This window comes from Drosophila sulfurigaster, chromosome 2R (assembly GCF_023558435.1).
Source record: "Drosophila sulfurigaster albostrigata strain 15112-1811.04 chromosome 2R, ASM2355843v2, whole genome shotgun sequence".
Classification (NCBI taxonomy): domain Eukaryota; kingdom Metazoa; phylum Arthropoda; class Insecta; order Diptera; family Drosophilidae; genus Drosophila; species Drosophila sulfurigaster.
Window position 1 is genome coordinate 31,632,528 of NC_084882.1, and position 231,334 is coordinate 31,863,861.

General features: G+C 39.6%; 21 protein-coding genes and 2 long non-coding RNA genes across 31 annotated transcripts; 13 read left to right on the top strand and 10 right to left on the bottom strand.

Moving 5' to 3' along the window:
* Positions 1–22,243: 22,243 nt before the first annotated feature.
* LOC133836599 (octopamine receptor Oamb) lies at positions 22,244–49,166 on the top strand. Of its 2 annotated transcripts, none has more exons than XM_062267179.1 (6): positions 22,244–22,542; positions 29,970–30,560; positions 35,681–35,972; positions 36,032–36,268; positions 38,140–38,641; positions 47,737–49,166. In XM_062267179.1, exons 3-6 carry the CDS (start codon positions 35,721–35,723, stop codon positions 48,669–48,671), a joined length of 1,926 nt encoding a protein of 641 aa, XP_062123163.1. In that variant the 5' UTR covers positions 22,244–22,542; positions 29,970–30,560; positions 35,681–35,720; the 3' UTR covers positions 48,672–49,166. The 2 variants fall into 2 exon arrangements, with proteins under 2 accessions (XP_062123163.1, XP_062123164.1); XM_062267180.1 differs by lacking the exon at positions 47,737–49,166 and adding an exon at positions 44,912–46,510.
* On the bottom strand, positions 42,892–44,700 carry LOC133836600 (uncharacterized). The gene is made up of 3 exons (XR_009893749.1): positions 44,594–44,700; positions 43,420–43,717; positions 42,892–43,360 (listed from the first exon to the last, which is right to left on the bottom strand). It is a non-coding gene; the product is annotated as an uncharacterized LOC133836600 (long non-coding RNA).
* A 22,698-nt stretch (positions 49,167–71,864) lies between the features above and the next one.
* LOC133837877 (uncharacterized) lies at positions 71,865–73,756 on the bottom strand. The gene is made up of 6 exons (XM_062268784.1): positions 73,000–73,756; positions 72,781–72,944; positions 72,642–72,730; positions 72,273–72,587; positions 72,064–72,214; positions 71,865–72,011 (listed from the first exon to the last, which is right to left on the bottom strand). The coding sequence occupies exons 1-5, from the start codon at positions 73,674–73,676 to the stop codon at positions 72,071–72,073; spliced, it is 1,389 nt and encodes a 462-aa protein (XP_062124768.1). The 5' UTR covers positions 73,677–73,756; the 3' UTR covers positions 71,865–72,011; positions 72,064–72,070.
* A 3,903-nt stretch (positions 73,757–77,659) lies between these two features.
* LOC133837724 (PE-PGRS family protein PE_PGRS33) lies at positions 77,660–79,253 on the top strand. Its single transcript, XM_062268584.1, has 3 exons — positions 77,660–77,812; positions 77,891–78,702; positions 78,765–79,253. Exons 1-3 carry the CDS (start codon positions 77,798–77,800, stop codon positions 78,775–78,777), a joined length of 840 nt encoding a protein of 279 aa, XP_062124568.1. The 5' UTR covers positions 77,660–77,797; the 3' UTR covers positions 78,778–79,253.
* A 3,717-nt stretch (positions 79,254–82,970) lies between these two features.
* LOC133837675 (histidine-rich protein PFHRP-II) lies at positions 82,971–86,062 on the bottom strand. Its single transcript, XM_062268516.1, has 2 exons — positions 85,868–86,062; positions 82,971–84,680 (listed from the first exon to the last, which is right to left on the bottom strand). The coding sequence occupies exons 1-2, from the start codon at positions 85,877–85,879 to the stop codon at positions 83,529–83,531; spliced, it is 1,164 nt and encodes a 387-aa protein (XP_062124500.1). The 5' UTR covers positions 85,880–86,062; the 3' UTR covers positions 82,971–83,528.
* Positions 86,063–100,557: 14,495 nt separating this feature from the next.
* On the top strand, positions 100,558–109,529 carry LOC133839449 (neprilysin-4). Of its 2 annotated transcripts, XM_062271029.1 has the most exons (5): positions 100,558–101,069; positions 104,772–106,363; positions 107,049–108,057; positions 108,120–108,533; positions 109,240–109,528. In XM_062271029.1, exons 2-4 carry the CDS (start codon positions 104,777–104,779, stop codon positions 108,443–108,445), a joined length of 2,922 nt encoding a protein of 973 aa, XP_062127013.1. In that variant the 5' UTR covers positions 100,558–101,069; positions 104,772–104,776; the 3' UTR covers positions 108,446–108,533; positions 109,240–109,528. The 2 variants fall into 2 exon arrangements, with proteins under 2 accessions (XP_062127013.1, XP_062127012.1); XM_062271028.1 differs by lacking the exon at positions 100,558–101,069 and having other exon boundaries at positions 104,333–106,363; positions 109,240–109,529.
* A 555-nt stretch (positions 109,530–110,084) lies between these two features.
* On the top strand, positions 110,085–117,568 carry LOC133836806 (uncharacterized). Its single transcript, XM_062267391.1, has 26 exons — positions 110,085–110,227; positions 110,288–110,511; positions 110,573–110,965; positions 111,023–111,186; positions 111,332–111,562; positions 111,629–111,832; positions 111,896–111,980; positions 112,040–112,316; positions 112,380–112,581; positions 112,886–113,111; positions 113,182–113,294; positions 113,348–113,665; positions 113,912–114,065; positions 114,328–114,488; positions 114,541–114,757; positions 114,814–115,004; positions 115,068–115,266; positions 115,333–115,496; positions 115,553–115,783; positions 115,843–116,046; positions 116,110–116,194; positions 116,248–116,524; positions 116,579–116,780; positions 116,835–117,060; positions 117,117–117,379; positions 117,437–117,568. Exons 2-26 carry the CDS (start codon positions 110,289–110,291, stop codon positions 117,566–117,568), a joined length of 5,142 nt encoding a protein of 1,713 aa, XP_062123375.1. The 5' UTR covers positions 110,085–110,227; position 110,288.
* A 330-nt stretch (positions 117,569–117,898) lies between these two features.
* Positions 117,899–127,205, bottom strand: LOC133839445 (leucine-rich repeat serine/threonine-protein kinase 1). The gene is given in 17 exon segments (XM_062271020.1): positions 117,899–118,200; positions 118,266–118,698; positions 118,765–119,373; positions 119,650–119,873; positions 119,934–120,464; positions 120,523–121,176; positions 121,178–121,363; positions 121,366–121,605; positions 121,717–122,031; positions 122,033–122,099; positions 122,158–122,396; positions 122,399–122,645; positions 122,793–124,667; positions 124,773–126,059; positions 126,118–126,277; positions 126,344–126,903; positions 126,971–127,205. Coding segments are annotated over 16 exon segments (7,398 nt in total). The 5' UTR covers positions 126,447–126,903; positions 126,971–127,205; the 3' UTR covers positions 117,899–117,972.
* A 254-nt stretch (positions 127,206–127,459) lies between these two features.
* Positions 127,460–134,011, top strand: LOC133839448 (phosphatidylinositol 4,5-bisphosphate 3-kinase catalytic subunit delta isoform). Its single transcript, XM_062271027.1, has 8 exons — positions 127,460–127,619; positions 128,717–130,765; positions 130,828–131,034; positions 131,112–131,699; positions 131,762–132,068; positions 132,128–132,298; positions 132,365–132,484; positions 132,544–134,011. Exons 2-8 carry the CDS (start codon positions 129,057–129,059, stop codon positions 132,670–132,672), a joined length of 3,231 nt encoding a protein of 1,076 aa, XP_062127011.1. The 5' UTR covers positions 127,460–127,619; positions 128,717–129,056; the 3' UTR covers positions 132,673–134,011.
* Positions 134,012–135,692: 1,681 nt separating this feature from the next.
* On the bottom strand, positions 135,693–142,042 carry LOC133839446 (protein hairless). 4 transcript variants are annotated; one of them, XM_062271023.1, is made up of 6 exons: positions 141,848–142,042; positions 139,640–140,416; positions 139,407–139,580; positions 138,445–139,352; positions 136,508–138,377; positions 135,693–136,442 (listed from the first exon to the last, which is right to left on the bottom strand). In XM_062271023.1, exons 2-6 carry the CDS (start codon positions 140,391–140,393, stop codon positions 136,414–136,416), a joined length of 3,735 nt encoding a protein of 1,244 aa, XP_062127007.1. In that variant the 5' UTR covers positions 140,394–140,416; positions 141,848–142,042; the 3' UTR covers positions 135,693–136,413. The 4 variants fall into 4 exon arrangements, with proteins under 4 accessions (XP_062127007.1, XP_062127006.1, XP_062127008.1 ...); XM_062271022.1 differs by having other exon boundaries at positions 139,640–140,587; XM_062271024.1 differs by having other exon boundaries at positions 141,842–142,042.
* A 471-nt stretch (positions 142,043–142,513) lies between these two features.
* Positions 142,514–146,090, bottom strand: LOC133839452 (mastermind-like protein 2). The gene is made up of 5 exons (XM_062271032.1): positions 145,862–146,090; positions 145,338–145,702; positions 144,167–145,285; positions 143,890–144,110; positions 142,514–143,834 (listed from the first exon to the last, which is right to left on the bottom strand). Exons 1-5 carry the CDS (start codon positions 145,871–145,873, stop codon positions 143,635–143,637), a joined length of 1,917 nt encoding a protein of 638 aa, XP_062127016.1. The 5' UTR covers positions 145,874–146,090; the 3' UTR covers positions 142,514–143,634.
* A 929-nt stretch (positions 146,091–147,019) lies between these two features.
* Positions 147,020–152,078, top strand: LOC133839450 (meckelin). Its single transcript, XM_062271030.1, has 7 exons — positions 147,020–147,446; positions 147,861–148,804; positions 149,063–150,243; positions 150,300–150,471; positions 150,542–150,629; positions 150,688–150,851; positions 150,926–152,078. The coding sequence occupies exons 1-7, from the start codon at positions 147,206–147,208 to the stop codon at positions 151,004–151,006; spliced, it is 2,871 nt and encodes a 956-aa protein (XP_062127014.1). The 5' UTR covers positions 147,020–147,205; the 3' UTR covers positions 151,007–152,078.
* LOC133839447 (transcription intermediary factor 1-alpha) lies at positions 151,143–171,392 on the bottom strand. The gene is given in 12 exon segments (XM_062271026.1): positions 151,143–153,299; positions 153,301–153,420; positions 153,498–153,621; positions 153,681–154,033; positions 154,035–154,042; positions 154,650–154,824; positions 154,884–155,155; positions 155,220–155,334; positions 155,409–155,809; positions 155,876–155,959; positions 156,617–157,994; positions 170,382–171,392. Coding segments are annotated over 12 exon segments (3,699 nt in total). The 5' UTR covers positions 170,586–171,392; the 3' UTR covers positions 151,143–152,834.
* On the top strand, positions 169,656–170,539 carry LOC133839457 (uncharacterized). The gene is made up of 2 exons (XR_009894100.1): positions 169,656–170,104; positions 170,166–170,539. It is a non-coding gene; the product is annotated as an uncharacterized LOC133839457 (long non-coding RNA).
* A 246-nt stretch (positions 171,393–171,638) lies between the features above and the next one.
* On the top strand, positions 171,639–173,367 carry LOC133839456 (pseudouridylate synthase 1 homolog). The gene is made up of 4 exons (XM_062271040.1): positions 171,639–171,775; positions 171,840–172,326; positions 172,384–172,660; positions 172,736–173,367. The coding sequence occupies exons 2-4, from the start codon at positions 171,897–171,899 to the stop codon at positions 173,262–173,264; spliced, it is 1,236 nt and encodes a 411-aa protein (XP_062127024.1). The 5' UTR covers positions 171,639–171,775; positions 171,840–171,896; the 3' UTR covers positions 173,265–173,367.
* LOC133839451 (signal recognition particle subunit SRP72) lies at positions 173,281–175,669 on the bottom strand. Its single transcript, XM_062271031.1, is given in 5 exon segments — positions 173,281–173,490; positions 173,548–174,218; positions 174,220–174,231; positions 174,357–175,399; positions 175,470–175,669. Coding segments are annotated over 5 exon segments (1,968 nt in total). The 5' UTR covers positions 175,582–175,669; the 3' UTR covers positions 173,281–173,360.
* Positions 175,670–175,751: 82 nt separating this feature from the next.
* LOC133839455 (septin-2-like) lies at positions 175,752–177,730 on the top strand. Of its 3 annotated transcripts, none has more exons than XM_062271037.1 (3): positions 175,752–176,034; positions 176,115–176,427; positions 176,492–177,730. In XM_062271037.1, the coding sequence occupies exons 2-3, from the start codon at positions 176,283–176,285 to the stop codon at positions 177,601–177,603; spliced, it is 1,257 nt and encodes a 418-aa protein (XP_062127021.1). In that variant the 5' UTR covers positions 175,752–176,034; positions 176,115–176,282; the 3' UTR covers positions 177,604–177,730. The 3 variants fall into 3 exon arrangements, with proteins under 3 accessions (XP_062127021.1, XP_062127022.1, XP_062127023.1); XM_062271038.1 differs by having other exon boundaries at positions 176,240–176,427; XM_062271039.1 differs by having other exon boundaries at positions 176,313–176,427.
* Positions 177,731–177,900: 170 nt separating this feature from the next.
* On the top strand, positions 177,901–179,931 carry LOC133839454 (septin-2). The gene is made up of 2 exons (XM_062271036.1): positions 177,901–178,132; positions 178,599–179,931. The coding sequence occupies exons 1-2, from the start codon at positions 177,985–177,987 to the stop codon at positions 179,708–179,710; spliced, it is 1,260 nt and encodes a 419-aa protein (XP_062127020.1). The 5' UTR covers positions 177,901–177,984; the 3' UTR covers positions 179,711–179,931.
* Positions 179,932–180,280: 349 nt separating this feature from the next.
* LOC133839453 (uncharacterized) lies at positions 180,281–184,738 on the top strand. The gene is given in 9 exon segments (XM_062271035.1): positions 180,281–180,694; positions 180,770–180,918; positions 181,699–181,962; positions 181,964–182,612; positions 182,673–182,792; positions 183,308–183,411; positions 183,413–183,473; positions 183,537–183,645; positions 183,710–184,738. Coding segments are annotated over 9 exon segments (1,764 nt in total). The 5' UTR covers positions 180,281–180,630; the 3' UTR covers positions 183,954–184,738.
* A 30,636-nt stretch (positions 184,739–215,374) lies between these two features.
* LOC133836477 (uncharacterized) lies at positions 215,375–216,197 on the top strand. Of its 2 annotated transcripts, none has more exons than XM_062266985.1 (3): positions 215,375–215,501; positions 215,563–215,812; positions 215,869–216,197. In XM_062266985.1, the coding sequence occupies exons 1-3, from the start codon at positions 215,433–215,435 to the stop codon at positions 216,153–216,155; spliced, it is 606 nt and encodes a 201-aa protein (XP_062122969.1). In that variant the 5' UTR covers positions 215,375–215,432; the 3' UTR covers positions 216,156–216,197. The 2 variants fall into 2 exon arrangements, with proteins under 2 accessions (XP_062122969.1, XP_062122970.1); XM_062266986.1 differs by having other exon boundaries at positions 215,396–215,501; positions 215,568–215,812.
* Positions 216,169–216,899, bottom strand: LOC133836479 (signal recognition particle 14 kDa protein). The gene is made up of 4 exons (XM_062266988.1): positions 216,749–216,899; positions 216,622–216,694; positions 216,445–216,545; positions 216,169–216,387 (listed from the first exon to the last, which is right to left on the bottom strand). Exons 1-4 carry the CDS (start codon positions 216,770–216,772, stop codon positions 216,256–216,258), a joined length of 330 nt encoding a protein of 109 aa, XP_062122972.1. The 5' UTR covers positions 216,773–216,899; the 3' UTR covers positions 216,169–216,255.
* Positions 216,900–217,218: 319 nt separating this feature from the next.
* On the top strand, positions 217,219–219,267 carry LOC133836478 (elongin-B). Its single transcript, XM_062266987.1, has 4 exons — positions 217,219–217,663; positions 217,886–217,979; positions 218,125–218,269; positions 218,627–219,267. Exons 1-4 carry the CDS (start codon positions 217,661–217,663, stop codon positions 218,739–218,741), a joined length of 357 nt encoding a protein of 118 aa, XP_062122971.1. The 5' UTR covers positions 217,219–217,660; the 3' UTR covers positions 218,742–219,267.
* LOC133836476 (esterase GA18864) lies at positions 218,653–220,531 on the bottom strand. The gene is made up of 3 exons (XM_062266984.1): positions 220,294–220,531; positions 219,920–220,240; positions 218,653–219,860 (listed from the first exon to the last, which is right to left on the bottom strand). Exons 1-3 carry the CDS (start codon positions 220,436–220,438, stop codon positions 219,439–219,441), a joined length of 888 nt encoding a protein of 295 aa, XP_062122968.1. The 5' UTR covers positions 220,439–220,531; the 3' UTR covers positions 218,653–219,438.
* Between the last annotated feature and the right edge of the window lie 10,803 nt (positions 220,532–231,334).

The window sequence follows — 231,334 nt, forward strand, 5'->3', positions numbered from 1 at the left end:
GCTAGTTTTATTTATATTTAAACCATTTCTCAGGCAGGTTAACAATTGCCTCTGTTTAGCGTCATAATTTATCAGTAAAAATAAATATTATTCAATAATAATTGCTTATCAGCAAGTTAAATTGAAGCCGATTAGCTGATACTATCTCTCTATTGTTTATTGAATTTTAAGTTTATTTATACTTCAAGCATTTCTCCGCTCGCCTTTGATAAGCAACATGCATAATTTGTCAATGAAAATAAATATAAATTGATACAAATTGCTTATTATTGAGTTAAATTGAAGCTGATTAGCTGATAGTATATATTTAAAGTATTAATAAATTTAAGTTCATTATTTAACTTATTTATATATCAAGCTTTTTTCAACCATGTTTTCTTTTCGTGTGTTAAGCATGATGCATAATTTATCAGTGGAAGCAACAGTTGTATGTTGTGAGCTACATCGTTATTTTGCTAAAAGACTCTTGAGTAAATAGTCTAAAAACACTTTAAGCCCCTCTCAAATCGAAGTAATCGCAAATGGTTCGCTTTATCTATATAGTTGTTGTTATTTTTTCCTTTTGCCTTGCTATAAAAAAAAAACTAAAACATAATCTGTATGTGCTGTGCAAATATCAACATGATTGCTTTTGATTTTGCTCATTCCCCAACCCACTTGACGCAGCTCTGAGGGGCCGAGAGACAATTTATCTCTCTCTGAATTTAACATGCCACGCATCAATGTTTATAAGGCAAACCACACACACACACGCACGCACACACGCACACGCACTCTATTGCTATTGAAGCATATTATATGCGTGTGTATGGGAAAGTTTAAAAGTTGTTCATGCCTGGCATTTGGGATTTGTTGCAATATTCTAGAGCTGTGGCGTTGTCCTGTTTTGTGTTTCTTCTTCTACTACGCTGTTGGGTTGCGCGCCTCTCGTTTTGTATGCGCCACATTGCGTATACGCGCCGTGCGCCCCTCAAGGCTTACAGACAGCAGACAGAGAGCAACGGCAACAACTGCTAGACACACACACACATACACACACACACACACACACTGTGTATACTCATATATCTATTTGTATGGGGCATAATGGTGCTGAGCTGGGCCCTGTGCAAATCCGGCAGCATCTTCCGCACATTCTCGTAAATAAGTTTGAAAAAAAAAGAAAACTGAAAATAAAAACGAATGTGGAAGCAAACGATAGAATTGTAAAGGGAAGGGAAAAAGGGGGAAACGTGGACGCTGCTTACAAAAAGGATTGTTGTCGCTGTCGGGGATGCTACGATAAATGGCACAAGTTCACATTAAGTGTGAAAAATCTATAAAAAGTTATAAAAGTGTCATTAGCGCCAACAATGGCGAGATGCCATCACAGAGAAGACAGACTCAAATATTCTGTGTAGCGTATGTGAAATCTCAATGTGTACTCATTGCATTTAAGCCTTGTAATAACCGTTGTTGCATTGCCAACAACATTTTCTGCCTTTTTCCTTCCTCCTCTCTCCTCTCTCCGTTCTCAATTAAGCTCGCCTGACAGCAGTAATGCAGCTTTTTTCTTTTATCATTTAGTGTGTGTGTGCTGTTTTCAAATCTCCTTTTTGCAGTTGTCTTGCTAACTAGCTGCTCGCACTTACATATGCTTATAAAATGTGCTGAGTAAAAGGTTTCCCATGTAGAAAATTCATTTGAAATGCGAGTCTAGCTTTCATTTGAATTAATTTCAAGCGTACGTAATACAAAGCCTCTTCCAGCATCAGCATCAGCAGCTGCAGCAGAAAGTGAAAATTAATCAAAGGATTAGATTAGCTAAAGTAGTTGACTTCGAAATATTAAAGCTGTCTTTCCTATCGTATTTATTTAGTGCCAAAACAAATGTCGTATTGTATGCAGCTTTCGGTTTTGTCGGTTGTCCATCGCCTTTGACAAATGTCACTGAAGTGGATTATGTAATTTATTTTATTCCTACCTATAGCCTATAGCTGTCAGTTGGATACAAAATCAAAGTTTTTCCGACGACTGGCTTAGAGCCGCAGGCATCGCAAACTTTTCGCCAAAGAAACGCAAAAGTTCGCTACGGAAGGGAAAGCCTTAATTAAAGCCCTCGGCAATGGGCAGCGGCAACAGAAGCGGGAGCAACAACAGCAGCAGCAGCAGCAGCAGCAACAGGTGATTTGTGGCAAGTTGTGGCTACCATGGGGCATGTTGCTGACAGCCGCCAAGTCCTTGAGCATGACATTATATTTTATTTATATACACTTTTGTATTTTATTTTCTATGTTTCTCCAATTTTTCATAATTGTTCAAAAGTTAATTTCGAATTTGTGTCAGATAAAACAAGATTATTTTTGTATTATGCAAGTGGGAGTATTTTGCATTAGATTTGTTGTGTTCACATTCCAACGTTCCACAATTCAACACGTGCCTGGAAAAGTGCTTTCCATATTGCTTGATGTTGGCCAAAAGCCTTTTGGCTTTGGTAGTTGGCAAGTGGCAGCCAACGAATGAACAAACACAGCCACTGCGCATGAATTTTATCTTGGGTTGTAATATGCGTATACGTAATTTTTTTACACGCATTTCTCTGGCACTTGAAGTCAATGATTCGAGATGCAATGCCCGTTGAAATTCTTATGTTTCTAACAAGCAGAAAAGAAATTTGTTACTGGCAACAAAGTGTTGTGCCCCCGCTTCTTGCTTTGTGTGTGTGTGGCGCACACCATGTCGTATACGTATTTAACGAGAGCGTGTGTTTAGCAGTAGCAGCAACAAGAACAACAATTGAATCAGCCCAAGGACTTCACAGCTGTCTACTTGTATTCTTTTTTTTTTTTGTTGGGGTTCTGACTGTTTTATTTCACATTATATTCGATTTTAATTTATTGGCTTCGTTTTTCTTTTTTTTCTTTTATTTTTGTTGAGAGCACACCTGCACCTCATTTCCACGCTTTTTTCAGTTTGACATTTTACTGAATTTGTATTTTTCATTTTATTTAATGCGCTGTTGTGTATTATGTTTGGCTTTTTGGCAGTTCTTTGTGTTAGGCCAGCGGCTGTGTTTTTCTTTCCCCCTCACTTAAATCTCTTGGAACAACACAAATGGGCCAACGGATAAGCGAAAGAAAATACAAATTAAATGAAGAGATTTGCCTTCAAAATCACCATTCAAATGTCAAGTTGTAGGTCGAACTCAAGGCGTACTTTAATATGCCAGACTTGAGATATTGACTGACTGACTGATGGACAAGAAAATTAGCTTAATTTTGCCTGCTGACGAACGTACTTATCTCCTGCAGTTATTTTGCTTGCTCTTCATTAACTACTTTTATGCTACTTGATATGGGTTTTGTTATGCAAAATGGTTCTTAATGTGGTTAGCATTGAAATTGGATGTAGATATTTTGCAAATCAATTATTAATTAATTGTTCGATTTTGCACAAATACAAAATACAAAATCTAATGCGATTATTTAGGTATTTGGATTACAGGATGTGTGTGGATCAATTAGTGCAGAAGTAATTCACCGATAACTAATGCGAATTCAATTTGCACATTTTACCAAATGCTTCTCGCATTGAATTATTTATGTTATAAGCGAGTGTAACTCTATTTCCAAAAATGGATATTTATTATAACGAAAATACCACGAAATATTCACTGATTAATGGCGGTTTTGTCAGGTTTTTGCTTTTCTCCCTTTCTCTCCCCTTTGGGTTACACATTTCCGGGATGGTTTAAATTTCATTTCGAATTTGTTAGTTGGCCAACAGTTTACAGCTGCTGTTGCTGTCCGATGGAAGCCATTAATATTAAAATTGTATTTCAAGCTGGTGTCTGATTAAGTGCACTCTGGTTCCGCGACTGCACAACAACAATTGTTCTGTGCTCTTCTGTGCTGTTCTGTGCTGTTCTGTGCTCATCAGGCACATCGCTGGCCTAGCTTTTGTGTCATGGCAACTGTCCAGATTGTCTGCACTTGCTGTTCAAGACCAGACCCCAGAGAAGAAACTCATACCATGTAACATACATACAGCAAGTAGTTGTAACTGAAAACACACAGACGGAAATTGAAATTGAAACTGCGATGGCTGGACGCCAATGTGGTTGCCATAATGCGCGTAATTACTTTGTTAATGCTCCGCGTATTAAGTCAGCGAAATTAAATTATGTGCCAACAAATTTGACAAGCCAGGAAAGCTAAATGCAAAAGCATATTGAATGTTTAAAGCGTTCACTGAAAAACCAGTAGTCAAGAACATTAATCTTAAATATTGCCTTCTTAAAAAAAGGACGACTTTAAGATCATACAAGTAAAAAAGCTACAGTGGAGTGTGGTCAACTGTAAGATACCTGCTACCCATTTTTAATGAAAGCGGTATTAAAATATACCAAATTAATATACCACAAAAATACTACAAATATTCCAAAGACTATATTTGGTATATTGACATAGTACTACACGCAGTGCAGTATTAATTTAAAAATATACCAAAATAATATACCGCTAAATACTAAAATTCATACCAAAGCATATATTTGGTATATTGATGTATGCAACTACCTAAGATCCACAGTAAGTAGACGATTTTTTCTTATATAACTTCTACAATTTGTATCCGATAGCAAGAAAATATTCAGGAATCGAAAAATTCCGAAAGTACCAAAATTCACTATCTCTGTTCATATGGACAGACGCACATGTCAATATCATCTCGGCTGTTAACGCTGAAGAAGAATATGTATACTTTACAGGGTCAAAGATGCTTCCTTTTGCGTGTCACTTCATAGATACATAAAGTAATAATACCCTTCTACTCTATGGGTAGCTGGTATAAAAACATTAATCCCAAAAATGCAAAACTCTCAAATTGATTTTAGACAATTTAGTGTTCAGTGTTAAATGATATTTTAAATATTTAAATTTGCCATCAAATTGAAAGGTAACGAGCATAAAATTGTTGCTGATATAATAGTTGACTCTTGCTTTAATTAAGACATCAACTCACGCCTTGTTTATTGCGCCACCCTCAATCTGTCGCGTCTAAATCATATTTAACAAATTTGACAAGCGCTTTTAATTAACTTATTTTCTCAATTAGCTAGAAAAGCGTTCATTATGCTCTTTAAATAATTTCATTTTAAAGTTTGCATCAATTTTGTGCTGGGTCCATTCAAATGTTGTTTGCTAAATCGTGAAATTGAATTAGAGCTCAAAAAGTTTAAGAGCGTTTAACAGGTGTTGATTGTGTCGACCTTTTATCAACTGCTTTTATGGCATTTGCTTAAGTCTTTAATGTTTTAATGGCAGGCACTTGAAGAGCTTTTTCATATTTTGCATTCACTTGGCTTTTGGCTTTTAAGCATATTTAAGTTATGTTGTAATTGAGTCAGGCAGTCGCCTTTTTTTTTGCCTCTTTTGATTGCGGATGCTTTCTAATTTCTGTCATTCAGTGCAAGGCAAAAGTTGTGTTGAGAGTGAAAAATGCAAGTTGTGTTTATTTAGTTGCATGTAATTGCATTTAGTTTGCTGTAATTCAATTGAGCTTGGTTTGCCTTGTGCCTTGTGTGCCTTTGACTGTATTTCATTAGAAGCATATTCAGTTAAATGTTGCAACAAATTGACAGAAAAGACTCAACGCAGACCACACAGACTCGCAGAAAGAGAGAGAGAGAGAGGAAGAGAGAGAGATAGTCAAAGTCAAGTCAGTCGAAGTGAAAAGTCCCAGTTTGAGTCTTAGTTTTATCTCCCTGGCCACATGCAATTTGCAACCGAAACCAAACCAAACCAAAGCAGACAAAGTTTCATTTTCTATTTTGCCCGCACAAACAGCATGAACTCAAGTACAAGTACGGTGTATGTGTATGTGTGTGTGTATGTATGTGTGTGTGTCGTGTCTACACTTTGTCATGCAAGTCAAACAGTGGTAAATGTCAAGATGAGAAGCCCCTGCCAAGACACAGCTGCTGTCCATTCGTCCGCTTGACGTCAGTGGCGATTGATTTTTATTACACTCTGAGTTCCCGAACTCAAGAACTGAAGAGGAGCATCAAACAACTTTGACGCATGTCTCGTTATGGGCTGCGTGTGGCAATTTTTAATGGACATTTTCGTATGCCATCCCACGCCACTAATTCAATGGGATTTGTAAAGCAATTTTGTTGTTTGTTTACGCAACATTTCGCATTTCGAGGGGCACCTGAACTTAACTGGTCACAGTTCAAGTTAGTGTGCCTTTAAATGCTGTGCAAATGTTAAGCTACCACGGGAACAGCACTTGAAAGCCCAAAAGGCAAAACTCAAGAGCGTCGAGTCGTTGATAAGTGGAGCTAATGTTGTGACTGCTCCCAACTAATTTCGGGGAATTTCTCAAAGGATTTGCGCATCGCGAATTTTTGGGGGTGTTAACATGTTAAGAATTTTTTTTGGTCTCGGGTTTCGATTACAACCTCCTGATAGGGTCAAATTGTGTCTGAGCTCTGTCGTTTTTCGATTTCTCGTCTAGCACATTAACGGGGATTTGTTGGGCTGTCTCCTTGGCCATTGGCCACTGGTCCATGTGCTGCTTATTGTTGTAAGCCCTCAACTGATTGCCAAGTATTGATTTTATTTCTTCGCTCGCCTTTTCTCTCTCTCTCTATCTGTACACTACTGCGTATGAGTAATGTGATATCAGAGCAATGAGATTGCACAAATGCTTATGAATAAAACTGATAAATAACATAGTGTTCATTAATAAACATTTGTGGCTGACACTTGGCAGCTTCTGCTGCTGCTGCAGCTGCTGTCAAAGCCACTGACCACTTAAATATGCCAACAAACCCAACATTCAAAGTGTTGAATTTGTATCCTCTTAGACTGTTTAGGCTGCCCCCCGAAAGGAAGGAAAATGCCTGTTGGCTTTTTGGTTTCTGGTTTTTTTGGTTTTGCTCGGTCGTAAATCTGATTTGCGGCAACCGCATTGGCAAATTCAACTGAATTACAGATACGAAAAGGCAGTTTGCACTCAGTTGTGCTACCTGTTGCTAACTGGAAATGGTAAATGGGAAATGGAATTGAAGGTCGCATTAAGTGTAAACAAACAAAAGTGGGAGGTGGCATTGGCATTGGCATTTAGCATTCTATTCGCAGTTGCGAAGAGCAACACAATGTAATAATAATAAATATAATTGAATCTAAAGTACTTCATTTGGCGCATAAACACGTTCCAAGTTCCAATATTCGACTCTTATTTTTGTGCTATTATTAATAAACCACAAGAAAGTTATTCGAATGCTGTTGCTGCCTACATAAGGCACGTGTAAACAGCGGCAACCACAAATAACAATTCAATTTCTGTTTAATACAAACACACACACACCACCCACACACACCCGTTTACACCCATACACTTTTACACTCGCACACGGACATGAATAATACATTATTCTTGGCAAGTTGCAGGTATGAAATTATTGACAGACGTCAAATGACGAAACATGGAAGAGCAAAGTGAGTAAACTTCGAAGCGAGTGTGTGCGTGTGTGTGAAGGTGTGGGAGTGCCTGTAAGTATATGGGTGTATGTGTGTAAGTATGCAGCACAACAATCAAACAAAATGAAAAGGCATTTGACTTTTTGGTTAGGCTTATTTCGTTTTTATGGCATTTTTTGCTTATCGACTTTCGTGTGCTCAACATATAGTATATATATACATGTTTGATACTCCCAGCGAGTGCCAGAAAGAGAAAGAAGGGAGACGAGCGAATGTAACTGAGATTCTGTGTATTGTGTTTTGTTCATTCAGTTTACTTTTGCTATAAGACTTCCCACTTCTGCACTCTTACATATTCAATTTATTTAATAGAATTGCGTTATTTGTACGTGTGGCAAATGTGAAATAAATTATTGTCCATGTGAGCAGCTTTTGACTACACATAGTATATACTTGTAGTATTATTATCCCTCGGGAGTTGCGAATACTGCATTGTCAGCAGCGTTTTATCATACCTGCCGAATCGAGTGAGTAATCAAACGTGAAATCGCTCGAAGTAAGCATATTTTTATATCGATTTTCACGATTATTACACAACAAATATTTTTAAAAGATGTATTATTACAGCTGTCATTTAACTCCTCAAAAATACGCTCAAGTATTTTAAAGTTTCCAAAGGCAATTTGTTAAACTATCAAGGTTGTCCGGTTCACTGAAAAAGGTTGCTTTTTCCTTGAAATTGCGAGACAGCCACCAGGGAACTAAAGCTGCTTTCCACTCACTCTCTTTCTCTCTCTCTTTCTCTGTCTGTCTATCTCCACTTCAACTCAAGGACAGACATGCATCCTTTGATGCTCCCCTGTTGATGGCATCGTCATCCCATTAGTGTAAGCAGTTCTTAGGCGATTGAATGCTCGAGATTAATTTAATAATGAAGTGCAATTTTTGGCGCTAGTTACGTTAAAAACTTTATAGTTCTCGAGGCGCTTCTTATAAGATTTGTCGTAATTGTTGAAATTGCAAGATTTAACACTTAACTTTGGTGTTAGGCAGCAACAAGTTGTTCAACATATTCGTTCACATTCGATTAACATATTCGTAACGTGCTAATTAATAATGAGTTTGGCTTAGGTGTAGGTAAAGAACACGATTTTCCCATTAGATAGTGAGAGAAAAGGCGTGACAAGTGCCAAGCAAAAGTTTTCAGCTATTTTAAATGATTTGATTATTAGTTAAGAGGTTGGCAGACAACGGTGCGGATGTGTGATATTGCTTTACTGCGCATAAGTGTGCTGCTTCTGTGCTTCTCTGTTCTGCTGCTGCTTCTGCTGCTGCTTCTGCTTCTGCTTTCACTTTCATTTCAGTTGTCATTCCATCTTAACGCACAAAGTTCAAGTTGTGAAGGTTCTGAAGGGTTGTAAACCGAAAGCGAAACTTAATTTTGGATGCTGGATATTTGCATATTTTATTAACCCAAACAGCCGGCACACGCGGCCCTGAAAAACAGCATAACCCAATCAAAAAAGTTCGCCCCGTCCCGCTGAAGCTGCCTTAATTTAATGCATAAACACAATTCTTAACTCTAGACAAAGTTCTACGGCGAAACTCTCGCCCTCGCACTCGATTCTCATTCTTATTCTCATTCTCAGTGGTGGAAATTGTGCGTTTGAATTTTGGCTAGAAAAATATTTAAATTAAATCTTAAAACGCGTTTCGAGTGTGGGCGCCTTTGGCAACAACAATCTCGATGCCTCAACCTCAATTTGCAGTTTGCCTTGGCGCTCTCAATAAATCTGTCCAAATTGGCCAGTGTGAGTGAGGTATAAGGATTTTGTTTTGTTATTCTTCGAATTGAGAGCTAACTCGCTTATACTATATCGCGTGTGTTTATCGAGCCCATTTAAGCGCTTTACCAGAAATATGCTAAGTGCACACGCCTTTTGTGTAATGTGATACTCGAGGCAACAACACACACACACACACACAGTCTGTTTTTTTGGTGGAGAAAATAAGCTTAAATTGTGTATTTTGCACATCTGAACAATTACGTATACGCAACGTAACGAGAGCAAAATCGAAAGATGCACACAGAGACAACAAAAGCTGATAAGCTCGATACTCTGGCAGTCACGTATCAGTTACTCGAACATTTTCAGTTTCAGCTGCAGTTTCGCTTTCGCTTTCGCTTTCGTTTTTCGATTTTTTGTTGCCAAAAAATTTTATGCAGGAGCTGCAGTTTGAAATGGCAGCGGCGCCCACCGAGTTTGGCCTTTTGCGTAGCATGGCCTAAAGGTGCGGCCAAACAAACTTGGCCTTTATCTTAACGCTTGAGTGAAGCGAAGCAATGCCCTGCTGGCAATGCTAAACATTTTCCAGAATGCCAAAAGTCACCAGAAAAGTTCAATTTACACAGCCTTCAATCGTGCCTTTGAGTTGGTCGAAAACGTTAATTCTGAATGAATATTTAAGTCGCCAACCGCAACGCACACTCACATACTCACTCGGGTTTAATGAGTGTTCAACCATCAGCAACATCATCATCATCATCATCATCATCATCATCATCATCATCATCATGATAGAGATCTCGATCAAAGTATCGTTTCATGTTCTGCTGTGTGTGTGCTGTGGTCTCGTGACCCCTTCTGATGCAAAAGTTCAATATTCAGCAGCCAAATGAGACTAATTGAGACTTCATCACCGTGCTCCATGTCATTGGCATTGGCATTGCCATAAACGAGTTGCTTTCGTTTCGTTTCGTTTCTTTTTTTCATTTTGCCTTTCTCTATCTTGCTACATTCACTTTTTTTTTTTTGTTCTTGGTGTGGTTTTGATATTCTGCTTAGGTTTTCATGTTCAATGGCAGCACAAAATGGACACGCGTCATCAAGGATGGCGACTGACTGACATGGGGCAAACGGGAACGGGGCAAAAAGGAATTGGGGACAGAGGTTTTGGGCATCCCTTTTTGGATTTCACACGTTCGTCGGTTGTCAGTTGGCGCTCTCGACTTGTCGCTCAGTCAGTCAGAGATCCTTTCGCTTTGCCATTTCGCACTCGATGGCACTTTTTTCAATTTGCGCCCCCGTTCGGCGAGAAAAAACGTTTGCCACAATGGGTTATCAAATGACAACGTGCCACAAGGCGGACAACTAGTGCCACACACAAACATACACACACACACACACACACACGTATTGCTGCCTGCGCTATTCAATTTCAATTGGTGCCTGTTTTAAATCGATTTTTATTATTATTACTACTACTACTACTATTTTTTTTGTGTTCCCCATTTTTTGTTGTTGTTATTTGTATTGTTGTTAAACTTTTCTCTCTTTTTTTGCGCCCCCTTTTAACATTATCGTTGGTGCAGCATGTGGCTGGTTTTTGTGGCTCAATGTCGGTTAGTCGTTGTCCTTAAAGCCGCCATAAAAATGTATGCCATTTGGCTGTGTCGCAAAATGATGAATTCCATAATGTCTGCTGCACGGATTTAGCGTTCAACCAACAGCAGCAGTAGCAGCAGCAATTGTTCTATAAATTGCTAAAATTTATTATCGTGCAGTGGCCACAGAGGTCATTTATTTCAACACAAACACACACACACACACACATAAATTGTACAGAGTTCTAAGTTCTGGCAATTGGCCAGACCGCCTGCCGAGTTGATGTCAGCTAATGACCCGTCTGCGGCTTAGTTTTTAAAGAGTTCGCAAAACTTGACAAAGGCATTAAATTTCATCAAGTTGTCGCTGAATTTTTTTGGGTTAGCTGTCTACCCTCATTTGCCTAACTGACATGTCAACACGTCGTATGCTTACTATGTATATGTACTGCTCTATATACGTTGTGAGTGGTGACGTCGCGTATGTCATCAGTCTTCCTTTTCCCCCTCCCATACTTCATGCTTTTATGTGTCCTTGCACCCCTTTGTTACCAGCTCAATTTCGTTGGCTGATCTGTCAGCTAGCCTCGCGGACAGGTTGCCATGCTTTTTGACTTGGCTTTATTTATGGTTTGTCATTACACACAGTGCGTATTGTCAGTCTGCGCACGCTGTGCAGATTTTTCGGGCAAACGTTATGCACTTCATATACGTTGCCAGTTAAAAGAGTTGAGGGCGTAATGTATGCGTTGTGGGCGTGTGCAATTTGCTTGATAGATGCCTGGCCATTGTGACGCGATTCTTGATTACGTGCGTCGCCTCGTTAGATTGCCAAATTTATGCGACTCTATCGCACAAGTACTGGCAACTGTATAAATTCGCAAGTGGAAATAAGCTTGTAAGCGAGAGGCGAGAGTACTTGATAGTAAGATATTTGTCAACCATTTTAAAGAATAGGCAAAATTTGCTCGTATTATTCAAATTTGAACTGTAAAATCTTCTGAAAAAATGAAACTGTTTTTAACAGCAGTGAAATGCTGGCATTGCAGTTAAATGTTAACTAAACATAAGCGAAAATGTTAAAAGAGTGTTGAGAATATATATTGTTGAATTAAATATTTGTTATAAGAAAATTAGGTTCATTTTAAGAATAATTAATCCAGAATTATTCTAGAACTTAGATTAATGATTTAAGAATTTGTATTTTTCTTAATAATTCCTTCTTCTATTTGGCATAGTTTTGATTTAACTCACGATTTATTTTCCTTGATTTTAAAACTAATTTTCTGTGTGTATTAAATTTTACATTCAATATCAACATGATTTCGTCTCAATTCAAGAATTGTGTTTCTTGGTTATAGAACTTTTTTCACAGTGCAATAAATTTACATTGTAGTAATTAATGTGAATAACGCTAAATTGTGTTTTCCTTTATACTTTTTTACTCTTTAGGTAGTCGTTAAAATAGAATACTATAAACCACTGGAAAATTGTGTTCCTTCAGCTGAAAGTCAACTGGCTTTAAGATGTTTCGCAATGCTAACAAACTTTTGCTGCACAGTCATCTGGCTGGCAGAACTTCGCTTTTTTGCCCGTTGCCATCGAGTGTTAATCGAGTTAAGATTGATTTTTCATTGCTGAATTGAAAGCGTCGTCCAACGTTCCACGACGACGCTGGCAGGCTCTAGAAATTGATGTCAATTGCATTAAGTTATTAACGTAGTAATTACAAGAAATGAAAAAGAAAAAAAAATGGTAAATGGACAATTTTCTTATGCAGCAATTGAATTTGCCGTTGCCAATCGATTGGCGATGCGAAACGATGAATTTGAAAATTTCGTTAGATTTGCAATTTTTGTTGCATGAATATTAAAACAATTATTGTAGTTTAATTGTGTGCAAACAAACGTAAAAGTTGTCTGACGATCAGTTAAATAAATAGATTAAATAAATATGCAAAAAAACCAGGACAAGATGTTGCTCTTGTTGCTAAGCTGTTGCCTGAAACAAAGTGCAGGCAAATTTCTTGGAAAGGAATTTTTATTAGTCGTTTGTTTGCTTGCCAGCCTGCCAGTCTCACTGTCTCTCTGTCTGTCTGTCTGTCACGGAGTCTGACTGTCTGTCTGTCTGCTGAATACGTAATTTGATGAGCACACGATACACACAAAGTCACCAGCTTGACACACACAATGGGGCAAACAGCTGCCTCCTTCTCCTGCTCCTCCTCAACTCGAACAGCAGCCGAGGCGTGTAAATATGTATGAATGTTTTCACAGCTTCCGGCGTCGGCTCGTTGATAAGCTCAAGAATTTCAGATGCTGCCTTCACTGCTGGTGCCAGCCATTATTGTCTTCACTTTGCTCTTGCCGTTTACTTATTGTTGTTTAGCCAGAGTCAGCAGCATCGGGTTCGGCTTCAACCAACTTCAGCTTCGGTTGAGGTCGCTTTGGCTTCTGCTTGTTAGTTTACATTAAGTGTCCATGGGTTGCCTTGAGGCCTCCCTTTAGTTTTCTGCTGTGGCTGCTTGTCATGCGGTCGTGTGTTAAAACACTTACTCACACATACGACAGCATATACTCATATGGTATTTGATGAGTACTCAGTTTATTCATATCCTTTATGCGTGCGTCCCCTCAACTTCAAAACTCAATTGCCACACTGATGCTGACTTTAAAATTGCTTTGCACAAATTATTCATGAAGCCAAACAATTTTCCACTGGCAAATCTCTGACAGGCAAAACAACACTTTACATTGCTAAATCAATGACAAACTTAAAGCAAAGAACTCTTTAACATTAATCCTTAGCCTGTCTGCTTTAACATCGTGAATATATATATTCGTTTGTTGCTCCCCTTTGTGCGCTTTTAATAAATTAAATTTCTTGTCGGGGATTTGATTAAACACAAAATCCAACACAAGCATCCACTGGCGCCCCGCGGTCACAACGGAAGTGGCAACAGGTGCCCAGCCACAATGTAAAAATAAAAGGTTAATTCGCTGATCAAATCGCCAGCCTGATGATGACCACGCGCAGCGCACATTAAAGTTGGCATTTTTTATTATGCCAGATATTAAAGCGAAGAGAAAAAGCATCCATCCATCAGATGCAGCAACAGCAGCAGATACTCAGCCTCAATAAATCCGAACAGGTGAGCGCCTTTGGCAATGACAGTCAAGCTGATTGTCAGCCAGAATGTCGAGCTGACTGTCGAGTTGCGGCCTGCCATTGTGTTGCTGGCGTTGACAATCACAGTGCCACTCAAAAAAGTCCACAAAATGCTGTGCGAATTATATGAACCGCAATTTGCGCTATGCGACAAATTACGCAGCACAATTTTAAATCAAGAGACAGCGCGAGTTGGCTTTAGAGATGGGTTGAAGTACTTTAACAACAACATTCAACATTCAGTTTTTCGGCAAAGTGGCATTTGTGTTTGTATTGAATATTCAGGCAAAAAAGAGATGTGATTATATGCAAATTATTGTAATTTATTATGCGAGCGAGAAATGCTCTACTACTACCAAATGTCACGGGGTCGTCAACAATTTATGCAGCAGGAGAAAAAAGAAACCCAAGCTCAACTTTGCTTGAACGATTCATTGCACAATGCAAAATTATGAAACGCCACGATGACGACTGCAAAATCTGCGTCAGGCAAGGACTTACAACAAGCTGCCTGTCCAGCTGTCCAGCTGTCCTGTTGTCCTGTTGTCCGGACTGACTGAATGAGCGCATTTGAGTGCTTCTGTTCAAAATGCTTTTAATATTCATCTAATGCACTCGACGCCCCGGGCGTATGTTTTTGTATTGGCTTCATTTTTCTTTTGGTTGCGTGGTCGTTTCTGCAGTTGCAGCTCACCAGCTCGGCAGCTGCTGGCCAACTGCTGCACAGTCAACTGCAGATGCTCTTCAATTGCCAAGCACTGGGCACTGCAACTGATGTGCGGCAGAAAGAGTGAGAAAGAGAGAGAGAGAAGTGAATGTTAAGTGAGTGTTTGGCTACCTGCGTCGTGTGTTTAGTGCTGCTTTTGTTCGGTAATCATTGATATGCCAGTGGTAATGCCTCGTGGATGCTACATAGTTGGTGGTGGAGTATCAGCCAACTGGCTTCCTGTATGCAATTCAAATGCGCACGTGACGTATACGCCATATTGGCTTGCAAAAACTTATTGGCACTCTCGCTCTCGTTCTCGCTCTCGTTCTTGTTGTGCTTTGTCTTTGATTAATCAGTGCACACAATATGCAAATGCGCCCAACATACGTCAGCAAGGACTACGTGATCATGTTTAGTGTCTGGGCAGATATCTCAGTGCTCAGCGTAGTTTGGCCATAAACATAAACTTATTATGACTATAAGTTGGCATTGCTTCGCTGCTTACTTCGCTGCTTACTTTTATATGATGCTCTTATTGATTTCACTACTCTTTGACCTTTGGCGGCTTGACAGCTGCAACCAAGTTGCTATTTTTATTACTGCTACCAATAGGGTAGAAGTATTTTAAATGTAATAATATATCGATAGACAACATATAGCCTTGGGTATATTTTAGTATTTTACAGTATATTAATTAGGTATATTTTAAGAATAGTATTATTTTTCTACTCGCCACCCATTGAATAGAATAATTTTAAATGTAATAGTGTATTGATATACTAAATAAAGCCTTCGGTCTATTTTAGTATTTTCAGTATATTAATTTATATTAATTTGATAAATTTTAAGATTAATACTGACATATTGATATAAAAAATATATCCTTCGGTATATTTTTCGGTATATTAATTTGGTATATTTTAAGAATAATGCCTTTATTGAAGTATTTTTCGAACTTTATATGATAGACATTTTTGCTGCATTCTGTATTGATTTTTCTGTCTATTTTTAGTCTGTAGAATTTCTTTTAAATTTACTCTCAAAATGTATTTAATTAAAAAACAAACACAGACATTTAGAGTTTATAATTCTGTCAGCAAGTAACGAATTTAATATTCATGCTCAGAGTTTCTTAAATCTTTGTCACGACACAAACGACAAATTACTTGAGTTTGCCATTTGATTGGCATGACGATGGCAGCGGCTGCTAAGACAGAAAAGCAAATGAATTCGAGAGACAGAATTAAAGTCAATTTTGGGCAAAGGTCACTGACTGTTCGCCATGAGTTGTGGGCGTGTATGAGGGTTTGGGGCGTGGTTTCATGTTGACGTGTTGATATTTATTTGCCACTGGGAGACACGTGTCCTTTGCGTTGGTTACCACTGCCTGTGTGTCTGTAATTGTGCTAATAAGACGCTGGCAATTAATGTATAATTTAATTAAAGTGTTGCCAGCTTTTCGCATTTACTTCATTCTCAGCATAAAGGATGTGCGCTCGTGTTTGCCATTAGAATGTGTTCCGTGTGCAGCAATTAAAGCGAAGCAAAAGGAGCAGCAACAGCAACAGCAGCAGCAAAAACAGTTGATGCTGCCTCAAGTGATGGCAGCAACACACATACATCCGCACATATAGAGGAGTATAAAAATTGATTTATGCCCCACAAGTCAACTCCCTAGCTACCCCATGCATTTTTGCGCCAAACTCGTAAATGCCGTGTGCCAAGTGGGCAAATGTGTGTGTGTGTATGCGTGTGCGAAGTGTGTGTGTGTGCGTGTGTTTGGTGGGGAGCAATGCCGAAGCAAAACATTTCAATTGCAAGTCAAACACTTGGCGGCAAAGTGTGCGCACTACTTTTGAGTGTTGCACAGTTGAAATGTGATTAAATTTTGTGGCGTGGCAGCAGCAGCAGCAGGTGAGTTTCATAATTGCGTTGAATAAGCCACACAAGCTGTGCGGCTGCGAAATCGTTTTATGATGCGGTTGCAACAAGATGCAAGATGCGGTAGAGAGATTTCCACCACACAAGTGCTATCACTTGCTATCTCTCCCTCTCTCATGCTATATATAACTCTGTCTCTAGCTATCTCTGTTTCACTCTATAAAGCTGGCTTATTTGCCATCGCTGCATCGCTCGCTCTCTCGCTTTGTGCAGATCCTCTGTGGGCACTCAGCCTTGGCCCGCTTACAGGTTGCATTATGAAAGTGGCCGATGCAGGTGTGTGTGTGTGTGCTCACTTGTGTATTAATAAACAAATTACGCAATTAATAACACACACTGAGTGCTCAGATGTGCGCAAATTGTGACACGCTGCTGTGATAATGAAAGTGCGCCATCTATCGGTCGGCAGCTGTTACTGCCTTTGCTGCTGCCGTTGCTGCTGCAATTTCTAACAGGAAGGAAACAGCTCGAGTAGCAGTTGTAGCTCCATTGAGCTAAATTAAGCTAGGAGCAAAGCTGCCAGCCGCTTGTGTATAATTGTTCGTACCCTTGAGTGTGTGTGCAACATGTGCAACATCAAATTGGGCCATTGCCTTTTGCGACTTAAAAAAACAAAAATGGTGGCCACTGAACTCAGCGCTTAGCTCACTCTTTTGCTCAAGTGCGTAACTGCACTTCTTTCGAGCTGTTGGCCAAATGATGGATACTCCGCCGCCCCCTTTCCTGTTTTCCCCCTGGCTAGGTGAATTGAAATTGAGTTAAGTTTCCGTGCGATGCCATATGAAAATGTGCCAGCAAGGCACATTTCTTTTTGTTGCTGGCACTCTTCTGTTCTCTTCTCGCATCTTTTTCTCGTTTCTCTTGCTATTCTTGCTCGGCCTGCTGCTGGCTGTTGCCTGTTGGCTGTTGGCTGTGCGCTCAGATGGAAAATCAAGCAAAATGTATCTGGCAGGCAGCCAGAAAACCAGGATAACCGAGCGAAACGAAAGCGTAAACCAGAAACGACAAACGAATATTTATTACAGGTGTTTGCATTTGAGTGACAGACGCGCCAGCAAAACAGTCGCATTAAGGGCGGATTCAATGAAATTCCACAGTCAAAGAAAGAAAACCTTTTTCTCCAACAACTGTGTATACAACAAAATCCAATGGCAGTCCAAGATACGAAACGAAATCAACGAAATGAAATCATAGAAACAAACCGCCAAAAGTCAACGGCTTTGAATGCTAAGATAATGTATTTCTATTTCCAAAATTATATTCAGCAAGAAATTTCTTAAGCAGATGCAGCAGCAATAATAGATTTACTGATTTGATAGAAAAATCAACAAACTTAAACGAAAATTCAAGGGAAATCTTTTTCTTTAAAGGCCTTTTTCTTTTCAGAGTGGGCGGACGGACAGTCAACCAAAAATAGAAAGAGGGAAGCGAAACAAATTGTAGCCGAGATTAACCGAGTCTGAGTCGTAGTCCTAAGATGTTAAGTAGCAAATCGATTGGGAAGGGAAAGCGAAAGCGAAAGGAAAATATTCAAATACCTATCGTGTATCGTGTGCTATTTTTATGATTATGAATGCTGTCGAGCGCTGAGGGATATTGTGTAATCAGCTTTGAGTGAATTGAGCACCAGAAATCGCCAGATAAGTTGATTATAAGAAATTTTTTGGGTTATGAGCAAAAATGTAGTAGTCAAAATAATTCCAAGAACTTTCGGCAAAGCGTGCAGCTCAGAAAAGTTTTGTGCAAATATTTTTGCAGTAGCTTTAAGTTCCTTTGTCGAGCGTTGCACAAGTTATCAACAACAGGAAAAAATCAAAAAAAAGGCTGCCAAGCAGTTGACTCACAATATGCATTAAGATCAAGGCGTTGACTTCTCTCAGCCCAAGCGATTTCACGTCAAAAGCAGCATAAAATATACCAGCTTGCACCTGTGCACCACTTTGCCTCCTCTTCTCCACACTTACCTACTTTGAGAGCCAAAAAATTAAAAAAAAGATTGTAGTCAGCAGTTTTCTTTGGTGACTTACGGACTACCAAACTGCAGCGTTCGAGTGGATTTTCTCCGGCTGTTTATGCAAATTTACGTTTTGCAACAAAGCGGACCACGAACGAACTGCAGTCAGAGTTTCCATTTTGGGCTATTCTCGAGCTAAAGTATCTTTTAGCTCGACAGCTGATTGTGAGATTTATTGCTGGCTTGGGGATTGCCAACAACAGCAGCATTTCGTCTTTCATTTTGATTACAAAATTTCAGCAGAGTGGCGAGTAGCAGAAGGGGGAAGGGATTGAGGCAAGAACATGTTGAAGACAGGCAGGCTAAATAAAGGTTATATTTGTAACAGTGAGAGAGAAAGACCAGAGCGATGGGCGGCTGCTCGTGTTTATGTTCATGTGCCCATCATATGTAATTAATTTGGCAACAGCTGTTTATCCTAATTAGAGATGAATCCTTGCTCGGCCTGCCTGCGAATGTGCTTTCTGTGAGTGGGCGTGGATGAATGGCAAAGGGTGTAACTGGGCGGGACTCGGATGAGCTGTGCTTATTTATCGCTTCACAGGCTACCAGTTGGGCGCTCTAAACAAACAAATGTCAATGATTTGCTGTACTAATTGCAGGGTAGTATAGTTTAAATGTACCCAAGTCTCAACTAATGGAGCTTAATGGCTTCAGTTGTTGCCTTAGTAGGGGAATGAAAACTTAGAAGGCATATCAAAATATATATTTGTGTGCGAAATGTTGTGAGACCTAAAATTATTGTAAAGCAAAGTGCAACAAAAATTGGACTACAAAATGAGTTAAAGTATTTAAGAGTAAAAGTCTAGCATAAATAATTTTTAAGAAGAAATGTAAAATATATATTTATTTTTACAATTCTGAGAGAAAGAAAAACGTTCGTTTGAAATTTGACCAGAGAAAAGAACTTATTCAATGAAGAAAAACTATTTATTTATGTTATAATGCTATGCTGTGAGATTTCAATTTGATGTTATATAGTATAATTATACGATAAAATTTGTTTGATTTAAGAAAACTGTCTTGCTAATGCAAAAAATTGGGATGAAATGTGTAAAATGTATATATGTATATCTATAAATTTTATTTATACGACAAAAAAACATGTTAAAGCATTTAAAAAAATTTGTCTTCCCAATGAAAAATATTAAGCAGAAATATTAACAATTTATGTATTTATATATATGTTTATATACATACATATATATATTATTGCTTAAAATGCTTGGAGATATAAATGGTTGTTTAATTGAATGAACAAATCAAATTATATAAAAAGAAGCTGCCTTAGTAGATAAAAAGATTTTGAAAAATATCGAAAAATGATGTGAGTGCAATATTAATATAATACAAATAACCAATTCCATAGAAATTCCACATAAAAATACTTGAAAGAAATGTTAAAACCTAAAAATAAAATTGATTTGAATGTCTGCATGATTGAAAAATATCTTTGCAAGACATAACAAAACACTTTTCTTCTACTTTCAGCTGAACGAAGTAACACTTAAGGCCTATTAACCAAAATACTTCTAATGGCGGCCCAACTGGTTATAATCCTCCATTACATAATGCAATCAAATCAGCTGCTAAAATCGAAAGGGCAACAGACGCAATCAAAGCATTCACCACCTAATGGAAAACTGGTTAACAAAAGTAGTAGCAAATATACGAGGAAAAAAGAGAACAAAATGGAAATGAGCGAAAGGGGAAGAGAAAGAGGTAAGAGTAAAGAGAAGCCGAAAAGAAATTTGCTAAATTGACAATGTCAACTTTATCATCAAGTAAAATTGCAAATAAAGCAAAGGGAGCGTCAAAACGGAAAACCCAACACAATTTGCCACACAATTCGCACTTTTGTAAGCGGTGCGTGTCCTTTGCTCCCTTTTCCTTTGCCCATCCACACTTAGTGTGTGCCACGCCTTCGTCTTGCCTTGCCTTGCCTTGCCTTGCCTTGACGTTCTCGCTGTCTCATTGCATGGCCAAGAGCAAATTTTTTGATGCTCGCAATTTATTATGCGTCCTTTCGATGCCGATGTCCTTCAGTTGGTGAAAAAAAAGCGGCGTCAAATGGCTAACAAGTAGCCGCGTATCAAAGTAAAATTTCTGACTCGCAATTCCGCCTATATATCCGATCCAGAAAGAAAACTGCACAAAACAAGCGGCAACAAAAAAATTGTGCCTAATTAGTCTTGTTATTGATATACTTGGCAATACTTGGGTAAGTGTTTTTTCGTCTCTTGTCTTGCCATATGATTTCTCTCATGCGATATTTTTGTGTCGCACGCAACAAGCAAGTTGCTGTTGCCGGCAATGGTAGCAAAGCGAACGACTGTTGCTGCTGTTTGCTTGTTGTGTTGTGTTGGAAAACTCGCAGCTGTTCTATTCTCAGTGTTCCATTGCCAGAACGTTTCGCATGCGGTTGAAGCGACACACAGAATCGAATCGACAATCAGTTTGTGTTGAAAATGCCGCCGCGTTGGTTGTGCAACGCATCAAAACGTTAAGGTTTGGCCGCCATTTTTAAATAGTGCATAACGGTACAATTGAATACGTACGTGAGTGCGTGTGTGTTCGTCTGTGTTTCTTTTGTGCGTGGGTGTTTGACGTTGAGAGGCGAGGGAAGCCGAAGTGAATGAAGCGCTTCGTTAGTCGCTCAACGAAGTCGTGATCGCAGCCGTGTTTCCGTTTCATTCATTCAGTTGCCGTTGAGTCCTCGTGTTGAACAAAAGTGCTAAAGGATTTCGACACCGTGTTTCGAATCCGAGTGATATTCAAGTGTGAATTTGAATATGAATAAACAGCACAGCTGATATTCAATTTTTGTGACCACACACAATTCGGCCAATGACATTTGCAACAACAACAATAGCAGCTGTTGCTACGTGCTCCAGACTGTAAATATCTCGGCGAGCATTCAACAGCAAAAAATTGAAATAAAAGAAAATAGAAAGAAATATAAACAAATGCAAATAGTCGTAATTAAAATTATTTTGAGAGATTTGAGTAGTATGTGGAAGTGAGTGCACTCGGATTTACTTGTTATGCCATTCACTTATGTCGAGTGTAAAATGTCTTTTATGTGATTTTATTGTTTCTCGCGTGTTGTAATTTTTGTTAGCTTATTGACTGTGTGTGTGTGAGTGTTTGTGTGTTTGTTCATTTCTGCTACAATAATTTCTTTTGTTTTCAGCAATTAACATCGTTAGGAAATAATTTCATTGTTGTTTCAATGTATTATTGCATAATGTCTGATAAATATATGCATAAACAAAAGCAGGGACAAAAATTCAATTCTATCGCCGGAGGCAACAATTAAATGCATAAATTAATGTAAATTAGGCAATGTTTGTACTTTTTGTGCGTGCCCAATAAATCTTTAATGTTTGCTAATAATTTCGACAGTTAACAATTATTATGCTATCGCATATTTCAATGAATCGACAATGACAGCCTAATAATTTGTGTTGAGTTTTTTTTTTGTTGCTAGCAGACAAATTAAATATAGTAGCTTAGTTGAATTGTAGCATAAGAGTAAACAAATTTATTCTATTGAGCAGTTAACTATAAAATATGAACGTGCGTGACAACAAACAGAGCGAAAGAGACAGCAGCAGAAGTATAAAAAACAAACACAAAAATTGTTAAACAAAACTGTCAAGCCGGTTACCGCCAGTAAAGTGCATCAGCTTCGGCAACAGCAACAGCAGCCACAACAACAACAACTAGCAACAGCAAGTGCAACAACAACAACAACAACGGCTTGAAAACTTGACCGAATTTTCAATCAATTTGGCGTCTCTAATCTCGCCCAGAATCGCCTTCGACTTCACGATCGCGATCGCAATGATTTATTCAGGTGAGTCTCGATTTGAGAGCAGTTAAACGCACTTTTTTGTGCAGCTGCCAACGGCGTTTAGTTATGCAAATTGAAAAATATATATATTTGAAAATACTCTATAGATGACTCTTGTTTTGGGCTTGGGATCGTTTCAGGGCTGAACTCTCAAGTGCAACTATTTTGAATGATTTTTATTGCGCTTTGCACTCGGCCGTAAATCCGCAACTTCAACTAATTACACTTTGCTTTCGGTGTCGAAAGCAATGTTAATTTTTTTGTTCTCTACCCTGTTCTCAGCTCACAACCAAAAACAGGTAGAATACTCGTAATTGTGTTACAAACGTTTTGGAATTTTTAAATGATGTAAAGTACAAAAAATCTCATACAATAAACGCTGACAAAGTAGATTTGATACATTTTAGAGTGTATGATTTAATGAACTCATTGTAGGGCAACATTTAGTCGTTGCTTTTTTTGGCTTCTTCAATGCAACGTAATTAGCAATGAGGCGGAAGGGCAATATTACAAAATGTCATTAAAGAAAGACGCGTATTGTTGTATGTGCAATATTGTGGCTTTCAAATTGGCACGTGCTCGTTTAGTAACAGATTTTGTTACACTTTTTCCAGTAGTCTAATTAACTAAAGTGCCTTTGCATCATCGCCTAAACACCATATTGCCGGACATAGCTCATTTCTCCTCCCACCAACAACAAAACAAAAAAAAAAAAACAAGAAAATAAAAGTTTTTGTTTTCCTATCCCGCTCAATAAGCTGATATATCAGCTCTGACAGCCTCAACAACAAAGCGCGCTGACTAAGTGATAAAGTTTCAATAACATTAACTGAAAATGACACTTGAGCATTGTGCTTTGTGTTTGTCAGAGAAGTTAAGAGTTTCCAAAATGTATCAAGACTTAATAACAAGTTGAAAATCTCCAAGCCAAGCATATGTCGAACCGAAAAGTGGCGATTAAAAGCCATTACACAAAGTAGAGAGTAGAGAACTTGCAGTAATGTGTGTCCCTAGAATATGCAAACTGACATTTGATGTAGATAATTGTAATTGACTGTCGAAAAGGGCTGCTCTCGCACAATAGAGAATGCGAAATGTGAAAAAGGTCAGACTGTGAAATTGCAAATGTCATTGGTGAGCATTATTAATAATGAATAAATGCAGCTAATGAGCATAAAAGCTTTTTCTTGTGAATGTGTGAATAATACAATACAGTACAGTAAAAAAAAAAAATAATTAAATGTTTAAGAGCGTCGGCGAGGACTTGATGCGGTTGAAGTACTTGAGTTTGTCAAGTGCATGCAAATTTCGAAATAATTTCTTTGCAACAACAACAAGAACAAGAACAATAAAAAGCAACTTTGACGACAGCCACGGCCTACGTGCATAAGGTAATGAAACCTGAGATTCTTTAGTCCACTTGAACAGCAAACAACAAAAGCTAAAGCGAAAAACATTCAAATTCAAAAGTGAGAATAACCACGTGAGTGTGCGAGTGTGTGTGTGTGGGAATGGGAAATGGAAACTACCGACTGGGAACTTGGTAACCGGTAACTGCTGACTGGGTGGCTGCCCAAAGCTTGACAGAGTGAGAGAGATAGAGTGAGAGGTGCCCCAACACTTATAAGGAAAGCAGTTGAAATCTACTTATTTATGAGGTGGTTATAAAATTGTTTTAGGTGTCTGCAGTTTGTGTGCGCTGGCATTAAACTTGGCATTAAATAACAATAACATAACAATAAAACAGCTCGAGCACGAATATACAGCCGCCTTGTTTGCCTCAAGATGCTTCAAGCGAAAGGTGTCGCCCAGAAGAGAAGGAGCAATCGATGGGGCGAGCTGAGGGGAAGGGGAGGGGAAAGAAGACTGCCTGGCAGCAGTGTGAACCCTTTCACGAATTGTGTACGCTTGTTTCAAGCGATTCGCGTTTTTCGTGCCACTTTGCAACTTTATTGCAATGTTTTGTCACCTCACGGCTCGCATGGCACACGTGTCGTATGGGCAATGTAACAGCATTTTCAGTCTGACAGCGAATGCGAAAACAAACAGAAAACAAACAATGACAAAGGCTCACCAAACTTCATTGCGCATACGACGCGTGAGCCAGGTGCCTTCAACAACAACAGCAAAAAAAATTTACCCAGCGCCAACAAGAATTTCGGTGGCAACAAACGTAATATAAGGGCACACACACAACAATATATTCGAATATGCGGCTTGTATTTGTCTTTGTGGCTATCTGTAGAATATCTTTCACACGTTTTTTTATGATCTGCACACACACCTAATTTGTTAGTGGATTGATGCGTTTTAATGCCCAGCGGAGAATGCGTTGGGTATATACGCTAAGATTGGATATAAAACATGCGAACTATTATTTGAGCAAATCAGCATCAACTTTTATATCTTACTCTTACTCTTAAAATTAGTTATAAGGTATCTTTTTTGTGTGCTGCTAGCAAACGCATTTTTATTTATAGCTGGCAGTTTGTTAGAAACGTTTGCGTCTTGTTTAAATAGATAGACTGTCATAAAGAAGCGCGTCAGGCACAAAAAAAAAAAACGAAAATTGCGAGCGGCTGTTAAAGTTTTGATTGCCTGTAAATAAACAGCTCATTGCAGTGTTGCGCCATAAAAAATGGTTGCCAAATGAAGCTTAAAGAGCCAAGTTTTTGGGAAAGCATTTCCAAATAAAACGAACGACCGAGAGAGACTGAGACTGAGAGAATGGCAAAGTCGTAGAGGCGGAAATGAGTTTGCAGCTCGTGGCGAGCTTAGCACTTGAAAAATCACTTAATTCATTTAAATAAGCACCAAAATGTCACAGCCAATGATGTGGAAGTCCATTTGCCCAAAGGACAACGCCAAACAGTTCGTTCGTTCGTTCGTTCGCTTTCGTTCGAGCTGCATAAGTCTAAGAGTGTCTACAAACTAATTTAAAAATCCACTTGCTAAGCATTGCCAACACATTCACATCTCTATGGCCCACCTCCACTTACCAACCAACAACACCTATCCCATGGGCAACAACCTTGCGTTGTTGGTTTGCTTTGGCTATTTGCTTTTTCATTTCTTGCCTTTTTATGATGATTTTGCAGTGGCAAGCAACTCTCGGGGCATTGGGAACGCAAACATTTTAGCCTCAAGTGTTTAAATATAAAACGGAAATGAGCTTTCTTCCACCCAGACAGCGCAGTTGGTTGCTTGGACTGTCCTGGGACAGAGTCAGCGTCCTACTTCTTAACTTACTTCACTACTTCTACTTCGTCGTCTAACGAATGACACTCCGACTGGGATTATATGCCCGAAACGTGCCAAATGAACTGCACACACACACACACACAGCCTTTCTTTTTTAACTTTTTCCCCGACAAACGGGAGAAAAAAGAAAAGAAAAATGTTAATTAATGATGGCAACTTTTTCGTGTCATGCTCCAAATTAATTGCACACCAAGGAAGTCATTTTGCATGATTCTCTCTTCGTTCAGTTTAATAATTTGTCATTTAGTTTTGTCATTGCTTTGATTGTTGTCGTTACTCGCATTCGCAGTCGCAGTCGCATTCGCATTGTCAAAGTCATCTGCCATTAAATGAAATGTAAAAGCTGTCAAACGACACGATACGACACAAAAGACAGAGAGACGGAGCGACGAAGAACGACTGACAAATAAATCAAATTCCTTTTTGGGGGCTACCAACCACGCCTCAAGCGTTGCTCATATGTGCATTTGTTGGCTTTTAAATTGTTTTCTCGATACGATAACGAATTGCATTTGCATTTGCATTTCGCATTATTATGCAAAAAACTGAAAAAATCAAATGACATCAAAATCTCAAGTAGACGACTCCAGCATACTCTACTAACTGCAGACATTTTTCACCTGCAAATTATTTTCATTTTTTATTGTATTTTATATGATTTTATTCTCAGGGTATTTGAAATCAAGTACATAACAAATGGAATATGCATTTGCAGTTTATGGATTTGATTTCAGTTGTTTTGTCATGTTGATTGGCAGCTCGAATTGGCAACAACTCATCAATTTGGCAATTCTCTCTGCTGTGCTGTGCTGTGCAATGCTCAGTTCTGCTCTGTGAAATTCTCTGTTTTCTGTTCAATTTCAATTTCGATTCCCCCATTTCGCTTTCAATGTCAGCTTTCAAAAACTATTTGTTGTCGAAGCAGTTCGACTTTTCCGCTATATAGATTTATAGTTGAGTTAGCAATGACAATGACAAATCCACTTTGAATTTTGTGGGTTGTGGGTGTGTTTTTCAATATTCGAAATTAATCAATTTGCCAGCGCAATCTTTTGTCTAGTTATTGATCTGCTTTCGTTTTTCGCTCTCTTCTAATGCCATTTTCAATTAGGCTAATTGTGAGTACAATTTTCATTTATATTACCTGCTAACTGTTTGAGCATTATGACTGCTTGTTTTTTTGGCAGCTACTCATGCGTTTCTTATGACGCCCCAAGTTTGTGACACGCCCCATTAAGAGCCAGTGGAATGGCCAGATTTAAAACATTTCTATGGGAAATGAAATTTATAATTTAAAAATGCATTTTAGAAAATTTAAAACTGCAAAAGCTTTTTAACTATTTAGTTTGGGCCACAAAATATTTGCTTTGGCCACATGAAAATAAATGCGAAATAAGAGAAAACTAAAAGCGAGGAGCAATAAAACGGCAGTAACACACAACATGAAGCATCATGAAAGGAAAACTTGCTGAAATGCAAGAGGGAGAAAGGAATGTGCGCAAACTGAAAACAAATTTGCCCAAAGCGTTTTCACAGCCAATTTTTTTATGCAAAGCTAAAGACAACGCCCCACACATATACTCATACATACATAAAATACATATGCATATGTCTGGTGTACAATTTTTGTATATTTTTTTTTTAGTTGTTGTTTTGTTGTGCATGGTGCATAAATCCTTTTGTAGGTCTGAGGCGAAGTAGCCGCTCGTTTCGCGTCAGCGCTGCTTATATCAGCATCTCAATGTGTATTTGTGTGTGTGTGTGCTTTTGGAAAAGCAATAAGCATGAAAGCCATAAAACACTCAACCACACACACATACACATACATAGAAAGCATAGCACACACACAGCATGCGTTTGCCAGGAAAGCGCACAACACTCGAAAGGCAAAATGCAACTTGCTTGCTGTGAATTTTTTACACATACTTATTTACGCAGGCGAGAATACAATGAATAAAGCACAAAGCAACAACAAAAACAATGAGAACATCAACAACAACAACGACATCCGAGGGACAACAGCTGCTCTCGTAAGGTGTGTTAGGGAAATGGGAATTGTGTCGTGCGCCCAACACTTAAGACACATTCGAGTCTAAATCTCAATCTGTTTTGCAGCCGAGTGATTTTGCCTTGTTACCACCGAACAGCACACTTGACATTTTCGGCTCTTAAGCTGGACTTTGGGGCGCCATAATGGCAATATTTATGTCGTTTTATCTTATTAGAGCTTGCACATTTGAAAATTTCTTGTTTAACGGCAGCTAAAACACTTGTGAACGAGAGCATATATTATACATCATATTATGTTAAATATAAATCTCCATCAAATAATTCTTGTTTATCTATGCTTTAATTTGCGTTAATGTGCCCATAAATCTTGCTTTATTGTTGCTCACACAACATTTCGCTTAGCTTCATTTGCGCATTTTTCAAGCACCCTAAAAGTATGCAATGGAAAAATTCTGAAAACTACAATTGAAGTTTATTTGAAAATTTCTACCAAAAGTTGACTCATCAATAAGTAGTTGACTAGAATTTATTATTAAGCTGTATATAAATACATCATACTAAATTTGTACCTTTTATTCTATTCTCGTGCCGTGTATTTTCATGTTAAGCAGCCATAAGCCTTGAGCTGCTTTAATAAATTAGAAAATGTTTTCGGATATTCACTCTGTGTGTTGCGCTCCCTTTTACTTCTTCCTCGCTGTGGTCATTAGCTAAGCTGTCCAAAATGGAATTATTTGACGAGCCAAAGCTTCTATCTGTCGAATATTTTTGTATTATTAAAAAACAACAAACAAACAAACAAACGCAAATTGTGGGCGCGGCGCCCTTTGCGTACAGAAAAACCTTTTCAGATGCAGATTACTTTGGCTGACAGCGAAATAAGTTATTACACAAAGAATATTAGAATTTTTGTGATTTATTTGAGGAGGGCTTTGTGAGCCGGAGTAATGAGTTCATAGATTGCTATATTGCGTCACTTTTATCGGGAAAATATATGGACATAATTATTTTATATGGCAAAGTTCAGGCGAGTGTATTTAAATTGCGGTTATTAACACACTGAAGGAAAGGGTTTGACCTTTCTGATTGACTGAAATGAGTCGCATTCCAGATAAGCGATACAACTGTCGTTCACTTTATGGTACAAACAATAAAATACATTTTTCGTGTCGTTTTTACTATTTTTAAATATCATAAATTGTCGCACCGACACGCGGAACATATTTAAACATTGATTACGAACTCAACTATTGATTTTTTCCTTGTTGGTCAATATTCAATTGTGTGTAGGCTCAGGAAAGTTGAATTGAAAAAGTTTTTGGCCACAGTTTTGAGTGTATGCAGAGGGAAAATGAGAACGTTAAAAGTAATTTCCATTTTGCACAGGACAAGCTATGCATACAAATTAACAATGGAAATGTAATTTGTCATACTCGGCACTTTGACGTTTCATTTTCGTATCCTGAACACAGCTGAACACAGAAGGAAAAGGTTGCCTGACAACTTGGAAAAATTCTGCCATTTGGAAAATGACAGCGCATGAAATGAGAGAGAGAGAATGGAATGGAAACTGGATGAGTTGAAAATATTCATAAAATGGACGGATGAAAAAGTGCAACTGCATTGCGGTTGAAAAATCAAATTAATCAACATAAATAACATTGTGTTTCTCTTCGTTCGAGATTTTGAGTTATTTACGCATAAAAGCCGAAAAATTAATCGCTTTATTTGCTCAATCAACAAATGAAATGTGAAAGTTGAGAGTAGAGAAGCCAAAACTTTTCTCAAGAACTGCACAGTTGCAATCAAAAGTTTCGTAATGGCAATTTATAAATATTGATTGCTGCTGCAGCTGACAAATAACCAGGTGACTTGTTGCCAGAAAAGTTATTGCAAACTTACTCGGTGCCCGGCAATTACATTTTGGATTATTGTTGTTCTTTGCACTCGTTCGCCAAACAATTTGCAATCAACTTCAATTGCACTTTAGTTGCTAGTAAATTAATGCCATAAGGATATCCATCGAGATAACCCTACAAAATCCCCAAGTCACTTGTATTTGCATGTCTTGAATCTATAGCTTATATATATTACGTATACGACTCGTTCACAATATTTGCCAATAGCTCACAGCATTCGCTTTTCTTCTTTGTTTACAGTTTATTTGTGAAATACTAGAGCCAAGTTTATACTGACACGTTTTGCGTCGTGCCAAAAAAAAAAGCAAAAAGAAAATCAAAAATAAGAGAAAAGAAGAGATTTCCCCAGCTATCAGCTAGCTTGTCGTGTAAACAATCGTGTAAACATTTTGCCTGATGAGCAAGCTGCTGCTGTGAGTGCTAAGGATTTCCAGTGCAAGTGCAGTTCAAAGTGAATCGTGCCCCACATTGTTGCTGTTGTTGTTCTATATGCTTAAGCAAACAACTGAGGCAACAGCAGCAACAGCAACAAGCAGCAGCTCACTTGCATAGAAAGAGAGAGAGAGACACAAACACACACAGCAAAGTAGAGCGGCACACGGATCTCTGTGTTCTGAATGGAGACGACGTGCGGGCGCCGGGGGCCACGTGATGAAGACGGAGCTACAGCTATTGGGGCATTAAAATTGGCGAGTGTTTGCCAATATCAAGCACAAGAAGAAGAACAACAACACCAACAACAACAAGAACAACAACATGGCCATAGGGCAACAGCAACGAACTAAATGTAATTCATGGTTACAACAAACCAACAACAAACTGCTGCTACTGGTGAGTAAAAGCGAGCAACTGCTATATTTCGACAGAGAGAATCTCAAATAACATCATCACATATTAATGCCAGCAACTGCTGCAATTAACTCTAATTCAATTTAATTGCTAAATCAATATGCATACGTACGATGATTAAGCTGAGAAATCGTGCAACTTCTTAGCAGGATACTATATATTAAAAGTCCAACACTTCTTGCCACAAGTTGCCAACTAGTTCATCATAAGTCAGCTCTTTTTGCTCTAAACGTGTGTATAATTAGTCCGGCTTGACGTGTTGAAAATATTGTTGGCAACATTTCCTGTTAATATTTCCGTTGCCGTTTCCGCTGTTGATGAAGGCACGCACATCCTGCCCCGTTGCTGTTGTTGCTACAAATTCACATGCCTCCTCCTGTGGGACACATTCACACACACACACACACATGTCAACGGCAATTGAAATACAGTGCAGTGCAACATGTGTGGCAGCTGCTGTCGTTTTGTTGCTGGCAAAATTGTGAGTTGCACATTTCAGCAATGTATTCAGTCGCATGTTGCAATCAACTTTGACATGTTGATACGTGCCCAAGACATTGATTATATTGTAACTGTCAAGGTTACAAGTTGAGGAACAGACAGACAGGCAGGGAAGCAGGCACCAACACATTCGGCGACATGCCTATTGCATATGGCATGAATCTACATGCCACTTGTGACAAATGGCAACGAATGCACTCCACTTTTATGTGTGTGGCACGCGTGATGTGCTTGGTAAACATTACGTATACGCCACGGCATCGCGCCTCACGTCGCATGTCAGCTCGTAAAAAAAGCGCATTAAAGAAACGAGTCATGTCACAAAAAAGGATTCCAGAAGACTCGCTAATAGTTCAACTAAGTCTTAAAGCTCTGCTCACTTGTAATTAGTTAAAGTCTGCGACTGAATTTAACATTTGATGCTAGTTTGTATATCAGGAATTTGCTAGTAAAGAGAATATAATTAATTAATGAGATTCCTATAATAGCTAGACGATCCGCAACAAATCCATGGCTGAGGACGCTGAGTGATTAAGGGGCTTACATTTGCATTTCAGTTTAGAGAGTGGCACTCTCTGCCTTTCTCTCTTTCTCTCTCTCTCTCTCTCTCTCTCTCTCTGTCTGTCTGCGTTTGCCACAACCACAAAAGCAGCACTGTTCGTTGTGTGGCTCAACGGATTTTGGTAGGGAATCCTCTGCTAGCCAAAGTGCCAAAGTTCAACTTGAAGTCAACAAAATTTTGTATTTTACAAGTAGTTTGCTTTTTCATTTACCATTTACCATTTTCCCATCCGCATTTCGCATTTGCCATTTACCATTTTCACCATTTTATTTCATTTCGTTGCATTTTTGTTTTCTGCAATACGGTTATTTCTCGCGCAATTATCAACATTAAGTTAAAAGTTTCTGCGGGTTGCCAACAGCCAAATGCAGTTGCCACAAATTACCGAGCCAAAAAATTGTTCAGTCTCTGTCTGTGTGTGTGTGGGTGTCTGAATGTGTGTGTGTGTGTGGTTGTTGTGTAATGCTCAACTTCCGCTCAAAATTGTTGCAAATTTTGCACTTAATTCAGCTCATTTGTGGATGTGCGCTGCATGTGGTGCTAATTGGCGCTGAGCTCTGTTTTTCGGTGGTGAAAAGTTGTGGCTGAGTAAGACACTTTTGGCTAATATTAAATATAGAGCAAATAAGCTTTTAATTCGTTAAATTATACTGATTAGGTTAAGTTGATTTAACGATTGGAAATTCAAAGTTGCTTGTTTTAATTTCATTTCTATTAATGGCATTTTCTACTCCATTTAATTGCGTTGTGCGAATGCAATGAAAGTTCTCATACCTGCGGACTATAAGCGTTTGAATGGCAACCACAATCGCAGTGTCTAATGGGAAAGTGTTTAATCCGCTTTTGGCCTTTTGTTAAGTGGCATGTCCATTAGTAATGTCAATACGAATGGAAGAGAACTGAACTGAAAATACTTTAAGTACACACACATATCTGTAGCATTGTCTGCACTAGACTTTTGCTGAGTTGCTAAGCCAATTCTTGCCCACACACATGCTAATAATAATTTCATTGAATTGATAGATTGCAGTATTTTATAATACTATATACGTGAAATTGGAGTTTTGGCTAAAAGCTCAGTCTCAGCTCTAAGCACATAAATAAATGGCAAAATAAATTCAAAGTGCTTTGCTTTTATCTCGATTGAATTGAATATATGTTTATGCATATAGATTATTACACATATAAGTAAAATGAGCTGTAACATTCTGTTGAATATGAATGTACACATATTCGCATTCGCATTAACATTCACATTTTATTGAAATTTTATGCGGCTCTTCAGAAAATCTCTCAATTAAATAGCCGTTTCGAAATGCATGCCACTGTTTTTTTCTTGCTTCATTTAATTCTTTTTTTCATGGCATTGTAATTAAATTTAACGCATGCCTTGCCCTGCCTACGCGCTTAATGTCGCGGCTGTTAAGCCTTCGTCAACCCTGCGTATGCGTAACGCAGCCCAAAAGGGCGAAATTGCGTATTCGCTGCGAGTTGCGAGTGGCTGGTGAAAAAAAAAGCTTTTTGGGATTTACACACGCGTCTCCTTTTAAATGTCAATTATTTATTATATGCGCAACAATTTAATGTTAGCAAACTTTGAACTTGTAACTTAATTTTGCCATTTTTCATTATTAGCTGTCATAAAGTTCACTTTTACCACGCAATTTCAAATGTCAAATATCAACCAACTCTTATAGCATACTCACTTTTTGTGTTTTTAATTTTCAATGCTAGACAAAAATCTCTCCGTTTTTTTGCCTTGACTCACAGATAGCGTGTGCTCTATATATATCTCTCCCCTTGTCTTTTAAAATATTTGCATGCCCCGGTCACAAAGGCAGCTTCATATTTTTTGTCATGTGAGTAATTTATGTTGGCTTCCACACACAGAGACTGAGTGCGGCTGATTGCCTTTATTGTGAGACCGCGTCATATTCCCCCTCAACAACTCGCAACAATTTTTTCAGTCTTCGCAAGCAAAGTGATGAGCAAAGTATAGTAGAGTTCCTCTCGAAATATTTATACTTTAATATCTTCTTTGACACATTGCAGAGCAACTTCGTCTATATATAGTATAGTACTTGCTTTTTCTTCTCAGTTATAAATGCAATTTATTCTGTCAACTTCCATAGTTGCAAAGCACACACACACACCCGCATACACAAACCCAATTATCGGTATTAACCGAAAGCAGCTTGCTCAAAATACTTAAACAAAAGTTGCTATGCAGTGGAAAACAATGCACAAAGACTTCAAGACTTTGTATGTACGTAATACGTTTGGTGAAATTGTTGAGGTAGCCAACGTCACAATTCGCCTTGACAATGACTCGAAACACACAAATCGATTTCTGTGGGAAATGAATTTTTGACATTCAATATTGAACAGAAATAGCAGTTGGAATGTAATTACAGCAACAAGCGCATTACCCTCTCAGCAAATCACCAATCAGGCAGCCAGCAAGGTCCTCTTTCAGTTTGTTATGAATTTTTGTGCCATGTGAACAATGCAACAAAATACAAACTACAACAGCTGCATTCAATCACAAGAGACCAACCAACTCAACTCGTTCGGCATATGCATTTCTATACCTTATACTTACCTTCTGCTTCTCCTGTTGCCGATGATGATGAGAAACAAAAGCAGACGTGCCAAAGTTTCTAACTATACTCGCTTGTATATTGTTGTTGAGAGTCAAGAGTCATGGGTACTTAAACCAAATATATATTTTAATCGATTTATTGCGTGCCTTGAATATTCCATGCCCAGCAATTACCCAACCCAATAGAAGTCTCTGTTTCTTTTTGTTTTTGTTGTTGTTGGCTATATGCGTGCCTCGCCATTAAAGTCAAAAATAATTTTTAAATACTGTTCGCCACAAATATTGATTAGCGTCCAAATTGTGCGCAAAAATACTCGCTTTATGGACATTGATTGGCCGTTTTGCAATCGACCAGTGTTTATAGCTTGTTGTTTGATGGCAGTGAATAGCGCTCGCTATGGCAACGCATTGGAATTCATTCATAAAATGCCATTCATAAGTGCGCTGCTACTGTGTATGCTTAATAAATATGTTCACAATGACGACAATTAATTACCACAATTAAATTGCAATGTGAACGCCAACTGAATACCAAGTGGTAAATCCTCAACTCTTTGTGCTTTCGCTTTTCCCTCTTCCGCGCAGCCATGTTGCAATTGCTGAAATGTCATCGCTTCCGTTTCCGCAAGCGCTTAACTTGCAATAATTTTTCAAGCAGAATTAAACAGCATTTTTGCCCGGCTTACGTGTATTCTCTTTCACTTTTTGGCCTGCGGCCGTTGGCCATTCATTAAAGCTTTTTATACCCGCTACCCATAGAATAGAAGGGGATTATAACTTTGTGGGATGATATAAATATGTCCAACTGTCCGTCTGTCTGTATGAACACCTAGATCTCAGAAACTATAAAAGATAAAGATATCAGGTACGATCCATCAGATACAAATTGTAGAAGTCATTCAAGAAATATTTTAGTGTGGGAAAAACGCCTACTTAAACTAGTAAGTCTGAACATTTGTCTGAAAACTTGAACTCCTTGGTATATTTTGAATGTAGAACTATATAGATATACTAAATAAAGTCACTGGTATATTTTTATTATTTTTGTAGTAAAAATTAATTCCTTAATCATTTCTTTTCATTATAAATGACTTACGGGTACATCACAGTCGAGCACTTTCGATTGTAGCTTCCTTACTTGTTTTGATATTGTTCAGGAATCTTCGAAAAAGCAAAACAAGCAAAAGTTTTACTGGTTTTGGCTATTGTTTTGTGTGTTGCCCGATTGTTCACCTTTTTATATACACCGAGCACTTTTGCTTTTGGCCACTTTTATTTCTTGTTTTCATAAATTAATTAGGCATGCCGGCCACGCAATGTGCTCTGTGGTCTAGGCAACATGGGCTAATTATGCATTGAGCTGGCTTTGAGTAACGCAATTTATGTACGAGCGAGTATAATAAATTCTTGATTCTTTTTGACTTTTGACTGTTGCAGGTGGTGAACACAAAGATACACCCATCACAAAAGTACCGCCATGAATGAGACAGAGTGTGAGGATCTCATTAAATCTGTGAAATGGACGGAACCGGCGAATCTGATCTCTTTGGCCATACTCGAGTTTATCAACGTACTGGTCATTGGTGGCAATTGTCTTGTCATTGCCGCCGTCTTCTGTTCAAACAAATTACGTAGTGTTACCAATTTTTTCATCGTTAACTTAGCCGTAGCCGATTTACTCGTTGGCCTCGCGGTGCTACCATTCTCGGCCACCTGGGAGGTGTTCAAGGTACGATTAACTGAACAACAAATTCCCAAATGTTTTCTGATTTTCTATATTTTATTTAGGTTTGGATATTTGGCGATGTCTGGTGCCGCATTTGGTTGGCTGTGGATGTCTGGATGTGCACGGCTTCGATATTGAATCTATGTGCCATATCGTTGGATCGCTACGTTGCAGTCACGCGACCCGTCACCTATCCAAGCATTATGTCAACGAAGAAGGCCAAGTCTTTAATCGCCGGCATTTGGGTACTCTCATTTGTTATATGCTTTCCACCTTTGGTGGGCTGGAAGGATCAAAAGGTAAGTCCACGAAAAAACACCCACAAGCGGCGGTATTTACAATAAATTAAACTGCTTTAACAATTTTTCGCTGCTACCGGAGTTGAAATTGAAAATGCGAAAACTGTTTTTGGCATGCAACCTCAGGCGAAAAACGAAAACCTCAGGCCGACCTCAGTTTGGACAGCAGCAAAGTTCTCAATAAGACTGTCATTGACACCATTACACACAAGTTAAAGTTCTCTTCAAAAAAAGCAAAGCCACAATGTGAAAAGCCTGGCTGCAATTTGGCTTATTTGTGCCAACATGTTTCGCTTCTCCCCAAACCCCGAAACCTTTCTCACTTTGTGACTTTATGTCGGCAAGCTTGTCGTTTGTTTTTGCTGTGTTGTCTGACAGTCTGACTATTTGTTTTTTTTTTTGTTGTTGATGTTGTTGTTGTCATTTTTGGCGCACATGCATAAAAATACTTACGTAATGACAATGATAATAATGTGCTACACATGCGACGACATGACAACAAGACCCCAGACAGACAGACAGACAGACTGGCTGGCATCATTCATGTTTCGTTGGGTAATCAGATCAGCAACTGCTGATAGCGCAACTAACTGGGCCAACGAAATACGACTTCCTTCAACACTTTATGTGTCTTTTGTTTTTGTTGTGCCTTAAGGCCAAGCAATAACAAATTCACTGGCCATATTGTTTCAACTTTGTGGCTAATGGAGACATTCAGAGTTGGTCAGCACACAGACACACTCTCGTATCTTACACACACATAATTCTCTCATAGCTAGCGGGGCCATCACTGATTCAACTTCTGTCTCTGCCACACACACACATCTCGTTTGCCTTAATCTTAATGGCCTAGCCTGGCCATCGAAATCATTAACTGAGCTGGCAACTTTACTCAGCAACTTCACTGAAATGCTATTCATACTGCATCTGTTGAATGCATTCGGCTCTGCAATTGCTTCACATTTCAGTGCTGACTTTATGAGCTTCATTTCTCAACTGACTCAGAATTATATGTGTCCAATGCTGCTGGGTATCGATTATTAATATGATACGGCCGTGTGCCATTGTTGGCAGCTGCTCGGCCAATGTAACAGATCCCTTTCCCTTCTCCCTCTCCAACATCTTCGCTCATCTTTCACTCATTCAATTTCGAGTCAGGTGTATGTGCTTCTGGCTTGTCTGCATATGACAGAGCATCTTGTGTGTGTGCGTGTAATTTCACTCTCACTCTCAGATGTCCCCCCATGGCTTTAAACTGTTCAACTGCCACAAAGAGAGAGGGTGGCTTTTATTAATACGTTCTTCACTTTATTATGCTCGCATATCCATAAACCGTATGAAACGAGGGTATCAAAGAAAGGTGTGCTAATCTATGTCGCCAGCAGAACGAAGAAGCATTTATGCTGCGTCAGCTGTGTGAGTTCAAAAGTTATGCCAAATCAATAGAAAGAAATTGCCGCACATTCATATATTATGCGGCAACGTTTAAACTATTAGGTTAGGGTGTTTTTATAGTCGAGTTACGCGCATAAGCATCAAAAGCGTCTTCAGTTCGTGCTCCCAAAAAAGTATGCTACACCTTTTTTGGCATCATCATATTTATGCACAACACGTCGCCGAATATCTTGTGCAAAATAAACCGCTTTAAGTTGCATTTTTATTGGCTTATGGTGAGCAATGTGTGAGCTGGAAATTTCTACTTTTTTCTCATTTTTTTTTTGTGGTGTGTTCGCATCTAGAATTTCAATGTGGTTGCGATGACAAAGCTTTTAATATATAACCCCGTCAAGTGTCATATATACATTTTATTTTGTTATTTCATATTCCATTTCCCTAACTCAAATTTCGTTTTCTTCGTGCATCGTTCGCAGGCCATGGTACAACCGACCTACACACGGGGAAATTATACGCTTTACTATGCCACCACAATGTCAAGCACACAGGATGAGCAACTAGATATAGATAGCAATATTATTAAGCATAAAGAGGCCGCAGCCTCTTTGATAACTGCGAAGGGCAATGGCAATGCCTACGATCCATATGATCGCAACTTTGCGCCAATCGATGGCTCAGCTGAGATTCATATATCAACCATTACAACAACAACATCAACTACGAGTACAACAACAACTTCACCTGCTACTGAAATGGATTATGATCTTATAAATGCGCCACCAGTGCAGAATGTGCCACAACCGGCAACAAGTTGCCCCTGGAAATGTGAGCTAACCAATGATCGAGGCTACGTACTCTATTCGGCTCTCGGTTCCTTCTATATACCGATGTTTGTGATGCTCTTTTTCTACTGGCGCATCTATCGAGCCGCTGTGCGTACGACGAGAGCGATTAATCAAGGCTTCAAGACGACCAAGGGTGAGTACAGTGATGTTTGGCAGTTATTGAACACCATCTCCAATACACACACACATATTATTGGACACATATTTTTCTCATTCAGCAACTTGTGCGTAGCTAAAAGTTTTTGTCCCTTCAATATATATATTTTATACTAATTCTCATTCAATTCAATTCAATTTGATTCAAACTTTGATTCGATTTGATAATTTTTAGCGTAAGTTGTGTAATCCACGTAGCGTATGTAGTTCGTTTCAAGTACAATTTTATCCAAAATTTATATATAATATCGACTGCTCAAACAATTTTCAAACTCTAAACGTGTAGAATATATTTGTGTGGCGTCCTCTTGATCCTGTTTTTTTGGTTTAACACACACCACAAAATCAACGAACCAAAACGAAAGTGTAAACACAACAAAATAAAAATAATATTAAACATTATACATTATACATAACATAAACTCGTGTCATTGTCTCTTAACTCCTGGTTAAATACTTGTACAACGATATATCAAAATTGGCAGCTAAATAAATCATCTCGTTGTCCTTTGTGTGTAATTGTCCTGTGTCAGCAAAAATTGTGAAAATCGACTTAATACTCAATTGGTACGAAAAACATTTATAAATAACCATACACACTCATTATTTTGTCGGCTTATTGTTTTTGTGTTTTTTGCACTCGGTACATCATTAATAAAAATAAATAACAAAAATGAAAACAAATTATATAATTACTATATAAATAGTTGCCCCGAAATAATAGTCCCCTAAGTGAAATCAACTGTTAATACAAACAAATTATTCGTTAACTATTAAGAACAAAAGTAAATAACTTTAACAATTCTGATGTATGTTTAAATCAAAGAAAAAACACACACAAAATCCTTGTAACTAAATTCCAACCATAAAATTAAATTTAATACAAAATAAATGCATACTTGTAGCTTCTACCATAGTTTAATAGCCTAGTCTCTACCCATGTAAGTAAACATTATAAATATTCTGCATACACGTACGAAACTTTAAAATTACCTTTAATCGAAAATTGTCAATAATTTAAGTAAACTTTTTTCAACACACATTTTACACCTGCTCCACCTGAGTTTAAGCCAAATTGTATTTGGATTCAGTTAACACACAAATGACACACTTTGTATGCTTATAATTTGAAATTCCCTTTAAGCCTAGCCCCAAAACGTTTTAGTCAGCTCTTCTTTTCTTCTTCCTCCAATCCCACAAACAGAATTTCTTATATGTATATTTTCCTAATACCCTTACAGTATTAGGGGAAGTTTACTTTGTGTGTAGTCCAAACAAATAATAACTATGTACATATTTAATTTTGATTCTGCTTCTCTATTATCTATTCGACTATAGTTTGACTGAAAGTTCGGCGCTGAGTTGTGGAGAAATTAAGCACTGAATAAATAAAGTAGAACAAGTGTATTTCATATTCTGACAAGTCAGTAGGAAAGTATTACCATATGTAGATGTACAATCCATATAATGAGCATTGTTTTTCATGCAATGCTGAGTAAATTCCATGAGCACAACGGCGGAGGACATCAAACAAATCGGCTTAGGCAAAAAGGCAGCGTAAATGAAATGAACAAACTTCAGCCATTAGGGCAGAAAAATCTACTGAGAAGAGATGAGCGTGTGCGTTTGAATCTCTATTTAACTAGATTTTTTTTGTGCTTCGCCTTTGTTGGCCAAAGGAAATACATTTTATTTGAAGTCGTCTTTAAAAGGACAAATTAAATTGTTATTAAATGTATACGTATGTTAGAAACATGTCTCACATGTGTTTGGCTCATTAGTTGCGCAATATTTTGCCAATACTGCAGTGCGCACTTTGTTCCGGCTGATCAGCTCATTGAGCACAGTTCTAGTTGAGTTTTTAATCTCATCGACTTAGGGGTCTAGGTAGACCGTCCAAAGTGTTGCCAAGCCAAGCGCACGCATTGGCTTTAATCAAAACCAAAGCCAAAGCCATAACCAAAGCCAAAACCAAAACTGAAACCATAATCAAAAGCAACAACAAGGCCAACTCACTCACTCACTTCCCCAGTCGCCGACTGGCTAACTGACTAGCTGACTAAATGACGGGTTATATAATAAAAATCAATAGCCACGTTTCGTGCACACAACGCCAACGCTCCATTCGTAAGAGTCAATGCTCCTGCTAATTGCGTTGGCCCCGCCCACAAGTCACCACCACAGTCACATCAGCCAGTTCCCCAAAAATAAAACAGTCCAGTCAAAAGTGCCTACAATTTGCCACAAGCCTAATGACAGTTTAATAGACAACAACAAAAAAACATAACATATAATTTTCATTACCGCCCAACCAAATAGAAATTGCTGACTTCAGTTTAGCGAAAGGCGTTACTAATTTGGTTAGACTAAGGATTTATGTTTTTTTTTCAGAATGTATATTTTTCATGTTTATTGTTATTATGTTAAACTAAAAAATTTAATTAGTCGCACAGTTTTTCTATTTAAGAGAGGAAAAGATGTCTGATAAATTTCTATAAACTTAAAATAATATAGCTGCATGTTGTCATATCGTAAAAGTAAGAATGCTACAATCAAATTCGCTTGACTTTAAGATACCAGCTACCGATTTTTAATAAAATACTAAACTATGATTATATTTGGTATATTGATATACTTGTTTACTGTATACGTATTTGGTATATAACTTCTCCAGAAAGACCCGATAGCAGTTGTCGTTTTTCAAAATAAAACTAATTCTTGAATAACTTTCTGTCTTTTATCAAAATTATAATACCATTCTATCCTATGCATAGCAGGCACAAAATTATTATACCATAGGCTCCTATGCTCTGAATTCTTGATTCTTAAATAGATAGACAGCAGGACAGACGAATAGACCCATAGCTTCTTGACTGTTGTTGACTACTTTCTAAGTAGCGTGTATTATATTTGCTGATTTCACTCAGAAACTTTAATGCGTATTATGCAATTTAATGCCTTTTGTTTGAACTGAAACTTGTGCTAATTGTGCACGTCATAAATGTGAGCTTCTACGACGTTAGTGATGACGACAACACATATTGTTTTATTTGCGTTGTTTTAGAGGTGTTGTTGCTGTAGTTGTTGCTGCTGTTGATGTTATGTTGATTTGTTTTGCAGTTGGCGTGTCCTTAGTCGACGCTATTTTGTAGACAAAGCCCAGATTTTACGGAATAGTCGCCTCGCAGCACATCAGTAGCGACAGCCTTGAAGCTACAACTACAAATACAACTACATCACATACGCACGCTAAGGCACGCCCACGCACACACACACACACACACACAGGCGTCGCTGAGCTTGTTATAGTTTTTGTGTGCGGGCCACTTGCCGTGCGTGTCTTCTATTCTTTCGCTTGCCACGTTTCTCGCTAGTTTTTTATGCACAAATACAAACGCAAATGCTGAGAAAAAAAAGAAAACGAAAGTCTAAAAACATTTCGTGACACAATGCGGAGGCGTATGGCAGGTCGTTGTTGTTGTTGTTGTTTGCTGCTACTGTTCGGGTTGTTTTCCTATATGACCCACACGCTCCTTAGTGGCTTTTGAAGGTAATCAAGTTTCAAGTTCAAAAAACTAGCTGAGGTTCATGGCATAGTCGAGACTATTAAAATGTACGCAGAAGCGTCAAACCAAGCCAGAGACCCCCAAGCTTGAGCGTCGAGCGTCGAGCACTTGAGCCTGTTATTGTTGCGCCAGTTGCACATGAGCCGAGAGGGCTTTCAAAATTTCAATTTCAAAAGATATGACCCTGGCCCTGTGTCAACAACAACAACTAGAAGAACAAAACTGTTCTGGCAGCCGTGGCAACTTTCACGCCTGCTTGTCTCAGCTTTCGCCTTGACTTTCACTCCGACTCTTTCTCTCTTTCTCTATCTCTGTCTCTCTCTCACGCCCATTAACTAGAGCCGCTTCCAGGTCCCTTTAGCATCAAGTGCCATTCAAAGGTCAAATGCAGTCGGATGTCGGGTTACATAGGCTGCTTTATAATGTGTAGATTGTGTTGTTGATTCACACAACTGGAAAAAAACAACGACATTAAATTGACTAATTAAACATTTAATGAAGTGAATATAAACACACTAATTAAAAGGAAATACAATAGACAAACAATTGGCAATATAATTAAATATACAAATATAACGATGCAATATTCATTAAATATTGCCACAAAAGCGCACAGTTCTTGAAACAATTTGTGCACTGACATTATCAATGAAATCGTACATTATTTATTTTTTTTTATTGCCCGTGTTATTATTTACTTTCCCGTTATGGGTGGGTGTTTGATCATCAATTTGCATATGCGATTGCGATTTCGATTCCGACGACGACGGCGACTGCGAGTGGGAAAGCAAAAACATTTCAATTTGTCAACAGCTTAGATTGGAAAACAGTTTGCTTCGTTTGTTTGCCAGTTTGTTTGTTTTCACTGCGGAAACCCACGCGCATTTTTCTTACGTTTATTTAACTCGCTGGCGAAAGCGTTGCCCACATAATGCCCGAGGCCTTTTGAAAGAGAGAAAAAAGAGAGTTTTGTCCCGCCACACAAAGTAAAGCAAATATGTATAAAAATAGTTTTTATGCGCACATTAATAGGACAAAATTTGTTTTTGTTTGCCATTTTGAAAACTCTTTCAAATGGAATATTGCTGGCATTAACATGGATTTGTTTCCTTTTGCTCCTGATATGGCAACTATACCTTATACATAAATCAAAAGCATGTCTTTTGTATTTGCATTTTTTCATACATACTTTTATGGGTTCGTTTCCTGTGTGTTTTTATGCAAATGGACTTTTATCATATTTTTCTTCTTTTTGATATTTATGTAATTTGCTTTCTACCAATATTGTAGTACAAGGTGGTCACACAGCATATTTCCATATTGAACATTCGGGTTTTTGGCCCCTGAAAGCAAATCATATCTGATACGGGAAACTTTTGTCTGTAAATTTTATTCGTATGTGGATATTTCCGACATGCCAAATATGGTTCGTACCATCGTCTATCAGTTGAAATTAATTAAATTCCATTATGCAAATTGCGGTCTGGCTGTGTTGGACATTTCAATTATTTAATAGGAACACTGATTGATACACGACACCACAGGACGTTGATTAATAAATTTTACGTTTGCTTTTTTTTGGGTTGCAAATGTTTATAAAAATTCCACTCGAATTGTTATTTGTATCATTTGAAAATTAAGTAAACAACAGTTTTTTTTTATGTAATCCTCACATCAAATGCATGCCATCTCTCGAAACTTGTATAATTTTAAATCCGATTAAATGCAGAATAGTTACTGGCAACAGTAAAACAAAATCCAAATGCAAATAAAATCCTTGTTAAGTTTATCTATCACAAACACTTGTCATATAAACAAATTGTAAAAACAAATAAACTTGAATTATAACATAAATTGATGCTGCCAGAAATGAAAACTCCAACAATAAATATGTATAAGATAAAGTCCCGAAAAACTTGAAACAAAACTTTTTGACGACAATAAAGTTTTTAGATTTTGTAAATTCTAAAATTTATATATTATATATATTGTAATTGAAATATTATTTTAATACCTTAAATCTATTTAAGCATAATTGGAATGCAGATGCCTTGTCCTTCCCAAAATAATTTAATAAATTTCAAATTTTTACAGGAGCATGTTCTCTATTCAAATTTCTTAACAATTCCTCGCTCACATACACACTCTTTTTTAATAAATATCTCTTACAACGAGTTCAACGACTTTTTTAACGACTTTGTTGAGCATGCCCTAAAAAGTATGCTACATAAATTTGTATGGCATTGAATGAAGAATGAGAATTGAGAACATGACTTTTTTATTGTCCATTTCTTTATTATCATAACTATATTAAGTACTTACTCGTAGTGTGCAGATTTAATATAAATATATAACATACATACTTATAAATATGCAAATGTTTTTTCCAACAAATATCTCAATGTTAACGTAGTTAGATTCCTGCCTTATATATTAACGTGTTTCACCAAATCTTTTACAACTACAAGCTAAAATTACAATAATTCATTTGTCTCTAACCAAAACAAAAAAAAAGGAACAATCACAATCCACACCAAAGTTCATGTATAATACAACAACTGAATGTTAATCAATGTTCACAACCACCAACAATTACAAACAATTTTTGTACTGAGTTCCATTTCGACTTCCCGAACAAAACAAACAAAACAAAACAAAAAAAAACACTCGACTTATTGCAGGCAGTCCACGCGAGTCGGGGGGCAATAATCGTGACGAGGACTCGCAACTAATCCTGCGCATTCATCGCGGTCGTCCTTGCGGCACACCACAGCGCACTCCACTCTCAGCCCACTCCATGTCCTCGACTTTGAGCGTGAACAGCAACGGAGCAGCTGGCACCGCACTCAACAACGAGGATCAACAGACTGCCTCACAGCTGAGCACGCCGAAGCGTGCCACCTCGATGCGTGTGAATCGACAGCGTCACGAGAAGGTGGCCATCAAAGTGTCGTTTCCCTCCTCCGAGAATATGTTGGAATCGCCACGCCTAGGAGGATCTCAGGCTCCTCCACCTTCGCCTCATTATGCCGTAGTGAGCGCAAAAGGCGGCGCTAATGCGTTGTCGAATGGACGTCGCGCCTCCTTCAAGAGCAGCCTCTTCGACATAGGCGAAACCACTTTCAATCTGGATGCCGGCAATCGAGCCACGGATCTGGAGCGCGGCAACTCGGCCTCAACAGCAGCGGCCAAGAAACGTGCGGGGAAACGCAGCGCCAAAATCCAGGTGAAACGCTTTCGCATGGAAACGAAAGCAGCCAAGACATTGGCCATCATTGTGGGCGGTTTCATAGTGTGTTGGCTGCCATTTTTCACCATGTATTTGATACGCGCATTCTGCGACCATTGCATTCAACCGACGGTATTCTCAGTGCTCTTCTGGCTGGGATACTGCAACTCGGCTATCAATCCGATGATCTATGCGCTGTTCTCGCATGAGTTTCGCATTGCATTCAAGCGCATCGTGTGCCGTTGTGTTTGCACTCGCAGCGGTTTCCGGGCATCGGAGAATTTCCAGATGATTGCAGCGCGTGCATTGATGGCACCGGCAACATTCCATAAAACGATTTCGGGTTGTTCCGATGATGGCGATGGTGTTGATTTCAGCTGACTAATCGGCAGCTATGAGACGTCGAGTCCGTTGCAGCGTACCGCATCGTTGCCACAGGAAGCGACCACCATCGATATCGATTCCAGCGGCAGCACGAAACGTATACGACGTGGTGGCTTCTGCAAGGGCCGTGTGCTCTAAGAGAGACAGAGAATACAGAGCAGTAACAACTACATCTACTTACATCTGACATGAGCCAATTTATTTCGCTTTTGTACTTTTGTAACCGCCGCCAGCAGCCCATTGACATTGACATTGACAGTATTCGCATTCGAACGACATTGTAACTTAATGGCAATAATTTTCGTGTATTTACCTAGGCCTAAGGCATATTAAGTATAAGTTAAAATGGGGACTTACACTCACGTTGAACAAACACACTGTGAGATAAGTACATACTTACTTAGCATTAACTTAAATCTAACTTATATTATATGTATGTATGTATGTCTGTATACTAAGTACCTATTTTAAGCAGATCTATTGTTCCCTTTTGTTGTCAGCTAAATGTGTGCATCAGTTCAGTTATTACTATATACTATACGCGATATACTATATATATTTATGTATTATATACTTGTATTTAATGAATATATTTATGTGTAAATCAGCCGATAATATTGGTTAAGTCAAATAGCATTTTCAATAAAAATTAAATGCAGAAAACCAAACAACAAACAACACACACATGACAATGAAAACATACAAACAAAAAAAATATATTAAACGAACGCCAACAAAAGTAAAGGTAATTTGTAATACAAATTGATGAGCTCTGAAAGGTCAGTTAACAAAGTTTATTACAAGCATTTTAAAGAGTGTTTTATTAGAACCGAAAAAGCAATGAAGTTGAGGTTCAGCCAAGCATTTTAATTGAAATGAGTTCAATTTAAGCACTCTGCCATTGCCAAACTAATATTGATTCGTTTGTTCGACAACTTAATACTTAATTGCATTGCACTCGAAGACAGTAAACTGACTTTGGAAATGGCATGAAATGCTTTATTCTTTTACATTCTCAACCACTCGCTTGACGACTGGCAAATCAATTACTTTGATCGCATTTGGACAGTGAACAACTATTTCGTTTACATCAAAAAGTCAAAAGCAGACCGCATAGTTCGCATTTCACATTAAAGTGGCCGGCAGGTCAAATATATATTTTATTGTTGTAGGTTCAATACATAGGTCAGAGAACTTGCTTTGCTATGTTGCAGACAGAGGCCATTAATAATGGATACGACGACTGTGAGCGACAACAACAACAACAATCAGAATGACAAGGCATTATTGTGCTGATTATTCATTACATTCACGCGGCATGTAATGAAAATTTATACAGCTGTTAAACGTGCGTATGAGTAATAAATGCAAAACGGGCAGCAGCCAAGTCCGTCACGAGAGGCAGCAAGAAACAGAGTTCTATGTGTGTGTGTGTGCGAAATTATGCAAATGTATGTGTATTAATGAAATAAAGTTCGCTTTGAAGGCAGCTTAAACACGCCTAAGACGGGCAGCAACAGCAGGACGACATTGTTGCCGGCTCGAAGAAGAAACAGAAAGAGAGAGAGAGAGAGAGGCAGACAAAGGCAGACATTGAGTGCTTGTCGCGTTTATGCCAAAGACATTTGCATAATTACGCGTTTAATTTACTAAAGTGCAGCCCAGTTTGTTCTGGCCTGGCACGAACAACAGGCAGTCAGTTGTCGTAGTCAGTTAGTAGGCAACAAAATCGCGTGCGTGTTGCGCACCGTTGTGCACTAGGGCGTATGAGCGATATTCAATAAGAGAAAGAGAGAGAGAGAAAGAGAGCTACAGGAAACAGAATTGTAAATTTGTTTGCAATGCCAACTAATGCTGAATCCGATTTTCTTTCCTCCCCCTTCCCCCGCACAGGCTCCAAAGGCATTGGCTCACGCTTCGAGGAGCAACGCTTGACGCTGCGCATACATCGTGGACGTGGCTCCAATCAACAGGACTCGATGCACAGCAATGGCAGCACCCAAAGCACAACCACAACACTGGGCACACCATCGCCCGAGCGTCTGAGTAAATACGCAACACGGAGACTGCATCATCAGCACGACAAGATCAAGATCTCAGTCTCGTATCCATCCAGCGAGAACATCAATGAGCTGGCACAATCGGAGACATCCTCGCACGAACGTCGTCCCTCGAGCAATGCGCTCTTCTCGGTGCACTACAACGGTTCGCATGGCCGCGAATCAACTGAATCGCAGCTCTACAGGCAACAGCATCATGGAGGCAGCACCTGTTACTTGCAGGTGAGCAAAGCGCTGCCCGAGCTGGGACGACGTCAGAGCAACACAAGCGAAGCGGGCGGCGTTGGCGGACATCCGCGTTCGGCGAACAAAAAGATGGGCAGACGCAACATCAAGGCACAGGTGAAACGATTTCGCATGGAAACTAAAGCAGCCAAGACGTTGGCCATCATCGTGGGCATGTTCATCTTCTGCTGGTGTCCGTTCTTCACGATCTACATCATACGACCCTTTTGCCAGGATTGCGTGGATCCGCTGCTCTTCTCGGTGCTATTCTGGTTGGGCTACTGCAATTCGGCTGTGAATCCCATGATCTATGCGCTCTTCTCCAAAGACTTTCGGTTCGCCTTTAAGCGCATCATCTGCCGTTGCTTCTGCTCTCGTCAGAGTGTCTCCCTGAAGAGTTCGCGTCGTGGCTCGGATATGTCGGCCATTCGGATACAAGGACGTACGCCCAGTATTACGCCAAGTGCGGCGGCGCATAGTTTTGGCGATGAGAGCGAACTGCATCATTCGCAGCACTCGGAGCTGGGCAATGAGGCCAGATGACGTTCGTTTGGGCCCAGCTCGAGCTCGCACAGCAGCTTGGGTGGGTTACGCAAGACGAGTCTCAAGGTTCCCGTCTATGAGATCTGTCATCCGCTCGTCATGGAGACGCCCTCGTATTCGTATGTCGAGGCACCCGGTGATGCACAGCCACCACCATCAACAGTGAATGCAACCTCGGCCACTGGGAATGGGAATGCAAAGCGTACGCAATTGTAGCCACGGGAATTGTTGGCGCTGCGCAGCTTGGGAGCCTCTGAGGCACATTCGAATCTCATGCGGGGGCAGCGACCACGACGCACAGTGCGCATTGAGTACAGCGATGCGAGGGTCTAAAAAAAGACGAGGCACATTTCTAGTTGCACTACTTATAAGTAAAGTAAATAAACTAAATGTATAAATAGCCAAGTAAGTGGTTAAACCAGTTTACTCTTTGAGCTTTCCTTTGCGCTAAATAAGTAATTTAAACGATATGCAATAAGTACGTTTAGTTAGCTACAGAGGTCATCAAAGTCTATGTCTATTTGATACTCAATAAAACCAAAATTGATGTGAGCATTTGTAAAGGCCAAAATGCATTAGTTAACTGTAATGATTATTAACTAATTCTAATCGCTATACCAATTGAGAGTTGTACCTTTAAAAAATTCCAACAACAAAATATTCATATACTACTATATACAATATACAATATACGAATATGTTTGCGAATTCAAATACAAATACAAATACAAATACGATAAACAATGCGATTACAAAATTACCGAAACCGAAACCAAATTTGTTACATAAATGTTAATAAACTATAAACTATTGTTAATGTTGTCTGTATATGTGTGTATGCGTGCTATTCAGTCTTCAACATTCTTCTGAGATATTATTATGTGACATACTCAAAATACCTATTAATATATATTACTATATATAAATGTGTATATACAATAAGAAATAATTCTCACATACGATACGATATAAATATAATATGAAATAAGTACGATTCCAGTTAAAAACGTTCTGTGTGCTATAAATAAATTCCAATTTAATTTATTGAAATATAATTCTAAGCGGAATTTATGCTTCAAGCTGCTTTTGGCCTTCTTCGTCTCGACTGCCTTTTCTACTCTCTTCATTTCTTTCGGTTAAGAGGACACAGCGGGTTGGCTTTCAATTAGTCGGAATTCCTTTTGCGTCCGCAAGACGCAGACAAAGTGGGCGAAAGACGTCGACGACGACGAAGACGACGACATAAAAGAAATGCAGCTAGAAAAATGTCTAGGCTTGCGTATCAAAGGCCAAATTAAATGTTGCAGCTGCAACTCAATTAGAACATGGCTAAAAGCAAACACCGATTATGGCTTTAAGCAACGAAGAGAGAAAGGGCGAAGAAAACACGGCAAATAAATGCGCGCTGAATTGAAGTGAACAACTAATTTATGCGGCGGGGTAACTAACTAACTTTTATTTTGGTTGAGGAATCCAATTTATTTGGCTTTCGTTTTGGGTTTTGCGCTGCTTACGTACAAAGTGTTTCATTTGATGGAACTCAATTGATAAAACGCATTAACTTGGCGCTAAAGTTGCGCCGAGCCCCTCATTTAAGTACCTACCATAAAAACGTGTTCTTCGCTGCCCAAGTGCCCAAGTTGTTGTATATAGTATACAGTATATATAGTAAGTATATCTGTTTGTGCAGAAGCAGCAGCAACCCCACAACAACTCCAAGGCAGATAACATCGATTGTTCATTTAAGTAAGTTCGACTTACCCTCCTAATATTAACAACAAAGCAGACAGGCGAAAACGAATCCATTGTTTATCATCGACGCGGAACACCAACACCAAAAGCAACAGCAACACTTTGTCTTGAGGAAGCTATAGAGACGCCTCGATTTAATTCACAGCAATCAGACACTTATTTAGATTAAGTGCGCCAATTTAATTAATCAAATTGACTTCAATTTTTGATGAGAGTATTCGAGAACTACGTTGTAAACTTTAGACTTTTGCAAACAAAAGTTTTTTATTCGCTTAATTGCGAATATAAATGGATTTAATACCGCTTTAAGCCTCAACACGTGCACGAAGCTCAACTTTGCTCCACTCTTTTTTTAGGCTTTTAAGCAACAAACTCGCATGAGAAGAACACCAACAAAAAAAAGAAAATGAAATCTAAAAGCAAACAACCGCAAATACTTTGTACTCTGAATGCAAGTGATTCGATCGAACGACTCTGATACGGACTCTCACTCTTTCTCTGTCTCTTTTACTGTCTCTTTTTAGCGCTGAGTGCTTTTGGCTTTAGTCTAGTTCGGCTGTCACACGGAAGTTGTTTGCTTTTGCGAGGTGCCGAGAGGCGGACGGACAAACACACACACACGTACAGAATGGGGACGGACAAACTAACTAACGCTGCTCTGAGGGCAGGCAAATACTAGACACACAACACTCGCTGCTATCGCACAATCGATAAAGCAAACAAATCTGCAACGAGAGTAAGGGAAAGCAACAGCAAAATAGAGAAAGAGAACGAGTTGAAGAATAACAATGCAACCATTAATAGAGCCACAGTGCTCATATGAACTTACTACTACTTTTTTCTTCCCTCAGTTGTCTTTATCATGTAAATATTGTCGTTTTAGTCGAATGACCTACGTCTAATGCTACCCACAAGATACCATAAAGTGTTTCTGTCTCACTTTGTACACTTTGTTTATGCAAAAGAAACCACAACAGCAGCAGCAACAACAACAACTCTTTTCAGCCTCAGTTGTTGCAGGAAGTTAGCTCAACTATAAAGAATACAATGTGTGTAGTATTGAGCAATGGTGCGGAAATAAAAATATGAACATTTGCAACAGACGAAGAAGATGAAGAAACCTACGACGTCAACACAAAAAGTGCAGACAACACTTGCAAGACAACTGCAAAACTCAGCGAACTGTTCACATAAGTACTTCACAACTAAACGTGTGCCAAAGTTACAATGCATCGCACAGTGGTGCAAAAGCTATTTGCGGTTGCGTCAGCCCCCCAAAAAACTTTGCCAAATCATTGAGTGTTACATATGTTCAGTCAAAGTATCTTAGAATAAACATCGGTAGCAAAGTAAACTTAAACATTCCAATTGAGTTGAAGGAAGTTAATCTTCAGGTTTATTGATTGCAATTTGCTGTTGGCCCAATTTGTATTTATTAACCACATGGCAAAGCCAATCCCCTGCGGCCAAGTTTAACTTGCACTGCGGTATTTAACACACTGTTTAAACGAACCCTTGACATTTTGACACGCACACACACACAAAGTCACAGTTGTCGCTGCGGTTCACCGCATTGATAACCAGAAAAGGGGCAACACCCGTTGCCATGTGTAATATTGCAACTCGAACTCGAAGGGAAAGCTCTCCCTCTCTCTCAATTTGCAGCAGGCGTTAATTCCCTTAATTTAATTCTAATTGTTATGACCACCCATGGTGCAATCAACACAACAACACGACGACAGCAGGAACAGCAGCTTGATAAGCGGACCACTTAGCAATTGTTTTTCCGTTGACAATGCCCAAGGAAAACAAAAATAAGGAAACACAAATTCGAATACAAATACGCATACGCATACGCATATCGTTGCCAGAGGCCTCGAGGGAAATGTTGGGTCGTTGATGGCTGCTGAAATGATTTTTACACACTCATTTTAACTGCAAAAAGTTACACACTCGTTTTAGACCAAGTGCTCCGAACAAAAAATGCCATACTTTGTAGTTCAATATTCCGTTTTCAATTGGAGTCTCTTTAATTTTGTTTTTGTCGCGTGGCCAACGAAACGAGTTTGACACCGTTTCGCTTTTTGTATTCTTTTTTTCTGTTTTTGTTTTCTTTCTTTTTTTTGGTGGCAACCAATCCGCAAAAATGGCAAGCAATTGGCTTTTATGGCAAAGTGAAACACAGTCGAGTTAACCGGATATCCTTAAACCACTCTCACTCACTCCTCCACTTGCAGTTCGCACCACACTTCAGCACGGTCCACTTCAGCCCACTTTAGTCCCACTTTACTTTTGCAGTCGCAGTCCATTTACTGCCTTCTTTTTTTTCAAAATATTCAATTGTATTTGTGTGTGTGGTGGCAATACTTTTGGGCTTCACTGTGTTATTGTAATTCTTGCTGTGTGCGTGTGTATTGGTGACGACTGTCAGTTTGGATTATCATTTCTTGTAATTTGTTGACGATAGCAGACGTTCAACTCAATTGAATAACTGACTTGGGTTGAATTCAATTTTGGCCAGTCAACCGTATGCCAAATGCACTTAAAGCCTGCCCCAGACCTTATCCGCTATTGACACTCGATTTCACGCAGTTATAATTCCATTTATGGCAAACAAGCGTTAAATTTAACTCGCGTTGCAGTTCGAAAAGTTGCTTAAATTAGCTAAATTAGCTTAGCCTCAAAACTTTTGCTGGGCATTACACCCAAAGTAGAACAACAACAACAGCAGGATGGCCTGAGTCCTTTTTTACATAAACCTAAACGGTTTGAAATCTTATTTAAACAAACGCAAAAAGTTGGTTTTTCTTTATTAACTTTATGGCCCGAAGCGTTTTGTTAGAAGCGGAAGCGGAAGTCAAAGTCATTGCCATTGCCAGGCATTTGCCTGTTCTCTGTTGTCTCTTGTCTTTCAGCCACATAGATGAGTGTATTTGTGTGGGTAGGTGTAAGAGGGTGTGTATGAGTATGTAGGTGTGTATTTGTGGCCTCAAACTGAGTACCAAGGCAACTGCTACAGAAATGTCGACTGCTTATTATAAACATTTTTGAATACGACTGGAACACAAAGCCCCTGCAGCAAATACGAAATTGTTGCAACTTTACACACACCGACACACACAAGCACACACTCAGGTAGCAATCAATTTTTCCATCTCGAAATTCACTTGGCAACCAATTCAGCTAAACTAGAGTAGCAAATTCTTGTATTACAAAAGTGCAAAAATGGAGAATGGAAAATAGCAAAATGGCAAATACCAAAAGTGCTCAAATTGTAAGCAAGTGTTAGCTTGGAATTCAATAGAAATGTGTGTTGCGGTGTTGCATGTCACACTTGATAACTTCTTATTCGAAGAAAGCACATACAGCTTCGAAAATATGAAACATAAAGCAGCAAAAATAGAATTGCTTTTTGTTTTGCCAATGCCATCAGAGAGCATTCAAATTAAACACGATGCTCAACCTGTGTGGTCTGGCATCGAACAATCTAAACGTGGCGCGGTAAACGAGGCCCAAACAAAAGACGAAGCGACGACAAAAGGCAAACGCACAAAGCGGCCACAGACTTGGCCATTGAAACTCATTTGGCGTCCATTAATTGCAAGTTTATTGCCAGAAAATGGTTTCAAGTCCCGCCCGCTGTTGCCGTAGCCGATTCCGTAACGATTCTCTTGGGCTCGTCTGTCTGACCAAAACTCTTGCCGTCTGTTTGTTGTTGGCTTCGCCACGTGCAAATTTATTGCGCCTCCATTATGGCAATTCAGACTGAAAAGGGAGGGAGAGGGAGACAGGGAACAGCAGCTAAAGACAGGTGGTCGAAAGCGTCTTCTTGGCTTGGTCCAGCTTTGAGTAACTTTCATGTTATTATAATAGCATTTCCTGGTTTACATTCTTGCAGTGCACGCGCCCCCAAGCAGTGGTTATGACTTTGAAGGCCAATGTGAAGTAGAATTAATGGAAACTTCTCTTCAGATGTTTTAAGTAGGCGGTGATTTTCTATTAAGCAAGACGCGAACACAGCTTTCGAAACTTTCGGCTCCCAAATTATCCAACGGAAACCAAAGTCTAAGTAACCAAGAGCTAAACAGCTGTAACGAATCATAAGGAGGTATTCGTCTGGTGCTGGTGGAAGGTTTACTAGTGTGGCGTACGCGCTGGCTTCTCCGGGCTTTGCTCAGATAGCATGGGGTTTAAGGAAAGGGCCAACTAATAGGACGCATCACTTATAACAATAATACATTTAAAATTCGCGTACATAAGGGAAGACAGAGAAGAAGGAGTGTAATGGGAAGGTTACAATAAACAATAGTGAAAGAGACGAGAAAGGGAAGGAGAGGAAGGTAGGTTAACAAAGAGGACGGAGCCACTCTCTCATGCAACACAGCTGTTATTGTGTGCAGACGCCCACCTACCATGATCCTGCATTCATTGCCAAAAACTAATAGTTGGCAGGATCCCTAAAAGAAGTGGTTCGGCTAACCTACTCCTGCTTGGTTATGCATGGTTCCAAATAAAAGTAAACAATTAAGCGGACATACTTAATTTATTAACAGATAACAAAAATACTTTGAATGTTAACAACATTATGAATTGACAAGAAAAAAAATGACAAGAAAAATAAATAAATAAATAATTTAACGGACAAACATAGTAAGTGTGTATGAGGCAGAAATTGAAGAGATACGGCAAAAAGGAAAAAAATATAAATAAATAAAGACAAAAAAAATAATTAACCTATAAATATAAAATATGATCTAACATAAGTATAATATAAATAATTATTTTTGGTTTTTTTGAAATTTACTAATAATTCAAGAATTTTGCAAATAAACTGAATTCATTGAGAATGATGGAAAACACAATGCATATAGGCAAACATTATCTATCTTTTAAACAAAAAACTCTGCGCAAGCAATTGGATGAGGATCAGCTGATGGCTGTCACTCAATGCAGGCATATGTATATGGCCAGCCTTACAAGGTCATTGACCGCTGGGACTGTAGTAGCAGCTGTAGCAGCGCTATGGTGAGATGCACCAAAAGCTCTAACTCATATGTATCTAATCAATTAGTAAGAGTGAAACAGACTTACATACATTCGGCGACTCCACGCAGAAAGATCTTTCCTTGTGTTAGTGACTGTCTGTGGTGAAGCTGTGGATAAACAATAACAATAAAGCTTTTGCGCAAGCGTAAAAGCTGGCTGCTATGAGCTGCTAGTGCAATTCTTTGCAGGCAATACAGACACCAGAAATTTTACAACTAAATACAATGTTTAAAAGATATTTTGCCTATATATGGTGCCTTATATGCATTCTTAACTGATTGCAGTTGTTACTTTATACAGCAATACTTGCAGTACTTGCATTATGAGTGCCTAAGAAAAGTTGTTGTTTCAATTCTCTCGCCACATCATAATACACTTACAACAATTATAAACATTCACTTAAAAATGCACATTTTCACTAAACAATCTAATCTAACAATAATTCAACAAAAACAATCCAAAACATAGGCTGACAATCAGCCATTCGCCTTCGGCCGCGATGAGACAATAAGGAGCAGCAAGATCCGTAGCTAGCGATTGAGGCGAGGCTGCCAACGGTGAGTTGTTCCTCGACAACAGACGAAGCCAACCTGCTTGGAAGCAGTTCTCCGTTTAGCAGTGCGAGCCGCCAACTATCTCTGGCTAATGCCGTTTATGTAGACCATCTGTTTTTGGTGTACCGACAGCTGATGAGGCCAGCACAGCTGCGTCGAAGCTTTTGTTGTTGGCCGTTAATAACTCATTACAGTGTGGTGAAGTTCCAATTGAAATGGATTTAAAATTCAACCACTGGGTTATTATTAATTGTTACGGCGTTTTACTACTGGGTCATTAAATTAAGTTTAATACCGGGTGATTAGATTCAGTAAATACTTGGTTATTATAATTTATGGCATAATTATTATAATTTATGACGGAGTTATATAATTTAATACTGGGTGCCGAATCTAAAAATAAATAGACAAAACTAAACTTAGAACAACAAAAAAACTAAATACACGTATAACAAATATTTACCCTAATCTGGAAAACGGCACTTGGTTTATTTACGCCAGTTGGCAAATTCCTCTAGTGGACAAACAGCCAAAAGTGGACGGCAAGGTGCACTTTTGTAAAAAAAAAGAAGATGACCAGATCAACGACTCAGTATACCAATTATACAATGAAGTATCTTTGTATACTCACAAGTACGTTTTAAGCATCCTACTACACCAACCACTTCACTGATGTACTTTTTTTTCTTTAAAGCACATGCACTTTTCCACTATTTTTCTTTTTCTTTATCAGGTTCTGTACATAACCTGCTAACCATTTCTTCCAACCAAAACCAACAACAAAAACCTTTTTTTCGGAAATTTGACAATTAATCCTACTCAAAAAGGTAATCGCTTGTCTATTGTGGTCTGGACTTAACACGATCAGCTGATCTAGCAATTCATGCTTGCACGTATCGTGGTCCACCAATAGATGGCGCTATTATTGGAGCTTTCAGTCTCAATTGTAAATAAAGCTCCGCTTCTCCGTACAAAACATGACAAGACATTTAGTACCATTTTCTCAGACTACAAATAATTTTATACAACTAAACAAATTAAATAATAAAAATTAAATATGACAATACACATATAAATAAATAATATAATAACTAATAGATAGAAATATGTAGGTGTGCAGAAAAAGAAGAAAAAAAATGTTGCATACTTTTAGGCTTAGGGTATTTCAAATACGACAAGCGGCCTATTACACATCCCCCTGGCAAAATCACACTTAGTCGTTGTAACGACAAAGTGGGATACCCGCTTGGAGGTAGCTTAATAGCAATGATGTGAAGATACGCGATTATTGTTTAAGGTCCTTCGCATGAAATTTGCCAGTTCTGTTTGTTGCTCCGATGTCAACTCGACTTGCTGCGAATTATCAAAGGTAATTGAAGCAATGCTGTCAGTGTCAGCCGGGTGCAACAAACATATTGGCAATAGCTTGAAATCTCTCCAAAACTCAATACCCAAATATACGTCTTGTGACAAAGCCGGTACGATATAAAATCGTTGTGGGTGTATCTTGCCTTTAAATTGGACAGGAACACTCAACTTCCCACAAATTCGCTGCCTATTTCCATCAGCAGTTTTTACAGATGACGATAGTTGCGTATATTCGGTGTTGCCTGCTAGTATTTCCTCAGCTAACTTCCCACCAATGCAGTTAATACTAGCACCAGTGTCCATTAACCCAGTTATCGTTTTGCCCAGCATCTTGACTTGGGCATAAGGACGAGGATCACCAGTGATGTCTACTATTGACGCTAATACAGCTCGCTTTTCCTCCTTATTGCTTATTATGCAATTCCCTTCCGCTGTTTATTGCGAATACCTGAATTGCAAACATTCTCTACATTCGAACTAATAGATCTGGCCGGGTTTATTTGAATTTCAGAAACTATGTTGGATAAACTGTTATCTTCATTTACTCGGGGTTTGTACCCTTTCAGACTTGTTTGCGTGCACTTGTTAACGGTGCACGCACCTACAGGTTTGCTTGGAATTGCACACTTCGTGCAACTGGGTCGATAAGTGTCACGCTTACCACAACCGTATCAAAATACTTTACGTACGGCTACACAATCTTGGTATCTATGACCACTTTTCCCACAATTCCAACAAGAAAGTGTTAGAGCATCTACCTCCAGATTCTCTGATTCTTCAACATCATCCTCTTCGTCCATTGTGGCTTGAACCGTGACTTCACTTACATGCCGTCTCGGTAAACCTCTTGGAACGGCTGATGGCATTGAAATGGTTTTCAAAACCTCTCGCGTACGAACAGTGTGACGCAACTGCTCAACACTGAATATTGGCATATATAATAATTCGTGCTGAATATCAGGGAGCAAATTGGCTCGCAAGACCTCCAGTATGGACTGCTCACTCATTGGGCTATTCAAACGATTTACTAATGCCACAATGGCTTCGTAAAACTGATCGAACGATTCGTTGGCTTTCTGCTTTCGTTGCGAAATAGCTGCTCGAATCTCCAAATCGGTTCTACCATCCGTAAACTGATTTTTAATGCCTTGCATAAGTCTGCCTAACGAACTTCTGTCACACTTTTGTGGTACCTCCAGAAAAATTCACTTCCTCTACCCTCAAACAAGTTACTCGCATATTTGGCTAGCAACTCAAAGTCTCCGTCAAGGGTTTGCCGAGTCAATGCTTCTACGCGATAAAGAAAATCTTCTATCGACATAGACGAAGGACCAGAGTATCTCAGCTTCCAATTAGCAATAATCTGGCTAATTCTGTCGGGTCGCAAACTATTACTAAGTTGTGAACCCTGTGGCGAAGAGTTGACACCAACTTGCGGCGCTTTCTGATTTACCAACGGATTCGTTTCTAGCCGATTGGGTAATCCAAACAACTCTTCAAAACTTTGATGCTGTGGACTTGGTGGAGAAGGTCTAGGCATGGATTGAAATTGTTCATTATGTACAGCTAGTTGTTGCTGAGCTACTCTCTGAAACCCATTCTCCAGCACCTGCGATAGTATCTGCGTCTGCTGCACTAAGGCTGCTGATATCGCAGCCGCAATTGCCTGTTGTATTTCTTGGCCAACATCACTTGCCTCTGGCTGAGCTATTGGACTCTGAGCCACAACTGGTTGCGGAGCTTGTGGAATTGGAGTCGGCTGCCTTGGCTGCGAGCTGGATCTACTACCATTACCAGTAGAATTTCCTGCATTGGCATTTGCGGATGCGACCGTCGCCGCGGCTTTCGCTTGCCCTCTAGTTATCATAGTTGCACTTGAACTGGCCGCTTCCAATTCTTCAGCAAGATTCATGGAAGATCTTATTAACACAGTTCGGCACACTGGACATAAATTCCTATTGTCAGTGCGAGTCTCAAAGCAGGCGTGGTGAAAATAATGATTACACCTCGTAGCTAGTAACTGAGCTGGATATTCGACCTCCTGAGTACAAACACAACAAATGGTTTCCCCTGAATTATCTGACCTGGCATGATAATAAGACCTAAGCGTCAGAATTTACTGAGAAATTCTGCTACGCCAAATAAATGTATAAATAAATAAATAATAATAATGGGAAAATAAATAATATATAAATAAATAAAGATTTAAATAAATAAGAAAAAAAATGAAATAAATAAATAGATAAATACCAACAATAACACACAAAAATAACTGAACAAATAAATAGATAAATAAATAATAATACAAATGCAAATTCAACAAACACGATTCATAAGATATTTGGAAACCATGCAAAACTCCACAGAGTGTAAGTTAGACTCCAGATACTCTAATTAACCCACCTGAATGGATAGGACTAGCTGCTAGATAAGCATACCTTCAATTAGTATGACGAGAAAGCAGCTCTGAGCCACGATCCGTTTCAAACACTAATTGAAATGTGAATGCCTTAACAGCCACTAACGGGAAAGAAAAGAAATTGGGGAAAATATAAGCATTCATAAAGCTCCTTTATGTTAATAATACCGACTTTAAGAGCAATTATTTCAAAACTAAGTATAGCATAATAGCGCATGCAAACCATACTCAGTCGATAATATATCGCCTAATTAGTATTACTACACTTTAAACTTCTATGATTGCTAAAGACGGACAATGAACAATACTAAACACACTAAGCTGACTTGCGCCACCACGGGACTATGCAACCCCAGTCAATGAGTTTAGCTGTCAATTGCTGAATTAATTTTGTAGTACTACTTTATTTCCACCGTTTTCATTAGGTGTTTTGCTTACCGCAAAGAGGCAGATCTGGTCCACGAACTTTTTCAAAGTAAGCTCTACACCTTAAGAAATACGATAGCATATAAACGACAGTAGACAGTTTGACCGTTTGAGTATAAAGCCATTTTGAAGCTATTATTTTCGAAAACGTCAACCACTACCGTCTTGGTTAAGTTCTTTGGTCCTGAACTGATGAGGTATTACTTTCTCACTAATAACACAGACACAAAGAGACTAACCTAGTACACAAATATGATTAAAGACAAACAAAAAGGACTTGAATCACTAGATGGTATTGATTCTAGAGCATAATTTTTATATAGGCCATGTTTAGATTCTACATAAAACAGGCCACACGTTGGGCGCCAAAATATATTATTAAATTATAATTATATCTGTAACGAATCACTAAGGAGGTATTCGTCTGGTGCTGGTGGAAGGTTTACTAGTGTGGCGTACGCGCTGGCTTCTCCGGGCTTTGCTCAGATAGCATGGGGTTTAAGGAAAGGGCCAACTAATAGGACGCATCACTTATAACAATAATACATTTAAAATTCGCGTACATAAGGGAAGACAGAGAAGAAGGAGTGTAATGGGAAGGTTACAATAAACAATAGTGAAAGAGACGAGAAAGGGAAGGAGAGGAAGGTAGGTTAACAAAGAGGACGGAGCCACTCTCTCATGCAACACAGCTGTTATTGTGTGCAGACGCCCACCCTACCATGATCCTGCATTCATTGCCAAAAACTAATAGTTGGCAGGATCCCTAAAAGAAGTGGTTCGGCTAACCTACTCCTGCTTGGTTATGCATGGTTCCAAATAAAAGTAAACAATTAAGCGGACATACTTAATTTATTAACAGATAACAAAAATACTTTGAATGTTAACAACATTATGAATTGACAAGAAAAAAAAATGACAAGAAAAATAAATAAATAAATAATTTAACGGACAAACATAGTAAGTGTGTATGAGGCAGAAATTGAAGAGATACGGCAAAAAGGAAAAAAAATATAAATAAATAAAGACAAAAAATAATTAACCTATAAATATAAAATATGATCTAACATAAGTATAATATAAATAATTATTTTTGGTTTTTTTGAAATTTACTAATAATTCAAGAATTTTGCAAATAAACTGAATTCATTGAGAATGATGGAAAACACAATGCATATAGGCAAACATTATCTATCTTTTTAAACAAAAAAGCTCTGCGCAAGCAATTGGATGAGGATCAGCTGATGGCTGTCACTCAATGCAGGCATATGTATATGGCCAGCCTTACAAGGTCATTGACCGCTGGGACTGTAGTAGCAGCTGTAGCAGCGCTATGGTGAGATGCACCAAAAGCTCTAACTCATATGTATCTAATCAATTAGTAAGAGTGAAACAGACTTACATACATTCGGCGACTCCCACGCAGAAAGATCTTTCCTTGTGTTAGTGACTGTCTGTGGGGAAGCTGTGGATAAACAATAACAATAAAGCTTTTGCGCAAGCGTAAAAGCTGGCTGCTATGAGCTGCTAGTGCAATTCTTTGCAGGCAATACAGACACCAGAAATTTTACAACTAAATACAATTTTTAAAAGATATTTTGCCTATATATGGTGCCTTATATGCATTCTTAACTGATTGCAGTTGTTACTTTATACAGCAATACTTGCAGTACTTGCATTATGAGTGCCTAAGAAAAGTTGTTGTTTCAATTCTCTCGCCACATCATAATACACTTACAACAATTATAAACATTCACTTATAAATGCACATTTTCACTAAACAATCTAATCTAACAATAATTCAACAAAAACAATCCAAAACATAGGCTGACAATCAGCCATTCGCCTTCGGCCGCGATGAGACAATAAGGAGCAGCAAGATCCGTAGCTAGCGATTGAGGCGAGGCTGCCAACGGTGAGTTGTTCCTCGACAACAGACGAAGCCAACCTGCTTGGAAGCAGTTCTCCGTTTAGCAGTGCGAGCCGCCAACTATCTCTGGCTACCGCCGTTTATGTAGACCATCTGTTTTGGTGTACCGACAGCTGATGAGGCCAGCACAGCTGCGTCGAAGCTTTGTTGTTGGCCGTTAATAACTCATTACAGTGTGGTGAAGTTCCAATTGAAATGGATTTAAAATTCAACCACTGGGTTATTATTAATTGTTACGGCGTTTTACTACTGGGTCATTAAATTAAGTTTAATACCGGATGATTAGATTCAGTATAATACTTGGTTATTATAATTTATGGCATAATTATTATAATTTATGACGGAGTTATATAATTTAATACTGGGTGCCGAATCTAAAATAAATAGACAAAACTAAACTTAGAACAACAAAAAAACTAAATACACGTATAACAAATATTTACCCTATTCTGGAAAACGGCACTTGGTTTATTTACGCCAGTTGGCAAGTTCCTCTAGTGGACAAACAGCCAAAAGTGGACGGCAAGGTGCACTTTTGTAAAAACAAGATGACCAGATTAACGACTCAGTATAACAATTATACAATGAAGTATCTTTGTATACTCACAAGTACGTTTTAAGCATCTTACTACACCAACCACTTCACTGATGTACTTTTTTTTTTCTATTAAAGCACATGCACTTTTCCACTATTTTTCTTTTTCTTTATCAGGTTCTGTACATAACCTGCTAACCATTGTCTTCCAACCAAAACCAACAACAAAAACCTTTTTTCGGAAATTTGACAATTAATCCTACTCAAAAGGTTATCGCTTGTCTATTGTGGTCTGGACTTAACACGATCAGCTGATCTAGCAATTCATGCTTGCACGTATCGTGGTCCACCAATAGATGGCGCTATTATTGGAGCTTTCAGTCTCAATTGTAAATAAAGCTCCGCTTCTCCGTACAAAACATGACAAGACATTTAATACCATTTTCTCAGACTACAAATAATTTTATACAACTAAACAAATTAAATAATAAAAATTAAATATGACAATACACATATAAATAAATAATATAATAACTAATAGATAGAAATATGTAGGTGTGCAGAAAAAGAAGAAAAAAATGTTGCATACTTTTAGGCTTAGGGTATTTCAAATACGACAAGCGGCCTATTACACAGCTAAATACTTTTAACTTTAAAGTTGATATCAAGGATTCGCTATCTATGCAAAATAAACTTCAACATTTAATTCGCTTTTTAAAGCTATGTTAATGTTGTCCTTTAACAGCTTGCCAAAAGCGTAATCTATTCATATTTAAACGCACATATAAACAACGCATAGCAAAATTGCCTCAACCTCAGCCAATTTCACTGCCATTTCACAATAACAGCGAGCATAGTCAATGTCTTTGTGAAAATTAGCATTTTAATATCATTCCCAGTGGATGGCTTCCTTCCTCTCTTTCCCCCTCTCTCTCTCCCATACACACAGCCATTTATTTTCATTCAGTCTTAATCAAAATCACAATTTTGCGCATTAATTTGCTGTTTGGTGTTCTGAATTTAAATTCAAAACTTTTCACTTGACATCCTGATGATATCTGATTCATAAGATATTTGGAAACCATGCAAAACTCCACAGAGTGTAAGTTAGACTCAGATACTCTAATTAACCCACCTGAATGGATAGGACTAGCTGCTAGATAAGCATACCTTCAATTAGTATGACGAGAAAGCAGCTCTGAGCCACGATCCGTTTCAAACACTAATTGAAATGTGAATGCCTTAACAGCCACTAAAGGGAAAGAAAAGAAATTGGGGAAAATATAAGCATTCATAAAGCTCCTTTATGTTAATAATACCGACTTTAAGAGCAATTATTTCAAAACTAAGTATAGCATAATAGCGCATGCAAACCATACTCAGTCGATAATATATCGCCTAATTAGTATTACTACACTTTAAACTTCTATGATTGCTAAAGACGGACAATGAACAATACTAAACACACTAAGCTGACTTGCGCCACCACGGGACTATGCAACCCCAGTCAATGAGTTTAGCTGTCAATTGCTGAATTAATTTTGTAGTACTACTTTATTTCCACCGTTTTCATTAGGTGTTTTGCTTACCGCAAGAGGCAGATCTGGTCCACGAACTTTTTCAAAGTAAGCTCTACACCTTAAGAAATACGATAGCATATAAACGACAGTAGACAGTTTGACCGTTTGAGTATAAAGCCATTTTGAAGCTATTATTTTCGAAAACGTCAACCACTACCGTCTTGGTTAAGTTCTTTGGTCCTGAACTGATGAGGTATTACTTTCTCACTAATAACACAGACACAAAGAGACTAACCTAGTACACAAATATGATTAAAGACAACAAAAAGACTTGAATCACTAGATGGTATTGATTCTAGAGCATAATTTTTTTATATAGGCCATGTTTAGATTCTACATAAAACAGGCCACACGATTGGGCGCCAAAAATATTTTATTAAATTATAATTATATCTGTAACGAATCACTAAGGAGGTATTCGTCTGGTGCTGGTGGAAGGTTTACTAGTGTGGCGTACGCGCTGGCTTCTCCGGGCTTTGCTCAGATAGCATGGGGTTCAAGGAAAGGGCCAACTAATAGGACGCATCACTTATAACAATAATACATTTAAAATTCGCGTACATAAGGGAAGACAGAGAAGAAGGAGTGTAATGGGGAAGGTTACAATAAACAATAGTGAAAGAGACGAGAAAGGGAAGGAGAGGAAGGTAGGTTAACAAAGAGGACGGAGCCACTCTCTCATGCAACACAGCTGTTATTGTGTGCAGACGCCCACCCTACCATGATCCTGCATTCATTGCCAAAAACTAATAGTTGGCAGGATCCCTAAAAGAAGTGGTTCGGCTAACCTACTCCTGCTTGGTTATGCATGGTTCCAAATAAAAGTAAACAATTAAGCGGACATACTTAATTTATTAACAGATAACAAAAATACTTTGAATATTAACAACATTATGAATTGACAAGAAAAAAAATGACAAGAAAAATAAATAAATAAATAAATTAACGGACAAACATAGTAAGTGTGTATGAGGCAGAAATTGAAGAGATACGGCAAAAAGGAAAAAAATATAAATAAATAAAGACAAAAAATAATTAACCTATAAATATAAAATATGATCTAACATAAGTATAATATAAATAATTATTTTTGGTTTTTGAAATTTACTAATAATTCAAAAATTTTGCAAATAAACTGAATTCATTGAGAATGATGGAAAACACAATGCATATAGGCAAACATTATCTATCTTTTTAAACAAAAAAGCTCTGCGCAAGCCATTGGATGAGGATCAGCTGATGGCTGTCACTCAATGCAGGCATATGTATATGGCCAGCCTTACAAGGTCATTGACCGCTGGGACTGTAGTAGCAGCTGTAGCAGCGCTATGGTGAGATGCACCAAAAGCTCTAACTCATATGTATCTAATCAATTAGTAAGAGTGAAACAGACTTACATACATTCGGCGACTCCCACGCAGAAAGATCTTTCCTTGTGTTAGTGACTGTCTGTGGGGAAGCTGTGGATAAACAATAACAATAAAGCTTTTGCGCAAGCGTAAAAGCTGGCTGCTATGAGCTGCTAGTGCAATTCTTTGCAGGCAATACAGACACCAGAAATTTTACAACTAAATACAATTTTTAAAAGATATTTTGCCTATATATGGTGCCTTATATGCATTCTTAACTGATTGCAGTTGTTACTTTATACAGCAATACTTGCAGTACTTGCATTATGAGTGCCTAAGAAAAGTTGTTGTTTCAATTCTCTCGCCACATCATAATACACTTACAACAATTATAAACATTCACTTAAAATGCACATTTTCACTAAACAATCTAATCTAACAATAATTCAACAAAAACAATCCAAAAACATAGGCTGACAATCAGCCATTCGCCTTCGGCCGCGATGAGACAATAAGGAGCAGCAAGATCCGTAGCTAGCGATTGAGGCGAGGCTGCCAACGGTGAGTTGTTCCTCGACAACAGACGAAGCCAACCTGCTTGGAAGCAGTTCTCCGTTTAGCAGTGCGAGCCGCCAACTATCTCTGGCTACCGCCGTTTATGTAGACCATCTGTTTTTGGTGTACCGACAGCTGATGAGGCCAGCACAGCTGCGTCGAAGCTTTTGTTGTTGGCCGTTAATAACTCATTACAGTGTGGTGAAGTTCCAATTGAAATGGATTTAAAATTCAACCACTGGGTTATTATTAATTGTTACGGCGTTTTACTACTGGGTCATTAAATTAAGTTTAATACCGGGTGATTAGATTCAGTATAATACTTGGTTATTATAATTTATGGCATAATTATTATAATTTATGACGGAGTTATATAATTTAATACTGGGTGCCGAATCTAAAAATAAATAGACAAAACTAAACTTAGAACAACAAAAAACTAAATATACGTATAACAAATATTTACCTAATCTGGAAAACGGCACTTGGTTTATTTACGCCAGTTGGCAAATTCCTCTAGTGGACAAACAGCCAAAAGTGGACGGCAAGGTGCACTTTTGTAAAAAGAAGATGACCAGATTAACGACTCAGTATAACAATTATACAATGAAGTATCTTTGTATACTCACAAGTACGTTTTAAGCATCTTACTACACCAACCACTTCACTGATGTACTTTTTTTCTATTAAAGCACATGCACTTTTCCACTATTTTTCTTTTTTCTTTATCAGGTTCTGTACATAACCTGCTAACCATTTCTTCCAACCAAAACCAACAACAAAAACCTTTTTTCGGAAATTTGACAATTAATCCTACTCAAAAAGGTTATCGCTTGTCTATTGTGGTCTGGACTTAACACGATCAGCTGATCTAGCAATTCATGCTTGCACGTATCGTGGTCCACCAATAGATGGCGCTATTATTGGAGCTTTCAGTCTCAATTGTAAATAAAGCTCCGCTTCTCCGTACAAAACATGACAAGACATTTAATACCATTTTCTCAGACTACAAATAATTTTATACAACTAAACAAATTAAATAATAAAAATTAAATATGACAATACACATATAAATAAATAATATAATAACTAATAGATAGAAATATGTAGGTGTGCAGAAAAAGAAGAAAAAAAATGTTGCATACTTTTAGGCTTAGGGTATTTCAAATACGACAAGCGGCCTATTACACAGCTAAATACTTTTCACTTTAAAGTTGATATCAAGGATTCGCTATCTATGCAAAATAAACTTCAACATTTAATTCGCTTTTTAAAGCTATGTTAATGTTGTCCTTTAACAGCTTGCCAAAAGCGTAATCTATTCATATTTAAACGCACATATAAACAACGCATAGCAAAATTGCCTCAACCTCAGCCAATTTCACTGTCATTTCACAATAACAGCGAGCATAGTCAATGTCTTTGTGAAAATTAGCATTTTAATATCATTCCCAGTGGATGGCTTCCTTCCACTCTTTCCCCCTCTCTCTCTCCCATACACACAGCCATTTATTTTCATTCAGTCTTAATCAAAATCACAATTTTGCGCATTAATTTGCTGTTTGGTGTTCTGAATTTAAATTCAAAACTTTTCACTTGACATCCTGATGATATCTGATAGCTAACATTTATCGCAGTTCTTGTTGTTTTTGTTGTTGTTGTTTCATAGTAATATAAACAAATATTAAAGGCGGCGCCGCATTTAAACCTTTAGCCTTTAGCTTGGCTCTCGAGTTGTTTATAGAGCTCAGTCCAATTTTCCAGTTGGATATATATTACTTACTCAACGCCCACATGCTCACATTTGGCAATAGAGACGCCCACATGGCCTAGGAAACAGAAGTCAGCTGGTTTTTGAATATCAAATGTGTTCATTTTCGTTTTTTTGGTGCCATTTCGTGGGATTGCCTAAATGTCGAACTACGTTTTGTTGAAGACAGGGTAGGGAAAACCATCGTCGTTTTGCCGCTGACAGCGCCAAGATAAACAGACTCCCTGCCGCTTGGCTGACTGGCATTAAGCAGCTGCATGCCACTCAACGTGGTCGTATCGCAGTCGCGAGTTCAGTTTTTGCCGCAGCACTCCAAACATCCAGCAGCAATTGCAACTCAGCCACAACGACACCAAAAACGCCCCCAACCCTCGCCGCCGCAAAGAGAATGCCCACAGCGATTCTCACTGGTTTGGCACCCCAAAAAGTACGAGCAACAGAACTAGGAACTACAACGAACTACGAACTTTCAATACCCACATTGTCAACGTCGCGACGTTGCAGAGGCGGACAGACACACTGCGACAATGTGAATGCTGGATTTTGTGGTTTTGCCATGTTCAAATACAAACCGCCCGAAAGTATGCTACACTTTTTTTTTTGCTAAGCTGCAGTCAACGATGAGACGTGAATTTCAAGTAGCTAACTTTTTTTATAGTAGTACTTGTATTGCTACTGTTTTTTGTGTTTGCGCTGCTCAAATAAAAAAAAGGCGGCCAATTGAGTTGTTTGGCCCAAAGAAACAAGAAACGTGAAAGCGCTGTTCCGATTACCCAACACAAAATGCCTGTTAATAAGCGGTAGCCATTAATCAATTGCTTCTCGACCGGCTAAAGAAACTTCCCAACAGCCGCCACAAATTGAAGAGGACGACAACAAAAACAACAACAACAACAAAGACTGCGACGACGACATCGTTGGCGACGACACGAATTGACGTCAATCGAAACAAAACGGCCGATAGGGCATCAAGTCGAGCTGAATGAAATACAAACACTGTGAATGCTCATTGGTAAAACTTATCACGCAATTAGAGCTACCGCACACCTGGCCATAAATTATGCCCAAGCACAAAAGTAGGCAACACCAGAGCAAGCAACAACAAAAAAATGGAAGAAAAACCAAAAAATTAAAAGCCCAACTGAAAATCTAATGGGAGAAAAAAGGCAAAGTGAAAGCAGCTTGGTCCCTAGGTCGTTGAAAAATAATGTGTATACATTTTGTACCCTGTTTGGATTTCAGCTAGAACTTTGCACTTCCTTGTTCAAAGCGACGGCGGCGCACAGTGCGTATGATTAATGCGTTATAATAAAAGATGATTTGTTTTAAGAGTGAGTGAGAGCAAGCTGTGAGCAATGTGAAAAGTCAACAGCCGCTACACAAAAGTCAAACCTTCGAGACCCTCTCCGAACTGGCCTCAGGTGTAAGGCACACACACACAAGCACACACCCCACAATTACAGTGGTTGGACTGTGCCACATGTAAATTGGCTTCGAGCGCCTTTTTGGCTTGTGGGTGTTGGGTTCGGTTCGGCTCGACTCGGCTTGGCTTTGCATTTGCTTTTGCTTCGATTTTGGCAACATGTTTGTTGTGCTGGCTACCGCAGACATCAATATCAAAGAGAATGGAAGAGGGCAGCCATTCTGTTCTGCGTGGGAGTGAGAAAACAAATTGAGTAATCCCGTTGAAGCAAGAGCGCAATAAGGCTATAAATACACACGAAGTTAAGGACCCAATTTGAACACGCTGCGGTTGATTGATATCACTCCAAAGATGATGACTATGCGACTGATGTAATTGTGACCAATCGCGACTTATATTCAGGTACTAAAAATATCCTGTCGCATTGCATTGTCGCCAGTAATTAATATTGTTGAGTCTGCGCTGACTTTTTACTCGCAAGAAGTACAAGAAATGTTGAGTGTTACATAAGCCAAATCAAGTCCCATGCCAACAGGTTGTGATGACGAAAGCTGAGAGCAAGGACAAGTCCAGGGATTGTGCGTCATTCAGTCGCAAAAATATATGTGTGTATGTAGTACAACTTGAGACTTGTCTCATAAACAGAGTCATGAATTAAGCAGCCCGATAACAACACTTGAATGCTTGTGGTCTCAGACTGCTGTTATATAGTATATATAAAATGTAGCCCGAATCTTTGCTGGGTTGCTCGGCTGCTGCTCAGACAATATAAGAACAATACATTCAATTATCAAGGACTGCTCCAGTTGCCATTGCTTCAATTGCTGTCAACTGCCAGCAGCAGTTTGCATAAATGGACTTTTTTGTCCTGCTTAACAAGAACTACGTCGACTACGCCACGTAATGAAACTTGGTCTCTAACTGGATTTGTAAATGTGTCTCTGACTCTGACTGTGTCTGTGTCTGTGTCTGTGACTGCGACTGAAGTTGTCGCTGCTGCTGTTATTAACACCAATTACATAAGTCAAGATTTTAGAGCCATGCCATGACCAACTAAAGAGAGTGTGACTTTAAATAGTATGGTCCCTGATTTACATTTTCATTTACATTTAGCTTTGATTAAAAGTTAGTCCGTTTCAACACTCAATTTATGTAAAGTCCAGAACCCTAAAGATAGAGCCTTTGCCTTTTGCGTCAATGGTCTGTGCTGTGTAAATAGCACGCATTACCAGCAAACTATGGTCGAAATTTAACGCAAAACCCAAATGCTTTGCGAGCTCGATAAAGTATACGAAATTGATGAATGGATGATGGTTGGGGCGGTGGATGGTCTTGAGTATTTTGTGGTTTTACAAAGCAAGCGCCAGACAAGCTGGCGACAGCAAACTGATAAGCTCCTCGCCTCGCAAAAGCAGTACTATATCCTTGCTATTAATAGCAAATACTCGACGTACTATACTGCGTTGCAGGACATCGCCACACACTCACACTCACACACTCGCACACTCGCTAACACAAAGTCAAAGCATAAAGCTTGCTTAAATTACAGTACACAAATTTTAGCAAAGCCTTAAAGTTCTATGACTTGAACATTTTTTTGTTGTGCTTTTGTATTTATCGTAGCTATTGTTGTTGGTTTTTATTTTTATTCTTTTGCTCATTCTTGCGCCGCCTTGGGGTAATGGGGTGTTGTATGTTTTGGGGGTGTGAAGCGAGGGGTGTCAGCTGCGCTCGTAAATGTTTTACTCATTAGCCATTGCGTGAAAAAACCAATAAACGCCGCTCAGTCCATAACAATTCGTGAGGCGCCGGCAAACGAAATGCAATCAAACCAGAAACTACAATACAGCCAATAACAAAACAAAATATTATATATCATATATATATAAATGCTGTTATGATATGATCATAAAAGCAGAAACAACAGCGTCTAACTCAGCAAACCAATTTGTTGGCGCCCAATAAAAACAATAAAAAAACAATCAAAGTATTGCAAACACTTATTAAAGCCAACGAATTCTATACGGTTCGCTGAATTTTGAGCAATCGATTATGTAGCATTCTTTTTTTTTCGATATGGTTTCTTTCTTATAAGTTATAATTGTGCAAAACTTCTAACTCAACAACATATTAAATATCGATTAGTAGCGTTTTCCCTTACAAATAATACCAAAGTACTTAATACTCATTAAACAACGAAGGCAACATGGCTTTTTATTACTTAGAAACATTTCCAAAATGAAACGAATGTTGTTTTTAATAAAAGTATTTGTTACTTTCAAATTTAAAAGAGAAGAACTTTATTTGTATATCCCATATGAGTAGAAATTCTTTTATTTTCCAATCTGAATAGAATATGTTTAATTTATTAATAACAATAATTTCATAATTATAATTTGAACCAAATTCAAAATTTAAGCATATAAAAGTATCAAGAAGTAAGCATTGAATTATAAAGATTCTTTGTAAATCATTGGAAATTGGTAATTAAAATAAATCCATGCTCACTAACTTACAACTTTTTGACTCACACTTTTGACTTTTTGATCTTTGTTTTTTTGAGAGTCAGGGATTTCTTTTTGGAGCCATCCAAAGATTTTTTCTTTGATTTGCGAGGTACTTCTTCAGATGGCTATTAAAAAGTATATTAGAAGTTAAGAAACTCAACACAAATGAGGACTTACCAATTTTTTAATTTCTGCTTTTAATTCTGTTTGAACTGAGTTCTGATCCGCACTTTTTCTTTTCTTCGTTGTTTTTTTTGCCAGTAATAGATTTCTTTTTAGTGCCATTCACTGACTTTTTCTTTGATTTGCGATGGGTTTTTATAGTTTCCTATTTAAAAATTAATTCCAAATGAAGAAACTCCTAGAATGAAGTAATCAGTACTTACCAATTTTGTAATTTCTGCTTTGGATTCTGCTTTTTGTTGTGCAAAAAACTGAAGCATTTCCTCGATTCTAACATGAAACATTCCTACACGTGCTCTGTTATTCACAAGAGTTTGTTGGGCATCGACCAATTTATGTCGTAAAATGGTTTGCTCGTTTTCAAGGACATTCATTCGCTGCTCATAAGTTCTCTCCATTTCTTTTAGGCGATGTTTTAACTCACTAATCTGTGCATCGTAAGAGGCTTCACGGCATATCGATAAATATTCGCTTTCTTCGATGTGTTGTTTTACTTTATTGAGTTCTTTAGTAGTTTGCTTAAATGAGGAAAATAAATATATATTTTACTACATATAATAAAATAAAGCTACCTCTATGCATTTATTTGTATGAATAACAGCTTGATCCACCTGCGCTTGAGTCCAGTTAAGACGATAACGCGCCTCAATTGGAAACACGACTGTAAAACAATATAAATAATTGCTGCTGTATCTCAATTAAATAGCTTACAATCCTCGTGATTGATTTTTGAGTGCACTGCTAACTTCCTAAAGTTACCAGGATCTGCTGAACGTCCCGAAATGCCAATTGCAGTTAAAGCTACATTGAAATGTTCCTTTTCAGTTAGATCCAAAACAGTTGCCACCAGCTCTTCAATATCTATCTGAGCATCCCTATAAAGAAGTATTTTTTAATAACATTAAGTGAAATCCATAAAGTTCTCATTACTTAATCAACATCATGGAGTTCTCACAGATATCTCGCTTGTTTCTCACATCCTTTTGGACTGCAGTGAATAGACGCATAATTTCACAGATATCCACACGAAACTTGTAGCAATTCATATTCCGATTTAGTTCCCTATCGATGGCATCCAAATACGCCACATTCGGCAGATTGAAGCGAGTGAAATAGTGTTCCGTCGACCAACTGAATATGTTAAAAGATTTATCCATTGAGACATTAAGACGACACATGTCGTAAAATCGTTTCAAGCGATGCTGAATATTCGTCAGTTCCAAGAGCGTAGAAATGTGTCCCACAGCGCTGGTCACTCGGTTAAATCGTCCTTTCATCAGCTCAAATACATCTGGTGCAACGATATTAGAGATTCTCAGCTCTGTAGTTCTTTTCTCTGTTTTTCTAGGATAGGTTGTGTTTCGATATAGCAACGCATTCCAATTAGTTGGATCAGACAATTCACTCTCTTCAAGGCTCTCATCGGATTTCAAGCTGCCTGTTGCCTCTTCAGATGGTTGATAAGGTTCCAATAGCTCTTTAAGAAATGTATCGCGACACTGATCATCAGCTGCAGCTGGTAGAGGAAAAGAATTCAATAGATCTGTTTGCCATTTTTGTATTGCTTTTGGTAAGTTGAATTGAACAGAAGCTGAAATGTCAACCATTATTATTATATTTTGTGATATTTGTTTTTGGAAGATTATTGTGACATATTGTTGTTGACTGTTGACTGAAAATAATTCGAATTTTACACAACAAATTCAAGAGCTAAGAAAGAGTGCAAAAAAAACACACATTAACAACAAATATTTTTGTGTCAACAGTTTTCATTGTTTCGGCATGCACAGCAAATGGCTTGCAGCTAAATTGTGACACCATGTTCAATGATTTATTGTGAATTAAATGCGGTTTAACACTGTGGTCTCTATACTCTCTCGAATACATGCGAATGTAATAAGTTCACCCGCCAGAGTTATTGATGACTTTGTCGACACTACGCGGAGACAGAGAGGCAGAGAGTAGACTGCATATTGTGACAGCTGTAACGACACTTGCCCCCAGTCAAATGTGGTTCGGAGGGGGGAAAGGGCATTTGTAGCTTGTGTCGCACACACATGTGGCTGGCAGTCAAAGTTCAGCTCGGTTGTGGCTATTATTTGTGTGGTGTCAGCATCTCTCGTGTACATGTTGTACGAGTATTTTTATAAGCATCATAAATCATAGCACTTGGCTTATTTAAAAAGGTGAACAACAAATGCACTGCAAATGCGAAATGTCAACTTTTTGGAGCTGGATGGGAAGCTTATAGTAGTTTAATGGACTGTCCAAAAATAGATAGTGATAATCCCACACACTCTCGAGGCTTTCAAGCTGTGTGCGAAGTGCTCTTCAATGTATTCATTTAAGCTAGTAAATAATCTTTATTCATTTTGCGTTCAAGTGCTTGAATGTTTTAATTCAATAAAGTAAATATTTCTCATTCCTGAACTGTGCTCATTGAATGTTAATACTTTTCATTAGCACTATAAGTTCGCAGTTATTTTTCATTTGAAGCACTCTTCAGATTTATAATTATAAATGGCGCTCTTTAATTAGATATCACTCTCTCTCTCCGATTCAAGCGTTGTAATCAATGAATTGACAATTGAGGTCATGTGCTATACTCTAATTAAATATCCTAGTTACAGCAGCTGCACGAAGTGCTTGCTGTTCATTCGTGTATGTGTCTGTCTCTCTGTCTGTCTGCACATTGAACATTCAACATCACGCATACGCCACATTGCTCATTACGCATTCGCCCAGTTGTAATCATTTCTGTAAACTGTTTTCGATCTGTACATCCTGCGGTCGCACAACCTCCCTCTCAGCGAAGCATATGCGAGGCACGTATAAACCTTTTTCCTTTTTTTTGTTGCGTTGTGCTCTGTGTTGTAATTGTGGTTTGGTGGGCAGGGAGACACTTGGTGTTGAGGGGTGAGCACTGGCGTTCAGAATCGACAGCAACTGCGTCAAGTTGACTTGCCTGTCTGTCTGTGTGCTAACAAATGGAAGCGAATGGTGAAGCTCTAGCAAAACTATTTATATGCGGCTTCCACCGTTTCAACATTCAACATCCAACATCGAACGCCCATCCCCAGGGCGTGTCTAGGGGTGTGGCGCAGGGAACGGCCAGGATGTGTGTGTGTGTGTGAATGAATGAGCGAGGGCCTCAACAACAGCTATTTATGGGGGCAGCACTGCTTCGTTGTTGTTCTTTTTTGTTGTTGTCTGCGGCCCGTCGATTGCCGCCTCTGTTTTGATTAATAGCGTCGTCGTTCAGGCAGCTCCACCTTGGACATTGGTCACTCTCTCTTCTCTCGCTCTCTCTGGGGCGAGGAATATTTGCAATGCCAGCAGAAAATAACAAAAATGAGGAATCTCAGTTAACTTTGCTTTGCGGTAAAGCAAACAACGTTAGCATATTTTTACGTGCCAGTCGCGTTCCAAAAACTCGCTGTACTAATTGGCTGCAACTTTGTTTTGCCGACGTAACTAGCTAAATGGCTAACTAGCTTCGCTCCTCGCCAGCTTGGCTGCCATCCTTTGGGCACACACACGCTGCGTCTTTTTATCAGCTGTAGCCACACGCACAAACAATTTACTCACAGACTCCAGCTTCATTCCCACTCCTAGCGTCCCTTCCTCCCGTGCTTGGTGCTGTGAATAATGTGCGGGGTTTTGTAGCTAAATGTTAAGGACGATAACGAGGACGAGCATGATGATGGTAATGGCCTCGTTGCCTTGCCTTGTCTCCTTCTTTGTTATTGTTGTTGTTGTTGCTGTTGTTCTTTGCGCTTGTTGGCTTAATTGATTTAGTCGAAGCTGCACAGAGTTTAATAGTTGCTCATCATTTATGTGGAGCCGCACAGTGTAGAAGAGTCAACAAGACAACAGCAGCTTGCAGCTTACAGCTTACAGCGTACAGTGTTGGCCCCCAATGACGGGCACTTAATACACGCCACCACTGTGTTACACATTTGACACGCGACGTTGAGTATACACAAGTGTAAAAATAAAAATAAAACAGTAACTGAAACCGAAACCGGTTAGGTAGCTCCTCAAACGCCACTTTGCATCCAACACAAGCCGCAAGCAAGCTCTCAGCTCTCGCATGCAATCGACCCCGGCTATTGAGTCAACGACGCCAACACCATTATGACCATTATGCAGCCAACTAACAACTGCATGCTTGGCGGATGGTGGCTGCTGGGGGGATCGAGTCACCTCGCAGAGTTTGGATTCTTGACTGCGGGCGCATGGCCATGAATGGCATCTTATCTTGTTGGCTGCCATGGCTGACAGCTCGCTCGCTGCTGCTGCTGCTGCAGCAAAGTAGGAAGGCATTTTAATTATTTACTAGCTGATCAAGGCGAATATTTCAAGAATCTGCATTATATAATACCACAAACAGTGTTGCTAAACTGCACCTATGCGACAGCTGTGTACGCTATATATTATTTAAATTTTAAGTTGCCAAATCACTTTGAAAATATGATAAGCAAAAGCATCAATGAAAATTATTTATTAATTTTGATAAATCTATTTTCAATCTGCTTACATATTTTATAGAAAAGTAATCGAATTAAAAAATATTTAAAAAAAAGATAGATAGAAAACAAGATATCTTTAGATAATTCTCCACTGTCGAGAGTATATTAAGTATACGACTCATGCTCATATTAAGTATACGATTAAAATCCAAATAATTTAAAGCACCTGGAAATAAGTTATAATGTGCTTATCTGCCTCAACACATTACTTCTTTTTAAAAATAAGGCCCCATCACGACAAACCCTTAACAGCGAAATTCTTTTTTCTTTAATTAAGTTCAATCAAGTTAATTGCATTTTTAAGATAGCTGCCGAATTTTTTGCGTCAAAGAAGGTGGGGCAGTTGAGCACATTATTCCCAACAATAAATCAAAAAGTGTTGCACTTGGAGAAACCACTATACTCTTAAGGTTTTGGCATATATTTTAAGGAAATTTGTATTATATTTTTATATTATATTATATTATATTATATTATATTATATTATTACAAAATTATCACATATTTACATGTATAATTTTATTTTAAATAAAATATATTGTTCTCGAATTAACATTTTTAAAATTTTAATCAATTTTTTGCAAATGTATGATAAATAGAACTATCCAATAACAAAGAAAAAGTTTTACCAAAAAGCTATACTAACGAATTTAAGAAGATACAATTTTTGCATCCCTCATACATTGATAATATAAAGGTTTATTTACTGTACTTACTTCAATAAAATATAAATATTTGCAATACAATCACAATACATTTTGTATACCTGAAGTTAGAATTGTAGCGAACTCAGCAATCGATCAAGCGGATGAACTGCATCCCAGACTCAATGTGTCATGGCTTGATTTAACTGCGTATTTGATCGGACGAGTATCGATCTTATATTATTAATACTATAATAGTTTGTTGTATTGTAATTGTTGTACTCTAAGGTGCATTTTGCTCTAATTAACATCGGTGGCAATTGATTTATGCAGTTCGATGCTGCTGCCATTTATAGGCAACGCTGCTGCTCTGCTGCTTGAAGCTGAAGCTGAAGCTGCTTTTCAATTAATCATCAGCAAACTTATTGCGTATATAAACAACTCTAGGGCGTTGCCAATTCAGTCAGTTGGACAATACTCTCAGTCGAGCACGGACTCACCGAAACAAATACACACAAAAGACGGAAAAGGGATAAAGAAATTTCTGCAGAAATGCGAACCACAGCGGTAAATATGCAATGGACTGTGATATTTATGAATGCTGCTTGCAAGCGAATCAATTGACTGTATTTTGTATGCCTACAGTTGCTGAGCCTGCTGGGCCTGATGCTGTGCCACATCAGTGGCAGCGTGGGGCACGTGGTACCGTTGCCGGTGGCATTGCCAACGCCAGTGGCTGGCACATACCTGCTGCCACAACCGGGGCCTGTCCTGTTGCTAGTCCAACCACCACCGCCCGAGGATGATGGCAGCTACAAGCCACCGATTCCACCAGCTGATGGCAGCTGGTCACCCCAACCCGGCTTAGAAGGCGAATATGTCGAGGCCTCGACTGCAGATGCCAGCTTAACGGATGCTTCGCTGGTCGTGGACAGCTCCTCAGCCGCTGTCGCCGCTCTTGATGAGAAGTTGGTCATTGATGCCTCTGCATCAGCTGCAGCTGAGGCCGCGGCTGCTGCTGCTGCTGCGGCTGCCGCTGCTGGCGGTGCTGGAGGTGGTGGTGGCGGCGGTGCTGGACAGGCAGGACAACCCGGCGGCTTGTTGGGCGGTGCTGGCGGCGCAGGTGGAGCTGGTGGCGCTGGAGCTTCTGGTGGTGGTGGCGCTGGCGGCGGCGGTGGAGGCGGTGGAACTTTGACATCCGGCACGAGCGGACAAAATGGACAGCCAGGTGGCCAAAGTCCTGCGGGCACACAACCGGATGGTGAAGATGGCGCCGATGGCGCTGACGGACCCGATGGACCGGATGGCTCTAAGGGCGGCAAAGGAGGCAAGGGCGGTCAAGGTGCACGCAATGGCGCCGGCGGCGGTGGAGGAGCTGGTGGCGCTGCGCCACAAGCAGCGCCCGTAGCTGTGGTGCTTCCGGCACCTGTTTGGCCACTGCCGGAACATAATTTGATGTAAGTTGAAAGCGTGGATGAACAGTGATTGAATTATAAGACTAATTTCACTCACTTTGCAGCACCGATTTTTAAGATGCCTGCCAGATGTACCAGATGCCAATTGCCAGTTAGTGTTGTAAGCCAACGTTTAGCCTTAGGTCTAGTCAATGTGTCAGCTAACCAGCAAGCGAATATTAAAATTCGAAAACGCAAGTTTCGGTCTTGTATAGTACACTCTGGTAGTGCACGCAATTAAAGCACGTTACAGTGGCAGCCATAAATCTCTATCTCTGTGTGCACTATTCGCAAACTGGGCCAACCAACTGGCCAAAAACTTTTAGCCTAGTCGCAACAACAGCTGCTGCACACAGATTCCCATTTCCTTTCGCTCTGTCTCTGTCTCTGTCTCTCTTTCTCTTTGCACATTACTCTTTCGGTCTCTTGCACTCGCCTGGCGTTGACTTCACTCCCGGAAGGCGAGCGAACGCAACGTCGCTGGAGCAATTTAAACTTTTGTCAAATAACAATAAATAAGCTTGTCGTACATGTGTGACCACAACTGAGCAGAAGTCCGAGCATTTGTTATTATTACCCTTGTTATCGCTGTTGCTGCTGTTGTTGTTGTTGTCGTTGTTGCCTGTTTGTTATGCATAATTTTATGTCATATTAATGTGGCCAGAAAAGCTTTTGACAGCAGAGAGCTTGCCAATGCTCGAGTGCTCTGCAAATGAGCCGCATTTTATGCATATGCCTAAAAGTAGGCAACACAAATTGTCGATTCATTTACATGGCACTCAACCTAATTTGCCCAAAACTGAAAGAGAGTGGGAGAGCGATAGAGAACAAAAGAGGGAGAGAGGTGGGAAAACACACATTAAATTGACAGTTTTTGGTAATGTTATCATGGCTTTAACTTTATCGTTGACAGCCGGTTAGCAACACTCTATGCTGGAACGGAAACTCACGTTCTGCTAAAAGTGCAGAAAGAGCACAAGGCACACAAATCAATTTGACAGCTAAAGTTGCAACTTTTGTGAGCTCAACTCGTCGCAGCACCATTTGGGAAATAACAAAAAAAAATACAAAAAAGGAAAAGCGATGAGGAAAACTGTTGTGCCAGGGCAACAATCAGCATCTGCAATCGGGAAACGCATTTCACATTTCACATTTTCGCTGCTTACTTTTGGCGCTGTGCAAATGCGCGAAATGTTGAGCGCATTTTCTGCATCAACAGCATCAGCAACAACAGCAACAACAGCAGCAGCAGCAACAGCAAAATTTGTTGCATTATCTTTGCATGTTGTTTCAATTTTGTTGCTGAAATAGTAGTTCACAGTTTTGTTGTTATTATTCGATTTGCACTGCATTATATTGTGTGTGTGTGTGCTCTGTTGAGCTACGCATTGTGTTGCAGATAATTACATTAAAGTACTTTACTCATATTGCAAACAGCAGCCAGGTCAGTATAACACACAGTAAACACCAATGTGATTTAATTTATTGGCTTGCTAACACGCATTAGTAAGCCAATAAATGCGTTTAAATTTGACCTTAAAGTGAGGCAAATAAATTCTATGATAATAAAATTCTCAGAAATCATTGACTTCAAAGGAAACAGCTCAAAATAAAGCATTTATTCTGTGGAAGCACAATTGTTATGCAAAGGTAAATATATTCTTAAACAATGGTAATATTCCGTTTAAATTAAATAAATACCCACATGAGTTGTGTAAGGCACAACTTAATGCCAGCCAAGGTTTTGTGTCTGCAATTAGACAAATTGCAAAAGAATATATATAAGTATGCATATAACATAGATGCCTGTGATAATAGCAATTACAATGGGGATTTCAACACATGGATTTATTCAAATCGGATCAATTAGGCCATAAATTAACGCCTAAACCGTAAATTAAATTGAAGCAAGCAACATAAAAGCCACTTTAACCAAAAATATGCAAAATGCTTTGGCAAAATGTAAACGCCTACCAACGAAAAAGTGCCAAAGAGAACCTGGGCTTAAAAAAAAAATGGCTTAGTAATTGTGTTATTTTATACAAATTGTTGCCAGGCATTTTTTTGTTTTTTTTTTTTTTTTTTTTTTGGTGTTTACTTAACGGTTCTTTATTCGCAGTCGCAGTCGCAGTATTGAGCATTGGGCTGGAACTGGAACTGGCCCTCCAATTAAGAGTGGTTCTGGCCAACTTGAGGCAGAGCGGTGGAGCAGGCAACTGGTTGCCAAATTGTTGGCCATGCAAATGAGCCGCAAAGCGCAAATTCTTCGATTCGTATGAAAAATGAACTGGCAGAAATAATAATGCAACAACAAAAACAATCAAAACAAAACAAAGTCGTGGCAAGAAGCGAATTGCTCGCCACTCAACGCCAAGCACAGCACAACACACGAAAATTGCAATAATAAAGTTGGCAAAAATGATTTGAACCAAAAACAACAATGCTGCACATTCACTTTTGACGTGGGCTTCGTCGATGGCCACGCCCACATCGCGCTTGTGGCAACGCGAAACGTTTGATCATTTTGGTCAAGCTACCGTTGAGACTCATGCTGCTGCTGCCACACATTCTGGCCACACAGCAACACGGCAACTGACCATTTAAACGCTTGTTGGCAATTTAAATAATTTCAATTGCACCACAATTAGACGATTGGAGTCGAAAATCAAATGCTCAGAGATCACAAAGCAAATGATTCGATCCTTTTGCACCTGTTGACCTCAAGGTCAAATTTAGATTTCAAAAATTTATGCCATTAATTCAATTGGCAAATGCGACGTACATGTCTAATTAAGTGGCTAACTTGTCCTGGCCAAAACACTTAGCGAGCGAACATTTTCGGTAGGCGGCGCAGAAGGCTTTCCCCGAGAGGCTTTTCACCTTCTGTTACGGTTATTTATGTGTGCCGCAAATCGAACCAGGGCCAACCACTTGACGTTGTGATGTTGTATCGTGCCGTGACCTTTGCGTGTGCGCCAGAGATTGTTAATTTTTAATTAGTTGAGCCCGAAACAGCGGACGCGGAGGACAGCGTGCCCTGTAATTGACGGCGCGGTGAGCCAAGGTTATTGATTAGGTTGCAAAGGTTGCATTTCAATTTATGGCCTGCTGGCGTGAGGGCTACAAATTAATACTAACAACCCGCAGCCCGCAGCCATCTGAACAACCCGAGGCTAACACTAAATATTTTGCAAATTGGAATGCCCACCCAGCTTGCACTACACTACACTCTATATTTATTTTGGTGTTTTCACTTGACCGCAAATAGCTCAAAGCCAACACAATTCCAGCAGCAGCAACAAAATGTCGCTTTTCCGAAATTGATTGATTGTTTGCACTCGAATGTGTTTACAGATTCCTGGCTTACTCGCATTCCCCCATCTCTCCATCCGTCCCGTCCGTCATTCTGCATTCCTTCTCAATGGCAGCCAGGATATGCATATTTCAATCGCTACACTGCAAATATCCCATGTATTCAGCTCTCTTCCTCCTCCTCGCTCCTCGCTCCTCGCTCCTCCCTCTCATATGCATAGCAACCAAGCGTAGTTCGAGTATGTGACAAAAAAAGTAAAAGAAATAAAAGGAGCTCAGAGTGCTCAACATTCTGGATGGAAGTGCAAAAAGAGAATGTCGAACAATTTGAAATGCAATTCAAAAGATAATTCCACAAATTCTTAAAAAGTCAACAAATTGCAATTCATAAAAATAAACAAGTTTTCTGACTGACAGACTGTTGCTTGAAAAGAATTTTATATAGCCTGTATTAATTGCTATGAAGAGGGCAAGTGCCGAGCTTTAATAAATTTAAAGTCACATTTTATTTCGATTTATCTATTTCTTAAAAATTGTTATACATATATATTGAATAAGGATATTTAGAGGAAAATATTTCCACAAAATTTATTAGAATGCAACAAATTTCAATTCATAAATGGAAACAAGTTGTCTAACAAATTGTTGCCTGAAATTTATTTTATTTTTAATCACTATAAAGTGCCTGGCTTCACAATAATTAATTGACATTTTAATTCCCTATTTTATTTAGCAAAAATGAATTCATAAAATATACATATATTATTTTAAAATGTGAATTTGTATGACAATGAAATTTTAGTATATTTATTTAAATGTCAAATATTATATGTCATATAACATTTTACCAATAAATTTCTGTGAAATATTTGTGATAATAATTAGTCTTGAATGTTAAATGTTCCCTACAATTATTTTTTAACTCTATTTCTTTTTTTCCATCATGCAATTAAAAAACATTTTTGTTTGTGATCAAATACATTTTTGCAGTTTATTTGTCTGTTTGCAGTTTCATATAATATATGTGGATACATATCCAGTACATGATTCAAGGTATATAAAAAATTACAACAATTATTTACAACATACTCGTTCAGCATTGCTCAAGTCTAGAATAGATAGAAGAGGAAGTCATTGAAAGTATGTAAATTGAAGAGAGAGCAGAACTTAAGAGACTTGACAGTGGGATTGTAAAGTTGAAGTAAATAAAGTTCGAGTGAAAAGTTCGAGAATAGTTCGATAGAAGATATTGTAGGAAAAGCTTCAGCAGTGACGGGCAAGTGAGACGTCAGCTCAAATCTCCCGTGTGTAGTTCTTTCCATTGAAGTGTTGTTGCGTGTGTGTTTCAGAAGAGAGACAGAGACAGCGTTGAAGTTAAAGTTGTTGCTAATAAAAAGGTGTATAGAAGACAGAGTGAGACAGGAAGAGTGTGTGAGGAGGAGAGGCAAAGCAACATATACGCTAGCTTGCTTCCGTTGTCGTCATTATCGTATCAATCGTCATCTCGATGGCTGAACTTAATAGTGATTGTAGTGAGCATGATACTGGCCATCATCCTCATGCGCGGAGCCACCATAGTAACCACCATGGGCACCAGCACCGTGACTGGCAGCAGCCACAGCGTTCAGATGCGCGGCACGAGCGTGTTGCACCTCAGCGGGCTCAACGGGCACACCGTTGTGGATGACTGGAATGTGGATGGGACCCTTGTGCGCATAGCCGGTGGCATAGCTCTGGGCATGGCTGTCGTGGCTGGCCTCCCAGCGTCCATCGTAGTGGCCATCGTCCCAGGAGCTGTGTGAGCTGCTGCCATGCGCGGAAGCCTGCGACAAAGCGGCATAGTGAGCGGCCTTAGCGTGCTGCACTTCGGGAGTATCGACTGGCACACCATTGTGGATCACAGGCACATGGTAGCCACCGTGGGCAATGGGAGCGATGGCATGACCGGAGCGGGCAGCGGCATGAGCGGCAAAGTGAGCGGCCTTGGCGTGCTGCACTTCGGGAGTCTCGACTGGAGCACCATGAGCATGGGCCACATGTCCCAGAGCCTTGGCGTGGGCAGCATAATGTTCAGCCTTGGCGGCCTGCACATCGGGAGTATCAACGGGCACACCACCGTGAGTGAGGGGCACATGAGCAGCTGGAGCACCACCATAGGCCCAGGCACCGCCATAGATGGAACGCTTGTACAGATGATGAGCACCAGCATTGTGTGCGGCAGCAGCGTGAGCAGCAGCATGCGCAGCCTTGGCGTGTTGCACCTCGGGAGTGTCGACGGGAACGCCACCGTGGGTCAGCACCGGAATGTGGATGCCACCGTGATGATGCGCAGCATATGGCACATAGGCGGCATGGGCATGGGCAGCGGCATAGACGGGCGCCACATGGGGCACAGCGGGCGCCTGTGGCAGATTGGTGCCGACGGCATTGAAGCCATGATGAGGATCAGCGGTGTACGAGACGGACTGTGTGTGGCCATGTCCATCCACATAGGAGTAGGAGCCGTGGGTGGTGCCATCATGGGCACGCGTCTCGTGCTTCTGTGAGTTGGGATCGGCATAGCCATACGAATAGGTGTGGCTATGGGGATCCAGATGCTGATACTGTGTGGAAACGGCTCCGTGCCAAGAGGCGGACACCGTTGAGATGAGCAAAGCGGCGGCAATCAACTGCAATGGAAGAGAGAGTGTGTTGGAGATTAGGCTTATGCCATCGCTGATGCTGATACGTAACTGGGGCAATAATTGCGCATGTCTGTCAGTCAGTCAGTCAGTCAGTTGGTCACTCGGTTGTTTAAACTTTTCACCGCTTTTACTCGCTTTGCGCTTGCGCCAATGTTTCTCTTACTTTTCCTTTCGATTGCTGATTGTCTGACCATCCCCACATGTCTTCGCTTTTCCCCGCCTAACAAAACGCCGTCATGCGAAACATTTGATTTGATTTTCGATTCGAGATACTGTTGTTGTTGATGTATTACCGCATACGAGCACGAGGCCATTATTATACTGCTACTATATGTATTATGTGGAGCAGCGATTGAGCTGCCAAGCGGTGAGTAAACTATCCGACATGCAACATGTCAACGGCTTATCAACCGCATGTTACACCGACTGTCGGCAGCTGTAACTAATTTCTGGGTGGCAAAGAAACCTGATCTGCCCATTGATTGAAGGATACAGTTCAAGCTGAGCTTAAATTGTAATTAAATAATAACCTGATTGTTTTATTAATAGTGAACATTTGCATAAAAGGAAGTTGAGGGAAATATGGTATTTACTTGCGGAACATAACTAGGAATTAACTTAACTTGCATTATTATCAACACTTTGAAAATGGCAGAGTTTTGAAGAGAGCAGTAATCGGAAAACTTTATACGAAACTAAGGAATTATTTAAATGATTTTTAAAACTATGAATTTACTTTACTTTATCACAATTAGTACAAGATTTAAGGAAATATAAAAACTTCGTAGTCAAATTATAAATTGAATATGAATTACCGCAAGTCTCAAAAACTTTAACAAATCATTAAAATTTTGAGCTTAAATTAGGAACTGAATATGCATCATGGCAAATCTTAAAAGCTTGAATAAAAGAATATGTGGGAATAAAATTCGTTTCTATATTGTAATCAAAATGAAATATCTGATAAGTAAGTTAAGAACTAAATAAGAAAATTTTAAATCACGATTATGCAGCAAAGGAAGTTAAACTGAGCTGAACAAATTTAATGCCCAAACATTTGCTGGAATGAAACCGTTCACAATTTGTTGTATTTATGCATCGATTTATCCTTTTTCGCATGCTACATTTAAGTAATTTATTTTATGCACAATTTGTACGTTGCGTTTACTTACAAATGGCTTCATTTTTGTTCACAAAATGTTAATCACAAGTGTTGGAAAGAAACGGCAACGGACCGTTTGAAAGGAATTTGTTTGGGGATAATAGAAAAACACACACGACACAACACAAGACACTGCTGCTGGATCGCTGGACGCTGGTTGAACCTCCTAGAATCTCGACTAGGACTGTTAACGAACTGTGCTGACTGTCGGCGGACGGCTTAATATATACCGCCAGAGACAGGCGTCGTCGACGAAGTTGGCTGAGACGCCGGCGACTGCGCAAACACACCGAAAGCAAAAACAAAATGCAATAGCAATAGCAAAAGCAATAGCAATAGCAATAGCAACAGCAACAGCAACAACAATGGTAACAATATAACTACAATGAGAGCACAAGCAGAACAATGTGCCACAAGAGTAATCGAATTACAACGTTAATCGCGGCTTGAATCGGGTTTTAGCCAAAAGCCGAACTCAGCCGCAGCCGCAGCCGAAGACGAAGGCGAAGACGCGAAACGAGTAACGACGAATGTGTTGCCAAAGCGAATTGTTGCCAGACACATTTGGCTCGCTTTTAGCGGTTTTACAGCTAACGCTGGCACAACCGACAAGATTCGTTATAGCCATTGGTGCTGCATTTTGCGTTTGTCACTGCAAAATGCTGCTGCCATGACCTTGCTTTCGATGGACTCAACGTCGGAAAAGAATTTTAATTGCGAGCTGGCGGTATTTGGATTTGTTTTTTTTTTTTTATATATTTGATTTTTTATGGTAGCTGTAAACGCGTTTTTTTGATTGCCACGCCAAATGTGTGTGTGCTGTGTGTGCTGTGTGTGGGGGCAATTGAACTTCCGTGCATTGAACAATTAGCACTCATTATTTGGTATAGGAGGGATTTATGTTCGATCTTATCGCCGCGTGCCTTTCCAAAAATGTTTCTGGCCAGACCACGCCCAACAACAACAACAACAACAAAAATGTTGCTGCTCACTCTCTCAATAAACACAGCTAACAAGGGGCCTGGGCAGCAAATTAAAAAATTCTTATGAATTTACGGTTAGTGTTGTTGTTGTTGTTGTTGCTAACGCTTAGGGAGTCGCAAGTTGCTGCAACTTGCAACATGCCACGGGCCGCAGCCACAGCTCACAAAAGTGAGCAAAAACAAAAAATCAAGTAACAACAACAATAACAACAACAACAGCAAGAAAAATTGTAAACCAATTTCTGGGCGTTTTGCCTCTTTAATCATTGAACTGCATCGAAAAACGGCTGAAACGAAAAGTTTGCAAATTAAAAATAAAAGCGCAGCACACAAAACAAAAGACATAAAATGGTCTAGCTGCTGCTGCTGCAGCTAAAGTTGTTGTTGCCACATGTTGCAGCATTTCTTTAGAGTCCATTCGACTCAATCTTGATGTTGCATTTGCCACACTTTGCAATTGTTGTTGTTGCTGTTGTTGCTATTGCTATTGGTTTTTATTGTTTTACCTGCCGCAACACAAGAAACACATTTAATAACGAGTGCGCATAGAGTTCGATCATTTGCATTCGATAGGCGCCATCAGTGTGTCAGTGTGTGTGTGTGTTGCATGTGGCACATGGCATAGTGTGCCACATATCGGCAACTTAATTTGCTCAGCTCTTGACTGCCAGAGAACCAGCGCCAATTTAATTTAAATAAACTGCAAACTCAACTTGCGCTTTTGAACTCCCCCAACAAAAAGTATGTGAATGTATGGATATGAATGTTACAAGTGTGCGTGTGTGTGTGTTCGGGGGCGTGGCGGGTGTGTTTTGACATTTTTGCAATATGCGCAACATTATAAATTATATTCCCGTTGTCACCTTCGTTTTCGTTTTCATTTTATTATTATTATTTCTGTGTTTTTTTGCACCGATTGCCGACATGTGGGCCGGACTGCTCAAGTGCAATCTAAAGATTTGTGTACACTGCATTCATGCCCACCTATCCTGCACAATTTGTGCAGCTATAATTATCATTTCATATGGGTGCGCTACAACCAAAGCAATGCGGTACATGAATGCGCTTGGAAAAAGAACCGCAACAGCAGCGAAAAAAAAGTGCTAATTAAATAATCATATTTATTAAGTGATTTTCTCTATACTTAGGGAATGTTCTAAGCACTAGAATTAAGCAAGCTAATGACACGAGCTGCAAACTAAATAGTAGTTACTTTAAAAGTACTCATTTAACAGTTTAAATTCTACTTCAACAAGTGTCATTTGCAGTTTATGTGTTATATATTTAATTATCACTATTAAACGCTGCGCCATTTATCATAATAATATTACGAGCATATTAAGTATACGCGCCGTAAACCATTTAAGTGTCTGGCCAAGTTCGTGTCATTTACAATTCTACGCTAGACAAATAACAAATTTAAACTACTTATGCCATTAAAAAAAGTAAATATGACAAACGGAAATTCTTTTACAGTCGACAGCAGCTGCAAAAACTCAAAACCGCTGTCCAAAGTGCCACTTTAAGGGTCTCCAGTGACATATGAGCCAAATTCAAGCTGGAAACTAAAGATGGAAACATGAAGATTTGCTAAAATATAAACTTATATAAAATTAAAAGAAGCTGCGATTTGAAATATTCCAGACTTAAATCTAGCAAAGTAAATATTGTAAAATTCTATAATTTAAGAATTGTTGTCAAATCTTGTTGACTTGTGTCACGTTGCCATCTCTAGCAGGTATACCAAGTATGTAAATAAACTTAGGTGTAAAATTTTATAGTATTAAATCAAGCAAAGTAAATATATTACAATTTTAAAATTTAAGAATTGTTGTCAAATCTTTTTTACTCGTGTCACGCTGCCATATCTAGCAGGCATAATAATATGAAGTATAAATTATAAGTATAAATTAATATGAAACTAAAAGAACCTTAGACATAAAATAATAAAATAAAGTATTAAGGCGAAGTTAATATAGTAAAATATAGTAAAAACTCTAAAATTTAATAATTGTTTTCAAATATTTTAAACTCGTGTCACGCTGTCATCTCTAGCAGACATACCAATATGAATATAAATTAATATTAAACTAAAAGAAGCTTAATCATATAATATTAAGTATTAAATCAAGCGAAATAAATATAGTAAAATTCTAAAATGTAAGAATTGTTGTCAAATATTTTTAACTCGTGTCACGCTGTCATCTCTAGGCACACTATCATCCATCAAAACCGACTAAGAGTTGCATTCGTATTGCAATGCCACACAGGCGTGGGTGAGAGGTTTTTATCAGACTGTCTGCGGCTTTGCTGTATGCAAATTGATGCATTCAACAGAATGCAGAATACAAAACAAAATCTGGCCATAAATTGCATGCCAAATGCCAGCTCGATGCAACTATTTAATTATTCTTGTTCAGATTTGTACCGACTGCACTTATGACTGACTGACTGAGTGAGTGAGTGAATGGTTGAGTGAGTGAATGAGTGAATGTTTCTCACTCGACGAATATTTGTGTAAAGTAAGTATTCGGTTTAATGTGCAGCCATTTATCTTATTGCCCCGTCCACTCTATACATATTCATATAGGTAAATCATGTTTAATTAATTGCGCCAGCTGTAAAACAACATAATTATCAGCAAATTCTACCACAAAGTCGCCGCGGGTGTTGGCCACTTAACGAGTTGGCCCATACGGTCAGTTGACCAGATCAGCAGTTAACCAATTGTCGACCTGCTGGATCATTAGGCAAATGAGTGCGCCAACACTTTGCACTGTGCGCTGTGCGCTGCAATTAAACTCAATTAATATTTAAATTTGAGCCAGCCCAAAGACAATAAAAATGCAACAACACCGCAGCACCACAGCACCACAGCGACCACCACGTGGCAATCTCCATGCGCAATTTATAACTTTTTTTTTTGGTGCAGCCTGGGAAATCATAGCAAGCCAACGAAATCCCCTATAGACCTGGCACGCATCACTGAGCTGGCAGCTGGCATTGAAACTCTTGCAATCGCGTCGTCATATTGCCAACTCTGATTTTAGTCAGGTTTTTCTCTACATTGTGGTAGTCATTAAAGCAACAGCTTCAACACCAACTCACTGCACAGTGCAGTGAGCCGCATCCAAAAACAAACTCTGTGCATGACTTTTTGGCCAGGCGGATGCAGTTCAAGTCGAAGCGAAGTCATGCGCTGTCCATGGGTGTATCAATTATTTCATTGCTTACGTACATTGTCTGCTCCTATTTGTTCAAATATTTGTGGTTAATTATCTACGCTAATTGTTTAGCAATTTCTGTTGGATTGAATACAGGATGTTCTGTTCTAACATTGTTCTATAGATAAAGCATTTTTTATTGCTTTTCTTGGTAATCCAGTTTATGTAATTGCAGCTGGAATCAGTCTATTGGGAATGTTGCTTACATGACTGTGTCTTAGATACCCTGTATGCTGAGATCAAAGATAGAGATGTATATAATTAAATTCATCGCTTTGATTTTCCATGTTATTTATTTATACAAAGAACTTTTGTGCAGCTGCAATCGCAGTTTGACAATGCAAATTAAAATTTAGATACCCTGTATTCTGAGTTGACACTACAATTGAATTCAGCACACTCACAATTTTTGTTCTTTATTTTATAGACACGCTAAATATTACATTTATGCAGCTTGAACCCAGATTTAAATCAATGCATATGGTACTGATATAAATTACGTTATATAAATGTCTGTTTGACACCCTATATGCTGAGTTCAAGTATAAACTTGTTCCCAAATGTAACTGCAATTTAAACCATCACATTTATTTGCAAAGCTTTTTATTTTATATACCACCTAAACATTGATTCTTAAACAGCTGGAACAGCTCTGTAAATCATAGCATTTAATGGCAATTTAAATTACATTAATGTCATTTAACCACCCTGTATGTTGATATCATTAATAGACATTTCTATAGCTGGAACAACAACTTAAATCATCACATTTTTTATGAAACACACCCATGCAGATCAAGAATACACTTGTCTACAACCATTTAAATCATTACGGTTATTGCCAATATAAGTTATTTAATATCTGTTAGACACCCTGTAGACGCTGCAAGATCAAGAATTTATTCAATGTGCTGGCTAAGCGTGCAAAGCTAAAATAAATCATTAAAATTTATGAATTTAATTGCCTTCAATTATTGCCACAGATAAAAAGTGTTACAAACTGAGCCACTTGCCCAGAACAACGTTAACAACTCGCAGACTTGCCACCCGTAAGCGAGCAGTTACAGTTGCATTTACGAGTACAGAGATCTCAAGATCTTGTCTGAGTTTCTATTTGGATTATATTAGATTTGCGCATTGAGTGGCAGATAATTCAATTCAATCAACGGTGGCCACCCTAACATGAAATTACGAAAATTATGGCCAGGGAAAAAAAAAGATACTTGCTAACATGTCATTAGGGTGTTACCCGAGACGAGGGACGACGATGTTTGGTTATTGGATTGTTGGTTGTTGGCGTGGACTGCAAATTGTGATCCGCATCTGTCAGCAGGCGAGGCAGTGTTCGGCATGTAAGCCAAGTCGGGCCAAGTTAATTGACTGGGGCTAGGGCCAACTGCGACTTTAGTTTTGCATTCAATCAAATCATAAATTTTGTTTTGTATGATTGATTGTCGCATTAGTTGGCAATTTGTCTGCGATGCGATTTGGGTGCAGCTCCCGAAGATCGCGTGGGTAGAGAGATAGCAATTGCAATAACGATAGCGATATTGATATTGATATTAATATTGACTTTTGTGGCCCAGTTGCCAGTTGCCCAGTTGCCAGCTGACTGCCTGTTTGGTTGGTTTGCCAACAAACTGTATCAAACTTTTAAGCAATTTGACACGCTTCAAACCTGTATTTTCATGTTTCGTTTTTTGGCTGACTCTCTTGCAACACTCACTGAAGCCGGCAGCATTTTTGTGAAGCCAGTTGTCGCTCACACAGTATGGCGATTCGCCACAGGTGCCATATAGGCCAAACCCCAGTTCCTTTTGCCAAACTAAATCCCACGCTAACTGAATGAAATAGATTCTCAAAATTGTCAGCAAAAAAAATCGTATTAAGGACATGCACGTGCCAGGCAAAAGAATCACGAATGGCCGCGCGTCATTTAAACGCTTGACCTCCAACCAATTTGACATGGAAATTCTAAGCGACAATAAACGTAAAAGCCGAAACAAAATAGAGACACACACTGAAATAACGATACACTGGCCTGGGATTGTTTTGTCGCATGCGAAAAATGACACATAAACCCCAAACTGAGCCACACCAACCAACAAGCCAACAAACGTGGAATAGCTAGCTAGCCACATGCCCAAAAATTCATGCCCATAAAGTTCGCACAAGCGAATGAAATGACGGGCCAGCCAGGCAACGGCTCACAACCAAAAAACAACAAGAGACCAAACAAACTGGTTGAGGAACCATTTGCTGGCCTAGAGGCGCGGCCCCTGTTTTTGGCCTCTGATATTAAAATGGTCAAAAACGAGCAGGAAAAAAATTTATAGATGAAAAAGAAAAGAAGTCAACGTGCATTAAAAATACGCCAAAAAGCCAAGCGCAGCTTGACCACCCAAACAAACTTCCAACACATTGGGGCATGCCACGGCTACGTGCGACAGCAGCCGTTGCAAATAAAAGTTTGCAGGCTGGCTGGCAAACTAAGCAAACAACCGCAGTGGCCAAAGCCATCGCTGGGATTGATTCAGATACCAGGCTGGTCAGCCAAATATCCGAACACCCAAACGAACACACAAAAACGTAAAAGAACGCACACATAAAATGCGGAAAATAAAATCAGGTGAACGCTGTTTCAAATGCCGCTGATTTCAAGGATGTTCAACCGTAACCGTAACATGGCATAAAATTTAAACATCATAAAGTTGTACAAAATACCTGAGAGATTTCGCTACTTGACTATGAACGCGTGCTGCGGGGCTGAGTGTGAATCTTGAGTACTTATAAAATAGCTAGCTGGCTGGCAAATGCTCAGCGTGCTGCGTGCCACATAAAAAATTGTCAGATAATTGATCTAAGAGGACATACTTTACCGTACACTGACAGCAGCTTAAAGCCCATTAGGTGCTCTCTTCCGTGCAGTGCTTTGGGCTACGGTATCCAGCGTGATTAAAGCTTTAATATACTTTACAGAAAAGACAACATTATAGCAGCTTAGAGCTGCTGGAGATTGAAGCCATGCAAAACTATAGTTGAGCTTTTATGGACTTTAAAATCCACTATTGTTTATATGCCTTTCACCATAAACTTTTAGCTGCTTAAGTTTAAGCTGCAAGTTGCTAGTTCATATGTGAATTTACCAGCAACTTTTATTAGCTTATAAAAAAGAGCTTTCAAGTCAATAGCGCATCCAATACGTTATATAAAAGCGTCTTAAAACCTGCCTTTGTTTTCATATCCTAAGTCTATCATTTTATTTGTGTCTCTTAATTATCTTTAGCTTTTATGAAATTGCTTTCAATTTAATTTAGTAGCTTAGAAAGATGTGCAGCTAATGCTTACATATCTATAATTTATATATAAATAGATTAATTTATTAATCTAAGCTACTACTCTTACTTACAAAGTATAAACTTGCATCAACTTAGCGCTTAGCACATTCAAATCGCTCCGATTATGTCACGAGCTTTGCAAAGCTGTCTGCGATTGCGGCTAGCATTTAAATAATTGATGAGAGGCATTTGGAATTGTCAGCTTGCGACTTGCATTAATGTAGCTTTAACAGTAAAAATAACTTAATTGGTATTTTGATAGATGTCTAAAGCACGTGTTTGGTTTCCAATTTTTGCAATCCCCTTATCCCCATTATTTTTTTCTTTTTTCTTGTCGGATTTTCGCCTTTCCACATTTGGCATTTTCACGCATTCACATATATACAGAGCAGCAGTTGGTAGCCGAAAGTTGTTTTATCACCGTCACGCATATTTATGCTATGCTCATATTTCTGGCACTTCCATTATTCATGCTCCATTTGAAGGTCACGTCGCTGACACCTCTGCTTGCCCAGGTCCAATCACCATTAGCCAAATGCGAGTTAAAGGCCGTATCTCAATATCAATTCCTGAGAAGAGACAACAACGACAGCAGCAACAACAGCAACAATAACAAAAAAGCAAATGTCGCTCAAGTGTCGCACGTTCATGACGTTCCCTCCCTTCCCCTCCGCTCTTCCACTTTATCTCTCTCCCATTTGTTGTTATCCATCTCTAGCTCACGAGAGCTATGCATCTCTATCCAACGGGCTTGACAGTTTCAGTGTCACTTTCAAATTTACGCAATGACAGGAACGGAAAAATGTCCACAATGGCAAACTAAACGAGCCGAGCCGCCCACAAAGATAACAAAGGTCACATTTGTGTCAAAAAAGCGAAACTTTTCAATTGATTGATCGGACAGGTTACAGCAAGCCCGGGCAGCCAGTTGACAGCAGAAACGACTTTCAAGGTTAATTAGTCTCAGAAATTCTGATAGCTGAGCTGAGCTTGAATTCAACTTTCGTACATAATGGCCAAAAGATCTATCTATGTAATCGACTTTGTCTTTGATATTTGCCTGTTTCAGCAAATAAAAAAAATATAAGGAGATTGCTGTTTGCTGCACGTTGTCCTGCTGCCATGAAATGACCTGCTGCGAAAAGTTCAGGAAATTAAAAAAGATTAAAAACTAATTAAGCACTGCAATTGCAGCAACATGAAGCCAAAGCGCAGAGCGTAAAAGAGAGATGATAGCAACTAGACAAGTTAGAATAACGTTAACTGCCATTTTATCTGAGCATCACTGAGTGCAGCTAATTGCGCTAAAGTCAGCTAAAGTTTTACTTCCCCTCCATTCATTTCAGCTTGTCGCGTCCCTTTTTAATTGCATCGCATTTTGCTTTCGTATCATTTATGGCTTCATCTCCCAAGTTATTGCAAAATTAATCGATTTGCATAATCTGAGTGTGGCAATTGAATTGTTACTTGCAATCACAATATGCTCGAACATTTTAATTGTCATCGCAGTTGCAGTCGCAGAGTGTGAAAGTCTTTGCAAGACAATTCAAATGCATTCCCATTCATTGTAAGTCAAATTAAATTAAAGCAAATTGCATTGGAAAACTTGCAACGCAACTTGTTAACGCTATTAGCGACAACTGTGGCAAATAGACAGTAACAACAACAGCGCATTCATTCATATGTGTTACATTGTTGCTGTTGCCAGGTGCGCGAACGCATGCCACGGGCGCATGCTGCGTATACGCAATCTGCGAGTCGTTAGCCTTGGAAGTGCGACCAAAATGAAACCAGTTGCAACTGTGCAACGTGTCGATTAGCGGAAACTTGCGTGTGCCAGGCAATTGTAAGTCAATGTCATGACTGAAGTTCAACACGACTTCGCTCAATTCAACTCCGATTTGCGTAAGACCGTAAATGAATGGATTGACTAATCGATCTGTGCAATGTCGAGTTCAATGCTTTTTCTCCCAAAGAAACGGTGCAGTGTGAAGTGCCACTTGTTGTCTAAACTCAGGTGTGAACTCAATTGTTTAGCTACCAAAATACTTGACTCACAGTCAAGAACTTTTTATGCTAATTAACTGACTCAAATACAAAAATGTTCTATAGAAACAAAGTGATTGCTTTGACTTTTAATTACTTTAAATGGAATGCCTAAGAAAAAATATTTGTATATTTACAAATAAAATGATTATTTAACTACTAATTATGCAATTATAAATATCGCAATAATCTTATCATTTAAACACAAAACGCTTATTTAACTACTAATTACCTATATAATCAACAATTGAAATTTTTTAAGCTCATTTATTTAGCATATACTGAATTTCTATTCTTTATTGAACAGTCAGAAGTCAATAACCTTCCAAACAATATCAATCCAGATTGAGGTATTAGCTCAATTATTTTTTTATCTGATGAAATGTCTGAAATTATTCTACACGAAAAAGTTGCCTTCAGCAATTTATTTATTTAACAACAAAACGATTGCCTAATTTCTCAATTACGCTAAGCAATTATTAAGAGTTCTGCATTCTTATCATCTATTAACAAATGCAAGTCCATTTATAACTTTGATTAGTATCTGAGGATTAAGTACAGCCAAGTAATTGCTAAGCATGTCTTGCTGCAATCATCGTGTAGTTCATTTTTTCTTTGATTTCGGTTTCGGTTTTTGAGCAGTCAAGCGACAACAACCTACAAAATATTTGCAGTCAGTGTCGGCAGAATGCGAGTGGCGAGTACGAATACGAATACGAGTATTAGGCATATCAATTGCCCCAAACTGTAACACCTCGGCGCATGCGCAACAACCCAAAAGCTGGTCAACTGATGCGGGCGGGTGGTCAGTTCAATTCGAACTCGAACACTACACGAGTCCACTCCAAAAATTGCAGGCGCCGCAGCCGCAATTGCCGTTGGCGGCATCGTAAAAGTGCAAAGTCACGGATGAATGAGCCCACAGTTTTTGGCCGACAGTTGCAGTTGCAATTGCCGTCGTTGTTGTTGTTGATGTTGTTGCTGTTACTGTTGCTGGTCACCGATGCCTGGTGGAACTTTGCTTCAGCGACTCGTTTTAATTGATTTTGTTTTGGGCCTTGTGTCTGGTTGTGTTTGGTTGGTCAATTGCGGATGGCGGCTGTTGGCTGGCGGCCACACTGGATGAGTTGCTAAACAAAATCGCAGCTTGGGCAACTAATTTAGTTGAACATGCCGTCTGGAGTGACCACACGGAGACAGTGGAAGCTAATCCAATCCCAGGCTATGCAAAACAAACTATCGCATTGCCAAATATTTCGCGGCCAAATTTGGGTTGCTCCTAATTTTGGTTAAGCCGCAAAAAAACACTTGGCAGCAACAGCTCTCGCCGCATAGTTAATGTTGTTGTTGTTGTTGTTGTTGCTGGTGTTATTGTAATTGCCGTGGTGTATAGATTTTGTTTTTAGTAGCTAATTTTCGAATGTGGCGGCCCAATGGATTTCCATTTCCACTCGCTTTGCCATAAAGTTTTTCGCGGCAAATGTTATTGGGCCACGCCAAGTGGTTGTTGCCGTTACTGTTGTTGCCATTGCTGTTGCTGTCGCTGTCGCTGCTGCCGCTGCTGCTAGTGCTATTGCTGTTGATGGTGTTTATGCAATCAAAATTCTTGCTGGCCCCCCGGGCAAATAGCAACAAGCCACAACGACTCGAATGGCACTTGTGGGTGCAATTGTAATTATCCTAATTTATGTTTGTGTGTGCTCGCTTTACCGCTGCACTTTTTTCTTCGTTGCTGTTGTCGATATCGCATATTGCGCATACGCCCCATAGGCCCACCTACAACTGATTCTAATGCTGCACAGATTTATTGCAAATTATCTCGCCACTTGACAATGATCGATAGCAACAAAATTTATGGACACAAAATTTCGCGTTTCAAAAAGTAAGAGAGCATGCTCCAATTTAAGCGGTGGCAACGTTTGATTCCTCCAGCATCGGCAGCAGCAACCAACTCCACATTCGGGTACACAGTTTGTGACAGCACTCGAGTGCACTCGAATCGCGAGTCGACTATCGATTACACATTTTCTGCTCCAAACAATTCCAAATGTTTTCCACTGTCAGCTTTGTTGGCTTTTACAATAATTAGCACCGAAATAAACGAGGCGACAATTGTGAATGGAGTCGTCGTCGTCGGCGTGAGTGCATTAGTGAAACGCTAGCCAAAAATGGAATTTTCGCGCAACATAAAATGAATTGAATGGACGTAATTAAGTGTAGAGTGCCAGCAGCTTTTAATGCTTCAAATTTATTTACACTACTCCCATTTGAAACTGGCATTACGAATATTTTAGTATTTAATTACATTGCCTCCCATGAATATTCATGTCTAAAACGGAACTGTAGTTTAAATGCAGCTCCTCCTCTATGCCATTATTCACTTGTGGAATAAAACAAGTGTAAAAGAGATGGCAAGGTATGCTCGATCGTGAAATACCCGGTACTTAGTTGCGGTTTATCAAATATATATACTCTAAATATACTAAAATAGGCGAATATGTATACCTGAGATATCAGAGTATAAATATACATATAATATATACCATAATGTTCAAAATATACCAAACTTTGAATGACTTCTAAGAGTTGTAACCAACCTAATCTTCGATAATCGTAAAGACTTATCTGTTTATACTGATTAAGAGTATACATAAACTTTATACACTCGCTTCCTGTTAACACAGAGTTTTAATACCGTTCTAACCACTGGCTATTGAACATTTAAATGTGACAAATTTATGCTGCTTTCAATGTTTATTGCTTCAAATTTAGGAGAACAAGCAATTTTGTTAGAATCTGCGGCTCCTAAAGAATCTCCTCCTGGTGTTACCGCTTCTAGTAGACGTTCTGTCTGAAGTTCTGTCTGAAGATCTGTTGTCTCCTCTCCTTCTCCTGATAGTATACGTCCTCCTTCCACAACGCCTGCGACGTAAACGCCTAAGCTCACGCAACAACTTCTTATACTTTTTTCTTAGCTTCTTCAGTTTCTTTGCACAAGTGGTGGAGCTAGAGGTAGAGCTGGAGCTGGAGCTGGAACTGGAGGTCGTGCTGGTGGTGTCGCTAGAAGAGGCTGTTGTAGTGGTTGTCGTATCGGTGGCTGCAGTAGTTGTTGTCGTCGTCGTAGTTGTTGTCGAGGAGGCACCATCGGTGAGCTGCACGAAACAAATGGCCAGGATGGCACATCCCAGAAATAAAGTTAGGACTCTCATGATCAAGCTGAGTTGATTACTATGATTGGATGTAATTTGATCTGATCTTTTTATACTAGACGGCTCACATAGTAGATGGAAAGTTCTTGCACCTGTCCCAATAATATCTAAGTCTAGTGACTTTTGTTTACTTTCATTTGAGTCAATGCCCATCAATAGCGTCATTTAATATTTACTCAACTGCTGGTCGTTAAAGAACTTTTGGGCAATGCACAACGGCGTGCTGCTATTAATAAACAACATAGTTTGCATATTTTTGTCTGCACCTGGGCTTTCCAAAATCTGTCATATTCGAATCATAATCATTTGCCACAAAGCGCAAATGCAAACATTACTCTAAGCGTTAATTAAACGAACAAGATACAGTCGCAAAACTAAAAATAGCACCGATTTCTATTTATAACTTTTCTATTTGTTCATACTAAGAGTTCTTGTACTTACTAAATAATAAAAAATACTTACTATAACATTAAATTTTAATATTATGAAAGTGACAGTCGAATGTTATGATTAGCCGTAAGATGAAATTTTTAAAAGTGGTGCTATTTTTAATTTCGCCACTGTATGCACTCGGGATTGTCTCACACACATTATTCACGAAAGCAAAGAATGTCTGGAAAGCAACACAAATTTTGTAGTCCCAAAGATTTGGCGATAAAAAGTCTACAAATGGCTGAGAACAACTGCACCAATATTAATATCATGAGAGAATAAGTTAGCACATATTATTAATTTATATAAATTTGTTTATTTAATAATTATTCAATAACAGCTTTATTTGGTATAACAACAAACAACTACATTTATAATACACCATTGAATTAAAAATATACACAAAGAAATTAGCTCAGCAGTTGTTGCCATATATTGAAATAAAACAATTAATAAATTCTAAGTTATTTATGTGATTACACTCGAATTTTAAGAAATTATTGAAACTCTAGCTTTTAAATTACTATTGTCATATATACTGTATTAAATTTATGGAATCGCCTCCCTCTACATGTTATACTCATTTTCCTTTTCCATAAAATTAAAATACCCCTCTACGCTATAAGTAGCGTGTATAAAGACATTAAAAATCGTTTAACATGCAAATTCCAGTTGTATAATTTCTCATATCAATCAGGTATTAAATAATTAAATTAGCTAATAAAAACTACAACAATGGTAAGCACAAACAAACAAATGCTTGACATGGGGCCAGAGGCGGGGTCAAGACACAACAAATAGCTCGTAGGTGTAAAGAATAATGTATTGAATGAAAAGAAATCAGAAAACAAATTCAATATGAATGCAGATAATTGAAGTTGGAGTTGCGGTGGCGGTGGCGGTGGCGACTATTCAGGTGTGGTCCAGTCGATGTAGATTGAAATGTTCTTGTCAAGCTGTGACAACAATAAATGAGAACGAACAGAACATGTATGAGGTAAATCATTCAATAATCGCATAACATGAGCGTAGACAACGCCAATTCGATTGATTAATGAACACTTTATGCTATTTTGCGATAATTAATGCTACTCAACTGTCAATTCAATTTTATATGCACGCACATTGGAGTTGTCAACTCCGAGTACTCGTATGATTTATTTTTTGTCTCAGTGCCTGCATTTAATTAAATGCAAGAAAACAAAGACTTCTCGTAAAAACTCGAATGACAAACAGCTGCATAAATAAATAGAAAAAACATTTACTACAAAATATGAAAAGTATTTTATTAAATTGATAAAATAAACGAATAAATTAATTAACTTAAAAGTCGATTGTGGCTCTTGCTTTTACTTTTGTGTTTGCCTATTCACAAACGGAATGAAATGTGAATGTTTTCTCGCACTCAATTGAATTGCCAAAGCACTTTGAAGCTCTGAAGCTACACAGCTTTGCCTATTAAGTCAACTGATTACAGTTAAGCAACTCTGCTCTGATAATGCTCACAGCTGAGTCGGAGTTCCCATCAAAGCAGTTGCGACAAGCGACGAGTCGCTGCTTTGCCCATATCAATTAGCGGTTAACTTGCGCCAATTAAATTCTGTGCTGTGACGGCAAAGTGCTGCAGGCCATTAGCAGCACTGGCTTTGCCACCATTATCCAGTCTCCAATCATTTACCACCATCACCATCACCACCGCCATCGTCACCGTCACCAGATTTCGTCGTCATCCCTCTGCGCTGAGTTTGGCAAAACAATCACAGCGTCACTTGCCAAGGTGATAACAAGCAGATGCAGGCGGCAAGAACCCAACATCGATTTGGAAAGCTGCGATTCTTAAATCAGTCACAAAACATCAGCGACACTCGGAAGAAGGTGCTTCAAGTGCTGCCTTAAATCCAAATAAAAATACAAAATTCAATTGGAAAAACCTGCAAGTGGCGAAGTGAGTGGAACGTAAATTGCACAACGTGCTAGCATGTAAGTGTTGATAGAATTTTAATTAAAATTCAAATGGCTCGCGGAACAACTAGTCAAAACAAAAGCGCCAATGCATAACGAAAATATTTAATCAATTTTTGCGTTTTCAACTCTCTAAAAAAAGAGTACAATTCTTTGAAAGAGAATTTGACCCGGGCGATTCACGTTTCTTAATTACAAAAAGTATTATGAATACAGCAAATCAATTTCAAGTCTACTCGATTAGTCTGCCAAAAACAATCAGCAGGTCACTAATAATTAATGAACCTGTAAATAAATTAAGGGTTCATCTTCATGCTGTCATTCATTTATATTTTGTCGATTAACGCGGGGTTCGTTTACCTTTTGCACACCGACTGTGATGTCACACACTCTCACACACACACACACATTGTGAATATAAATAGTTGTTTAGTATATCGAGTGCATTCGATTACGGGACGCTCTTGAACTATGTAGAGATCAAGTGAATACTACAATGGGCATAACCATCCATGCTAGCAATTATATAACACGCCGGAGACTGCAATTGCGACTTGCGATTTACGACAGTAGGCAGCAACAACAATTTCCACCTATTTACACAAGCACACTAAATATATTATGTACATAGATGTACATATCTGCTGATAAATTGACATGTTCTCCAATCTCGGTCAGAGCCGCTAATTAAAAGGTTTAAGGCTAAAATTAGCATACCAGGCAATGGCAATTCAAAGTGAATACTACTACAGATGCAGCACACAACATCTCCCCCCACACACACACACACACACACACAATTGAGAGATTTGCGTGTTTACTGTTCATGAAACTGAAATTCATGCCGTTCGAGAGTACGAGAAGTGGACAAAAGCCGCGACCCCAACGAACGAGAGAAATGCCCCTAGGCCGCAGTTCCCTATATATATATTGTGTATATGCCTATGAGGAGTCAGCTCAAAAGGGGAATAGAAGGGAGGCAGCGATGTGAATGAGGTGCGTGGCGTCATATTACTAGATGGCATCGCATGCCAGCAATTATCCGCATAATCTTGTAATACAAACCCGAACCAAGCCAATTTACTTGAAAGTACCTTAAATTCACTTAACTAGTTGTGTGTGTGTTGTGCCTGTGATTATGCATATTCGCTTCGCTGTAAATATGTACATTTGACATTTTCATTATAGTGTCGAAAATTACGTATACGCACCATGTAACAGCGAATGCTTTGGCATTGCACCAAAAAATTATTATATTTAACGCGAATTTCATGTTTAAACTTCATATTAAGCTACAACACAAATAAAATATGCACATGTTATATATTTTGTACTGAAGTTGAGCACACACACAACATTTGACATTTTTACATTCGCTGAGCGCTAAAAATATGAACTTTCGCCTCTAATATGCATGACGAGTCTCAGCAACATTATAATGTGACAAAAAAACGAGCAGATGTATTTCCAGGAAAAGTGCATGCGAGACGCTATCATGCGTATGATAAATTTGCTTACAATTACATTATATTTGAATTATGAAAGGTTGATAAAAGTCGGAATCTAAAAAAAGTGGCAATCTAAATATGCAAGGGTAAAAAAGGAATAATTTTATGTAGGTTTTTTAGTGTAGGATGGAAAGAATAAAAACAAATTTAACGAAGGTTCGTTTATTACGAAAGTAAATGTCAAATATTTCAGAAAATTAGCTTTAAGCTTTAAACGATTTTGTACACATTTTAATTTTTAGATTTATGCTTCTATAGTCAGCTTTTATTATTAAGCCTTAAATTGTAGGGATAAATAAAGTTTAATTTTATGTCGATTTTTTATATATAAAATCACAAAAAAAATTGTTACCCTACCACAAAATACACGGTGCTTTTAAAGTATATTAATAGTCAATCATTGACAAAAAGTCGCAATCTATATGCAAATTTAAGCTTTTTGTGTTAGTCTTTTGTCTTCTCCTATTATTAAACCAAAAATTGCAAGCATAAATAAAGAATTTTACATAAATTTTCAAAAAACTAATGTTAATTTTTCACAAAATAAACGCTGCTTTTTAAGAGAATTTATAGTTAATAATGTTATTATAGTCGCCATCAATTTATGATGATTTTTATGTAAATTCTAGTTTGTCATAATGATAAGTACTAAGAAGAGTTGCATATGCATATTCGCACACTAAAGTTAAATCAACTTGTGTGATTTTTTCCACCAGCACAACAACAAGCTGCCACTTAGCATAAAATCTAAATGTTAACTTAACAGCGTGGCATTAGCAGCATGTGAAAAGCGCAATGCTTTCAAATTGCATTTGCATTGTTCGAATACCAAACCAAACTGACCAAAGGGGGTTCTGTTGTGTGTGTTGTTTTGATTTGTTTCGTTTGGAAACTAGTTGTGTGGCTTTGCACTGGGCAAATCAATGAATGTTGATATGCTCCAGTCAACTGAATGTAGCGCACAAAGCCATAGACATAAGCGTTGAATTTAACCTGCTTGGCAAAATGCTTGCCGGACTCTCTTGTGTGTGGCGATTCTGTGCAATTGTTTTGTGAAATTAAATTAAATTGATTGAATTTAGAGCGCAATTCGTAGCTGAACCCAAAAACAGTCGTGAGGAGGGAGGGGAACGGGGGCAGAGGTCGAAAAAGCGGAGGTGCCACCGTTGTTGTGCCAGTGATAATGACACTAATTTCACAACGATATACAATGTTTGTTTGTTGTTTGTGCATGGCATGGATACGCCTGCTCTTGATCTCTCCACATACTATTATTAACAGAAGCTATGCGAGTGTGTGTGTGTGTGTGTGTGTGTGTGTGTGCATTGTGCAAAAGTGGCTTGTTGATTAGGTCGCATTAATGCAAGCGGAAGTCGCTGCTTTGTGAGCAAACACAAATGAGGTTAAGAGGTCAACTGCAGGTAGCAGGAGAAAAGCAAGTTGTTGCTTGTTGGGTTCAAGTATCGTACTTACATAAGGTCAAATAGACATGTTGATTGTTTACTTGGGTTTACGCATAGCTTCGTTTGGTAAACAAAGATCACAATATATAGTGGAAATTCCCCCTCTCTCCGTCTCCCTCCCACAACTGTGTTCTATTTGCTACGTCTTTTTTTTTTATTGAAGCGCCGTCGTCGCCGTCGTCGTCTTCATTCAATTGTTTGTCGCGCGCCGTGATTGCGTCCAGTTCAGTTCAACTGAGGACGGGTGCAGAGTGCTTGGTCAGTAAGTCCGAAGCTGGCAACTTTTTTATACATTTTTTAGTAGGCTTCGCGAGCGCAACTGATGCGCCAGCACGATCTCTAGAGCTGGCTACTCAGCAGTCAGTCCGTAGTCAGTCAGTCATTGGCTCGTCGCTGTCGCTGTCGTTGTCGTTGTTGTCATCGTCGTCGGCTTTGGTTCTCTCATTGTTTCGCAATTGCGTCGCGCAAAAATTGCGTTTAATTAAAGTATAAAGGCCACAAAAACAGAACTAGTAGCATTCGGTAATCGGTGTTATCATATAGTATATTCACTTTAATATTCACATTCGCACTCGTTATGAGTAGACACAGCCCTTTGAAGCTGTCGCTGCCGCAGGTGCAACACAATGCTGCTGCTACTTCTGCCCCTTCGCGTCGCGTCGTTTTGGGTTTGGGGGTTAATCAACAGACGGGTCGAGTGCAATGGTGTCCGGGTCTAACGTGCTGTAAACTACTTTTGCTGCTTCCAGTGGTAATGCTGCCATTGACATTGGTGCTCTTGCTGCTGCTGCGACTCGATGGAATGTTGCAGGCACTGCAGCTCAGCGAAGAGCAACGGCAACAACAACACACCACAGCCAACGTCGAGTCCATGGCCGAGCTGATCAGCAGTGACTACGATTCACTGCTGCCGGATGGAGATGCCTACAATGCGTTGATCAATGAGGATTTTCTGCTGCCCACGCATAGCAAGCAAAGTCAGTTGGCCGCTTTGGCTGCTCAACGTGCGCGGCGTTGTCTGCCTTATCGCTATGGGAATGGAGAGTCGCTGGATCTGGAGGAGCGCAGCATATTGATGAAGGATGCACGCACCTCGTTTCTGCCGCACAGCAGCGGAGTTGTGGCCATGCCTAGGGAGTGTCTTGAAGATGAGGCAGCCACAGAACTGGATTACAATCCGAGGAAAACGTTGCCCAAACGCTTTCCGGACTCGCTGCAATTCTGGTCAGTGAGAGAACGTCGGGAGGCGGAGCAGCAGCGGGAAGAATTAGAGCAACCGGACTCCACGCTGGCAGAGCCAGCTTTACCTTCATTTTGGAATGAGCAAGGCACCAGGAATGACATACGTTTAGCTCAAGCGAAGACGATGCAACGCTATATGAATGCACAAATTGATCCGTGTGTGGACTTTTATAAATATGCCTGTGGCAATTGGGAGAAATTGCATCCCATACCCAAAGATAAGGCGGGCTTTGATACATTTGAAATGCTGCGCGAAAGTCTTGATTTGGTGCTGCGCAATCTGCTCGAGAAGAATATGCAGCTGCCTAGCGCTGAGACGCGTGTGCAGAACACGCTCTTCAAGCCGGAACCGGAAGCGGAGCAAGCAGCCGAACTAACAGCCGAGCGGCTGCGTCGCCATATTGTGCGTCGACGCCATCTGTTAAATCGTGTGTTGGTGCGCTACAAGCGCTTCAGCAACAATACGAAGCACAAGCGCTTAATCGAGCCGGCACGTGAAAAATCACAAGAAGAGCAAGCGGCAGCGGTGATTGCCACCAGCAACAAGGAGCAGGATAAGAATGATAAGACGCTTAAGGAGAAGGAACCGCTGCCGGTGGCCACCAGCGAGTTTCTGAAACCCAAACATGATGCACGACTCAAGGCCAAGAATCTCTACAAATCCTGTGTGAATAGCGAGTTACTTACGCGTCGTGGTCTCGAACCTCTGCAGACTCTCATTCGTCAGCTGGGCGGTTGGCCAGTTCTCGATCCGGAATGGCGCAGCACACACTTCAATTGGCAGCAGTTGGCGGCCACATTACGACGCTACAACAACGACATACTCATTGTGCAGTGGGTGGGAGCGGATATCAAGAACTCGGAGGAGAACATCATACAGTTTGATCAAACTGGATTGGGGTTGCCCACCCGAGAGTATTTCCTGCAGCAGAACAATGCCAAGTATCTGCATGCCTATCAGCGTTACATGTCGGAGGTGATGCAGAAACTTGGCGCCAGCAAACCGGATGCGATGCGCACCGCCACCGAGCTCATCGCCTTTGAGACGCGACTGGCGGCCATTACAGCGCCGGCGGAGCAGCGACTCAATGTAACCAAGGTGAGTTTATTGCCAAGGTCTTAACTTAAGAATAGTCAATTGTGTTTAGTAAGCTCGGAATAGAATTCTAGTTGATATTATAAATAAGAGAAATAAGAGAAGACATATTGATCTTTATAGTCTTGTGTAAGAATTACAGCCTCCTAGCGCTTGCCTTATAGGCTCCGCATTGATAGTTCACTTAATGAAAAAAACAATCAGAATGAAAGTCTCGAATATAATGAAAGCTAAAAGTGTACAATATGGGGACAATACTCCAAACAGTATTTTATAATTTAGTCACACCTTTTGAGCGTCATTTTGTAGCTAGCTATTAAAAGCTAGAAGCAGGAAATGCTGCCAGATTTACTTTTTATCTATTGACATATCTTTCTGTCTGTCCACCTATTTGATCATCTAGATGAGAGCTAGAGACTTCAAATTTGGGGACAGTACTACTATAAAACTTACATAACAAAATGTGGTTTTATGATTTAGACACGCTCACTTGGCGCCTTCTAGTCTCTACATTTAGGCTTACCACATAATAATAGCTACATTCTTAATGCTTACCTAGATTTTCAAAGTGATCGAAACTTTCCAGTGATCAAGCATACAAGGTTTTTTTATAAATAGATAGTGGGTATCTCATAGCATAACATACCCAGTTCCGACTTTCTAACTGTTTTTCCATTCCCTTTCCCAGCTCTACAAACGCATGACTCTGCAGCAACTTCGGGCAGCTGTACCGCAAATCGGTTGGACCGCTTACCTCAGCACATTGCAGGGACGCAATGTCAACGACACCGAGCAAGTGGTCATCTATGCGGTGGACTACATGAAGCAATTGGTGGCACTGCTGGCGGTGACCGAACCTCGCACCGTGGCCAACTATATGATGTGGCGTTTTGTGCGGCATCGCATCAACAACTTGGACGATCGCTTCGACGACATCAAGCAGAATTTCTATCATGCGTTGTTCGGACGCGAGGAGAGTCCACAACGCTGGAAGGTGTGCATCTCCCAGGTGAATACAAACATGGGCATGGCGGTGGGTTCCATGTTTGTGAGTCGCTATTTCGATGACAATAGCAAACGGGATACGTTGCGTATGACACACGAATTGCAGCAAGCTTTTCGTGATATACTCAAAACCACCGATTGGTTGGATCAGAGCACCAAGCAGTTGGCCGAGGAAAAGGTGAATGCCATGTCACTGAAAATTGGCTACCCCGACTTCATACTCAATGCTGAGGAGCTGAATGAGAAGTATGCGGGCATTGACATACACCCGGATAAGTATTTCGAGAACACACTCAATGTGCTGCTCCACACTGCGAAGCAGGAGCAATCGAAGCTGCATGAGCGTGTGAACAAGACCAACTGGCAGACGGCGCCGGCCATAGTGAATGCCTACTACAGTCGCAATAAGAATCAAATTATGTTCCCGGCTGGAATACTCCAGCCACCGTTCTATCACCGGCACTTTCCCAAGTCATTGAACTTTGGCGGCATCGGTGTGGTCATTGGCCATGAGCTAACCCACGGCTTTGACGACAAGGGGCGACTGTTCGACAGCAATGGCAACATACACAAGTGGTGGACAGATGCGTCTATTCATGGCTTCGATGAGCGTGCTCGCTGCATCATTTCACAGTACGGCAATTATACGGTCGATGAGGTGGGCATCTCCTTGAATGGCGAGAGCACGCAAGGTAAGGCTGAGTAATTGTTCAACCTCATTACTCCACTCACTTGTTATTATTGCTCTTTGCAGGCGAAAATATCGCAGACAATGGTGGACTCCGGCAGGCATTCCATGCCTACAAGCGTTGGGCGCACGACAATCCACAAGAGGCGCTGGAGGACACGCTACCCGGACTCAATATGACGGGCCCACAGTTGTTCTTTTTGAATTTCGGCCAGGTGTGGTGCGGTGCCATGCGACCGGAGGCGATACGCAACAAACTGAATACGGCCATCCATAGTCCGGGTCGCTATCGCGTGATTGGCACGCTCTCCAACTCCTTTGACTTTGCGCGGGAGTTTAAATGTGCGGCGGGCACACCGATGAATCCTCCAAAGAAATGCAGTGTATGGTAGAAAGTTTTGCGCTGCATTCGGCATTACCTAGAGTATTAGAAATGTATTCCTACGCAAACAAAATACCAGTTAAAGACTAACACTAACTGTGAGTATTCGTTGGAATTCAGAATTTTGTATTCACATTCACAATCATTGGTCTCAATTGGAGTTCTCAACAAGCTACATGGCTTGTTGGGCCAACAACAACGTCACACTTCACTTGCGACTCATTCGCATTCGCATTCACATTCACATTCGCATATTCATATTCGCTTAATTAATGGTGATTTATGCCCAACAACAACAATAACAGTTGGTTTGCCTTCCTCAAGCTGTTGCTGTTATTGCCGTTAAGTTCTTCAATTCTTTCCTCAATTGTCTCTCTTTTTTTGCAATTGGCACACAATTTGTTATGCGCCAGCACCAAAGGATATTTTCTCCAATTAATCATATTTAAATATTGCAGCATTAATGTGTCTAGCATTCATAGTTGATTTATAGGAAGTCAAAGTATAGTACTCATTAAAGTACAGTAGTTAATTCCGTTTAAGAGATATGCAACATAAATTGGTCATATCTTGAGAGTTTCTTATGTGATTATTATGAAATTTTTAGGAAACACTCAGAATAAATTAAGAATAATTCACATTTAAATTCATAGCCACATTTTTAAATTTACTTATAAATACATTTACTTATAAAATATAAATATAAATTCAATTAATTTAAAACACATTAACACGTGACATTTTAATGTGAAAACATTACATATATTTTTCAATATTTAAAACTATTTTCTTTTTTATTTACAGTTTCGGATTGTTAACGTTGGTCCTTTAAACAGCAGCCCATCAAAAGTAACTTGCCACTCAGCTAAACAGGACATACTCAAAGATATATCACACACAATATATAGAATTATATATATATATATATTGCGATGTGTCAAAACTGTGCCAAAAAATAATTTGTATGCTTTCTAATTTTATATATTTCCTAGTATAATTAACTTATATTTTTAAACTTGTATTAATTTAGTTGAAACTGTAAGTAATGTTTGTGATAATTTCAATTAAAGACAAGCAACAAAAACAAAAGTATTTCCAAATATTCACAAACGAAATCGTGTATCAACAATTATTTTTTGGGGTTTTCCAACACACTACCGGCATATTGAAAAGCTCAAAACAAAAACATTCAATATTTTGGAAAACTTTTTTGAGCATATTTTGAAAACCAAATGGTACTCAAGAGTCGTCAACCAGCAGTCGGAGCCGTGAGCTCAACGGGAACGGAACTGCGAACGGTTCACGTTTGTGTGGGAGCGTTCCAAAAATATATATATATACATAGACTAAAAAAAATATAACAAAAATAGCTACGCACGATACCAAAAGTGGCTAAATGGAACATAAAAAGTGTTTTAAAAATTTTTAAAAAAGATTATACTGTTAGAAATTAACCAGAAAAACTAAAAGAAAATGCATTTCTGGTTAATTTGCATCATCTTGCTGTGGCCCAATGAGGTGCGTGGCTATGGATCTATGAATTCTTATGGAGAGCAGTCCATTCGCATTGGTAAGATCACTCATTAGCTCGATCTCTTTCGTTCTCTCTTTTACTCAAGTCTTTGTAACAGGTCTTATCAGCGACGATCCCACGGGGCGCATTCAACAAACCTTTGAGCATGCCATCTCTGTGGTCAACAGCGATTTGAGTATTCCTCTCCAGGGCGATTCGGCCAATGTAGATTTTGGAAATTCAGTACACGCATTTGGGGAACTCTGCAGACTTATGCAGGTGGGAAGTTACACCTATTATAATCGAACACTTTCATATTAGAGAACTTTCCCTTTTTAGAATGGCGTCGGCGCCGTGTTTGGACCTTCGGCCAGGCACACAGCAGCGCATCTTTTCAGTGCCTGTGATGCTAAGGATTTACCATTTATCTATGCTCATCTCTCATCCAACCAGCAGACAGATGGCTTCAATCTGCATCCACATGCCGAGGATATTGCTCATGTGCTCTACGATATCATACAACAATTTGAATGGTCGCGTTTTATTTTTTTGCTATGAATCCTGTATGATATTTATTGATCTTGTATAGTTACAAACGTTTAATTAATCTCCCTCCACTTGCAGCTGAATATCTTACAATATTAGATCACCTAGTAGCACTTTATGGCATTAAAAGTCCTCTTATTAAGGTCATGCGGTACGATCTCAATCTCAATGGCAATTACAAAGCTGTACTCAGGCGCATTCGCAAATCGGAGGATAGTCGCATTGTCGTTGTTGGCTCCACCGAAGGCGTTGCTGAGCTGCTGCGTCAGGCTCAGCAGGTGGGCATCATGAATGAGGATTACACCTATCTGGTCGGCAACTTGGATCTGCACACTTTCCAGCTGGAGGAATACAAATACAGCGAGGCCAACATCACGGGCATTCGCATGTTTGATCCGGATAAGAAAGAAGTGCGTCAATTGATTGAGACACTGAATCGTGCCGTGGGCGAAAGTGAGCCACTTGATTTGGGTAAGCGTAGTCTACAAGATGATCCCCCAACTTAATTAAGCAAATATCTACTGGCAGGTTCCTCGCCCATTACTTTGGCCATGGCTCTTACCTATGACGCGGTGCGTGTGATTGCTGAGACCACCAACAATATGCCGTACCAACCACAGCAATTGAACTGCTCGGAGCGACATGATGTAGTGCAACAAGATGGATCCACTTTTCGCAACTATATGCGAACGGTAAGCAAACTATTGTTCAACTTAAGGAAGGAAAGAAAACGAATTTTATAAATAAATTTTAATATTAATAATTATATGTTCACATCATCGTTTCTACTTTTTATATTATCTCAATAATGTAATAATTTAATCAATTCTCTTTCAGTTGGAAATCTTGGACAAAACCATCACTGGACGCATCTTCTTCCAGGGCAATGTGCGCAAAGGTTTTACCTTCGATGTGATTGAGCTGCAACCCACGGGATTAATCAAAGTGGGCACGTGGGAAGAAGGCCAAGACTTTGAATTTAATCGTCCACCACAAGTACAGGAACTACTAGACAATGAAGAAAACTCGTTAGTTAACAAAACTTTCAAAGTGCTCATCTCAGTTCCAGTAAGCTTATTTATAGATCTGATTGAAATTAATATAGATCTTATACAAACTCTTCTTTAAACTCAGAACAAACCTTACGCTAGCTTGGTGGAAAGCATCAACAGTTTGGTTGGCAACAGTCAGTATGAGGGATATGGCATTGATCTGATCAAAGAACTAGCAGATAAACTGGGCTTTAACTTTACGTTTCACAATGGCGGCAACGATTACGGTTTCTTCAACAAGACCACGAATCAAACAACGGGCATGTTAAAGGAGATTGTCGAGGGTGTAAGCTGCAGCTTTATAAATACCTAACAAAATAATATATTTTATTTTTAATTTCCGTTATAGCGCGCCGACTTAGCAATAACAGACTTGACCATCACATCAGAGCGAGAAGAGGCCATTGACTTTTCCATACCCTTTATGAATTTAGGTAAATCCTTTATTAAACTTTTTTTATATTTTAGTAATAATTACTCTGTATATTCAAAGGTATTGCCATTTTGTATGTGAAGCCTCAGAAAGCGGAGCCAGCGCTCTTTTCCTTCATGGACCCCTTCTCAAAAGAAGTGTGGTTATATCTGGGCATTGCTTATCTGGGTGTTTCACTCTGTCTCTTTGTGCTGGGTCGTCTTTCGCCCTCTGAATGGGATAATCCCTATCCATGTATAGAGGAACCGGAAGAACTGGAGAATCAATTTACCATAAATAACTCAATGTGGTTTACCACAGGCGCCTTGCTGCAACAAGGCTCTGAAATTGCACCCAAGTAAGCAGAGTGGAGAAATTTAAAGAAAATAATATTTTGACTGAATACATTTGTCATTCGCAGAGCTTTAAGTACGCGCACTATATCATCTATCTGGTGGTTCTTCACGCTGATCATGGTCTCCTCATATACGGCTAACTTGGCTGCCTTCTTAACCATCGAGAATCCATCGAGTTCCATAGACAGCGTCGAAGATTTAGCCGAGAACAAAGATGACGTTCAATATGGAGCCAAGCGCACAGGGTCGACTAGGAATTTCTTCTTGGTAAGCGAGTTGAAAAAATATATTCGAATAATACAAACAAAATTGATAAAAACATAATACTACTGTGGGCAAAAAGTAGTAAGACTTTTTAATTTATATTTCGTGCGGAAATCCATTCGTCGAAATATTTTGTTTCTAGGTTGGCAAGACTGTCAGTAACTTCTATTATTAAAATAAATATAAACAAAATCTGGAATTAAAGAAATAAATTCATTAGGAAGATAATAAATATTAAGTATATAAGAAAAGTTTAATTGAAACATAATGAACAATGAGCAAGAACAATTTTAAATTTATTTCTTAGACATCTGAGGAACCCATTTACATGAAGATGAATGCGTACATGACGCAAAACAAAGATATGTTGACTGAAACGAATCTGGAAGGTGTCGATAAGGTAAAAGCTGGCACCAAATACGCCTTTCTCATGGAGTCCACATCCATTGAGTTTAATACGGTGAGAGAATGTAATCTCAAGAAAATTGGCGAACCTCTCGATGAGAAGGGTTACGGCATTGCCATGCCCAAAAGTGAGTTCATGACATCTGTAGTATAGATTCTATACATTAAAGCGATCACTTAATGATATATCCATTTTAGATTGGCCATATCGCGATAAGTTCAACAGAGCGTTGCTGGAGCTGCAAGAGCAAGGTGTCTTGGCTAGACTCAAGAACAAATGGTGGAATGAAATAGGAGCCGGAGTTTGTAACGTAAGTAAAAATACTTCTCTTAAATTCTTTATTAAATTCAATATTATCTACAGGCTAAAAGCGAAGATGACGGCCCTTCAGAACTGGAAATGCAGAACTTGAGTGGCATTTATTTGGTGCTGATCGTCGGCTCGATTTTATCATTTGTGCTTTCGTTTTTCTATTGGTGTTTGTTTGTCTTCAAAAGAGCCAAATTCTATGACGTGCCCTTCTGCGATGCCTTGGCCGAAGAATTTAAGATTGTCATCAGTTTTGCTGAAAATGAACGAGCCTTGAAGAGCGCTCAATCGGTTTATTCACGCAGTCGCAACTCTTCGCAATCCATCGAATCGCTCAAAACCGATTCTGACGATCAGGTGCCAGAGGAAGAGTAACTTCAAATATGTTCAACAAAAATAAATATATAATTTTTGCATTTTCTACTCATTGTAATCTCTCTTAAATTTTTTTTAATAAACTTTGACTCAAAAGCTTTTGTTATTTTCACTCAAAAACATTTTCCAACTGCTTATTTTGGAAATGTTCGCAGTTGTCGTTTTTCATTCAATGCGTAGAGAACAGAAATTCCGCACCGCATTCTGTAATAAATTATTATTTATATATATGCATAGCTAAAAATGATATTATTTTATGCAAAAATGCAGACAAGAAATATATTAATATGTTTCTTAATAGCATTGTTAACTAATTCGTTAATAAATGCCGAAGAAGCTGAGCCAGAAATGTTGCCAGTCTACGAAGATATCCAGAATATGGGCAGTGTAGCAATTGGTAAGTATTTTTTTTTTTTTTGTGTCGATCACGAACGATTTATTTTTAATGTCTCGTAAAGAGAACATGCTGTTCGTTCCATCATCGCCGAAAGCTCATAAAAATTGTTCTCAAGATTTGTTTGTTTGGGTTTTCAACTGAACGAGGCAGCTGTCTAGTCTTGAGAATAGACCGCAAATATGTTTGTACTATATATGCTATAAGTTCAAGTTTTTGTTGATAAACAAACCGGCGACACTACTTTTATTTATGTTCTTTTTAGGTCTGCTGACTGATCAGAATACAGAGCAAATGAATATAGTATTTGATCATGCTATAAGTGTAGCCAATGAGGAATTAGGTTTATCCCTAACATCGTTCAAAGAGGAAGTCAACTATGGCGATGGCTATCACAGCTACAACACCTTGTGTCGCATGCTTGAGGTAAGTAGAGTGAGCTATAGATAAAAAAAAGCTATAAATTTCTTCTCTATAGACTGGTATTGCTGGTGTCTTTGGTCCCTCATCGCGTCACACGGCTGTGCATTTAATGTCTATATGCGATGCGATGGATATTCCTCACATCTATTCCTATATGAGCGAATATAGCGAAGGTTTTAATCTGCATCCTCATCCGGCGGATCTGTCGAAAGCACTTTACAGCATCATCAAACAATTTGAGTGGTCGCGATTTACATTTCTCTACGAATCAGGTGCGTAGTGAATAGGTTTATATTTAGCTCAGTTTTATTAAAAGTTTTTCTCTTAGCGGAATACCTGACCATACTCAATGAACTTAACTTGATTTTCGGCATGAATGGGCCAATTGTGACCGTTCTACGCTATGATATGCAATTAAATGGAAATTATAAACCAATTCTGCGGCGAGTGCGAAAATCCTCGGACAATCGAATTGTGGTTGTTGGAAGCTCGGACACAATGCCAGAGTTCCTTAATCAGGTAAAGTAGCAAATATTAATTGGGGAAATAGATTATTTTAAAATGAAATTTTTTTCCCTTTAGGCTCAACAAGTGGGCATTATCAATGAAGACTACAGCTTTATTATTGGCAACTTGGACTTTCATTCGTTTGATCTCGAAGAATACAAATATAGCGAGGCCAACATCACAAGTCTACGTTTATTTTCCCCTGAAAAAATGGCTGTCAAGGAACTTATGCAAAAAATTGGCTACAACATTGAGCAAGACGAGTTTCGCAATGGTAAAAATTGCATTATTTATTTACATTAGTATTTATTTTTATATATATATATATACTATATATTAGGATCCTGTCCTCTAACTGTGGAAATGGCGTTGACCTACGACGCCGTGCAAGTATTTGCTGAAACTCTAAGAAATTTGCCCTTCCATCCAGTTTCGCAAAACTGCTCTCAGCGCACTGAAAGTGTGCGAGATGATGGCTCATCCTTTAAGAATTATATGAGAACGGTAAATTGGATTAAACTAGAAGTTACTTTAACTAATAAATTTGATCTTTCTTTTAGTTGCGTTTGAAGGATCGCCTGCTCACAGGACCCATCAATTTCGAGGGTAATGTGCGCAAAGGTTATAGCCTGGATGTCATCGAGCTGCAGCCTTCGGGCATTGTCAAAGTGGGAAATTGGAATGAGTATCGAGGTTATAGACCAGAGCGTATAGCACCTACCAATACTCAATTTGACAACATTGACAATTCGCTGGCCAACAAAACGTTCATAGTGTTGCTCTCAGTGCCGGTAAAGTTAACTTATTAAATTAAATTCCTTTTTAGTTCTAAATTGTGATTTATTTGTAGAACAAACCTTATGCCAGTTTAGTAGAGAGCTTCAAGAAATTAGAGGGCAACAGTCAGTATGAGGGTTATGGTGTGGATTTGATCAAGGAACTGGCCGATAAGTTGGGTTTTAACTTTACCTTTAAAAATGGTGGCAATGACTATGGCTCCTACAACAAGACCTCCAATGAATCCTCCGGCATGCTACGCGAAATCATGTATGGTGTAAGTACGAATTGCATATGTAATTATATAAACAGTTATAAAAATATATTCTTAATTTGATAGTTTGCCGACTTGGCCATCACGGATTTAACAATCACTTCAGAGCGCGAGGAAGCTATCGATTTCAGTATTCCATTTATGAATCTAGGTAAGCACAAACTGAACTAATTTGTTCACTGATTAACAGCAGTAATCTTCCAGGCATTGCGATACTCTACTTGAAACCACAGAAGGCAAAGCCAGAGCTTTTCACTTTCATGGATCCCTTTTCCGAGGATGTTTGGTGGTTTTTGGGACTCTCTTTTCTAGGAGTTTCGTTGAGTTTCTTTATACTTGGTCGTCTGTCGCCCAGTGAATGGGATAATCCATATCCTTGCATCGAAGAACCTGAAGAACTAGAGAATCAATTTACTATAGGCAACTCTGTTTGGTTTACCACTGGAGCCTTGCTACAGCAAGGCTCAGAAATTGGACCCAAGTGAGCATCTTTTATAATCATTTCAAACCAAATTTAATGAGTTTTCTCTTTAAGGGCTTTGTCAACAAGAACTGTTGCCAGTTTCTGGTGGTTCTTCACATTGATTGTCGTCTCGTCTTATACTGCCAATTTGGCTGCTTTTTTGACCATTGAGAAACCACAAAGTTTGATCAACAGCGTGGATGATTTGGCGGACAACGAAGTAGGCATTGTCTATGGCGCTAAGAGTAGTGGTTCCACAAGGAATTTTTTTCAGGTGTGAAACACTCAAAATTATTTAAATTCGTGTTATTCATTGTTTGTCTTGCAGTCGTCGGAGGATGTACGTTTTATAAAAATGAATAAATTTATGACCGAACATCCAGAGTATCTTACAGCCACTAATCAAGAAGGTGTCGATAGAGTAAAGACAAGCACAAACTATGCTTTTCTCATGGAGTCCACGTCCATTGAGTATAACACAAAGCGTGAATGTAATTTGAAAAAGATTGGTGATGCTCTCGATGAGAAAACCTACGGCATTGCCATGCGAAAAAGTAAGACAAATTCAAGATTAATTTGAAATGAATTAAGATTTTAAAATGCTTTGCAGATTGGCCATATCGCGATAAGTTCAACAATGCTTTACTGGAGCTGCAGGAGCAGGGTGTGCTCGAGAAGATGAAGAACAAATGGTGGAATGAGGTCGGTTCAGGCATTTGTGCTACCAAAGAGGAGACGCCCGATGCCACACCGCTGGCCATGGACAATTTGGCTGGTGTCTTCCTTGTGCTGCTCGTGGGCAGCTGTGCTGCCATGTTCTATGGTGCCATCAGCTGGGTGCTGTTCATCATCAAGAAGGCAAGACATCATAAGGTAAGATTCTCAACAACTTCAGTCGTTACGAGAAACTAATATCTTATTGTATTGCAGGTGTCACTGAAGGACGCCTTTAAGGAGGAGTTCGAGTTTCTCGTTGACTTCAACAACTACATTAGAGTGCTGAAGAGTTCAGCCTCCATTTATTCGCGCAGTCGTCAATCCTCGATATCAGCTGGTTCATAAAGGCATGAATTAAATTGAGAAAATTGTCATGTTTATTTAAAAGTTTCGTTATTCGAAATTGAATTTTTTGCCTCAAACGCACAGTTAAAAAAATGCATTAAAAATTAATTAGAATCGTTTCGGAAAATATTACAGCATAAATGTGCATAAATATGCTTAATCGTTAATAGTTTAGTATGTGTGTGCAAAATAGCTTAAACTGTAAACAGACACAAAATCGTGCTCGATTTCTAAAAGCACCACAAGAAATATTGAACTACTTCAGCAGAGGTAGAGCTACGATTAACAAATATAGTAATTCGTATCGCATTTAGAATATATCTGGGAGGATTAATAAATACTATTAGTTTGTTTAACAAATATTGCCAGAGTATTTCTTCTATACGATTGAATTGAGATCCTCTTTAGGTCCAATGCTTTGCACGCCACAGCAAACAATGAATGTGGTTGTCCACATCTGCTGGCGGCACCGATTTGGCAGCCCCATGCGTTGGTGTGCTCACCACAGAGCCAGCTGAACGTGATGTCGACTCAGCTGTGTCCACATAGCGTGAGATTAGAGAGCGATAGCGCCGACCAAGCGTGGCAATCAAGGGCACCCCCGCATTGCGCATGGTAATGATGGCCTTTATCTGCAAAAGAAAGCACAGTTGTCGTTAGTCGTGATTAAGGATTACATTGCACAAATTGTGCGTACCTCATTCTCGTAGGGTCGAAAGACGCTGATGGGACGCAACGTTTGCAACTCTGCCACAATGAGGCAACCCCAAGTGGTGCCAATGTAGAGCTCAGTGTTGTGTGCGGCCAATGCGGAGATTTGACATTTAATTAGATTCACATGCTCGTCAATTGCAATGCTCTGCAGTGACTCGGAGCAGGGCAGCAGCTTCGAGCAGTCCAATTTGTTCTCAATGCGCTTCGAAGCAGCTCCCCATTGATAGACCATGCAACCCGGATACAGACAGCTGAAGACATGACTGTCGTTGCTACACAAGCGTGACACTTTGACATCTTCGATGAGATTGGGCTCCTCGCTGTGGCACAATGCCTGATGGCCGCACACACCCGCCTCATTCACTGGAAATACGTTGATTTTGCCCGCAATCTCCCCGCACCAAAGCTCATAGACGCTGCCAAAGCAAGAGTGAAAAGTCAATTAGAGAGAGTTAAAGAAGCAATGCACATGCTAATCTCACCCATCAATGAGCACCGAGCAGGAGGCGTGCAGCACAAAGCCGGAACAAATCTCGGTGAGCACAAAAGAGCCTTCAGCAAAGGCGCAATTGCTGGGCATGCGACTGGCATCCACGAGAAACACTCGACCATTGTGCAATCCAACAGCAACGCGTGCAATTCCCTCCATATAAACGAGACTTATCACCGCCGACTTGATGGCCGGATCGAGCATATAGGAAAACAAATGGGCATAGCTTGTGGTGCTGTACGCATGCAGATTGCCGGACACATCACCCATCCAAATGGCCTCGCCCACCAGACAACAGCAAAGCATATTCACTTTGGGAATACGCTGAGCGGAGCGTGCACGCGACGTTGCCGAATTCTCTGGTGTTTTGGGCGCCGCCACTTGAGGCTGAGGTGCACAGCTAATGCTGCTGCACTGCAGCAAACTGCCTGTTGGCGACACATCAAGTATATCGATGCGAGAGCCGAACGCAGGCAACCACAACTCTAGGCCAGAGCGATCCTCCTCCAAGCCGGCGGTCAGCAGTTGAAAGGCGCCGCAAACAATCTTGTCGCTGTGTGGCAAGGCGACCACATCGAGCAGATGAATGCACTCAGGAGCACTGGGAATACATATAGAATGTTTATATAATAATAATAATATGATTTTTACTACACAAACTATATCGGTCGTATGGTTAAGGATATATGTAAAGTAATCACAATTATGATTAATATTATCGTATAATAATAAATGCGAGTAATAGTTATATTTTCAATGCAACAAAAGCGAATAACCAAATAGTGTATGAAAACTGGGTTTTAGTTTGAAAAATTAGTGAATCATTGAAGTTCATTTACATTGCAAATCAGCAATCGATATTCAAACATGCTCCTACCTGAGTATTGATACTATTTGACTAGCAGAGGGTCGCCGTCGTGGCTGCTCGTGCCAACAGAGCACCATGAGATCGAGACAACAGGTAGGAAACTGTGTCTCACGTTGTGTCAACGCTGGACGACTGCCCTCCAATATGCATTCCTTGATGGACTCGTGTCCCTCAAATGGTTGACGTAGACTAATATTTTCATAGATAAACATGCCAAACGAGAAGCAATCCACCTAAAGTTATACACACAAATTAGTAAAACTCTCTAGCTGCAATAACAATTGCTTAGCTACCTTTTCGGTGTATTCCTCCTCCCCATTAAAGCGTATAATTTCGGGCGCCATGAAGCCCTCGGTGCCACCAAAGCCCTTGGCACTGAGACCAGCCGCCGTCTGACGACTAATGCCATAGTCGGCGATCTTAATATGCACCTGATTCCTGGGACTATCCTCGCTGTGCGGTTGCGGCAGCTCCCACACAAGCACATTTTCCGACTTCAGATCGCGATAGATGATGCGACGACGATGCAGATACTCTATGGCGCGCGCTGCCTGCACCACAAGCATCTGGAACGTATGTGGACCCATATGAGCGCCGCTGCGTCTATACTGCCTTAGTAGAGCATCCAGACCGCCCAGCGGCGCCAATTCCAGCACCAAAGCAAGCGGTTTAATGCAAATACCCACGAGCGGCACAATATTGGGATGCTTGAGGGTCAACAGCACGGCTAGCTCCTGGCGAGCGGTGCAGTAAGCCTTGCAGGAGTGCTGCAAAGGATCTCGATCCCATTTACCCAGCGCCACCTTATAGGCCATCAAAGCGCTCTAAAAAGAAATTACAAATGAGTAACTATAAAGTGAATTATTTGAATTGTGAACTCACCTCCTTGGCACGCGCACCTGGCGGCACCGGTTGCAGCATCTTCATGGCCACCGATCGAAAGGCGCGGGCGCCACGCAACTTGCAACTAGCTTTGAACACAAAACCAAAGGCACCGCGTCCCAGCAGTGAACCTTTGATGATGCACTCAGTGGCAATTGTGTGCTTGTCGGGAATATCAGCAAAGATCACATCTGGCGCCAGCTGCGCCATCGATTGCTCCAGATGCACGGGACAACTGAGTTTGCTCTGATTGTATACCGATAAAATGCACTCTTCGACCATCCAAGCATAGCAGACATTCGAGTTGTCTGGCAGATGATGTGAGGCATAAGCCGGATGACCATCAATGGAAGTGTTGCGCGACGAAAACGCTGAATCGGGACCAACGCCTGAGTCAGCATCGGAGCCAGCGCCCAAGGAATCCGCAGAGTGTCGTTCTCTGCTCGCCGTGGCATTCAGATAAGCGGAGAAAACATTCAAAGCGCCATCGTCACCTGGATCGCCAACGCCATGCAGAAAGTATGGGCCACGTTTGCTGCTGCGACTGGGACGATTACCATTGAAGTTGGGCTCTCGATCGACAGGTTCTGCTCCATTCTGAAGTTGCAGCTTACGCAGACAACGCGGACACAACACCAGGCGTGTGATCAAAAAAACGACCCTCGGAAGTGTGCACAAATCGCGTGCCCAGCGCTGGATACCAATCCTCCAGCAAGAGATCAATGTGATCCACCACAAGAGCCAGCAATTTGGCCACCTGCGACATTTGTGGCTGCAGCTCAGCGAGAAGTTGTCGTTCCCCTGCATCCAACTCTTGATAAATGCTCACATTGAATAGGGGGGAAAGTAGACGTCCAAAATACTCGAAGAGCAAAGATTCACATCACTCCAAATGCCATCCAGCTTGAGCTTGAAGCGATTGCTGGCGGTGCGAAAAGGCTGCGTGCGCTCAGTACTTTGGAAAGGCACCTCCCAGATACGAAATATGAGGATGGGGCCATAGTAAAGCGCCACGCCCGTCTGCCAAAGATTCCACTGTGTATCCTGCTCCAGCGAGCCGCGCAAATCAAAGTCCAAATATTTCTGTAATAAGAAACAAAATTAGTTATAAAGTTTTGGGTAAGAGAAACTGTTTTAAATTTATATTCATCAAATAAGCATGTATTAAACTGAATATCATAGCCTTAGACTCACATCTTGTGCAGCAACGTAGACACCACGTATGGCCTCAATGATCTGCTCATCGGCAAGCACTCGCGTGATCAAACGCGACCAGAAGCCCGAGGGAAAGTAAGTCATCAAAAGCATGCGACGCAAGCCTTGGCTGGGCAAACCTCCCGCAGTTGATGGCGTGCGTGGCGAGTGCTGCTCATAGATCAGTTTATTCAGATTTAATTCCTGCGACACCGAGCAACCCAAATTGTGACTACGTCCACGCACGCGCTGTAGAAGTTTCACCGTAGTGCCATCATTATAGGTAGCCGCCTCCTGCAGCGGCAGCAATGAGGGGAATGAGCAAGGTACGCGAATCCCAAGTCAAGGCAACCTCAAACTTGTTGAGCAAGCTGACTATATAACTGCAAAAAAATAGTTTTTAATAAATGAGTCTTTCACATAATTTTAACTACCACTAACCTGCGATTGCCATTGCCCTGGGCATGCACACTGCGAAACAGCAGCTGCAGATCATCTAGCTTCATCACGCCCGTAGGTGCAAATGGATTAATCTCACGCACCGTCACAACATGCGCCAGCATATCGCACAGCCACTGGGGATCGAGGAAATAGTAATCCCTGAGTGTGGCATCATCATAGTGCAAGAGTATGCCGTTGTCATGACACCACGTCGTCGCCTGCTGCAACTCGGCAGCATCCCCCGGAAACTCTTATAATTATGCAGTCGCATTTGTTCGGTGACGATACTGCGATACTGCTCTGCATCGAGCACAGGATCACGTCCAGCCGCACGCAAATTGCAGGCAATCACATTCACAATATCCTCCAGAGCAATGTAACTGGCGGGAATCTTTTGCAGCAACATGGGCTCCTTGGAACCCGGCGAACGCAGTTGCATAGCCGTGTCGTAGATTATGTTGGCCAGCAAATGGATGTTGTGCATCGTGCTGGGAAAGAAAAGAGATGAGACATTACAACAAAATATCACTCAACTATCAACACTACTTAAAACTATATGCGATCACTCTTCGATAAGCTAAATTAATACGAAAAACTACTATTTCAAAATAAGCAACAAAGTTTGGCAGACTCACCGACAGCTGATCTCAATGGAATCAATGACGCGCGGTAATCCAATCTTCTCGGCATCCGGAATCGCTATGAACTTTTCACGTATCAACTGCTGCAGCTGCTCCGCTTGTTGCGCTGAGATGGACTCACCCACCGTATCGAAATGTGTGCCCACAATGAGCACTGGCGAATTAGGTGCTCTTGCTTGAATGTTGCCCAACCACTGCAGCAACTCCGCCAGGCCTTTGTGGCCATCACTAATGCGCCACAGCACTAGATACAAACTGCGTTTGGACAGAAAGTATTGATGCGTGGCATAATACTCTTTCTGGCCGCCAAAATCCCAGGTGCGAAACACAATCGCTTGACAGCCCGTCGCGCGTTTCCGTTTCTCACAGATCCAGGTGCCAATATCGACGCCCACCGTGGAGATATTTGCGCGTCGCTGTGAACGCGATGTGCTGCGCGAGTGTCCCATGCGTTTGGCCCAATGATTCTCATTGGCACGAGAACGATGTGCGCTGGCGCTACTCGAGCCGCTGCCCACGCCCTGACGCAGTAGATCCAACAGTGTCGTCTTGCCAATGCCGCAAGAACCCACAACCATGAGCTTCATCCGTGCATAGGGCTGCGCGTCCTCGTAGATGGACTTTAGATAGCCCACAATGTCCATGGTCTTATGCTTCTTGCTCTCGATCATCGAACGCAAGGGCTCCTGCAGCAGGCAACCACGTGTATTTAGGTTCCATAGCCTCGAGAGCAATCCAAGATGTGGTGGCAATTCGGTAATCTGCACATTGCCGCTTATATTCAACACTGACAAGCTGCTGAGCTCGTGCAATGAAGCAGGTATTTCCTTGAGACAATTGTTGGTCATATCCAGCATGGAAAGATTGGGAAATATCACCTTGGACTTGTTCACGCCCACCACACTCCAATCGGCATCTTCGCTCTCGTTGAACAACGTCGTTGCATCATCTGTGGACAATTGAATGCGTGTCAGCAAATTGTCGGCCAAGATTAAGGTGCGCAACGCCTCTAGTCTCAAGTGCCGTCGATGCCGGCAAACGCTCTTCAGCACCGAAGCGCGAAAGCTGCAACTGCTGCCCTTGGCCGGTGTCTTGTAGATGGGCTCATCGCTGCTGCCCTCCGGTAACTGCACATAACTGTAGCACAGCAGATTCGGATCGGAGTCGGTGATGCGTGGCAAACTGGGCCAACACGAGATCTCATTGTGACTCAAGTCGAGCTGCTTTAATGTGGCTGGATAACTGGTCACATGACCCATGGAACGCAGACTATTGTAGCTCATGTTTAGCCGCGTCAAGTTGACAGCGAGACAAGGCAACGCAGCTGGAATACTGGTGAACAAATTGTTGGCTATGTTGAGACTGCTCAACTGTGAAGCGCCATGTGGTGGCGCTTTGCCATCAATCGCTGCCTGTTCCTGCTCTTGCTCCTGCTCCTGTTGCCACTTCAAATCATTGTCCGTTATGTCCAGCGTTGTGGACCACAGATTGCGATGCGTTAGCGTCTGCTGGCAAAGTGTGTGCGGCTTATTGGACGAAGGCTCGTCAAAAGACTGCAGCAGCTGTAGCTTGTCCAGACTCAGCAGTGAACCACTTGTCTGCATGGGCGGAACAGGCAGCTCACGCAGCAGATTGAAGGCCACATTCAGTTCACGCAGCTTCGGTGCACGCCACATATCAAAGGGCAACTGTTGCAGCTTATTGTTGGAGATATCCAGTATAGTTAAAGCGGGCAGCTGGAAGATCGCTGCCGGCAAGGAAGTCAGCTGATTGTCCTGCAGAAAGAGCTCGTCCAGCACGGGGCAATTGTAGCTCTTGGCCAGCGGCGCAGGCAGCTCTGTGATTTTGTTTTGCGCCACATTCAAATACCTGCAAAGAAAAACAGAAAGTTTTAGACAATATTTCTTTGGAATAATGTCCTTCTACTATTCGTAGAAATCAATCCACTTGGGTATTCCAAATTACACTACTCACTTGAGGCTAACCAGATTGAATAGCTCTGGCGGAATGCTGGTGAGCACGTTGTGAGAAAAATCGATGCGCGTGATGGCCGTGAGCGCTACCTCGTTGAGCCTGGGATGCGAGGTGAGCTTGGGATTCAGCTGCAGCACACCGCTAACCAGCCACTCGCAGCGCACAAAGGGCAGCTGAACGTTCATGCTGAGACTGTGCCAATCAATGATGGTGGGCACATTTGGGAACATGGCGCTGTACGAAATATTGCTAGCCGAGGGCAGGAACACATTCACCTCCAGCGGCGTAGGCAAACCCTTCTTGTTGATCTTGTAGTCCGAATCGGGATGCACTCGACGCGCCAACAGACGACTGAGCAACGCCTCATCCTCACTAGCAATCGCCACACTAATCGCGGTGCCATTATCATCGCGTGCGCCAAACTTCAGCAGCAAATCCAGCATGGCCAACGAACGTTGTTTGCACGCCTCGGCAATGGGCACATTGCTTAAACCGTAGATCTCCTCGCTGCACTTGGGATCGTTGTGATCCTCCACGGGCTTGGCCACAATATTGGGATTAGCGCCATGCTGCAGCAACGCTTGTGCCACATCCAAGTGACCGCCACGTACCGCTGCCAACAGAGCTGTTTCTCGCGCTGCTCCACACAACAAATTGATGTGTATTGGGCAACGTTGAGACTCCTGCTCAGCGGGCAACGTTTGTGCCTCCAGTGTGTCGCCTTCGCCAGATATGTGCAGCTTGGACATAATTGCTTGAATACCAAAGGAAATGCGTTTGCGTGTAGGCGTTATGGGCGTGGATTGTCCCGCTGTGGCGCTAGTTGTAGAACTGCTTCCATCTTCAACGCTGATCGTGCGACGACAGCGCAGTTGCCACTTGAGCAGCACGCCCAGCAGCTGCTTGTTGCCCAGCAAACTGGCAATGTACAAACTGGTTTGGCCCGTCACATCCTGGGCATTGGCGTCAAAGGGCAGACGCCATTCCCATTGGCCCTCCTCATCGCGATATGTTTGATAGAGGTAGTCGGGATATGCGAAGCCAATAATCAGCTCCAATAGCTTGATATGCCCATTTATGCAAGCGGCATGCAACGGCAGCCAACGCTCCACAGTGGCCTGTTGTATGAGCTCCGGAAAGCGGTCCAGCATCAGCTTGGCAATGCCATAGTGACCATTGTGCACAGCAGCATAAAGAGGTGAGTATTTGGTCACCGCATGCGAGCGTCCATCGGCGCCTGCATCTAGTAAACGCTGTGTGATGCTCTCAAAGCCGGATTGACAGGCGCTGCATAGGAAATTGAAAGGATTAACATATGGTATAGTCTGTGGCAACTGATACTTACAGAAAAAGCAACGTATTGGCGCCCGCTGGTGCCATATTGACAATGATCTGTCGCTCTCTGCCCAGCGCCTCGAGCAGCACACGCACTGTGCGTTCATCTCCAGCACTGACCGCCGCCCGCAGTTCACCATGCTTGATCTGACGCACTTCTTCACGCGCATCTGAGTGTGGAAAATGTTAAAACATATGTTGTTAAATGTTGCGCAAAGCGGTTTCGGTTTTCGCACCCCGTCCGCCGGAGACCTCAATGACCTCATCGACAAAATAGTCGCAAGCCTCTAGAGCGGTCTCAGTGCCCGCCTTGGGCTGGCCCACAAACTTCCAAGACATGCTGCCTGCCTTATGTAAGTCTATGCAAATTTTTCTGAATGCCCCATCAAGCGTCAAGAACAAGAACTGCAACCGTGCGAGGCGCCGCTTCAAATGTAACTGAGAGCTTGTCGTTGCAAGTAGCCTTGGAAAATCGATTCAACTGTCGCCGTTGCGTCTGTTGTCCGGTTTCATTCATTGATGACACGCTGCCACTCACTGCGCAAGACACACAAATCGCACAAAAACACACAACTGTTGCACATGTTGAAAATGGGTCATGGTAAGGTGGGCCATGGCCAGGTGAGTCTCATTCCATTGTTTACATTGTAATTGGCAGTGGGCATTCACTTGGCTAATTGCCAGATGCACAGTGATTTAAGAAATAAGCCATTAAAGCTTTAATTGTGCAATAGCACCAATCCCAAAGTGCTAGTTTCAAATTCAAAACAAACTTATTTGGCGCGCCTTTTCTCTACTAAAGTTACAGCACCATTTAAGCAGAGTCACCCTGTGGTTCTGCCAGTTTATTGACTTTTACTTACCCTCATCTGAGTCGTCGTTTAAGTTCATTGCTTTATCGTAAACTCACACTTAGGGCTTTGCATTCACTAAAATTTCCTTACTCAGCACCTTACAAGTTTCTTAAGCAAATTCTGCACATTGTTTCACATTCTTAGCGCCACTATTTTGAAATATTCGCTGTTTTGCGAAATTTTGCTGTTTGTTTACTTTTGCACCATGAACAGTGTGACCGCAAGTTGAATTACAGAAAATACCATTTGATTATGGAAAATGCGTAGAAATATTTCACTGAAAACAATCGATGATCGTACCAATCTATTGGTATATACTAATCTCACATATTGTAAATTTTTTCCTTTTGTCTACACTATGTCACAGCCGTTAAATAAAACAAATAAATAACGAGAAATTTACATTCAACAAAATTTATATTACATGGACTACAAGAGACATCGATAACTTCTGAAAATAATCGATGTTTGCAACAAAGCAAAGACATCAATGCTGCATCGATAGTTCCATCGATGTTTCTTCGTCTCTACTGCTTCTTTCAACAAGTAAACAAGATAGAAATGTAACTACAAATAAAAATTAAAAAAATTGTACAAAAAAGTGAAAATTATTGATAATTGTGTTAATGACGTTATATGTGCAAAAGTGACACAGAAGGTTAGCGTTCGCATAGCAATTTGGTTAACGGGTAACATAAATCAAGCCTGCGCAGCTCACACCCAAAAAAAATATATACATATATGCATATGTATATGTATGGAGGGAGGACACAGACTCGGATATAAAAACAACAATAATAACAAATGCGAAATAACCCCAATTATAAGTTTTGTGTTAAAAGCTAAACTGACTCATTATTTAGTTGCAACAAACCTTTACCAAACAAACAACACTTTTGGTTTTTTCCTGTGTGCAATAGCAAATATCAATGCCTAGCGACTTAGAGATGAGACATCAGTGGCAAAGGCCGTGCCGCGTAATGTTTACCCTTTCTACGCGTGAGTCTCATTGCTGCGTGTTGTCATTTGGGTTCGACTATCCCAAAAGTGCGCAATTGTTACATATACTCCCAACACTTTAAGTGCGTATATTCTCCAATATACCTCACATTGCATTGTTATTGTATTACCACGAAATGCGCATCTAATTTATGCAATGCCCATAGGTAGCGCCACCAACGTAGAGTATGACAACTTCGCTATGTGTGTGGTATTCAGAGTATTCAGCTCATTCTTGTTTTAATTTTTTGACTTGTTCGCCATTGCCGCCGTCGCAGTCGCCGTCATCTCTTCGCTCTCCCCGCCTGCTCTCGTCCAGCGGCATAATGTGTGTGTGATTCATACTAAAAATATAAAGTCAATGTTTTTTTTTTGTATTTGGAGGTTTAATCCATACGGCAAGCTATAATTTCAAAATTTACGAGTTTTGTCAATGAAATCTTTTCATGTTTTCGGCGATTAACTGTAAATGATTACTTTCAGTTTATTAATCTTAACTTTTGTCTGGTGTGTGTTAATTTTAAATACCCCTAAATTCGGTTTAAACCGATTTAAACTGTTTGCAAACATTTGAAATGAATTCTTACGCATACAAATGCATATGCAGCGCACACACACATACACAACGAAAGTAATCTGAGAAACGTCGCCATCTTATGATGAAAGTGGGCGGTTAATTTCCATTCGAACGTCATTTGTTTGCTTTGTTGTTTTTCAAAAAATAACCCGGCGCCACCTTTTCGATTTATATTTCAGAGAGATGATCACCATGACTAACACTGCGTCGCTAATTTAAATGGATAACTGCAAAAGCAGCCACAATAACAACAATGCAGCTACAAAAACAACAACGACAACTAGAAAAAAATCTGCTGATAACGATGAAAAACTACTGCAATTGTATGCAACGATTAAAAGACAACAAATAAAAGTAAAACGGAAGATTGGGAAACGGGAGACAAAGAAGATCACTTCTACACACACAAACAAACACACACTCACTTGTATAGTGAACATTTTTTGTTAGTTTTATAAGCTAAACACACAACTCGGACGCATTCTTATCAATCAAACGATCAAACTGGCGTCCTGCACCATGCCTCCCCAACAGCAGCCAACACACATTGGCCAAACCATGTTCTCAATATATCTGTGGAAGAACGATCCTCCGGATATTGTGGTGCTCACCTGCCTCATACCCAATGGCCTGGTCATGCATTTGTCCGTCAATTCGACGGCCACCATACGCGAGGTCAAAGCAGAGATGGTGGCACAGGCGAAGACTCGCTCAATGGGTTATTTGATTAAGGAACCCTGCGATTATTTGCTCTATGGCATTGCACACTATAATATTGAACCTTATACGGATGAAACGAAACGATTGAACGAAGTCCAGCCCTATTTTGGTATCTTGAGCCTCGGTGAACGCACTGATACCACCAGCTTCTCTAGCGACTATGAGCTGACCAAAATGGTCAGCGATATCATTGGCAAGTCGTATGATCATCAGAGCACACAAGGCACCCCAGAAGTGGATCATTTTCGAAGCAAAATTACGGAAATCTGCGATGACATCAAGCTGGAACGTTCCAAGTACACGTGGCAACAGCGTTTGCTCTACGAGCATCCCTTGCGTTTGGCCAACTCCACAGCAATGCCGGAGTTGATCCGTCAACGACATCCTACGTCGGCATTTCTGATTGTAGTGAAGAATGAGAATGATCAGAGCACATTTACGCTGTCAGTGCTGGAGCATGATACTCCGCTTCAGCTGATTGAGAATACGCTGCAGAAGATGAATCGATCGCAAATGAAGATGAATGATCGCGCCACCGACTACATACTCAAGGTGAGCGGTCGTGATGAGTATCTGTTCGGAGATCATCCGCTGATACAGTTCCTCTACATCCAAGAGACGCTCTCGGATGCCGCCGTGCCCAACGCTGTGTTGCGTTCGGTTATGCGTCTCGAGTCCTACATCAATCATTACAACGATCAAAGTTTGGCGCTTAAACGACCCCCGAAACCGGAACGCCAACCAACGGTGGCTTTGACGAAAACGCCGACCACATTGTGGGATTTGGAGAAACGCAATTTCTCATTGACGCTGCACGGCATCACCAATGTGAATTTTGATCGGGTGCGCGCCTTTAAAGTTGGAGTTCGTGTTGGACTCTATCATGGCGAGCTGAAGTTGTGCAAACATTGCAGCATCGATGCACCCAGCTCGGGAAATTCACCTGATTTTCATTTTGAGCATGTGCTGGATTTTGATATGCAGATGAGCATGTTGCCGCGCATGACACGGCTGTGCATTGTCATCTACGAGGTGACGAAGATGTCGCGCTCGAAGAAATCATCGAATAACAGCAGCACCCTTAAGGACATCTCCTACAATAATAATCCCTTGGCATGGGTGAACACCACACTCTTTGATTTCAAGAATCAATTGCATCATGGTAGACATACGCTGTACACTTGGACTTATGCCGATGATATCCAATTGGATGAGGTACTGCATCCTCTGGGCACCGTTGAGTCCAATCCCCGCAAAGACGGTTGCGCTGTGGTGCATCTGACATTCCATCATGGTAGCGGCAGCGAACAAATCTGCTATCCCAGTGAGGATGAGGTGCTGCAATATGCCGCCGATCGTGCGCGTGCCCGACGCGATCGTCAACAACTCCAAATGCTGGAGCCGGAGCAGCCACATCAGAGTCTGCGTGAGCTGTTGGACAACTACAAGGGTAAGGATAAGATTGACGAGATGTTCGACCAGGATCGCAATGCCATGTGGGAGCGCAGGTAAGTTGTTCTCTGTCTCTTCAATACAATCAACAATAAAATAAAATACTTACGTTGGACAGAAACGACTTCTTGCGCGAATGTCCCGAGGAGCTGTCGGTGCTGCTACACTGCGTCTACTGGAAGGAGCGTGATAATGTGGCCGATATTTGGTATCTTCTCAAGCTGTGGCCCTTAATTTCCATCGAACGTTCACTCGAGCTCCTCGATTACGCTTATCCCGATCCAGCAGTGCGTCGATTCGCCATCAAATGTCTGAGTTTGCTAAAGTAAGTTGCTTACAAGACCTGAAGAGGTCAATGATTTAGTTGTCCAAATACTAATTATGCTTTTATCTGTGATTTAGGGACGAGGAGCTATTGCTGTATCTGTTACAGCTGGTGCAGGCCATTAAACACGAATCCTATCTAGAAAACGACCTGGTCATATTCCTATTGGAGCGAGCGCTGCGCAATCAGCGCATTGGCCATTATTTCTTTTGGCACTTGCGTTCCGAAATGCAAACACCTTGCATGCAAACGCGCTTCGGTTTGCTGTTGGAAGCTTATCTTAAGGGTTGCAAGCAACATGTGAAGCCGCTGCGCAAACAGCTCGAAGTGTTGGATAAACTGAAGATGGGCTCGGTGTTAGCCAAAAAGGGAAGCAAGGAGAAAGTGCGCACGCAATTGCAAAAGTTCTTGCATAATGAGCACAACAACGGTGTCTTCCAAAACATTAAAAACCCCTTGAATCCGAGCTTTAGATGCAGTCGTGTTACACCCGATAAGTGCAAGGTGATGGACAGCAAAATGAGACCACTGCTGGTCGTTTTTGAAAACGTGGATCAGACGGCAAGCGATGTGTATATTATCTTTAAAAATGGTGACGATCTTCGACAGGATATGTTGACTCTCCAAATGCTGCGCGTAATGGATCAGCTGTGGAAGCGCGAAGGGTAACGAAAAGACGAATTCTTAATTATTATTAGAAATTGAAATATATTTTTCGTGTTTGCAGCATGGACTTGCGCATGAGCATTTACAACTGCATTAGCATGGAGCAGAGATTGGGCATGATTGAGGTCGTTCGCTATGCGGAGACAATTGCCAATATACAAAAGGAGAAGGGCATGTTCTCGGCGACGTCGCCCTTCAAAAAGGGCTCGCTTTACAGCTGGCTGAAAGAGCACAACAAGGCGCCCGAGAAACTGAACAAGGCCATCAAGGAGTTTACGCTCAGCTGTGCTGGCTATTGTGTTGCCACCTACGTGCTGGGCGTGGCCGATCGACATTCAGACAATATAATGGTCAAACGCAATGGACAGGTGAGCAACGATTTTGATTACCGTTTAATGAACTCAATCAACTTTAAATCTTTTAATAGCTCTTCCATATCGATTTTGGCCACATTCTTGGACATTTTAAGGAGAAATTTGGTGTGCGCCGCGAGCGCGTTCCCTTTGTGCTAACCCACGATTTCGTCTATGTTATTAACAAAGGCTGCATCGATCGAGAAGCCAAAGAGTTTTGTTACTTTCAGAAATTGTGCGAGCGCGTAAGTTGGACTCATATTTTAATTTCAATCTATTAGAAAGTTTAATGACCTAAATATTTTCTGCAGGCATTTTTAACTTTACGCAAACACGGTTGCCTTATCTTATCGTTGTTCTCAATGATGATTTCAACGGGATTGCCGGAATTGTCCTCCAAAAAGGATCTAAACTATTTACGTGAGACTTTGGTATGTTAAAACATTGATGTGTTTGTATTATATTATTAATATACGGATCAATTCAACAGGTGCTGGACTACACGGAGGACGAGGCGCGCGAACATTTCCAGGCGAAATTCAGCGAAGCGTTGGCCAATTCATGGAAGACTTCACTAAATTGGGCGTCGCACAATTTCTCTAAGAACAACAAACAGTGAAAGACTACTAAATAAGCAGCAACAATATACAATTAAATGCGAGATAAATCCATACACACACACACATACACAGACTCCCACATATAATCCGCAGATACTGTTACCTTTCTGTCTACAATTTCTGTGTTTCCGTTTTTTCCGGACGAGGCGTAGTACAATTTTTTATATAATACATACAACCGAGTTCAAAACTATGTGTTCACTAAGTTAGGTCAAGATACTCACACAACCCCCCCCCCACACACACATGCAAGCACACCCACTTATACTATTACATATGCATAGATAAACCCAGCCTACAAGTCACAGTCGTCCCCTTCACAAAAAAGTGCTCCAATATTATTTTCCTCTTGTGTTCTTGTACATTTGTTTTTCGTAATGTTCATTTGCTAGAAAAGTTGTACAAATGTTTTTTCCTAATTTAGTTTGGTTCTTTTGTTGCTTACATTGAAAACAAACAAACAAAACACTTTCCCATTTTGATTTGTAATTTTGTTGCTTAGATTGAAGACAAACAAGCAAATCGTATCCCTATTTTGATTTGTTGCTTACTTTAAAAACAAACAAATCATCCCCCACTTGCACACACACTCACCTCTACAAATTGTAATTGAATGAATCCTATTATTATATATATTTAATTTAAGTAATTAATCTTTTACACATATTATAAGTTGAATTGCCTATTACACACTACGATACAACCAAATTACGGTTTTCATCTCCTCGTTCAGTTGATACTTGATTTCTTGTACAAAAAGTTTAATAAAAAAGGTGTAATATTATTATTTGGGAAATAACTATTTTTCCATTTTTGTTAGAGTCGCACAATTTTGTATATTCCTTTCATTATTGTGTAAATCCCACTGTCGAATTGGTGTCATTGATTTATTTAAGAGACAATTGTCAACTGATTGAGGCCACTTTATCTGTAGCAAAGTGATAATTATGCTGTTATTTTCGGTTCTCGGATTATGTAATTTTCTGGCAAAATCGCATGTAAGCAACTATGGAAAAATAAGCATCTTTTGTGTTTTATGGTTTTTGTAATATTATGTTTATCGTGTAGCATTGTATATCATCATACATGACTAGATGATATTAGCAATTAAATGGAACTACATACGACAAGCAGATATATCATGTAACGATATCTTCGTTAATAACTGGCTGATATATACATTATCTTATACCGTATTTCATTACACATGAGTGAATGATATAAGCAATTAAATGAAACAACATAACTACATACAAACAATGAAAATCGAGTAAAAAATAAATACAAAAATAAAAAAAAAAAACAATTCGCCGGGTAATTTATAAAGGTATGCATACCTTCGACATATATGACTGATGTATACTGTAATCGAAACATACAAATAGAAATAAACAAATTGTGCTTCTACGATAGACTCTCTTGTTTTTGGTATATCGGGATTGTTGGATGGGGTGGGATCTGTTGATATATTATAGTTAGCAAATATTACCTTAAAGGAGATTAAATGATCTTAAAAAAACAAAATGTTACAAGTTCATTTAGTATAAATTTTTATTTGACATCAATAATTCAGTTTCTGTTTATGTATATAAAATATATTATTTGTTTAAAACTAGTTTTGTTTTCAGTTTACTTTACACTCATCTCATCTACTGTCCATAGACGACGCTGTATTTAATATATATATATATATATATTTATTCATATATTTAAATACTATATAACCCTATCGCGAACTTTTCAATTAGATTCGCGCTTTTAGTGTTTGAAACCTTTCAGCAAAACAGCGTCATAAATGCACACAGTACACTTTTCGAAAAAAAAACATTGCCAGCGTTAAACATATAAACAAATGGATGTTGGAATAAAAAACACTACAATTTTATAAAACAAAAATGTTGTACACAGTACTGGTTTGTATTAATTGAATGGGTAATTGATTTAGTTTTGCAGTTCCCTTTAAAGTTTTTATTTTACAAATTGTAAAATTCGGTTATGGAATCGTTTTGATTTTATTATTGTATATAACTCAGTATTTCAAGTTAATATCCATTTAAAAAAATAGTTTATATTTAATATATATGGGTTATGTTTTCTCCACGTTTCTTTTTTACTCTTTTGTTGCTGATGTTGATACATTGTTGTCGGTGTAAAAATACTGTATTTACAAAAATTACAACTATTTTTACTTATAGCATAACATATAAATAGTCATTTGTATTATATAAATAATTTAGAAAATATGAGAAATATTTTGTCTTTTTTTACTTTTAGGAATATATATTTTTTTGTTTTATTTAATTTGTATTACTTAGTTTCAGTTGTACGAAATTTAGGTCTGTGTTTCTTGTAAATATTTCTTTTCTGTATATGTAGACGTAGCATTTTTGTACATTTTTGCAATTTTTTAGTTTAGTGTTGGCAAAATTGACAACTTTCGCATTATGCAAAGGCATACTGGAATCTTAATTTGTTTATAATTAATTGAAAAGTTTAAGATTGACTCAAAACTGTGTTTTTAATCAGTTCTGAGTTAAGCTTAAAAACTTCAATCACAGTTTTCGAATTTGAATAATTTACACAAAAATGTTGCACAATAATTATTAAATATTTTGCAACATTTTCAATAATTTTGTTAGCAATTATTATTTGTGAACTTTCTTATAGAAATTTCTATGAAAGTATTGCAATATTTGATGATTTTGCAATAAATTTAGAAATTACAATAAATTGAGATTATGAAAATAAAGTTTTTATTCTGTTCTTTATCGTTATCTAAATTGCACGTATGACTGTGACATAATACAAAATCTAGTGTCAATTTTATTGCAATTTGCAATCTGTAGTTTTGGACCTCTTCTTTAAAAGTATACTTTTATGTATGCATTTTAGAATAACAGTTCTATTTATAGTTAATTCTGAATTTTTGTAAGTAGTTCAAGTTTCGTAGTACATTTCTCTCCATCTTTAAATCCCTAGTTTTATTTTCATGTTCAAAGGCACACGCATTCTATAAAAATCTGATTTGTATTTTTTTGTATGTTTTTCCTTTCTTTTTGTATTTTATTTTTTGTTTGTTTTTTTTTTCGTTTTCCTTTGTCAAAATATTTTTTACATACACGCACATACATATAAAAAGTAAGATGCAGTGGTCTATGTTATATTTTTTTTTGTTTCAATTTTATTTTTGTCTAAAAAATTTAAGTTCAGTCTGTTTCAAGGAAATGTTTTTGATAAAAAAAATCTTAGTGGCGACTTTTCAATAAGCGGTTCAGAGTTCAAAGTATTATCTCAACCAAGTATTGAAAAACCGACTTTGAATATTTTTTGAGATTCTTTAAGACGTGCATCCTATGGGAATTAAAAAAATATATATATTAAAATTTTACTCGTAAGTTAGCCAAAAAACGGTTTTGTTGGTTATTTTTTATACGCTTAGCTGATTGCATAAATAGTTTTGGAACGGGTTTTTTAAAAAAACATTTTGAAGTTTTGTTATTATGTAATATATAGTGTCGTAGTCATCAGCTTGTATTGTCGGCCTTAAAATAAAAAAAAACCCTAGGTAGCTTAATGCAAAACAATTGAGTTACAAACTAAAAATAGCATCTAACTTATCCACTAATTATGTATGTAGTGTGGGGTTTTGAATGTCGTCTTAAGCGCTACTAGTGCGATAAATGTACTTAACTCGAGGGATGCCCAAACACTGAAGCAACATAGGTATAGAGCTGGGGATCTCAGTGTTTTGACAGATTCAGTGGTAAGTCTGCAAGAAAGTGAATGAATTAATCAATCAATCGCAAATTCGTTTGATATAAACATTTTACATACCTGAACTTAGTTCATTCCTTAGACTACTATTTTGAAACATTGCGGATTGTACTGAGGAGCCGCCGCTGCCGAGCGCTGCACCTGCAGACGTTACGGACGCACTGGAGCTGGCCGGTGAACTGGAGACGATTGTGGTGCGATGACTGGACGACGACGACGACGATGCTGCAGACGACATTTGGTCAGTACATGATGATGTATCAGTCAGTTTTGGCGTGTGCGTTCGATGCTCGGCCAAATGTGTAGGCGGCGTACTATGATGCGGATGTCCTAAATGTGGATTCGAAGACGACGGCGATGCCGATGCCGCCGCCTGACCATAAGCAGCCGCTGCCGCCACACTGGCCGGACTAACTACGCCATTGTAGCCACCAAATGGATGATGATACGGCGATTGTGGCGATAGTCGCGCTCCAGCCGCGCTACTCGGCTGCGCATGCGGATGTGGCGGCGGCGGCGGTGGCAACAATGCTCCACCCGCCTGATAATGATGCATCCACAGTGGATGCCGCATAGCGGCAAGCGTCGTTATATATGGATGGTAGAGCGATGGCGAGACTACCGATGGAATGTATGCGGCTGCCGCAGCCGCTGCAGCAGCAGCTGCCACAGCTACGCTGCTTGTTGTGGGTGTGGCATTTGGACTCGCTGCACCGCCGCTGCCATTCAGTTGCGGCGCTGGTGGATACATATAATAATGCAAAGGCGAACCAGCTGCAGCCGCGGCGGCAGCAGCAGCGGCAGCTGCGCTTGGCGAGCCACGCTGCAATTGAAGATGTTGTTGCTGCTGCTGCTGTTGCTGTCGTCTTTCCGGCGATGATGTGCTGCGCTCGCCTGGCGAAGGGCAGCTGTTGCTGGTTGCCGTGCTGCAATTGCTGGCCGTGGGTGAGGCAAACTCGCGCCGTATCGATGCAGTCTTTTTGGGCACGGTTCGGTGTGGTGTTGTCGTGTTGCCGACCGCTGGTTCCCGTGGCGAGGCGCTCGTGGAGCGTGGCGGCGACAACAGATCCGCACGCGTGCCGCTGGAGCTGCTGCTGCTGGTCTGTGGAATGTAGGGCGCATAGAAGGAATGATGCTGAAGCTGTTGCGCATGCGCCGCCTGTGCCTGAGCTAGCTTATAGCTGTCCGGTGGCGTACGTCGTCCATAATCGATGGGCAGTGATGGGGAACCAGCAGCAGCATATGGTGGTGATCTCTGCTTTTTGCTTGCCGCATGCGATGGCGATTTACCACCGTTGCTGCCGCTCATTTCCGGTGACTTGGGCGAGTTGAGCAGCGCAGCACGTGAATGTGGATGCGGATAGTTTGTTGGATTGGCATAGAGCGAATGATGTGGATGCGAAAGGGAATGCGGATGTTGAGAATGAGAATGTGGATGATGATGATGCACATTACTGATGATTGTTGCCGGCTGATCGTGCGACTTCTTATTGGAATTAGAGCTGCTGCTGCTGCTGCCCAGCAGCGAGTGTATGCTGTAGGAGCTATTCAGTCGGGTTGGTTGCGTTGGCGCCGTTGATGCCGCCGCTGCTGCAACTGCTGTCGTTACTGTGGGCGTGATGTTGGGTAGCGTTTTGGCCTGGGGTGGCGCTAGATTCATCGGCACTGTCGATTTGTTAGCAACAATGCCACTGCAGCTACTTGATGATGTATTGCTGCTGCCACCTTTGGCACGACTTCGTTTGCCACCAACGCCGCTTCCACTGCCTCCGCCGTTGCTGCCACCAACGCTGCCATTATTGATGCAGCCATTATTGTCCTCCAGCGAAACCTTTTCGAATTCACGCAGTATGCGTTTGCGCGGCGACACATGCTGTAAATGGTATTCAACCAAACGACTCGTGGCTGTTGCAGACGATGGTGGCGAGACCTTTACAATAGTATAAGAAGAAATTTTAGTTTAAATGCAAAGCAATTAAATGGGATAAATTGTCTACCTTATGCGCCAAAGAGTGACTTAGACTACCGATGGCTCCGCCACCGCTGCTACGTTCAGTTGTGGTTGATATTGATGATGCTGATGATGACGACCCTGCTGATGTCGTTGTCGCTGTTGTTGCTGCATTCGCCAGTGTTGCTGATGTCTTTGACAATTGTTCGAGGCGCGCAGGCACGCCATCAATTAGTTTCTGTATGATGCTATTGAGCTTGGCTCTGGGTTTATGCTTTTTAAGTCTTATGTCTGTAGTCGCCGTCGTCTTAACTTTTGTTGTTGTCCTTGCATCATCATCCGCTTCACACTTGGTGTGCAGCACCTTTGCATCGCCTCCGCCATTCAGTTCACTTGCTGCATTGCCGTTCGCTAAGCTAGATGTCGATGCTTCTGTGGCTTCAGGCGTCGCATCGTCCACACTGATGTGCATGCCGTCTTCATCCTCGCTTGTGTTCATTTTCTCGACCACAGCTTCAACTTTTACATCCACCACAACGTCAGCTTTGCAGTCATCGTGTTCCGTCTTCACCTCCATTGATTCCGACTCTGTTTTGATCTCGGTTAATTCCACTTCGCTCTTAACAGTAGGTTTAATCTCATCTGCTGACTGCTGTTCCGCTGTTGTTTTTGTGGCATCCACTTCTTCGATAGCCTTTAAGGTTTCATCGCCATTCTCTTGCAAGTGAATGCGTTCGAATATGCTCTGCGAATCCTCACTGCCAACGCTGACCTCGTAAGGACGACGTCGTTTGCGTAGAGCCGCCTGTCGTGCGCGTTGATTGAGCACATTGTGCCGGGGACGCTGATAGTATAGCGACAGTTCTTTGGAGATGCCACGACGTGGCCTTGTCTGCTTCCAGGGCTGATCCCGCTGCCAGGGCGATGACTGAATGGAGCTGTTGTCATCCGAAACTACAAAGGAAATGGTTAAAATATATTTATTTAAATGGGAAGCAGCTAACTTACAGCTTAGCGATGTGGAATTCTCGTTCTTTGGATACGTTGTTGTCACCGCAGACGTGGGCGTCACTGTGGCCGATGTGGCTGCCGAGGGCGTACGAAATGCCTTGCGTGGCACAGACACCCAACCGGCTTTGTCTCCTTCTTTAGCGCGTGCCAGTTCCAATATAAATTTGCCATCTATCAATCAAATAAGCATAAATTAATATAAAACTGCAATGTAAATTTATGTTGCTTACCTTTAAAAAACTGTAGTCGACCGCCACAGCCGCCAAGACTGCTGCCGCTGTTGTTGTTGTTGCTGTGATTGCTGTGGTTGTTGCTGTTATGCATTGATATCGGATGCCTGCCCATATCAAAGCTGCTGCCGTTGCCGCCAAATTTGTTGTGGCTCTTTACAGCGGCAGCAACATTTGGTCCATTTAATGCGCTATAATCCAAGACGCCTGCCATAACATCAATGTGCGGCTTTGGAGCTGCGCTTGTGGCAGCAGCAGCAGCGGCAGTGAGCAACGTAGCCGAGGCTGTTGCCATTGTGTGGTGACTGGAACTTTTTGTTGTTGATGTTTGTGATAATGTGGGCGTGGTGCCATTGGATGTTGCTGACGTTGAGGATGTTGATGAAGTTGGGGATATTGTTGATGGTGTTGCTGCTGTTGATGGTAGCGGTGGCTTCAGTTCTGCTGGTGCGGCAGGCAGTTGAAATGTGGCAGCAGCTGCTGCTGTTAACAATGTGGCGGCTGCTGCAGCAGCATTTGCGCCGTTTATGCCATTTTTAAGTAGAATCTTTGCAGCCGCCTCTGCAATTAGTCGCTCGTTGTTGTTGTTGTTGATGATAGTTGAACTGTTGGCAATGCTTGTCGAACTGTTGTGGTCAATGCCTGTTGAACTGCTATTGCTGGCGATGCTTGTTGAACTGTTGTTGTGACTGCTGCTACTGTTGTTGCTGTTGTTATTGCTCTTATTGCCGTTACCGTTGCGCTCATCGTTCATTTTTGCAGCCTTTCCAGCAGTAGCTGCAACATTTTTACGCCGTACATTAGTTATGCTGATTTTATTATGGGCGATTCACTTCAATTTTTTATTATTTCTATTACTCTTTGCTTTGCTATTTTATTTTATTCTTTTTTCTCCACACACACACACATTTGTCGCAGTTCAGTTTTTACTGCAATTGGGGGAAAACACTAAATTTAAATGGTGTGGGGGAAAAATTCAATTAAAATATTGAAACATTTGTTTTTGTGCCTTTTTCTTTGCTTCGTGTTTTTATACGCTTGCATTTTGTTTTTATATTTTGTGCTCCATCTTTCTTACTCCACACTCAGTTACACACACATACACACACACTCGCTGGCACTAGCACACCTACACAGACAAACACTTTCCACGTTAACTTAAGGCACGAGCAGCAACACTCGCTACTTCACTCGTTCACTCTGCTCTCTTTCTCTCTGTCTGTCTGTCTCTCTCATTGCCTTTGCGCTCGCTCTCAGAGCGAGTGTCCGGCGCTCACACCCAAAGAACGTTGCTTGCTGCTGCTGCGTGCTCCACCAACTGCCATTTTGTTTAATTTTTAATTTTAGCGTACGGTTTTGAATTTACATGCATGGTTGCTTTAAATGTGTGCTAAAACAATACAAAGCTATGCCACTTGCCAAAATGTGTCCTAGGTTATGGAAGAATCGACATAAAACACTTGCAAAATAAAACTGTTGCTTGCAACAGTTGTATTGATAAAGGGAAGCAGCCGGCAAAAACTTTGCAATTAAAAATAAAACGAAAATCTACGCATAATCACACAAATATGGTTATCAACACGTCCCATTGGACTTCGATCATATATACAACATACATACATACATTGAAGTACATATATATTGCCATATGTTTTGAGATGCTGCGAAACTCACAGCGAAATTTGTTGTTTTATTTATTGTTGTTGTTTTTATCACTAGGCAGACCTCACTAATTTCGAGTTGAACTTTGTTGGTATTTATTGCACATTTTTATTGTTGGTACGCGCTGTAAGCGCGGCGACAAAACAACATAGTATTGTTTTTGTTGTTGTAAAATTCCTTGCGCACACTGAGAGAGTACGCGGCCGCCGATTGCCGCACGATTTAACGGCGTCGCGTAACAAAATATGCCAGCTCGGCACCGTATATATTGGGGGGAGCGTCTGCTATCATTTTTTTATGTTGTTGAAAACTTCACGACTTTATATCTCTTTTTGTTTTTTAATGCCGTCGCATATAATTGCAGTAGATCATTTTTAATTTGGCACTTGTTTTATTCTTATTTTCACGCATACACAATACAATAAGCGAAGAGCATTTGAGTAGTCGAAGGGAGTAGGAGGGAGCACAAAGAGCGTAGCATCACACAAAACGAAGCGGAAGAGGAGAGATAAAATAATAGAAAAAACGTTCTCCAATTACCATTACCATCGGCAATGTTTTTCACATTTTCACACAAAACGAGCGCACGCAAATATGTAAAATTTAAAGCAAAACGTTGCAGAATTCTTGCTGGGCACTTTGCAACTATTTTAAACCAATAAATTACTAAATAAATACGTTGAAACTTAATTTAAAAAAAATTATCAACGAAAACGCAGTGCTTAACGTGACCGCAAGTTGAATTACAAAATATACCATTACACTTTGGTAAATATACCAAAATATACCACATCTACAATTACTATCACGGTTACACTTTATTTAGATATGCGTTTTCAGGAAATTTTGAAAATTTATTTTATGTAGCCAATTATTTAATAATCTAGTAATAGGTTTAAAATAAAGTTGATGTTAACAAATTTCGACTTAACTTATAATCGTTTTCAAACGAAATTTTCAAATATGCTAAAATTTGAGTTTTCGGTTCTACAATTTCAGTATGTAAGCTGGATTTCATAATAATATATCATTTATCATTTTACAGAAGATAATCTATTTGGTTTTATATTATTAAAAAAAAGTTAAATCAAAAACTATCGGTGTTTCAACAATATCAACAGTGCTTTGCATGACGTTGCCAACTTGCCTCCATATTTTAAAATGTCAGTAGCGTTGCCAACTTTTCAAAAAACCGCGTAATTTAAAAAGTGGTTTAAAGATAGAATAAAATTATTTATTTGACCGAATTGGAAAGGGGAACATTAAGCGATATTATGCAATATGATATTCTTTTTTTTAAATTATACATTGAGCTACAGAAATATTTATGGTTTGTAAGTGTCTTTATTTCTGATTAATACTGTATGCTTTCTAAGAATCGGTTATTTCAATGTATGAGCATGGAATAAAATATAATATAAGCTTATGCGTACGAAATGTGTTTTGTGTATTGTAAGTATGCATAGTCGAATTACAACCCATTTGCTGCTTATAAATTAGTACAACTCCACTCAGCATTGTTCGTCAAATTTAATTAAAATGACGATCTACGACAACCCATGACATAATAATGTAGCACAATATCTTAATTAAATTGTGTTGTATGTGAAATATGCTTAATATGTAATATAGTTTATAATCTATGCGGTTTGATATGAGTGAAAAGTTTTCGAATTGCACAAAAGTGGTTAAGAGTTAGTTAGACACTTTGTAATATTGCACAAAGTAAATTGCAGTTTACACAACAAAGGGCACACATAATGAGTATAAGTATAAATTAATTAAATTTCGATATTATTTAAACATAATTTAAATATCACAGACTTTTTGCCAATTGAATTAATATGCGTTTGGTTAATTTTGTATATGCCAAAATCAAAAATGAAATCACAATCACAAAAAAATCAAATAAAATAGAATAAGGAAATTGCTTATAACTGCGCTTCGATAGGATTGGAAGTTGGGGACTGTAGCTTAATCTTAGATTCTAGCCGGGTTTAAGCGAATAAATCTAATCGCTCAATGACACCAGCTGTAATAAGTGCTCAAAAACAAGGATATTCTTCAACTTTGCTTGATTCACTGAGGCACAACTTGCAGCTAATGTCATTGATTTGTAAAAATCAGTCAAATATTGAAATGAAATCAAGTCTTGTGTTGAACATGGCACATAATTAGTTAATGAAAAACCATGAGCCAAGCCTATGAAGATGATACACACTCTATTCTATGTTAAATACTGTATTGATGTTCCGGAATCGTAGGATATTGATTATGTTGTTCAAACATTACCCAATGCAACATCCATGTGATACAATTTGAGCTGCTCTTAATTAGTGCAAATTGTCCACGCGACCCGACTGCAAACCGAGCGCATTTAATGCCATGCCAGGTGGAACGCCAACGCCACCTACACCGACGACACCGACACCAACAGTTCCCTCGCTTTCACTCTTCCAGGACGACACAGGAATATGGGGTGCTGGCAAGCAATTACGCAGTGTCTGCACTATTTGTATGGTGTCCATGAGAGCTGTAAAAAAATGTCAGCTAAAATATACTTAAAAGGCAAAGACAGTCCAACTTACTCTTCTGCAGACTTTCACTCTGCTTGCCGTAGGGCTTGCACATCGATGGTCTTATGTAGGTCTTCATGCGCGACATGTTGCGCATTAGCTCCGAAAAGATACGCACAATCTTGTCCTGACCGACGCCCATATGATCCAAACGATTGGCATCGTGACTGGCCCAGGCGCCATTGTGCAACGCCAATAGATCCTTGTTCGATTCAATCGAATCCAGATTGGAGCTGTAGAAGAGAATGTTTTAACCAGTTATTTAAATAATTCTAAATCCAAAACTTACCGTAACGACTCTGTGATGTTTTTGTGCGTGAGTTGATCCATTGAGGAGTGCGAGGACGTTGATGATGAAGAGTGTGGCGACTGTGAGGGCGGCGGCAACGAGTGATGACCATGATGAACCTGTGCATTGGCACTAACCGCTGTCGAGGGCGCATTGGCAGCCAAAGGCGTTGGTTGCTGCTGTTGTTGTTGATTGGCGGCCACAGCTGCAGCCACCGCTTGTGACTGCATCATGCCTTGGATCTGCAAGTTGGCTGCTGCGGCCGCCACGGCCATGGGATCAAAATGCTTGGGATCCAGCTGAGCAAACACACGCTGCTTCTCCAGGGCGCTCAGATTATTGAGCTTTTCCAGACTCTGCTGGGCGAGTACCCGATTTTGTTGTTGTATCAATGCAGCCGTTAGTTGTTGTTGATGTTTGGCTTGAGCCTGAGCTTGCTGCTGCTGTTGTTGTTGCTGCTGTTGTTGTTGCTGCTGCTGCTGTTGTTGCTGCTGCTGTTGTTGCTGCTGCTGCTGTTGATGATGTGCTGCTGCTGCAGCTGCACTTATTTGCGATAGCTGCGATTGAATGCTGCTCTGTTGCTGCTTACTCAAGTGCTGCAATTGTGGCGGCACTTTGGAGCCACTCGATTTCGACAGATCAATTTCAACAGCGGCTGCGCTATTGCTCGAACTAGAGACTCCGCTGCCTCCCGCATTGCCACCGGCTGCAGCGCCCACAGCAGCAGCTGCAGCAGCACTTCCAGCTGCTGCACTGGGAGGCAAATGCGAGAGCCGTTGCAAGAAGTCGGGCGTATTGACGCCAGGATATTGCTGCTCCATAAAGGGCATGGGTGAGATGCCCATATGATTCTTGTAATAGCGACACGCTGGACTCGGACACGATTGCACAACCTCTATGATGAACTCCTTCTCCATGCCAAATTGATCGCGTCCAATGGTATAGGATTCGATCACTGCTCGCACTGTGGCATCCACGCTTAAGTGGAGTCCATGTGGGCCAGACATGTGCTTCAGCATGACGGCATTGGCAAAGTGCTCAAAGGGTAAAACAATCTTGCCATTGTCACGCAGAATTAATCTACCCTGTGAGTCCAAAGTCAAGCGATTGGCAAGCACCCTACAAAAAAGATGTCAATTGGGCATTTTTTAATTGGAAGCACTTTACTCACTGCAAATATGCTGCACTTGGCAACATTGCATTATCCTTAAGATCGCTGAAACATTGGAGCAGCTCAGCGCTGGGATTCCAGCCTTTGTTCTGTAAGTACAGCTGCAGCAGCATGTAGAGTTTCTCGGTCACATAGCCAACGCCAGCGTTGGATTGTTGTGGCTGCTGTTGTTGCAGCATATCACTGTGTTGCGGAGCTCCCATCGAATTGGACAGATTGCTGCTGCTGCTGTTGCCGCTGCCGACGACGGCATTGACCACGCCCACTCCAACGCCCCCGTTAACGGGTCCCTTTGACAGCGCCGCCTTCATTGTCTCGGACAGATCCAATTTGTAGTTGTCGGGATAGAAATGTTTAACGTGCTCCTGCAATCATATTAAAAAAAGTACGCACACATATATAAACATAGAGACAGTCTCACACAGCAACGGCGCGCGTTCACACATTCGTATACATGTATACAGGCAAGCACACCTATACACACCCAATCACCACCCACCCACCAATCGGAGCAGACGACTCACCAAATTGTTCATTTTTCGGCTATGGCAATTTGCTGTTGCAGCGGCATCTGCATCTATTTAATGTGGCGCCACCACAGCATCTTTAAAACAATAACGGTTCGCGCTGTGCACTCAATGTGGTGTTGCAAGTTTGGGAATAATGCAATATTAAACCGAAATTAAAATGCAAAAAAATTGTATGTGTCTGCCGACTATCTCTGTTGTCCTTCGGCAAGGAAGTGGGGATTGTTGATATGCATTGTATCGATTCATCGCAGTTTAGCGATGCTTTCGACATGCGATACATTTGAGTTGTTATCGATTTTGCATTGTTTCCTGAATGTAATTTTTTTCTCATAGATAAATGAAACAATTGATTAAACACATTTTATTACAAACTTTATGGAATATTGAATATTTAAATATATTTACCACACAAACCTGGAACAATTCATGTAGCGATAACCTTGCACAAATTATTTGAAAACAATTACTGTCTTAACTATTATAACTGTTATTATATGTTCAAACAGTGTTAATTAAATATATTGATTAAAAACCAGTTTATTTATAATTTCATAAATAAATAGATAACTAAATTCAAACGTCAAAAGTGAATGGCAAAACGGTCAAGCATATCGATTAATACAGCTTGCGAATTCGTTATTTTTCAAATTTGAATTTGAGCGCACGCGTTAATAAATATTTACGAAACGATTACTGATATGAGAAAAACTAGGCTAATAATTGAATATTGTTTTGAAATTAGCTAAAGGGCACAACAAATTTTCATAATGTAGGTCCACGACAATTTGATTTAATTTCCAGCTGGCTCTAAGCGAGCAAAAAGCCTTTTGCAAAATAATAATAACAATAAAATAAATGAGCTAATCATAATTTGCAACACGCAAATGGCAAGAAGAAAACTTTCTTGGCACGCGATAAATTCATATGTATGTACAATGCTCCAAGCGTAACAAGTAACGCCCCTCTATTAAACTATGGCTGACCACAACTTGAGCAATAGACTTGGCCAACAATGCCACCACTTGACCACCTTTTGAGTCCCACATTCAACCACAACAACGCATGTAATAAACATTTTGCATGCGTTACCAGACGTCGCCGGCAACCGGATACGCTATACCGGGGGTTGGGTAGCTATAGCAACTTTTGGCAAACAATAAGGGATAAATGCGCCTCCCACCAATGCCAGCAACTTGTTTACTTGCCTACCTGTACCTGCAATTGCAGCTAGCAACGCTCCTTTCTAGCCAGGACTCAGTTCTGATTCGAAATCCAATGGGTTAACATTGAAAAAAAGGACACTTTGAGCATACACTTGGAATATATTTTGGATTTATAATGTGCTTCCTAATAACAAATTGGCTACTGCCTTTGGTGTGGACAATAGTTTTTATTCAATTTGGAAATTGTAGTGTCCAGGACTCGAAACAATCGCCCACGCCTCATACATTTCGCTTTGTAAACCCTCAACAGTGCCTGAAAAACGAGTTCTACAACTTGAACTACTTTGATTGCGCATCATGCAACGAGGCTGGCAACGAGGCTGGTGGCATCAACGAATTGCAGCCCACGGCGGACAGTAAGTATGCCTATTGATTAAACAAATTTGTGAAATAAAGACGAAGGGGGCGGGATAGGAAACAACTTTTATGTGTTGCAATTTCCAGAGCTACTTAAATATGCATGTGTGTTGCTTAAGTAGGTTGATGACTGATATGGATTTGAGTATTCGAGCGAAGAAGGGACAAAATACTTAAGGATAAAATGAGGTCCTACGTTCAGCCTTATTGGTTTCTTAGAAATGACAATTTAAAATTCTTACTTGAGTTCATATTTTTACGACTCTGTGTGTGGTTTCACAGACTTGACGGACTGAGTTCATTTATCTAGATTTATTTATGACCCTTTACAGTGGACATCTTCAATTATCCTTGCTGCCTTTTCCGGGTTATAATTATATTGGACTACACTTACTAAGCTCTCCCTCTTCTAGGATTCTCCTGTCAGTGTCCCGTTGGACACGTATCGATTTTCGAGAAGACCAAACGTTGGCCCAACTGTGAAGAGATCTGCTCCAATGCCACACATCAAGCCGAGAACTGCACAACACCTTGGCCAGCTCAACTGCCCAGCTGGGAATGTCATTATCAATATCTGAATGCCACAACAGCTACGCAACAAGGCGTTGGAATTGTGTTGACCCGAACGAATCCTGGCAGCAACAGTAGCGATTGTCATGTTTGTGATGGAACCTACAACTTTCGTTATCAGGACTATTGCATAGCCAATACACTGATGCGTGCCTATTTGCATTACAATGCTTTCTGGCAAGCCACAAGCAGTCCCAAGCCCAACTCCAACTCAAGGCTACACTTTGGTGACCTTAAGTTTGTGGCATTCTTTTGTCTGGCAATGAGAAACGAGACTGCCTGCCAGCAGTTGGCCAATCTTTGCGTGCTCTCGCATTATTCCATGGACAAGCATTCGCCTTGTAGCGCTTTTCTGCTCACCCAGATGTCCGATGTGGTCATGAAGTATGCTCATCCTGGCGATCAATCGCGTTCGCTGGAACCTTTTCTGTTCTACAAGAAGGGCAGATCGACGCGTGAATTGCTGACCACAACTTTACAGCCATCGAGTCAAATGGAACTGCAAATCTTTAGTACAAATTATGATCTTAGTGGACGTCTAAAGCGCTGGGGAAGCTTTGACTTGCAACAGCTGAATTTGTGTCCTGGTCAAGTGGCGCATAAATTGCATTTGGCGCAGCGTCAGCAACAGATCAACTGTCAGTTGAGTCTGGAGCAACTCATCGATGCAGCCACCAAAGAGGCAAATGACAACTACTTGAGTCTCTATTTTAACTTTAGCAGCAACTGGCAACATCTGCTACATCAGCTGCCTGTGCTTATCGAGACGCTGACGCCGGAGAACAAGGTAAGCATGTCTGTCTTTCTGTCTGTCCGCTTATATAAACAACTGGGTCTCGAAGACTACAAAAGCTGGAGGGGAGAAATTTTAGGACAACTTTGCTAAAGTTCCTCCACGATTGAATTTACTTTTAGAAATTAGCAATTCCTTCAGTTGTTCACTAAACTCCAAAAATTACTAATTGGAAATCTTCTTAAAATTAAATTCACTGTGTAACCCAATCTTATTTTTCTCTTTCACTTATTACTTTACTTTTATCCACAGCGCCCACAATCAGAGGAATGGCAGCTGGTAAAACGCTTCCAGCTCATCTCTGCACATCCCAAAGACAATCGCCAGCATCAGACTCTGCCACGCTACGAGGATGCTCACAAGTTGCAGCTGTATCGCTCGTTGCGCTACGTGGAGCACGTGCAACTGGAGTACAGCATACAACCAGGTCATACCATTGGATTGCCGCTATTGCGTCTGCGCTATCGCCACATCGAGCTCACAGGGAATGCAACTCTCACTCAATTGTATCCTTTTCGATTGGTTGTCAAGTTCGAGCGACTGCATCCGGGTGTTGCAGCTCAATTGCTCCTTGAGCTCGCCTTGCCGCTTTTGCTCCTCTTGGCTTCGATTGCGGCGCTGCTGCGTCTGCAGAATCTACGACGACGCCGTGGTGCGGAACTTTGCCAGACCAGCAATCTGCTGGAGTTACTGCTGCAGCTATCCGCCAATGTGGCGTTGGCATTGCTGGTGACCGCTTTGTTGCTGCTGGCTCTGCAGGCTTTCAATCCCCGCCAGCTGGCGGCGCTTATCTATCCCGGCTGTCTGCTGCAGTTGTTGTACTTGGGTGTGCATCTGAGACGCGCCAGTCAATTGGATTTGTTTCTTATCGATTGGGAGCGACCGCGCAGCAGTTGTGAGGCACAGCGTCTCAATCTGGACAGCTCTTCGTTGTGCTCCAGCGTGCGCACCTATGTGGCCGAGAGCAGCGTCTCCGCTTGGCGTGTGCTCTTCACCGCCAATGCCTGGATACGTCTGAGTGCCGCACAACGTTACTCCAGCTTGCTGCAGGCTTTTGTTGTCTACGCTGCTCATCAGTTGCTTCAGCACTTTTCAAAGTCTACCTTGGATGCTGGTGTCAGTTGCTGTCTGATTGCCAGCATTTATGTGGCCACCTATTTGCTTCAGCTGCTGCTGGGTCGCATCTTCCAAGCGAATCTGCTGCAAAAGTTCATTGATCTTTGTAGCTTGGCCAACATTTCATTGTTCTCGCTGTTGGAGCCGGGTTATGGTTACTATATTCACGGACGTTCACCTCATGGCTTTGCGGACACAGACATGTCTTCGATGATACTCCAGCTGCAACGTGAGGCGCAAAATATGTGCGGTAGACGTGGATTGTTAATGGACTCCGATAAGCAGGCTTACATAATACTTCCTCCTAGGAATCTGCGGTGAGTTGACTATAAAAAATGCAATTAAATTCTCTTTAATAGTTGTGAATTTTTAGCAACTACCTGGAGCGTCTACTGTTGCCATTGCAACGCAGCAGAAATGGCAGCATGTCGCAAACTTTGCTCTACCAGAAGGAATTGCAGGTGCCCAGCATCGATGGTCAGGTGGAACGCACCTCCATTGCGTATGCCAGCGTAAATCGTTTCTTCTGCGCCTTCATTGATCATGTAAGCAAAAATTTAAATCAAGAGTGATAATTAGTAATTTATATAACTTAATATTAAATATACTTTGCAGGCCATCAAGGATATGGATTACATTATAAAAGAAAAAACTATAGTGGAGAAGCTCTTCAATTGTGAAATTGAAAACTATCTAACAGACAGTAAGTTGAGCTTTAAATAAATATTAAATATTTAAATATTAATTGATGATCTTGCCAGACAAGGGCACCTTCTACATCGATGACTCGCTGAGCTTTAGTCGTGTGCTGTTGCTGGGCAATCATTTGCACATCTTTGTGCTGGAAATTCTTGTGCTGCTTTCTGCTTATTTGCTGACTTCCAGTTTGCTCATTGCTGTTGCCTTGGCCTGCGGTTTGAATATGGTAAACTAATGATCTCTTCTTGGTTGGAATTGTCTTGTCATAGCTATCCATCTTCCATCTGTTTTATTGTGCAGTTATTACGCCACATCTTTAGGCTTTGGGTGCGTCGCAATGTGTCGCGCAAGACATTGATTGATGAGCGGTTTCTACTCTAGCCCCGCAGCCAGTCGGATGAACAATATATGCGAGAGGATGGGTTCTTTGACATCTGAATTATGCTGTATGCTGAACAATTCATTTAAATATAAAATATTACGTTTTTTCATTTTTCATTTAGAAAACAAAGTTCACTTGATAGTAAGTAGTACATTTATTAGTTATCTTTTAAGTGTTTATCATAAAACTTATGGCCTAAAAACAGATAAAATAATTTCTATGGTTTTTTTCATTTTGTTTTTGTTTCGCATTCAACATATAAACACACTTAGTTATAAGCATGGATTTGTATTTCATTATCATTTTCATTTGCTTTGCTGTTGTAATTTCGATAGGATAGCACACATTCATGTTCCTCTATTTAATATATTTATATATATATATATATAGTCGATAATACATCTATATAATTTCAAGTTTATATTTTCATTTGTTTTTATTGTTTTTTTTCCCAAAGTGTGACATGAGTAGGATAGAACAGCCTCCCTGCTCTACTAGTAGTATGCATAGATCGTTCAGTTTAGGATATATTGTATTGTATTGTGTTGTTTATAAGTTGTTAAAATATTTATAAAAATATTCGCATTCATTTGCGAACTTTTGTTTTATTTCTATTTAGTTTTCATTTCTTGCTTTTTTTTTGATTTGACATCGTATGAGATGAAAACAAGGTAATAATAAGCACAGCATTCAACTGGTTTTATGGATGTATTTGGAAATTATTATAATTACACTCATAATATACATATAGATAAGTATATGTATTTATATTATTATTATTATTATGTGTAGTAGTTTACGGTTATGGTTTTAATTTGAGGATGGTTCTCTAGTAGACTGATTGGCTGCTTGCCTGACCGGCTCTTTTTTTATACTAAAAACGACAAACGTACAACATTAAAGGATCTATTTGCTTATATAAATATGTATGTATGTATATTGTGTGTGTGTGCTTAATTCTTTCATTCCAAACTTATAACTCTAATTTGCAACTTATTACAAGTGTCTTCTTATATGGTATACGAATGTTTTGCTGTCTGATGCTGATGCATGAGCGTGTGTGAAGGAAAATAAAGTATAATCAAAAGAGAAATGCGCTCGAATATTATTATAATATATAGACAGGATTGATAGATACTTTATCCGTTCTGTATGGGCAATAAATATCGTACATAGCATTAGAGGGTAGAGAAGGGTGAAAATAATAAAACATAGTAATTGAAATGAGTTTTTGTATGCAATAATATAATATATAGTACATATTAGGATATAATTTGTTCATTATTTTTCGTTTTTGTTTTTATTGTTTATCGCTATCACAAAAGTAAATACAACTCTAACAGTTTGTTTTGGGGGGTTAGAGAAGAGTCGGGAATACTCTAGAATTTTACAGTGAAGTCATCATTATGAAACTCAGGATGGTTTCACACAAAACTTCAACTAAGATTTAATCTCTACTTGGTATATCTGTTTACATATGTATATTCAACACTTAAGTCTGTAGCTAAAACATAGTATCTCTCTTCGATCCGAGTTTATGCTTGCGTTGCATTCATATTTAATGAAATCATATCAAATGACTTTGCTTATTTACAGTTTTCGGGGGGAAATTAAAAACTAAATGTACACCAGCTACTTATTGTTGTTGTTGTTAAGTTTTTGTTCTAAATGCTTATTAGTTATTTCTGCATACAATTATGTAACCATGTATTTCGTATTTAGCGCCATTTACAACAAATGTGGTGTGTACATTATTAACGTGGTAACTGCGAGTGTGTACGGATATGTTCATTCGCGAGTGGTTTATTTTTAAGGGGGCTTAGAGGCTTATAGGCCAAAGGCGGCGGCATATGCATGCAGTAGCTGGAGCACATAGTCGGCGCTCTCTTGTATTGCATTGCTGCCCAGACTACGCGGTCGTTGCGGCAAATCCAGCTCAAAATCCGGAAAATTCAGATCATGCTTCTGCTCATCCTCTTTGCTTGTTGGCTTTGCCTCATCGTCGTTTGTCAGCGCATATTCTTGTTCTAGCTGCTCCTTCTTCTCCTGCTGTTCATCGTCCTCCTTTTGCGCTGGCTGCTCTGACTTCTCCTCATTTGACTGCGATTGCTGCTCCGTGCCCTTCTCGTCGGGCAAAAGCTCGTTCTATTCGTGCACCGTTCGACGCGGACGTTTCGCTGGCAAGCTTGCGCCATCCTCACTGTCCGCCAACGATGCCGAGCCACAACTCTTGCGACCATTCTCCATTGGCGCAGGTGAGCCAGCAGCTGCAGCCACTAAGTTCGGTGAATTGGGATGAGGTGGACGCTCCACTACCGCCGAGTTTGCCACCAAAGTTGGGCAACCATTTGGCCAGCTGCTCTTCGAAGAAGTTCTCCAAATACTTGGCATTGCTGTACGTTTTCGAGTCCTCCTGTGTGAAAGCAAACACAAGCAACACATATGTAAAAAAACTGAGTCACGTTAAACGAAATGCACGAATGCACTCACCTGATAGAAGAGATAGGTGTTCTTGAAGATCAGACGCACGTCGGCCACAAAGCCAGCAATGTCCTTGTAGTGATTGGGACTGGAAGGATCCAGTCGCGTGCGTATAACATCCAATGACATGGGGCTGCAATAATGAAAACATGATTAGCAAAGGAACTTTATTGAGCAGCAATTTTAACTTACTTGCAAATAATCTCATAGTATTGGGAGTTGGCTGGCGATTCCGGTTCGCGGAAATTAAGACTCTGCTCGTATTGACAATAGAGTTCGAGGCATATGCGCTGCAGTATCCTTAGCTCCACGCTGCTCAATTCGCCGGGCTGTGACTTTTCGTTGCCCTCGGTTTTGGTCAGCTCCTTGAGATTAACGCAGAGCAGACACTGCCAACTCTCGCTCTCGTCTGGCAAGGAGCTAATCGCGGGTATGTGACAATTCTGATGGAATACCTTTGGGCATTTGTCGCAGCACATCAATTCACCGCCATCCAGGCATACGGCACACCAATCCTCGTTGGGATCATCTTTTTGTTCGTTTTTTATTATTAACTGATATGATTAGTTTTCGGATATTGCATTTGTTTTTGTATTTTTATGTGTGTGTTTGATGTGTATGTGTATGGGAATGGTGTATGGGTGTGTATGTGTTTGGTTTTCATTTTATTGGTTTTTTTATTTCGATTTTTATTTGGATTTGGTTCGGTTTTGGTTTGTTCAATAGGTATTTTTGATTGGTTAGTAATTGATTCGTACGTTTTATATTGCGCGTTTAGATTGGTTTTTGTAGTTTATTATTTTTGTGTTTTTTTTTTTCGAAAACGAGTTTTGTAGTTTTGAAAATAGAAATAAACAAAGCAAAGTTATATGAGAATTGAATGTCGATACAAACCAGCAGCAAAACAGCAAAGTAAATGTTAAACATAAGCCTACGATACCACTTGGAATTTTACTCTCACACAATTATTCTTTAATAAAATATTTAAGTTTTACAGCAATGTTTTACATTAAGCTTTAACCATTTAATATTAAAAAGACTTAGTAGCATTTTGATAGCAATTTGGCAGAAAATAAAGATACACACTCAGACACCCGCACACCCTTTAAAATAGCCATGATCCAAATGAAGAAATTCGTTTATAATGAAGCTGTTACTCACCTTCCTGAGTGTTGGACAGATCTGTGGAGCTGTGCACCTGCGGCGAGGTGGTCTTAGTGCGTCCTTCGGGCAGCACTTGCACGCCATTCGAGTCCAACTTGGCAATTGTGGCAATCAGATCATTAATGGAGTCATCGCGCACCTTATCGATGGGCTCAGTAAAATCCTTGGTATTCTATTACAGAAATGTATATCTTAAGTAAACCGAGTAGTAAGTTATTAATATACGCTTACCTCATGTGTGCTGGGACTGGGTGTCTTTGGATTTGTCGATGTGACATTGGAGAGTATGGATACAGCTGGACCAAGTCCCAGTGCAGCGGCATTTAACTGAGCTATGCTATTCGCCGACGAGGAGCCATTGCCCGGAAGCGCAGCGCCGCCTATGCTGAGACTAGGCGGTGTGCTGTTCTTAAGAGTATTTGGAGATTTTAGTGAGATTTTAAAATTTTCTGATGTCTGTCGTCCGTTGGCAAAGGGCAAGAGGGGTCCCTGCTGTTGGCAAACTGTGAAATCAAATTAGAATTATGAATGCAAATTGTAGATGAGAAAACTATTTTTGCCACTCACTGTTGGATTGCTGCGCGGATTGTGGTATATGCCACTTGGCAAGACTGTGCATCGCGTTACTCGCTTGCGGCGGGCCAGAATTATAGCCAGCCTGGCTCCCATGAAACCCCAACGCCTGTGTAATTAGCAATTCATAACTCAAGTAAGTGAATTTATTGATTATTGATTTGCATCGAATGCGGCACTTACATTCTGCATGGGGTTGGGCATCATTGGTGGTCGCTGCAATGCACCTGGCGATGGTATCTGCCCACCACCTCCGCCTCCTCCTCCCGCTCCGGCCATGGCGGCAGCGGCTGCCTGCTGCTGTGCATGCTGGCTGGCCATGCGCTGATATTGCGACTGAAATCGCGCATTACTGTTCATGAAATTGCTGTTGTCTCTCGGCCCGCCGCCCGGTCCACCACCGCCCTGGCCAAAATTTTGCTGTCCTGCCATAAAATGTGGACGCATCTGTGGACCCAACTGCTGATGAGCGGGGGACGGTGCGCCTTGCGGTCCGCCCGGATAGCTGGGCGGGCCATTGAAGCCCAGATGCGCGGTGGGACTCTGTGCTGCCTGATTGTTCAGCAGGCCACGCAGACTGATGTCTGAAGAAACAGAAGATTCTATTAACAAATGTACTTTAAATTTAGTCAAATCAATCCTTCACTTACCCATATTCTGCGGATGCGTGGAGGAGCTAACATGGGGCTGACCCTGTCTCTGCATTCCTACAGGCGGCATGCCTCCAAATCGTACTGCAAGTACAAATTATTAGAGTTAGTGGAAAACAAGTTAAATAAAAACACGATAAGAGAGAGAGCGCTGCTTCTTACCGGAGAGGGACAAAGATAGTGTGACTATAGGACTTAAATTTATTAATATCTTAAATACTAAAACCTGTTTAATGTTATATTTGCCTGGGAATGGCGATAATTTAACAAGAGTTAACGAATCTGTTGCAAAACAAATTCCAATGAATACTAACAACGCAGTTACAGACGAACGTCGGATATCCGCTTCCCGTTTTTACTAAAATGCAAAGAGAGCTAAGGAACTGATAAAGTGAGGCTGGCAAATAAACTGTAAAACATTTTAACGTTTCGCAATAGAATTTCACAACATTCCTTTAGTGTGGAATGAGATTATTTATGTATATTGTATTACTAGTTTTAGTATTTAGCTTCACAACTAGGAGTTTATATTTTTTGTTTGGGGAAGAAGCCCGATATATAAAGCATTCTTTGTTATGCATATAAAAATACTTGCAAAATTTAAGGTCTCTAGCTGCTATCTTATTGGAAATTTCGACATTAATATAGACGGACGGACAGAAAGACGGATATGATAATTTTGAGAATATATTATCCCTCTTTGGGACTTAAAGTAAAATATAAAAATTTTGGTAGGCTTACCTGGTCCATCGCCAGGAAACGAACGACTCATGGATAGATTGTTGAACTGCTGAGCGGCGGCTGCATTGCTGTAGAGTGGCGGTCCATTCTGTGGACCAAAACCGCCTGGCGGTCCGTTGGGCGACAGACCCGCCGTCATGCCTGGCGGCAAGCCTGGACGCAATGGAGGCGCCATATTCGGGCTAGGTGGCTGTCGTGGAGGCGGTGGGGCCGGTCCGTTTTGTGTGGGCGATGGCGCCGGTGGATATGGCTTGCCATCGACAATAACAATGCCCAGCTGTGAGATGACTTTCTGCAGTTCGGCCACCTGATTCAGCTGCACCTGAATGCGCACAGGAATCTCGGGATTTGGGATGTCAGCGCGTTGGCATTTGAGTTTTTGCAGATGACGCACAAGGGACTTTTTGCTCGATAATATGGCAAAATCGCTGCCCTTCTCAAGGGCATTCTGCATAAATTCGATGCAATGATCTGTGTTATCCGACAGCAGCTGCAGCGTCTCCTTCTTCTCGACCAGCACTTTCAGTTTGCTGTCACAGACCTCATTCAGGCGCATCACAAGCTGCTTGCCACGCATATTCACCGTGTTGGTTATTTTGACCACCATGGCGGTGATCTCTTTGATTAGATCCTTCTTTTTGTCATGTATCAGCTGCTGGCGATCATCGATCACTTTGGTCGCCGATGACAGCAAGAAACGCTTATAGTTTATTTCGGAGACGAGCGTAGACAACGCTTGTCGCGACTCTGTGGCAATCTCGTGTGCAAACTTATACTTGTGATCCCGATGATCGCTCAGCTGGCAATCGCGACAAGTCAACTTGTCGCACGTCTCGCAAAACAACGACAGCTTCTCCTGTGTGTGCAGCTGGCACATGTGAAGCTTATCGATGCCACCGGTGCCCACCAGCTGCTCATTGTTGGCCTCATCCTTTGGCTTGATCGTGTGATCCTTGGTGATCTTGAGTCGCTGATGCGCCTGCACACAATTGTCGCAAATGTACTCCGAGCAGTCCACACACCACGATGTGGCCACCGCACCATCGGAGCAGCTGCTGCACTGTATGTTGGCTGTCAGCGAACTCTTGAGGCCATCGCTGGAGCCGTTGCCATCGCCATTGTCGCCGGCGGCGCATTGCTCGATGAGGAACTGATTCTCAATAATGTATTCGTTCTGTGAGGCATTGTCGCAGACCGGACAATGAATGAGCGGTGGCAGCGAGCGATCCAGCTCTGAGAACTTGGTGTTCACACACTGGCCACAGGCCACGTGGAGGCATTCGAGCAACTTGGGACGATCATTAATGCCCAGCACTTGGGCGCAGTAGACGCACTTGAAGAGCGTAAACTTGGCGGATGCTGATGAATTTGATTCCGACTGCAAGAAAGGAAAGAGAAAGAACGATTAAAACAAGTGCACTCGACTGCGAGATACTCGCTATACAAATAAAGTGTGACCAAAGCAATTGAAATGACTTTTAACTTTGCCAGCTAATTGAAATGAAATCAAGTTTGCTCGACTACAACATTTCAAGATTTGTGCTTTACTCACAATTTTCTTTAACATTTTAAGTTTTTATTAATTTGAGTACATTTGCATATATAATGTGTATATATTATCATATTTTCCCATCCCATAAGTAGCTTGCATAATGCTAAGAGATTATCCCATTGGCTTTAAGCAAAAAATTGAACATGCTTATCAGCAAATGAATTTCGAGTGTTTTGCCTTGAGTTATCGTCAAGTGTATTACCCCCTTGGGGAGCAATATGTTATGGTTTGTATAAGACAATCAGGATAATTTTGTATATGTATCTGACGAGTGGCACTTTCCATGCATTGCTTATTCAACTGACTTATTTCCCTGTTCAATTCAAATATGATTGATGCCTTATAAATTAAACAGTCGCTAATCTAATCTAATCTTATCTTATCTATGTATTAAATTGTTGCAGTCATAATAATGCGATAAAGTCACAGCCTGGTAAACTGTCGAATTTATAGAAATGACTCCAGGCGCTGTTGTCAATTGAGGGGGGAAAAGATTCATTAATTTAACTGACTCAACTTTCACGACTTTTCTTAAATAAACTTGCATTTGAAATACTATACATGAATTTTGTTTAAAGTTTGTGCTTTTGCAGTGTGTTTATCCTCAGCAGGATATTAATGAACTGCGGCTCAAGTTTGCATCGATCTCAGTGGCAGTTTCTCCTTTATAATTAATCGCAGCAAGTTTCGAACAAGACAAGAGAGCATAAATTCAATGCACACACAGAGAGATAAAAGCGAACAAATAGCGTACCATAATGGAATTGGGGATAGAATACTGCAAGACAACAAAAAGAGAGAGAGGGAAGGAGGGGCAAGTTCGATTGGGGGCGAGGGAGCTTCGTTGGTTGCTTAGCTGCTTGGTTGCTACGTCGTCTCTGACTGTCGCAGGGCAAGATTGATTAGTTTTATCTTGAGTTGGAGCACATAAATCCAATTGATTGATTATGCTTTTGCTCGATAAAGATTACTGCATTGGTATGCGAGCGTTTTACATGCAGTCTCTCTCTATATGTGTGTGTGTGTGTGTGTTTGTGCCAACGGAAGCGCCATGGACATTGATGAATGCCACAACACAACAGCAGCAATGCGAGTTGTGCAAAAATGTTCTGGCTCGGCATTGCAATACGCAATCCAGTGCCCAATGCTATGCAACGATCCGACGATCCATTTAAGGCCACCTGCTGACGTCAGCAAAAGAAAAAACAGAAAAGCAAGCGAAAGAGAGAGAGAGCGAGTGAGGAAGGGAGAAAGTGTGTCTCGATTTTCACCAAACGAATCTCTCTCGCTCTCAACTTTCAAAACGCCTCGGCAGTCATAAATCATCGCAGCCATTTTCTACAATATATATACATATATATATTATATATATATACATGTATGGGAAGCTTGCCACATACCCACGCGCCGCGAGCAGACAACAAATATACGTATACATAGTATAGATTCGGATTCGGAGTCAGGGCATTAGGGGGCGACGTTCCACTTGAAAGCCATTCATCATAATGTAGTATGTGTGCTTCCATGGCCATTGCTCACATTCTCCTCGCCTGCTCGCGGCACTAAAAAAACTGGTCGGCTCTCGGCTCGTGGCTTCGTGTTTCGCTTTGCTCGGTTCGGCTCGCTTTGCTCGGCTCGTCTCGACTCGGCTGGGCCGACGCAGCCCACTTAAAGTTGCTCAAGTCCGTCCGTCTGTCCGTCCGTCCATGGCGACTCTCTGACTTGGCATTAAAATTGTGTGTTGCGAAAAGCAACAGCAAAAAAAAGAAGAAAAAATACAAAAAAAAAAATAAAATAAAATAACCAGCTGCTACCCCCATGCTTTCAATCTTATTGAAATGACTTGCCATAAACTGGAAACGGGTAGTAAACTCGTTTTCGAACCCCGCATTCCTCCGCATCCCGCATTCCTGGTTCGCTCGGGCGCTAGGAGCTCAATTTGGCCAACGAAAATTTCCAAAAACGATTCTTTTATGCAAGTAATTCTAATTAATAGGGTTTTCAATCAGCTTTTATTTTTTAATTTTGGGGGTACCTGAAAGTTTAATCGATTTTTCAATCACTTCCGGGCACCGAAACTCACGTACACACAACGAGAAATGTGAGGAAGGGGCTGAATGTTGTGAAAACACAAAAAAGGGGTCAGAATTTTAAAAGTTTTTTTGTATAATTTATCTGCGACAGGTGGGCAAAAGTTCAGATTACTAATACGCATAGTTACACGACGCCGGAGAGCTTGGGATTTGATATGGAAATAATCGGAACAAGACAAAATAAATCAATCAAATGTTGGTTATGCAGGTCGATAAGAATAAAATAAAATATTGCTCCGAATTAAATTATACGGGATCACTGACCTGAATTTTTTTGCTACCCGCATCGTCAGCTTAAATCAACAAGATTGTAAACAATTTACTATAGAAGCAATACCGATAATCTATGCAGCATATCGAAAGTATGCTAAAGTATTAAATGCACATCTTCTAACAATGGAAAGAAGCTATAAAAACACCGAAACACACAAAGTATTGTAGGGAGAATTCAGCACTTTAACGCCCACACATAGGGGTAAAAAAGGCTTTCCAGTTGCCTTTGTGTTGGCCATTAAAAACTGTCTATGGCAGACAGGCAACGAATGTATAAATAATTCTAAATCAATTTCAATTAGAGAATGTTGAAAGGATGCCACAACAACAAGGAGAGCAAAACAAGCAAGATGAGCTTCGCATCGACAACAGCAACAACAACAACAACAACAACAAAAATGCCCCAAAAGGCACGAAGCACTAGAAATGTGCTGACATGATGGAATGGCTGCATGACGTCTGCTGGCATGGCGTCTGAATGAGTGCATTTATGATTGATGTAATTTTGATGAAAGTAATCACATTTCCATCCGGCATCCAGCACTGCTCTGAAGCCTTTTAAAGCCCCCGTTTCACATTTCATTGCGAATTTATTTGCAATAACTTTTTGCAGTTTTGCAAAAAAATAAAAAACTTTCTTTCTTGTTAGTCGCACACATAGCAAACTTTATTGTGGAAATGAAAGAAGTTCTACAACTATATTTCATTCCCCTCACCAGCATATTTCAATCCCTTTTGGATGACAGCAGACAGCCAGCGAGCCAGCCAAATCAGTGGAAAGTCCCATTGGCAACAACTTTCAGACGCATCTTTCACATGCCAAATCCAAATCCATTTACTTTTCCTTTTTTTTTTTTTGCTTTGCTTCGCTTTTAGCAGGCAGCCATAATTCCATTAATTTGCGTGCTCACATCAAATTGGATTTTCAGTTAAGCCATCACTTTTCCTGCTTCGAGTTTTCCAACATAAAAGAGATGACGAAGCAATAAAGTCCTGCATGACAACCCATCAAATGAAAAGCATTTTCTTATTGAATTTATTAGGCAATAAAAATCCTAATCTAACTTTGAAGTCGACCTCCGACTTATAAATTTTAATAACCCAACAATTATTTATTAGTCTCTCTATATTATTGAAAAAGTTCAATTGGGGTCAATATAATAATAATAAATTCATTTTTTTGAAGTTTTTACGCACTATCAATCTTATCAGCTAATTGTTCCGCTAGCTTTTTTAATTAGAAAATCACATATTTAGAGGCTTATGTTTATTAATAGCAAAGCATTGGAATGCTAATGATATTTTAATGTACTACAGCTTGCATGAGATTTCAGATTATATTGATTTTCAATGTCCCTTTTTACCATATTAATTGATTTCTAATGTCATAACACTTAATCATCTTGTTATAGGGTAGTGATTTTTTTTTTTTATTTTGTGCTGTCTTTAGTTTCCATGTTCGTTGCAATTTGTTGGGCTCTTTCAATAATTGGTCAATTAAATCGGACTACAAAGTTGTACGATCCAATTAGAGGCATGTGGACCAGACCTTTAATAATGATTATAGGATTAACATAGTTGTGACACAATTCCATGTAATTTTGTGCAATTTGAAAACTTTTCGAATGTGCCCCATTCATTGAGAGTAATTTGAATGACAGTTTGGTATCCTTCAATGGCAGTTCGTTTATCATTTATTGCACAATTGCTGAAAGTCTGTTGCAATCATAGATGGTTGAGTGAGTGAGTGGCCTTAAATTAAATATAAGCTATAATTACAAAGAAAATCGAACTGAAAGCGAACTCGAAACATTTTGTGTATTTCACAGCCAGTGCACCCACAACAACAACAAAATATCCAACAGCGTCGAGAGCATGATAAATGTCAGACAACATTGTTGTGTATAGCATTTGTATGGCTTTCGAAGGACAAGCGAGCTGGCTGAGGCATAAATCAGTGTGCAATATGAGCATGCATCATCTGCGTATGTGTGTGTGTGTGTTTGTGTATGCGTCATGAATCCTGATGGACAGCGGGTGGCATACAGCGGCCATTTTGTTAAAATTGCAAACGCTGCGTGTTCCTGCTGCGTCCTGTTGCTATCCTCTGCCTGCCTGCTGTTGGTCATCATCGGCTGTATTTGGGTTTCAGCGGCCATTTTGTGCAAAAATCCTTTTGCACTGCGGGCATCTATGACTCCAAATTGCTCTCGGCCATGACGGCTGTCTTTGGGTCTCAGATTGCACACGTTCGTCTCGTTTATGCAACACAATATGCGCAAATTGCATTGTTTTTACCCCAAAAATTAAAGCAAACTCCAAAGTGTCCAAAGTGCACACAAACAACATTGTCCTTTGAACTTTAGCCACACACTCATGCAGTAAATCAACAACAATAATCAAAAGAGAAGGGCAATTAATTGCATTTCAAGTTGCTTGTCTGCCTGAGACACATTCGAAACTTGAGGTTCACATATCGATTTCTTGGTCTGGCGCACAAAGTCAAGTCGCAATACATCCTTATTATGTGTGGAGGAGACATAAGCCAATTTATCGTTTGCTTTCGACTTTGTCAAAATAAATTAATTTAATTAGTTTTGTTATGCACATCAATGGAAATTCATTTGCTACAGTTTCCATGCGCAACTCGACTCAAATCCATTTGCAATTTGGCATGCAACGTTACGGCGCTTGGAAAGAATCAAATTACAGTCCAACCATATTTCAAACAGAAATTCAAATTTCATATAATAAACTGAGATAACGTTTGACCTTCTAACCAAATAGCAGAGAGTTCAAGAGTGCTACAAATGTGATTAGTAATAGTTATGACTAATTACTTAATCACTTAAGAGATAAAGTAATGGGAAATTTTCTTAGTCATCTTTTATACAGATAGTAATGACAGCAAAGCTTAGGCTTAGGCACATACCCATACACATTATATTTGTAATTCCATTTCGTATCATAATTTGAAATCTTATTCAAGTCCTTGTATCGCATGCTTACTAAAAGCCCGGTCTTTGGGCTCAGGTGTCAAATCGCTACAGCAACATCAAAGGCAGCAAATGCTTATAAAAATGTGCAACGAGGATAATGAATAAAAGAAAACTCGGCTCTTGAAATATTTATGAGGCGAGGCAATAAACTAAAATTGCAAAGATATAACGCTCGAAAAATGCCAGACATAAATTGCGCCAAGTGCGCGAGTGAGCAAGAGAGCAAAACAGAAAACAGAATCGAAAGTAGCGCGAGCGAAAGAGAAACAATTGCAAATAAAACAGAGAGACGAAGAGAGAGTGCAAGCGAATAAGAAATATAGCAGATGAAGCAGATGGCACAATAAAATATTTTATACTCCCCATAATAAAAGCGAAAAACTTGATTGTGACTGTGAAACTTTGGCGAATGAACTAAACACAAAAAAGGAGAGAAATAAAAACAAGAGAGAAATAAAATGTACACCCAGACTGTTAAAGGTGATGCGATTTATGAGATAGCGTTGACCAGGACCGCCGCAACTTGGCCGCCAACCATCGGTTCAACCAGCCAGGCAGCCAGCCAGCTGAAATTCTCAATTATTTAATGGCCTGTACAGTGGTCTTAAGGCTTTTAGAGGAAAATATAATAAAAGACCCTTTTTTTTGCATAATAATATATGTAAATAGAATATGTAAGTTAAGCTTATTTAGATCGATTGTTAAGGGTTGTAAGAATGTAGAAAGTTGTACTCCAATTCTATTACAAATCCGAAGACAACGTAAAAATTTCCTTTGTTTGCTTATTTGCAGCTGTTGCACTTGCACCTGCTCAAACAGCTTGCAACACGCGCTCGAGGGTTGCAAGTGATCTTAATGATCGACTAAAGTCTATTTCTATTGTAAGTCAAAGTAATTTATAGCCAGAGCGGTGAAGATAAAACAATTCGGTTAGCATTTCATTTTATAGGTAATTAGGAAATATGTTTGCAATTAGAAAATGTAATCATTTTCAAATTAAGATTATACATTAGGGTAATTCAGTAATAGAAAAATATAAAACTTTTTTATTATTTGTATTAAGTCATAAACTATTTTCGAACTTAAATTACAAAAGAAAGTGATAATCTTATTTTTATTTTTATACATTAAGTTTGAACTTGTCCTTCGCATCCACAATGACTTTTCAACAAACATAAATGAAAGGTCGAGCATAATCAGATACAGACAAAAACGCTTCAAAGAGTTAATAACTCTCGACGTTTTAAATAGGGACCAAACCACTTTTCCATCTATGATATGATATGGAATGTAGTGTGGCGTTTTCGGGCCATTTGCTTAAATCGCCGACATATCCGGCAGCGACGCTGCAATTTCCGCTGCGGTTCAGGAACACTCTCGGGGGCAAGCGAAGATGGGAGAGAGCAGAGCAGAGAGACAGGGTTGCCCTAATGGGCAAAACCCTAATGATCTGACATAACATTTCATAACGCAATTTAAGCTACCCATCGAGAGGAAAAAAAAAAAGCATGAATTGCTACAGAAATGATGCCATAAAAATGTACGAGAATGTATTTGATTGCGGATTAACATAGGAGGATTCTCCACATTCCGAAGTTCCGAGCAAACGGGGTAAAACTCAATTGGAATAATCTGCTCAAAGCCCAAACCCAACCCAACCCAACCCACAATGTATGAAAATGTATCTTTAGGTTCAGATTTTTTTTTTCGACAAATGCTGCTGCCTTCACATCATTTCCCATCGTCGCAGTCGTAAAGATTTAATTGTATGGAAATCGTAAATGGCACGCAAAAGAACCAAGAAAAAGTTTTTATGTGCTTTTTGGATGGGATACAGAAAATCGATTGGATACCATTAAGGTAACCAAAGAAACTCATTCTCGGAGTCTCTCTCTCTTTCTTCGTCTCTCTGTACAAAACGAAATAAATTTCTTTTGCATACCATACTTCACATTTTTCTACAATAAATACCTTCATTATGAAAGGCCCTTTTTACTTTTTGTTTAGCATTTGGCAATTTTTACGTACAAGGAACACGAGAAGTTTTAGCTGTCAGCAGCGATGACCTCAAAATGTGATTCATAACGACGACAATGACAACGAATCAAGCCGACAGTCAGTCAAGTAGTCAAGCCATCAGTTCAGACCATCATGCCAATCCATTGAAGTTGATTGCTTTGAGTGGTTTTGCTGCGGTTTATTAAGATACATACTTATCGACCAAATTGAACAATCACTACAACCCATTAAAGAAAATGGTCTCAATTTTTGCAATAACTTGGAATATATCATTCTTCATACTACGTCTAATTATTGCTCATAACAATCGACAATGCCAAACAAATACGATTGTATAGAATTAAGCAAACATGTGCAGCACAATATTTTCGAAGAAAAATCTATGAAATCCTTGATGTACCGTAAAAATATTATTAGAAGTTAAGAGCTTTTAAACTTTTTCGAGTCATATTTTCAAATTTGGAATATAATTGTCAAATTATTTTTTCAATTTTGTTTTTATGTTGAAGTAATCGTAATAACAGCGGAAGAAGTTTTTAAATTGAATAACAAAATTTCTTAATTGCCGCAATTACATTTCGAGCATTAACCGAAATACTCCAACGTGTTCCGCATTTCGTTTTCGCTCTAAATTTAAGTTTGGAACAGAAATATATTGAAAAAGTAAAGTAAAGTCGCCAGCTTGCACAAAATAAGCTGAAACCGCAAGCTAATGAAGCAGCCTGGTCGGGGTTCAGGGCCTATAACTGACTGGGGGATATATATCGTGTGGTGCCTGTTTCTGAGAGAAAATGACGACGACGACGTCGACGAATTGGACATTGTGGGTTTGATGGTTCAAAGAGCTGGTCGCTGGTCTCTCTGGAGCTTACCAAAAACCGCCGACGCTGCTGCTGCTGCTGTCGAGGCTGCCGCTGCTGCTGCTGCGGTTTGCGGTTCTTTCTGTGCCTGATGCAACCGTTCGTGCTCCCGGGGCCATGACGGCATAAACGGCAAATCTCCAACTCACACTCACACTCTCACACAAACACAGAGACTAACACACGCTTAAATACATATTCCAAAATGGCGCCATAGTTGCTCTGATGTAGATACAAAATAGTAAAGCCGCAGGGGGTCCAAAAACGTGATGCTGCAGTAGATGCAGCAAACATTTCCAACTCGGCTTATTGCGCCGTCCGTGTGGGAGTACATTAAGATTGGGGGCGTGGCACAGCTGACAGCTGTCGAATGCAACGACGTGTCGCATTCGCCTGACTATAAATCTGCTTATGTCTACAGTGACGACGACTCTTTTTGCCGGTCTCATTCAAGGATTTATGCGCAGCAGCTTATAAAAACTTTTTCAATTTTTTTGTTGTTTGCTTTTTTGGCCCGGCTACACAACTCAAATAATACTCTACTTTTATTTCCAGTTCAATTTTAAAGTTAACTCAGCTTGTGCCACCTTCTTTATTCGCCTCTTTTATGCACTGTGCATTATAAGCCGCTTTATGTGATCGGATTATGTCCTGTGTGCGGAGCCTAATCCTCACAACCAATATGTTGGTAGCCTATCATCCCTCTTTGGAGTTCAAATGATCCCCGGAGCCGTTCGCTCGTCTAGTCAACTTTAATTACGCACGCTCTGTGGTTGGATTAAGTCGACAGTCGGCGGTTGGCGGTCGACAGTTGCCACGCCCATTAAAAGCAATTAAAATGTGTATCTGTTGGATACATACAAAACGCTGACACAGGTACAGTAACAGTTGCTGAACAGGTGAAGTGACGGCCGAAAGAAGACAAGGACGGACAGGTGGCAGGTGAGAAGGGACACTCGATTATGGTGCCATGAAAAGTGAAAAGCATATTTTCCAAGATCTTTTCGTTAAGATTACACAGCAGTAAAGTTAATTAGAAACTTTTCGGTAGCGTTCGCTTCTCGTTTATTCACTTGTGCCCTTCCCTCCTGCCCTCCCTTTTCTACTATATATCCATTAGTATTGCGTCCCTCGGTTGGGTCATCGGCACTTTGCTTTGCTTGCATATTCTAGTGAAATTAGAGTTAATTGCACATCATTAAAAGCAAATTCTTGGAATTAATTTTATGTTTCGTCGAAAAAGCGAAAAACCAACAGCAACAAATACATCAACAACAACAACAACATCATCAGCGCAATAGCAATAAACAAAATGGCCGACAACCACCGTAATTCAGCGGCCCCATTCATTATGGTGTCAGATTCAATGAATAATTATAACCTGCACCAAACACACACACACACACATACAGAACGCAGGCATACGCACACACACACACAAATGCATTGCTTGTGACATTAATGATCCCAGCGTGCAGATAACGCAAGGGAAATGCATCCAGTTGTGCTATTAAAATTTACGCTTAGATAAGCATTTGATTCCTATTCAATCACATAGTCCAATGTCCATTATAACGTATTTATATGCACACACGCACACAAAAGGAATCGCTACATTCCCGCACTTCCGGTCTAGAAAATGAAAAACTTTTTTTCCATTTCCTTTTGCTTGTACAAGTTATTTTTACTTGTTTTCCTATAAGAATTCGATGTTTTATGGTTTCTAATCTAAACAAAAATCTAAAAATTCAATATATAACCATTAAATATAATTATACCCGCTACCCATAGGATAGAAGGGTATTATAACTTTGTCCCGACAGAATATGTATGTAACAGGTAGAAGGAGGCATCTCCGACCCTATAAAGTATATATATTCTTGATCAGCGTCAACAGCCGAGACGATATAGCCATGTCCGTCTGTCCGTATGAACACCTATATCTCAGAGACTATAAGAGATAGAGCTATAATTTTTTGACAGTATTTGTTATGTTTGCACGCAGATCAAGTTTGTTTCAAATTTTGCCACGCACAAATCCGCCCCCGGGAAATCAAAAAAAAAGATCGAATAACAAGCGTAAATTTAAAGCTAGAGTTGCGAATCTTTGGTATATACAATAATTACTGTAGTAGTTATGATTCCTACTTACTAGGGGTCTTAGTTGATTTAGCCGACAATCTGGCACATTGTGCCGTCTATGGTATATTTTGAATGGTGTACTATATCGATATACCAAACATACCATTTGGTATATTTTAATATTTTTAGTATTTTCGGTATATTTTGAAATTGATATCGCAATATTTTGCCTTTATTAAAAGCCGAGACGATATCTCACAGTCCGAGCACACTCGACTGTAACTCTCAGACTTGTATTCAAAATGAATTTAATTTTTTTTTCTGCTTTGTAATCACGTCCCAATAATAAATTTATATTTCAAATTTTTGCCACACTCATGGAACCATTAATTTTTCCTCTGTCCGCCATTTTGTCTGATGGTAGCCATTTTGTGTGCTTAAAATTGAGCTTCTGCACCTTCGGCATACATTTATTTGTCTTACTCTCATCCATCCATCATTCCTTTTTAAACGAACATGAATCGGCACAAAGCGAAGGTTAATAAATGCTGCCGGCGGTAAATACAGAATGGGAAAAGATCGAGAGCCAAACATACCATTCGTAGTATATTGTCTGGCAGCTGCGATATATTTTGAGGAACTAGAGCTGCCTCTTGGGTTATGTTTTGGCTAGATTTAGCCACACTTGCAGTTAGCCCATTTTTTAAATTTATTTTAGTAATCAGTATAGACATAAATTAAGATATTAGGTTATTTGTCGCTCTCAAAAACAAGTATTCGCGGAAAGTCTAAAGAGGATCCAAAAGAACATGAGGTAAATCCACAAAAACGGCTATTGACTACAAACAAAAGTCTTAATGATACATGTGTACATATTTCAAGATATTTTAAGCGTTCTTTAAGAATCCATTTTGTTTGTGCAACATAATTCTTAAAATCAAAAAATATTAATTAATATAATCTTTTAAGCAATTATCACCTATTTACTAATTTATTTTAGCCATTTCTTGGCAATTCTCGCCACTTTTGCTTACAGAATTCCGGCAGCACTGCTAGGAATACATGTCATTTACAGTCACACACTCCACTTCACTTCACTATGTGTGTGTGTAAGTGTATGTGTATGAGTTGAGTTGAGTTGTCTGCTACTCCATCGCCACTCAAAGGCAAACACTAGGAATCGCATTTTTTTTTGTTGAATCTGAATATTTTAGAAGAGCTCACGTTTGTGGCGCTCAAGCGGCGACAGCAGCAAATAATACACATACACTTACGCTATGTACACACACTCGCACTCACATCACACACATATGCTAAAGAGACGAGTCATTCGCGCTGCAGCTGATCTTGATGGAGAGCCCTCAGCGCCAAAAGAGCGAGAGAGTAAATGAGTGCGAACGCGCTGTTGTTGTTGTTTTCTCTGTTGCTCTTGTTGTTGCTGTAGTAGTTACATATTTGCTTTGCCTTTCACGCCAAACGGCAAAACCAGAAAACCGAATGAACAACAAACAGCACGAGACTTTAGCACACGAAAGTGAAACACAATTTAAGCAAACGTCTGCTGACTCTATATGTGTGTGTGTCAGTATTTTGCATGTGTAAGCGTATGTGTATGTGGGTGCTTTAGCATTTGTTTGTTATTGCTGCTGCTATTTGTTGTTTTTGTTATAGCATGGGAAAAGATAACACACAAAGTTGCACGAGACAATTGACGCTGCTGCTGCTTTCAAATGATAAGAGAATGCTTGCTGCATATGCAACTGATAACGCATAATGCTGTTTGTCTTATCAGAGACACGAAAGCACGTGTTGCCCCTGCCATGCAAGTTATTAACCTCAACCGCTGCACCGAATGAAAAACAATAAACTGAGATTAGATCAACTTACCCGCTTCTCAGCGCTGTCGCATGGATTGCCAACCGACGATGACGATGAGGAGGATGTGGATGTGGATGTAGTTGCCGCTGTGCTCGGTAAATGATTTTGTGGCAAGACGGACACATCCGATGCCACCGAATCCAATTGTTCCTGCTTAATGCCCGCGATTAGTGGCAAAAAGTCATTCTTAAGATTCTCCAATTCCATATCCATATTTTCGAGAGTGTTTGTCACAAATTGTTTGTGTGGGAAACTTTTTGAACGTTCAACGTGGGCGTTGCAAGCTAATTTTAGCGCGTGAATTTTAGCAGCAGCTGCTGCCCTTGATGAACATTATTATTGTGACGTCGATGATGATTTTGAATATATATTGCAGGATTTCGATACCATTGCATTATTTGCATTCATTCCCTAGTAGGGAAGAAGCAACATAAAAACAACGCCAAATTGGCTGCACACACACACACCTTTCCACTAACACTATTACGAACACTCACACAGACACGACGCTGGGCACACAGTCACACACACTGTTGCAAACACACAAGTTACTTTTTGTGCACAAAATAGTTTCGCTTTCGTATGGTGAAAATTATTGTTGGTCTTTGTTTTTTTTTTTGCTTTTTATCTTCTTATTCTGCACGGCGTTTCGTTTATATTTCGGCTAATATTGCATGTTTTTTGTGGTTTTCGTTTTTTATATTTTTGTTTTGTTGTATTGGCATTTTCATTTTCACCTTCAGCACACACAGCGAGCGCTTGCAAAATTTTTTTCTCTCTACTCTTTTAGAAGGCGAAAAACTTTCATTTTAAAATGTTTCACATTATGCTTAATTTTTTGTGTTGTTAATGGTAACTCAATTGCACGACACTGATTGCGATTTGATAACGTACGGCGCAATTGTTTATTTGTTATACAAATGCATAGATTTGTATTTTTATTGGCGATCAAATTTTTTTGGTAGGGAAAACACACACGGTCACGGCGTTTACTCTCCTTGGACGCTTCTCTTGTACAAAAATTTTCAACTCGCGTAGCCATTTTGGATTCAATGGTGCTGCCAGACATTTTGCAGTATGAGGTAGGCAAACACGTTCAGACCGCAAAATATTTGTAGTTTAATTAATTAACAAGCTGATATAAAGCAATGTTTAGTAATTGGCAAATTTTTTTAATAATCATATTTTTATTGAATATCTATTAACTTACTTAATTGTAAATCCATCTATTGTAGTGCACTATAGGGTTGTCAATGTTTCCATCATGCAACAGCTGTGTTGTATACAATAAGCGAGAGAGAAACGCACGTGTAATTTGGAATTCGTTAGGTTTAACATTTACTGAATTAAATTAAATAAATTAATGCTGTTAAACCACATGCTAAGCAGCTACCGAAAGGCAGGTGAATTCCAATGACCTAAAGCCGAGTAATTAACAAATTATAAACTAATTTATGAACTCTACAGTTTGCCTAAAAAACAAATTTTATTAGCCGGTCACGACACAAATCTTTTGCTGCTGCAATGAGCGAAGCCCTCGACAAATTGGAACAGGACGTATTGGCAAGAAAAGAGGCCAAGGAAGCTGAAAATAAAAATGTACAAGAAGCTAATCGTGTAAAGCGGACTTTAAAGCGTAAAAAGTGGGTGGACTGGAAGACACAAGATGACGAGGATGCGGCGAATGGCGTAAAACGTGCTCCTTTTGATCCTGCGGATCGCATCAAGCGCAAGAAGAGCGCCATACTGCTGAGCTATTGTGGAGCTAACTATTTTGGCATGCAACGCAATCCCGGAATGCAAACCATTGAGGAGGAACTGTTCAAGGTGATGCTTAAGCACAAATGGATCACCGAGGATTCCTTTGAGCAGGTGCAAATTGCGTGCTTTCAACGTGCTGCACGCACTGATAAAGGCGTCTCGGCGGCGCGTCAAGTGTGCTCTGTGAAGCTGCGTGAGTTTTAGATGCTTTTAATCTCAATTTGAGCTTATTGAATCTCCCAATTCGCAGCTGAGGAATTGAATTTAGAGGCATTCAATCAGGATTTGCCCGAGGAGATTCGTTTGTTCGGCGTGGAACGCGTTACCAAAGGCTTCAATGCCAAGGATCAGTGCAATGCACGCACTTACACTTACACATTGCCCACTGTGGCATTTGCTTCAAGTTCTGAGGAAACGCCGCCGGATCAGGAGACGTATCGCATTCCCCCGGAACTTACGGAAAAAGTCAGCGAGACACTCAAGCTTTTTGAGGGAACGAAAAATTTTCACAACTTTACGAGTAAAAAGTAAGTTGCACTGTTTAGACAAATTAATTTGTAGGCATTTGTAACAGATTTACTAAAGCTGCGCTTCGTGTACAGAAACTTTTTAGATCCCTCCGCCAAGCGCTTCATCATGTCCTTTACATGCAGTACGCCATTCCAGAGTCCACAAGGAGTGGAATTCGTAACACTGAAAGTGAAGGGTCAGAGCTTTATGCTGCATCAGATACGAAAAATGGTTGGCTTAACTATTGCCATCGTGCGAGGGAACACAACGACGGCGACGCTGGAACGTGCGTTGACGGAGGAGCGTCTTGATTTACCAATGGCGCCTGGTCTGGGCCTCGTCTTGGATACAGTGCACTATGAGCGCTACAATGACCGATATGGCAAGGATGGCATTCATTCGCCACTCACCTGGGAGGCGCAGGAGCAGCAAGTGCGTGAGTTCATAGAGAAGTACATCTATGCGAATATTTACAAAACGGAAGCGGAGCAAAATAATCTATTGGATTGGCTGAGTACTCTGCATTATCACTCGTACGACACGAGAAGGGAAGAGGCGACAACTGAAGCTGGCGGCGGTCAAAAGAAGAACAGTAACGAGGATGATGATGGCGAGGAATAGTTAAAAGTAAACATAGTTATAGTTTTGAATTCAAGACCCATATTGTAATTTTTTATAGCAATGCAACATATTGTATAAAATAAATGCGGCTAAAGTTTAGAAACGTCCACCCTTCTTCTTCTTGTGTCCACCCTTGCGATGTTGTTGCCTGGGACCAGGAGTTGGCTCCTGATAAACTGGCGTCGCAGGCGAGTTCTTGCTCAAATTAGCGCGATTCGACATGTCGCTGTAAAAACAGAAATAAGTTAGCAAAGTCGTTGGCATAATTGTAACTGTCACTTACTATTGGTCAGCTGCACCCGTGGCCATGCCCTGGGAGCCCTTGATGACATCCTTGCCACGTGCGCCACCACGCTTCTTACGGAATCCAGTGCGCTCATATTTGGGCAACCAGCGTTCGGGATCGGGTCCGACTTCAGCATTATAGTTCTTGGGGAGTTTGCCTTTGCGTTTGCGATTGGCGCTCTTCTTCTCAGCTGCCGGTGTGCTCGGTGAGGGTTCGATTTTGGCATTGGCCGACTTCTTGGCCGCCTTGGTGGACATTACCCAATTGGCCGCCTCGAGTGCATCAATTTCCGAGGCAGTGGTCAAAGTTTCTAGCTTGGGCAAACGACGACTTATTTCCAGCGCACGCTTGGGATTAAATTGCGCATAGGCAATAACAAGCTGAGCCAACACCTTCATGTCGTTGGGCTTTAGCTTGAGCAGCTCCTCCAACGAACTGGCCGCCGTCTCTGAAGCGCCACCACGCAAATGAAATTCGGCTGCTTGACGCCACATGTCCGACAAATCGCCGCTGCTGACATTGTTCTGCTTATACCATTCCACGGCCGACTTGAGCACGTCGGAAGCAGCGGGCTTGTTGTCAGTTCCTAGATAAAGCGAGACGAGTGCGGATACAACACCAGGCTTGTACTTGGCTTCGCCCAGCGACAGCAGCGTTTCAATAGCATCCCTTGCGATTACCCTGTAAACAAAAAATTTTAGTTCAAAAGTTGATCATCTAATAAATACAATTATTATAAGGAAGAAGCTTCGAATATTTCTTCGTTACGTTCAACCAATGATTAACGAAGGCACTAAGTTGCTTACCTGCAGCAACTGCAGCTGAATGATGGCGAATTTGCTAACAAATGCATGCGTCTTGTTCGCGACTGCAAATTTCTGCAACTGCTCAATGGCATCCTTATGCTTCTTGTCCTTGGCCAGTTGACTGCAGCGTATTAGGAGAGCCTCAAACTCGACTTGTGGATAGCTGGTGACCAGTTTTTGTGTCAGCTGCTGCACTTGATCGCTGGCATTTGTATAAAGTGCCAACAAACAATTGTTTAAGGCAATAATTTGCTTTTGGCGCGATGTCAGCTTTGGCTCGCAAGCTTCTGCCATGGCAGCGCGTATTTTCTTCTTGGAATCAAAGACATTTTGATCCTTATTGATGACCACCGCATTATTGCTGGCCACCGCTACGAGAGCTGCATCCTTCGGCTTGTGACGCAAGCATTCAGCGTAAATAACGCTGGCTTCCTTCAGCTTGCCCTGCTGCTGCAGACAATATGCCAACTGAACACGTATCACGTCCAGCTCCTCAAGTATTTCCTCCTCGCTGGCGCCCTCTTCCTCAAGAAACTCGCGGCACAACTTCTCGCTAGTGCGCAACTTGCGTTCGGCTTCCACGAACTTTTGGCGATTAGATTGAATGCAAGCGCTATTGAAATATTGTTCGTAGGTGTCCTCAGGTACATCGGGCACTTCCTTTTCCTTGTCTAACGCCAAGTTTGCAGCTACTGCACTTAGATTGGTGCGACGTTCATCTTCATATTCATCGCTAGTATTCTTAATAATATCCTTATAGGCATCCAGACAGTCATCATAGCGCTCCAGGCGATACAGAATTTGAGTGCGCAACTCCTTGAGCTTGGGTGGCAGCGGTTGAGGTAAACCCGCATCATCGATGGTCTTCAACGCTTGCAGTTGCTTGTTCAAGCGATACTCGCAGTAGGATTTCTCAAAGATCAGCGATGTGCTGAGACGATTCTTCTCAATAAACTTATGAGCTTCGTCGAACTTGGACAGTTGCATGAGGCAGACAACTTTGCAGTGCAATGCCGTTTGGTCATCGGGTGCAACTCCTAAAACTGGGAGACACAAAAAAAAACGTTTAGAGGGGGAATTTTTGCGACACATGCTTCACAAAAATTTACTTACTGCGATTAACGGCTTTAACGGCTTTGTCGAACTCCTGATTCTGACCAAACTTGTGCACATCGGCGTAGGCCGCTTTAATAAGCGCCTCTTTTGGATTTGTGTCTTTCGACATAGTTTTAAAACAAAAATATTAGCACAAATTTAATATCAGACAGTGAACTTTCGCCTCGTTTGCAACTTTTTTTGACAGCTGGACACATCAGCAACAGCGTGACCGCACCATGCTTACCAAAATATACTGTTGAAGTGCCATCAATTATACCACATTGTGACCCGATAGTGTGACCGATATCGCAATAAAGGCAGTTCTGTTTGAAAATTATGATAAGCGACAGCTGCCGTTCATATTAAAGAAATAATAATTAAATATGTATATATAACTAAGTACATCTTCGGTTCCCAAGTAAAGCGAAAAACCCGAAAATTACACATTAATTGCCGTTGTTTCCGCAACAAAATGGCCGCTATAGTAGGCAGGTAGGTGCCTTGCACCTTGTAAAATATCGCGGAATATACATAAGGTTTTGTATTGCAGCTGTCACAGAGATTAAAAAGGAGATGCTGGGTAAGTCCCTTGTGCAAATTATCTTTTTTCTCTTACCTGTTTGCTTATAAAAACTGCAACCTCTTGGCGAAATTATACAGTCTGCTGACAATCATTGAGCGTACAACAACTCCCAATCAAAGTTCATTTTGCAATAATACAATAAACCTAATTAAAGTGTTATAGTAATATCATTAGATAACATTTTAACCTTAAACAAAAACAGCTCTAAGAAGTTTGTGATAATCTTGTGTGAAATTCTTTCTAAAATGTCTGCAATTGATACTGCAAACAAAAAGGAACCAAATTTTCGATCGCTGAAACCGTCAGGACATGTGGGATTTGATAGTCTGCCTGATCAGTTGGTTAATAAAAGCGTTGAAAATGGATTTGTATTCAACATCATGTGTATAGGTGAGTTTGTAACAATTATATGTGTCTCTATACACTTTAATTAATAATATTTCTTTAACTTTAGGCGAGACTGGTCTTGGCAAATCCACATTAATGGATACACTGTTTAATACCAGTTTCGAATCTACGCCGAGTCCTCACATATTGCCCAGTGTTAAATTAAAAGCGCACACTTATGAATTACAAGAAAGTAATGTTCGACTTAAACTGACGATCTGTGATACTGTTGGATATGGCGATCAGATCAACAAGGACGATTCTTTTAAAGCTGTTGTCGATTATCTCGACGTTCAGTTCGAGATCTATTTGCAGGAAGAATTAAAAATTAAGCGCTCACTTACAACGTGCCATGACAGTCGCATTCACATTTGTCTCTACTTTATCTGTCCCACGGGACACGGCTTAAAGTCTTTGGACTTGGTCTGCATGAAGAAGTTGGATAGCAAGGTTAATATTATCCCAGTGATTGCCAAAGCTGATACTATTTCGAAGGAGGAACTGCAAAGATTCAAGGCCAAAATCATCCAGGAACTGAAGAGCAATGGTGTTCAGATCTATCAGTTCCCCACAGACGACGAAACTGTTGCAGATACCAATAGCTTGATGAATGCGCATTTTCCCTTTGCTGTTGTTGGCAGTACTGAATTTATTAAGGTGGGCAATAAACTCATCCGTGCTCGTCAGTATCCCTGGGGTACTGTCCAAGTCGAGAATGAAAACCATTGCGATTTTGTGAAGCTGCGAGAGATGCTCATTCGAACCAATATGGAAGATATGCGCGAGAAGACACACATAAAACATTATGAACTATATCGGCAGAAGCGTTTAGAGCAGATGGGTTTTATTGATGTGGACAGCGAGAACAAGCCAGTTTCATTTCAACAAACGTTCGAGGTCAAGCGCTCCAATCATTTGGCTGAATTGCAATCTAAGGAAGAGAAAGTGCGCCAGATGTTTGTCCAGCGAGTAAAGGAAAAGGAAACGGAGCTCAAAGATAGCGAGAAAGATTTGCATTTAAAGTTCGAAAAGTTGAAGAATGATCATGCTGAGGAGAAACGTAAGCATGAAGAATCTCGCAAAGCTCTGGAAGAGGAATTTTTAGAATTTCAAAGGCGTAAGCAACAGGTGGCTGCCTCCCACAATACCATGACACTGGGCAAAAGCAAGAAAAAATAGCAAACACATTGGCTATAAGCAATGTCTTCAAGGATTTCCTGCATTTTTATTATGATTAGATTAATGCCATTTTTAATTTCATATAATACAACAACCAAATTTTGTATTTTAAATAAATGTATTTTCTTGCACAACAATAATGTTTTTTTAATCTCTGGAGTTTCCGCGAATTTAAAATTCGTATTTTATAGTGTGACCAACTTGACGCAATTTGCTTTTACAATAAAGACAGCCCTGTCACAGTCGAGCATTGTGCGCAATACAACAGTATATTTGGTTATCCAAGATATGGCCACGCTGATTATATCAAGAAAATCACTCTCTGGCGACGCCTTTGCGAGCATCTATTGTATCCGTGTTTTTTTGTGAAATTGTTGTAAAATGTCGGCTGAAGTTGATTTTGTAAACAAAAAGGAAATGCATTTACGCACTCTAAAGCAGTCGGGTCATGTAGGATTCGATAGTTTGCCCGATCAATTGGTCAATAAAAGCGTTCAAAACGGATTCGTTTTCAACGTCATGTGTATAGGTGCGTATGTATGTGTGTATGCATATACACTTAAAGATTTGCTGGCATGCGTGTATAAGTGTGGGTGCCCACCGAATGTGTGTATGCGGCATTGTCTATGTGTGCAATATGTGAATCAACGATGAGAAATATTTAGCTTGCTTCAGAGAGAAGTGCATTGCACACAACATTTTAAAGCAGAGCAACACTCCCTGAGTCACTTACATATACACTCGCATACATATACTTATGCACGTGTATATGTGTGTGTACGTGTAAACATTGAAATCGTTGTAGAGTAGATTAATATGCAAAGTGTCTAGCAATCGATTTTCATCAATTGCTTTCTACAATTTCACCCTGACACAAATATTTATGCAGTGCCCAATTGAAGCCACTTGAGATCTCTCTAAGCATATCGCTTGAAACACATGTCTTGTCTAATATGGCCCCGTTTTCACCCTCCTTAATTTTCCTTGAATTGCAGGCGAGACCGGTCTTGGCAAATCCACATTGATGGACACACTGTTCAACACCAGTTTCGAGTCCACGCCGAGCCCTCACACCTTACCCAGCGTTAAATTGAAGGCTCACACTTACGAGCTACAAGAGAGTAACGTTCGACTTAAGCTGACGATTTGCGATACTGTCGGATATGGAGATCAGATTAACAAGGATGATTCTTTCAAGGCAGTCGTCGACTACATTGATGCCCAGTTCGAGAATTATTTGCAGGAAGAGCTCAAGATTAAGCGATCACTTGTCACATGTCATGACAGTCGCATACATATTTGCCTCTACTTTATTTGTCCAACGGGACACGGCTTGAAGTCTTTGGATTTGGTCTGCATGAAGAAGCTGGACAGCAAGGTTAACATTATTCCAGTGATTGCCAAAGCTGATACTATTTCCAAGGCGGAACTGCAACGATTTAAGGCCAAGATCATCCAGGAACTCAACAGCAATGGCGTTCACATCTATCAGTTTCCTACTGACGACGAAACTGTTGCAGACACCAATAGTTTGATGAATGCGCATATTCCCTTTGCTGTTGTTGGCAGCACTGAGTTTATTAAGGTGGGAAATAAACTCATCCGTGCTCGTCAGTACCCCTGGGGTACCGTCCAAGTGGAGAACGAGACACATTGCGATTTTGTGAAGCTGCGAGAGATGCTTATTCGCACCAATATGGAAGATATGCGTGAGAAAACGCACACAAGACATTACGAACTCTATCGACAAAAGCGACTAGAGCAGATGGGCTTCAGTGATGTGGATAGCGAGAACAAGCCTGTCTCGTTCCAACAAACATTCGAAGCCAAGCGCTCCAATCATCTGGCTGAATTGCAGTCCAAGGAAGAGGAAGTGCGTCAGATGTTTGTGCAGCGCGTTAAGGAAAAGGAGGCTGAGCTTAAGGACAGTGAGAAGGATTTGCATTTGAAGTTTGAGAAACTCAAGCGTGATCATGCTGAGGAAAAACGCAAACTTGAGGAATCTCGCAAAGCGCTGGAAGAGGACTACATCGATTTCCAGAGGCGCAAGCAGCAGTTGGCTACAGCTCATCATACACTGACGCTGGGCAAGAGCAAGAAGAAGTAGACGACGCATTGTAAAATGTCTTTGAACAATATCTTCGAGTATTTTGTGCGTTTTGCTTATTCCAAAGTAATTATTGCTTTTTTCATCTCGTTGTATTTCATTTATGCTATTAAGTTTACTTTAAATATTAACATATACACACCAACATACATACATAATACATATATGTATAATTATTTACAACTAACGAATAAACGAACTTAGTATTTTAAAAATAAAAACTGTTTCAATCAGCAGCGTTGCCACATGTTTTAAGGACCGATGAGTAGATGGTTAATTTGAGGTGCGTGAGCGAACTGACTCCAAACGGTTTTATTCAACGCTACAATTTTTCAATTGCCCTAATTTAACAAGATCGATTTAAATAACATAATTATCTATAGTTAAAAAGGATACAAATCAAACAATTCTTGTACAGGCGAATCTATTTATAAATTTGTGTTTTAAGAATAAATAGCCGGCTTAGTAGCGTTGCCAGAATTACAAAAAAGGATTCTTGCATTGATTAACAGTTGTAAATATTGTGGTATATGTTTGCTAGTGGTATTTTTTTGAAGTAAATCATGCGGTCACACTTCTGCTATTGCGATTCACTTGCAGTTCTGTAAAATAAACGAAAACGCAATAATAGGCATACAAAAACATTAAAAAGCCAATAAAGTAAAAGCAATAGCAAACGCAAGCTAACTAAAATAGTTCTACCATCTCGTGTAGTTTTCAACGTGGCTGTGAGATCGCTGGGAAATCCAATTAGAATTTTGTGTTTTGTGTGAGTGTTTTTTTTTGTTTTTCTTTCTTGGGGCGGGGGTTGCTACGAGTGTTGAGGAGAGTGTTACAAAAGTGGTTTTTCATTATATGCGGAAAGTGTCGGATATTCCAGACCCCTATATTACTACTACCCATTTTATTGCTTTGCAAAAATGCTTAGCATGAGCAATAGAGTGCTAGAAATAATTTCAGTGATATGCGTTCTTTTCCATACAGGTAAACAAACAAAACATGAATAATGCTAATGAAAACTTACAATAATTGTGGATAATATTTTTCACCCCGTTTCAGTTAATTGTAAGCACGTTGTTATAACGGCACCTAAACATATCCTATTTGGATCGACTGTGAACGTATCGGCCACACTCTACGATGGCAATAAAGTGGCCGAAAAGGGCACCTACAAATTTGCGTGGAAGGCGAGCGGTGGCCAAAAAGAGGTAAACAAGTCAACAGTAAATAACAATAATAGCAAAAGAAAGCGTCGATTTTACCATAAAGTCATACAAACACAACCCGCTTAACATGAACAACAATCTAATTGTTATGACTAATTGTGCACACACATATGCAAAAAGGGGGACAAAGCACTCGACGTGATTGTCGCAACGAACTCTTTATGCCCTATACCTGTTCTATATATTTCTCTTTTTGCTATGATAAAAAAAGAAAAATAGGAAAACTGTAGTCGACTCTAAGATACCATCTAATAGCATCTAACTTTAATGTTTTAGACCCCAAAGCTAAAAAAAAATGAGTTAGAACAATTTTTACAAAGTCAATAGTAAAATAATTGCCAGCATATTTCGAAGTCGGAAATACTTCCACTTTTATTAATATTATAATAACTTATGTTGTATGCATTGTATGGCATTATCTTCTAAAGCTTGGTGCAAATACATTCAAATGTAATGCACATGTATATTCCCCCGGTATTTCCCCAGCGCTATTTATAGCAAAACGCTTTAATTGACATCTATTCACTCGATATATCGCATTTACAATGCAAATTCTGCGTCACTTGATAGGCTAGTTTGGTTTTTGTTGGTGCCTGGCACGTTTTGACAGCCTTTTCCCAAAGGTATTATGCGCTCAGTGGACTCGACAAGATCAATTAATTTAATGCGCCGTCGCAAATACTGGTTCTCCTCTAATTAAACTGCGTCACATCAAAATTAATGAATACATATTTGCTGTTGTTGTCTTCTTTGAAAATTCAGGAATTCGCGATCTCTGAACCGATCAGCAATTGGACTGTAAAATATCCCAGGGATGCATCAAAACTCGGGACTCATCGTTTGGAAGTCACCGTTTACGAGGAATACATCATGTGGTTTTCAGTTGCTCAAGCTGAACAAAACTTCGAACTCGTCGATTCGCTGACGGGCAGCTTGCAGCTGATACAGCATGAAAAGGTGCGCCAGGATGATTTTGTGTCCACACAGGATATGGTAAATCACCGCATTGATCTGTGGCCGGCTGATTATAATTTTTTTAAAGGAGAATAACTACTATGTCAATACCTATTGGTTCCAAAATTGTACATATCTGGGCATGTCGCATGCCTATGAATATCAAGCAATATACTCCGAGGCTAATCAATACTATAACATTGGAGTTTTGGTTGTTGCCTCACCCAATGCCCCGCCAGAGCCCACAACATCAACGACAACCACAACAACGACGACGACGACAACTACCACTACAACAACTACAACTTCTACTACCTCGACGACAACGCCCGCAACAACAACAACGTCGACTACTCCCGCGACAACCACAACAACACTAGCCACAACCACACATCCAGCTACAACAACAACAACAACAAAGCCAACAACGACAACAAAGCCAAAACAATCGCGTCGTCGCAGACGTGACTTGAACCAAACAATGCACGCAAATGCCGCATTGCTTGGTTTGAATTTATCAGTTGCCAAACAAAAACAACTCGAGAGCAACAACAACACTGCTGATGCCAACTCATCCGTAGCTTTAGTAAATCCCTTGGGCGTACGCAAGATTCAGCTATTGCCAGCTCCGGCGCCGCCTTTCAATTGCATTGATGGCAACGTGATTGCCAAAGATGCAAACAACACTTATGGCGTTTTCCAACATCGTATTATCTCCAAAAGTGAGTACTATAATAAACATTTAGTAAAAAAAAAGCATATTATAATTTAATAATTTTCAGCACCCATTTCGAATTTTGGCACCACTGGAAAGAATTGGGTGGAGCACTGGAAGCTCACGGAACTCAAAGTCAATTTCAAGGGCTCTCCGCCTTTCGAATACTGCACATTGGCGTTTAATGGTATGTACTAACAGTGATATAATTATTAGAGTTGGGAACATGTTTGAGCAACAAATGGTTCGTGTCTTCTAGCAGTGCTGAAAGAAAATCATACTTCAGTGCTTATCTCAGAATAATCCGTGTTGGGATCAATTTTAATTGGTAGAAGATAGAATCGTGGGTAATCCGTTTCATTAAAAAAGCCGCATATCGCTTAACATTTGAGTTCGTTGATAATGCAGTAAGTGAGTAAAGACAAATCGCCCCCTTTTACTCTTCCCTAGGCGGTGTCAGAAAGCTTTATAACAGAATAAGAGATTACAGTAGTTGGACGAGTTTACAAAACATCAACTATCTTAAGGTTCGGTTATATTGTTTTTTGTATAAATAATTAATTATAAAAAGTGATGATAGGTTGGTATTGGTTTGTTGATAAGTCACAGTCATATAACAACGATACGATTCTTTATATTAAGTTTTTCATTTGATGTATGTTATTTTGTTGTTAACTTAATTCCATTGTATTCACTTTGCAGCACCTTACAATGCCACAGGCAACGAGACGTGCAGCCCATATATTAAGCAAGACCAAAACGAAATTGACTTTAGGCGCTACTATGTAGAGAGTCGGGCTATATTGTTTTTTCATACGCAACGAAGTTTCGGAGACTGTCAATCAGGTCACCGTTAATATCTACGAAGGTAAGAGATTTAATACGCTTCGCTTTAATATGTTGTTAACTTGATGTTTTTGTTATGCTTTAGCAAAACGACAGTCACAACTCTCGGTGGTAGTTGTGCCCATTGCTTGCACTCTCGTCGCCGTTTGTCTAGTCATCTTTGGCGCTGCATACTATATCCAAAGTGGCAATCGGTGAGTTTTTCGGGAGTTTCCATTTCAGAAAGTATTGATTTAAAATGTTTTTTTTTTACTTAAGGTTTAATGTGGAAGTGGCCGATTTCAATTTCGGTGACACGCAATCGGTGGACATGGAATACAAGACATTCCAGCAGCGATTGATTGACAGCATACGCGATGCGTGGCCATGGCCCAGGTGGCGTCGCTATTCACAGTCTAGCACGGATCTCATTGCCGATCAGCCATCACCACGTGAAGGCGGTGGATTTGGCGATAATGCTGGCGAAGTGGACAGCAGTTTGCGCTACAATACGTTCAATTAATTACTCTTATTGCGATCGCTATTGTAGCATTATTTGTTATATAATCGTATCATTTAACCAATTTAATTTAATTTAATTTACTAGTCGTAAGTTATCCAATTTGATTTTTGAATCGGTGAGTTTCGTACTTTTTACGTCATTTGCATATTATAAAATATGGTTATTTTGATAGTGTGCTTCACAATCTCTTATTCATTTTATACTTTATATTTTTTGTTACCTTGTTGCCCCTTAACTTGTCTTTAACCATCTTTCTCACACATCAAAAAACGCACACTTAACATGCTCACCACAATTGTCAAAAAAACAAACAAAAAAAATTGACATTTCATTTATTGAAAGCAAATGTAGAAAAAGTCTATGGACACAGCTGATATTCTCATAAAATGTTGTAAAAGACTGTCTTTGTTCTAAAAAAAGCAACAAGAAAATGCAAGAACTTACTGCTATTAAATTGTTTGTATCAAGTCAAAGCATTGAAAGATTGTATGCAATATAAGGGCAAATCCCCTCAAGCTCTCGAAAAACTATAAGACAAAGATACACGAAATACATAACAAAACACCTACATACATACAAGCAACAAAAAAACGCAAAACATAATATATTCATTGTGATAGAACTAACAGTATATTTGTATGTTTCAAACAAAAAAAAAAATAAGAAGAACACGATCGAGACGAAAAAACTAAATTATTATAATACCACATGGTTTGTGCCGATGAAAATAAAAATTCTTAATAGAATGACATACAAGTAAATACTTATATGTGAACATATAAAAATCGTTTGTGATATTTCTGTTTCAATTAGTAATTTCTTAAATAATTTCAGCATTAACGAATCATGTTGTCTGCTAACATGGACTGCTGACAGTTGAAGAGTCAACCATAACCTCAGTCAGAGCGCTGCGATTGGAATTCGAGAGCGATTGACTATGCTTGTGATTTTATTATAAACCGCTTCCTAGGATTCCTGGTATTAACTTTGCTGTATATAGTGCAAACATGAATGTTCTACCATCGTCTCTAATTAAACATCAAAGTCAACACCATGTTATATATAAAGATGAAAAACATGGAAAATTTGTGGTAGTATTAGTATGTGCTTCAATTTTATTTCAAAATCCATATATTTTATTCTTATAATTTTTGTTCATATGGGACAGATCTCAAAAATGTTGGAAAGGGAAATAAGTTTGGAATAGGAAGATTGGGTATAAATGGTGGAAGAGGAGCCAAGGTTGATAGTGGTGGTGGTGGTGGGGATAGGAGGGAAACAGGTGGGGAGGAATATTGGTAAAGGTGCTGGAATTATAAAAGGTGGTCGAGGTAATCGGTGATGGTGAGTGTGGTGGTGATTATGGTGATGGTGAATTGGAAGGTGTAGTAGACGTTGTAGAATCTGTAGTGATTACTGTAGATAGTAGTTGTTACGGTAGAAGTTGGTGTTGTAGATTCTGTAGTTGTTACGGTAGAAGTTGGTGTTGTAGATTCTGTAGTTGTTACGGTAGAAGTTGGTGTTGTAGATTCTGTAGTTGTTACGGTAGAAGTTGGTGTTGTAGATTCTGTAGTTGTTACGGTAGAAGTTGGTATTGTAGATTCTGTAGTTGTTATGGTAGAAGTTGGTGTTGTAGATTCTGTGGTTGTTACGGTAGAAGTTGGTGTTGTTGATTCAGTAGTTGTAACGGTCGATGTTGGTGTTGTAGATTCTGTAGTTGTTACGGTAGATGTTGGTGTTGTAGATTCTGTAGTTGTTACGGTAGAAGTTGGTGTTGTAGATTCTGTAGTTGTTACGGTAGAAGTTGGGGTTGTAGATTCTGTAGTTGTAATTGTAGAAGTTGGTGTTGTAGATTCTGTAGTTGTTACGGTAGAAGTTGGTGTTGTAGATTCTGTAGTTGTAATAGTAGAAGTTGGTGTTGTAGATTCTGGTAGTTGTAATTGTAGAAGTTGGTGTTGTAGACTCTGTAGTTGTAGATTCTGTTGTTGTTACGGTAGAAGTTGGTGTTGTAGATTCTGTGGTTGTTACGGTAGAAGTTGGTGTTGTAGATTCTGTAGTTGTTACGGTAGAAGTTGGTGTTGTAGATTCTGTAGTTGTTATGGTAGAAGTTGGTGTTGTAGATTCTGTGGTTGTTACGGTAGAAGTTGGTGTTGTTGATTCAGTAGTTGTAACGGTCGATGTTGGTGTTGTAGAGTCTGTAGTTGTTACGGTAGATGTTGGTGTGATAGATTCTGTAGTTGTTACGGTAGAAGTTGGTGTTGTAGATTCTGTAGTTGTTACGGTAGAAGTTGGTGTTGTAGATTCTGTAGTTGTAATTGTAGAAGTTGGTGTTGTAGATTCTGTAGTTGTTACGGTAGAAGTTGGGGTTGTAGATTCTGTAGTTGTAATTGTAGAAGTTGGTGTTGTGGATTCGGTAGTTGTAATTGTAGAAGTTGGTGTTGTAGACTCTGTAGTTGTAGATTCTGTTGTTGTTACGGTAGAAGACGGTGTTGTAGATTCTGTAGTTGTAATTGTAGAAGTTGGTGTTGTAGATTCTGTAGTTGTAATTGTAGAAGTTGGTGTTGTAGACTCTGTAGTTGTAGATTCTGTTGTTGTTACGGTAGAGGATGGTGTTGTAGATTCTGTAGTTGTTACGGTAGAAGATGGTGTTGTAGATTCTGTAGTTGTTACAGTAGAAGTTGGTGTTGTAGATTCTGTAGTTGTTACGGTAGATGTTGGTGTTGTAGATTCTGTAGTTGTTACCGTAGAAGTTGGTGTTGTAGATTCTGTAGTTGTTACGGTAGAAGATGGTGTTGTAGATTCTGTAGTTGTAATTGTAGAAGTTGGTGTTGTAGATTCTGTAGTTGTTACGGTAGAAGTTGGTGTTGTAGATTCTGTAGTTGTAACGGTCGATGTTGGTGTTGTAGATTCTGTAGTTGTTACGGTAGATGTTGATGTTGTAGATTCTGTAGTTGTTACGGTAGAAGTTGGTGTTGTAGATTCTGTAGTTGTTACGGTAGATGTTGGTGTTGTAGATTCTGTAGTTGTTACGGTAGAAGATGGTGTTGTAGATTCTGTAGTTGTAATTGTAGAAGTTGGTGTGGTAGATTCTGTAGTTATTACGGTAGAAGATGGTGTTGTAGATTCTCTAGTTGTAATAGTAGAAGTTGCTGTTGTAGATTCTGTAGTTGTTACGGTAGATGTTGGTGTTGTAGATTCTGTAGTTGTTACGGTAGATGTTGGTGTTGTAGATTCTGTAGTTGTTACGGTAGAAGTTGGTGTTGTAGATTCTGTGGTTGTTACGGTAGAAGTTGGTGTTGTAGATTCTGTAGTTGTTACCGAAGAAGATGGTGTTGTAGATTCTGTAGTTGTAATTAAAGAAGTTGGTGCTGTAGATTCTGTAGTTGTTACGGTAGAAGATGGTGTTGTAGATTCTGTAGTTGTAATAGTAGAAGTTGGTGTTGTAGATTCTGTAGTTGTTACGGTAGATGTTGGTGTTGTAGATTCTGTAGTTGTTACGGTAGATGTTGGTGTTGTAGATTCTGTAGTTGTTACCGTAGAAGTTGGTGTTGTAGATTCTGTAGTTGTAGATTCTGTTGTTGTTACGGTAGAAGACGGTGTTGTAGATTCTGTAGTTGTAATTGTAGAAGTTGGTGTTGTAGATTCTGTAGTTGTAATTGTAGAAGTTGGTGTTGTAGATTCTGTAGTTGTAATAGTAGAAGTTGATGTTGTAGCGGTACATTTGGCAGTAGGGATCTGTTTCACACAATGATAACGTAGAAGATATTGTTGGTGTTGTGGATTCGGTAGTTGTAATTGTAGAAGTTGGTGTTGTAGATTCTGTAGTTGTAATTGTAGAAGTTGGTGTTGTAGATTCTGTAGTTGTAATTGTAGAAGTTGGTGTTGTAGATTCTGTAGTTGTTACGGTAGAAGTTGGGGTTGTAGATTCTGTAGTTGTAATTGTAGAAGTTGGTGTTGTGGATTCTGTAGTTGTAATTGTAGAAGTTGGTGTTGTAGACTCTGTAGTTGTTACGGTAGAGGTTGGTGTTGTAGATTCTGTAGTTGTTACGGTAGATGTTGGTGTTGTAGATTCTGTAGTTGTTACCGTAGAAGTTGGTGTTGTAGATTCTGTAGTTGTAGATTCTGTTGTTGTTACGGTAGAAGACGGTGTTGTAGATTCTGTAGTTGTAATTGTAGAAGTTGGTGTTGTAGATTCTGTAGATGTTACGGTAGAAGATGGTGTTGTAGATTCTGTAGTTGTAATTGTAGAAGTTGGTGTTGTAGACTCTGTAGTTGTTATGGTAGAGGTTGGTGTTGTAGATTCTGTAGTTGTTCCGGTAGATGTTGGTGTTGTAGATTCTGTAGTTGTTACCGTAGAAGTTGGTGTTGTAGATTCTGTAGTTGTAGATTCTGTGGTTGTTACGGTAGAAGACGGTGTTGTAGATTCTGTAGTTGTAATTGTAGAAGTTGGTGTTGTAGATTCTGTAGTTGTAATAGTAGAAGTTGATGTTGTAGCGGTACATATTGGCAGCAAGGGATCTGTTTCACACAATGATAACGTAGAAGATATTGTTGGTGTTGTGGATTCGGTAGTTGTAATTGTAGAAGTTGGTGTTGTAGATTCTGTAGTTGTAATTGTAGAAGTTGGTGTTGTAGATTCTGTAGTTGTTACGGTAGAAGATGGTGTTGTAGATTCTGTAGTTGTAATTGTAGAAGTTGGTGTTGTAGATTCTGTAGTTGTAATAGTAGAAGTTGATGTTGTAGCGGTACATATTGGCAGCAAGGGATCTGTTTCACACAATGATAACGTAGAAGATATTGTTGGTGTTGTGGATTCGGTAGTTGTAATTGTAGAAGTTGGTGTTGTAGATTCTGTAGTTGTAATTGTAGAAGTTGGTGTTGTAGATTCTGTAGTTGTAATTGTAGAAGTTGGTGTTGTAGATTCTGTAGTTGTTACGGTAGAAGTTGGGGTTGTAGATTCTGTAGTTGTAATTGTAGAAGTTGGTGTTGTAGATTCTGTAGTTGTAATTGTAGAAGTTGGTGTTGTAGACTCTGTAGTTGTTACGGTAGAGGTTGGTGTTGTAGATTCTGTAGTTGTTACGGTAGATGTTGGTGTTGTAGATTCTGTAGTTGTTACCGTAGAAGTTGGTGTTGTAGATTCTGTAGTTGTAGATTCTGTTGTTGTTACGGTAGAAGACGGTGTTGTAGATTCTGTAGTTGTAATTGTAGAAGTTGGTGTTGTAGATTCTGTAGATGTTACGGTAGAAGATGGTGTTGTAGATTCTGTAGTTGTAATTGTAGAAGTTGGTGTTGTAGACTCTGTAGTTGTTACGGTAGAGGTTGGTGTTGTAGATTCTGTAGTTGTTCCGGTAGATGTTGGTGTTGTAGATTCTGTAGTTGTTACCGTAGAAGTTGGTGTTGTAGATTCTGTAGTTGTAGATTCTGTGGTTGTTACGGTAGAAGACGGTGTTGTAGATTCTGTAGTTGTAATTGTAGAAGTTGGTGTTGTAGACTCTGTAGTTGTAATTGTAGAAGTTGGTGTTGTAGATTCTGTAGTTGTTACGGTAGATGTTGGTGTTGTAGATTCTGTAGTTGTTACGGTAGATGTTGGTGTTGTAGATTCTGTAGTTGTTACCGTGAAGTTGGTGTTGTAGATTCTGTAGTTGTTACGGTAGATGTTGGTGTTGTAGATTCTGTAGTTGTAATTGTAGAAGTTGGTGTTGTAGACTCTGTAGTTGTTACGGTAGAAGTTGGGGTTGTAGATTCTGAAGTTGTTACGGTAGAAGTTGGGGTTGCAGATTCTGTAGTTGTAATAGTAGAAGTTGATGTTGTAGCGGTACATATTGGCAGCAAGGGATCTGTTTCACACAATGATAACGTAGAAGATATTGTTGGTGTTGTGGATTCGGTAGTTGTAATTGTAGAAGTTGGTGTTGTAGATTCTGTAGTTGTAATTGTAGAAGTTGGTGTTGTAGATTCTGTAGTTGTAATTGTAGAAGTTGGTGTTGTAGATTCTGTAGTTGTTACGGTAGAAGTTGGGGTTGTAGATTCTGTAGTTGTTACGGTAGAAGTTGGTGTTGTGGATTCGGTAGTTGTAATTGTAGAAGTTGGTGTTGTAGATTCTGTAGTTGTTACTGTAGAAGATGGTGTTGTGGATTCTGTTGTTGTAATTGTAGAAGTTGGTGTTGTAGACTCTGTAGTTGTAGATTCTGTTGTTGTTACGGTAGAAGACGGTGTTGTAGATTCTGTAGTTGTAATTGTAGAAGTTGGTGTTGTAGATTCTGTAGTTGTTACGGTAGAAGATGGTGTTGTAGATTCTGTAGTTGTAATTGTAGAAGTTGGTGTTGTAGATTCTGTAGTTGTTACGGTAGAGGTTGGTGTTGTAGATTCTGTAGATGTTACGGTAGAAGGTGGTGTTGTAGATTCTGTAGTTGTAATTGTAGAAGTTGGTGTTGTGGATTCGGTAGTTGTAATTGTAGAAGTTGATGTTGAAATGGTACATATTGGCAGAAAGGGATATGTTTCACACAATGATAACGTAGAAGATATTGTTGGTGTTGTGGATTCTGTAGTTGTAATGGTAGAAGTTGGTGTTGTAGATTCTGTAGTTGTTACTGTAGAAGATGGTGTTGTGGATTCTGTGGTTGTAATTGTAGAAGTTGGTGTTGTAGATTGTGTAGTTGTAATGGTAGAAGTTGATGTTGAAATGGTACATATTGGCAGAAAGGGATATGTTTCACACAATGATAACGTAGAAGATATTGTTGGTGTTGTGGATTCTGTAGTTGTAATGGTAGAAGTTGGTGTTGTGGATTCTGTAGTTGTTACGGTGGAAGATGGTGTTGTAGATTCTGTGGTTGTAATTGTAGAAGTTGGTGTTGTAGATTCCGTAGTTGTAATGGTAGAAGTTGATGTTGAAATGGTACATATTGGCAGAAAGGGATATGTTTCACACAATGATAATGTAGAAGATATTGTTGGTGTTGTGGATTCTGTAGTTGTAGATTCTGTTGTTGTTACGGTAGAAGATGGTGTTGTAGATTCTGTAGTTGTAATGGTAGAAGTTGGTGTTGTGGATTCTGTAGTTGTTACGGTAGAAGATGGTGTGGTAGCTTCTGTTGTAGTTGCTGTAGAAGTTGGTGTTGTCGCTGCTGTGGTTGTTATTGTCGAAGTAGAAGAACACACTGGCAAGTTTGGGTAGAAATCACACAATGTTGCTATACATGAATCCCAAAAGGGGAATAAATCACAAAAATTCTGCGTGGTTGCCACTTGTTGTTCTGTCGTTGTTTCAGCTGTAATTTGCCTTGCATAATTTGAAAAATCTTTGGACATGTCTGCAGCCATGGCTTCGCAAAATACCAGGACTATAAAAATCCTGAAAGGCTAAATACGGTTTCGATAGCTTTTATAACTATACAAAATAAAATAAAGAAATTCTTACCATGTTGAGTTTTTCCTAAGCACTACCTGTTTTTCCTAATTGTCACCTATTTATATGAATAAGTGGGCATTCTTTGCTTTCATTATCTTTATTTGTAATCATAAATTTCAGTAATGCGTTTACAAAAATATCATTTGGAGCTCTAATGGAACTTTCTTTATCTCAATTCGAACAAGTGGCAAAGTAAGTCACAGTCCAGTAAGCTCGACTGTAGGACACCCGTTATCCAATTTCAACAAAAGCAAAATTTTGAAAATAAAGATACCATAGAATGCTAAATATACCAGATTATCAACCAAAGCAATTAAGATCTGATAGCAGCAGCCTTTTTGGCTTATAAATTTATTTTTTAAACAACTTACAAAATTGTTATGTGATCGCAACAAATATAAAAATACAGTTGTTATTATTATTATTATTGATTATTGGCGAAAGTAAGCGTAACAAATATCTATAACAAATTTGATTTAAGTGCAACAATTACACGTTCTGTAAAAATTACTGTCTTATCCATGGTCTTGGAGAACTTGATACTCAGACAAACAGACAGATGGGCGGATAGACGGACATGACTATATCGTCTCGGCTGTTGACGCTGATCAAGCATATATATTCTTTATGGGGTCGAAGATGTCTCTCTCTGCTTGTTATAAACATTTTCTGTAGGCACAAAGTTATAATACCCGACTACCCTAAGAGTAGCGGGTATAAAAATGCTTTCAACGTACAAAATGCATCTCACGCACAATACCCAAAAATTCACTTGGCATTTCAGGAGATACATAGTCCAGTGCTCATGTGATGCGTCACTTAACATAATTGAGTCCATCTAAGCAAGCGGAGTCTATTAGAGATAACAAACTTTTGTGAGCTATATAACGCCAACATGAGACAATCGTAAGTTCTTTTAGAAATAAAACTTCACCTGTGTATCTGCGTCCATACAGTATTTTTATTTTAAGTAATTCTTTTTTGTTTTATTTATGTACATTTAAATTCATATTCGTATAGTTTTCAGAAACATTCATGTGTCCACCAAATATAATTTTTAAAATTTATGATCGGCATGTCTTTACTAATACTATATATATATATATATACTTATGTGCACATACATAAGAAATCAAACAAATTATTAAAAATTAATTTCTTATAGAAAAGCAATTGCTTGTATATTTTAAGGTCGGTAATGCTGCACTATTAATTATGACAAATTTGTATTATTTTTCGATCTCTAAACCGATCAGCAGTTGGACTGTAAAGTATCCCAGGAGTGCATCAAAACACGGGATACATTGTTGGAAGTCATCTTGTGGATTTCTGTTGTGGAAGCTGCACAAAAATTCGTTCTCTTCGATTTGCGAACAGCCTGCCGATGAAACATAAAATAAAATACTAACATGTATTCATTGTTACAGTACTAACAGTAGTTTTGTATCTTCCAAACAAAAAATTAAGCCTAATATGTTTGCGATGAAAAACAAAACATATATTTACAATAATAGATCGTTTTACCGATGAAAATAAAAATTCGCAATAGAAGGACAAACAAGTATGCATAAATAAATATGTTTGTGTTTTTAATATTTTAATTATTTTATATGTATGCTTATAAACACATTGATATAATCTGCTAAGATCAATTGCTAACAGTTGAAAATTCGGCCAAAGCCATACATATAATACATGTCTGTATATGTAAATATGCCAACTTTTCAGTACTGTTTTGTAACAGCTTTATTGTAACCTCAAAAAGCGGAGCGCAACGAATGGAATTTGAGACCATTAAGATGTGCTTGTAGATCACATTATTAAAACCGCTTCTTAGTACGCGCATTTACATTAATTTACAGTTAATAAATGAATTTCTTAGCATTGCGCGTACTTGGATTGGTCTTTGATGTTTAATCAGTCAATAAATGAATTTGTACAAAGAAATTTTTATATAAGAATGTAAAACATTGACATTAATTTATTTCAATTCAACTTTATTCCACAATTAACATTTTTTGATTTTTATCTCTTTTGTTCATATGCTGAAGATCTTAAAAATGTTGGGAAAGGAAATAAATTTGGAAATAGGGGAAAACCTGGTCTTGATGGCGACAAAGTTGATGAAGGCGGTAGTGTTGGAAATAGTGAAGGGAAAGGAGGCAAAGTAGGTAAAATCGGTAATGGTGGAAAAAGGGAAGGCAAAGGAGGCAAAGTTGGTAGAGCCGGAAGTGGTGGTAATGGAGGAGGGAAAGGAGGTAAAGTTGGTAGAACCGGTAATGGTGGTAATAGGGGAGGCAAGGGAGGCAACGGTGGCAAAGGAGGAAAAAAAAAAGGTGGTCCAGGTAAATGGTGATGGTGAATGTGGTGGTGATTATGGTGATGGTGTGAATTGGAAGGTGTAGTAGACGTTGTAGATTCTGTAGTTGTTACAGTAGAACTTGGTGTTGTAGACTCTGTAGTTGGTGTTGTGGATTCTGTTTTAGTAGTGGTTGGTGTTGTAGATTCTGTAGTTGATTCGGTAGACGTTGGTAGATTCAGTTGTTACAGTAGAACTTGGTGTTCAGTAGTTGTTACAGTAGAACTTGGTGTTGTAGATTCTGTAGTTGATTCAGTAGTGGTTGGTGTTGTAGATTCTGTAGTTGATTCGGTAGACGTTGGAGTTGTAGATTCAGTAGTTGTTACAGTAGAACTTGGTGTTGTAGATTCTGTAGTTGTTGGTGTTGTAGATTCTGTAGTTGATTCAGTAGTCGTTGGTGTTGTAGATTCTGTAGTTGATTCGGTAGACGTTGGAGTTGTAGATTCAGTAGTTGTTACAGTAGAACTTGGTGTTGTAGATTCTGTAGTTGTTGGTGTTGTGGATTCTGTAGTTGATTCAGTAGTGGTTGGTGTTGTAGATTCTGTAGTTGATTCGGTAGACGTTGGAGTTGTAGATTCAGTAGTTGTTACAGTAGAACTTGGTGTTGTAGATTCTGTAGTTGTTGGTGTTGTGGATTCTGTAGTTGATTCAGTAGTGGTTGGTGTTGTAGATTCTGTAGTTGATTCGGTAGACGTTGGAGTTGTAGATTCAGTAGTTGTTACAGTAGAACTTGGTGTTGTAGATTCTGTAGTTGTTGGTGTTGTAGATTCTGTAGTTGATTCAGTAGTGGTTGGTGTTGTAGATTCTGTAGTTGATTCGGTAGACGTTGGAGTTGTAGATTCAGTAGTTGTTACAGTAGAACTTGGTGTTGTAGATTCTGTAGTTGTTGGTGTTGTGGATTCTGTAGTTGATTCAGTAGTGGTTGGTGTTGTAGATTCTGTAGTTGATTCGGTAGACGTTGGAGTTGTAGATTCAGTAGTTGTTACAGTAGAACTTGGTGTTGTAGATTCAGTAGATTCTGTAGTTGAACTTGGTGTTGTGGAGATTCTGTAGTTGATTCAGTAGTGGTTGGTGTTGTAGATTCTGTAGTTGATTCGGTAGACGTTGGAGTTGTAGATTCAGTAGTTGTTACAGTAGAACTTGGTGTTGTAGATTCTGTAGTTGTTGGTGTTGTGGATTCTGTAGTTGATTCAGTAGTGGTTGGTGTTGTAGATTCTGTAGTTGATTCGGTAGACGTTGGAGTTGTAGATTCAGTAGTTGTAGAGAGCTGTAGTTGTAGATTCGGTAGACGTTGCAGCTGTAGATTCAGTAGTTGTTACAGTAGATCTTGGTGTTGTAGATTCAGTAGTTGTTGGTGTTGTAGATTCTGTAGTTGATTCAGTAGTGGTTGGTGTTGTAGATTCTGTAGTTGATTCGGTAGACGTTGGAGTTGTAGATTCAGTAGTTGTTACAGTAGAACTTGGTGTTGTAGATTCTGTAGTTGTTGGTGTTGTGGATTCTGTAGTTGATTCAGTAGTGGTTGGTGTTGTAGATTCTGTAGTTGATTCGGTAGACGTTGGAGTTGTAGATTCAGTAGTTGTTACAGTAGATCTTGGTGTTGTAGATTCAGTAGTTGTTGCAGTAGAACTTGGTGTTGTAGATTCTGTAGTTGATTCAGTAGTGGTTGGTGTTGTAGATTCTGTAGTTGATTCGGTAGATGTTGGAGTTGTAGATTCAGTAGTTGTTACAGTAGAACTTGGTGTTGTAGATTCTGTAGTTGTTGGTGTTGTAGATTCTGTAGTTGATTCAGTAGTGGTTGGTGTTGTAGAGTCGAACTTGTAGTAGATTCGGTAGTTGTTGGTGTTGTAGATTCTGTAGTTGATTCAGTAGAACTTGGTGTTGTAGATTCTGTAGTTGTTGGTGTAGTACGTCTGTAGTTGATTCAGTAGTGGTTGGTGTTGTAGATTCTGTAGTTGATTCGGTAGACGTTGGAGTTGTAGATTCAGTAGTTGTTACAGTAGAGCTTTGTGTGGTAGATTCTGTAGTTGTTGGTGTTGTAGATTCTGTAGTTGATTCAGTAGTGGTTGGTGTTGTAGATTCTGTAGTTGATTCGGTAGACGTTGGAGTTGTAGATTCAGTAGTTGTTACAGTAGAACTTGGTGTTGTAGATTCTGTAGTTGTTGGTGTTGTAGATTCTGTAGTTGATTCAGTAGTGGTTGGTGTTGTAGATTCTGTAGTTGATTCGGTAGACGTTGGGTTGTAGATTCAGTAGTTGTTACAGTAGAACTTGGTGTTGTAGATTCTGTAGTTGTTGGTGTTGTGGATGGTGTAGTTGATTCAGTAGTGGTTGGTGTTGTAGATTCTGTAGTTGATTCGGTAGACGTTGGAGTTGTAGATTCAGTAGTTGTTACAGTAGATCTTGGTGTTGTAGATTCTGTAGTTGTTGGTGTTGTAGATTCTGTAGTTGATTCAGTAGTGGTTGGTGTTGTAGATTCTGTAGTTGATTCGGTAGACGTTGGAGTTGTAGATTCAGTAGTTGTTACAGTAGAACTTGGTATTGTAGATTCTGTAGTTGTTGGTGTTGTGGATTCTGTAGTTGATTCAGTAGTGGTTGGTGTTGTAGATTCTGTAGTTGATTCGGTAGACGTTGGAGTTGTAGATTCAGTAGTTGTTACAGTAGATCTTGGTGTTGTAGATTCAGTAGTTCAGTAGTTGTGCAGTAGAACTTGGTGTTGTAGATTCTGTAGTTGATTCAGTAGTGGTTGGTGTTGTAGATTCTGTAGTTGATTCGGTAGACGTTGGAGTTGTAGATTCAGTAGTTGTTACAGTAGATCTTGGTGTTGTAGATTCAGTAGTTGTTGCAGTGAACTTGTGTTGTAGATTCTGTAGTTGATTCAGTAGTGGTTGGTGTTGTAGATTCTGTAGTTGATTCGGTAGACGTTGGGTTGTAGATTCAGTAGTTGTTACAGTAGATCTTGGTGTTGTAGATTCAGTAGTTGTTGGTGTTGTGGATTCTGTAGTTGATTCAGTAGTGGTTGGTGTTGTAGATTCTGTAGTTGATTCGGTAGACGTTGGGTTGTAGATTCAGTAGTTGTTACAGTAGAACTTGGTGTTGTAGATTCTGTAGTTGTTGGTGTTGTGGATTCTGTAGTTGATTCAGTAGTGGTTGGTGTTGTAGATTCTGTAGTTGATTCGGTAGACGTTGGAGTTGTAGATTCAGTAGTTGTTACAGTAGATCTTGGTGTTGTAGATTCAGTAGTTGTTGCAGTAGAACTTGGTGTTGTAGATTCTGTAGTTGATTCAGTAGTGGTTGGTGTTGTAGATTCTGTAGTTGATTCGGTAGACGTTGGGTTGTAGATTCAGTAGTTGTTACAGTAGAACTTGGTGTTGTAGATTCTGTAGTTGTTGGTGTTGTAGATTCTGTAGTTGATTCAGTAGTGGTTGGTGTTGTAGATTCTGTAGTTGATTCGGTAGACGTTGGAGTTGTAGATTCAGTAGTTGTTACAGTAGAACTTGGTGTTGTAGATTCTGTAGTTGTTGGTGTTGTGGATTCTGTAGTTGATTCAGTAGTGGTTGGTGTTGTAGATTCTGTAGTTGATTCGGTAGACGTTGGGTTGTAGATTCAGTAGTTGTTACAGTAGAACTTGGTGTTGTAGATTCTGTAGTTGTTGGTGTTGTGGATTCTGTAGTTGATTCAGTAGTTGTTGGTGTTGTGGATTCGGTAGACGTTGGAGTTGTAGATTCAGTAGTTGTTACAGTAGAACTTGGTGTTGTAGATTCTGTAGTTGTTGGTGTTGTGGATTCTGTAGTTGATTCAGTAGTGGTTGGTGTTGTAGATTCTGTAGTTGATTCGGTAGACGTTGGGTTGTAGATTCAGTAGTTGTTACAGTAGAACTTGGTGTTGTAGATTCTGTAGTTGTTGGTGTTGTGGATTCTGTAGTTGATTCAGTAGTGGTTGGTGTTGTAGATTCTGTAGTTGATTCGGTAGACGTTGGAGTTGTAGATTCAGTAGTTGTTACAGTAGAACTTGGTGTTGTAGTGTGGTAGATTCTGTAGTTGTTGGTGTTGTGGATTCTGTAGTTGATTCAGTAGTGGTTGGTGTTGTAGATTCGGTAGACGTTGGCGTTGTAGATTCAGTAGTTGTTACAGTAGAACTTGGTGTTGTAGATTCTGTAGTTGTTGGTGTTGTAGATTCTGTAGTTGATTCAGTAGTGGTTGGTGTTGTAGATTCTGTAGTTGATTCGGTAGACGTTGGGTTGTAGATTCAGTAGTTGTTACAGTAGAACTTGGTGTTGTAGATTCTGTAGTTGTTGGTGTTGAACTTGGTGTAGTTGATTCAGTAGTTGTTGGTGTTGTAGATTCTGTAGTTGATTCAGTAGTGGTTGGTGTTGTAGATTCTGTAGTTGATTCGGTAGAGCTTTGTGTGGTAGATTCAGTAGTTGTTGGTGTTGTGGATTCAGTAGTTGGTGTTGTGAATTCAGTAGTTGTTGGTGTTGTGGATTCGGTAGACGTTGGAGTTGTAGATTCAGTAGTTGTTACAGTAGAACTTGGTGTTGTAGATTCTGTAGTTGTTGGTGTTGTAGATTCTGTAGTTGATTCAGTAGTGGTTGTAGATTCTGTAGTTGATTCGGTAGACGTTGGGTTGTAGATTCAGTAGTTGTTTTTGTAGAACTTGGTGTTGTAGATTCTGTAGTTGATTCAGTAGTGGTTGGTGTTGTAGATTCTGTAGTTGATTCGGTAGACGTTGGAGTTGTAGATTCAGTAGTTGTTACAGTAGAACTTGGTGTTGTAGATTCTGTAGTTGTTGGTGTTGTAGATTCTGTAGTTGATTCAGTAGTGGTTGGTGTTGTAGATTCTGTAGTTGATTCGGTAGACGTTGGAGTTGTAGATTCAGTAGTTGTTGCAGTAGAACTTGGTGTTGTAGATTCTGTAGTTGATTCAGTAGTGGTTGGTGTTGTAGATTCTGTAGTTGATTCGGTAGACGTTGGTGTTGTAGATTCAGTAGTTGTTACAGTAGAACTTGGTGTTGTAGATTCTGTAGTTGTTGGTGTTGTAGATTCTGTAGTTGATTCAGTAGTGGTTGGTGTTGTAGATTCTGTAGTTGATTCGGTAGACGTTGGGTTGTAGATTCAGTAGTTGTTACAGTAGAACTTGGTGTTGTAGATTCTGTAGTTGTTGGTGTTGTGGATTCTGTAGTTGATTCAGTAGTGGTTGTAGATTCTGTAGTTGATTCGGTAGACGTTGGGTTGTAGATTCAGTAGTTGTTGCAGTAGAACTTGGTGTTGTAGATTCTGTAGTTGATTCAGTAGTGGTTGGTGTTGTAGATTCTGTAGTTGATTCGGTAGACGTTGGGTTGTAGATTCAGTAGTTGTTACAGTAGAGCTTTGTGTGGTAGATTCTGTAGTTGTTGGTGTTGTGGATTCAGTAGTTGATTCAGTAGTTGTTGGTGTTGTGGATTCGGTAGACGTTGGAGTTGTAGATTCAGTAGTTGTTACAGTAGAACTTGGTGTTGTAGATTCTGTAGTTGTTGGTGTTGTAGATTCTGTAGTTGATTCAGTAGTGGTTGGTGTTGTAGATTCTGTAGTTGATTCGGTAGACGTTGGAGTTGTAGATTCAGTAGTTGTTGCAGTAGAACTTGGTGTTGTAGATTCTGTAGTTGATTCAGTAGTGGTTGGTGTTTTAGATTCTGTAGTTGATTCGGTAGACGTTGGGTTGTAGATTCAGTAGTTGTTACAGTAGAACTTGGTGTTGTAGATTCTGTAGTTGTTGGTGTTGTAGATTCTGTAGTTGATTCAGTAGTGGTTGGTGTTGTAGATTCTGTAGTTGATTCGGTAGACGTTGGAGTTGTAGATTCAGTAGTTGTTACAGTAGAACTTGGTGTTGTAGATTCTGTAGTTGTTGGTGTTGTAGATTCTGTAGTTGATTCAGTAGTGGTTGGTGTTGTAGATTCTGTAGTTGATTCGGTAGACGTTGGAGTTGTAGATTCAGTGGTTGTTACAGTAGAGCTTTGTGTGTTAGATTCTGTAGTTGTTGGTGTTGTGGATTCAGTAGTTGATTCACTAGTTGTTGGTGTTGTGGATTCGGTAGACGTTGGAGTTGTAGATTCAGTAGTTGTTACAGTAGAACTTGGTGTTGTAGATTCTGTAGTTGTTGGTGTTGTAGATTCTGTAGTTGATTCAGTAGTGGTTGGTGTTGTAGATTCTGTAGTTGATTCGGTAGACGTTGGAGTTGTAGATTCAGTAGTTGTTACAGTAGAACTTGGTGTTGTAGATTCTGTAGTTGTTGGTGTTGTGGATTCTGTAGTTGATTCAGTAGTGGTTGGTGTTGTAGATTCTGTAGTTGATTCGGTAGACGTTGGGTTGTAGATTCAGTAGTTGTTACAGTAGAACTTGGTGTGGTAGATTCTGTAGTTGTTGGTGTTGTGGATTCAGTAGTTGATTCAGTAGTTGTTGGTGTTGTGGATTCGGTAGACGTTGGAGTTGTAGATTCAGTAGTTGTTACAGTAGAACTTGGTGTTGTAGATTCTGTAGTTGTTGGTGTTGTGGATTCTGTAGTTGATTCAGTAGTGGTTGGTGTTGTAGATTCTGTAGTTGATTCGGTAGACGTTGGGTTGTAGATTCAGTAGTTGTTACAGTAGATTCTGGTGTTGTAGATTCTGTAGTTGTTGGTGTTGTGGATTCTGTAGTTGATTCAGTAGTTGTTGGTGTTGTGGATTCGGTAGACGTTGGAGTTGTAGATTCAGTAGTTGTTACAGTAGAACTTGGTGTTGTAGATTCTGTAGTTGTTGGTGTTGTAGATTCTGTAGTTGATTCAGTAGTGGTTGGTGTTGTGGATTCTGTAGTTGATTCGGTAGACGTTGGGTTGTAGATTCAGTAGTTGTTACAGTAGAACTTGGTGTTGTAGATTCTGTAGTTGTTGGTGTTGTGGATTCTGTAGTTGATTCAGTAGTGGTTGGTGTTGTAGATTCTGTAGTTGATTCGGTAGACGTTGGGTTGTAGATTCAGTAGTTGTTACAGTAGAACTTGGTGTTGTAGATTCTGTAGTTGTTGGTGTTGTGGATTCTGTAGTTGATTCAGTAGTGGTTGGTGTTGTAGATTCTGTAGTTGATTCGGTAGACGTTGGGTTGTAGATTCAGTAGTTGTTACAGTAGAACTTGGTGTTGTAGATTCTGTAGTTGTTGGTGTTGTGGATTCTGTAGTTGATTCAGTAGTGGTTGGTGTTGTAGATTCTGTAGTTGATTCGGTAGACGTTGGGTTGTAGATTCAGTAGTTGTTACAGTAGAACTTGGTGTTGTAGATTCTGTAGTTGTTGGTGTTGTGGATTCTGTAGTTGATTCAGTAGTGGTTGGTGTTGTAGATTCTGTAGTTGATTCGGTAGATGTTGGGTTGTAGATTCAGTAGTTGTTGCAGTAGAGCTTTGTGTGGTAGATTCTGTAGTTGTTGGTGTTGTGGATTCAGTAGTTGATTCAGTAGTTGTTGGTGTTGTGGATTCGGTAGACGTTGGGTTGTAGATTCAGTAGTTGTTACAGTAGAACTTGGTGTTGTAGATTCTGTAGTTGTTGGTGTTGTAGATTCTGTAGTTGATTCAGTAGTGGTTGGTGTTGTAGATTCTGTAGTTGATTCGGTAGACGTTGGGTTGTAGATTCAGTAGTTGTTGCAGTAGAACTTGGTGTTGTAGATTCTGTAGTTGATTCAGTAGTGGTTGGTGTTGTAGATTCTGTAGTTGATTCGGTAGACGTTGGGTTGTAGATTCAGTAGTTGTTACAGTAGAACTTGGTGTTGTAGATTCTGTAGTTGTTGGTGTTGTAGATTCTGTAGTTGATTCAGTAGTGGTTGGTGTTGTAGATTCTGTAGTTGATTCGGTAGACGTTGGGTTGTAGATTCAGTAGTTGTTACAGTAGAACTTGGTGTTGTAGATTCTGTAGTTGTTGGTGTTGTAGATTCTGTAGTTGATTCAGTAGTGGTTGGTGTTGTAGATTCTGTAGTTGATTCGGTAGATGTTGGGTTGTAGATTCAGTAGTTGTTACAGTAGAACTTGGTGTTGTAGATTCTGTAGTTGTTGGTGTTGTAGATTCTGTAGTTGATTCAGTAGTGGTTGGTGTTGTAGATTCTGTAGTTGATTCGGTAGACGTTGGGTTGTAGATTCAGTAGTTGTTACAGTAGAACTTGGTGTTGTAGATTCTGTAGTTGTTGGTGTTGTAGATTCTGTAGTTGATTCAGTAGTGGTTGGTGTTGTAGATTCTGTAGTTGATTCGGTAGACGTTGGAGTTGTAGATTCAGTAGTTGTTACAGTAGAACTTGGTGTTGTAGATTCTGTAGTTGTTGGTGTTGTAGATTCTGTAGTTGATTCAGTAGTGGTTGGTGTTGTGGATTCTGTAGTTGATTCGGTAGACGTTGGGTTGTAGATTCAGTAGTTGTTACAGTAGAACTTGGTGTTGTAGATTCTGTAGTTGTTGGTGTTGTAGATTCAGTAGTTGATTCACTAGTTGTTGGTGTTGTGGATTCGGTAGACGTTTGAGTTGTAAATTCAGTAGTTGTTACAGTAGAACTTGGTGTTGTAGATTCTGTAGTTGTTGGTGTTGTAGATTCTGTAGTTGATTCAGTAGTGGTTGGTGTTGTAGATTCTGTAGTTGATTCGGTAGACGTTGGAGTTGTAGATTCAGTAGTTGTTACAGTAGAACTTGGTGTTGTAGATTCTGTAGTTGTTGGTGTTGTGGATTCTGTAGTTGATTCAGTAGTGGTTGGTGTTGTAGATTCTGTAGTTGATTCGGTAGACGTTGGAGTTGTAGATTCAGTAGTTGTTACAGTAGAGCTTTGTGTGGTAGATTCTGTAGTTGTTGGTGTTGTGGATTCAGTAGTTGATTCAGTAGTTGTTGGTGTTGTGGATTCGGTAGACGTTGGAGTTGTAGATTCAGTAGTTGTTACTGTAGAACTTGGTGTTGTAGATTCTGTAGTTGTTGGTGTTGTAGATTCTGTAGTTGATTCAGTAGTGGTTGGTAGATTCTGTAGTTGATTCGGTAGACGTTGGAGTTGTAGATTCAGTAGTTGTTACAGTAGAGCTTTGTGTGGTAGATTCTGTAGTTGTTGGTGTTGTGGATTCAGTAGTTGATTCAGTAGTTGTTGGTGTTGTGGATTCGGTAGACGTTGGAGTTGTAGATTCAGTAGTTGTTACTGTAGAACTTGGTGTTGTAGATTCTGTAGTTGTTGGTGTTGTAGATTCTGTAGTTGATTCAGTAGTGGTTGTAGATTCTGTAGTTGATTCGGTAGACGTTGGAGTTGTAGATTCAGTAGTTGTTACAGTAGAGCTTTGTGTGGTAGATTCTGTAGTTGTTGGTGTTGTGGATACAGTAGTTGATTCACTAGTTGTTGGTGTTGTGGATTCGGTAGACGTTGGAGTTGTAGATTCAGTAGTTGTTACAGTAGAACTTGGTGTTGTTGATTCAGTAGTGGTTGGTGTTGTAGATTCTGTAGTTGATTCGGTAGACGTTGGAGTTGTAGATTCAGTAGTTGTTACAGTAGAGCTTTGTGTGGTAGATTCTGTAGTTGTTGGTGTTGTGGATTCAGTAGTTGATTCACTAGTTGTTGGTGTTGTGGATTCAGTAGTTGATTCACTAGTTGTTTGTGTTGTGGATTCGGTAGAGGTTGGAGTTGTAGATTCAGTAGTTGTTACAGTAGAACTTGGTGTTGTAGATTCTGTAGTTGTTGGTGTTGTAGATTCTGTAGTTGATTCAGTAGTGGTTGGTGTTGTAGATTCTGTAGTTGATTCGGTAGACGTTGGAGTTGTAGATTCAGTAGTTGTTACAGTAGAACTTGGTGTTGTAGATTCTGTAGTTGTTGGTGTTGTAGATTCTGTAGTTGATTCAGTAGTGGTTGGTGTTGTAGATTCTGTAGTTGACTCGGTAGACGTTGGAGTTGTAGATTCAGTAGTTGTTACAGTAGAACTTGGTGTTGTAGATTCTGTAGTTGTTGGTGTTGTAGATTCTGTAGTTGATTCAGTAGTGGTTGGTGTTGTAGATTCTGTAGTTGATTTGGTAGATGTTGGAGTTGTAGATTCAGTAGTTGTTACAGTAGAACTTGGTGTTGTAGATTCTGTAGTTGTTGGTGTTGTAGATTCTGTAGTTGATTCAGTAGTGGTTGGTGTTGTAGATTCTGTAGTTGATTCGGTAGACGTTGGGTTGTAGATTCAGTAGTTGTTACAGTAGAACTTGGTGTTGTAGATTCTGTAGTTGTTGGTGTTGTAGATTCTGTAGTTGATTCGGTAGTGGTTGGTGTTGTAGATTCTGTAGTTGATTCGGTAGACGTTGGGTTGTAGATTCAGTAGTTGTTACAGTAGAACTTGGTGTTGTAGATTCTGTAGTTGTTGGTGTTGTAGATTCTGTAGTTGATTCAGTAGTGGTTGGTGTTGTGGATTCTGTAGTTGATTCGGTAGACGTTGGAGTTGTAGATTCAGTAGTTGTTACAGTAGAACTTGGTGTTGTAGATTCTGTAGTTGTTGGTGTTGTAGATTCAGTAGTTGATTCAGTAGTTGTTGGTGTTGTGGATTCGGTAGACGTTGGAGTTGTAGATTCAGTAGTTGTTACAGTAGAACTTGGTGTTGTAGATTCTGTAGTTGTTGGTGTTGTGGATTCTGTAGTTGATTCAGTAGTGGTTGGTGTTGTAGATTCTGTAGTTGATTCGGTAGACGTTGGGTTGTAGATTCAGTAGTTGTTACAGTAGAACTTGGTGTGGTAGATTCTGTAGTTGTTGGTGTTGTGGATTCTGTAGTTGATTCAGTAGTTGTTGGTGATTGTGGATTCGGTAGACGTTGGGTTGTAGATTCAGTAGTTGTTACAGTAGAACTTGGTGTTGTAGATTCTGTAGTTGTTGGTGTTGTAGATTCTGTAGTTGATTCAGTAGTGGTTGGTGTTGTAGATTCTGTAGTTGATTCGGTAGACGTTGGAGTTGTAGATTCAGTAGTTGTTACAGTAGAACTTTGTGTGGTAGATTCTGTAGTTGTTGGTGTTGTGGATTCTGTAGTTGATTCAGTAGTTGTTGGTGTTGTGGATTCGGTAGACGTTGGGTTGTAGATTCAGTAGTTGTTACAGTAGAACTTGGTGTTGTAGATTCTGTAGTTGTTGGTGTTGTAGATTCTGTAGTTGATTCAGTAGTGGTTGGTGTTGTAGATTCTGTAGTTGATTCGGTAGACGTTGGAGTTGTAGATTCAGTAGTTGTTACAGTAGAGCTTTGTGTGGTAGATTCTGTAGTTGTTGGTGTTGTGGATTCAGTAGTTGATTCAGTAGTTGTTGGTGTTGTGGATTCAGTAGTTGATTCACTAGTTGTTTGTGTTGTGGATTCGGTAGACGTTGGAGTTGTAGATTCAGTAGTTGTTACAGTAGAACTTGGTGTTGTAGATTCTGTAGTTGTTGGTGTTGTAGATTCTGTAGTTGATTCAGTAGTGGTTGGTGTTGTAGATTCTGTAGTTGATTCGGTAGACGTTGGAGTTGTAGATTCAGTAGTTGTTACAGTAGAACTTGGTGTTGTAGATTCTGTAGTTGTTGGTGTTGTAGATTCTGTAGTTGATTCAGTAGTGGTTGGTGTTGTAGATTCTGTAGTTGATTCGGTAGACGTTGGGTTGTAGATTCAGTAGTTGTTACAGTAGAACTTGGTGTTGTAGATTCTGTAGTTGTTGGTGTTGTAGATTCTGTAGTTGATTCAGTAGTGGTTGGTGTTGTAGATTCTGTAGTTGATTCGGTAGACGTTGGGTTGTAGATTCAGTAGTTGTTACAGTAGAACTTGGTGTTGTAGATTCTGTAGTTGTTGGTGTTGTAGATTCTGTAGTTGATTCAGTAGTGGTTGGTGTTGTGGATTCTGTAGTTGATTCGGTAGACGTTGGAGTTGTAGATTCAGTAGTTGTTACAGTAGAACTTGGTGTTGTAGATTCTGTAGTTGATTCAGTAGTGGTTGGTGTTGTGGATTCTGTAGTTGATTCGGTAGACGTTGGAGTTGTAGATTCAGTAGTTGTTACAGTAGAACTTGGTGTTGTAGATTCTGTAGTTGATTCGGTAGACGTTGGAGTTGTAGATTCAGTAGTTGTTACAGTAGAACTTGGTGTTGTAGATTCTGTAGTTGTTGGTGTTGTAGATTCTGTAGTTGATTCAGTAGTGGTTGGTGTTGTAGATTCTGTAGTTGATTCGGTAGACGTTGGGTTGTAGATTCAGTAGTTGTTACAGTAGAACTTGGTGTTGTAGATTCTGTAGTTGTTGGTGTTGTAGATTCTGTAGTTGATTCAGTAGTGGTTGGTGTTGTAGATTCTGTAGTTGATTCGGTAGACGTTGGGTTGTAGATTCAGTAGTTGTTACAGTAGAACTTGGTGTTGTAGATTCTGTAGTTGTTGGTGTTGTAGATTCTGTAGTTGATTCAGTAGTGGTTGGTGTTGTGGATTCTGTAGTTGATTCGGTAGACGTTGGAGTTGTAGATTCAGTAGTTGTTACAGTAGAACTTGGTGTTGTAGATTCTGTAGTTGATTCAGTAGTGGTTGGTGTTGTAGATTCTGTAGTTGATTCGGTAGACGTTGGGTTGTAGATTCAGTAGTTGTTACAGTAGAACTTGGTGTTGTAGATTCTGTAGTTGTTGGTGTTGTAGATTCTGTAGTTGATTCAGTAGTGGTTGGTGTTGTAGATTCTGTAGTTGATTCGGTAGACGTTGGGTTGTAGATTCAGTAGTTGTTACAGTAGAACTTGGTGTTGTAGATTCTGTAGTTGTTGGTGTTGTAGATTCTGTAGTTGATTCAGTAGTGGTTGGTGTTGTAGATTCTGTAGTTGATTCGGTAGACGTTGGAGTTGTAGATTCAGTAGTTGTTACAGTAGAGCTTTGTGTGGTAGATTCTGTAGTTGTTGGTGTTGTGGATTCAGTAGTTGATTCAGTAGTTGTTGGTGTTGTGGATTCAGTAGTTGATTCAGATTCTAGTTGTTGGTGTTCTGTGGATTCAGTAGACGTTGGGTTGTAGATTCAGTAGTTGTTACAGTAGAACTTGGTGTTGTAGATTCTGTAGTTGTTGGTGTTGTAGATTCTGTAGTTGATTCAGTAGTGGTTGGTGTTGTAGATTCTGTAGTTGATTCGGTAGACGTTGGGTTGTAGATTCAGTAGTTGTTACAGTAGAACTTGGTGTTGTAGATTCTGTAGTTGTTGGTGTTGTAGATTCTGTAGTTGATTCAGTAGTGGTTGGTGTTGTAGATTCTGTAGTTGATTCGGTAGACGTTGGGTTGTAGATTCAGTAGTTGTTACAGTAGAACTTGGTGTTGTAGATTCTGTAGTTGTTGGTGTTGTAGATTCTGTAGTTGATTCAGTAGTGGTTGGTGTTGTAGATTCTGTAGTTGATTCGGTAGACGTTGGGTTGTAGATTCAGTAGTTGTTACAGTAGAACTTGGTGTTGTAGATTCTGTAGTTGTTGGTGTTGTAGATTCTGTAGTTGATTCAGTAGTGGTTGGTGTTGTAGATTCTGTAGTTGATTCGGTAGACGTTGGGTTGTAGATTCAGTAGTTGTTACAGTAGAACTTGGTGTTGTAGATTCTGTAGTTGTTGGTGTTGTAGATTCTGTAGTTGATTCAGTAGTGGTTGGTGTTGTGGATTCTGTAGTTGATTCGGTAGACGTTGGAGTTGTAGATTCAGTAGTTGTTACAGTAGAACTTGGTGTTGTAGATTCTGTAGTTGATTCAGTAGTGGTTGGTGTTGTGGATTCTGTAGTTGATTCGGTAGACGTTGGGTTGTAGATTCAGTAGTTGTTACAGTAGAACTTGGTGTTGTAGATTCTGTAGTTGTTGGTGTTGTAGATTCTGTAGTTGATTCGGTAGTGGTTGGTGTTGTAGATTCTGTAGTTGATTCGGTAGACGTTGGGTTGTAGATTCAGTAGTTGTTACAGTAGAACTTGGTGTTGTAGATTCTGTAGTTGTTGGTGTTGTAGATTCTGTAGTTGATTCAGTAGTGGTTGGTGTTGTGGATTCTGTAGTTGATTCGGTAGACGTTGGAGTTGTAGATTCTGTAGTTGATTCGGTAGACGATGGAGTTGTAGATTCAGTAGTTGTTACAGTAGAGCTTTGTGTGGTAGATTCTGTAGTTGTTGGTGTTGTGGATTCTGTAGTTGATTCAGTAGTTGTTGGTGTTGTGGATTCGGTAGACGTTGGGTTGTAGATTCAGTAGTTGTTACAGTAGAACTTGGTGTTGTAGATTCTGTAGTTGTTGGTGTTGTGAGATTCTGTAGTTGATTCAGTAGTGGTTGGTGTTGTAGATTCTGTAGTTGATTCGGTAGACGTTGGGTTGTAGATTCAGTAGTTGTTACAGTAGAACTTGGTGTTGTAGATTCTGTAGTTGTTGGTGTTGTAGATTCTGTAGTTGATTCAGTAGTGGTTGGTGTTGTAGATTCTGTAGTTGATTCGGTAGACGTTGGGTTGTAGATTCAGTAGTTGTTACAGTAGAACTTGGTGTTGTAGATTCTGTAGTTGTTGGTGTTGTGATTCTGTAGTTGATTCAGTAGTGGTTGGTGTTGTAGATTCTGTAGTTGATTCGGTAGACGTTGGGTTGTAGATTCAGTAGTTGTTACAGTAGAGCTTTGTGTGGTAGATTCTGTAGTTGTTGGTGTTGTGGATTCTGTAGTTGATTCAGTAGTGGTTGGTGTTGTAGATTCTGTAGTTGATTCGGTAGACGTTGGAGTTGTAGATTCAGTAGTTGTTACAGTAGAACTTGGTGTTGTAGATTCTGTAGTTGTTGGTGTTGTAGATTCTGTAGTTGATTCAGTAGTGGTTGGTGTTGTAGATTCTGTAGTTGATTCGGTAGACGTTGGGTTGTAGATTCAGTAGTTGTTACAGTAGAACTTGGTGTTGTAGATTCTGTAGTTGTTGGTGTTGTGGATTCTGTAGTTGATTCAGTAGTGGTTGGTGTTGTAGATTCTGTAGTTGATTCGGTAGACGTTGGAGTTGTAGATTCAGTAGTTGTTACAGTAGAGCTTTGTGTGGTAGATTCTGTAGTTGTTGGTGTTGTGGATTCTGTAGTTGATTCAGTAGTTGTTGGTGTTGTGGATTCGGAAGACGTTGGGTTGTAGATTCAGTAGTTGTTACAGTAGAACTTGGTGTTGTAGATTCTGTAGTTGTTGGTGTTGTGGATTCTGTAGTTGATTCAGTAGTGGTTGGTGTTGTAGATTCTGTAGTTGATTCGGTAGACGTTGGGTTGTAGATTCAGTAGTTGTTACAGTAGAACTTGGTGTTGTAGATTCTGTAGTTGTTGGTGTTGTGGATTCTGTAGTTGATTCAGTAGTTGTTGGAGTTGTAGATTCAGTAGTTGTTACAGTAGAACTTGGTGTTGTAGATTCTGTAGTTGTTGGTGTTGTAGATTCTGTAGTTGATTCAGTAGTGGTTGGTGTTATAGATTCTGTAGTTGATTCGGTAGATGTTGGTGTTGTAGATTCAGTAGTTGTTTCGGTAGACGTTGGGTTGTAGATTCAGTAGTTATTACAGTAAAGCTTTGTGTGGTAGATTCTGTAGTTGTTGGTGTTGTAGATTCTATAGTTGATTCAGTAGTGGTTGGTGTTGTAGATTCTGTAGTTGATTCGGTAGACGTTTGAGTTGTAGATTCAGTAGTTGTTACAGTAGAACTTGGTGTTGTAGATTCTGTAGTTGTTGGTGTTGTAGATTCTGTAGTTGTTGGTGTTGTGGATTCAGTAGTTGATTCAGTAGTTGTTCGTGTTGTGGATTCGGTAGACGTTGGGTTGTAGATTCAGTAGTTGTTACAGTAGAACTTGATGTTGTAGATTCTGTAGTTGTTGGTGTTGTGGATTCTGTAGTTGATTCAGTAGTGGTTGGTGTTGTAGATTCTGTGGTTGATTCGGTAGACGTTGGAGTTGTAGATTCTGTAGTTGTTGGTGTTGTGGATTCAGTAGTTGATTCAGTAGTTGTTGGTGTTGTGGATTCGGTAGACGTTGGAGTTGTAGATTCAGTAGTTGTTACAGTAGAACTTGGTGTTGTAGATTCTGTAGTTGTTGGTGTTGTGGATTCAGTAGTTGATTCAGTAGTTGTTGGTGTTGTGGATTCTGTAGTCGATTTGGTAGACGTTGGAGTTGTAGATTCAGTAGTTGTTACAGTATAGCTTTGTGTGGTAGATTCTGTAGTTGATTCAGTAGTGGTTGGTGTTGTAGATTCTGTAGTTGATTCGGTAGACGGTGGAGTTGTAGATTCAGTAGTTGTTACAGTAGAACTTGGAGTTTTAGATTCTGTAGTTGTTGGTGTTGTAGATTCAGTAGTTGATTCGGTAGACGTTGGAGTTGTAGATTCAGTAGTTGTTACAGTAGAACTTGGTGTTGTAGATTCTGTAGTTGTTGGTGTTGTAGATTCTGTAGTTGATTCAGTAGTGGTTGGTGTTGTAGATTCTGTAGTTGATTCGGTAGACGTTGTAGTTGTAGATTCAGTAGTTGTTACAGTAGAACTTGGTGTTGTAGATTCTGTAGTTGTTGGTGTTGTAGATTCTGTAGTTGATTCAGTAGTGGTTGGTGTTGTAGATTCTGTAGTTGATTCGGTAGACGTTGGAGTTGTAGATTCAGTAGTTGTTACAGTAGAGCTTTGTGTGGTAGATTCTACAGTTGTTGGTGTTGTGGATTCAGTAGTTGATTCAGTAGTTGTTGGTGTTGTGGATTCGGTAGACGTTGGGTTGTAGATTCAGTAGTTGTTACAGTAGAACTTGGTGTTGTAGATTCTGTAGTTGTTGGTGTTGTGGATTCTGTAGTTGATTCAGTAGTTGTTGGTGTTGTGGATTCTGTAGTCGATTTGGTAGACGTTGGAGTTGTAGATTCAGTAGTTGTTACAGTATAGCTTTGTGTGGTAGATTCTGTAGTTGATTCAGTAGTGGTTGGTGTTGTAGATTCTGTAGTTGATTCGGTAGACGGTGGGTTGTAGATTCAGTAGTTGTTACAGTAGAACTTGGTGTTTTAGATTCTGTAGTTGTTGGTGTTGTAGATTCAGTAGTGGTGATTCGGTAGACGTTGGGTTGTAGATTCAGTAGTTGTTACAGTAGAACTTGGTGTTGTAGATTCTGTAGTTGTTGGTGTTGTAGATTCTGTAGTTGATTCAGTAGTGGTTGGTGTTGTAGATTCTCTAGTTGATTCGGTAGACGTTGGAGTTGTAGATTCCGTAGTTGTTACAGTAGAACTTGGTGTTGTAGATTCTGTAGTTGTTGGTGTTGTAGATTCTGTAGTTGATTCAGTAGTGGTTGGTGTTGTAGATTCTGTAGTTGATTCGGTAGACGTTGGGTTGTAGATTCAGTAGTTGTTACAGTAGAACTTGGTGTTGTAGATTCTGTAGTTGTTGGTGTTGTAGATTCTGTAGTTGATTCAGTAGTGGTTGGTGTTGTAGATTCTGTAGTTGATTCGGTAGACGTTGGGTTGTAGATTCAGTAGTTGTTACAGTAGAACTTGGTGTTGTAGATTCTGTAGTTGTTGGTGTTGTGGATTCTGTAGTTGATTCAGTAGTGGTTGGTGTTGTAGATTCTGTAGTTGATTCGGTAGACGTTGGGTTGTAGATTCAGTAGTTGTTACAGTAGAACTTGGTGTTGTAGATTCTGTAGTTGTTGGTGTTGTAGATTCTGTAGTTGATTCAGTAGTGGTTGGTGTTGTAGATTCTGTAGTTGATTCGGTAGACGTTGGGTTGTAGATTCAGTAGTTGTTACAGTAGAACTTGGTGTTGTAGATTCTGTAGTTGTTGGTGTTGTGGATTCTGTAGTTGATTCAGTAGTGGTTGGTGTTGTAGATTCTGTAGTTGATTCGGTAGACGTTGGGTTGTAGATTCAGTAGTTGTTACAGTAGAACTTTGTGTGGTAGATTCTGTAGTTGTTGGTGTTGTGGATTCTGTAGTTGATTCAGTAGTTGTTGGTGTTGTGGATTCGGTAGACGTTGGGTTGTAGATTCAGTAGTTTTTACAGTAGAACTTGGTGTTGTAGATTCTGGAGTTGTTGGTGTTGTAGATTCTGTAGTTGATTCAGTAGTGGTTGGTGTTGTAGATTCTGTAGTTGATTCGGTAGACGTTGGGTTGTAGATTCAGTAGTTGTTACAGTAGAACTTGGTGTTGTAGATTCTGTAGTTGTTGGTGTTGTAGATTCTGTAGTTGATTCAGTAGTGGTTGGTGTTGTAGATTCTGTAGTTGATTCGGTAGACGTTGGAGTTGTAGATTCAGTAGTTGTTACAGTAGAACTTGGTGTTGTAGATTCTGTAGTTGTTGGTGTTGTAGATTCTGTAGTTGATTCAGTAGTGGTTGGTGTTGGGGATTCAGTAGTTGATTCAGTAGTTGTTGGTGTTGTGGATTCGGTAGACGTTGGAGTTGTAGATTCAGTAGTTGTTACAGTAGAACTTGGTGTTGTAGATTCTGAAGTTGTTGGTGTTGTAGATTCTGTAGTTGATTCTGTAGACGTTGGAGTTGTAGATTCAGTAGTTGTTACAGTAGAGCTTTGTGTGGTAGATTCTGTAGTTGTTGGTGTTGTGGATTCTGTAGTTGATTCTGTAGTTGTTGGTGTTGTGGATTCAGTAGTTGATTCAGTAGTTTTTGGTGTTGTGGATTCGGTAGACGTTGGAGTTATAGATTCAGTAGTTGTTACAGTAGAACTTGGTGTTGTAGATTCTGTAGTTGTTGGTGTTGTAGATTCTGTAGTTGATTCAGTAGTGGTTGGTGTTGTAGATTCTGTAGTTGATTCGGTAGACTTTGGAGTTGTAGATTCAGTAGTTGTTACAGTAGAACTTGGTGTTGTAGATTCTGTAGTTGTTGGTGTTGTAGATTCTGTAGTTGTTGGTGTTGTAGATTCTGTAGTTGATTCAGTAGTGGTTGGTGTTGTAGATTCTGTAGTTAATACGGTAGACGTTGGAGTTGTAGATTCAGTAGTTGTTACAGTAGAACTTGGTGTTGTAGATTCTGTAGTTGTTGGTGTTGTGGATTCTGTAGTTGATTCAGTAGTGGTTGGTGTTGTAGATTCTGTAGTTGATTCGGTAGACGTTGGGTTGTAGATTCAGTAGTTGTTACAGTAGAACTTGGTGTTGTAGATTCTGTAGTTGTTGGTGTTGTAGATTCTGTAGTTGATTCAGTAGTGGTTGGTGTTGTAGATTCTGTAGTTGATTCAGGTAGACGTTGGGTTGTAGATTCAGTAGTTGTTACAGTAGAGCTTTGTGTGGTAGATTCTGTAGTTGTTGGTGTTGTGGATTCTGTAGTTGATTCAGTAGTTGTTGGTGTTGTGGATTCGGAAGACGTTGGAGTTGTAGATTCAGTAGTTGTTGCAGTAGAACTTGGTGTTGTAGATTCTGTAGTTGTTGGTGTTGTGGATTCTGTAGTTGATTCAGTAGTGGTTGGTGTTATAGATTCTGTAGTTGATTCGGTAGACGTTGGAGTTGTAGATTCAGTAGTTGTTACAGTAGAACTTGGTGTTGTAGATTCTGTAGTTGTTGGTGTTGTGGATTCTGTAGTTGATTCTGTAGTTGTTGGTGTTGTAGATTCTGTAGTTGATTCAGTAGTGGTTGGTGTTGTAGATTCTGTAGTTGATTCGGTAGACGTTGGAGTTGTAGATTCAGTAGTTGTTACAGTAGAACTTTGTGTGGTAGATTCTGTAGTTGTTGATGTTGGGGAGTCTGTAGTTGATTCAGTAGTTGTTGGTGTTGTGGATTCGGAAGTTGATTCGGTAGACGTTGGAGTTGTAGATTCAGTAGTTGTTACAGTAGAACTTTGTGTGGTAGATTCTGTAGTTGTTGGTGTTGTGGATTCTGTAGTTGATTTAGTAGTTGTTGGTGTTGTGGATTCGGTAGACGTTGGAGTTGTAGATTCAGTAGTTGTTACAGTAGAACTTGGTGTTGTAGATTCTGTAGTTGTTGGTGTTGTAGATTCTGTAGTTGATTCAGTAGTGGTTGGTGTTGTAGATTCTGTAGTTGATTCAGTAGTCGTTGGAGTTGTAGATTCAGTAGTTGTTACAGTAGAACTTTGTGTTGTAGATTCTGTAGTTGTTGGTGTTGTAGATTCTGTAGTTGATTCAGTAGTGGTAGGTGTTGTAGATTCTGTAGTTGATTCAGTAGACGTTGGAGTTGTAGATTCAGTAGTTGTTACAGTAGAACTTTGTGTTGTAGATTCTGTAGTTGTTATGGTAGAAGTTGGTGTTGTGGATTCTGTAGAAGTTGGTTTTGTTGATTCTGTAGAAGTTGGTGTTGTAGATTCTGTAGTTGTTGGTGTTGTGGATTCTGTAGTTGATTCGGTAGACGTTCGAGTTGTAGATTCAGTAGTTGTTACAGTAGAACTTGGTGTTGTAGATTCTGTAGTGGTTGGTGTTGTAGATTCTGTAGTTGTAATTGTAGAACTTGGTGTTGTAGATTCGGTAGTTGTAATGGTAGAAGTTGATGTTGTAGATTCAGTAGAAAGGGATATGTTTCACACAATGATAAAGTAGAAGATATTGTTGGTGTTGTGGATTCGGTAGTTGTAATTGTAGAAGTTGGTGTTGTAGATTCTGTAGTTGTAATTGTAGAAGTTGATGTTGTAGCGGTACATATTGGCAGAAAGGGATATGTTTCACACAATGATAAAGTAGAAGATATTGTTGGTGTTGTAGATTCAGTAGTTGTTACAGTAGAACTTGGTGTTGTAGATTCAGTAGTTGTTGGTGTTGTGGATTCAGTAGTTGTTACGGTAGAAGATGGTGTTGTAGATTCTGTTGTCGTAATGGTAGAAGTTGGTGTTGTGGATTCTGTAGTTGATTCGGTAGACGGTGTTGTAGATTCAGTAGTTGTTACGGTAGAAGATGGTGTTGTAGTTTCTGTAGTTGTTGGTGTTGTAGATTCAGTAGTTGTTATGGTAGAAGTTGGTGTTGTGGATTCTGTAGAAGTTGGTGTTGTAGATTCAGTAGTCGTTACAGTAGAAGTTTGTGTTGTTGTTAGAGTTGAACATATTGGCAAGTTCGGGTCAAGGATGCACAATGTGGTTAAGCATGACGGCCAAAATGGGAATATATCACATAAGTTCTGAGTTGTTGTCACTTGTGGTTCTGTCGTTGTTTCTGATAAAATTTGCCTTGCCTTACTTGCAAACTCTTTGGACATGTCTGCAGTGACTGCATGACAAATTACAAGAACCATAAGACACCTAAAAGGCTAAATAAGTTTCGATTGCTTTTATAACTTTGCAATTTAGAAATCTTACAAATCTTACCATTTTGAGTTCCCTTTAAGCACTGCTTAATGTCAGTCATTCTTACCTATTTATAAGAATATGTTTGCCTACTTACCTTACATTATCTTTATTTGTAATCATAAATTTCAATAATGCGTTTACCAAAATGACATTTTTGGAATTCTAATGGAACTGACTTTATCTAAATTTGAACAAGTGACGAAGTTACAACTTGTAACTTACAAGCGAGTGCGCTCGACTGTCGGATACCCTTTATCCATATCCAACAAAATAACTCCAGTGTAAAACGGTATTATCGTTCAAATTTTGTATATCCTTTAAATATTTTGTAAATGTAAAACAAAATATTGGTACCCATAGGTATATTTGTTGGCGACATACACTTACCTATAAAATAAACTATATAGTACCAAAAATACCAGATAACTTATTTACTTTTTTTATGGTTAGTAATTTTAGATTTTTCGCTGAGATCGTGGTATATTTTATGACCTTTTTTGCATTTTAATTTGCGGTCACACTGATGCGTCTCCTTGTTTGTTGTTGTTTTGGAGCAATATGTTTTTGAATGATATTGGTCAGCCTTTGATATTGGATCCCAATAAAAGATACGGACGTTTCGAACAAGTATGCCAATGTAATTAATTGATGTAAATTACAAATTTATATGTTTTCTCCTAAAATGAAGCACAGTGGACCAATGCTACTGACATCGGCCGCATTCCAGGAACATGTAGTTCCCAATGATTGGTGTGGGCACGTTTATGGAACTTCTGAAGATATTGCTCGTTTTCAGAACATGGGATCGACGAAAACCTACAAATACATAGCACTTAAACCACATGAACCAGTACAAATTGAATATAGAAAAGAACAAATCAAGAACATTTTAACATTGATTCCAGCGTCACAAAATACACAATTATATTATCTTCAAAGTGAGTACATATTTACGGAAAAATCAGTCAATTTTATTTACATTTTCGATTTGCAGATGATCATGTTAGAGTGCTAATAGTTGACAAATTGAATGGATATTTGGACTTTATACCAAAGGCTGGTGCGAATTTTCATCAAGCGCTGGGAAGTGGCATCGATGTCATGTATATAGACGATTTATGCTATATAACAGATGGAAATGAGGCCGAGCAACAAAGGGAGCATTTATATGTTCTCATCCAACTAATTAGACCTAAATACTTGCATGGCTTAAGGCAAAATAAGCTGCCAAGATACCTGATGGATTTGTGTGCTCGCAAAGCGTTGTATCTCAATACTTAATAAACATAAAACATTATTAAAATGTTATAGTAAAAAGTTTAATTTACAGCGTATTTGTTTGTAACTAAAAAAGCTTTAACTAAGATGAACAATTCTGGTTTCAGGCTTTTGTAGCCTTAGCCTTGCTCTTGACTTTCTTGACGCGCTTCAGACCATCCATTTTGCTCTTCATAAACTGCGAGTACATTGCCATAATTGTGGGCACATCCTCCTGACTTACGATAGTCGAAATCTGAAAAGATTTAATCAGTTTACCTGTCATACATGTATTTGACTAGTATAAATTTACCTTTTTTGACTTGGACTGTGCTCGCATTAGACACATGTAGGTTGATGGCTTAGGCAGCGGTTTCTTGCCGGGACGTGGCACCGGACGATCATGTCCATCGTCTAAGTAGTGAATGAAAACGCATTTTTTGGAATTACTAAAAGTCGCATGTCGCATTCTCAATACAATTTTACTTACAGCGCTTGAATGTGATGGTAAAGGACGAATCCTTCCTTGCATCGTTCGCAATCTTCTCTAAGCGCAGTATAAACTGAAATGAATTTTTTATTATTGAATGTAATTAGTTTTTTCTTTATTTATTTACATTTGAATTGTCCAGCAAAACCATTTCGTGGCAGCAGATATCAGTCTAGGTAAAAAGTGACTAGTGGTGGGGCAACACCGATAACATATCGATGTTGAAATTGTTCCTTAAAACAGCGGTTAACATTGATTTTTTTCTGCAGGCAACTATGTTGCAAATTCATTTATCATTGAATTCGTTTTCTTTTAGATGGAACTCATACTTTGAAAAGCTAAATTTATATTTTTCGTCCACGTGCTTATACAAAAAATAATATTTGCGCAATTAATGGTCTCTCTGCGTGATTTGGTATTATTAAACGTTGAACGTTATTTAATAATAATATGAATATATCATTTGCTATAAAAACATCAACCTCTTAAAATGACACAATATGTATATTTTCTAGAACTTGTCTCTTAACAGCGACACAAATGTTAACTAACATAATAGGTGCGTGACGTCACAAAAACTCACAAATGCTGCCAACATTTGCATATGCTATCAAGTTGGCAGGGCTGGCATTCGGTCTTGCTTCGCCACAAAAAAAAATTTTACACTAAAATTTTGTAAAATCAACGAAAACTTACAAGTGCAAGCAATTTGTGAGGCTATTGTACACACAAACCCATAGCGAAACGTTGCCTGCATTACGTTAACAACAACGGTACACAACTATTATTGCAAAGCGCAGCGTGTTCTCTGGTTTATTGTTGGTGTGGTGTAAGCAAGCGGAGGAGAAACGATCGAACTACAAAATTTCTACTACGACGACCGCCAAAGGAAGCAGAGCACTCTCAACCCATTCTACACCCCGCCCAAACGCCAACGAAGGTGGCAACGACAATAACAACATCAAGCAACGGCATTGTGGCAACTTCCCCGCCCTCCAAGTAGTAAACAAAAGTCAAGCAACAAAATAAACTAGCAAACATGGTAAGACCAACAGAAGATACACGTACAAATTTCGCGAGCCGGTCTCAAGAATTCAGGACGCTGTTGTTGTGCTGCTGTTCAAATTGCACGTCATTCGGCACATACACAAACAAACAAACACACTTATGGAACGCGTGTGTGAATAAGCAAAAAACAATGCGCTGAACTTTGACCGAAACCTTGTCAATAACACGAACTAATTCGCATTTAATTCGCTTGCAGGATGTGTTTCTAATGATCAGAAGGCAGAAAACAACCATTTTTACGGATGCCAAGGAAAACACATCAGTTGTTGAACTGAAACGCATGATCGAAGGTAAGTGTGAGTGTGTTAAGTGTGTGTGTGTGCTTCATTTGGTCTGACTGCTTTTAAATGTATGTGTGTGCGTGTGTTATTCCTATTTATAGCAAACAATTTGTTGATTATTAAGTAATTTTATGACCATCCAACGCTATTATAGGCATCTTGAAAGTGCCACCAGGCGATCAGCGATTATATAATCAGGACAATGACATCATGGAGGATGAGAATACGCTGCAGGATTACGGCGTTACGGTATCCACGGCAAAGGCGCAAGCTCCAGCGCAATTGGGTTTAATGTGCAGGTGAGAGAGAGGAGCGATACGAGAGAAAGTGAGCACTTCTAGGCATCCCAAATGTATTTGATCTGCGGATAATGTGACTGCGCAAACTTCGTTTAAGTTTCAAAAGTCCGTAGGAGCTCCTGCAATTCATCGCATTTCCACGAAATACATTTGTGATGTTATGAAAGCCGCACTTTTTTGAGTCACGCTGATAACACAGCTGTTGCTTTACATGCACACACACACACGCACACATAAAAAGTACAGTTTGTGTGTGTGAGTGTGTGCGTGCATGTTGCTGATATCGCTGCACGTGTCGTAAACTTGCTATTGAGTTGACATTTCACTGATGAACCCTTTTTTCTTGTTTGCTTGCAGGAATGAAATGGGTGATTTTGAGACGCTTGATATCACACCATACTCAGCACCGCCGGACTTACCAGAAGTGATGAAGAACCAAGAGGCCTCAAATGGACAAGAACAAGTCGCATAAACAAAACTATCAAAAGCGAAACATTCAACAAACAAGATCAACAGCAACAGCAAACAATTCAATCAATCAATCAACTGCTGCATGCGAGAGATAAAAATTAAAATGTTGAAAGAGTCAAATTTTTACTATCGTAACGCTCGCTTGTTTTTTCCCCTAAAAACAACAAAGTCAAAAACGCTGCAAAACATGTTTCTACTCTGCCTGGTCAAAAAACATCAACAAACAAACATCAAACAACTACAAACACAAGAGAAACATAAAAGCAAACATCATGAAAAGCTAACAAAAAATATCTATGCATTTTTTTTCGTTGATTATATAGCAAGGAACAATTTAATTAATTAACATAATGCAAACAAATTTTTGTAAATTGGAATAGGATTTATCATCTTCTCTCTATTTTTGGTTGTTTATTTTTTTATTATAAAATTTCTACGAATTTGTTTAAGTCAAAAAAATGGAAAAGTTCTGTATGGAAAAAAGTTACACTTCAAAATAGCTTCTAATAACAAACAATAGCAAACAATTTGTAATTGATACTAAAAAAACAAAAAGAAAAAAACGCGGTGAATATTTAAAATATTGGGATTTAAATTTATTATAATTTATAATCAAATTATGATTATTATTATTATTGTAATAATAAGATTTAATTATTATTAAAAACGAAAAAAGAACAACTACCACAGTCTACCAATTAATCACTGTCATCCATTCCGGAGCCTGCGGCTGCTGTCACCGCAGCCACTTCAGCATCATTGGCATCCGTGACACCGCCATCATCCTCTTCCGCCGAGTCGATAAACGATGCATTGCTGCTCTGCTGCAGCTCTAGATGCTCCAGATACTCTTGCAGGCGATCTTGGAAGAAATTGATGTACGTTTGCTTCTGTTGCGCCTTCGCTGGAAAGTAGTGTCCACCATCGTGCTCCAGTACCTCGACATTCTTGAATTGCGCGGCCAGCGCTTCACTCATGTCTTTAGGTATAATCTCATCTGTTAAGCCATAGATGTGCAGGGTTGGAATTGTGATGCGCTCCTCATATGCGCTCATGTGCACTAGACTACCGGATATGAAACCTGAGCTAAGCACCGCGAACTCAGGTCGAATGGAGGTCACTAAAATGAAAGTAGTTGTCATATGAAATCTGTTCAATTGTGGTACTATTGTCACCTACGCTTCTTCTTGGCCAGTCCGCAGATTAAGCCCACAAAGCAAGCGCCCTGTGAAAAACCCAAGAGTCCTTGGAATGGACCTTGTGTTTTCCACGCCTGCTCCACCACATGCAGACTGTCCTGGAAACCAATGGCGGGTCCACTCTTGTTGGTGCCCTTAAACGTGCCATCATCTTTATTGGCCCACCAACTACGCTGCTCCTCAACAGGCGCAGCATTGGCTTCGAGAGGGGCTGCCACATGTGGCGCTGAGATGAACACAAAGTCTGCGTATTTGCCGGCAAACTTGCGAAATGAGCCAAGTTTATTTTTAAACGAGTCAGCTGCAATTTAAATTGTATTAGTTAATATTCAATTAGGAAAACATTTAATTTACCATCTTGCCGGTAGCCGTGCAAGCAAAGGACGCGCACTTTTTCAGTGATCTCGATTTTGGCTGCTGAGGATGTGGATGCGCTACCTCCTGCGGCACCGCCGCTGGAACGGCTAGAGCCGGCTGCTTCTGCTTCGTTGTTGGTCATAATAGTTGGTTTATAAATAAAACGCCAGCTGCAAAAGGAGCGCGACAACAAATAAGAGCAAGCCAATTTGAGGTTAAGCGATAAACAGCTGATTTGTGTTTGGCTGAGAAGAAATTTCGATATGGTTATCGATTTTTAAATTCTTATCATTTTTTTGTGATATCAATTAACTATGTGATTGATATTGAGTAAACAATTATTTAGTAATCGTGCAAAAAATAACTTCCCAAATAACTCTTTAAATTGTCGGCCAAGGCAACATTTCTAAGATGGTATATTCCAAATAGAAAATCACTCAAGACAGTATATTTACAACAGCGCGTGATTTCAAATAGTTCGATAATTTCGCGTACTCAAACGTCGACTAGAAAATTTTTATTTCGTTTTTTCTATTTTATTCTGAACATTTACCCAAACACTGCCTATTTTATTTTATTTTCAATATAAAATATTTGACTTATTTTGTAATGAATTTGAAATGCGGTCGTGATGGCGCCAAACACATTAAACGTATGGTTGTCTCGTCTGTTCGCGTACATATAGTTGTTTCGCATTTGTTATACATGTTGTCTCTTTTGCGCAACAAATTTGCCGCTAGGTGTTCGCCATCTACTGGCTGTTCTAGAGCTGGCGCCATCTATCTAAGCTGAAGGCTATTTGGTTGATATTCAGCAATAATGTTAAGTTAACATTTCCCGTTTTTAAGGGAATTATAGTGTGGCGACACTCCTCCATTTGTAGTTAAGACATGCACTTTGTATATTATTTTGATTAGGGAAGTATTAAAAGAGTCCTTTTAATTTTAATAATTTGGAACGATTGTTATTTTATTTATTTTATAATTAATTATGTGATTTCAATAATAATTGATTTTAATATTATGATAATTTGTTGTTTAGAAATATATAATATATGTATTCGATAAATTTTTGGTTGGTTTGATGGAAAGCAATCACTGTGATTGATGAAAACTGACATCGTCAGCAGCGTAATCTATTTAATGACCACGTGTTTACACTAACCGCAAGCAACACAACAACGTGTTAACAAGTTGTTGGCTTGCTAGCTGGATTTTAATGCGAATTATCTGCTGTACACGCCACGTGTACTTGAGTTGCATCTCATAGTGTGTGTGTGTGTGTGTGTGTGTGTTTTGTCTTAATATGTACAACTTGGCAACGAAGTAAACCCTCAGTTGAGATTTCGTGTTTGCCAGTTGCATCAATAATTTTAACCTATTGTGTAGCTTGAATTTTAGTCCCGCATCAACATGACCTGATTGACGTTAGCTATGTTAGAGTTAGCCGCCCATTTAAACGCTGTTTACACGTTGTACTAACATGCACATACATTCGTGTGTGTGAGTGTGTGTAAATGGTTAGCGAGTTGACCAACAAACATTGAAGTTGCTTCAACTGGATGCTGGGAATTAAATATGCTTGCCATGTAGCAAATTTTTGGTGAAATTTTTGTCACATTTCTGCATGATAAATGCGCACCTGATTGTACACAATTCATGTAAGTGTGTGTGTGTGTGTGTGTGTGTGTGTTGACCCCTTCTTGGTATTGACTGTAAGCCTGCCTAATATTAATTTGCTGATTTATTAGCATCATTCCTCAGTGCAGAGCAGCCACTATAAATTTTAATGAAATTTGAATAAATGCGTGCGAATATCGCATTTCATGTCGAGCCATTTATTGTTGAGGTTTCAACTTAAAATGCAAATTCGTCTCGATGTATCTGTGTGCGAGTGTGTATGTGTGTGTGTGTTCGTAAATTGTAAATATTTATGTGGTATAGGCTTTTATTGCAACGAACGCATTGCCGTCTGATTAATATCCGCAAATGTGTTTAAATGCAATCAAATAAACAGACCAAAAGAGGAAAGAAGAGGAACAGAGAAGAGAAAACAACACTAAATGAAATAAAAATGCATTTGGTTGCGGCAAACTCATTACGGATTCATACGCATTGAAGAGCGCACAAAAGTATGCAATGCAAAAGCGAAAATCCCACAAAAATGAAGAACACACACACACACACACACATACATAGTCAAGCACAGACATGCACACGCACACATGCATACCAATTGAGCAACCGCAAATACAAAACTATTTACAACACTCACAAACACACACACATCCACACACAGAGATTGACCCGATAGAAAACAGTTAAATATTTTATGTTGCTGCTATTTTACGCTTGTAAATCAGAGATAAAGCCACAGACAGCCGGCTGAGGGCTGAGTCTCAAAACCCTTAAATGCAGACACAAAATCCAAAAGTTACGAATCCCTGATTCGTGCTTCAAAATGTCTGCATGTCAGACAAAAAGAGAGAGAGAGAGGAAGAGGGAGAAAGAGCGATTTTGTGTGGTCTTCGTGGCCGAGAAAATTTAATATTAAAATCAAATTCTGTTGCATAAATTCCAAGCTGGGGGCCAAACTACGAGTACAAGACGTTGCAAAATATTTGTCAGGTGCTGTCTGGCCTTGCCTTCTAAATAGCGTGAAATAAATTAATAAACATAAATCACATTAATTACAATGGTAGCCTGGCCAACGTGGCATGCAAGCATTATACTCCACTATACTATATATTATATATACTCTTGTATCTGTGTGGCATCATTGAAAGCGCATTTTTGGTTTGAGGCTTTTGCTGTGTGTGTGTGTGTGCGTGCGTGTGTGATGACGAGTTTATTGGCCCCCAATGGCCACAATGTGCAACAATAAATTGCAATATTACAATCTGTTCTTTGTGATTTACAGTGCACACTCGTTGTTGTCGTTGGACGACATGTGTAAATATGTATTCGACAATTCAATTAAAGTGATAATTATGAGCATTGCAGCATGTTTAATTGTGTAGTCGAGTAGTTGGCAAAAGCATTACAAATAAATCATATTTAAGCTGTGCATGTCATGCTCTACATGCAGCAAGCAGGGCACGGTTTACCTGAACTGCTTGCAAGTAGTGCAAACCAAATTGGGCTTGTTGCAAATTTCATTAAATTGCGATCAATAACAACAGACAAACAAAATTATATAACCAAGATTGTAATAATTGTAATGTAATAATAATAATAATTGGCAAAAGCATTACAAATAAATTATATTTAAGCAGTGCATGTCATGCTCTACATGCAGCAGGCAGTGAATTCCTTACCTGAACTGCTTGCAAGTAGTGCAAACCAAATTGAGCTTGTTGCAAATTTAATTAAATTGCGATCAATAACAACAGACAAACAAAAGCAAATAACCAAGATTGTAATACAATTTATTACAGTAACAATTGGCAAAACTATATTTATAAAACATACAAAATTCGAATGCAAAATATTCCTGTTGAAAGGCAACGAAACATATTGCAACAAATTATGTTCAGGGAAAATTTGATCAATTTCATTTCAATTTACCAATTTAAAGTGCCGATGGCTTATTTGTGTTGTAGATATGGAAATAAATTCATTTACTTATTTATCTACAAATTGGGCTGTTTAACAATTTATTTTTGTATTCAAATAAACTACATTTGTTGGACCTAATTTTGTGAAAGTGTAAATAAAATAATGTATTTATTTTTCATTTACAAATATAGTTTCTTTACATTTTGCAAAAGTATTAAAATGAAAGAAATTTTTGGAATAAAACTGTGCAGCCATGAATTCCATGAAGTTTGTCCCAATTTTGTTAAAGAAGGATATTTTTGGAAGAGATATATTTTTTGCTGTTATAAATTCACCTAACCCTATTTATGTATTTAATTAAATTGTATTTATTTTGTATTCAGAAATATTTGTTCTCTAAATTTTGTCGTGCATTAAAATATATGCCAATTTCAGACTCAATATTTATGGAAATTTACTTTATTGCCGGCTCACTGTATTTAGATTCTCAAAGCATTTAGAACTCTTAGTGTAGCTTAGCTGAATGGTCTATTGTTGCCATTTCATTTCAGTTGAATTGGCCAACTTATAACAAGGCAACAGCAGCAGCAAAAGCAGCAGCCTTGTATTTGACACAGTTAGCTATTTGTATTCGTATTCGTATTTGTATTGGAAGAAATTTTAACAACAAATCAATTTATTTGCTACTCGTAGATTACATTATACGTGACTCAATTACAAATTGCTTTATTTGTCAGCCAACAGAATTGAATTGAACACAATGGCAAAGGGGGAAAGGACAGGGGAGGAAGCGAGAGGAACGGAAAGGAAATAGAATTGAACTGGATCCAAAGCCAGTCATGCAAATTTTGACTAAAACAAAAGCAATGCATTGCAAATGACAGACAGATTAATCTTCTAAGTAATTGCTTCAATGATAATTAGTACAAATCGTGCACAAACAACGAATCAATATCAATATTTAATCATGTCGAAATAGCCCATTTGGTCAAACACTGATTTACAGGGTATGCGAATTGAAAGTGCTTCTGGGCGCATGTAAACAGAATAATTGCTTAAAGGCAATTATTATTTAATTAGCAGAGCGGCATAATCAAAAAAAAAGAAAAAGAAAAGTGCTACCCGAAAAAAAATAAAACAAAACAATAGCAAATTGCAACGGCAACGGCGTCGAAATGTGGCACAAGTGGGCGCAACAAAAGTGTGAGAGAGACAGAGTACAAAAATAGAGTGCGAAAGAGAGAGAAGAAATAAAGAATGGCCGCCATTAAAATCGATCTCATTACTTAGCAATGGGCAGTTGCACAAAGCTGCCTGGTAAGCTGACTACGAGCGATGCTCGAGGGGTAGCAGAGTGGACAGAGACAGAGAGGGAGAGGAGGGAAGCCTGCCAAAAGTTTAATAACTGAAATGCTCAAAACACAAACCACAAAAGCGAAAAGCTCTTAGAAATGTCCAGCAAGTGAAGCAACACAAAACAAAAGCAAGCCGAGAAATCAAAAGCAAAACTCAATCAGGCATTAAACATTAAAAAAGAGAAACGAATAAAGAAACAACACAACAGCAACAGCAAAAAAGGAATAAAAAAAAAAACGAGAATACAAAATAAAAGCCAGCCCCAGAAGTGGGAAAGTGGGCAAAGAATATGGCACACAGCAAGTGGGTCAGCAATTGAATCTGGTCTCGCATTGGGATTGTGTTTAGTTCAGAAGAGAGGAGGGAGAGGGGAAGGAAGGAGGGGAGCGACGTGGCTGGTGCACGTGGGCTGAACTAAATGCCGGCAGCGAAAACGGAAACTGTACAAGTTAAAGTTAAGCTGACTCTAAGCCAAGCACAGCGGACGCCATCTTTGAATTACGGAATTTCCGGTTAACGCAATGGACATCAAAAAATGTTTTAATTTCTTTAGCTTCAGCTTCTTCGACTGCAGCAGCAGCAGCAGTAGCATCAGTTGTAACTTGTTTGTTAACTCTTAGCCGCAAAAGTTCTGCACAAATATTTTGCAACATTTCTATCTGTGCTTTTAATATGAAACTTACCCAAGCTATGCAAATTATGTTAGAAATGCAATTTTCAATCTCTGGCCAATTTGTGTGAACTTCTTTCTATCCCATTCCCCCATTGCCATTGCCAATAGATTAGAGCCATTTTACAATTCAATAAGTCACAAACGAGCATGAGAATCCACTTAATTGACAGCTTCACTTATTTTTAATTGAAACGAAATCGCCTTAAACTTTTCAAATCAGTTGGAAAATTGAAAAGTTTCTTCCATTTTTTTTTTGAGCAATAGTCGTGAAAGTGTTTCCGTTTCCATTAAAAGTTTCTTTTTTTGTGTATATGTATGTGTGTGTGTGTCCGTTTGTGCAATAAATTATCATAGTAAGTTATCGATATAATTCAATAAATCTTTGCCTGCTGAGTAGTTTAATGAAATGCTGCCACTATTCATTTCATCATTTCCACTGACCGTAATTTGCTCTTAATGCTGCATTTCAGCAATGCCGCAATGGATAAAGTAAATCTGCCGCTGCTTCTGCGGCTGATGCTTTTGCTGTTGATGTTGCTGTTGTAGCCACAACCGCATTTGACTCCAGTCGAAACAACATTTAAAGCAGCCGCAGTAAAGTCGCCAGCTCGGCCATCAATGGCAGCCACAAATCGATTAACTTTGGCTTCTCAATTAGCATCTGTTGCGGTATGCAGAAATTTCTTTCTGAATTTCTCTTGATTGAACTCTTTCTCTCTCTCTGACTCTCTCGCTCTCTTTGGGTATTGTAAGGTTCGCATTGCAGCTTCATTAATATTTAGTTAAGTGCGGTAAATCAGTTGTTGTCTTTGGCAACTAATAATCACATTTACAACAGTGCAACTAATCAATCCTCAAGTTGTTGCAACATGAAGAGCGAAAGCTTTATCTTAACCTTAACATTTATGTTTACTGCCAAACGTCCAAACGTTGCCACCAAAATTTAATTTTCTATTAGTAGTCTGGCAACGCCGAGTGAGGGACATATCGATTGCAGCATCAAGAGTTCTATCGATTACGAGAGGCACGAGGATCGATCGTGAGGAGCGTGTGAAGACGCCGCAAAAGAAGAAGAAGCAAGACTACGACGCTGACGAAAACAAAACATTTACATATTAAATTATCTTAATCAAACAAACGGAATATGAACATATTTAATAAACACATTCACATATTCAATTTCAAATTTGTGTTTATTGGCAGTGTCCAAAAATTACAATCAATAAAAGTATTTTGCACTTCAAGTAACACAAGTTAAAATTACATTTTCCTTTAATAAATTTTATATATTTTTACAGTTTACCGCAGCCCAAAACCTAAATGTGAATTAAGTTGAAAACATATATTTACAAGCAGAAATATAAACAGAAACGAAGCGCGCACAAATTGAATTAGGCTTAAATGCAATTTGTAATGTTTAAGCATATTACACATACGCCGCGTAGGTTGTAGTCTACTTAGATGTGCAACTTAAGCAAATTATTTGGCAGCTGCTTTTGTTGTGTTTATCCGTCCATCGGCAGCTGTCAGCTGTGTGTGTGTGTGTGTGTGTGTGTGTGTGTGTGTGTGTGTGTGTGTGGGTGTGTGTACGTGTGTGTGGCTAATGCCAGGCTGCTGCTTAATGCAAATAAGCTAAAAGCTTTGCGCAACAGCAGCAAACAATGGCAAATGAATAGATAAAAAGATAATATCCATTTGTCTGTTTGTTTGTTGTTGTTCTCCAGCAGCAGCAGCAACAGCAACAGCAACAATGGCAACAACAATGGCAGGCGAAAACCTTTAAGCGGATTTGCGTTAGCTGCTGTCAACTTTTGGTTTACTCTCAGCCAGCGATGACAGTTTTAATTGATTTGCATTTGACACACACACAATGAGTCCGAGCGACAGCAAATCACATCAACGAATTTTGAGTCAGGCAGGCAGCAGTGACCACTGTGGCAATGTGGTTACGTGACTGTGTGTGCACGTGTGTGTGTGTGTGTGTGTGCGGATGGGTTTTCGCGTTTTCCTGCTGACCCGACGAACATTTTTAGTTGCAACATTTAAGCTGAAAAATCTACTCTATGTTATATGAGCTGCTGCTGACGAATCATCAATTGCGAGTCGATTAGTTCTTCGATAAGCTAATCAAAGCTGTCAGCAAACATTTAATGCCCATACATAAATAATGCATCAATTAAATGGCATTTTAAGTGAAGAGCGTAGAACGCATTAGGCTTCAATTTATAATGATCCCCTGAAAAAATAAAAGAAAGAAAGAAAGAAAAAGTTTGGCAACACAAAGTGAAAGCGACAGATTGGCAGAGTATTTCATCAAATTGAACTCAATCACGTGCCAATGATCAATCGATACTGTCAATGCGGCGCGAATACAATGTTGATGCCAACGAAACCATGAATGAAACATAGCCACACACACCTACATATGAGTGTGTGTGTGTTATCGTATATGTAGAGTATATATTTTATATGGAGGTGTGCTGTTTGTTGTTTACGGCTGCGAGAGTGCTGATTGAATGACTTTTGACATTAGGGCGCAGTGTCGTTAATCAAAATGCTTTCGCATACGAGTTTATACACATATATGTCTATGTCTATATAAAGAGATCTAGGGCACATCATCTACCACAAATATTCGGGGCTCATGTGTCGTATGTGTGATAAAGTCATGCTCTGCTGTGCAGCAGAGGAATTACCTTGTGCTATGATTTAAGTAAGCCACAACAACAAGACTCTGACGACCTTGCCTACTTTTACACAGATTTAGGTTCGGTTCAAGGAAAATGTATCTGGTGCGTTTTAGTTAATTTGAGCACAATAAAAATCAGTTTTATGAGCCACTCATGACCCCATGAGTGCGAGTCAAGGGATATGCGATGCGATGCGATGCGATCCGAGTGGAGTAGATGTCGACACGTTTTCTGCTCTGTTTTGCTGTGTGCTCATTAAGCAGCTTCCGCATAGAGAGTGTCTGTGTGTGAGTGTGTGTTTGTGTTGTACATAAAGCACACACTTACGAGTATGTAAATGTAGCACTAGCTTCAGTTTCTGGGCTGCCTTCGCTGCCTCCTCCGCTGCCTTCACTGCCTCCGCTGCTGCTGCTGTTCTTGATGCGTGTTCATTTGTCCAACAAACTGTTTGCTTGTTTGTCCGCCTGTTTGTCTCTTTGTCTGCCAGACTGTCGGTCCGTCTGCCCCGTCTGTCTGTCTGTTTGCCCCACTGTCTGCTCTTGCTCCCTGCTGCCCCTTCGTCTGTCCTTTCATCCTGCCTGTCTGTCCGCACGTTTTGCGTGGTTCATGCATTTCATAGCAAGTGTGTAAACAACCTAACATACACACACTCGGATACTCGCACACACGCTCACGCAGAGAACAACGTCTAAGCTCGGCCATATGCCAGCCAAGTTACTCCTAGACTCTACTCAACGCTGTTGTAGTTGTCGCTGCCGCTTCTACTGCTGCTGTTGTTGTCCTTTTAGTCAAATGCATAATTATCTCACGTAAGCTTAAAGCAGTTAACTCAGCTGCTGCAATCTAGTAGCAATTCACTCTCCAGTCAAGTCTCTCAGTCTGACAGTCGACAGTCGACGGGGTCGCACACAGTCTGTTAATGGGGAGCACACATAACACATTGTTTTGTGTGGATCTGCGGTCAGTTGCGTATACGCCCCATTGGAATACTCAGCTCAGCCACTCGACTTGGCAGCAAATGTTAATTGAGCTGAAAATCACTTAACCTACTTAAAATTCTGCTGCTGTTTCTGCTGTTGCGCACACCAAAAAGGTAACAATAACAATTGTGAAAACTTTCGCCTTATTGTGGCAGCCATTGAAAATGGCGACTGCGAATACGAATGCGAATGCAGGACAAAGCACAAACACAAACACACACATGCACAACATAATACTGTGTGTGTGTGTGCGTAAGCACTTTCCATTTTGGCATCTGAGAAATGCGCCCGAATTGGCCCAAATTGACAATGCGTTTACAAGCTGCCGCTTCACGATAACTACTATATAACTGCCAGTGTGTGCGAAGTAAACCAAGTTGAAACATTGTTACCAAATTACTTTTAACAATAGGGAGTGCAGAAGCGACCACAGAACTACTTGCGAGGAACGAGCTTACGATGCGGGATATTTAGTTGTGAGTTATATATTCATCTTGTCTTGTTGAATATGACATATCAATGAATGTGATGTGATGTCTTGTCTTGTCACAAATTTAAATATATGTAAAATAAGTGAATAACTCATGTCATAAATATTAAGTGATGAATAGCTAAACACAAATTTAAATAGCAATGAGTCCTTTAAGAAAATAGATTGATGGAAGCGAACAGCAAAGATGACAAATTAGGTTGAAAAGTTGAAAGTTAATTTGCGAGATTTGTCCAGAGTAGTTAAGGTATATGGAATATTTTGTACTATATATATTTTTAATGCAGTACTTTATTAGTATACCACTAATAACATTTGGTATATTTCAGTATTTTTGCGTACGTTATTAATCGTTTACTTTTTTATGGCATTTTATTTTGACTTGATTTCTTATGAATTTACTTTCTAAAATGTGTATTTAAAGTAACTTTGATGAACGTATAAATTCAAATTATTTCTTTGTACTTTTCTTATTGAGTATAAGAACTATTTATTTATTTAAAAAGGTTAGATATAATTAAAATGAACACTAACGTATTTCTAAAGCACTGACTGTATTGGAAATAAATTCTAGAATATACTTGAAATATTTTTTTCATTTGTATTTTTATTATTATGTTACTTAATACCTTAATTATATTACACAAATGTGTAGATATTGCTTGCAATTATTTGTTCATTTATTTGATTGTATCTGTATTTCTGTAGTTGATTGTTTAAATGAATAAAAGTCAATATATAAGAAAACACAATATTTTATTGCAGCCCGGGCAATCAGAAGCTTCAGGCTAATAATAATTATAGTTTATTAACTACTCAGCTCAACTGACGAGGGTTCCATCAAAGAGACAGTAAAACTGGTTGAGTGGTCAATTCGCAGAGTTGAATGACAGTTTTAGTTAGTTTTCATTATTTATTACAACCGCAGAAACTGAAAAGCTGAAAGTGCTGAGATATTTATAGCTACAATGCTATAGAAAGAAGTGTTTGTAATGAGGAGGAAATAAAATCAGAGCAGCATGTGCAAAAATGCTTTTGTAAGTTGTGCTTACAAAACAGCAGCGAGACACAATGGCAGAAGAAACACTAAAACACTTGTATATTAATTACTTCTACGAACACATAATAGATGCTACTTCATAGCAAGTAGTTAAACAACATTTCAACTCGCTTTCCATTGCTTAACGAGTAGCTCTGTTTATCACTTTCCCTATTTATGTTATATATATATAGTATAGATATGCAGATGTTTCATGTTGCTCAGTTTTGTTCTTCCACTTGCAATAAAAAAT

Excerpts from the sequence above, each read along its gene's own strand:
- LOC133836599 (XM_062267179.1), top strand. The coding sequence starts at position 35,721 with ATGAATGAGACAGAGTGTGAGGATCTCATTAAATCTGTGAAATGGACG. Across the intron at positions 35,973-36,031 it reads CCACCTGGGAGGTGTTCAAG|GTTTGGATATTTGGCGATGT; the intron begins GTACGATTAACT and ends TATTTTATTTAG. Across the intron at positions 36,269-38,139 it reads TGGGCTGGAAGGATCAAAAG|GCCATGGTACAACCGACCTA; the intron begins GTAAGTCCACGA and ends CATCGTTCGCAG.
- LOC133837877 (XM_062268784.1), bottom strand. The coding sequence starts at position 73,676 with ATGGTTGACATTTCAGCTTCTGTTCAATTCAACTTACCAAAAGCAATA. Across the intron at positions 72,588-72,641 it reads ATACAAATAAATGCATAGAG|CAAACTACTAAAGAACTCAA; the intron begins GTAGCTTTATTT and ends TCCTCATTTAAG. Across the intron at positions 72,215-72,272 it reads AAGCAGAAATTACAAAATTG|GAAACTATAAAAACCCATCG; the intron begins GTAAGTACTGAT and ends ATTTTTAAATAG.
- LOC133839449 (XM_062271028.1), top strand. The coding sequence starts at position 104,600 with ATGAGTAGACACAGCCCTTTGAAGCTGTCGCTGCCGCAGGTGCAACAC. Across the intron at positions 106,364-107,048 it reads AGCGACTCAATGTAACCAAG|CTCTACAAACGCATGACTCT; the intron begins GTGAGTTTATTG and ends TCCCTTTCCCAG. Across the intron at positions 108,058-108,119 it reads GAATGGCGAGAGCACGCAAG|GCGAAAATATCGCAGACAAT; the intron begins GTAAGGCTGAGT and ends TGCTCTTTGCAG.
- LOC133836806 (XM_062267391.1), top strand. The coding sequence starts at position 110,289 with ATGGCGTCGGCGCCGTGTTTGGACCTTCGGCCAGGCACACAGCAGCGC. Across the intron at positions 110,512-110,572 it reads ATTTTTTTGCTATGAATCCT|CTGAATATCTTACAATATTA; the intron begins GTATGATATTTA and ends CTCCACTTGCAG. Across the intron at positions 114,066-114,327 it reads TATGGGCAGTGTAGCAATTG|GTCTGCTGACTGATCAGAAT; the intron begins GTAAGTATTTTT and ends TGTTCTTTTTAG.
- LOC133839448 (XM_062271027.1), top strand. The coding sequence starts at position 129,057 with ATGCCTCCCCAACAGCAGCCAACACACATTGGCCAAACCATGTTCTCA. Across the intron at positions 131,700-131,761 it reads CAGCTGTGGAAGCGCGAAGG|CATGGACTTGCGCATGAGCA; the intron begins GTAACGAAAAGA and ends TCGTGTTTGCAG. Across the intron at positions 132,485-132,543 it reads ACTATTTACGTGAGACTTTG|GTGCTGGACTACACGGAGGA; the intron begins GTATGTTAAAAC and ends TCAATTCAACAG.
- LOC133839446 (XM_062271023.1), bottom strand. The coding sequence starts at position 140,393 with ATGAACGATGAGCGCAACGGTAACGGCAATAAGAGCAATAACAACAGC. Across the intron at positions 139,353-139,406 it reads GAATTCCACATCGCTAAGCT|TTTCGGATGACAACAGCTCC; the intron begins GTAAGTTAGCTG and ends TTTCCTTTGTAG. Across the intron at positions 136,443-136,507 it reads AAGGAATGAACTAAGTTCAG|ACTTACCACTGAATCTGTCA; the intron begins GTATGTAAAATG and ends ACTTTCTTGCAG.
- LOC133839452 (XM_062271032.1), bottom strand. Across the intron at positions 145,286-145,337 it reads CCAAGTGCAGCATATTTGCA|GGTGCTTGCCAATCGCTTGA; the intron begins GTGAGTAAAGTG and ends TCTTTTTTGTAG. Across the intron at positions 144,111-144,166 it reads AACATCACAGAGTCGTTACG|CTCCAATCTGGATTCGATTG; the intron begins GTAAGTTTTGGA and ends TCTCTTCTACAG.
- LOC133839450 (XM_062271030.1), top strand. The coding sequence starts at position 147,206 with ATGTGCTTCCTAATAACAAATTGGCTACTGCCTTTGGTGTGGACAATA. Across the intron at positions 150,244-150,299 it reads CTTCCTCCTAGGAATCTGCG|CAACTACCTGGAGCGTCTAC; the intron begins GTGAGTTGACTA and ends GTGAATTTTTAG. Across the intron at positions 150,630-150,687 it reads TGAAAACTATCTAACAGACA|ACAAGGGCACCTTCTACATC; the intron begins GTAAGTTGAGCT and ends TGATCTTGCCAG.
- LOC133839456 (XM_062271040.1), top strand. The coding sequence starts at position 171,897 with ATGAGCGAAGCCCTCGACAAATTGGAACAGGACGTATTGGCAAGAAAA. Across the intron at positions 172,327-172,383 it reads AGTGTGCTCTGTGAAGCTGC|CTGAGGAATTGAATTTAGAG; the intron begins GTGAGTTTTAGA and ends CCCAATTCGCAG. Across the intron at positions 172,661-172,735 it reads CACAACTTTACGAGTAAAAA|AAACTTTTTAGATCCCTCCG; the intron begins GTAAGTTGCACT and ends CTTCGTGTACAG.
- LOC133839455 (XM_062271037.1), top strand. The coding sequence starts at position 176,283 with ATGTCTGCAATTGATACTGCAAACAAAAAGGAACCAAATTTTCGATCG. Across the intron at positions 176,428-176,491 it reads ATTCAACATCATGTGTATAG|GCGAGACTGGTCTTGGCAAA; the intron begins GTGAGTTTGTAA and ends CTTTAACTTTAG.
- LOC133839454 (XM_062271036.1), top strand. The coding sequence starts at position 177,985 with ATGTCGGCTGAAGTTGATTTTGTAAACAAAAAGGAAATGCATTTACGC. Across the intron at positions 178,133-178,598 it reads TTTCAACGTCATGTGTATAG|GCGAGACCGGTCTTGGCAAA; the intron begins GTGCGTATGTAT and ends CTTGAATTGCAG.
- LOC133836477 (XM_062266985.1), top strand. The coding sequence starts at position 215,433 with ATGTTTTTGAATGATATTGGTCAGCCTTTGATATTGGATCCCAATAAA. Across the intron at positions 215,502-215,562 it reads GATACGGACGTTTCGAACAA|CACAGTGGACCAATGCTACT; the intron begins GTATGCCAATGT and ends CCTAAAATGAAG. Across the intron at positions 215,813-215,868 it reads ACAATTATATTATCTTCAAA|ATGATCATGTTAGAGTGCTA; the intron begins GTGAGTACATAT and ends TTCGATTTGCAG.
- LOC133836479 (XM_062266988.1), bottom strand. The coding sequence starts at position 216,772 with ATGGTTTTGCTGGACAATTCAAAT. Across the intron at positions 216,546-216,621 it reads TACCATCACATTCAAGCGCT|ACGATGGACATGATCGTCCG; the intron begins GTAAGTAAAATT and ends TTCACTACTTAG. Across the intron at positions 216,388-216,444 it reads CACAGTCCAAGTCAAAAAAG|ATTTCGACTATCGTAAGTCA; the intron begins GTAAATTTATAC and ends AAATCTTTTCAG.
- LOC133836478 (XM_062266987.1), top strand. Across the intron at positions 217,980-218,124 it reads ACTGAAACGCATGATCGAAG|GCATCTTGAAAGTGCCACCA; the intron begins GTAAGTGTGAGT and ends ACGCTATTATAG. Across the intron at positions 218,270-218,626 it reads CAATTGGGTTTAATGTGCAG|GAATGAAATGGGTGATTTTG; the intron begins GTGAGAGAGAGG and ends GTTTGCTTGCAG.
- LOC133836476 (XM_062266984.1), bottom strand. The coding sequence starts at position 220,438 with ATGACCAACAACGAAGCAGAAGCAGCCGGCTCTAGCCGTTCCAGCGGC. Across the intron at positions 220,241-220,293 it reads GCACGGCTACCGGCAAGATG|CTGACTCGTTTAAAAATAAA; the intron begins GTAAATTAAATG and ends TTTAAATTGCAG. Across the intron at positions 219,861-219,919 it reads CGGACTGGCCAAGAAGAAGC|TGACCTCCATTCGACCTGAG; the intron begins GTAGGTGACAAT and ends CTTTCATTTTAG.